Source organism: Hylobates moloch, unplaced genomic scaffold (genome assembly GCF_009828535.3).
Source record: "Hylobates moloch isolate HMO894 unplaced genomic scaffold, HMol_V3 SCAFFOLD_9, whole genome shotgun sequence".
In the NCBI taxonomy this organism is placed as follows: Eukaryota; Metazoa; Chordata; class Mammalia; order Primates; family Hylobatidae; genus Hylobates; species Hylobates moloch.
Genome location: NW_026652284.1, coordinates 99661222 through 99905014, shown reverse-complemented (window position 1 = coordinate 99905014; position 243793 = coordinate 99661222). Strand labels below are relative to the sequence as shown.

General features: G+C 39.9%; 2 protein-coding genes and 2 pseudogenes across 8 annotated transcripts in view; 3 read left to right on the top strand and 1 right to left on the bottom strand.

The window, feature by feature from the left end:
• The first annotated feature begins 2389 nt into the window (after positions 1–2389).
• Positions 2390–115861, top strand: ENPP2 (ectonucleotide pyrophosphatase/phosphodiesterase 2). Of its 7 annotated transcripts, none has more exons than XM_032760333.2 (27): positions 2390–2633; positions 20314–20334; positions 36890–36992; positions 46148–46303; positions 51333–51458; positions 53548–53608; positions 55311–55408; positions 55631–55710; positions 56491–56610; positions 65168–65223; positions 71687–71752; positions 72390–72462; positions 79202–79310; positions 82414–82539; positions 85963–85994; positions 86717–86844; positions 88979–89066; positions 89224–89311; positions 90423–90595; positions 92874–92925; positions 100794–100868; positions 102192–102328; positions 103672–103807; positions 104782–104859; positions 108042–108174; positions 109951–110107; positions 115256–115861. In XM_032760333.2, exons 1-27 carry the CDS (start codon positions 2613–2615, stop codon positions 115424–115426), a joined length of 2664 nt encoding a protein of 887 aa, XP_032616224.1. In that variant the 5' UTR covers positions 2390–2612; the 3' UTR covers positions 115427–115861. The 7 variants fall into 7 exon arrangements, with proteins under 7 accessions (XP_032616224.1, XP_032616221.1, XP_032616228.1 ...); XM_032760330.2 differs by having other exon boundaries at positions 90423–90607; XM_032760337.2 differs by lacking the exon at positions 100794–100868.
• LOC116813752 (cytochrome c-like) lies at positions 54343–54710 on the top strand (annotated as a pseudogene).
• Positions 115862–189108: 73247 nt separating the features above from the next.
• LOC116812696 (zinc finger protein 532-like) lies at positions 189109–190158 on the top strand (annotated as a pseudogene).
• A 46201-nt stretch (positions 190159–236359) lies between these two features.
• Positions 236360–243793, bottom strand: part of CCN3 (cellular communication network factor 3) — an 8029-nt gene continuing 595 nt past the window's right edge. Inside the window, exons 3-5 of the mRNA XM_032760326.2 lie at positions 242512–242763; positions 241466–241680; positions 236360–237960 (exon numbers count right to left, since the gene is read on the bottom strand). Coding sequence (XP_032616217.1) covers positions 237664–237960; positions 241466–241680; positions 242512–242763 — 764 coding nt within the window. The 3' untranslated portion in view covers positions 236360–237663. The remainder of the gene's footprint in view (positions 237961–241465; positions 241681–242511; positions 242764–243793) is intronic.

The window sequence follows — 243793 nt, the reverse complement described above, 5'->3', positions numbered from 1 at the left end:
AGAGAAGTGAGCTGGCTGGGGACATTTGTAAGAACTGAGGTGGTGCTGAGTGCCCAGCCAAGGGTAGGCCAGACATCAATGGTGGTGCCAATGGTCATTATTTTGGAATGATGTCGAGCTCTAGCAGATAGCTACATCTTGGGTGGATAATTTGCAGATGGGTATGGCAATGGCAGGACAAAGAAATGAACAAATTAAAGTGGAAGGAGAGACAGATTGAAAATGATATTAAAGACTAGTCTGAGACATAGAGGAAGTATTTTCAAGAAGGAGCTGAGGTCAGATGCAGTGGCTCACGCCTGTAATCCCAGCACTTTGGGAGGCCAAGGCAGGTGGATCACTTAAGGTCGGGAGTTCGAGACCAGCCTGGCCAACATAGTGAAACTCCACCTCTACTAAAAATAGAAAAATTACCCGGTTGTAGTAGTGGGCTCCTGTAATCTCAGCTACATGGGAGGCTGAGACAGGAGAATCACTTGAATTCAGGAGGTGGAGGTTGCAGTGAGCAGAGATTGTGCCACTGCACTTCATTCAGCCTGGGCGATAGAGCAAGACTCCGTCTGAAAACAAACAAACAAACAAAAGAAAACCCTGAATATAAGAAGAGGAAGGAACAAGGGATAAACTTCTAATGAATCCAAAGCCAGAAGTATGATGAGAATGAGGGAGTGAGAGAACTGGGAGAAAGAGAGTGCCTTGTTATTCCACGGTAGGCACTGCACATATTAAAGTACTTTAAAATATAATAGCCATCTTTTATTGAGTATAACTCCATGCCTGCAGAAAGGCCAAGGGTTTTATCTACAGAATTTCATTTAATCCTCATAGTATATATCACAACTCCAGTTTTACTGATGAGAAAACTGAGGCTTGGTGAGGTTAAATGTATTGCTCACATTTTCACAGCTAGGAAGAAGAAATTGCATCTGTCTGATGAAGCAAATGCCCCTAACTACCGACCTAAGTGATGTTGAGCTATATATTTTTGTTGTTGGAGAACAATGCATGACTCCTGTGTCCTTTTCTTGTGAGTTGATGCCCCAGAGCCAGTTATATTAACACATTCAGCGCTGCAAGATGAAGTCCACATCCCCTATAGTGACACAGGAGGATGGTCAGAGTCCATCCCACACCCCCTTCTCTAGATTCACCCTCCCACGCCGTCTGCTCCTGCTTGCCCCAACTATTTTCAAGTTCGCTGAATGCACCACAGCAGCTTTGTACCTGGTGTTGTCTGGGTCGGTGATGTCCTTCCCCCTCTTCTTCTCCTGGCTGGCTCCTCCAAGTCCTTCAAAATCGAGAGTGAGTGTCACCCCCTTTCCCCTTTTCTGAGCTGAAAACAGTGAAAGTACTATTGCCTTTCACACTGGGCAGGTCTAGGTCTAGGGCTTCTCTGCAGACCTCCACCGTAACTCTCTGCTGCCCCTCAACCCCGCCTCCATCACATTAAAATTCTGTGATGCTGACTGCTTGTCCATTGTTCATTTCACAAGCTCACAGCCCCTTCCCTTTTGTTTAATATTTCACTGTCTGGAAGGACCCAGAAATAAGATAGAAGGAGGTGCTGATAGTAGTTAGTGATGGACTTTGGTAGCAGCCCTGGGAACACCTGGCTTATACCTCTAAGTGGCTAGTCTGGTTAGCACAGCATCCTTTCAGCAGTAGACTATTAAAAAAAAAAACGTAGCCAATAGATTCAAGATATCTGTGAATATCGGGGAACAAAACATCTATTATCTAATAAAACAATTTCTGACACTCACTTTTGTAATCCAAAAATTAAAATAACCATAGCTACTATCGCTTTATATTAATTGTGTTCTCGTTAGTAGTGTGGGTCACTCAGCAGGGTGGTGGGTGGTTTCGTGGATGTGGACTGGATGCCAATTAAGAAGACCAGGATTTCACTTTCTGGTTGGGTGATGGGGCAAATATTTTTCTGAGCTTCTCATTTTTTATGTGTAAAATGGCAGTAATAGGAGAGCCTCCCCGGCATTGTTTGGGAGGCCAAATGACAGCATGATTGTGAAAAGCTCTTTGTAAACTGTAGCGTGTTTTAGAAAAAAAAAAAAAAAAAAGGTGGTGATATTTTCCAGAGTGTCAGAGGAACTTAAACAACATAGGCCTGCCCCTGTTTGACCTGGAAATGCTAGTTCAGGGAATGCATTAACAACACAGCAGGAAACTTCTGCTGCGAAATCCTTTTGGAAACAGACTGAATCCTACAGAAGGAAAGAGAAATGGCAAACCAAACCTCACAGAGGTTCTCCTTGAAAGATGAAAAATTAACTAGGCTCTGTTGGGGGTGGGAATGTGGATGGCGGCGCTGGAAGCCCCGTCTTCAGCCTCCCGACACTTTCCTTCCCCAAAGCCATTTTAGTCAAAGGTCATGTGTGTGTCTTGTCAAAGGCCAGCTTCCAATGGAATCATTGTCCCCCGGGACAGCGGCCCCCTGACTACATCTGCACTGGAGAAATCCCAAAAGCAAACGGCCAGTGCAAACAAGAGCAGTCCGCAGCAGCCGTCCCGAGCACAGCTCCCAGGTCGCGGGGCTGCAGCCCAGGCCGCGTCCGCAGCGCCCGGGCAGGAACAGACGCCGAGACTCCCGCAGCATGACCCGCCACGCCGATCGGGTACGGTATGCGCCTCTCTCTACCCGTCCTCCATTGCTTGGGCTCCCGGGTCACAGCTGCCATTCTGTCAAGCAGAGAAACCTTGCAAAGAGGGCCTCCAGGTTTGCGGGAAAACGGTCCCTGTTGGGCTGCGTTCCCGTGCACTCAGCTGGAGCAATTTGCAGGCGCGCAAATGCGGAGCTCAACTTATTTCGAGTTTTCATTGCCAGAGAACGAGTTTGTAAATATCGAGTTTATCTCTGGTTTCTGGAAAGCGAGCCGGTCCAACTTGCAAGACTCTCGGTTCACCACGGCTCCAGACTGTGCAAGCGGGCGACCCTTAGCCTTACCAGCCGCAGGGCACTGCAAGCTCTGCCCTCCTGGGCGGCGAGACGGGCCCGGCTTCTTGTTTATTACCGGTGGGACAGGGGCTTGGCAAGAAGGACGGGGATTTTTAAAACAATATGTTTAGTAATGTCCTCTGGACTCCCACACTTGCCTCCAGGAAACAGAATCATATCCCTGAAGGAGGGAGCCCCTTCCCCACAACGCGCCCCTCGCAGGCTCCACAAAGATGTTGACAGCCAGTCTCTTGGCCCTTTGTCCTCTTCTATTTGAACAAGCCTTTCAAACGAATCTGGCTAATTTTGGATAAGACTGGAGGGAGCCTTGGGTCTTAACTGATTATGGGTGCTTTTGATCTGGACTTGGAAATTTCCAAGGGTGAACACTGGGGAGCTTCCGCAGGGGCAGCGGGCACCGGCACAGCCGGTCTTCAGGTGCGGAGCGCGGGTCAAAGGGTTCCAGCGATTGCTGGGCTTCCACACTCTGGTTTCATTTTAACAAGTGAAGCACGAGCCACTTCTCACTGATAGAGGGAATGGAAACAAAAGCCGCTCTAGTGCCCAGCAGGATGGAGAGGGAACCCGATTCTGGTATTGCTTATGTATTTATCACATACCCGGTTCCATGGAGCACAAGAGGTTTTCTGCACTTCTGCTCATCAGGTATTTAATGGAGCTTCCGGTTTCCCCTGCAGTGATCACCTCTGGCTGCCACCTCAGTTTTCTGCTCCTCTTCCCACCAAACTCCTTGAAAGAGTGGGTGGCATTTGCTGTCTCCCGACATGTCCTCGCTACCCTTTTGCTCCTTCACACCCAATCACCTGGCGTCCGCCCTCACCTCTGAGGGCCAACCTTTGGCAAGGCCGCCGAAGACCTCCCTGTAGCAAAACCATAGAGCATTTTCAACTCCCCCACTCCCACGCGCGCACACAGCCTCTGTGTCATTTTGAATTATTGGTCCTTTCCTCCTCCGTTTTTGACTCTGTCCTGGATGCTACAATCTCATGCTTCCCTGGCTCCCTTCTGACCTTTTGAGTTACAATTGAATACTTAAAGGGCTTCACTTCATAAATGTTTGTGTGCACTGCTCTTTCTTCTTGACTCTTCCCTTGTCATCCTGCAGTCTTTCTGGATAATCTCATTCACTCCAGTGGCTTCAACCACTACAGATACATGGTGTCTCCCAAACCTAGCTTAATCTTTCTTCTAAAATTCCAATCTCTACTTTGATGTTCCATAGAGCACCTCAAAATCACCGAGTTAGGACCTGGATCTGTCTTCTCCCTTCTTCTCCCAGGCCTGCTCTTCCTCTTCTCTTTGCCACTGCAAATGGAATTTCTCAAGTTGTCCAAGTCAGACACAACAGAATCACCCTAGGTGACTTCTTCCCTTTCATTCATGACAATCATCACTAAGCCCTGTCTACTGTCATTGCTGAGTATAATTCATACACATACCTGTGTCTCCACCTCCCCCACCACTGTTATAGTTATGGCCAGTATTCCCTCAAATTCCATTCTGGCCACAACTTCCCATTAGTCTCATCTGGGGCCAGTCCTGCCCAGCTCATACCTCCATTTTGTTTCCACAGTGTGTCAAATGATCTTTCTTTCTTTTTTTTGAGATGGAGTCTTGCTCTGTTGCCCAGACTGGAGTGCAGTGGTGCAATCTCAGCTCACTGCCACCTCCACCTCCTGGGTTCAAGCAATTCTCCTGCCTCAGCCTCCCAAGTAGCTGGGATTACAGGTGCTGGCCACCATGCCTGCTAATTTTTTTTTTGTATTTTTAGTAGAGGCGGGGTTTCACCATGTTAGCCAGGCTGGTTTTGAACTCTTGACCTCAAGTGATCTGCCCGCCTTGGCCTCCCAAAGTGCTAGGATTACAGGCGTGAGCCACTGTGCCCAGACTGTGTCAAATGATCTTTCTAAAGTATAATATGATCATGCAGTTTTTTGGAAAAGTCTTCAGCAGATTCCCATTTTTATTTTCTTTCAAGAATAATTTTGGTGGATACACGTTCTCCACAACTTGCCTTTTACCTTCCTCTTCATTGTTATATCTTACTACTCACTCCCTCTCCACATTTTATGCACCATTTTTGTACATTTTATATACATTTTGTCCATATCATATATGAATTTAGGTGTGTTAAACTATTTATTAAATAAGACTTTCTTTCTGTATGTCTGTGAGGTCTGTGTCTAACTTCTATTTTTATTTAGACCCAGCTGAAAGCCCCTTTCTCTTTTTTTTTTTTTTTTATTTTGACAAAATGTCCCCCTTTCTCCCCTGGTCTAGATGGCTGGGGGGTGTTCTCGGCTCACTGCAAGCTCCGCCTCCTGGGTTCATGCCATTCTCCTGCCTCAGCCTCCCAAGTAGCTGGGACTGCAGGCACCCGCCACCACACCCAGCTAATTTTTTTGTATTTTTAATAGAGATGCGGTTTCACCATGTTAGCCAGGATGGTCTTGATCTCCTGACCTCGTGATCTGCCCGCCTTGGTCTCCCAAAGTACCGGGATTACAGGCGTGAGCCACCGCGCCTGGCCCCCTTTCTCTTGGAAACGATGCACATCATCCTTCCTAATGGGTTAGGTGGCCCCCTCTTGTTCTCCCAGAGCTTCCTTTATTTCTGTGGGTCAGAGCACTTACCATTCTTTATTACAACTATCTATTTACTTGTCCATCCCACACCAGACCTTAGGGATCAACTCTTTTTGTCTTAGTATCATTACAATTAGTGCTTAGACCCAGCTGGGATGCTCAATGAATTTTTGTGCAGTTTTTGTGAATGACTATTTATGTTTAAGCATTGAATTAGATGACAGAGATACAGAAGCTTTCAGGAAATTATCATCTATAATATGCTAAGGAATAAAGATTAAGCATGATTGTCAGGGAAAACATAGTTTTCTACTTATTTAGCAATGGAAGGGTTTAGACTTTCTGGGTATTTGAGAATAATGCCTCGAGTCTCTGGGTCTATCAGCTCCCTCTCTAATTCACATCTCAACAGGTGGGCTTCTCCTATTGCTATTGCACCTATCCTAACCTTCCCCAAGGAAGAGCTGCAAGGAAGGCCTTTTGCAGTTTTGGCTCTGTTGACTTTGTGAAGGCAAAGGAGTCCTCTTTAGGCTGGAACCTGGCATGGGACAAGGACACTAAAGGCCTAGATAGGTGGGCTTCTGAGAGTCCTTTGATAAGCTTGATTCAGAGAAGGCATCCAGTACCTCAGAATGGGCCAGTGGGCAAGCCCTCTAAAAACTCTTTAGAAAGTGATGGAGAATTTGTGATGCTAGAGATAAGAAAATGCAGTTTTGATTTCCTAAAAAGAGAGATGTGTGCAATCTAAACCTTCAGACAGAAAGGTGAATGATGATTAACTTTGATAGGGAGTTATTTAAACTTGAAGTTGTCCTCAGACTGTTTGAGACCAAGGTCTTTTTCAGGTATAGATACACACTACTCTTCTCAGAAAAAAATGCAGGATATACCGCATATTGCACTTTGTATGAACTTTCAGTGGGTTCATTACAAGTCAACTCTGAGACTCCTTTGAGTTGTAATGAACCTCCTGTTAGGAATCTCTAATCAAAGGAATTAATTAATTCCACAGATATTTGGGAGAGTGAAGTAGGTGGCGAATAGTGGAGCCAGCATAAGTCAAATTATGCATGTTTTCTTTTTTGAGATGATCCCAATATCATGTGTGCTAATGACTATGAGCTTGGAGTCACAGGACCTGAGCTCACATCCCTGCTCTGGCAATTGCTACTTGTGTAATTTTCTGAGAGATGATTTTATTATCTATTAAAAAAGAATAATAGATGCTGGAAGATTTAACTAAAATAAAGTATATGAATGCACCTGGAACATGGTTATAGTCAATACACTTTAATCAGTTTACAGCATTGATTTCAGGAAGGCACAGATTCTGTGATCTTCTTCTGGATTAGAAAAGTGCATATGGGCTTGATTAATGACTGGTTGAATGCATTTATTAAAGGAGAGCTGATTAACAGATGGATTGACATGTGAATGTCTTTAGTGGCATGCTACTGGCCTCTGTCTTCAATCCTGTTTATTCAGCATCATCAATATCTATAAAGGCATAATATAAGGCTCCCATTTGCTAAGAGAAAAGGCATAAGGATTAGGAGTCCAAAAGTTATCAGTAAGTTATAATCTGTTTTGACTTTTAATTTTTGGGGTGTGTGTGTGCAGAGACGGATATAAAAAGTCTTATGCGTGGATCCCAAAATTCAATTGCAAATTACTAGCTATGTGTGTATGTGTATGACAGAGGGAGATGGGAAGTAGAGGGAGAGGGAAAGGGAGATTGAGAAAGGAAGAGATAGAGAGAGGAAGAGACAGAAAGAGAGAAGTGGCAGCTTTATATAGTTAAGGTTTAGAGATTTAAACTGATGATAAAATCAATAGTGATATGTTTCTTTTAAAATAGAATTTTGTTGTATTAAAAGCGGTCTAGAGGCCAGGTGCAGTGGCTCACGCCTGTAATCCCAGCACTTTGGGAGGCCGATGCAGGTGGATCACAAGGTCAAGAGATGGAGACCATCCTGGCCAACATGGTGAAACCCTGTCTCTACTAAAAATACAAAAATTAGCTGGGCATGGTGGCAAGCACCTGTAGTCCCAGGTACTCGGGAGGCTGAGGAAGGAGAATTGCTTGAACTGGGAGGCGGAGGTTGCAGTGAGCCGAGATTGCACCACTGCACTCCAGCCTGGGCAACAGAGTGAGACTCTGTCTCAAAAAAAAAAAGAAGAAAAAAGAAAAAGAAAAAAAAAGATATCTAAAGTATAGAACATGAGACATGATAGTCATTGCTCTCTGTATTGTTCAGACCATATTTAGAACAATTGTATCTAGTTCTGGGTGCTATACATTAATTTATTAGCAACTGCATTGTCTATTATTATCTGAGCACCTACTATGTGACAACCACTCTGCTAGATATTGAAGACAACAATGCTGAAGAAGACCTGATCTCATGGTATTTACAATGGAGCAGAGGTGTTAGATGAGGAACCAGGTGATTTTAATTCAATATTATACTTGCTTTGATAGGGGAAGCTTAGGTCCCCGTGAGACCACCTGAAGGGATATTTAATCTAGACTTAATGGGACCAGGGTAAACATTCTATAGGAAGTGATATCTAAATTGAGACCCAAATGCTGAGTAAAGATGAGGAAGGTGAAGGTGATGGAGGGAAGAGGGCTCCAAGCAGAGCTGTCGGTACCTTCAGTGGGCTGTGCAAGGGACTAAAGAAGGAATGCAAGAGAGGGGAGGGGAGGAAAGAAATGAGACTGGAATGGTGACTGAGGCCAGAATGGCATGACGCTGTCCTTCCTGAAGCTGTAATTGATCTTTACGAAAATGGGGAGCCAATGAAGGTTGTAAGCAGGACAGTGTCACAATCGGTTTGGGGTCTTGGAAAGATCAATCTGGCTGCAGTATGAACAATGAGTTGGAAGGATGGCTGGTAAGAGGGAGACAGACCACTTAGGAGGCACTGTGTCATAGAAAGAAGAAAAGATGGTGGCCCTAAACAAAAGGGTAGCAGGGAAGATGACAAGAGTGGATTAATTCAAAAGCTAATTAGGAGTTATAAGAGTACAGTGACAGACTGCAGGAATGCTGTAGGAAGGATGGGTACAGGACATTTAACCTGCAAAAGAGAAGATTTAGAGGGTCACGATGTCTGTCTTTCCCTCTAATGTGGAGAGAGATAATCATTGTGTCTGTCTTTGAGAGGGCAGGATGAATGAATGAATGAGCCAAATAAATAAGAGACACAAGGAGATACATTTCAGCTCAATACAATAAAGAATTTTCTAACAGGCATCCTAAGGCAACGAGTTCTTTGTCACAAAGAAATTTAAACAAAGCCTTGATAGCAATTCTTGGAAAAGTTGGAGAGGCAGGAATATGGTTAGCCAGGCTGGAGGGCATTGACATTTCTTTTCAACCCTAGGATTTCAAGATTCTGTGTATAAAGTTCACATATCTGAGCTTGGTATTTAAGGCATCCTGGGATCCAGTCCTTTGCTGGGTGGCCATATGTCCTGGTTTCCTGGTACTGTCCTAGTGTATGCTTTTGTTTCCTGCAGCTATTAACAGCAGCCTTTTTCATGCTTGAAGGGGTCTTAGTTTGAACAATAAATTTTATGACCATCCAGCCCTATGACTTGATTTTCCTGCCTCGACCCCTGACATTCTTTTAGAATTCCCAGGAACTACTCATACTAAACTATTTGTTACTCTCAGAGTAGACCAGGCATTTTACTACAAGTGGGTTTACTTATGCCATTTCCTGTGTCAGGGATACCCTTCCTCTCCATCCTCTATGTACCTCCTGGAAAATATACCTTTTCATTAAGTCCTAATCTAAATCAAATGCTGAGTCCTTCATTAAGCTTTTTTTTTCTTTTTTATAGACAGTTTTGCTCTTTTTGCCCAGGCTGGAATGTAATGGCCTGATCTCGGCTCACCACAACCTCCGCCTCCTGGGTTCAAGCGATTCTCCTGCCTCAGCCTCCCAAGTAGCTGGGATTACAGGCATGTGCCACCACGCCTGACTAATTTTGTATTTTTAGTAGAGATGGGGTTTCTCCATGTTGGTCAGGCTGGTCTTGAACTCCTGACCTCAGATAATCTGCCCGCCTTGACCTTCCAAAGTGCTAGGATAACAGGTGTGAGCCACCACGCCCAGCCTTTTTTCTTTTTAAATTGTCTTTTTATAATGTGATAGGTTGCATTATATTGCTGAATATATAATTATTTTTATACTTTTTTGAGCCCTTTCCCTAAATTATCATCTCCTAGAAGTAAGGTACTAAGATCTTTGAAAAATACAGTAACCCATTGGAATGAATGGTGCTTTGTTTGAAGCAATAATCTTTCAGAGGGAAATTTTCATTTATTAAAAAAGGTCATATTTTCTTTTTTTTTTTGAGATGGAGTCTCGCTCTGTCGCCCAGGCTGGAGTGCAGTGGCACAATCTCGGCTCACTGCAAGCTCCGCCTCCCGGGTTCACGCCATTCTCCTGCCTCAGCCTCTCCGAGTAGCTGGGACTACAGGCGCCCGCCACCACGCCCGGCTAATTTTTTTGTATATTTAGTAGAGACGGGGTTTCACCGTGGTCTCGATCTGCTGACCTCGTGATCCGCCCGCCTCGGCCTCCCAAAGTGCTAGGATTACAAGCGTGAGCCACCGCGCCTGGCCTCATATTTTCATTATATGAGTGATGCATGCATTTTGTGGAAAAAAAATCAAAAAAGGAAAGTACAAAGAAGAAACAAAAATTATCTACAATCTCACTATTTAGAGATAAGCATATTAACTCATTAATGAATATCCCTTCTATATTCTTTTATGTATATGTAGTCTTAAAAATTGGAATTGTCCATAGCCTTCTGTAACCTGCTTGTCTTTAATGGCATACCACAAATATCGCCCCATGCCATTATATATTTTTCAAAAACATAATCTTCAATGGGTGCATTGTATTCTAGATGTAGCTGCCTCATGATTTGTTTGGCAAACTCCTGCTCGATATTAGGCTATTTCCACATTTTTGATGTTGCAAAAAGAGCTATAATGACCAACTCCCAAGACAAACATTTATGCATCCATTTGGTCTGGGACATTTATATATTTCTAAGATGGCAAGACAATTATTGATGGAAAGAAGGATATTGAGTCACTAAGAAAGGATGAGCTAAAAAAAGGCTAACTTTGCTTTTAAAAGTGTCATTTTTATTTTATGTTACATATATCGATTATATATGAGATTTTTATATATGTGTATATACTTATTAGTCCTATAAGTTAATGAAGGTGCCTTGTCTGATTTGAGAATGTGACAACAACCTGTAGGCTTAGTACAGAAGGGATTGATAACTGATAAGTAAATTTCTTGAACAAGAAATTGAGTTTGAAATCTAAAAACTTCAGTGCCTTTGTATCAATGTGAGACATAATTTCATTCATAAGCTAAATATAAGGGAGAGTGACATGTTTGCCACAGAATAAAGGCATTTCTGTGAAAAGAGGGGCACTGCACTGCCTAGTGTTTTGGTGTTTGGAGAAGGTATGAGGCCACAGACTTGAATCCTCATTCCAAAGTAAATCATTTATCATCTTAAAGACCCAACAAGCAGGAAGGTGTCCATTGTAGAGTGGAACGTTTTTATCTGAGGGGGAAGCAGGCTTTGGGACACACTCTGAACCCATTTGACCACTTTTTAATAGAATAAATGAAAGATGTTGTTATGGGTTGAATTGTATCCTCTCTCAAGTCAAATGTTGAAGTCATAATCCCCAGTTCCTTAGAAGGTGACCTTATTTAGAGACAGAGTCTTCAGAGAGGTATTCAAATTAAAGTAGGCCATAAGGATGGGTCCTAACCCAATATGACTGATGTCTGTATAAAAAGGAGAGATTTAGACACAGGAACACACACAGGGAATAGATGGCCATCTACCAAGCCATGGAGTGAAGCCTCAGAAGAAATCAATCCTGCGCCCAACACCTTGATCTCAGACTTCTCATCTCCAGAATGTGAGATGATACATATCATTGTCTTCTTTTGTTGTTGTTGTTTTGTTTTTGTTTTGGTTCACTGCAACCTCCACCTCCTAGGTTTAAGCGATTCTCCTGCCTCAGCCTCCCAAGTAGCTGGGACTACAGGCATGTTCCACCACACCCGGCTAATTTTTGTATTTTTAGTAGAGATGGAGTTTTACCACGTTGGCCAGGTTGGTCTTGAACTCTGACCTCAAGTGATCCGCCTACCTCTTTCTCCCAAAGTGCTGGGATAACAGGTGTGAGCCACCGCGCCTGGCTGATACATTTCATTGTTTAAGCCACCCGCTACTTTGTTATATGGCAGCCTGAGCTAACTAACCCACATTTCTTGAAAGAATAATGTCCTTAGCATGGTTTCAGCTGGTAACACTCAGTACAACATTATTTCACTTTCCAGTCACCAGAGAGTTTGCTCTTCTTCATGGAAATGATCGGGAGACTGCTTTGCAGTTTCACGACTTGCAAAGCATTTTCATTTCTATTATCTCCTTGACCCTGACCGAAGCGTGTGAGATGGGAATTCTCATCCTCTCTGTTTTAGAGAGAGAAAATAGAGGTTCAGAGAGACTAAGCGAACTGTTCAACGCTGCACGGCTTGGAAGCGGTAGCGCTGAAACTCAAACATGGGTCTTCTGATGCTAAATACTGTGATCTTTTAATTAAAACTCAATGCATTCATCTTCATGGACATGTCAAATACCATCTTCCTTCTCTGAAGTTTGAAAAGACATAGGTTGTAGCATGCTGAGCCACATTTCCCCATTTTTATAACTTTCATGAGAATGATTTTATAAGCCCTCTTGTTGGACTATATCTGAAGCCTGAAGGCACCTACTCTGCCTGTGTCATCATTATCAAATATTTACCAGGAATCCTTGATTTACGCCCCTGTGTTTACTTGCAAAGAATATTTCGTCTCTACTTAGAAGCTTTGTTTACTAACAAAATAGGCTTTCTCAGTACACAGTTTGATTACCCACAAATCCAACTGCAAAACTTTGGATATGTTGGATATATTTGAGTTTTTCCATCATTAATACTCTTCGGATATTAATTCAACATAGTGGTGCGAGGGAAGCCTACATTTTCCTGGAAGCTGCTTGACTTTAATCAGCAGGAACAAATGCAAGATTATTGTACTTTTTCCTTGGGTGACCTAAGCTTGTTCTTGGCACCCGTGAGTGCAGAGTGCTTGGTTGTCTCAGAGTGTTTCAGTGGCTTCTACACAGGGGAATTATTAGTTTTTAACCTTGGGGATAATTCCATAAGAATGCAATTCTTTTCCTCCCTGAAAGAACAAAATATTGCTTGTGTTAGGTTACCCCTGTTATGCAATAAAACCAGTGGTTCCCAGATGGTGAAACTGTAAGAGATCTATAGGTAGGGTTGTTAGATTTAGCAAAAATCATCAAAACAAAAGAGACAAAAACAACAAAATCCCAGGATGCCCCAGTTAAATTTCAATTTCAGATAAACAATGTATACTTTTTTAGGATAAATACATCCCTGATATTGAAAATACTAAAAAAGTATTGTACCTGGCAACGCTATCTGTAAGATAATTTTGTAGGTGGAGTGTTAATAATTTTTCAATATTTTAAAAGTCTATGAAAATTATGCATTTACCCAAGTAAGACTTCAGAGGTTACTGACAATGTGTTAAATTTCCTTGAGTTTGGTTGGGATTTTGTTTTTTTACCTAACTTGAAAAAGCACTGCTCATTTTGTGGGAACCACAACAATTATACTACCGATTTTCTTTTCTTTTTTCTTTCTTTTTTTTTTGAGACAAGAGTCTCTCACTCTGTTGCCCAGGCTGGAGTGCAGCAGCGTGATCTTGGCTCACTGGAACCTCCACCTCCCAGGTTCAAGTGATTCTCCTGCCTCAGTCTCCTGAGCAGCTGGGATTACAGGTGTGCGCCACCACACCTGGCCAATTTAAAAAAAAAAAATTTTTGGTAGAGACGGAGTTTCACCATGTTGGCCAGGCTGATCTCGAACTCCTGACCTCAAGTGATCCTCCCACCTTGGCCTCCCAAAGTCCTGGGATTACAGGCGTGAGGCACCGTGCCTGGCCTATACTACCCATTTTCAATGACTTATATTCTAGGGATCATGCAAAGCCCATACATTATCTGTTGCAATGCTCAAAATCAGGGGTTGGTTAACTATGGCCTGCAGGCCAGATACTGTCCTGCCTGTTTTTGTTGTTTTCTCCAGCACGTGTCAAAGTTTTATTTCACACTTGCAAAGCAAAAGACAGTGAAAAGAAAAAGCTGGTTCAGAAAAACAGTCTTAGGAAAGGGTGCTATTAGAAATAGAAATATGTAGATCTGTAAATCTCAAATTTCAGCTGCATCAGAATCACCTGGAGGGCTTGTTTGACCACCTGCTGCTGAGCCCCACCCCTAAAGTTTCTGATCCAGTGGGTCTGGTGTGGGCAGAGGATTTGCATTTTGCACTAGTTCCCAGGTAATGCTATTTTGACTGGTTTGGGTTCACACTTTGAGACCCATTGGTCTAGATTCTAAATAAAATTATTTGTTTATATAACTATGCAATTTACTTTATTATTTATTTAATTGACAAATAAAAAATTGTATGTATTTATAAGATACAACATGAAGTTTTGATACATGAATACACTGTTGAATGTATACATATAAAACAAACTAATTAACATTAGTTTATCACCTCACATCCTTATCATTGGTGATGAGAATATTTAAAATCTGTTCCCTTAGCAATTTTCAAGTATATAATACATGATTATGCCCTAGTCACCATGCTGTATAATAGAGCTCCAGAACCTATTCCTCCTGGAGGAATAAGATATCTTTTCTAACTAAAACTTTGTACCCTTAGACCATCAACTTCCCATTTCTCCCACCCCTAGCCTCTGTAACCACCATCCTATTCTCTGCTTGCATAAGTTTGATTTTTTTAGATTCCACATATAAATGCAATCATGTGGTATTGGTCTTTCTGTGCCTGGCCTATTTCATTAAGTATCATGTCCTCCAGGTTCAACCAGATTGTTGCAAATGACAGGCTCTCATTCTTGCTTAAGGCTGCATAGTATTCCATTGTGTATATATACCACATTTTCTTTATCAGTTCATCTGTTGATGGACACTTAAGTTGATTCCATATTTTGGCTATTGTGAATAATGCTGCAATAAACATAGGAGTGCAGATATCTCTTCAACGTGCTGATTTCATTTCCTTTGGACATACACCTGGTAGTGGGATTGCTAGATCATATGGCAGTTCTATTTTTAACTGTTTGAGAAGTCCCTACACCGTTTTCCTTAATGATTGCACTGATTTACAATTCCACGAACAGTGCACAAGGGTTTCCTTGTCTCCACACCCTCGCCAACACTTGTTGTCTTTCATGTTTTGGAGTAGCTGTTCTAACAGGTCCGAGGTGATATTTCACTGTGGTTTTGCTTTGCATTTCTCTGATGATTAGTGATGTTGAGTGTCTTTCCTGTACCTGTTGGCCTTTTGTATATCTTCTTTTGAGAAATGTCTATTCAGGTTCTTCATCCATTATTTTTCATTTTACTTTAAGTTCTGGGATACCTGTGCTGAACGTGCAGGTTTGATACATAGGTATACATGTAACACAGTGTTATGTGTATACTAGAGCACAGTGGCCCCTAGAGCACAGTGGCCCCTCCTTTTCAGACGATAGCTAGGAGAGATACATTTTCAGCTTCTCAATATTTATATTTATGCTTGTACTTTGGCCTGTCTACATTTCTTAGTCCCTTGGCCAGCCAGGGTTGCCTTGAAAAGGCCTGTGGTGAGATAAGATGTTTATCCAGTGATTGCTGAACCCTGAACCTCTTGTTAATGTTACCCCTGATATTTATAGTCCCAATATCCATTCCCAGTGGCTCCAGATTGATTAAAAATGTAGTCAGGGCTGCCAGAAAATGGCCTTCTTAAATAATACAAGACAAGCAATTTTCCTCAGAAACACCTCCATCTATAATTTGATCCTTAGGCAAAAGCAAGAAAAGCAATTAGTTTTTTCACAAATATTCTTCACCCTTTGAAGCGCATTTTCTTATGGACTCACTAGGAATAAAACCTGTGTGTGGTGTGTTAAGCATATTAGAATGGCCTTGATCATCTGACGAGATTAGGAGATAAAGTTGTTCCCTGAGAGGGATGGGACTGGAAGGCTTGAGACATTGTCCATGAACTAGTCAATGGGTGGATAATATGATGTAGTCAAAGTCCTGGCAGGGAAGCCTGGAGGCTTTGCTGAAGTGAAGCCTCATGAATGCGTGAATGTGTGTGGATAACATTAGCAGGGTTTTGTAATTTTTCCAGCATGTTTTGGGTGCCTTGGAACAAGGGTAAGAAAATAGTGTTATTTTTCTAGGGTTGGGGATTAGTACTGCACTAGGAAGTGACAAAATTCTTAAGAACTCTGTTTTTTTTTTTTTTAATTGAGACAGAGTCTTGCCCTGTAGCCTAGACTAGAGTGCAGTGGCACCATATCGGTTCACTGCAACCTCCCTCTCCTAGGTTCAAGCAATTCTCATGTCTCAGCCTCCTGAGTAGCTGGGATTACATGTGCACACTACCACGTCTGGCTAACTTTTGTATTTTTTTTTGTAGAGATGGGGTTTTGCCATGTTGCCCAGGCTGGTCTTGAACTCCTGGCCTCAAGCAATCTGCCTGCCTTGGCCTTCCGAAGTGCTGGGACTACAGGTGTGAGCTACTGTGCCCAGCCAAGAAGTCTGGTCTTGGGTGCCCAGGTTGGGGAGGGATGGAGGTGGAAGAGCCCAGCAACCCTGCTGCCACTGACAGAGAATAAAGCTGCAGGCAGTTGCCTGATCCCTTTTCTCTTCTGCCTCAACCCTCCACACTCCAGTTATATCTTCCTTCCCCTTTCTTCGGCATTCTCTTCCTTGTTAAATTATTCAAGCAATGTTAGTTGAACGTCCCTGTGTGCCAGGGACAGTGCTGGGGTCTGGGGACTTAACGGGAGGGACATAGACTTAGTGTCTACACTGGTGGAGCTTATAGTCCTGTGGCCTGGGGTGGACAATGTCAGGAGTTGGGTAAGTGCTCAAGGCATAAGCACAGGGGAGAGAAGGACGAATGGGAGGGGATAAGGTGGTCAGGGAAGGTCTCTGTCTGAGCTGAGAACCGAGGATCCAGTGAAAGCAGGGGTGGAGAAATAGGAGGAATTACATTTTCCAAACTTAGCCAGCTAGAAAAGTGGCAGTGCTGCAGTTTGAACCTAGATGTGCCTGACTCTAGGAACTGTCTGCTTTTAGCCTGGGCAACACAGTGAAACCTCTTCTCTACAAAAAATTAAAAAGTTAGCCGGCATGGTGGCACATGTCTGTAGTCCTAGCTGAGGCAGGAGGATCTCTTGAGCCCAGGAGTTTGAGGCTGAAGTTAGCTATGATTGCACCACTGCACTCCAGCTTGCGTGACAGAGCTGAGACTCTGTCTAAAAAAACAACAAAAACAGAAGCCCTAGTCCCTACCATTACACAGGCAATATCCACATAACAAACAAGCACATGGACCCCCTGAATCTGAAATACAATTTTTGAAAAAAAAAAATAAAATATTTAAAACAATGCTTGGCACATAGTAAACACATAATCAATATTTTGTGTTATTATTTTAAAAACTGTCTACTTTTCACTAAATCTTAACAAAAACATTAAACTTCCTCTGCAAGCATCTATATGTAACTGTATTGTGTTGCCGTGAAGAAACTTGAACAGCAACAAGACAAAAAATCGTTCATTCACCCATTCTAATAATTTACTATGGCTTAGCCGCGTTGTGTGTGTAAATGCACAAGGCAAAATCCTATTGTGCAGCTGTGAACACCAATGCTGAGGAATGCTGAGAAAAGCATTGTTAGCCTGTGATTGGGGCAAGACAGCAAGAGTCCACACACTCTTCCAATTCATCACAATGCCCCCTTCACGCCATAGGATGACAACTCTCATTGAAATGCAGGGCATGTACATCCCACTTGTTGATTCCTTTCATTCCTAGACAAACACACATCTAATAAAGAGGCACACATGTCTGTCCAGGTCACAAGCCTGGTTGGGAATGAGAGTATTTCAGAGAGGTTAGGCTGATGCTAGCATGTTGCCATTGCATCGTGAACTTTGAAGGTCCTTTAGCACTCTGGTGTTCAAAAGTCATGTTGACTGCATCGCTAATTACATGCTGCAACCCGCTGCTAAGGGACGATGAGAAGAACTGGAAATTAGAATTGGCAGACTTCGACATACAAAGTTCAACACTTTCTAAGCCAGATATTGTAGAACTTTCGGGAGATGACGGAGATGAAATCTCTGTTCTTGAGAAACTTTCAGTTTAGTAAGAAGAATTTCCAATAGAACAAACTCAATAGAGGAGGCATGGTATGGTGTAAAAATCATGGACTTTGAACGATGCAGACTGGGTTTAAATCATTTCTCTACCACAGCCTAACTGTGTGGCCTTGATCAAATTATTTCATCTTTCTGAGTCTTGTTTTCTTCATTCATAAAATGAGATTATAGTCTAGCAGCGGCGGCTCATGCCTGTAATCTCAGCACTTTCAGAGGCCGAGGAGGGTGGATCACCTGAGGTCAGGAGATCGAGACCAGACTGGCCAACATGGTGAACCCCTGACTCTACTAAAAATACAGAAATTAGCTGGGCATGGTGGGTGCCTGTAATCCCAGCTACTCGGGAGGCTGAGGCAGGAGAATCTCTTGAAACCGGGAGGCAGAGGTTGCAGTGAGCCAAGATAGTACCATTGCACTGTAGCCTGGGCAACAGAATGAGACTCCATCTCAAAAAATAATAAAAATAAAATAAAAAAAGATATTATATAAATACTTCATGCAATTCTATAACTACCTTAATAGATGGTAACTATTACAATCATTGCTGTGATATTGATTACTGTTATTATCAGAATATAGCAAATTCCTGCTGTATCACTGATGTGGTGACTGCACAAATTACTCAAACTCTTCATCTATAAAATATGATAATTCTAACTGCCTTATTTGTGTAATTCAGGAGGTAACTGTATTCGGTCATTACCAATTAATATATTTATATATTTTCTGTTTTATTCTATCCAATAAAATGTAAGCTCTGTGAGCAGAGACTTGGATTCTTGTGTTAGTTGCTGGACTCTTCTGTGCCTAGAACAGTGCCTAGGCCATAGTAGATTCTCTAGTAAAATATGCTGCTGTGTAAATAAGTGGACAAATAAATAAATGAATGGTCAATCTTATGTTAAATGTTCGGCAAATGGTAGGCTCTTGGTACATGGTAGTTGTTACTGCGCTTAGTATCATTATTATGATTAGAATATGGTGGGTGCCGTGAGAGGAACCAATACAGAGAGATCGCTCCCAGCTCTGTCAGTCGGCGATCCTTGTTCTTAGCACTGGCATGTCATCAATTGTGTTGTAGTTGGGAGAAACAACCAGGCCATTGTCAATAGTAAGGTCACATGAGATTAATTGCAAAAATAAGGGTTTCTGAATTTTTATCAATTCTTAGGAGGAAAGGGAAATAGCTGCAGAAAGGGAGGGAAGATTGAAAAAAGGAGAAAAACAGCATCTTTTGCAAAACATTTTATCACATGAGGCCATAGGCTACAAGTCTGTGATCAGGATTTACCCAGCCCCAAACTTAAAAGGCATGCAAAACCAGCTGCATCAGTCAGATGACACAAAGACAGTATTGGTATAGTGGCTGCAACCTGCAGCTGGGAGCAAAATGAGAAACTGTCCGTGATAGAATCAGTTCTGCTTCTGAACTTTTAAAGAGACTAGGGAAAAGCTTCTCAACTGCCCCTCACATGAGAGATTGGAGGAGTTTCTTTTAATAGTAATAAAACTAAATGTCCCATTGCATAGTGTGCTGTTGCAAGAAATACCTATTCTGCCCTCTGGCTGGGCGGACCTGAATTTGAATGACCTGAATCTGTTCCGTGCTAGGTATGTAAATTTGGGCCAGTTACTTAAACTTTTGTGAGCCTCTGCAAAAAAGAGAAACCAGTATGTATTTTGCAAGATCATTGAGAGAATTCAGTGAGATAATCTCTGTACAACATCCGTGACACTTTAGTTCTTCGAAATATGGTGGCTACTATTATTAGCAATTAATGCTACATGGATTATTGTATTTAATTCCCACAGCAACCCTATGAGGAAGGGATTATATGCATTCTCATTTACATATGAAGAAATGAAGGTCTAGAGAGGGTTCCTAACTCAGTCAAGTCCATAGAGCTAGTGAGCATCCAAGTCATGATTCTAACCAAGCCAGAGAGTCCAGATTTTCAGCAATTAACAAGTTGTACAGCATCTCTCATAAGAGCAATGGAAGCTTAGCAGGGCAACATAAGGTCCAGAACTTCTGGCATTCTCTTGCATAATACTCTGGTGGCAATCTGAGGTAATCGTATTTCAAATATGCAGTGACTCTCTGTTTACAAAGGATTATGAGAAACACAGACGTGTCAGAGAGGCAATGTCAGGTCAACTTGGTCAGCTTATCGTATGTCTGTCTTCTTGATCAATCCAAAAAAACATTGCTTCATCTCTTGCTTAAGTCCATCATAGGATTTTGTGAAATGTGTTTCTTTCTTCTTTTCTTAGCTTACCCTTGACGAGTGTTCTGTGTATTTGGCATACATTAAATTGTGCATACCAATATTTTCTTTCTCTCTCTGTTTCCTTAGGAGGTGAAAAGTAAGAACAAGGTATGTATAAAGATCCTTACCTTTCCTTTTGATTTATGGAAAAAGTAAGACCAAATTCTGATTATTTAATTTAATTTGAGTAACTCTTTTTTGGTTATTATAGGGAGAGGACTCAGCTCTCTGAGAGAGTTTAAAGAAGAGAAAAAAATAGTAGATGCTTAGAGTTGGAAAGAAGCTTAGATGTTGTATAGCCAAACTGCTTCTGAATTCAGATACCTTTTAAGAAATCCTGACGGCCACCACCTAGCCTTTGCTGAATAGTGACTGTTAGTTCATTTTTTATAACTATTTCATTATCTCTTTTATGAGACAAAATATGCTTCTCTGTAACTTCTAGTTTTGCCTAGAAAAAGCATGCATGGGAGCCTGGGTATGGTGGCTCATGCCTGTAATTCCAGAACTTTGTGGGGCTGAGGCAGGAACATTGCTTGAGGCCAGGAGTTGCAGACAAGTCTGGACAACATAGCAAGACCCTCTCTCTCTCTCTAATATTTATTATATATAATAAATATATAACATATTGTATATAATATGATAATATGATAGATATATAACATATTATATAACAATATAAATTTATATTAAGTTTATAAATACAACAATATAAATTTATACTATATTTTATATTATATATCTAGATATTAATATTGTATAGATATATCTCTATATATAATATAATTATATATTAAATATTATACAGAGATATATCTCTCTATATAATATAATTATATATTAAGTATTATATATAGATACATCTATATAATATTGGTATTAGTATTATAATATAATATAGATCTAGATATATAGATATATCTTTTATATATATACATAATAGTTATATATCTAGATATATAATAAATGTAATATATATAGAATACCTAATATTATATATAGATATTTATATTATATATTATATCTCTGTATATAATATTATATATATCTCTGTACATGTTATATAGATATATAACACATAATATATAATATAATATATGTCTCTCTAGATAATATTATAACATATAATAAAATATTATAAAGATATATAATATATTTAATATGTAATATTTTCTATAGATGTATAATAATATGTAATCCATTATATTACATATTATATATAGAGATAAAAAATATATAGAGAGATGCATAATAAAACCTGTGCATTTTGCATTAACTTTCGAATGTTTGAGGAAGGGCAATGCACACCCACTTTCTCCCCTCATCTATGCCATACGTTCAGGCTGCACAGTCACAAGTGTGCTCATTAAATATCCATTTCCTGAGCAGCAGTAAGAGTGAGACTTTTGAAACATAAATTGGACCATGTCATTGTCTGATTAAATCCCTCCAGTGCCTTTTCATCACATCCAACATGAAACATGAAGCCTCCATTATGGCCTGTAAGGTCCTGCATAAACTAGCTCCCGATTACTTCTTTGACATTGTCTCTTACTGCTGCCTCGTCTGTCACTCCACTCCAGCCACACTGGCCTCACTGAGCACACCGGGCTGCTCCTACTGCAGGGCCTTTGCACTTGCTATTTTTTCCAAGACACCTGGCTTCCCCCTCACATCATCTGGGTCTCTGTTCAAATGTCATCCCTTTGGAGAGATCTTTGTTGCTGCCTAACTGAAAATAGCTCCACCCATCACTCCTCTGTTTTCTTGCTCTTGTGCTCTTTTTTCTTTATCACTTATCAGCTACTTGACATTATTTTCTTCTCCTACTAAAATGTGGGATTGCTGGTGCAGAGTCTGCATCCTCAATGCTTGACATATACTAGGTGCTCAATAGAAGTTTGCTGAGTAAATAAACAAACGAATGAGTGAATTAATGAATTGATTGAGTGATAAGGACCTCTCCTCATCCTGGTCATGCCTCTCTTCATGCTGTTTAGTTTTGTAGTGACCTCTTAAAATGAGCTATCCAGAGGTGAACACAATCTAGATGGAGTCCGTTTAGGCTCAGCTGAAACTTTCCCCTCCTGGATGTGGGCAGTAATCATTATTAAAGAAGCCTAGGATAAAATGAAGTCATTTAGGGTGGTAGCCAAACATGGGCTTCTATAGAGCTTGCAGGTAACCCAAATGCCTGGGTTTCTTTTACAAGAATTGCTGTTAGTGCTGGTCTTTCCTAGTGCAAGGTTGTATAACTAAATTTTGTATTCTGCTTCAAGAATGTTGTCCCAGATAGATTGATCTGGCTGTCTCTCTCAGATCTTATTTTTTAAACTCTTGATTTCAACCTGTCGATATATTTTTGAATTTTGATTCAGTCCATGGCACATTTTATGTGGCAGCTACCTATCACTGGAATATTGAGTTCAAGAACATATCTTACATCTGTGATTCAGGAATCAGGAGGCTACCATCTCTGTCACCTCCACGGGTGTCTCTTGATGCTTAGGAAGCTGGAGAATAGATACTGAAATAATATTGCAGAAAACCTGTCATTTCTGATCTTGTTTGCACAGAGAACCAGCTGAAAGGGGCAGGAAGAGGGATCTCAATTCTGCTGTCCAAATCTCATGTGCATAACGACAATCTCAGGAGCATAGTCGGCGGAGTCTATAAACTGTTTCTATAACCATTTATGCAAAAAATCTGCAGGTCACGAAGGCAGCCTGGATGTGGGATGAATAGATTGAGGGAGCCAATTCTCAGGATATGGCATTTTAACAAACTGCTGACTTCCTGCTATAGTCTAAATGTTTATGTCCTTCCCAAATTCATACGTTGAAATCCTAACTCCCAAGGTGATGATATAAGGAGGTGGGGGCTTTGGGAGATGATTAAATCATGAGGGTAGAGGCTTCATGAATGGGTCAATGTTCTTATATAAAAGACCCCACAGAGACCCTTACCCTTCCATAATGTGAGATTACAATGAAAAGACAGCTTTCTATGAGGAAGTGGGGTCCTCACCAGACGCAGAATCTGCTGGTGCCTTGATCGTAAACTTCCCAGCCTCCAGAACTATGAAAAATACATTTATGTCATATATAAGCCACCCAGTTTATGGTTTTTTTTATAGAAGCATGAATGGACTAAGACACTTTACAATCTCCCGATTAAAACATGCCTTTTATCTTACTATCCTTGATATCAAGTGGTACTTGACACAGAGTAAGCTTTCAATAAGCATTAGCTAATACTGCAGTGGATGCTTACTAAATCTGTGTTGAACCACTATTATTTGAATTTGGAAAACTCTGGTTTCCAAAATTTAGGCAATTGTCTGATAATGACCAGCATTCTGTCCGAGCTCTTAGGATTTTGAAATGACATGTCCAGGATGCCCAAGGTTCTGGTCACTTTTTCATTTGCAACCTATTCTTTTTGGGGGTCACAAGAAGGTCAGCCTACAATAAAGGTTAATCTGTGGCTTCTATTATCTTCTGAATTAGGAAACATTATCAAGTATCAAGACTCATCAAACATCTATCAGATCCTCTGCCTTTAGTAGACTCAGGTTTCTTTCAGCACACAGTTGAAATTCCCATTCCTTTGAGGTCTTCCCAGCTTTGTAATTCTTATTGGGAAATCAAGAGAAAAGATGATTCCCCCACTTAATAGGTGCTCGAACTTGGGCAAGTTGTTTGATATATTTGAAGTTGTTTTCTTATCTATTGACAATGATAATACTGTGAAGGTTTTATAAATATTAAATTATGCACTATGTAAATGTCCCCAGTTGGTTGCCTGGCAAAGTGCAAACACTTACCAAATACTAGCTACCACTTAAAAGAATGTCTGTTCCATGTCAAATGTGGTACTATGTATACATATTTGCTTTTTCTTTTCTCTTCTCCCTTTCTGAAATTTTTGAGTCTTTGCTCCTGGAATTTCCTCTGCTTGCAATGCCCTTCCCCTCTTTATCTACTTAAAAATCCCCTATCTATAATTCAACCATTATAATACATGCCCATCTGCCATATGAGCTGTCCTGATCTCCCTGTCAGAGGTCCTTTAGCTCTGTGACATATCTATGGACAGCCTTTCTGTTTTATTGATTGCAAAGTTGGAAGAGTGAGTGAGCCTTGATCTATCTAACATTAACTCTAGTTCATAGGGCTTTTTTTTTTTTTTTAAAGAAGTATTCTCCAAATGAAAGGTATTATTGTTCTTAAGTTCTCACAACGGCCCCACAAACTCTGTTTACAGTTTGTTGCCATTAAGTTTCAGGATACTTGAGATGTGTACGCTAGAACTAGGGTGTCTTCTAGACTGTTTTATTTAAAAGTAAAATGAAACAGAAAACCTGATGAAAGAGATATGGCAGAGGGCCAAGTTGCTCTGACAAAGTCCCAGTAGTTCTTCTAATTCTGGGGGATGCAGAGGGTTTCATCACACACACAGGGCCTCATTAAGAGCAGTCCACACCATGACTCAAATGCATCAGTCCTCCTGTTAATCATCAGGTTCAGAGGATAACCGGGTTGACTCTGGGGACAACGTTGAATGCATGAACCTGAGAACTGAAAGTCAGGGTTAATGTTCCTTTTCTGTGCATCCAGATGCTTTGGAATTTGCTTCTCTGCAGGTATCATCTCAGTTCTTTTTTAAAATAGCTCTTTTGGGATATAATTTATATGTTATACAATTCACTCTTTTAAACTGTACATTTCAGTGGTTTTAAATATATTTACAGAGATGTGCAAACATCACCATTATGCAATTTTAGGACATTTCATCACTCCAAAACAAAAACTCATACCTGATAGCAGTCAATACCCCATCATCTGACAGCTGCTAATCGACCTTTTATCCCCTGTGGGTTTGCCTGTTCTAGGTGTTTTATATAAATGGAATCATAAAACATGTGGCTTTTGTGGCTAACTTCTTTCACCCAGCATAATGTTTTCAAGGTTTGTGATGTTGAAGCACATATAAGGGCTTCATTCCTTTTTATTGCTGAGTAATATTTCACTGTATGGATATACCCCATTTCGTTTATCCATTCATCAGTTGGTAATGCTGCTGTGAACATTTGTGTTCAAGTTTTGTGTGGATGTATGTTTACTTCCTCTTGGGTATATACATAAGAGTGGAACTTTTGAGTTATCTGGGTAACTCTATATTTAACATTTTAAAAAACTGCCAAACTGCTTTCCAAAGTGACTGCATCATTTTACAATTCATGTTTCCACATCCTTCCTAACAGTTTGTATTAACTGTCTTTTAAATTTTAGCATCCTAGTGGGGGTAAAGTGGTATCTCACAGTTTTGACTTGCATTTTCCTAATGATGTTGAACAAACTTTCATTTGCTTGTTGTCCATTCGTATATCTTTGGAGAAATGTCTATTCTAATCCATTGATCATTTTTAAAAAATTGGATTATATGTCTTTTTATTGCTGAGTTGTAAGGGTTCTTTATATGTTCTAGATATTTGAACATTATCAGTTATATGATTCGTAAATATTTTCTTCCATCCCGTAGGTCATCTTTTCACTTTCTTGCCATATTGACAATAATGTCTTCCAATCATGAAAAAGCAGATCTTCCCAAATTTAGGTCTTCTTTAATATATCTCAATGATTCTCTCTAACAGTTAGTGTGCAAATCTCACTTATTTTGTCAAATTTATTTCTAAGTATTTTAGATCTTTGATACTATCATAAATGCAATTTTCTTTTCTTTTCTTTTTTTTTTTTTTAGATGGAGTCTTGCTCTGCCACCCAGGCTGGAGTGCAGTGGCGCAATCTCGGCTCACTGCAAGCTCTGCCTCCCAGGTTCATGCCATTCTCCTGCCTCAGCCTCTTGAGTAGCTGGGACTACACGTGCCCACCACCACACCCGGCTAATTTTTTTTTTGTGTGTGTATTTTTAGTAGAGACAGGGTTTCACCATGTTAGCCAGCATGGTCTCGATCTTCTGACCTCGTGATCCGCCTGCCTCAGCCTCCCAAAGTGCTGGGATTACAGGCGTGAGCCACCGCGCCCAGCCATAAATCCAATTTTCTTCTTAACTTTTGATTGTCTATTGTTAGTGTATAAAAATACAACTGACTTTTGTATTTTTGTCTTGTATCAAGCAACATTCATGAACTCATTTTTATTAGTTTCACCTTTTATTTTTGGTAGATTCATTAAGATTTTCTATATACAAGATCTGTGAATGGAGATAGCTTTATTTCTTCCTTCCCAATTTGGATGGCATTCATTTATTTACTTATTTGCCTAATTCCTCAGGCTGGAAGTACAAAGTTGACTAGAAGTGGTAAAAACAGACATTTTTTGTCTTGCTCCTGATCTTAGGGGAAAGCATTCAGTCTTTCACCATTAAATATGATGATGTTAGCTCTGGACTTTTTGTAGAAGCCTTTTATCAGGCAGAGGAAGTTGTCTTCTCTTCCTAGTCTGTTGAATGCCCTTCACTGTTGTATGATTGCAAGGGGAATCACAGAAATGGCAGTTTTGCTTCCTCCCTGAGAGAGTTCCATTGTGCTGGTAAGCACGTGATGACACCTTTGCAGCGGCAAGTGTAAACTTCCTTTTAGGTTTGAATCCAAACACATTCACTGAGTTAAAGCTCAACTTTTTGGGGCTTTCCAATCCAAATAGAGGGGCTTTATTATTGTGGTTGAAATGTGTCCTTCAAAGCTGTTTCTAGAATCACCCTACCCTTTGCCGCATAAGAGCTGCTCATTTTCTCATGAGGTTAAAAAGAATGTGAAAAAGGTGGATTGAAACATTATTAACTTTACTTACATATAATCTCTCCATAAATAAAGGGATTTTCTTAGAACCTATGTCACTACTAAGCACTCTATGCCCAGCACTTTGGAAGATGCTGAGAGCATGATAGCAGATGACGCAGACCTTACTCTCTTATATATAGAGTAGTGGGGAATGTTTGTTTATTTTGTGTGTTTTAGCACTGAGGTACTTGCTTAACATCCATTACATCATTTGGTCTTCATATCAACCCTGTGTGGAAAGAACAATTATTTTTTAAAAGAAACTCATGTTTTAGAGAAGTTAAGCAAGGTCTCCTGCTTGAAACTGGCAGACTCAAGTCAGCTGGGCTCCAGAATCCAAACTTTTTTTTTTTTTTTTTTTGAGACGGAGTTTTGTTCTTGTTGCCTGGGCTGGAGTGCAGTGGCATGATCTCGACTCACTGCAACCTCTGCCTCCTGGGTTCAAGTGATTCTCCAGCCTCAGCCTTCCAAGTAGCCGGGATTACAGGCGACCACCACCACGCCCAGCTAATTTTTGTATTTTTAGTAGAGACGGGATTTCGCCATGTTGGCCAGGCTGGCATAGATCTCCCGACCTCAGGTGATCCACCCGCCTCTGCCTCCCAAAGTGCTAGGATTGCAGGTGTGAGCCACTGCACCTGGGCACAGAATCCAAACCCTTATTCTCTATAGCACATTGCTTTTTTCCCCTTCTCTCTAAGAATTTATGCTCTTATTCCTGAGACAAGAAATACTGAAAAAACAGGGAACCCTAAGAGAGAAAAGTATTCATTTTAAGATTTTATTTGGAAACATAGTTTTAATGTTAAAAATATGGCTAAAAGCCACTTAGCCTGCTAACTCTCCTTTACAAGTGAAGAGACTTGGGTTTGCAGTGACAAAGCTGGTGAGTAACAGAGGACGGACTACAAGTCAAATTTCTTTGTGCCAAGTAGTTCACTTGGGAAATATTTATTGTGTTCCTATTATATTCCAGGCAGGGTGAAAAGCTCTGTGAAGTGCAAGGATAACTGGTTCCTGCATTTGGAGAGATCAAAAGGGATGGAGCTGCCTTAAAAGAGGTTGCAGACAGGCTGGGCACAGTGGCTCACCCCTGTAATCTTAGCACTTTGGGGGGCTGAGGTGGGTGGATCACGAGGTCAGGAGTTCAAGACCAGCCCGGCCAAGATGGTGAAACCTCGTCTCTACTAAAAATACAAAAATTAGCCGGGTGTTGTGGTGGGTGCTGGTAATCCCAACTACTTTGGAGGCTGAGGCAGAGAATTGCTTGAACCTGGGAGGCGGAGGTTGCAGTGAGCCAAGATTGTGCCACTGCACTCCAGCCTGGGCGACAGAGGGAAACTCTGTCTCAAAAAAAAAAGAGAGATTACAGACAATATGGTAACACAGTTCATTGTTGTTCTGTGTGAAGATGAGGGCAAAACTGGGGAGGCTCACAGCAGAGTGACACCTGACTTGAATTTTCATAAATATGTTGGTATTTGCCAGGGAAATTAGGCAGAGAAGGGCATTCTAGGCCAAAGCAACAATGTATGTTAAGGAATGGAGGTATGAAAGAGCACAACTTAATCAAGGAACAGAAAATAGTTCTCCAATTAAGAAAACTTAACATTTATGAACACTATTCTATGCTGGGCATTGTGCTAGGTGATTTACATGGATTATTTCATGTAATACTCTCAAGAATCCTACGAGATGGAAACAGACAAGAAAACTGAGTTTTAGGATGGAGAAGTAATTTGCCTAAGGGTCATATAAGGTCTCACAGTTAAACTGTGGTCGAGCTGGGATTTGAATTCAGGGAGTTTAGTTTTGGATCTAGGGTTCTATGAGCCTGGTTAAGCAGCTTGAACTTACCCTCTAGGTCAGCGGTCCTCAAACTCACATCAGAAGCACCTGGTGGAGTTGCGAAAACAGATTCTGGGCTTTACCCCAGAGTTTCTGATTCAGTAGGTATGAGGCAGGCTCCAAGTATTTGCACTTCTAACAAGTTTCCAGGTGATTCTAACCCTGCTGGTCCAGGGACCATACTTTGAGAACTGCTTTGATAGGAAGCCAAACAGAAAAGTTTTAAGTTTGGGAGGAAAAGGCCGGGCACGGTGGCTCATGCCTGTAATCCCAGAACTTTGGGAGGCCGAGGCAGGCGGATCACGAGGTCAGGAGATCGAGACCATCCTGGCTAACACGGTGAAACCCTGTCTCTACTAAAAATACAAAAAAAATTAGCTGGGTGTGGTGGCACATGCCTGTAATCCCAGCTACTTGGGATGCTGAGGCAGGAGAATCGCTTGAACCTGGGAGGCGGAGGTTGCGGTGAGCCGAGATCGTGCCATTGCGCTCCAGCCTGGGCAACAAGAGTGAAACTCCATCTCAAAAAAAAAAAAAAGTTTGGAAGGAAAACTATTAGATTTGCATATTGTTTAGGGCTCTCTGGGTAATGAATGGGAATAAATTATAAAAGAGAACTTAATGAAATGGTGGTCAGAGGGGACAGAGAGTACAAACAGGAAGAGCAGTTATGAAAGGACCTTCTTTTTTTTTTTTGAGATTGAGTTTCGCTCCTGTTGCCCAGGCTGGAGTGCAATGGTGCAATCTCGGCTCAGTGCAACCTCCGCTCTGTGGGTTCAAGCGATTCTCCTGCCTCAGCCTCCTGAGTAGCTAGGATGACAGGCATGCGCCACCACGCCCAGCTAATTTTGTATTTTTATTAGAGATGGAGTTTCTCCATGTTGGTCAGGGTGGTCTCGAACTCCCAACCTCAGGTCCACCTGCCTCGGCCTCCCAAAGTACTGGGGTTACAGGCATGAGCCACCGTGCCCGGCTATGAGAGGACCTTCTAATGTGTGTCCAGAATAATGAAGCTGCAGGGATGAACCTAAACATTATTACATAGGAAGATAATTTAGGAACTAACAGCACCTGGTAACGAATGGCAGTAGTTGTCATTATTAACTAGAATCTGTAGACATGCTGTCTGGCAAGAAACAAGAGAGGAAAGGATTGAAATGAACAAAAAGTGAGTTGAGTTTAAGGTTTTCCTGAAAAATGAAATTGGGAGGGTGAACTTCTTGTGTATGTAGCTGCGTTTTGGACGTGTTGAGTGGAGGCCCTCATGTGGTGTAGTAGAGAGGCATCACGCTGCGGGGGAAAGAGGACTGAGCTGGCATAGGAGACCTGGTTTTTAGAACTGGCTCAGTCAATTATTTGACCGTTTTGGAGATGCCCCATGCTCTTCGAACCTCCATTTCTTTATCTGCAAGTGGAGTTTGTAGCCTGCCTATGTGAGTGAGACTGGAGGGTAAAATATGGGAGTCCTCAACCCTAGGGTAAAACTTCTGGTAAAACAGTTGTTTTTCCTAATTATCCTGTCACTCATTTGCGTTTGTATATCACATAGTCACATTATAAAGTAGACTCAAAAATGAAAACCTTCACATGGCTTACAAGCCTGCTGGCGACTCAGCCCTTCTGCAAGGGGGAAATTTTCTCCATTCATCTGGACACTTAGCATGCAGGGCTTAGAGTAGCTGAAAAGAAACAGTTACGTTGAGTTTTGAGTTTTAAAATGTTTTATTATGAGCTAGAGTTAGGAACAAAGCTGAGTTATTTCCTAGGGGGAATGCTTTTTAAAACTTCAATATGAATAAATGCACTTTTAGTGTTTAAAGTCCAGTACATATATATATGTGTATACATATGTATGTATATATATGAGTATATATATGTATGTATATATGTGTGTGTATATATATGTGTGTGTGTATATATATATATATATATATATTTTAGTAATCTCCAGTCACAGCAGAAAATGTTTTAAAGCTGTTAGCTCTGTCCCTTATTTTAACTATTTAATTCTAGGGTGTTAGCAAATGGATACCTATCTCCATGTCTTTCTTATGATCTAATTGAAAAGAAGTGACTTCACTGAGTATATATATGGTCATCATAATCATTAAGTATCTATTAATTCAGGAGTCACACTTAATACCTTCCTGACCCTCAACTCCCATATCCAGTTCATTAACAAGTCTTTTTTCCTAACCCCCCCACTTGTCTTCCTCTCCAAGCCGCCATAGCCTCCTTGGTGTAAGCTGTCACGATCTTTTGTCTGGCTTACTGCCAAAGTTTCCAAACTGATCTGCTATATCCATTCTTGACTCCTTCTGATTCATATCTACACCGTACAGAGATTAATGCTTCAAAATCTGATTAAGCCTCCCCCTGCTTAAGCCTTTTAAGGGCTTTTTGTTGCCTTTAGGGTAAAGACAATATCACCTAACATGACCTCCCAGGCTCCACATGACCGGCCTCTGTTAACCTCTCCAGTCTCACTTCTCTCTATACTCACTTCTGCTCTCCCTGCACTAGTCAAACTGGCTGCGTTTTTGTCTCGTGGATGTGCCATACCTCCATCTTACACAGGATCTTTGCCCGTTCTCTCTCCTCTGTCTAGAAGTCTTTGCTCCTCTCTTAGTCTGGTTACTCACTCCCACACACCCTTCCAATCACAGCTCAATGAACTCTTACTCCACAAATTCTTCTCTGACCGCCTTGACTAGGTAATCTGAATGATATTTGCTCACATCATGATTTACCTCTATATTTCTTCATTTTCCACAGTTGTAGTTTTACATTTATTTCTGTGTCTACTTGATTAATGTGGAGAGCAGGAACTATGTGTGGGTCAGCTCCCTACGTAGTACGACCAGTTCCCAGAAGAGTGCTTGGTACACTGCAGAAGCTAATGAATATTTGTGCAATATTCATACAGGGCAGAGATTATTCTGGTGTTGGGGCTCATGGGTAGATTCCATAGGGAGTAAATGTATGCATAAAATTTATGCCATAAGTTAAAGTCATTGAAAGTTGCAACAGTGTTAATGTCAGCTTTCGATTTTGTAACACTTAATAGCACAAGTCTAGTTTGCATTTGAACAAGTATATGCTGTTCTTCTGCTGGAGAATCCTGTAGGACCATAGACTACCCATAAAACTTTGCTTTTGTGGTTTAGAATTGTAACTGTAAGACTTATACATGTTTGCAGCCCTGGATTGTGGGAGCAATTGAGCCAGCTTGTTCTTCTATTAGCCATCAAAATTTTCTGCTCAGTTTAGACTAGTAAATCCTTTTGCAAAGATTGTTGTCCAGTTTTTATCTGAATTTTCGAATAGTTCTCAACCACAGCAAAACTTAAAAACAAGACAACAGACTTTAAGATAGAATAAGAAGAATATATATGGTGTCTTCTTACTTTTGTAGTGTGTGTGCTATAGTTACTGCTAAATTATACTACAGAAAATGACATGGTTAATAATTATCTAACATCATACACAATAAGGATTATTCTGGGAATAATGTTAAATCTAGTGATGTCAATTCTGCATAATGAGAAACTCTGGATGTAGATACAGTTTCAATCAGTTCATGACAATTAATTACTTCAGGAAGCAAGAATGACAACCCTCTATCACTTATCTTTCAAATCTCACTGTTAACCTCAAGCCCTCTTATCTTCATCAGGGCTAGGGAAGAAGGACTCATAGAATAATTTCATGAAAAGATAGACTGTGCATTTATATAAATGCAACTACTGTATTACAATTAAGCAATACACACACTGCTGCTTTGTGTCACCAGCAAAGTAAATAAAATACTACTCTGCTTCTTACAGTTTGGAGATGAGTCCCCTGGAGGAAAAGCCATAGTTTGTCTTTAAGAGATCTAAACTTTAATGTCCAATTAATAGTGAATGCTATTAATAACATATTAAAATTCCACTATGAATTAGGCCAAACAATTCAACATGCAGGGCATAAATACATTAATTCAGAGTTATTTATTATAATGCTCTTCTTCTCTAAATGTGGTAATTATCTTTTTTTTAAGGAAACATGGATATTATATTTATTAGACAACGGCTTTATGTTACCATCATTAGCATATTAAAAAAGCTAAAAATAAAAACATGAACAAAAAGTAAAGCAAATGAATAGAACAGTGTTTCCCTAAACAAAGTATGTCAGTAAACAAATAATTAAAAAAATAAACATATAGAAATTCTGGAGCAGAAAAGTACACTAACTTAAATTAAAAAATTTACTAGAGTGATTTAACAGTACATTTGAGCAGGCAGAAGAAAGAAATGGTGAGCTTGAAAATGGGTATTCAAAAGAGTATACCAAAAAGTCGTTTAAACCTCAAAGAAGGAAGTAAAGGAGAAATTGAGAAGTAAAACTTCTAGATTTCCTAGAAGTCTCAGGTCATCATCCAGTTATAAATAGTTCAAGGCATCAAGTGGAGCATGGCCTAAAATTAAAGCTCTATATTATGCACTGCCTGGATGTCTGAAATCAGGAGGACCTCAAATGATCTAACTGCAAGTTCCTGCTCTCAGTGGATAAGATCCTCTAGCCATCAGTTTTTCCTGTCTGGGAATCACAGTTTTTGTTTATCCCTAGGTTGAATTTTCCTGCCAGACCACAATTATTGAAGCCAGTCAATCACATCTGCTGCAGGAACCAGGTCTTATCTCCATAAATATGGTTCTTATCTGACTTTCACTGAAGTAACCTATTGTGCCAGTTCTTGTCTGACCTCTAAACTCCTCTTTCTTCTCTCCACCTGCCAGACCTAATGAATCAGGATCTTGATAAGCAGGGTGTAAACATCAGCATTTTAAACAAGCCTCCAGGGTGATTCTGATGCCCAATAAAGTTTGAAAACCACAGAATGATTTCTAGGGACTGAGACTATTGAAAGATTTGTTTCTAGTTCTAGGTTTTCTTCTGCCAGGGGGCAGTGTTCTCTGAAATATGGCTGGGCTAATAAACCATGTTGGAAGTTAATTTTTCAGTCTTTCTTATGCACTTCTTGTTTACTGAGCCAGCCACATGTATCCTTATTACAAAATCTCAAACACCATAGCAAGTGAACTTCTCGTAATTTAGTTTTCTTACAAAAGGTTTTGGACAAATTCCAGTCATTTTAATTGAATTTCCTAACCTACTTTATGCATTATCAGGCTTTCGTTTTTTTTCAGCTTTAGGTAATGAGGGATAATTTTATTTTATAGTTAATTTGATAGCTGAGGTAGGGACTTTGGTCATCTTGGTAATTCTCCTGACAGTTAATTTATAACAATAATCTCATAGTAAAAGTCTGTTTAACTGTGGCAAAATGATGTGTATATGCACATATGTGCTTGTGTGTGTGTGCGTGTATGTGTTTATGTTAACACGTTCCTTATGCACGACAAGCTGGTAAAAGACAAAATTCTTTGGCAGAACAGTTAACAGAAAGTGGCTGAGGGCTGGGCGTGGTGGTTCACACCTGTAATCCCAGCACTTTGGGAGGCTGAGGTGGGCAGATCACCTGAGGTCAGGAGTTCGAGACCAGCCTGACCAACATGGTGAAACCCTGTCTCTATTAAAAATACAAAAATTAGCCAGGCGTGTTGGCATGCACCTGTAATCCCAGCTACTCGGGAGGCTGAGACAGGAATCACTTGAACCTGGGAGGTGGAGGCTGCAGTGAGCCGAGATCGAGCCATTGCACTCCAGCCTGGGCAACAAGAGCGAAAACTCCGTCTCAAAACAAACAAACAAACAAAAACAAAAACAAAAAAACAAATAGCGGCTGAGGTTAACTCTTTTGGATATTGGGTAACAAGCAGATCAACTTGGCTATTACAGCTTTTTCCCCTGCACAGCTAGTCTGCATATAAAAGAAAAATAAATGGATGATGTTCAGCTTCTGAACTCTAACTTTTTTTCCAAGGGAACCCTCATCGTCTTCTAGCTAGGTTTATACAATCAAATATCAGACAAAGTCAAAAGTTGTTAGACTCTGGCAAGGCAAAAGAAGAGGCTGTTTTTGTTTTTGTTTTTAGAACATTTAGAGCACTGTGGCATATAATGAAATAACAGGATTGCCTTGATATTTTTCTTTGGGGTTTATTGTTTTCCTCTATCATGGCAGGCTTGTATCTTGAAATTTAACATAGATTATAGAAAAATCTTACATGTAGTTGACATCTTTTATAAGCCTTGCTAAATACCCTACTCCAAATTTGTTCAGTATGGCATACAGACAAAAGCAAGAGGCTTACATATAAAAATGTATAAGTCTGTCCTCTTTGCAACAGTGCAAAACTAAAAGGATTTTAGAAAGGCAATTAACAGTTTGGCAGTATGTATATTTTCTTTTTTTCAATTAGATATTACTAGATTCTCAAAATCTATAATAAAACCCAGGCCTGCTATACCACCCCCTAGAAACAAGTTTTTGCTTTTGTGCTATCATGTTTTATTTGAGCAGAGCCACTACTCTGTTAGTAATTTGTTGCATGGTGAGTCTCGTATTTGTTTACACACGAACACATGTGCTGTGGAAGAAAGATGGTCACTGGACCTGCTGAGGAAGAGGCCAAAGACACATCTTTTTCCCTTGTTTGAATCCTGAAGGCATGTAATATTTAAACAACTTTCAGATTTAGAGGCCTTGATTTTTTCTTTTGAAAGTGTGCTGGTTGCTAAATTGCTTAGTAAAGAAACTTTAGTACCCACAATAGCCTCAAAGGACACAGTATTTGGTGGCTACATTTAACCAAGAAATAACTAGGGAAAAAATTCTTTACATTTCAATTCTTGCTGCCATTGAGATTTCCTTCCTAAATTCAGTTGCTAATAAAGCTTCCCATGCCATCCCCTTCCCCCACCCATCCGCCTCTCAAAAACCGCCCCCCCCCCCCCCCCGGCAGCCCCCCTGCCCGTTCCCCCGCCCCGAAACAAGCTGACAGTCTTTTCGGGAAGAAGAGGCAGAGACTGAAGTTATTTTGTCCGTCCTCCCAGGGCAGAAGGACTTTATGCTGCGTGGCTGGCATTTCCAGTATTTTGATAAAAGTTACTTCTCTAAACTTGAACGACAGCATGGGGAAAATAATGTTATCTTTTATGTTAGTTACAATTTTGCGAAATTTCATCATGAGAAACTTTCAAGGAGGCAGAAGTAGCTGAGAATGTGATACTAGGGACAGGGTCGCTCAAACTGCCAGCAAAATAAATAGACGGGAAAGACAGGAATGTTATTAGGCTTATAAATGATAAAACTTTCCTTGCTTAAAAAAATAAAGTGGTGAGGTTGATGCCATTGAATGACTGCATTGTAAACCTTAAAAGCTTAAAGCTGGTGGAAAGCCCTTGCACAGCCCTGTTTCATTTTTATCGGATGAAATGCATTTGGTTTCTTTTTGACAAACCATGTTTTTGTGAGGAAAGGAAAATGAACATGCACTGTTATGGGCCACGGCAATGTAACAAACCCTCCTGTTGCCAGAGGATACCACATGAAAGTGTCTGTGGGTTAGGGGAGGGACCTGAAAGGGGGCGGGGATAAGGGGGATGATAGCTTAAGCCTCTTATGCTCAGAGCTGCGATTTGTGAACACCCTGTGATGTAATCAAGCTCTGGACAAATCAGAGGAGTCTGTCAACCTCCCAGGTGGGATTGCTTATAGTTAATAGACTAAACCCAGAGCCTCAAAGCAGTGCACTCCGTGAAGGCAAAAAGAGCACGCTGCAAAAGGCTTTCCAAGAATCCTCGACATGGCAAGGAGGAGCTCGTTCCAGTCGTGTCAGGTGGGAGAACGGAGCAATGACGGGGGACATGCTTGATCTTCAGAATCAGTGACTGATTGGCATTTTCCTTTTTGTTGTGCAAATTAAGATATCACTTTACTATGCATTTTGGAAGTGGTAGGATTGGGTGGTGATATTGAAGCCATTTGAATCGCCTTTGTGCAATTTGATTTAGTCTTCTCCAGCTGTATTTGACAACTTGGTCTCTTTATTCTCTTAGATAATATCCCTGTTCACTTTTGCCGTTGGAGTCAATATCTGCTTAGGATTCACTGCACATCGAATTAAGAGAGCGGAAGGATGGGAGGAAGGTCCTCCTACAGGTAAGTGTCAAAACGATTTGCATTTTCAATTCTTTAAATATATTACATATGGGGTAATCAATGTAAGCTTATTAAAATATTTATTTTTAATACAATCTTGCAGTATAACTAAGTTAGTCCTAAATTTCTCTGGGTAAAACCACCTATGTGTATAATTCAGGTGGGAGAGTGTGGTTTTCATTAGAGAACATTTATGATTGTTTCATAACTGGCTATTTCCATTTTTGTACTCAAATTTGTAAATGTTAGGATACAATTAAAACTCTTGTTCACAGACAAGGCTAAAGTAGAAGTGGTGAGAACAGGTGTTGGTTTAATATTGGAGCTACCCAAATCTGATTGCTGTCACATGATATAGGATGTAGTATTTGCCACTAGAAAGTTCTGACGTAGGAAAAAGGAATGGAAGTAAAAAAGGCAGTGAGCTATCTTTATGAAACTTCAGAAATTTAGGACTTTAAGATTAAGATTTACTTAAAATTGGAAAAACATAAAAGAGAGGAGGTGTTTAAAGAGTTTTCAGGATTGATTTGTCCTCATTGTGTGTTCTTTTGGCAAAAGAAGGGTAAGTTTTAATAATGTACCTTGACTTAAATAATAGAACCAAAGTGAAAGAGTTTCTTTTTACAATACACTACACCATAAGTAGTGTTCCTATACAGTGTTCTTATAAAGGAGCTCCTTGTGCAGACAGAGGGGGCTTAACTGACCAGGTCTTAAGCAATGAGTTGGTTAATTTCCTGGAAATTGGAGCTGCTGATGGTTTTAGAAATAAAAAATTACATTTTAAGTAATAGGCACTCTAGGGAACAATATTTTCTGGACTTTTCCTGACATCCCAGCTGTTTGTCTGTCTTCCTGTGAATTTTGTGTTTCTCTGTATTTCTTGATCTGACTGTTATAAAAGACTATCACTTGCCTCTGTTTAGCCAGCTTGAAATTTTATTATTAACCGAGTTAGGACACATACATTGATGGAATACTAAATCTTCCTTACATCAATTAAGTTAGTTTTGAATCATGCCAGTAGGTTGAAAGATAATATTAGAAGTGAATTAGTGAATTGAAGTGGGGTGTGGCCGGGGTGAAGAGTAAGAAAATAGATGATAAAACTTGCAGCCCCAGGGAGCCAAATGGACAAAATGAGTCGTCTTCTGTTGGGGAGGCAGAGGACAGTGGATCACTGAGCTAGAGAATGCTGTTTTTATTAGCAGCAAATGCTCTCTTCAAAGGCCTCTTTTTCACTCCCATTAACACTGACTGTGAGGGGAATCAGATCCTTAGCATGGTCATGTGGGAAAGCTAGCAACTTGAGAGCCAACTGCTGGTTCTTTTCAATGAACACTAAAGGGAACTTTTTTTTTTTCTGTTTCCTCTTAATATATTACTCTGGCTAAAACTGAGATTGAAAGAATTAAATGCTGTTTCCTTAATGAATGTAAAATTGAGTCACTCATTATTTTTAAAGTTGACTTCTTTTGGAAAACAGTCATTAAAATCCTAGACTGGTAACCTGGGGTCCTATAACTTGCTGTGTGGTGTTGGGCAAGTCACTTGTGAAGTCTGTTCCCTTAGCTGTACAATGAGGAGCAGACTTAGATGATTTCTACTTTTCTTTCTGGATTAAAAAAAAAAATCCCAGGAATTATTCTGTTTCATTCCCTCTTGAATTTCTGTGCTGACTACTGGAAAACTTGAAAAGTATAGATTGGATTTATTAGTCTTTGAAAATATTTTGTGTATAGTAAATTATTTCCACGTTATAAGGATAGCTATATGAACTAAGGAATAAATGCCACTTCTAGAAAAATAGTATAGTCTGTTATAATTTATAAACCTAAACGGTCTTAAGTGTGCTACAAAAATTTGCTCCTTGAATTGTTTAATTAAGTCATTGGTTATTTTAGGCCTTTATGATATCATCTAAAATAATTTATTAAACTTCTAACCACTTGAAGCTTAGTCTTAGAATACAATGCAAGCTAACTCTGAATTTTATGGTTTGGGTATGCCTGAACACTTTAATTTTTCTTTTGATGTAGCTTATCTGCTTTTTTAGGAACTGTGGTTGATTTCTCCTGAATAAAAATCAAAGATGTACTTAGTAAGCTAGGTAAAAGCATCCTGCAGACAGTGGAAATATCTTTATCTTTTTAAATGCTGCATATGTTTAGAAAGGATCTCTCTCAATTGATACATGTGACTGGTTATTCCGACTATTAGAAAAGCCTTCCCATCAGAAAATGCTGGGTAAATTTTATAAGCCTGTAAGAATAAGATACTAGGAGGGGAGGCAGCCATGCCTATTTCCAACAACACTTTTAGGCGCCAAAGAAATCCTGGGAAGCTCAGTGCTCCAAGGGTGCAGCAAATAGAAGGAACACAAAGGGTATTGATATATGGCTAGCTTCGGATTGATCAGAGTGAGATCCACCATTCAAAAGCATGCAGTTGTTTAGTAACCATAGCTTCTCAGAGTCCTCAACAATAGCTGAGAATGTTCTGCACACATGGATGCCCTCGCTGCTGTACTATGGACTGGGGTGTTAGTTTCAAGGTTGTGGCAGTGCAAACAGACTGTTATAATTAATTAACTAACACATTTGTTACCTGGATTTATTGTTAGGATAGGAAATAATGGCTGAACAGGATTTTTTATACCAGGTCATAAAAGATTTATAGATTTATTAGGAGATATGAAATGAGAAAAGCTATAATTCTGTTGGGTAAATATAATGGGCATTCAGGTTAATGAGATGGTGAGATGGCTGGAATAAATTTTCTAAGAAAATATAAGCCATAACTGCGATTTAGTTTGACATCTTTGTCTCATATGTCTGATGTGGCCCACTTGATTTGCCTTTAAGACTGCAAGAGAATTTATATGTCTACAGGTGTCTGTGCACTCATGTGCACTTGCAGTGTGTATGTTTGTGGTGTTATGCAGGAGTCTATTTTATTGAAACTTGTGATTTAGAAACTGTCTCCAGGTGGAAATAGAATATCCTCTTTGATATGTAAGTAATTTAATTCTTAAAAGACAAAAGGAAATTTGTGAGCTTGTGAATAGCTGGCTAACAGAGACTTAAAAGCTCAGTTTAATTCATCATTGTTTTTAGTGGCTTGAAAGGAAAGTTGAAAAGTATGTGAATGAAATTCATAGGTTCATAGGAAATGTAGACTGTCACTAACAACTTTATGGGTAAAGCTTTTCTTTGAGAATCATAGGGAAATCAGAAAATGGTATAGAAGTGAGAAGGTTTATGTTCATTTGATAATTTTAGAAATTTTGTTCTGCAATGAAAAGCTATTTAAATGTTGGCATGGGAGAATGCAGGAAACTGTAAAGGGGACATAGATCAGCCATTTGCTCTGTGAGCAAAACTCTGTCATTAGGATTATCCTGTCATGGGGCTTTATGTGAAATTTCAGGTAGAAATTGGGGAGTTTAAGTCAATGGAATGAAACTATCTGAACTGGAAGCTAAGGAGGGTACAGATTTTTCAGTTCTTTGTTAAATGGGGCTGTAGTGTAGTGATTTTTCATTTATCTGAAAACTGTAGAGACTCCTCTATCTAGTTTACATACTCACAAACCTCAGTTTTCCATGAAGTTCAGCCTAGATTTTTGAATCAATAAAATCAGCAAATCTTCCCCAAAATTATATTTTGAAAAGAACTTCTAAAATTTGAAAGACCTTTTGTTAATGAAAAAAATACTGTAGTTACATTGAGATGATCTAAAATTTTATCCAGGCCTTGCTAACTCATACAAGGCCTAGAGATCTAATTTTCCAACCAGGAAAATGGTGATAAAGTCACTTTTATTTATCTGAAAAAGTTTTTGAAAATGCCTTTAAGGCTGATGAGAACTATAAGGTGTTAAGTATATGATAATGCATTTAATTAATCTTCAGTTAGGTTTGAAGGCCGGTGTTTAAACTTATACCTTATCGAGTTAACAATACCTTTAATTTTAAATGACAACATTTCATTGTTTGGAACAGGTGTGCAAATCATTCAGATTTATGCTACTGATAATCATTAAATTCTATTTAAGTGGTTTAGATGTTGAATTAAAGTTTTTAACTTTTAACTTCAATTACATAGAAATCTTTTTTTTTCCTTCTAGTTTGTGAGCTCTTTATGAGGACATTGTTTGTATGTATGTATGTATTTATTTTTTGAGAGAGAGTCTCACTCTGTCACCCAGACTGGAGTGCAGTGGCGTGATCTCAGCTCACTGCAACCTCCACCTCCCAGGTTCAAGCGATTCTCCTGCCTCAGCACCCCTGAATAGCTGGAATTACAGGTGCCCATCACCACGCCCGGCTAATTTTTGTATTTTTAGTAGAGATGAGGTTTCACCAGGTTAGCCAGGCTGGTCTCGAACTCCTGACCTCATGTGATCCACTCGCCTTGGCCTCCCAAAGTGCTAGGATTACAGGCATGAGTCACCGAGGCCGGTCAGGACATTGTATTTATAAATGTTTTGAAAGCACAGGTGTTTAAAAACTTGCCAGGTGGACCTCTTTATTAAAAAAAAGAGTTTATGAAATCTGGCCTAGCAGCTGTGAAGAGGAGAGAACAGTGATGTTGCAGTAATGGATATTTATAAAAAGTTATATATTTAGGAAGCAAAGATACTGACATGTAGGCCTGTGTGTAAGTTCTATTTACTAAAAAATGAGGTCAGAAGCATCAAGAAAAAATGGCAAATTCAATACAAAAAAAGTATGACCAGAAAGAACGAACCATGTACTCTAGAATAGGCATAATACAGTATTAATTCTAGAGCTGGGCAGCATCTTGAATGCCATGCACACTGTCCTCTGCCTTGCCCTGTGGGTTATGCTTCAAACAGGGCAGCAGACACAGGGGAACTTGTCCTGTTTTAACGCTCTTGAGAAAAGGAGGTGGTATAACCACAGCTGGTAACACATTTTAAGGTTTTACTCTCACTTTCAGGAAACACCTGGGCTAAGAACCAAGGAGAATGGGAGGAACAGATAGAGAGCAGTATCATAAACAGGAGCAGACAAAGCTTAGAAGAACCTTCCAGCTTTAGGCTAAGCTAAATGTTTCCAAACTTAAATAATGCCTCTTCTATTGGCCATCATCCAGATTTGAGTATTTGCATCTTGTAGGGGGGGATTTCGAGGGAAATATGATTGGGAGCCTAAGACGAAGTAATGTTTTGGCCGTAACTTTTGTCATCAGTTAGGCTCCTTCCAATAATTTAAATCATCAACAGTTTTTTTGTATCTTCTGGAACAAGTGGCACTATAATTCTTTTTGTTGTTGTTGTTTTTTGAGTCAGAGTTTCACTCTTGTTGCCCAGGCTGGAGTGCAATAGCATGATCTCGGCTCACTGCAACCTCCACCTCAAGTGATTCTCCTGCCTCAGCCCTAGCTGGGATTACAGGCGTGCACCCCCATGCCCAGCTAATTTTGTATTTTTAGTAGAGATGGGTTTTCTCCATGTTTGTCAGGCTGGTCTTGAACTCCCAACCTCAGGTGATCTGCCCGCCTTGGCCTCCCAAAGTGCTGGGATTACAGGCATGAGCCACCGTGCCTGGCCGGCACTAGAATTCTACAACCCTACCTCTCTATACATGTTGTAAGATGGAATATTTTAGACATAAAGTTGACTTAAGTAAAAGTAATTGTACCCGTTTCTGTCAGAATTATGAATTTGAATGAAATAAAGTACGTTTTACATTGGTGTTTCTTTAAATCATGAAATTATGCTTCTGTGAAAGATAAGAAATGCGTTGCATTGTTGTTATACATGTCCTGTATGTACCTATGTGTATTTTAAAATTTGAGGTTTCTATTTTTAAAAAGAACACTATATAAAACTATGAACATTTGTTTTTCAAGATTCTGGAACTGACTTGCATCTTTGAAGTAAAATAACATCATTTGAATATGTAATTTAAAAGGCAGCAATAGAATTTGAATCTCATAAAGGTATTAGCAAATGCCTCATAAGAAATTCCAAGCCTCCATCATACTTATCACATATTTCTGCCTTGATACACTTGAGAGTACTTTTTGTTTGTTTTAGTTGTTTTCTGAGCTTTTATGGCTATCTCAGTAATGATGAAAAATTTGGGATATCACAAGTTCATTGATATTTTAGTTTTCATCCCACCTCTCAATAAGTTATACATCTGAAGTGCTTACATCAATGTTGTCTTGATTTAGGTCAAGTAAAGGAAGACAACAGATTTTAAAACTCACACTTCTAATAAATCAGATAATCTTTCCCTATTTGACATTACATCAGGTACAATAAAGAGAGAAGTCCTAAAAACTTCAAATGCATGCAGGAACAAAGGACTAAGGGATGATCGGAATGTTCAGATTAACGGCTTGGGCGAGCCTAGAAATGACATTTAACATTGTTCTCCTTCTGCTTCTTGCTTTTTCTTGATTTTAAACACCTTAGGCTGGGTGTAGGGAGAAGGACAGGGAATGTGAAGACTCAAGTGTACTGACGTGATTTTTATCAACTACATGAATGTATTATCACCCCAAAACTATGTACCTCTATTATTCATCCATAAAAAATGATTAAAAAAAGAATATGAAGGTGGATTGCAGAACTCCTAGGAAAACAGTTGGGACTAGAGCTTGTCATGAAAGAAGATGGCTGGGATGCAATAGACCCTGGAAAGGCAGAGTGAATATTCCACTCTATTGTTCTATTTTATTTATTTGTTAATTTAATCATTTTATTTATTTATTTTTTTGTACACTCATCAAGATTGTCTTTTCCATTGCACATAGGAGTGTGTGGCATTACTGAGTGTCATCATACACTCACTCTATTTTATTTAAAAGAGATAGACTGGGCGCAGTGGCTCACGCCTGTAATCCCAGCACTTTGGGAGGCCAAGGTGGGTGGATCACGAGGTGAGGAGATTGAGACCATCCTGGCTAACACGGTGAAACCCTCTCTCTACTAAAAATACAAAAAATTAGCTGGGCATGGTGGCGGGAACCTGTAGTCCCAGCTACTCAGGAGGCTGAGGCAGGAGAATGGTGTGAACCCAGGAGACGGAGCTTGCAGTGAGCCAAGATTGCGCCACTGCACTCTAGCCTGGGTGACAGAGTGAGACTCTGTCTCAAAAAACAAAAAAAAGAAAGAAAAAAAAAGATAGCAGCATGGCTGGGCGCAGTGGCTCATGCCTGTAATCCCAGCACTTTGGGAGGCCGAGGCAGGTGGATCATGAAGTCACGAGTTCAAGACCAGCCTGACCAACATGGTGAAACCCCCTATCTACCAAAAATACAAAACATTAGCCGGGCATGGTGGTGGGTGTCTGTTATTCCAGCTACTCGGGAGGCTGAGGAAGGAGAATCACTTGAACCCAGGCGGCAGAGGTTGCAGTGAGCCGAGATCGCGCCATTACACTCCAGCCTAGGTGACAAGAGCAAAATTCTGTCTCCGAAGGAAAAAAAGAAAAACAAAAACAGATAGCACCTCAAATTTATTTGGGTTATTGGTTTATAAGAGGTTCTTCTTTTTTTTTTTTTTTTTTTGAAGGGGGGTTCTGCTTTTGTCGCCCAGGCTGGAGTGCAGTGGTGCAATCTCGGCTCACTGCAAGCTCCGCCTCCCGGGTTCACGCCATTCTCCTGCCTCTCTCCGAGTAGCTGGGACTACAGGCGCCCGCCACCACGCCCGGCTAATTTTTTTTTGTATTTTTAGTAGAGACGGGGTTTCACCGTGGTCTCGATCTCCTGACCTCGTGATCCGCCCGCCTCGGCCTCCCAAAGTGCTGGGATTACAAGCGTGAGCCACCGCGCCCAGCAAAATATTTTATTTTTAAAAAAGCGTTTAATATTCTTTCAAGTTTCATGAACTCAATATTTTTGGCTGTGATTGCATTGAGTCTTCTGGTTTGTTTGGGAAGAATTAATATTTTTATAATATTGATATTTTTACCTTTAAGGTGGTATGTCTTTCATTTTAATTAGATTATATATATATATATATATATTTTAAGACGGAGTTTCACTCTGTCACCCAGGCTGGAGTGCAATAGTGCGATCTTGGCTCACTGCAACCTCTGCCTCCCAGGTTTGGGCAATTCTCCTGCCTCAGCCTCTCGAGTAGCTGATATTACAGGCACCTGCCACCACGCTGGGCTAATTTTTGTATTTTTAGTAGAGACCAGATTTTACTGTGTTGGCCAGGCTGGTCTCGAACTCCTGACCTCAGATGATCCACCGACTTTGGCCTCCCAAAGTGGTGGGATTACAGGTGTGAGGCACCTCGCCCCCACCTTAATTAGATCTTAAAAAATTTTTTTGGTAAACTTTTCTTGTGTTCTTCATGTAGGTTCTACATACATATGATTAAATTTATACCAAATAAAATACCTAGCCATTTTATCATTTAGGCGCTATTGAGAATGAAACTTCCATTTAATTTTGAAACTATATTGTGTGCATATTACAAATTTGTGGAATTTTTATCTCACTGAATTCTTTTTTTCCGCAAATTTTAGTTGATTCTTTTGATTTCTGATATACACTTATATCATGTGAAAATATTGATGGAGGATTTTTTTAAGAAGCTGAGATTGTAGAGCTTGTATTTGTAAAACACTAGCTGAAACTGTAAAAGTCTTCTATTCCAATCTCATATATTCATTCTGTTCTTGGAACATTTGAGCTGAATTTTCCTTGCAAAAAGTTTTGGATTTTTAAATAGGGACATGCTCTCTGGTTTCTAAGGATATAGATCAAGGTACTGTTCTCTGTGGTCATTGTTAGCACCCACAGGGGCACTAACCATCACAGATTTGCAGTAATAATAATTATAAATAGTAACTGAACAAATCACCAACACTTGTTACTCTTTCTATATGTCTGACATGCGGCTAAGTGTTTTACATGGATTGGTTCATTTAATTCTCTTTTCAACATAGAGTTACTTTTATGAGTCCCCCACTTTACAGATGAGGAAATCGTAGAACAAGGAAGTTGGGCAACCTGCCCAGGGTACATGGGTAGCAAGTAATGGAGCCAGTCTTCTCCTCCAGAGTCCACTGCAGCATCACACCGCACAGCTTCCCAGTGCCACCTTTCCGTGGTGACATGACCACTCTCCAGTCCATTGTCTTTGCCTCTTGTTCTTTGCAGTGCTATCAGACTCCCCGTGGACCAACATCTCCGGATCTTGCAAGGGCAGGTGCTTTGAACTTCAAGAGGCTGGACCTCCTGATTGTCGCTGTGACAACTTGTGTAAGAGCTATACCAGTTGCTGCCATGACTTTGATGAGCTCTGTTTGAAGACAGGTACGTAACTTAAGAGTCCTCTCTACCTTGAAGTAGATGGCTTAAAGACTGCCTGCTATTGTATGCATCCTGGAGTGGCCACCCTGCTTTGGTCTATCCAAATTGTGGATTTTAGTTTTGTTTGTTGAATGATTATTGGTTGTATGAAGAGCATACCCTATGTCAATGACCATTGTTTCCACACAAGATCCAGTAGAAGAAGGTTCTTTGCAGCTGCAGTCATGATGTGCTGGTTTTGCAAATGTTTTTTGTTTTTGTTTTTGTTTCTTCACCTTCATCCTTTCTGTATCTTGCTGTCAATTCCCACATTCACTGCTAGGGCGTGTGGGCTAAAATTGTGTATGTTCTTTTTTATTATTTATTTATTTATTAAGAGATAGCACCTTACTGTGTTGGTCAGGTTGGTCTTGAACTCCTGGCTTCAAGCAATCTTCCTGCCTCAGCCTCCCAAAGTGCTAGGATTATAGGAGTGAGCCACTGTGCCTGGCCTAATTGTGTACATTCTTAAAAAAAATTTTTTTTCTTGCTTATCCAGCTTCTAGCATTTGTTTTACTTCATCTTATTGTATAGTAACTGTTAGTGTGCCTGTCATTCCCTGCTGTCTGTGCAAACAGAAAATTGTTACGGAATTCTGTTTGGAGTCTCACCCTCTGGGTAGCTCTAAAATCTTCCTCCACACTTTTTGTGACTTTCTTTTATCCTGGAACAGTTATTAGGGTATACAGGCTTCTGTATGAATGCACATGAGTTGAGAAAAACACCTCTGGGGACTTCTGCCATCCCACCTACTCTGTTTTCAAAGCCCAATATTTCAGATAGGATTTTTGAGATATCTTGTAAGCTATCCACTATGCTTCTGGACAACACCATACTCAAACGATCTGAGAAAGACAATCATCAGTCCTGTTCTTGACATCACCAGAAGCAGTTTCCACAGTTTCCTTGGCAGGTTATTTCTTGTTTTTGGACTTTTATGCTTAGACAATTCTTTCAAAGACCTAACTCTTACTATCATTGCTGTTAGTTTGATCTTTCAAATGTTATCATTAGAAACAGATATTACTGTGTTTTGCTTAAGTGGTAGCTCTTGATTTATATGAAGTCTAACATAAACTTCCTTACTAGTTCTGATTTGTTTTCCTCCTGCGACCCTGCAATAAGAACAGCTTCATTAGGCTGTTTTTTGCAGAATCCATTTTCCAACCATTTAACCACTTTTTTGGGGGTTGCTTTCCTTTGGAACTTCTCCCAGTTTCTTTTAGTTGTGGGTCTGCAAACTAAATTGCTGAGGCTATTGTCAGCTGAATGTATAGATGGAACAGATGTTCCAGCAGTTTTTTTGGCTCTAAAACATTATTTCAAGCCAGCAATCTGTGTTTGCTTGGCACTAAGGAATTTACTAATGTTTTATGTTTCCTCCTTACCTTGAATATCTTGTCTGTGGCATGTCATATCAAACTACTGGATTCCTGGTCTTAGAATTCTTTGCAAAATGTAATGAATCCCTGACTCTAGCTTAGTTCTCTTTTGAATGTAGTTCATGCCTTTGTTCCTCAATTTATTAAGGATGGGATATAATAATATCTTATAGTCCGTTTCCCTGTGTACAAAGATAACATATCCTGTATGTGAAGGAATCAAATATCAAATAATAATAAAAGGATGAAGAGAAAAACAAAAGGCTCTGAGATTCTTCTTTGCTGAGGGAGCACTGCCTAGAAAAAACCACAATGTTTCAGTGAAACTTTGATAACTCTGTGTGTGTGTGTTTTCAGAATGTATCTATGTGTGTATGTACACTTTTCCAACTGTGTGTATATATATGCATGTGTGCGAAAGTATCTGTATTAATAAATCTTTATACACATCATCCTTTTGAATGGCTACACAATATTCCATTGAACTGTTGCAACCTAATTCACTAAGTAATTAAATGAATATTTCCCCGAGTTTTGCTATTATGAATGATGTATCAATGAATGTAATTTATGTGTATTCATACTTTTGCCTATTTTCCTTAAGATAAATTTTTGGAAGTGGGATTTTGGGGTCAAAGTATATATGCATTTTTTAAATTTAAATATACGTTACTAAATTATACTTCTGAAAGTTTATGTTTCTACCAAAGGACACAAGGGCCTTTCACCATCACTTCCTTTTCAGCATTGAATACTCTTATTTTTAAAAATATTTTTAAAATAATCTGGTAGGTGACCTCCTCCTTATTTTCCAATAAGGTTAAATATTTTTTATGTTTATTCCCATGTTTGCTTTGAAAATTACACAGATGACTGACTTGTCCTTTGTGTGTAGTTCACTTTAAACTCTGGATTTATTTTTTATTTCATTCGTACATAAAGACAATAGTTCCTCAATAAACATAGCTTATTAATAATGATATTCTTTTATAAGTAATGTAGATGTGATTTTCTTATGGAATTAGGAGTGGAATAAAAGTTTATTCGTGGATAGAATCACCTTGAATTGAAAAAACTCCACAATATCTATAGTCAAAGCAACCTTAGAAAATTGCTCATCATTGGGAAGAGCAGGTCATGGGAAAAGCAATTCTAAGCACTTAATCTCCTCGAGAAGAGATAGGAATGGAAACGGGATATTAAAAATCAGAACGGCTGGGCATGGTGGCGCACGCCTGTAATCTCAGCATTTTGGGAGGCTGAGGGAGGCGGATCACTTGAGGTCAGGAGTTCGAGATCAGCCTGGCCAGCATGATGAAACCCCATCCCTACTAAAAATACAAAAATTACCCAGATATGGCGGGAGGCGCCTGTAATCCCAGTTTCTTGGGAGGCTGAGTCAGGAGAATCACTTGAACCTGAAAGGTAGAGGTTGCAGTGAGCTGAGATTGTGCCACTGCACTCCAGCCTGGGCGACAGAGCTAGACTCTGTCTCAAAAAAACAACACAAAACAACAAAAAATATTAGAGAGCAGAATCAGGATGCAAAGGTAATTCTAAAAGAATAAAATTAAATAGTAATTGCATGGTTTTCTGGCTAATGATTTACCAAAAGGGGCAGGGGTAGCACTTATGCCAAACAACTAATATCTCTCTTTTTTTTTTCTTTCGAGATGGAGTCTCCCCCTGTCGCCCGTGCTGGAGTGCAATGGCATGATCTTGGCTCACTGCAACCTCTGCCTCTCGGGTTCAAGCGATTCTCCTGCTCAGCCTCCTGACTAGCTGGGATTACAGGCATGCACCACCATGCCCGGCTAATTTTTTGTATCTTTAGTAGAGATGGGGTTTCACCATGTTGGCCAGGCTGGTCTCAAACTCCTGACCTCATGATCAGCCCGCCTCGGCCTCCCAAAGTGCTGGGATTACAGGCATGAGCCACTGAGCCCAGCCCATAATATCTCTTTATTAATGTGTTCACCTAACAATAGTTTCTCTTGGTAGAATATTACTAAGAGGCAGGATTGCTTTCAAAATCATTCTTTTCCACTTATCACATATTTTAAGAGATAAAGACCTAAAGTGTTCATTTAGCTCAGTGACACCTTTCTTGACCATTCTACTTCCTGCAGTAGCACCTATTTCACCCTGTCTTTCTCTATCAATGCCACCTGTTACTTTCTTCACAACACTTGGCACAAGCTGAAATGATCTTGCTTATTGGTTTACTTGCCTAAGATCTGTCTTTTCCAATTGGAATCTAAGCTCCATGAAGACAGACCTAGTCTCTCCTGTTCTTTATGACATCCTGGCACCGAGAACACGGAAAACACGGTATAACAGTCAATGAGTAAATGAATTAACTATGAAAGTTCTCAATAGAGTAGTTCTGAATTTAAAGAGTTATATTTTATCTCCATGGTCATTTTCAACTTAATTTAATACGTATTGATTGTACACCTAGCATGTGCCAGGTGCAGTCTCCCAGGCTTACAGTCTGCCACTGGAAATAGAAGAGCGAAGAGAGATGTGTCACTTTTCCTGCCATGGTGCTTATACTCCAGCAGATGAAAAAGTCAAAAAACACAGCACTCCTTTTAAAATGGAAAGGTTATTTTTCTGAATGTAAGAATTAAGCAGTGAGCTCTCAATCAGGTACGCTCGGAGGGAAATCTGTAACCCATTTACTTGGCTTGTTGAAAGTAGGAACTCTGACCTGTCATTGTAGGTAGGACCACACTGGGTCAGTGGTTAGAATCTTGAGCAAATATTGTAATGCCCCCTTTATACTCTTCACATCCTATTTAGGACTTTAACCTCCAGGTGCAGATAGAAACCATGTAGTTGTCCTGTTATTTGTGTCTGAATCACACTGATTAATGCTAAGCACAGCTACTTTAGGCTAGGTGCTGTGGCTCATGCCTGTAATCCCAGCACATTGGGAGGCCAAGGCGGGAGGATCATCTGAGGTCAGGAGTTTGAGACCAGCCTGGCCAACATGGTGAAACCCTGTCTCTACTAAAAATACAAGAATTAGCTAGGTGTGGTGGCATATGTTTGTAATCCCAGCTACTCAGGAGGCTGAGGCGGGATAATTGCTTGAACCAGGGAGGCGGAGGTTATGGTGAGCCGAGATTGCGCCATGGCACTCCAGACTGGGCAAGAGAGCAAGACTCTGTCAAAAATAAATAAATAAATAAGTAAAATAAAAATAAAGCTAAGCACACCCACTTCAGAAAGTAAAAGAGCCAAGCTGTAGAGGCTGTCCCTACAACAATAGATAGCCCTGTCATAAACCTTTGATGCCATAAATTTGTTGGGTCCTTTAGGACAATTCGAGAATGGAAGGGATACTTGCTTGCCTTTCAGGGCCCCATTTTTCCAAAGGAACCCAATTGCATTTTGATGTTGTTCTCTGATTTGAAAACTTAGAAATTCAAGTTATCTGTAAGTTCTCCAAATGTCCTCTGGGCCTCAAGCCAACTCAAATTTCACAAGCAGAGTAAATGATGTGAGATTTTAGCTCTCTTCATTGGAAATCCTGTAAGCAATTGTGGCTTCTTTCATTTGGTTAGTGTGCAGCAGTGAAAATGTTTTATTGGGATGATTTTAGCCCGTGGCTGGGAGTGTACTAAGGACAGATGTGGAGAAGTCAGAAATGAAGAAAATGCCTGTCACTGCTCGGAGGACTGCTTGGCCAGGGGAGACTGCTGTACCAATTACCACGTGGTTTGCAAAGGTACGTGTTTCTTTGGATTGGCCTGAGCTTTAAAAGAATAAAAACTGGAGGTGCTCCAGGAGATCCTGGATGCTAGGAATAGACCACATTGGATATGAGTTTGGGAGGAAGGAATGAATTGTCCTTTTTAATTTCTCATGCTTCTTCATTAGTTTTGCTACTCTGCATTTCACTGATCTAAAGTAACAAGGGAAGAAACCAGAATTTCTTAATTAGACAGAACCATAATAATGAAGAGATTTCTAAATTTCCTGTCTTGGTTTTCGGTCAAATTTTCTAGAAGCAGAGCCTGAGACAGGAATTTGGTACATGCAGTTTATTGAGGAAAGGGATATGTTACACGAAAACCATGTTGGAGGAACGGGAAGCAGGATAGGGAAGTAGGAGTGTGGAGAGACAAGTGAGGACGTGCTCTCAGTTAGCCTCGCCTCCCTCCAGTGCTTGCTCTGAAAAGTAAATCCAAGTCACTACTCTTGAGGCAAGGAGCCAGGGCTTTTTTATCCACTGGATGTACGCTGTTCACCAAGGCATTGGCAACTGCCCAGGGATGGGGGTACTTGCTGGTAAAGGGGATGAGGGGGCCAGCATTTCCTGTTACACCCCAAAGCCATATATGCATGAGTGTTTTCTTTGTCTGGTTGATTGTGGAATATGATGCTTTTATTCCAATAATTAACAATAGTCAATGGACTACAGAAAATATAAAAGGTGCAGTTACTCTCTTTAATGGGTTTAAGTTGCCATGCAACCCACTTATAGAAGTTGATGGGAAGATCCAAGAATCTTTATCTATTGTTTGTAAGTCACTTTTTAAATTTCGAAGTCAAGTCCTTTTCATTATCTCTGATGTGGAACATTTAAGAAGTTCATTAAAAGATTTCAGGAAAAAAATCAAGTCAGTTCTGCAATATGTAAGGTGTTTAGTTGTGGCAAGAGGGTGTTATATTAATATATTTGAAGAATTTCCCCATACCCAAATAATTATTGTGTTGTTAATTTCCCCTACCCAATAATTATGCTTTTATTTTGAAGCATAAAATTGGTTGAGAATTTATTTCCCTTTCCTTTTGAATTTTCCTGTGTAGTAAGTGTACCAGGAAGCCACAAAGGCTGTTAGAAATAATTTTTTTTTTTTTAAAAGAAGCCCTTGGTATCATTGATCATTGAATCATTAAGCATTGGCTTTTACTGGTTTAAAATTCTAGTTTCAGTACTTTTGTGAGGCCCACATGTGTGCTCTGGGTTATTATACGTGTAGTAAATCTTCTTTATTTTAAGGAATATAGTAGTTACCCCATTGTCCAGTAGTTAGAGTCTTATTGACCAGAGAAGATTTCCAGTTCTCTTTACATGGGAGCAATTTCTTCAATGTGTTGGTTACAAATTTTACTTCTGTTCAGGACATGTAACTTTTGATTGTCTTAAAATAATTTAAGGCATATTCTTTTTGATAATTTTTATTTTCTTCAAAGGAAAGCTTATTTTTTTATCTGAGGCCTTTTCTGTTCTCTATTCTCGATATTATGCTCTTAGATCTTGGTGGAAGATAAAAAGTGAAATTTAGCATTTTTTTCTTTCTAAATTCAAGGGCTGTATGGAGATTTATTGGCAAATAATCTTTCTATTGTAATCTTCCACTTATTATCTCTGTAGATTCTAAGCCTTTTTTTTTTTTTTAGCATCTAAAGGGAAGTTTTGCCATGCTTTCTATGACTTTGAGATCTCCAGCAGTGGAGAAAAGAATGTTCCATCTAATGACCAAACAGTTTATTTCTGGAGGGATACAAACATGAAATTTTGTTCACTGACGCCACTGGTTTTTTTAATCTACAAACCATTTAGACTCGGAAGGCTCAAATAAACACCTCACCACTTGTGGTTATTAAATCTTAGCTTTCCCATCATGTATGGGTTTACTTTATAAGCCAAACCAGACACTAGATTTTTTTTTTCAGAATTTTTTTTTTTTTTTTTTGGTGATATCCCTTAAAGAAAGTCTCAAACAGGACACAGATCCCGGAATTGTGAGCTTCAAGGCATGGCATTTGTAATTAGATTCAACAATACATTTACCCATTTTTCCTTATAGGAGAGTCCCATTGGGTTGATGATGACTGTGAGGAAATAAAGGCCCCAGAATGCCCTGCAGGGTGAGTGTATTTTATGACTATTTTGAAGTTTGATGTATTAGCTGATAAACTCTCACAGGAAATGAAAAGAGAAGTATTTAGAAACAATGTGGAACTGAAATCCTCTTGTACAGGCAAACTTATGAGTACTTAGAAGTAATTCACGTGTCGAAAGGTCGAAGGTACATCTTGAAATGGTGATAGTTTTCTTCCTCCCAGTTTTCTCCAATCACCTCTGCACATTATTGGGGTCTGAACATCCCCTATATTCCATCTCAGCTGAAGATTTTACAAAGCGCAGCTGAATGTTTTGGCTAAGACTTTTTTTCAGTATTGTTTTTTCTGGAGTTCTTGTTTTGCCTATTTTGCGGGGAGTGGGGAATGAAAGAGGAAGCCTAGAGAACCTTTAAAACTATGTTATCCAATAAGTAATTATTACTTATTGATTACACACCTGTAATCCCAGCACTTTGGGAGGCTGAGGCGGGCATATCATTTGAGGTCAGGAGTTTGAGACCAGCCTGGCCAGCATGGTGACACCCCGCCTCTACTAAAAAAAAAATACAAAAAAATTAGCCAACACTTGTAATCCCAGCTACTTGGGAGGCAGAGGCATGAGAATCGCTTGAACCCAGGAGACAGAGGTTGCAGTGAGCCCAGATTGTGCCACTGGACTCCAGCCTGGATGAAAGAGACCCCCTCTAAAAAAAAAAAAAAAAAAAAAAAAAAAAGGCATCCAAGGCAGTGGGACATCTGGCTTCTGAATGGGAACCTTTATAGCACCAGCGACCAAAGAGAGAATTAAATATGCGTGACGTTGAAAAAGGCAAGAGCATTTTTGTTCAGAAGCGTGCCCAGTTCCACACTGTTGAAAAGGGAGGCAAACACATGGCTGGGTCAAATCTCCATGGTCTCTTTGCGGGGAAGACAGATCAGGCCATTGGATTCTCTCATACAGAGGCCCATAAGAACAAAAGCATCACCTGGGGAGAGGATACACTCAATGGAGTATTTGGAGAATCCCAAGAAGCACATGCCCGGAACAAAAATGATCTTCGCAGACATGAAGAACAAGGCAGAAAGGGCAGCCTTGATAGCTAATCTCAAAAAAAGCTACCAATGAATAATAACAGGTCACTGTGTTATTTGTTACAAAACAGAAATGTTTCATGACTTTTTCATTTGTACCATAACTTAACAGATCTCATACACAAGAATTCAGACAATGAATGACTGACAGAATGTTTTTGTTGGGCAGTCTTGATTTAACTACGACTGGCTTGTGGTTAAATGGTTAAATGAATATGTTCGGTTTTTTTATTTGATTTTATTTTTTTGAGATGGAGTTTCGCTCTTGTCACCCAGGCTGAAGTGCAATGGTGCGATCTCAGCTCACTGCAACATCCGTCTCCCCTGTTCAAGTGATTCTCCTGCCTTAGCATCCCAAGTAGCTGGGATTACAGGTGCCTGCTACCATGCCCAGCTAATTTTTGTATTTGTAGTAGAGACGGGGTTTTACCGTGTTGACCAGGCTGGTCTCAAACTCTTGACCTCAGGTGATCAGCCCGCCTCGGACTCCCAAAGTGCTGGGATTATAAGTGTAAGCCACCACTCCCGGCTGAAATTTTTTCTTGGAAATTATTGCTCCCATTATTGAGAATCACTAGGCGTAATGGCAACTCTGTGGCAATGTTTCTAAAAGCTTAATGTGTTACTGTTTAAGGTTTGTTCGCCCTCCATTAATCATCTTCTCCGTGGATGGCTTCCGTGCATCATACATGAAGAAAGGCAGCAAAGTCATGCCTAATATTGAAAAACTAAGTAAGTAATTTCCATACTCTGTGTTCTTATCTGTAATCCAGGATCTCCACAGTAACCAGTGGGCTGTGGGCTTTGAGATCTATGGGCACGTAGTTTTAAATGTGTTTTATTATTTGAAATACAGAAGTGAAGGTAACACGTGTCTGAGTGTTTACAAAATGGATTTTCTATAAGCAATTCCTGTTGGTTCTCTTGTTCTAATATTTGCAATTATCTTTCCAGGGTCATGTGGCACACATTCTCCCTACATGAGGCCGGTGTACCCAACTAAAACCTTTCCTAACTTATATACTTTGGCCACTGTAAGTATTTTTTCAAATGATACACATTCAAAGGGCTGATTTCATCCTGGAATGACTTTAAAGGGGAGACTTTACTTTTAGAACGTGTTCCTTAGTGCTCAAAGAAAATCTTTCTGTTTTCCATCTTATCTGGGTCATTTGTTCACAGCAAATGCCTTTTACAACTTTGTGGGTGATTGAACTTCATTCCAACTTTAAAGCTGAAACCTTTTTTCAGGTGCAGTTCTGTTTGAACACATACATTAAACTTCTCTCAAATACCAGAGGGTCTATTGTTTATTTTCTGAATTTGCAAATAAAAATATTGACTTCAGGGCTATGTTTTAATTTTCAGGTACTTCAAATTCTACCACTCTTTCTTCTTTAAAACATAATTTATTTATTTTTTTTTTATTGATTTGGGGAGCAATAGAATTTAGAAAGAAAGAAAAGTGTATTTAGAAATAGAAGCTTCTTTGGAGGCACATGTATACATTCCAAATTAAAGGTTAATTTATTGTAATAAAAATTATTGTCATCTTCTTAAATTACAGTAGTAAAAAACCCCAATATTAAATTTCTTATAATCATATTAAGTTTCTCAGATGGCTTATAATTTGTCCCATAGATATTATTCATGTTTGCTCAAACAGATACACAGTGAAGGTTATATGTGTCTTATATAATTTTGGAAATTAAGTATTGCTATAAAACCTTCTATGCTAAGAAAATTTATACTAGAACTAATGTATGTCGATTATTGTATTGTTATTTTAACAATAAATTTGCTTTTACAAAAAGGGGCTATATCCAGAATCACATGGAATTGTTGGCAATTCAATGTATGATCCTGTATTTGATGCCACTTTTCATCTGCGAGGGCGAGAGAAATTTAATCATAGATGGTGGGGAGGTCAGCCGGTAAGTTTTGCATTTATGGTGTGTTCATGTGTTGAGACATTTCATCCCCAAATTTGTTAGATGTGGAAAAAATGCATATAATTTCCTCATACTTGGCAATGTTTCTGTCTTTTGATACTTTTAATATACATACAAACATGAAATATGTGTATATATGCATTATATATGTATATATGTATCTGATATATGCGTATATATTATGTATATATGTATGTATACATACGTATGTGCACATAGAATATACATGTATGTATAAATATATGTATGTGTCTCTGTGTGTGTATATATGCATGCATGTTTGTGAGGCTATGATTATAAAAGTGAGATGAAGAGTGTCTTCCCTAGGATTATGGTGGTGACAATGGTGATGAGGTGAATTTCAGAATCATTTTGACAAAGAAATAGTCAGATCTCATTGATTTCCCAGATTTAGGGGTATAATAAAAAACAGAAGTGTATGACTGTGACTTCCCCAATATGTTAGCCCTGATGCTATAATAACAGAAACGGGGAAACTTGCTGAAAAAAAGGGAACTCACTGAAATCCACAGTAAATTCATGAATTTTTTTATTTGATCTATTTTTTAAAAATCATGGAAGTTAAATATAAAAAGCAGAATTCTACCTTGATACTGAAATAGCAAATTAATACTTTGAAAAGAAATCACCCTGTTTACTTCAGATCAAATGACTGGGCAGAAAATAAAAAGGTTGTAGGTGGCATTCTACCTAATGTTTTTCCTGTGACCGTGTGTATGGTTATGCAACTTGCTTTGGTCAGACATGAGCAAAGCAGCATAAAGCCACAGTTGTTGAATGTGCAGAGCTGGGCTGTAGTGTACAAGCTTCTGGCCAGAAGTATCAGAATCACCTAGGAACATATCCCAGGGCACACAGGCAATCAGAAACATGTAGAAGTAAGATGGTAAGTGGTTCCATCTCATGCCAATTCTGATTGGGGACAGTGGCTTCCTGGAGCACTGGTTAGAGAAGAGGGCTGGGAGAACTTTGTGCACTCAACCGTGGCATGACTGGTGGGCAGTGTCTGCACACATCCATGTATCCACTATGCCTCAATGATCTTGCACCTGGAAATGTTTGCTGCAGTTTATGGACAAAATAAGGACTATAAATAGAAATTTTTTCTTAAGGTATCTCACTTTAAGAAAAGGTCATTTGTGATCAAAATATTTATATTGCATAATAGGTAAATCAGTATGCAAGGATAAATATGAGCTTTTTATTAAAAAAATAAACATCAGAAGACTTCTTGTACATCTGCAGAAAAGTTTCCTCATAATAGATGTTCTGATTCTGCTGTCTTTATTCAGGCTGGACTCCCAGAAGTCCATAATGGCCTAGGGTGTGATCATAGTGAAATCTGTTGACAGGGTGGATTTTTTCAAAGTTTATGATAGGGGAATATTTTATGAGTAAACAAAATGATTGAAATTAGAGCTCCATTAAGCTTTCACTAGTGAGTCTTTTATATTAATTTGATCATGGAAGCAAACTTACCTGAAGAACCTTAAAGGATTAGAGATAAATAGTAATTTTATCAAATTGGATCACCTTACACCAAGTGTTGACATAAGGTTTGCTTTGGGTTAGGATGACTCAGAAGAAGATGAGGCCACATATTCATTAACTTCTGTAAAAGCGGAGCAGAGGAAATGCTGTTAACCTCCCCAATGAAGTGAAGTCTCTGTTTCAACTCTGTTTACCCGTTTCCTCACTAACTCCCAAAGTTGACGCATCTGACCAAGTTTAGTACTCTCCTCATGCTGACCAAGATTTGTGGTGAAACTGACTAGTGTTTCTGTCATCTTGGGCAAGATGGCCACCGTAAGAATTCCTAGGAGGAGCTGGGCACGGTGGCTCAGCACTTTGGGAGGCTGAGGTGGGTGGATCACGGGGTCAGGAGTTTGAGACCAGCCTGGCCAACGTAGTGAAACTCCATCTCTACTAAAAATACAAAAAATTACCCAGGTGTGGTGGTGGGCGCCTGTAATCCTAGCTACTCAGGAGGCTGAGGCAGGAAAATTGCTTGAACCAGGAGGTGGAGGTTGCAGTGAGTTGAGATCGCACCATTGCACTCCAGCCTGGGTGACAGTGCGAGACTCCATCTCAAAAAAAAAAAAAAAAAGAATTCCCAGGAGTATAGTAACTACAATTTAAAAACACATTTTATTGAAATTTGGCATATTGGAAAAACATATAGACGAAGTATTGTTTTATTCTATTATACAGTAGGGTGTTCTATTATACAGTAGAGTGACTATAGCAAATAACAATGTACTGTATTTAAGATAGAAAATTTTAAATGTTGTCACCAAAAAGAAATGATAAATGTTTAAAGTTATGGATATGGTAATTACCGTGATTTGATCATTACACAATGTACACATGCATTGAAACATCACACCGTATCCCATAAATATGCACAATTATTATATCTCAGTTATAAATAAAAAGTAATTAATTAAAAAGAAACTTTAGTCAAAGTATAAGAATATAAGCAACTAAAAGTACTATAAGAAAAAAATTAATGAATGTTCTACAAGCATTTATACCATCCTCTCAGAGGCTTCCACATTTTAAAATCACCAGTGAAAAAATATTTATAGAAGTCTTATAAATTTTTATACATTTATAAGAGAAAATATTTATACAAATCTTAGACTGATAATTAAATTAAACTCAATTTATTTTTACTGAGGGACTAAACCATGCAAGACATTTAGCCAAATGGCATAGGGGTCAGATTTCATGGTGAATAAAAGCCACTTCTTGTCCTAGCATAAACTCCAGTAGATGGGATGAGTCAATTGTACAATGGCCATTTGAAAATTTGAATCTAACTAGGCGTCTTCCAAAAATAATTTAATTTAGTCTTTTATAATTTAATTTAATCTTTTTTTTTCAGCCTTGATATAGCCAATTAAACAAAGTCTAGTCTGCTTTTAATTTGCTAATACTCAGCATGCACTGCTAGAAGCAGTCATTTGCTGTAGGACCCTACATTTCTCATATGTAGTTTAATGGAGTTCCTTAAGTGGGTTGGTTTCTTTGGAAATTCTCTCTGCTACCGTCCTGCAATTTCTAATACAAAGATACTTCCATGGGATTGTTCCCTGTTCAGTTTAAATCTGGATTCTCAGCAATGGGAGGAATGAATGGGATTCCTAGGAGTTGACTAAATGTGGAGATTTGAGAAACAAGTCTAATACCCCATCATGATCCAAGTCCTCTGAAATCAGCATTTCTGGAGTAAGGTGTTTCTAAGAGGAGCAGATTATTATTTTTAAAAAATTATTATTATTGTTTTTAATGAGACAAGGTCTCAGTATAGTCACTCAGGCTGGAGTGCAGTGGCATGATTTTGGCTCACTGCAGTCTCAGCTCAAGCAACCCTCCCACCTCAGCCTCCTGAGCAGGTGGGACTATAGGCACACACTACCATGCCTGGCTAATTTTTGTATCTTTTGTAGAGACAACATTTCGCCTTGTTGCCCAGGATTGTCTCCAACTTCTGAGCTCAAGCGAGCTGCCTGCCTCAGCCTCCCAAAGTCTTGGGATTACAGGTGTGATCCCAACTGCAACTGTCCAGCAGATGCATTCTTATCACTTAAGTTGCTTGACGTAGAATTGCTCTCTGCCAGTATTGGTGACACAATGAGTTGGAACAGAAACCATTTTAGTGAATGACTGCAGTGTAAAAATGCAAGAAATGTGTGTTTAAGACAGAGACAGCAAGGAGAAGAAGAATGACACAGAATAGGGGTGACTTTCCAGGCCAAAAGGGATTGACTTGATGGAAAGTACAAGTCATTGCTAACCTCGTTCTATCTGTTTTATTGTCCTGATAAAGGGACAATATTTCTTTTCAGGAACATTTAACCTATTCTTTATTCTGTTGTTTCTTTTCCATATACTACCGTAGACCTGCAGTTTTTTCTCTTGGTGCTGTATCCAAATGTACCTAGTTAGGGCGAGCTCTGCTTACCTGGAGCCTTTGCTTACCAGCCTCTTATTTTTCTTCCAAATTTCAGCTGAAGTGTCTGTCCCCAGGAGGCCTTCCTTCCCCCAGCATTTCCAGCTCTGGCTAAGCAAAGTGACTGTCCTTTGGGCTTTTATATTTTTTCTATCATAAATTTGACAACCTCTTTTTATTTTTATTTTTTTGAGACAGAGTTTTGCTCTGTCGCCCAGGCTGGAGGGCAGTGGCACAGTCTCGGCTCACAGCAACCTCCGCCTCCCGGGTTCAAGTGATTCTCGCACCTCTACCTCCTGAGTAGCTGGAATTACAGGCGCGTGCCACCATGCCTAGATAAATTTTTTTTTGTATTTTTAGTAGAGATGGAGTTTCACTATGTCAACCAGGCTCTTGAACTCCTGACCTCAAGTGATCTGCCTGCCTTGGCCTCCCAAAGTGCTGGGATTACAAGTGTGAGCCACCGTGCCCAGCCTGACCACCTCCTGTTGAAGTTGGTTATTCACAGGTCTGCTTTACATTGTGGGTCCCATGCAGGTAGGGACTTGGTGTATTTCTGTTTTGAAGACCCAATCTAGAGCCTGGCTCCGCTATTGTGTTTTGGATGGAACTGTTCTTTGCTTCCTTCGGGGGCATGTTTGGCCTGTGCTTCCCCTAGGGTAGGTGGCCTTAAGGACAGCACTCCATCTCAGCCTGGGCAGCTCCTGGCCACTTGCCAACAGCTTCCTCACTCACCTCCTTCTGGCTCTAATCACATGGAAACCAGCTGCATTGGGCCGCAGTCTCTTCTGCTGCCTCCCCCAACCCTCACATCCTTAATTTGTTCTGATTCTCAGCGATTGATCCGCTGAAGCAAGTGCCCCACCCTGGTCTCCTAGAATTCTGTTTATCCTAGCTCAATGCTTTTGAATGCAAAGAAATTATTTCCCTTCAGGAACTGCTAGAAAGACAATACTAGTAGTTTACGTTTTTTGAAAAAATGTTTTTGGCTAATATTTTTCTTTTTCCAAACTTCTCCTTTTCTCCCAAAGCTACATGCTGAATTTGAGAAAGTGTTGAATTTCATTTTTAACCCACTTGGTTCCTGTGGAGGAAGCCTTTTTGATTCCTAATAAATAGCATATCACAAGATACAATATCATTCCCATTTGTCCCCTTTTCACAAAGCAGCATCTAGGACACAAATGTTGAAAGCTGGGCCTCCAGATAAAGGAAAGCAATGCAGGGAGTTTTGGGATTAGAGGGAGAAAGCCCAAACCCAGTTTTTCTTAAGCTTGTTTTTTTAGCTGTGTGATATTTATTTATTTATTTAAAGACAGAATCTCACTCTCTTATCCAGGCTGGAGTGCAGTGGTGCGATCTCAGCTCACTACAACCTCTGCCTCCCAGGTTTAACCAATTCTCCTGCCTCAGCCTCCTGACTAGCTGGGATTACAGGTGCCCATCATGACGCCTGGCTGATTTTTGTATCTTTAGTAGAGACAGGTTTCACCATGTTGGCCAGGCTGGTCTCGAACTCCTGACCTCAGGTAATCCACCCTCCCTCGGCCTCCCAAAGTGCTGGGATTATAGGCGTGAGCCACCGCACCTGGCCTGAATTTTTTTTTTAAACCACCCTCTGAAGAAATTTATATTGCATTCAAATTCAGGGAAATTTTAACACTTATATCTCTGAATTAACAAGGAACCGGGAAGCTTCTCTCTCTCTCTCTCTCTCTTTTTTATAACTTTATTGGCTTGTATTCACTTTTCTTCTTCTGGACCAATATTTTAGTGCCTTTTTTTCCCCCTTGGGAAAATATGCTTTTCATTTTGAGTATTTTATCTTTTTTGTTCGGTTTTTATACTTTTCTAATCATGCTCTCAATTTTCTTTTTGAAAATGTGGTCAACCTGACTTTTACCAAGAAACAGGCAGAATTTTTCTGCTTTTTGATTTTTTTTAGAAGAAATACAAATTTTACCTTTAAATTGCCTCCATAGTTTACACTGTATGCTTCTAAGAACACTGTTTTTTAAAACTGTTTTTTTTTTTCTGATTACAAATAAGTTGATTGTCACTGTAAAATTGTTGGAAAGTATAGAAAAATATAAAGAACAAATGATCTTAATTTTGCCATCATAATAATTTTAACATACCCTGTCATTTTCACTCTGTGTGCCCCTTCCTTTTGACACTGCAAAGACCTCTTCCAGTGATCTTTTTTGCCTAAGGATTACTGAGTTAAATTAACTCTCAGAACCTCCTGTTGCCCTGATAATGCCAACGTCAGCATGTATTCTACAGTATAATTTTTGAAAGTGCAGGGTCATTATTTGACAAATTTGTATTAACAATTTGTTTTCCTTTAGGAAACTCCATATTAATCTTAAATTTCATAGATGCCAAATATTGCCCAGTACAATCTCCTTGGAAATAGTAAGGCAGTACATCTAGGAAGTTGTTTGGATATTGAATATGCTGATTGTATATGTGCAATTAAAATAAGTATGAAAATAGGTCCCTTAATATAAGGAAATGACCTCTTTGGGAACTGGCATGGTTTTATTTATTTTTTATTTTTATTTTATTTTATTTTATTTTTTTGAGATGGAGTCTCGCTCTGTCGCCCAGGCTGGAGTGCAGTGGCGTGATCTCGGCTCACTGCAAGCTCCGCCTCCTGGGTTAATGCCATTCTCCTGCCTCAGCCTCCCGAGTAGCTGGGACTACAGGCGCCTGCCACCACGTCCAGCTAATTTTTTGTATTTTTTAGTAGAGACGGGGTTTCACCGTGTTAGCCAGGATGGTCTCGATCTCCTGACCTCGTGATCTGCCTGCCTTGGCCTCCCAAAGTGCTGGGATTACAGGCGTGAGCCACCACACCCAGCAGGAACTGGCATGGTTTTATAGTGTGTCCAGCACTTCACTTGAGCTCATCTTCTTGCTGGTGGAGGTGCTGGAACAAGAATGAATGAAAGTCCAGGACACATTCTGAACCCTGGTTGGGCTGGGGTTCCTGGAGGATGCCAGAATTTGTCTTTAAAGCAGAAGGAGCTTTGGACTAAATGGAGTGAAGGGCTCTCAGAGCAATCTGAGATTCTTACGTCTCCAAACATCCCAGGGAACCAAAAGTCTGGCCAAGAAGGTCTGGTCCCTCAGAGCCGTGTGAATAGGATGAGGCCCCTACCTCTCCCAGGCTGATGAAATTCACCAGCAGCTCAGAACCCACAGACTGGAGTGCTCTGTACGTTCTCCTGTCCCATCCCTCATCTGCCAGCTACAGTAGCTGTGAGTTTGGGGCTGAGGATTTCTAGAGACTCCAAGGGGTCTGGAACCCTTTTCAAGCTTTCCCAGGGGAGGTATACCAGATGATTTTGAAACAATGGTTAAGCTCCTGGATGTTCTCCACCTCCCAGTTACCTATTTCCTCAAAAAATAAGTTGTCACTCTTTAACGATACTCTCAAAGCCTGGTGACAATGAAACTAGAAAAGGGGCTGGCTACAATTCCCAGATCATTTTTGTTTTGGTCTTAGGCAAACCACAGTTCTCTCTGGTATTTGCTTCCATTCTTTTTCTTTAAGTGAGGGGGTTTCTTCTCATAGACTTCTGTTCAGTGGGACACTTGCCATCTTAGGCTGTTTTTAATATTACTAGAATAACTGGATTATTTATTTCCATTATTGCATAACAATAAATACGTAAATTTGTCGAGTGTTTGCCAGATGTTAAGACACTGGTTTAAGGACTTTAAATGTATTAACTCATTAAAGCTTAGAATAATCCTATGTGCTAGATAATATTATTTACATTGTAAAGGAAACAGAAACACAAAGATATTAAGTCACTTGCCGGAGGACTACATGGCTGGTAAGTGACAGAAACAAGGCTTAAAATCCAAACTGTCTGGTTGCAGAGCCCGGGTTCTAAACTCCTATATCTTATGCCTCCTCAATAGTACATGGTATAAAGAATATTTTAAGAACCTTAATGAAATGCTTGGTTCACTTAACTTATTCTAGGAACTTTCCTCTAAAATAACATTTACCAAAAGGCTAGGTAAAAGATATAGGAAAAATCAAAATTAAAAATTAGCCCTTTCCCCACTTCTCATTCATCTAGTTTAAACTAAAACAAGATGATCTGGGTTCCAAGATTCTGACATCTGGGTGCCAAATTGGGGCACTCCTCCTTGAGGCTTTCAATAGTAAAGGAAACATATGGCTCACTCTTGGGTCCTTTGATGAGCAGAATTCTGCTGCATAAGTTAATTGTTCAAAACAATGATCAGAAAAGACAGGTACAGAAGAGAGAGGCTTTTGAGATAAAATAAGAGTTTTAAAAATATGTCACTAGAATCATAGCAGGAGCTTTTGAGAGCTTTTGCAGAGAATATATTGAATAACATTTGTGGAAATAATGATTCTGACTTCCAGATGTGAAAATAAATGGTTGCAAATAATGGGAAATTTATGTTGGGGTGTGAGTAGAGTATAAGATATCTGATCTAATGTGTTTCAAAAACTTTTTCTTCTTTGACAAAAACTCAGAACACATTTTAAGCCGCTTATATTTTCCTCATTAGCTATGGATTACAGCCACCAAGCAAGGGGTGAAAGCTGGAACATTCTTTTGGTCCGTGTAAGTTACCTTTATTTTGTCAATGTTTATAAAATGACAGCTACGATTCAATTTATAAAACATCAATTTAAGTTTTATTTTGTTTCGGTTAAATGTGAAAATATAGAACTTTTGAATATTTACTAAATCAAAATAACCTTCCAGGTGTTTTTTTTCCTGAGATTCTCCCTCTGTGCCTCATCCTACCTTCTCTTTCTCCTCCGGCTCTCCTTTTTTCCATCCTGTCTCGGTTGTTTTTTTTTTTTTTGAGACAGAGTCTTGCCCTGTCACCCAGGCTGGAGTGCAGTGGCATGATCTTGGCTCACTGCAACCTCTGCCTCCCGGGTTCAAGTGATTCTCCTGCCTCAGCCTCCCAAGTGGCTGGAATTACAGGCACCTGCTACCACTTCCGGCTAATTTTTTGTATCTTTAGTAGAGACAGGGTTTCACCATGTTGGCCAGGCTGGTCTCAGACTCCTGACCTCGTGATCCGCCCGCCTCTGTCTCCCAAAGTGCTGGGATTACAGGCATGAGCCACCGCGCCCGGCCCCATCCTCTCTTAACAGAATGTAAGTAAGATGGTCTCTCCTCCTTCCGGATGTCCTTTAGATTTTTCTATTCCTGTTTGTAGGTTTTTGGTAACTCGCCATCTAGGACATGTATATTTCTCTTAGACTATTTATGGCAGTGGCTTTCATTATCATTTTCTATAAATATATGACAACATATTATTTTTATTTTGGTTCACAACTTAAAAATATCTAGATGGTCTCAGGCCTCTGGGGAGCCGATGGAGTGGTCTGGAGATTGAAAGTTCCAGACAGGAGACCAAGGGGAAGCCTCTATTTTCACCTCATTTTCCCCCTGAACTCCAGGATTTTTTAAATAAGAAAATGGGGCTCCTTTCCATCCCTAAACAAGTGATGGGGGGATAAGCAGTTAATGTTCATAAGCCTTAAGATGAATCTTACCTAATAAAAGTATTAACATGTTGATGATTTTTAAGGTTCTTTAGTAAGAAAAGGAATCTGTTTCAACTTTCGCGGGGATTTTGTTCCCACTGAGATGTTCTTTCCGTCTTTTTTTTTTTTTTTAAACCACCTAAAGCTGTTTCTGTATTTGCCTCTATGCCTAACAAAAATCGGACTATTCTATAATAGCAGTGTGCTGAGAGCCATTGCAGGCTCAAATTAATCCAGAACGGTACTGTCTATACTCTCTAAAATCAGAAATAAAAGTAGCTTTTTCAGATTTGAAGGGCTAAATTGAAATTGGATTTGGTGATTTGAATGTAGCACACACCGTCCCTTTAAAAGATTTCTTTCTTTCTTTTTTTTTTTTTTTAAAGAGGTTTCTGAGTTGAGAAGTAAGTGTAGGTAGGTTGGAAATGATACTGCTTAATATAAACAGCATGTTGATTTACCAATGTTATCCTATGCGTGACATTTCTTTAACTCTTGACTGTCATAGATGCTTGTAGAAGTAATTTCTTCTGTTCTGTAACATATTTGCCTGGCAGAATGGAGAGGAGCCAACAACATAATTAATACTGAGTCCCCACCTTTGCCCCCCTGAAACTGCTGCAAAGCCTCATTGAAAAGGCCCAGTGTTCTGGTTTTGAATGGCAATTTTCTCCACCCGTTTGAAACCACTTATAAGAAGCTGGCTTTTGTATGCTCCAAAGATGTCTGTAACTTTCATTTGCTTCTCAGACTATTATTTTATCTCTGTATCCTGAAAGTGACTTAGATTCATTTTTCCCCCTTTTTTTGAAGCATTTTACAACTTTAAAAAATAGGATCACACTTTCAGTTAGTTAAGAGAATATATATGTCAAGGAAATCTACACAGTATATATTTTGAAAACTTAAAAAATTTAGAACCTGATTCAAACCATAGACTTAGACTTTGAAAGCCATCTAAAAAACACGGTTCTGTACTGCAACCTAGAATTATTCTTGTCTTTTAAATGATAGTATTTCATTCCGAAATAATCTTCGGCTGATGCTCCATTGTTTTGTGCGAATTCATGTTCAAAGACAGTAATTCCCATTATGTATGATTGTTTACGTTGATTCTCATCCCAGCTTGGCTGCTTATTAGATTGGTGACCTTGGACTAGTGATTTAATCTCTCAACAAATCCATGTCCTCATCTTCAAATAAAAATTATAGTATCTTCGGCTGGGTATGGTGGCTCACGCCTGTAATCCCAGCACTTTGGGAGGCCGAGGTGGGCAGATCACCTGAGGTCAGGAGTTCGAGATCAGCCTATTCAACATGGAGAAACCTCGTCTCTCCTAAAAAAAAAAAAAAAAAAAAAAAAATTAGCCGGGCATGGGGACACATGTCTGTAATCCCAGCTACTCGGGAGGCTGAGGCAGGAGAATGGCTTGAAACTAGGAGGCAGAGGTTTCGGTGAGCTGAGATCATGCCATTGCACTCCAACCCGGGCAACAAGAGTGAAACTCTGTCTCAAAAAAAAAAAAAATATATATATACACACACACACACACACACACACACACACATATATATATGGTATCTTCATCATGGGATGTTGCAAAGATGCAATGAGCTAACATATTTAAAATGCTTATGGCCAGGCATGGGGGCTCATGCCTGTAGTCTCAGCACTTTGGAAGGCAGGTGGATCCCTTGAGCACAGGAGTTTGAGACCAAGGTGGGCAACATGGCAAAACCCCATCCCTACAAAATATACGAAAATTAGCCAGGCATGGTGGCACGTGCCTGTAGTCCTAGCTACTTGGGAGGCTGAGGTGGGAGGATGACCAAGCCCGAGGAGGTTGAGTCTGCAGTGAGCTGAGATGGCACCACTGCACCCCAGCCTGGGTAACAGAGTGAGACCCTGTCTCAAAAATAAAATAGGCCAGGAGCGGCGGCTCACGCCTGTAATCCCAGCACTTTGGGAGGCCGAGGTGGGTGGATCCCAAAGTCAGGAGATTGAGATCATCCTGGCTAACATGGTGAAACCCTGTCTCTACTAAAAATACAAAAAATTAGCCAGGCGTGATGGCGGGTGCCTGTAATCCCAGCTACTCAGGAGGCTGAGGCAGGAGAATAGTGTGAACCCAGGAGGCAGAGCTTGCAGTGAGCCGAGACCACGCCACTGCACTCCAGCCTGGGTGACAGAGCGAGACTCTGTCTCAAAAAATAAAAAATAAAATAAAATAAAACAACGTAAAATGCTTATTAGGGTATTTGGTATGTAGAGAACAACTAATAAATGGTATCTGTTTTCTTATTCACATTCTCTCTTTCAACATTGACTAGACAAGGGCTATATATGACTTATGATAATTTGCTTTCCTTTACTAGTAAATACTTAATTTAGTCTTTTTTTTTTTGACCATGTCTAATATACTTGGTCTCATGACAAATTCTCCATCAATCAGTGGTGGTGAAGACAGCAACATGTACCCCATCTCTTTTTTTGCTCTTTCTTGGTTAGATTTATTTGTGCTGTCTGTGCATTGTATTTGAATATTTGAAACGCTAATGGCTAAGGGCCATGTTCTTTTGGTTTCTGAGGTTATTTCATAAAGATAACCTAGAACTCCTAGGAAACTTACAGACAGCCTTGCCCAACTCCTCATTTAAGAGATTAGAGGCCAGGTGTGGTGGCTCATGCCTGTAATCCGAGCACTTTTGGAGGCCGAGGTGGGTGGATCACTTGAGGTCAGGAGTTCAAAACCAGCCTGACCAACATGGTGAAACCCTGTCTCTACTAAAAATACAAAAATTAGCCAGGCATGGTGGCAGGCACCTTTAATCCCAGCTACTTGGGAGACTGAGGCAGGAGAATCGCTTGAACCGGGGAGGTGGAGATTGCAATGAGCCGAGATTGTGCCACTGCACTCCAGTCTAGGCAACAGAGCAAGACCCCATCTCAACAAAAAAAAAAAAAAAAAAAAAAAAAAGAGAGAGACAGAGAGAGATTGAGAGGTTAGAACACTAAGGCCTAGAGAGGTTAAATGTCGCACCTAAGGTCAGAGGTAGGATGGCTACTCAGACCTCCAGTGTCCTCATCTTAGTCTCTTAACACAAACACAATCAGCCCCTGCCCAGAAAAGAATAATCACTTACTTGCTTATCTTTCCCCCAAAGAAAATGACGACTCCTCCATAATAGTCTTTTTGGTAGGAATATCTTTATTTATGTTTACACAAATGCCTTAAACCCAATATGCCCTTAACAAATATTTTGTGAATGAATATATCATCTCTGTGGATCTATACATTTAGTATATAACAATAACAGCTAACATTTTTCTAAACCCTTTCTGTGTGCCCAGTACCATTCTAAATGCTTTTCACTATTCTAAATGTATTCTCTTTTCACCTTTACAACAACTTTATGAGATAGGTACTATTATTGTCCTCATTTTCCAGAGGCATCAAAAGTTTAGATAACTTGCCAAGTCTTATCACCAGCATTTGTTGGAGTCAGGATTCAAACCCAAGCACTCTGGCCTCATAGCTGGCGCTTTTAATTCCCTGTCTACCGTTGTTCAAGTAGCCCATCCAACGAGGACATTCCGGGGTGAGCATTCTGAGCTTGACACAGATTCTGTTAGTTTGTATTTTTCCATTAGTATTAAAAGTGGGTTCATTAGGGCCCATTTCTGCGGCTTAACACCAATTACGTAAAATAAAGCAGCTTTTAGGCAGGTAGTGAAATAAGGTAAAATGAAAAGGCTCTGGCATTCACTTTTTTTTTTAAACAGGAAAGAATTCAAAGTATGCAATTATTTTGCTCAGATACAAAGGATTTCTAAAGCTGAAGAATTAAATTCCTTAAGTGATTAACCTGGCTTTGTTCTGCCTATTTCTAATTCAATTATAGGATATAGTGATCAGGGTCATATTTATCCAATAGCATTGGAATATGTTTAAATTTGGACTCATTTTATGGCACACATGATTTTCTGGTCTCGTGTGATAGTTCCAGAAAGAGAGGATGCCTGGGGAATGACAAATCCCTGTGAGCTGGATGGTGATGGGGGAGGGAGAGAAACCACTTGAGGAGAGCCCCAGCTTGAGGATTCATCCTTCTCCGGCTCTCTCACTGCTCATGTCCACCGAGAGTAAAAGTTTAAATGGCTCACCAATGTTCCACAATAATTTTTCCTGACCACATTTAAACTTGTGCTTTAGTGTGAATTCATCATGAACATGCCTCTCATGCCTGGTCTTGGATAGGGGTGTGAAAATGCATTTTGTGCTCCCTGTTGGGAAAGAGTGGGTGAATTTCCTCTGACTAAAGATATCACTCAGCTTGTGAGCATCTTAATGTAACTCAGCCTGGGATGCAGTACTGTCATGTTAGCTGAGAGCCCTTAGAGCCCTTAAAGCTAGTGCCAGACTTAGGGTAATTATATTTCAACAGAGGAAAGAGACTTAAACACAAAAGTCATTGTGGATGAAGATTATACCCTTTTTGTCAGTCTCTTAATTATATGTGCCTATTCTTTTTTTTTTTGAGACAGAGTTTCACTCTTGTTGCCCAGGCTGGAGTGCAATGGCGTAATCTTGGCTCACTGCAACCTCTGCCTCCCAGATTCAAGCGATTCTCTTGCCTCAGCCTCCCAAGTAGCTGGGATTACAGGCATGTGCCACCATGCCTGGCTAATTTTGTATTTTTAGCAGTGATGGGGTTTTGCCATGCTGGTCTGGCTGGTCTCGAACTCCTGACCTCAGGTGATCTGCCTGCCTCGGCTTCCCAAAATGCTGGGATTACAGGCATGAGCCACTGCACCCGGCCTATTCTTGGTAGATTTTTATAGGGCTGGAAGAAAATGGCAAGAATACCTTCCCTAACCCATTATTTTATAGAGGAGGAACTTAAAGTTTCAGGTTAGATAATGTTTCTAAAGTCATACCGTTATTTAGAGGCAGAATGATGACTAATTATGATCATTAATAAAAATATGTTTTTAAAGAACTTACTGTGTCTTAGGCACTGGACATGCCCTTTCCTGGTCTTGTCTCATTTCATCCTTACAACCAAGCTGTACAGTGTTCTTTGCTGTTAGCTTTATCTTACCGATGAGTAAACTGAGACCGAGTGGTCAAGAGAGGTCACACTGCCAGCAAGAGGCAGATTGGGGATCCCTTTATGGCCACAGCTAAAGGCTTGACAGAATAAATGACAATGATTCTGAAACCAGGGTCCTTTCTACTTGTAGTGGAGTTTCTGATTAGCAAGACAGGTTCCTCATTCTGACTGTGAATCAGAGTTTCCAGTGTAGTCTTCTGTGGAAGAGGTTGAGCAACGTAATATGTTGCAAATGGAAATAGTAGTTTAAACGCTAATTCGAAAGAGGGCCTTTTACTACAAATGAAGTGAAAACAGATGGTGGTAAATAGAGAGCATTTGGCCTGGGTGCAAGAGCAAGCACTCATCAGGCTTGAGTTTGTGGAAATGAAACCTAACAACATGCTTTGCTTGCTTTTACCCTCCAGTGTCATCCCTCACGAGCGGAGAATATTAACCATACTGCAGTGGCTCACCCTGCCAGACAATGAGAGGTATTTGTTTCTCTCTTTCTTCTTTCTTCAGTACATTTCTTAGTTTAGAATTGCGTGAAACACTAGACTGTGGAATAGAAGCACAGTCAATGTTTGGAATTAAAAGTTTTGTGGTTCTTAGCCTTAAGCGTTACTTCCCTAAGAAGGATTCAATAGACTTTGGTTATTGGGACCATTTAATTACTTGGGTTACTGCAGCTATTAATTCTGTCCACTACAGCAGAGCCGAAGGGAGTTTCTGGCTTTGATAAATGAACCAGCAGCATCCCAAGGATTGCAGGAGTATAAAGAGAGATGCTTTTCTGTAATGGAGTTAGTTGTTCTTTCAGGCTGCAGATTGCACAGCCCATGTGAATTACCACCAGGCTCTGTTATCTTGAGGGTCAAGGACCCGAGTACAGGTTCAAGTTTTCCTTTGTGACTTTTGAGTCCTGAAGGTGGTTCTAGGCAGTTACCACAGTTGGGGTGGTGGTCATAGACGCAATAGAAAAAAAAAAATTTCCATGCTAATATGAATAGTAGTTAAAGGATAAATTAAACTTGAGAACATTTTTTTAAAATGCGTTTTTTAAAAATATGTGATTTTTTTGTTACGTGTGGTTTAGGAGAGATTCTGAACCTTCCAATTTTCTTATAGGCCTTCGGTCTATGCCTTCTATTCTGAACAACCTGATTTCTCTGGACACAAATATGGCCCTTTCGGCCCTGAGGTTAGTGGTTTAGCATCTGCCTGAGAAGAACCTGTGGCCCTGGGCTACCTGACCTACTGACCTTATTTCAGGATTTGTATAAAGTCTGGATGGATGTTTGTATCTACAAGGTTTATGCAAAGTCAAGTAACTACAAGACTAAAAATATTTTTTTAAAATCTTAAAACTTCCTGTTTCTCTTACAGGAGCTTCATTTCAGATTGCTTTGATATTTAAATAATAATATATCCTAAACTTGATGTTAACAGGAAATGGGGTACATTCTAGCCTTGTGGGCATCAGTTGGAGGGTGAATAATCAGGAAGGGTTGACATTTGCCTTCAATGGGATAGGCATGGAAAAAAATCTTGAGATGAAACCTGCAATGCAAAACATTGTAAATGAATTTCAGCACCCTTAAAATGATTAGGTAGTTTAGAGAGGGTAGATCAGCTAAGCAGCTCAAATAACCTTAGCAGATATAACACAATCAACCTGGCATAAGTTATAGTAATGGACCCTTTTGAATTTAATACATTTTGGCATAGGTATATATACCGTGAAATTGTCACTACATTCAAGATATGAACATATTCATCACCCCCCAAAGTAACATAAATTCTCGAGAGAAATATACCACTGAATGAATCTGCTTAGCAGAGCAGAGTGACTTTTTTTTGTTTTTTTTGAGACGGAATCTTGCTCCGTCACCTAGGCTGGAGTGCAGTGGTGCCATCTTGGCTCACTGCAACCTTCACTTCCCAGGTTCAAGTGATTCTCCTGTCTCAGCCTCCCAAGTAGCTGGGATTACAGGCGTGCACCACCACGCTCAGCTAATTTTTGTATTTTTAGTAGGGACAGGTTTCCGCCATGTTGTGCCAGGCTGGTCTCGAACCCCTGACCTCAGGTGATCCACCAGCCTTGGCCTCCCAAAGTGCTGGGATTACAGGCGTGAGCCACCGTGCCCAGCCGAGGGTGACATGTTTTTATCAAACACTCAGCCCTCATCATGGAAGACAATCTGTGAGGTAGTGTCCAGTATAATTTCAAATTCAGAAGGTGGGAAAGGAATGGTTAGAAATGTTCCCACATTTCAGCATAGATAGTAAAAAATATGATGGAGTTTGCAAATCTAAACTTTTAAATACTTTTAAATATTTAAGTAGCCTAGTAACCCATAGGACACTGCTGACTATAATAAAGTTCATTGTTTTCAGATGAATTAGAAATACAGGTAAACATATCTTGGTTTAAGTATTTTTGACAAATTGCAGCATGTGACCAAGGAGTCATAAGTGTTTCTGAATGCTTTGACATCAATTCAGAGGTGATTTATTTAAGCACTAGTAACTAATAGCTATGTAAAACCATTCTTAGTTTGTCTTAAATCACTGAAGTTATATAAGTCAGATGCTCTTTTTCTGTCCCTTTGAAGTTTAACCCGTCTTGTGTGATTGTGAAACACAAATGATAAAATGAGATAAACATCTGCATACATGATGCCAGTAAAGAACACCAAAGCAAGAATGGCATTTTTATTTTTAGATTGACTTTCTTTGAGATTAACCTAAAGGGAACAAAAGGAACCACATTTTATCAAAATGTTCACAAAACAAAACACCTAAGCAGTTCCATGTTCCGTCCTTAAAAGTTTGACTTCTTGGGTAATAACATCCCCTCAAAGAACCTGTGGGGTAGGCAAAACGGATTGGTGTAGCTGTTCTTTTAAAGGTAGGACTCTGGTACTTTCGCTTGGCTGCTAAGTGGAGAACTTGAAGATAGCACCACAGAACTTTTGACTCCCAGACCACAGTCCCTTCCATGGAACCATTTAACCCTCCTTCAGTCCAGGAGATAAGCAAAGTGGTCAGTTAATAACTATGTTCAAATTACAGAGAACATTTTCTTTATGGCAAAAGTTGGCTTTTAATAATACGGATGAGGTATAACTCAAACCTTGAAAGTTATATGGCTTAATGATAAATGTTCTTAATCAGTAAACATCTTTGGGTTTCTAATATGTGTAGTTCAGTTACAATTACATGCATGAAAGTATATGTTTGTGTGAATTAAGAAACAAATAAGTTTTTTTGAAAGTACTGAGTAGGGAATAAATGAAGCAGGATACAGGATGCTTTAATTTGCTATAATAATTTTTCTATGCCCAGGGTTGCTCATAAATATATAAACAGAGATTTTTCCTACAGTACCTTTGAATTAAGAGTTGAAAGTATTCATGTTATGTTTTTTTCAGTATTACTACTTCTTGCAGCTAGGGTGTTTTCATATGTCTACTGGATAAACGCTTAATTGGATATCTTGGAGTATATCTTCAGTAATGGTAATCTGATAACTTGGTCATTTTCTTCTCATAAGGCAAAGGATATTTTCAGATTTCAATTATTTCTCATCTGGTTCTAGGAATCTTATTTTAACTGAAAGAAAAACAAAATAGTTTACACTTTTAAAACATGAAACCAAAGCAAGTCAGCAAAAGTTCTCTTCTATTGTAGGCTAATTGGTTTATATACCTATGTATCCTATATGCCTACCTATATGTCATCATTTACACTTATTATACATGAAAAGATTATAACATACTAGTTGAAAGATTATTTTAAAATTGGTAACGTATCTTTCACATATAAGAAAATAACTTATATTTGAAATTTCATTGAAATGATTTTAACTACCAAAATGCTATATGCCACAATAAGATGAATTCAGTTGAAATTTGTGCTTTATTTGCTAAATATTTGAGTACACATTTTTTCAGGATGATTCTCAAAAGCTATTAAATGAGATGACCAAACATTGAGCTAATAGCTTCAAGAAATGGTGTATTGCTCCTGGTTTCAGAGTGTAATGGTGAATGTTCAAAAATATGCTTGCTTTTGATTATTGGCGCAATCTTTTTCTTTTTGACCTTCTATGCTTTTTCTGTGACCCCTTGTTCGGCTGCTCTTCCGGGCCTACAGGCAGAGCTTTGGCTGGCTAGTCTCTACCTTCAGATGGCAAAGTATCCTGAAATGCAGGGAAATTTGCACCTCTACCTCCCATCCTCTTAATAACCTTAGGCTAAAATTTCTAAATTCAGGCTAAAATATGGCTGGTCAGTGAAAACTTAGTTCTCATCTACCTCTAACATTTGAAGAAGGAAATACATGCAATATAATCACTGGATGAAAACCCAGTTTGACTAAACCCTACTCTTCTGCTCCTCTAACCTGCTGCAATCGGAAGGGCTCACCTTTGGAGTCTTTGGAATGTTGAGGTCTCTTGCAAATGGCATAGAGTTTGATGGGCTGACTTGAGCGCTAGCAGAATGTATTCAGTGACCGTGAAATGGAAAATCCTCTTTTCCTTTTGCTGCTTTTCTTATGGAGATTTGCCTAAAACTAGGAGCATTAAAAAACAAACAAACAAAACCAAAATCTTTGAGGCTGTGTCTTTTGATCGCTCTAGTGGAGACAGAGGAGAGGATGAGACAGAAACAGAAGTGCCTTTGCCGTGGCTTGCCCTGGAAACAGTGAAATCGCATGGCAGATGTTCCCCTTCTTGGATACACTAACATTGTTCCTCCTCCCGCCCCTTCCTGCATCTGAATGGCTCTCAAGACATTCTTCCCAAGAGAAGTCAGTGAGGTAGACAGCAAGGCTTGCTGCTTTAATTCACCTTTGCACCATCAGCAAATCAGGGGCCTGTTTTTCCTCCAGCATTTGGAAATCCCAAAAGGTTATCTTCAGTTTATGTGTCAACTTTACTGCTCTCTGGATTTTCAAAACAAAATCCATAGCATGCAACTCCCCTTAAAAGCAGGTTTCCGATAGCAAGAGCATAAGTAGACTCTTTCTTGGTCTGTATATACCAAGACAAAAAAGAGATGACTTTTCGATGACTTTTTAGATTTTACCTAATTTTAAAAGAGACTTTAACTTAAAGTTCCTCTGTACTGAAAACCTCAATTGTCAGTGAGTTCTCTCTCCTGCTGAAAGTCCTGATTTGTGGGAGTATGTTTATGATTAAGGAGGATTACTTATTATTTATGTTTCATTCCATCCTTGGTTTTAAAATTTTTCACTGGATCCTTGCCAATGAAGGTGACATGTGCTTTGACATATTTGCTGGCATGAACAGAAAGATACCTGTCAGGTTCTGAATCGGAATCACTTACATGAACCTCATTGTCATCTTGAAATGACAAAGTGGCTAGTATTTGGCCTACTTTTCAGTTAGTTCTTTATAGATGGAGAGCTTTTCATAACCAAAGACCAGTCTCTCCCTAATGTAGGAGTAATGGAATACAGAGCTTGTCTAATGCCACCTTCCCATACATCCATAAATATCAGCCAGAAGAAACCCACATGACTAGATTTTCTTAAATTGGATTCTTGTTCTCAGCAAAGAAGCTGTGACAACAGCATCAACATCAATTTAGGAGGCTTCTCTCCATACAGTTCCTTTAATCATCCATCCCTCATTCCAATTTTTTCTCACTTAAGGAGCCTTAGTTATTCTAACTGAGACTCTGCTGATCCCAGATGGGAAAGTGTAAGCTTTATATCTGACTCAGAGGGACAGACGACTTCTGAGTCCAGACATCTCTATCCGCCAGTACAGGAGAGTAGTTATGGCTCACCTTTTACTCCGGCTAAGAGACCTAAGAGGAAAGTTGCCCCTAAGAGGAGACAGGAAAGACCAGTTGCTCCTCCAAAGAAAAGAAGAAGAAAAATACATAGGATGGATCATTATGCTGCGGAAACTCGTCAGGACAAAGTAAGTTTATCTATTGTTCCAAAGCTTTGTGGCGGGCAGGTCTGAGTTGAAGGTTGCCTTCGGTGCCTTGGTTGGAAAATCGGCTGAGCAAGTTTTAGAAAAACTCTGGTGCATTGACCTTGGCTTTGAGTCCAGAAGAATGTGGTACTTCAGAGGTTAACACTGATGTGAAGACTGCCTGAACTCAACATGACAGGAAAAAAAGAAGTCTTTTCCTTTTTTAAAGAGTTAGTTGCCCTAAAACTAGTATTAACATTTAGGCTGGAGTGACTATTAAGATTGGTTTTGTTTGTACTTATTCACAGAATCAGTCACATGGTTTGTGGCCCTGGTTCTTGAGAACAACCCTGCAAGGTAAAAGGAGGTATTCTCAAAGACAATGTGGATTAGAACTCAATAGGAAGTTGGCTTAGATTGGGGTCTGTACCTTCAGAGATCAGAAGGTTGTAGAGAAGGACATAGCTAAGACAGAAAGAAAGAGAAAATAATGGGCGGATAGAGTTGTATGTAATTTCCACACGTAATGTCTACTCTTCGCAGTATGTTCAGAAGAGCCTATCAGTTGTTGCTTTTTCTGAAACCTTTGAATACCTCTGAAGCAGTATCTTATTTGTGATCCTCTGAACTGATCCCTAAGAAGTAGGTTCTGGATTTTACCTGAGTCATCTTGCTGAGTAAAGGAAAATAAGTCATTGCCAAAGATCAAAACATGTTGTGCATTTGGTATTTCTTTATCTAGACAGAGATCTTCGAGGAGAACCTGATTTTCTCAGAAGCAAATACCACTTTGTTCCACACCTGTTAGTCCCTTCTGATTATTCTGCACATCTCTTTCTCAAACTTTCAACCGAGACTTCTTCCTTGGGATAGGACTTGAAATACTGACTCCCGTCATGAAGAGAAAACCAAAAGTTTACACCTGATTTCTCTAATGAAATAATAGGAGGAAAGGTCTTGATTCATCTGAGAAGATGCTAGTGGAAGATGATAATATGTGTCTGAGTAAAAATGATATTCACATCCTTTCTGTTCTTAATCATTTTGGGTATATTTATGTGATTGTTAGCTAAGCTATAAAATTCATCTAAATATACTCCCTGTATCTTTCTATTCTTTGTCTGATCAGATGTTTCTTAAAAATCTTTCCATTGCACAGCTAAAGATGAAAGGGGGACAGAGAGCCTCTGGTTTGTGAGAACATTCATGCTGTTAGAAACTTCCATTTGAAATAAGAAAATGAGAGATGGATAATGTTTTTTAGACTTTGGAAATGGTCTTCAGAAAAGAATTGAGTTTTCATATTTTGTCAAAGAAGAAACCTTCCAGAACAAACTCATGGTTCATTTCTGTTTAAGTTAGGACTCTTATAGATTCTTGTTTCACTCAAAGTCAGCTTTAAAAGAACTAAAGTGAGAAGCAATAACTTGTTTCTTAGAATAGGTTCTTCTGTTAAGAATTTATTGCTTTCAGATGCCAACAGTTAAATTACTTAGAACAAGATGGATCTCATTGTATTAATCATATTCTAATTTATTATCTATTGGAAGGTTATGATTTTAACCTCAGAACAGCTTTGGATTCACTTAGTGTCTATCTTCTTGCCATGGTTCAAAATCTAATGTGATTTCACTTAGGGACTTTCTGTTTACTCTCAAAACTCTTGGATTTAAAGGATGCTGTCACATTTTAGAAAGTCGATTTTATCTCTTAAAGAATTTTCATTAACAATATTTTTGACATTTTTATGTCAAAGAATTTTTAAAGGGATTGGATGAGGAGAGGTTTTAATTCTCTCAAAAGAATACAAATATAATGTACTTAGACCAGATTTCCATTAAGAATGGCAGGCAAATCTCCCCAGACAAAGCTCTGCCTCTGGGCCGGAAGTTTTCTTTCCAAAATGTTCTAGGGGTAGAAGATCTATGAGAGACTGAAAGGGAAAGAAAGAAAACCCTGTGGGGACTAACTTGCTTCTTTCTCCCAGATGACAAATCCTCTGAGGGAAATCGACAAAATTGTGGGGCAATTAATGGATGGACTGAAACAACTAAAACTGCATCGGTGTGTCAATGTCATCTTTGTCGGAGACCATGGTAAAGCTTTGTTTTTTCTTTGCTAATAGGATAGATGGATAATATTTCTGATCATATTGAGGAAAAGAATCCTTGCCCTTAGAAGCCAAGATTCCATTCTTAACCTCCTTCCCCCTTTCTTTAAGATGGGGATAGAAATCAGGCCATGATTCAAAAGTGTGAGATGACCTGAGAGATCCCTGGGTTCATTTTGATCAAAAACTGGGACTTCTTATATATTTCTGTTATTTGCAGGAAAGACTTTTCTACAAAAATCTGTCTCTTGTTAAAGTGACACAGACAGTTTCCTTGTGATATTAATAGCTTCTTCTGTGAATGTGACATATCAGGTGATAATCCCCTATCCCTGCCAGCCACATCCCCAAAAGGAGCCCATGGAGTTTATATGGTTAAAAAATACATCTAAATATGATAAAGAAGCAGAGACATAGGATTCTTGTCAAAGAAGTGGCGTGTAAGTCAAATGATTTCCCCGAATCCACTGAGGGAAGTCAAGGTCCAAACCAGAAGGCCCCGCTGTAATTCAGATGACCGTTACAGAGAGGAAGAAGCATTATAGGAAGTAGTTTTTCTAAATCACTTTATGAAGTAGAAAAATTTAAGACCAATTCTTTGAAGAGATCAAGAGCATCATAAACATTATGTGACTATAGAGCTGTGCAGGGGGTGGGGGCTCAGAGACATGCAGACTGAGTTCTAGAGGGTGTCTCCTGTATTCTGGAACTATTAGATTGAAACAGTAGCATTGGAATTTGGGGCTTCTCCCTTCTAGTGGAGTTTGGAGAATGAAAATTGGCTGACACTTTGGCAGTTCTGTTAAGAATGGTAGGCAAATCTCCCTAGCTGTGGTCCTGAATGTCTTTCCAGAATGTCCTAGAAGATCTATGAGAAATTAGAAAGAAAAAGCCAAAGGGATTAACTTTCTCCTCTTGAGTGGGCTTCATATAACCCTTTGCAAAGTCATGCTCCATGCATTTGGCTTAGTGGAGAGCTACACACAGGTCAGAGAAGTTGGAGCATGTGTCAAAGCTTATTCAATTTAAGTTGCCCAGAGGTGTCAAGAGCATTTGCTCACATGCTGGAGCCAGATGTCTAAGTAGAAGGGTCCCAATGAGTCATGTGCTAAGGCATTGTAAAGGTCATGGATAGGTTAAAACCTTGGCTTGTCAGTGTGTCAGTGTGTAGGCTTCCAAGATGAGTAGATCCATTTGGTTTTGGACAAATACAGCCCTTCTTCTTCTTTTTTGTTTGAGATAGAGTTTCACTCTCATCGTCCAAGGTGGAATGCAATGGTGCGATCTTGGCTTACTGCAACCTCCACCTCCTGGGTTCAAGTGATTCTCCTGCCTCAGCCTCCTGAGTAGCTGGGATTACAGGCGCCTGCCACCAGGCCCAGCTAAATTTTGTATTTTTAGTAGAGATGGGCTTTCACCATGTTGGCCAGGCCAGTCTCAAAGTCCTGGCCTCAGGTGATCTGCCCGCCTTGGCCTCCCAAAGTGTACAGCACCTCTCTCTTAAAAGATGGTATGGTTTAGTGTTTTAGGGCATGGTCTTTGGAGTCAGAATGAATTTTAGTGGGGTTCAAATTGCACTGTGTCATTTAACAGCTATATGACACTATGCACCTTTTGTGGCCTCTCCAAGTCTCAGTTTCCTCATCTGTCAGGCGAGAACATTGACACCCCTCCACAAAGTTAGTCTGCAGAGTGAAGGCTGATGACGCTTGAGGAGCACTTAGCATAGTGCCTGATGGACTTCAAAAGTAAGGGAGATTGCTCACATTTGGGGTGGCATAAGGGACTTCCTAGAAATATAACAAATGGGAGAGACTTTCAGCCCTCTATTAATATGTATTTGGGGACTTTCCCTTCCTGGGCTAACATTGTACTAAAACACAGTAGCTCTTCATTGCTCTATTTTTCTTCCTAAGGGTTTAACTTTTAAAGTGCAAGATACATAATCCTTATGCTATGTGTTTTTTCTTGCATTTCATTCCAATTTGTATTAAACAAGGGAAGGTTCTGGATCTGGGATCCTGGGAGGTGATTATTTGAATTTTACCAGATCTGGGGTACTGTGGGTGGTATTTCCTTATTTTAAAACCTTTGGGCATCCTTTACAGGATGTGAATATCTGAGTATTCTCCAACAGGGTTGTTTTCCCTGTTAGAGAATATGTACATATTGAATTGTACTGAGCAATATATTAAAACGTTCCAGGTCATCTCATACATTTCAATAAAGTCTCTAGTAGCCTCCATAGTCTATGATGCTAAGATTTGAGTTTACAACAATGTTTTAAATAAAAGCATTTTAATAAAAGAATTTTCCTTGATGGGGACACACAACAAATCTTGGGATGGAGGAGAAATATTTGTTGTTTAAAAAAATTCCCTACCTAGAACCTTCTTGCTTTAGTTGCTAGCTTTCAGTTCTGACTAATTACATTGTTTACAACTTGTTTTCAATGTTATTTTGTTTTTCAGTTTGGGTGGTCATTGGAACTGACATTTTTCTTTGTCATCTCTTGTTGCCAGTATTGTTTTGTGAGTAACATCCAAGGCCACCAGTGGAGACAGTGAGGACTGGTGATTATGTACTCAAGACAGGAGATATATTAGAGAGTTGGAAAATGACATTTTGTAAAACAGACACAGAACCATATATTCCATTTATACCACCCCCAGCTGGGAAGAGTTTGATGCAATCTAGGGTTTTTTTTGCTTTTTTTTAATAAAAGAATAGATCATTTTCATAAAGACTCTGTCAATAGTTATGTTTGTTGTTGTTGTTGTTGTTTAAATCATGGTGACTTCCTTTGTCTTGCTGTGCTGCCTGAGTGACTTAAAATGTAATCGAGGTAATGCATTTTCAGCCTTCTAGTGCTTGCGAGATGATATGGCTAAGTAAAAGTCTAGAGAAAAGATTATACAGAGAAGCCTTAAAACATTTAAAGTCAAATACAAAAATCTCAAAAGTCAGGGTTCTTCCCATTAAGTTACTAAAAACTAACTAAAGAGATGCCTGGATGTTATCTTTAGTGTCTATGTTACGATTTTCATTTTAATATTGCCTGAAAATATTCTTTTTCTCCCTCCCCATAGGAATGGAAGATGTCACGTGTGATAGAACTGAGTTCTTGAGTAATTACCTAACTAATGTGGATGATATTACTTTAGTACCTGGAACTCTAGGAAGAATTCGATCCAAATTTAGCAATAATGCTAAATGTAAGTTGATTCTTAAAATACTAAGTGGTTAGAGTGGTAATACAATGGAATAGGTAAGGGCTTGTTTTCTAAAGCTGAAATACTTGGGTAAAAATTCTGGCTCTGCTACCACTTAGCTGAGTGACCTTGAATAAGTCATTTAAACTCTAAGCCTCAGTTTTTTCATCTGAAAACTGGGGATGATAAATGCTAGCAGCTATTTGTAGAAATTAATCGATGCATATTGCTTAGAGTGGTTCCTGGCACATAGTAGCATTATATAAATATTTGCTGTTGTTCTTATGTGGAAATTGCACTTAGTTTGAAGCATATTCATGACCAAAAACTTCTGTTTATAAGGTAAGAATTTTTTCAATAAGAAGTTCAGGCTGGTCCTTTATAGATGAAACTAGAGGGTCTATGTAAGTGTTGGCAGAACCACATTTGGACTGTGAGGGTTCCTAGGAGCCTTGTGGAATGGAGTCCATTCTCTTTGTAAAAGTGATTGGTAGAATCTAGTAGGAAAAGATATTAAGCCCTTGGGAAGTGGCAGCTGTCCTGAAAGGTTAGACATAAAAATAAACAGGAATAATCTTGTCACTTATGTTTTACATGTTCAGGTTATGATCTACCACTGATAAGAACTTAATTTGTGGACTATGATTTTTAGGTGCTGTCTACCTAGGTTTTGAGAAGTCCATAGTTTTCTTGGGGTTATGCCGCACTTTGAAAAAAAAATTCTTTGAAGTTTTTAGCCTTGGGAATAAGAAACCATTGATACCAACCTTACAGCTTTGGAAAATTAAATTTTTCCCTAATTATGTTTCTGAGTCAACACAACTGGAACTGTTCCAAGGTCAGCTCCAGGCAATGTTGTGAAATAAACAAAATGTGGGTGTTTCTGCCTTCTCTCCTCCGTGACCTTTCCTGTCCCTGTGTCCTCCCTTTTCTGCCCTCGCATAGACTGGACACAGTCACTATGGCACCGCTCAATTTTAGTATTTGCACTTCAGGGCTATGCCAAAAAGATTTTCTCTATTTTTAACGGAATTTCTGACATTAGTACATGTAATGGGGAGATTGGATTGGAGGGAAAAAAAAAACCTTCCCATGGCCCATGAAATCATAACTATCAACGATAAAATGTTTTGTACTTTACAAAAACACTTTCCAATGTGGTTTCATTCTGTGGGAGACAGTAGCATGGGGTGGTGACAGACACAGACATCTGGGTTCATATCTTAGCTCTGTTCGGTACTCACCATGTTAGCGCCCTGTACCTCTGCTTCCTCATCTGCTGTGTAAGGATTGTTGGGAAGATTAAATAAGAGATTGTGTTTACATAATTTAGATCAGTGCTTAGCACATAGTAAAAGCTATATAAAGGTTGGATATGATGATGATGTCTTAGTCATACCACTATTTCAGATAGACACACACACACATACACATACACTCTTATTTAATCTTTTTAATAGCATTATGTGATAAGTATCACTATCCCTTTTATAGACAGTAGAAATCAAGGCTCAGAGAGGGGTGAGGGAACTAGCTTCGAGAATGATGGTTAGTAAGTTACAGATCTGAGATTTGAAGCCAGAGTAGCTGAACCACTGCCCTTTCTTCACACAAAATGAGGACTGTTAGCCTGCAAAGACTGAGTTCTTCAGAATTGAAGGATTGATGTCCCCAGCATGGACTCAGGCATTGGATATTCCTAGTAATTCTCTGGGACTTATCTGAGTACATGCTATTTACTTCTCTTCATTGTCAAAGACCGTGAACTTACTCTATTTCGTCCCTTTGAGGAATATGATTTATGAGGCCTGGCTTGCTCAATCAGATTGCTTGAGTGCCAGAGTGCCAACTCCTCCTCCTTCTGAAAACCCATTGGCTTGGTGAGGATTTGAACAGCATTTACCTCTCAGCGTTATTGTGAATGACCAGAGAGAAAGTGCCTGCAAAACTCTTTATTTTTTTTTTTTTGAGATGGAGTTTTGCTCTGTCACCCAGGCTGGAGTGCAGTGGCTTCATCTTGGCTCACTGCAACCTCTGCCTCCTGGGTTCAAGCAATTCTCCTGCCTCAGCTTCCCAAGTAGCCGGGACTACAGGCACATGCCACCATGCCTGGCTAATTTTTTGTATTTTTAGTAGAGACGGGATTTCACTGTGTTAGCCAGGATGGTCTCGATCTCCTGACCTTGTGATCCACCCACCTTGGCCTCTCAAAGTGCTGGGATTACAGGCATGAGCCACTGCACCCAGCCACCTGCAAAGCTCTTATAGAAAGACAGGCACATAGTATGAAATCTATTTGGGCTATTATTATTACATTATTACTTATTTGCTTTCCAGTAAGAGATGCAATTAAGGCCAATGGAATACACATTTTAGTTTTGGATTTCAAGCTTTAGAGCTGAGATTCTGAAAATAGTCTTTGGAGTCTGTATATTTATACCCCAAGGCAAGTTTATTCATGCATTTTTAACAAATATGAACAAATATTTATTAACAAATGTCTATTGAGTGTCTACTCTGCACAAGCCCAGGGATGCAGCAGCATGTGATACAGATAAGGCCTGCTCCACTGGTATTTAGATGCCAGGGAGGGCTGCCTCATGATAGTTGCTATCTCTTCTGAACACAACTTTCCTTTTCTGCTGATTCTGTAATAACATACTGAAGCAAACTTCCCGAAAACAAAACAAAATCCAAGCAACCTACAATCTCCTCTTTCTCCCCACATTCCGCCCAAAAGGGGAGCTTCAGATAATATAATCCTGTCCACAGTTTATGCACAGCCATCATTTACATAGTTTTGCTTTTAGCTAGTTCAGTGTATTGACTAAAATCTTTTACTTGATGCTATTGAAAATAAAGGAGGTGCATGCACATGTGTGTCTATGGCTGGAGAGGTGTGGCTACCTATGTAATTACACCCAGGATATAACTAGGGAAACAAAACTCCCTTTAAAAAAAATAACTCAATGGATTAGAAGTTTCATCTTTAAGTGGGTGAAAACTTGTTTCAAAAATCTGCAGATAAATAAGAAGTTACATTAAAAGCCCCAAATGCCCAGTTTAGTTCCTGAGGTCAAACTGCAAATAAACTATGTCTCAAGGGGAACAATTTGGGGGAACTTAAAACAAGAAGCAATTTACCTAGCAGTATCCTGGTGCTATGGAAGGAGGAATTCCCTCCAGAAGAGCAGAACTGGACCTAGGAGGGCAGTTTACTATAGGATTTGTTCTGCTTGCTTAGCTGCATGTCAATGACTGAAATGTTAAATACCCCCACACAATTATTTATCTTTCAAACAAAACACTGAAGTGATAGTCTTCTGTGGGATGGAAGGAGAAAGAATTGAGTATCTTGCTGCAAAAATGATTTCTCTTGGTAATGATTGTTATTTCTTTTGAAATCTTTCTCCTCTCTTTGAACAGACGACCCCAAAGCCATTATTGCCAATCTCACGGTAAGTGTTGCCAGTTGTCCCACCTCTGCCCTGCCCAGGCCTCTGCCCCTGGAGCAGCCTCCCTCCTGTGTGTGCCTCCCCCGGGGGGCCAGAGGAACACTTTCCTCACTGCCCTGCCATCCTGTATATTTGTTTCCTTAAGAGCTTTCAAAACTTCTGGCCTGTGGTCAGCTGCAGGCTCCCTGATGGTCTTGGCAATGATGCAAATGGAGAATATCTGATCCTTCCATTAGAACTGAAAAGTATTCATTCATGATTAAACAAATCTTTGCTTTCTCTGAACCAGAACTGCCCACCCACTCTGCTCCATTGTTCCCGGATGCTGGGTAGCGGCCTTAATGGCACAAGAGCATCTAATCAGATAAGCCTAAACCCATGTGCTCCTCCCCTCCCACCGACACCCCACCCCCAACTGTTTGACTTGAAGGAGTTGGGAAAGGCCTTGGAGTATGACTTGCTCTTGGCGATGGTCTCACAAGCCAGGAATGCATATTAAAATTCCTAACTCTCCTCAGATAGCCTGTCATATCATCTCCGAGGTTACTTAATCTCTTTTGAATCTATTTGTTTTCAGCGTACATTATTTGATAGAAACAAATTTCATTTATTCACTAACTAACCTTTGGTTAGGCTTAAAATCTCCTTCAGCTTTCTAGAGAGAATTTGTAAGAATCTTTCCAAAAGACATTCCATCTAAAGTCTGATTTCCATTTCTATTTCAGTGTAAAAAACCAGATCAGCACTTTAAGCCTTACTTGAAACAGCACCTTCCCAAACGTTTGCACTATGCCAACAATAGAAGAATTGAGGATATCCATTTATTGGTGGAACGCAGATGGCATGTTGCAAGGTAACTGGTATATGGGCTATTTCTGTTTCTCATTTCCACAACCACCCCTTTGGCAACTGGAAATATTTTATCATCCTTAGTCATCGCTGAAAGAAATATCAGTTGGAAATCTCACTGTTTCCAAAGATTTTGTGGGCTACATAAACCATCAGTGCTGAGACAATATATCTCTCTTTTCTCGGTCTCAGCATCGTGGTATCTCTTTGTAGTCTGTCAGTGCATCTGTGTGTGTGTGTGTTTGTGTGTGTGTGTATGTGTGTGTGTGTGTCTCTTTCATTCTTTGAATTTACATTCTAACCTCTATTCTTACTACCTGAGTAAGTGAAAAGTATAAATGGGACCTTGCCTTAGTATATTGGGCTGATTTGATCTCAGTTGTTGAGACTTTGCTCGTAGCAACATTTATAGAAGACTTTAGAAAATGTCGTTAATGTTAAAAACTCTGTTATTGTGGGCACTTTTTACATTGCTTTAAATATTCCCAATGTTTGCCTTCTATTGAACTACAAAAGACTCTCCAATGTTGAAGAGAACGTTCCTTGCTTTTGAATGTGGTCTAGGACATGTCTGGAGGCTCTGACAACTTCCAATGAGTTAATTATTAAGGATTTATGCATTTTCACACAGACCTGGAAGTAGCTGTTTCCCACTCACTCTTGCTCCAACTTTCTACTTAAGAAAAGCGCTGTGAATTTGTCTATCTCAGTAATTGAACAACTGCCACATATACTCTAGCTAGGTACTAGTTTGCAAGAGAGAGAAGATAACAAGAAAATATTTAGAAACTCTAAGTTCTAAGAAGAACTTAGAACTCTAGAAACTTGTATCAGTATGGGACATTTAGAGAGACACATGTGACAGATACATAAATATCATGCTGTAATTTTCCAGGGTGTACTTAGAGTTAAATATGTGGGATTATGAAGAAAGATATACGAAGAACAGGAATTATTGGAGTCTTTTAAAACAGTTGTGGGAAATCCTCATGGAGAATTTACAGGGATGTGACTGAAATTAATTGGCCCGGTATGTGCTCCTGAAGGACCTTTTATGTATGGGGCAGCTTGGAAAGGGTCACACTGGTGCAGGTAGTAGGTTCATATGGCAAAAACATGGGAGCTGAGTAGAAGTTAAGTGAAAGATGATGACAGTTGGGCAAATTAGTGTAGCCCAAAACCAGGCATGTTGGTTAACAATACATCTTTTAAATTTAACTCTTCTTGCGTTGTTGAGGTATTGTATGCATATGTCTTATTATCCCAAGCCCTTATTATTCCAAGGGTGGAGACCCATATATTAGATTTTTTGTTTTCCCAAAGCACTTTCAGTGCTATATACCCATGGGTACTTAGGAAGTACTTGTATTAAATTAACATGAAAGTTATTTTGGAAAAGGGTCACATGACACTTTTGCAAAAGGTGTCTTCTGTCACAAAAGGAAAGATCAGATGGTCTCGATGTCTAGAGAGCAGTATTTCTGTTTTCTGTTTCTAAATAGAGATATTGTCTAGGTGAGGCCATGCTTTTGTCAGATATGTCACGATTACTGTTAATTTGGCTGCTTAGTTGTACTCTAGTTGTATTGTATATTGATAGATAAATTTGCATGCAAACATTTTTATAGAATATAGATCTCCATTCATTGTTTAAATATCACAAATTTATTTTATTTTAAATTTTAAATTATTATGGGTATATAATAGGTGAGACATCACATTTTTTCAAAGTGCCTACTATGTCTTGACACTGAGCCTGGGGAGGGGTACATAGAAGTGAACCAGACAAACATGATCCTAGAGTCGAGAATTTTACAGTCTCAGAGCTAGCCAAGCACCTAGACAGGCAGAGCATGACTTTTGACAAGCGCCCTACTTGGTTTAAGCACGAGGTCCAAGGAGGGCATCGTGACTTCTGTTCACAGGTCCCCATTTATCTTGCAATAACTGTCAAAGAAAAGTCACTTGGAGAAATGCATAGGATCCTCTTTTCATATCACAAGAAGAACGCAATTAAAATAGAGACAAATAGACTTTCAAAAGCCCCTTCTTAGATATTCTTTGTACCCCGAAATTACCTTTTTATCAAAGTAATTTCATGAGAAATCCTAACTGATCATGAAATTGTTTCAATTTAGGAAACCTTTGGATGTTTATAAGAAACCATCAGGAAAATGCTTTTTCCAGGGAGACCATGGATTTGATAACAAGGTCAACAGCATGCAGGTATGATGGCAGAACCGTGAATTGAAATTGTGTTTTAGTGATTCTTCGAGAGGAGAAGTAATGGTGGTGTGAGTGAAGGTGTACAGTATTCATAAATAGAGGAAGTGTTCCTACCTAACAATGCTTAACTGTTTTTGTTTTTCTTTTCTTTTGGAAGACTGTTTTTGTAGGTTATGGCCCAACATTTAAGTACAAGACTAAAGTGCCTCCATTCGAAAACATTGAACTTTACAACGTTATGTGTGGTAAGCCACTCGTTTAATCAAAATCATTGAAACAATCTTCAGTGAGTATATATGATCTTTCTCAATGTCAGAGAGAGAAATGAGGTGTCTATTTTCTGGGACTACCTCCCCTTCCCCACAAAAGGTTGTAACTTGCCCATTGGTTCAAAGACAGAATATTATCCCCTTCTAAGGCTTCTTTGTCTTCCTTCAACAGTTGACTAATGGGGCGTTTTCATAGTGTTGCTGTTGGCAGCCTCTGGCTGGTGTAACATAGCATTACAGTTTGACACCACTGGTCAGAGACCTGATGAAGCAAGAGTTCTGCACGGAGTCCTCTCCACCTCCATCTCTCGCATTGCAGCCCAGTTAAAAATGTTGCCAGCTTGCATCCTGGCCAGCTATTTATGTGCTCTTAATTATTTTTCTTCCTTGAACTTCTAGTTGCTGAATGAGGACAACTTTTCCTATTTAGTAAGGGAGTGCCAGTCTGGTGGTTAGAGGGGGAGTCTGCAAGTCGGGTCTCCTGGGTTCTTTTCCCATCTTGGCTGCTAGCTCTCCCCTGTCCTGCCTCTGAGCTCAAGCAAGTTACTGAATATGCACTTGGCAACCATTCACTTGCTATGAAATCAGCCTGTTCATTGCTCAGTGGCACTTCAGGGGACAGGGCCAAAGCCTCCTCATGTCCCCACACTTCTGTGGAGTCATTAGAGGGCAGACTTCTAGTTAGTTGTTGATTATAAGTCTCATTTCAAAACATGGAATTAAATAGTCCCAGGGAAGTGCAGAAAAAAGTGATACTGACATTGATCATCCTTGGGTTATAACTATCACAGATACAGGCAATAGTTAATCAAGGTCTTGTTCCTTCACTCTTTCTTTCTGGGAATCTCTCTCTCTATTCATGGTCAAGCAATGAACTTGGCTATTTCAGAAAGCTGTGGCAAGAAGTAGTTAGTCCAGAATGGTTCAGGAGGTAAGGAGGGGGTGCCTGACATCTACATTTGGTTTTGTCCAATTCTGATTTGTGTTCACAGTTTTCAGACCCATAGAAGGTGAAGGGTTTTAAATCTTACCATATCTCATCAAAAAAATGTAGAAGCACCTGCCTCCTTTTCTTAATTTTCATTAGATCTCCTGGGATTGAAGCCAGCTCCTAATAATGGGACCCATGGAAGTTTGAATCATCTCCTGCGCACCAATACCTTCAGGCCAACCATGCCAGAGGAAGTTACCAGACCCAATTATCCAGGGATTATGTACCTTCAGTCTGATTTTGACCTGGGCTGCACTTGTGATGATAAGGTAGAGCCAAAGGTAGAAATAATCTTTCTGTTTATTATGGAGGAGTTTGTTGGGTGGCTAACAGTGCTGGCCAGTAGAACTTTCTGTGACAATGGACATGGTCTATAATTATGCTGTCCAAAATGGTAGCTACTGGCTCATGTGACTGAGGAACTAAAATTTTTATTTCATTACTTTATAATTAAAGAGCCCTATGTGGCTTGTGGATACCATATTGAATAGCACAGGTATAGACCATGAAAGACAAAAAGTAAAATTCATGTTGCTATTCTGTGCAGTCACAGTTCTCAACCAAAATCTTTTTCTATGTTCTTCAACTGTGGATCACGTGTCTATTAGTCATGGTCCCGATGGGAAACAGGTGGCCCATATAGAAGAGGTTTTGAAAGAGAGTTTAGGCCAGGTGCGGTGGCTCACGCGTATAATCCCAGCACTTTGGGAGGCTGAGGTGGGTGGATGACTTGAGGTCAGGAGTTCCAGACCAGCTTGGCCAACATGGTGAAACCCTGTCTCTACTAAAAACACAAAAAACTAGCCGGGCATGGTGGCGCTGGGAGGCTGAGGTGGGAGAATCGCTTGAGGCAGAGGTTGCAGTGAGCCAGGATTGTGTCACCGCACACTAGCCTGGAAGACAGAGTGAGACTCTGACTAAAAAAAAAAAAAAAAAAAAAAAAAAAAAGGAAAAGAAAAAAAAGAGAGTTTAAAGGAATTGTTTCAGTCATGTTTAATGAGTAATTTACCAAGGCAGAGCAGGGTGGATGGAAGTCAATGAGGAGTGGTGAAGTGCCCTGGGGTTTGCATAGTACCTTCTAAGGTTTAAAGAGTGAGGGGAAGGAGTAAGTTTCCAAAACACGGAGAGACAGCCGAATAGGAAGGAACTATTGTATTTGGCCAATGAGTGCAGCTTGTTCATTGCAACCCAGCAGGGAGCACTCCCGGATAGGGGAGTGCTACCCTCATCTTCCTCCCCTGTACTTCCTTTCACATGTTTCCCCTTGGTAGAGCCCAACAGGGAGCCACAGGGCAAGTTTGCTCTTTGATGCCATCCCTAGAGGTCAGCCTCCCAGGACACAGAGCAGGGTGTGGGAGGGTGCAACAGGGATGTGGTGGTGGTGCAAACAGAGACTACCCCCACACACTATGCTTGGACAGGCTTTCTTTTCTTTCTTTTTTTTTTTTTTGAGATGGAGTCTCACTCTGTTGCCCAGGCTGGAGTGCAGTAGTGCGATCTCGGCTTACTGCAACCTCTGCCTCCTGAGTTCAAGTGATTCTCCTGCCTCAGCCTCCTGAGTAGCTGGGATTACAGGCTCCTGCCACCATGCCTGGAAAATTTTTGTAGTTTTAGTAGAGACGGGGTTTCACTATGTTGGCCAGGCTGGTCTTCAACTCCTGACTCAGCTGATCCACCCCCCTTGGCCTCCCAATATGTTGGGATTACAGGCGTGAGCCACTGTGCCTGGCCTTATATATCTATTAAATAATGTATGAAGTAATCTTTTGTATAGTTTCCTAAAATAACCTATACTATAGTTTTGCATGTTGTAAAATTTTTTAATGAATGCTATTATACTATATGTATCCTGCAATTATTTTATCATTATGTTTTTGAGACTTATGTATATTAGTATATGAAGTTTTAGCTCACTTATTTTTACTGCTAATACGGTAGTTAATATTTAATTGTATAAATGTACCATACAATTTTTTTTTCATTTTCCTACTTGAAAACATTTAGCAATTTGCAAATGTTAGCTCTTACAACAATGTTGCCACAGACATTACTGGAAATGTCTTCTTGTACACGTATGCTAGGATATATAGTAAAGGGTAGAGTTGCTGACTCATGATGTTTCAGAATTGCTGAGTCATTACTTTTTAGCTTTGGTGAAAAGTGATTTCATAAATTAGTTTGGGAATCACTTCAGTGTGCCTAGAGATTAATCTGAAACATTTAGGCACTATCCTAATTAACTTACACATATATGCCCAAGTCATCATCAGTACCCACATGAGAAATTGGTGCTGTGGTGATTATCCGCAGTTTTAAGGAAGGAAACAGAGATTGAAGAAGGTGCTTACAAACATAGAACTGCTAGAGGTGGAGCCCAGAATGTCAGTTTGAGAGAAAATAGTAATTCCTCAAAAGAATGTATGATATAGATGGAGTTTAGAGTTCGCTTTTGAATTTAGCAGGGTGCTAAGTAGACAGAAGGGCACAGAGGGAAAGAACATTTCTGATTTGCTTTCTTTTTTCCTTTACTGGTTTTCACACATGAAGAACAAGTTGGATGAACTCAACAAACGGCTTCATACAAAAGGGTCTACAGAAGGTAAGGGGTTGTTGCAAAACAATCAGATAAGGTTTTTCTAGTTTTCGAAAATTGAAAAGGCTTCTTATTTACATTATAGTGTAAGCACAGTATTGTTTAAAATTAAAATTTGTATTTCAAAGTGACTTTCATACCTGTCTGGCAAAGGATATTGGTTTATTCCATGTACACAAGATGCCAGCTATGTAATAAAAAAATTCCAATAGCTTTTCTCCCCCCTCAATAGCTTTTAAGCCCTCTGAAAAATACACAATCCATTTTGTATCTGATGAGTCATAAGTTAAGACACTGTGGGACACTCCTATAAAGGGAATGATAGTCACAATGATAAATAATAGCAGCTGGTGCCTATCCTGAAGGTATCTACCTCGAGAGTCAGTATATATATATATATATAGTGATCGGGAGAGATTCACAGAAGGAATCAAATCAGAACTCCCTCCTACATGAAGGATCATCTCGAGCCCTCTTACTTTACATACAACGATAACAAGCACATATTAGTGAACTTTTGCAAGCTTATGATGTGACCAAAAAAAAAAAATAGTGATTTGTACTAAGATGCGTTTCTTGCTCCCATTTTAGTGTGCTGGCTGTAGGCCAAGGGCAGCTTTGCTCCATGTGTGTTCTTTGTTCTGGAACCCAGGCTGAAGGAGTAGCCTCCATCAGAGACATGTCCTGCTCTTGGCAGAGGGAAAAGAGTGGCAGAACTGTGCACTGGGTCTTAATGCTTCTGCTCTTATGAGGCATGTGTCACTCCATTCACAGTTTGCTGGCCAAAGCTGAGCACATGATACCAATGGTGTAGGGAAGTATATTTTTTCTGCGGGGACTGTATCCTGTAAGTCATATGGCAATGGGTGGAGGCAGTAAATAATGAGGAATGATAACACAATCTACCATGCAGACTCTTTTTATCTGATTGTGAAGTTTCACAGAATTGGAGGAAAATAGAAGGGGAGGGGAAGCCTCCTATACATGCTACTAAAGTAGATGGGATAACATGTTGAAACAGCCAGGAAATGACTAAAAGTGTATTTAAAATGCAGAAAGAACTCAAGCATAGCAGCCACAAGTCATGCAGCAAAGATGCACGTGGTCAAATTCTCCTGAGAGCATCGCTCGAGTTGTTAGCTTACATATGGTTCTGTTTATCATATATGCTCTTTCCAATCTGATTAAGTAGAGTTGAGGAAACCGGTAGAAGATTTGATTTACTTGACTTATTTTTCCTCTTTTAAAGATCTTTATCTGCCTCCTTCTTCCTTTTCTGTATCTCCATCATCCCACTTCTCCCTTTGATCACAGAACACACGGACTCTGGCATAGAACTGAATGAACCTCACTTTGAAGATAGGCCATTGTTGGTGGAAGGCACACAAATCTTTCACAAACTCTACAAGTGATTTGCAATGTTCGACACCTAACTTCTAGTGGACTATAGTGTCATTATAATTAGAACAATTAGAACATTGCTAGAGTCAAAAGATGGGGAGTCTCATGATTCAAGTTTTTCAGATATTTAGTTGCCAAGGCAGAGAAATGCTACTCAGATGCTTCTCTTCTAAAAGTCTCTAATGAAATTAATTATGGCAACTTCTATTGGACTCCCATGATTTTGCTGATTCAAAGTCTGACTGTTCATGGTACTAAAGCATTTCTGTCTGAGGAAAACATTCCTGCATTTAATTTGTTGGTGGCAGTGTCCTCATATGACAAAACCAGTCTCACAATTCATTATAAGCAATAACCTCAGCCGGGCGCAGTGGCTCACGCCTGTAATCCCAGCACTCTAGGAGGCTGAGGCAGGTGGATTACCTGAGGTCAGGAGTTTGAGACCAGCCTGGCCAACATGGTGAAACCCCTTCTCTACTAAAAAAAATACAAAAATTAGCCGGGCAGTAGTGGCGCGTGCTTGTAAGCCCAGCTACGTGGGAGGCTGAGGCAGGAGAATTGTTTGAACCTGGGAGGCAGAGGTTGCAGCGAGACAAGATCGCACCACTGCACTGCACCCTGGGTGACAGAGCGAGACTGTCTCAAAAACAAACAAACAAACAAACAAAAAAACCACACAATCACCTCAAACTTAAGAGCCTAAAAATAAGAGACATCTTCTTAGTGAATCACTGACTCTCAGGGCTATAAGGAGCTATGGTTACTAAGGTCACATCTCCATTGCTCTGCTCTGAGTGGAACATGAGTTTGTTACTTATATCCCTGAAGTGTCTTTTTATACTACTGAAGCTTAAAGTTTATGTATTTTCATGGAAACAAACCCTCATGGATACATTCAGCAAGCATTTGTTGAATACTGACACTGGGCTGGCACTGGTTACTCTGACACAACTGTACCACTGATAGTTTCTAATTCATGGCTTCAAAGTGGTGGCATAAAATATTAGGGGGGAATCTAGAATAGCTCATGCTATTCTAAGTCTGCTCATGGCCTAGTGGCACCAACCTTTAATGATACAAGAGAGCCTTCAAAAGTATTTATCTTATTATGTGCAATGCATTTCCTTGCTTAGATGCTGGAATATGTATAAACCTCAATGCTCTTTCTCCTGTTGCTCTCTCCCTATCTCGTTGTCTCTTGGGCTTTGTCTCCTTTTGGGCTCTACCTTGGTCATTTCTTCAGTGGCAAAGCGATGTTTTCTTGGTCTGAGTTCTTTCAGGCCTTTATGGTGTTTCCTGTGTCATAAATTTGGCCTCCCATTTAAAATATTCAGTGTCTGCCCTACTGGAAGAGATCCTTGTGAATGTGAACCACCATGTATGTGAGCACACATGTGTTATGTTCAGGGGAATTACTTCCCCTTTCTAGGTACCTTTGAATACATATCAAGGCTTTTAAAGTAGTTTGTAAACCTAAACTTCTATACAGATGTAAAGTTGTACTATTTTTATTATTAGTTTTTTAAAACACAGATGTAAGTAGTTGATATTTTTCAGAATATGTCATGTGCTATACACGCTTCACCTGTAACATTTATATGTGACTGTTTTAATGGCATATGCTGTAAAATCAGTCATACATCTGTACAAAATACATGAGTAAAAGCTGCATGTTCCAATAGTGAAACGATCACAGGGATATCTGTGATAAAAAAGAAGTATATTAAACCAATCTTGGGCAATATTTTGCTATAAATATTTAAACTGTTATGGAATCAAATCCTTTACTAAAATGAAGAGAAAGAAAAATGTAATCCTCAAAAATGGCAATCTAAGCTGCTTGCTAAACTTTAATATTTCTAGATATGTGGTAGATTCCAGATCTTAATTGCATGCCTGTTGTTATTTCTGGATCTCATATACCTAATGTCTTGGCAGACTTTCCATGCAATGAAAACTCATTTCCTCGTGGCATTGAAGCGATGGAGGAATGAATGAATGAAAAGAAAATTTAAAAAATCTCTTGTGGCAAGCAATTCTGGCAGTATAGCCAAGTATAATTTGCACTGCAAGAATAATTGCACCATTTATTTTTACCTTAATCTTTTCTCTATTTACATTGCTATTAAAAATGTTTCACATTTTCTTAGGTTAGCCCTCACCATCATCTTTGTAAAAAAGGAATTAAAAATAATTTTAACACCTATGTATACTTGGCTCCTTATCATACACAATGAGAGGTTAGTTTGGATAGGAAAATGACTTAAACACAGCTGGGTGTGGTCGATGGCTCACACTTGTAATCCCAGGACTTTGGGAGGCCGAGGTGGGCGGATCACCTGAGGTCAGGAGTTCAAAACCAGCCTGACCAACATGGTGAAACCCCGTCTCTACTAAAAATACAAAAATTAGCTGGGCATCGTGGCATCCACCTGTAATCCCAGCTACTAGGGAGACTGGGGCAGGAGAATCGCTTGAACCCAGGAGGTGGAGGTGCAGTGAGTCGAGATCTCGCCATTGTACTCCAGCCTGGGCAACAAGAGCGAAACTCTGTTTCAAAAAAGAGAAAGAAAATTGACTTAAACACTAGTAATTCTTGTTAACTTTAAAGCAGAGTCCTGAATATGGCTACAGAGGGAACATCTTCTTTAGCTCTTGTCAATTTTGGAATGTTTCTCATTTGTGTTATTTCTTTGGAGATATTAGTTGTTCTAGAGAAAGAAGGAGATAGCATTCACTCCTGCTTCTGAGTGTTTGTGTCTGTATGTGTATCTGTGTGTTTTTGGGAATACTTGGAAGAAATCAATACATAGTAATTGTTTATTGTTTATAGGAGAATTCAAGATGAATTTGATGGTAGACTGAATTTTAACAACTTTTACCTAGCAATATTCTTTGCCAGTATTGAGGTAGAGCCCATATCTTTACTAAACAGTACAACTGCAACAGCTACAACTGCAGTTACTTTGGGTTAAAACCAAACAAGTCACTTTACATATTTTGCCTGTAAACAGTGCAACATTCCAGGGAGATATAAAGCTTTGGAGATTAAGTTACAGAGTACCACAACTATAAAGAGCTGAGATTAGATTTGAACGCAGTTTTATATGACACTGAAGCCCATGTGCTTTCATCTGAAAATGCTTCTTATTCTAAGAGTGGGAACAAAGGGAATATGTCAAAAGAAAATTTTGTTTCTCATATACATTTTGTGTCCTGAGTAGAGAGACTTTTTGCTCAACAAAAAATTCATATATCAAAGTTTGGAAGTTGCTTCTGGAATACTAGATGCTTTGACAGAAACTACTGTCCTCATTAGCTTCTCAGTAGGCATTACTCGGGCAGGGCTCATGCCTGGGAGTAGTTGGATCTTCATTCCCACACACTCTCCATAAAATAACCCAGCGGCCAGCACCCAACTGGAGACCACCCGAAAGGCCAAGCAGAGGAGTAATGGCCTGGGATTCTAGTGCTGCTATGCAGCTGAATTATTTTGTGCAAATCATAAACCTCCAGCTCCTTCATCAGTAAGTTGGAGATGATACTACTGATCTGCCCAGTGTACCTTTCAGGGTAACATTAGACAGGTCATATGTAGAAAGCCAAGATTTTAAAAAATATATATCATTAACCTACCAACAAGTGTTTGCCAAGTAGATATTATGTGATTGGCATTGTTGGAGATGGAAGATACAGTGGTGAGTAAAACAGATGAAGTCCTTGTCCTCATAAAGTTATTGTTCTGTTGTAGGATCTATCCAGTTGATACATTACAGCATAATGTTTTCAAGGTTGGGGTAAGAAAGAACAGGGCACTAAAGAGAGGCCTTGAATCAAATCTCAGAGGAGGTTGAAATGGCAGCAAATGATAATAGGCACTTGTAAGGCAAAGGAGAAAGTGTGCCGGAAAAGGAAAGATCTTGGGTAGAGATTCTGTGGTAAGATTTAAGAGCATATTATTGTGGGAGTGTATGTTTTAAAAAAACAAAGAAGAGGAGAGATTTTCATGTGGCTCTCAAGACAGTCCACTCATCTGTGGGAATCTGAATCAGGAAGCTGAGGAGGGAAAAGGAACACAAACTCCAGTCTCTACGACCCAAATTTGGAATACAAAAAGAATGAGTGCTAGGGAAGTCCACACCACTTAAAAAGATTGGCCTCACAGTATTTTGCCAAGTGTGGTATCTGGAGAGAACCTTGGCATGTACCAAAACTGCCAGAGACACTGTAGTAAACAGGGAACTGGGGTGTGGAATGAAGGCTCGGTCTGGAATTCCATGACAGGCATTCCCAGCCTGGGAAGACCAGGTTATACTAGATCCACGTCAAGAAATCCCGGAAACATATTGCAAAACCAGAGGCTTGCAGGCTAGTCTCCAGGGTTGCTGGTCTCGAGATAAAGATCTCAATGTGTGCCGAGAACAAGATTCAAGTACATTTTGTGGCCTGAGTAGAGAGACTTTTTGCTCAACAAAAATGCAGTGGGTGGCTCCCCCAAGATGTCATAAAGACTAGGAGAGTCAGGCTATGACTCTGAACCTGTGATTTCTTTGATACTTTGATAAACTGAAAAAATAAAATCTAAATTTTGATTCTGGACCTTAAAATGTGTGTTTCTTACTGCAGAGATTATTTCCCCCTCTTTGTTAGATGAAACTATTAAGCTCCAGGAAGACCCAAGTAGATTTTTTTGGGTCATTGGGGACCTTGGTTGGATTTTTAGGAGGCTGTAAAAACCACTGTATTTTTCCCCTTATTATGCTATTTTTGCTCAGTATTAATTGAGAAAAAGGCAGTCAGATAGTGATACTTTTGTGTTACAGCTGTGTGCCAAAACTTGCAGTTATGACAATAGCTTGGAAGCTATGGAACTCAAATTTCTTTCTTTTTTTTTCTTTTTTTCTGAGACAGAGTCTTACACTGTTGCCCAGGCTGGAGTGTAGTGGCACCATCTTGGCTCATTGCAGCCTCTGCCTCCCAGGTTCAAGCAATTCTGCCCCAGCCTCCCAAGTAGCTGGGATTACAGGTGTGTGCTACCATGCCTGGCTAATTTCTGTATTTCCAGTAGAGTTGGGGTTTCACCATGTTGGCCAGGCTGGCTCAAACTCCTGACCTCAGGTGATCTGCCCACCTCAGCCTCCCAAAGTGCTAGGCTTACAGGCGTGAGCCACTACGCCCGGCTAGAACCCAAGTTTCTGAAGCAAGTTGAATCTTTATAGGTAGAGCAGTAGAGTGAGTAGAGATGGAGAAGCTTTATTGAGGAAACTTTTCAGGAGAAAATGAATCTTTTTTTTTTTTTTTTTTTTTTTTTTTTTAGAGATGGAGCCTCGCTCTGTCACCCAGGCTGGAGTGCAGTGGCACGACCTTGGCTAACTGCATCCTCCATATCCTGGATTCAAGCGATTCTTCTGTCTCAGACTCCCGAGTAGCTGGGATTACAGGCGTGTACCACTGTGCCTGGTTAATTTTTGTATTTTTAGTAGAGACAGGGTTTTGCCATGTTGGCCAGCTAGTCTCGAACTCCTGACCTTAGGCAATCCACCTGCCTTTGCCTCCCAAAGTGCTGTGATTCCAGGCATGAGCCACCATGCCCGGCAGAGAAAATGAATCTTAAGGTATCTCTGCCCCTCTTGGGCCCCCTCGCCCTTTCCTCTTCATGTCTCTCCCATGAGGGCTGAATATTTGTCATGCACTTTTGAGAGTGAAAAGGGACACTATTAACAATTATACCAGGGCAACAAGCATAAAACTGGAACATGGGGCCAGCCTGGTTTAACTTCATATGCTCCTTAAAGGACTTTACTGATGCCACCTCCATTCCATTTCCAGTATTCATCATCCTCTGCATTCCCATCACACTCTGTAACTATCTTTAATGTGGTGCAGACCACATGGCATCTGTTATTTGTGCTATGTTTGTCTCTCCCTTTGACTTGTGAGCTCTTTGAGGGTAAGAGCTCTATCTTAATCATCTTTGCCCAGTACCTCCATTCTACAGCCCAAGGTCTGGCACAACCAAGGCGCTCAATGTTTGATGATGAAGAATAATGGATAAATTTGGAAGGAGCTAGGTGACAGACTTGGCGAAGACTGGAGAAGTTATTTCTGGTAGAGAGAAAGGAAATAGCATATACGATAGTGTAATGTTGCTAACAACGATTGTGAAGAGAGTGTTGTAAATACATTAGCCTTTGTGGAATAGAGTGTTACGTCGAATGCTTAGAAATGAGGAGGATTTAGAGAAAGAGCCAGAGTTGGTGGAGACTATAGATTGTCCAAGACTCTTGCTTGGTGGTTGCTCTAGGGAGGGGTATTGCATATGGGAACATGGCTGCTATTTTGTTGTCCCCTAATGGAATCGATTAGATGCCAAGCTTGAATTTGAGTTTGGAGGACTGTGTGTGGTAACCATGAAAACGTAAATGATAAAAAAAGAATAGCTTCTCAAAGAATTTTGATACTTCTGCTTCCAGCTGAAACCAGGAAATTCAGAGGCAGCAGAAATGAAAACAAGGAAAACATTAATGGAAATTTTGAACCTAGAAAAGGTTTGGTTTGAGTTTTGAAGGAAAGTCTGGGTTGTTTTACTGCCCCTAAGTACTACTGTTACGATTTGCGGGCTTTTTGTTTATTATATTTCATTTATTTAATATTGTCAGATTATGTTCTAATCCTTAGGGGTGGGTCCCCAAATTTGGCAGCTTAACTAAGGCTTCTACGTTTACTGCAATGCTGGAGCAGCTGAACTACCCAGAACAGGCTTGTGTTGTAATAGTGTGGGCCGCTTTGTCTCGAATCCGCAGTTCTATCTGGGAGGGTCTTGCAAAGTATTCTACGAAGAGTTTTCTCCATTACTTGCATAGAATGGTAAGACTTTAATGAAAGCAACATGTATACATTACTTAATAAGTGTTTTTCAGAACTGATTTTCTCTAGTAGAAAAAATAGTACAAAGAATTTTTTTTTTAAATTTATCACTTAAAGAATTGTGAATTGCCTAAGCCTCATCTCTAAATATTTTGGTCTGTAGGGCCCCACATTTCCAAGAATCTATGGAAGTTTTGACTTTAGCCTATCCAAAGTGGGCAGATCAAGCTCCAGGTATTTATTGCAGAGTGTGGAATGAAGATGTTCTTACTGAACTCCCATCTCTTCTTCCGCAAAGAGTAAAGCTTCAGACCTTTTTTTCCTAAGAAGAGAGCTTTCCTTTAGAGGTCTGAATTTGCACTGGGGGTCTTAATTGAGTTCTTTGGTAACTGATGAACTTCACTCTTCTGTACTTAGAAGACCCTCTTGAATGCCCACTTATTTTATCTATACATGTTCCTTCAAGTTCTTACCTAAAGAGTTTTCCTCTGTATGACAAAGCTGCTTACTTTAAATGCTCATTACTACTCACTTTTTATGCTGAAGGAATGCATATTTGAGTTGCTGTATGCATATAATGATCAACATGTGCCTTCTTCTTAATTAAATCATTGGTGTACCTGATAAGCCTCTTCAGGGGTCAAAATAATTAATTCTACAGAAATCCAATCCTATTGGCTTTCCATTCAGCTGAATCATTTCAAAATTTATTACATAATGTTTCCTTTATATACAAATTGTAAATTCTTTACAACTAAAAAAAGCATTATGTAAATGCAGCATTTACATTATGGTTTTGATAACTGTAAGTCTTGACCCATGGTTAGGTGATCAGATCAACCATTAAAGTGTTAGGAAAACTAGCTTGATTAAATTAAGAAGAAGGTGCTATATTAATAATAAGTAAGCTAGCCATTTTAGGTAACTTGACTCTTCCAATATTTCTTTAACGTTTGATGTAAAATTTAATATACATTTAACACAGTTTTTTTTTTCTTTCTTAGAGAGACACCTCCTCTATGGGCGACCTGCAGTGCTTTATCGGACTAGATATGATATCTTATATCACACTGACTTTGAAAGTGGTTATAGTGAAATATTCCTAATGCCACTCTGGACATCATATACTGTTTCCAAACAGGTCATTGAGAAAATTGGATTTTATATTTTTTATTTTAATACATTCCTCACGTTAATACAATGATTCCTTGCTTAACAGAATTTTGTCTTAGAAAATATTTTATTTTTTCTTAATGACAGAAATCCTATGTTGGATTTATTGTAAGATATTTTGTATTAGCCTTTATTCAATGTTCTGGTAATTCCATGGGAATATGTTAAATATTGAAGGTAGGTCACTAATTCTTTTATTTTCTTTAACTCTGCCTAAGTCATTGCCCAACAGTTATGGAAACTGCCAAGGTTTGTTTGTTTATTTTAATAGACTTTATTTTTTAAGAGCACATTTTATTTCTCAGCAAGATTGAGTGTGAAGTGCAGAGTTCCCACATACTCACCCACTCCCCTCCAACCTCCCCCACTATCAGCATCTGGTTTTTTTTTTTTTTTTTTTTCTAATGTTTTGAGACTGAGTCTTGCTCTGTCTCCCAGGCCGGAGTGCAGTGGCATGATCTCAGCTCACTGCAACCTCCTCATCCTGGGTTCAAGTGATTCTCCTGTCTCAGCCTCCCGAGTAGCTGGAATTAGAGATGCACACCACCACACCTGGCTAATTTTTGTATTTTTAGTAGAGATGGAGTTTTGTCATGTTGGTCAGGCTGGTCTTGAACTCCTGACCTCAGGTGATCTGCCTGCCTCGGCCTCCCAAAGTGCTGGGATTACAGGTGTGAGCCACCACGCCTGGCCCTGGTTTGTTTTTTAATAAAAGTTTTATGTTGGGGGTTTCAATTTTGATGAAGATGAGATAAATAGATATATATCAGGAATTAGAAAATGTTATTTGGCAGTTGAGGCATGTTTTAAATTTTTTAATACAAAGGAGGAGAACACTTCTACTGCCCCAAACACAGTTTATTGTTAATTTGTACTGTGTACACATATGTATGTTCTTGTACATTCGATACACACACACACACACACACACACACATACATACAGATAAATAGTCTATTTAGAGGAGATGCATCTATATTGTTTCTAAGAGTGTTATTTCATAAGTTATCTTCGATGAGATTCTATGTATTATTTCAACAGTGGGATTTCTGCTTTATGTTCTGCTTTCCATATTGTTTTACTTAAGACTTTGATAAAGAGAGTTATGTTGATTAAAAAAGTTTGAAAATTTGTGGCTTACTGTACTTAAAACTAAGGACTTTTAAAAAGAAATCAGACTATCAAAGATAAAAAATTTAAAAAAGGAGTCAGACTATCAGAATACAAGCATAGGAGAAGCCAGAGGGGTTTTGATTTCAGCTGTTCGTAACAGAGCCACGGCATTGCTGAGTGCCTCTGACTCCTGTGCAGGCTGAGGTTTCCAGCATTCCTGACCATCTGACCAGTTGCGTCCGACCTGATGTCCGTGTTTCTCCGAGTTTCAGTCAGAACTGTTTGGCCTACAAAAATGATAAGCAGATGTCCTATGGATTCCTGTTTCCTCCTTGTAAGTTAAGAGTATCAAGATCTGATGCCTTCAGAGGGATGTCACATTGTGCAATTTTGGTATTTGGAATTTCAGTGGCTTGGGTTTTCTTCAGGAGAGGGTGCTCAAAAGATTATATAAATGAATTTTTATGGGATCCTTCCAAAATCAGCCAAAAAGTGACTAGCTTTCAAAAAATATAATTCTCCAGGGGAATTCTGATGTGCAAGGGAATCTTCTGTGTCCCGCCTTACATTATTAAATGAGAATCTGAAAAGGAAACAGTGAATCATTAAGACACTAGTCTTTTATGTAATACTGTAGAGGGGATCTCTTAAGATTACCTGACGCCAGGCATGAGCCACCACTGTAATTGCAAAGTAATCCCAGCACTTTGGGAGGCCAAGGTGGGAGGGTTGCTTGAGTCCAGGAGTTCGAGATGATCCTGGACAACATAGCAAGACCTTGTCTCTACAAAAAAATTAAAAAATTAGCTGAGCTGGTGGCACATGCCAGTAGTCCCTGATACTCTGGAGGCTGAGGTGGGAGGATCCCTTAAATCTGGGAGATTGAGGCTACAGTTAGCTGTGATCAGGTCACTGCACTTCACCCTGGGTGACAGAGCAAGATTCCAAGAAAAAAAAATCTGAAGCCCTTAAACCATCTCTCATTACCTTGATGATTTTTTTTTAAGTCTAAATGGCACTGATGAAATCAAGGAGTTATTTTACATAATGTTGGTAGACTCAAGAAGTAGATAGTAAGAAAAAAACATTGTAAATGGCTTTTGGGAGAGAGCTATTGAGTGAAGAAGAGACTGAGTGGGAGGGGAGTGGGGAGATGTTGTATAAAGCAGGTAGGAGTGGGAATGAAAGAGTAGATTCATTTACTTCATGTTGTTTGGACCATTTAAGAAAATTCTACCCCCCCCCTTTTTTTTTAACTGATATAGATTTTGGTAAGCAATGTATACTATTTGTTTTCCTAATGTTTAGATCTGAGCTCTTCACCAGAGGCTAAATATGATGCATTCCTTGTAACCAATATGGTTCCAATGTATCCTGCTTTCAAACGTAAGTCCAACATTTACCTAATACACTGTTATTTATGAAAATAAACATTTTTAAATTTACCCCTTACCTTTTCTACCTCTGTTAATTTTAATAAGAATACTTTTCATGTGTTTAACCTTTATAATTTTTGAGGAACTTTCATGTAAACTTTCTACTGTTGATCCAAAATTTGAATCTGTGAGGAAGGTTGGCTGGTAGTTTATCCCTGGTTTATAAGAAATTGGTATCACAGAAAGTGACCAAAGATCATGCATGGTAGAAACTGAACTAACCCAGGTTTGTGTTTTTCTTCTAATCTGTTGTTATTTTTATTTCAATGCTTATTATCTTAATGGTTAAAAAGGGTCTTCACTATATTTTGAAAGCCACTTGATATTTAACAGCATCTATATTTATTTGATGAGCATTACAGTAAAAGCCAGTAGCACCTCTTTCTCTTGGGGTGATAACATTTTCTGAATGTTGGCCCTGAAACCCAGCAAGAGCCGAAAGGGCCTTCTGAATCATCGGAGTGTTTATTTCAGATGATTTTAGCCCTGTACCAATTATTTTAGTTTCTTTGAACATTTGTAATTTCTTTGTACCTGACATAAATATTTGTGGATGCTAGTGAAGTCAAGAATTGTATAGGCACAATGAGCTCGGGCACAAAAATCCAAGTTCCTGGAGTATGACCACAGGCTGTGTGATCATAGAAATGCCATTAAATCTCTCATTTGTAAAATTAAGAGATATGATTGCATGACCTCTAAGGTTTATATGGATTTCTGACTTAATTATCCAATGGCGAAAGCACTGCATTTTTTGTTTCTGTTAACTATTAATCTATGTCTCCATCCTCATTCATCCATCCATCCATCCCCCCATCCACCCATCCATCCTTTTATCTATCCGTGTGTTCAAAGATAGAGTAAGCATTATTAAGTAGCTTTTACCACCTTTCAGTATATTTGTAGTGAACAGAACTTACATCGTTACGGGAAAGGTAGGAAAAGGAAGCACCTCTATGTGCTTCAACTTGATGGAGGAGGTTCCGGCTGTGTTATGTAACTCTCAGGGCTGAAAGGGAGTCTCAAAATAGGAATGGGCAGTTGTGGAGTGTCAGCTACAGTGGCAGGCCTCCGCAGCTTAACATTGGTGAAAAGGGCCACACGGTTTAGAGAAAAAAAATGTTTATTTGATGTCCTAGTTAGTAAATGAAGGTTTGTTCAAAGAGAATTTATTGCTTATGAGTGAAAAAAGTATGCTTTTAAAAGATTTCTTGGTTTGTTCTCAGACCCAATTGAGAAGCATTTCAGAAACTCACATAGTTACATTTATCACAATATTACATAGAATGCAGCTTCATTTAATTTCCACAAATCAGGGTTCTCTGGATTTCTTTATTCTTTATTGATGTGTTTTTTGACCAAATGGCAATCAAGGCAACAGACAGTACCACCCTGAGGCTGGTGTGGAGAAGGCCTTTCATAGAGAGCTTGCTGTTCTCCACGATGGGGGTGGTTTTTCACATGCCACATTTCTGCGGGCCTGGCCTTTTGACTGTTCTCATTGTTGTTTCTTTCCTTCTCTTCCTCTCCATTTTTTCTTCATGCTTAAGTTAACATTTGAACTCCTTTCTTACTGTCTGGCTGCTTTCTTGACTGCAAATAATTATCTAAGGTATTTTGGCTCTTGTGGGCTGCTCTGCCATTCAGAGTTTCAGAAGGCAGGAAGAGCAATTGAAGCAGTATGAGAAGGATGGCCAGGTGCTTTGTAATTAGGGGAGGGAAGAGGGGTTAACAGCCAGAACTGCATAACACCCATATTGAAGAGAGCATGGCGAATTCGATCTAATATTTCAGAACCAACCCATTGCTTGCCTATCCTGTCTTCTTCTGTTATTATCTTGTTTTTCCCCATTTCCATTCTGCCCTTCTGGTTGGCCATTATTTAAATTAGAGGCAGAGGGGACAAGGCAGTTCTCTGCAGGGGATGACAGTGAAAGTGAGAAAGAATTATAGAGGAGAAAGCAGACATGCACAGATCAGGGAATGTTTTTCAAACAAAGGAAAGAGCAAGTGCAAAAGCTTAGCCTGAAATAAGTTTGGCAAAGTTAGGGGACAGGAAGAAAGTCTTGCGCGTGATAGGGAAAGGGGTAGGAAGTAAAGTCACAGAGGTAAGCAAAGACCATGGTGGGGAGTTGGGATTTCATTCTAATTACGATTAAAAATAATCTGGAGTGTTGGAAATGGGTGGTGTGTGTGCGGGCGTGCAAGAGAAAGAGACGATCTGACTTATGGTGTAAAAGGATCCGTCCGGCTACGATATGGGGGAGTGGGCTACAAGGTACAAGGGAAGTAAGCGTTTCACAGGGAACCCAGGGAGTAGTCTTTTGTGGTGTGATAGTTCACTTCAGAGAGGATGGTAAGTTAGATCAAGATAGAGCAGTGAAAAGATGAGAGGTGGTCAAATTTGGGATAATTGGGATGTACCTTGGTGACAGCACTGACAGGAATTGTTCACATGTGTCTATAGCTAGGAGAGAAAGCAAGGATGACTCAGGCTTTTGGCCCAAACACCTGGGTGAGTGCCAGAGCCATTGATTATGATGGAGAAGGCGAGGGTTGGGGCACGATTAGGAAGGAACATTAAGAATTCTGTTGGATAATATTTTGCTTGACATGAATATTAGGTATTCCAGTGCATTAGGAGGTAGGTGGTTGGATAACATGTCTGGAGCTCCAGGAAAGGTCAGGGGTAAAGCTTAAACCTGGGAACTAGCATATTGATGAGATATGAAGGACAAGAAGAAAGAGTAAGGCCTTATTTTCATTACTCTGAAACACCATACTTCCTCTTTTTGCACACTCTGTTCCCTCTGCCTGGCGTGTTCTGCCTGGGAAACACCACCTACTTATTCATGCTTCAGATCTCAGCTTGGGAGGATCCTTTCCTGACTTTTGAACTATGTTAAACTCCCCTACCATTGTTTCATAGCTCTACATTGTTCCCTTTGCTGGTTTGTAAATGACACACACTCTGGTAATGCCATAGAATGGATTCATCTCATGAATCATGACAGCTCTCTTATCTCTTGGCTTGTGACATTTGGCTCGTAGCATGCGTCCTAGAGAGAATTTGGCCAGAGTAAGGAGTTTTCTTCATGAATAATTGATTTTTGGATTATTGTCTTTGCACAGGGGTCTGGAATTATTTCCAAAGGGTATTGGTGAAGAAATATGCTTCGGAAAGAAATGGAGTTAACGTGATAAGTGGGCCGATCTTCGACTATGACTATGATGGCTTACATGACACAGAGGACAAAATAAAACAGTAAGCCTTTCATTTCCACTCAGTGTGTGATTCTTAAGTCCCAAGATCTCACTCAAGAAGTTTTTCAAATATTCATGTAGTAGAGAAGAGATGACACCCCTTAATTTTTTTGAATTTTTGAATTTTTTTTTTTTTGAGACGGTGTCTTGCTCTGTTGCCCAGGCTGGACTGCAGTGGTGTGATCTCAGCTCACTGCAACCTCTGCCTCCTGGGTTCAAGTGATCCTCCTGCCTCAGCCTCCTGAGTAACTGGGATTACAGGCATGCACCACCACATCCAGCTAATTTTTGTATTTTTACCAGAGACGGGGTTTCACCATGTTGGCCAGGCTGGTCTTGAACTCCTGACCTTAAGTGATCTACCCTCCTCAGCCTCCCAAAGTTCTGGGATTCCAGGTGTGAGCCACTGTGCCCAGGCTGAATTTATCAATTCTTTTGATTAAATGGGCATTGGTGGTTGGAATGGAATTTTGGGTTTTGTGGTAAATAAATGCACTTTTTTATTCTATGAAAAAAAATGTATCAAAGGATTTAATTTTGTTTAGTCATTTCTTCAACAGCTCTTCAATGGGAAGATGACCATTCCCACTTATCTTCATTATTCGGGTGGGACTTAAGAATCCCTTAGATTTTCTGAGTCAGTACCTCTCAGCAGGAAAGTGCGTATGGACTTGGATTGAATCTGGTTGTCTCTGTCTCTTTGGTGCTGTTGGGCATGTAAAAGCCATTATCTGTGCTCATAAGGGGCCCCACAGTCTAGCAGAGAAGGCAAGATTTAGAGTGATTGGGATGTATTTTCACTGTATAAAATTAAATTTGTTGACAAATTCAGAATGTAGTTATTTAATTTTATGCAAGCATGAAACAATCAGCAGCCCAGAGTATAAGAGAGGGTTTAATTGTGATTTAGAGATAATTACAGAATAAATTGCTATTTTATAAACACAGATAAATAAGATAGAAATTATCTTACTTCTTTTCCAGTCATTCTGAAGAGAAATTTTGTGTAAATTGCACATTTATTTTATTGCTGATCACTGTTAGCCAAAATTAAATTAGTAGTTAAATCATAATTTTAATATTTGGAAAATGAATAAAATTAAGATAATAGAAAACCAGGCAAGGAATTATGAATTTCTGTACTGATCTCTACAGGAAAATATTTTTTATACCTCTAGGTCCATCATTAGCACTCAGTCCTTAGTACTTCCTTTGGTAAATGAGTTCTTTGTATCAAGTTCTGCATCTCATTGTAGCTTGAAAAGGTCATTCTTCTGCTAGCTCTAACGTCTCTTGCCCCTGGTCCATTTTATACAACTCTAGGAAAGTTATCTTCCTGAAACGTGGATCTAATAATGAATGACATTCCCTAGCACAAAAACCTTTAATGGAGCATTACTACCTAAATAATAATGCCCCAGTCCATATCCTGGCACTCAGAACCCACCATAATTTGGCTTTTATTGACTCTTCCAGCCTTTCATTTCTACTGCATTGGTCTATCCACCATTACCTGTCTCCAGTTCTTAGATCAATCCATTTTCTTTGCCTGGAGTATCTTTCTTACTCTGCCAGGTTGAGGAGTGAGGGGATTCCAGGCAAAGAAAACATTATCTTCAAAGACATAGAAGCGGGCTAGTGCTTAGAAGTGAAAAATGATTCAATCGAATGGGGATTAATTTTAGTGACTTAGGCAATATTCATTGATCTCCATTTAAAAAAGAAAGCTTCAACATCAACTCATCAACTGTGACTTCGTTTTACCTTCCTGTTTCAGGTACGTGGAAGGCAGCTCCATTCCTGTTCCAACTCACTACTACAGCATCATCACCAGCTGTCTGGATTTCACTCAGCCTGCCGACAAGTGTGACGGCCCTCTCTCTGTGTCCTCCTTCATCCTGCCTCACCGGCCTGATAACGAGGAGAGCTGCAATGTGAGTTTACAGAGAGAGTCCTTTAGGATTTGCTTCCATAGTTCACCTTCGTTTCTTACTTTATATTTCCATCATTGAACTAGAACATACTTATTATAAAGCATTCACCCTAAACAGAAAAAAGAAAGGAACCAAACAGAACTTTGCTTAACATGTAGGAATTTTGCCTTCTAATGACTTTTTATTTTTCAATGTATGTGTGCATTTAACATAATTCTATCAATGTGTACAATTTTGAGAAATAAGTGTCCAAATGTTTTTCATTTTGCAAAAGAAAGTGGAGAATGACAAAGTTTTATAAAAAAGTAGAAACTAGCAAAATTTTGATAATTGTTGAAACTTGGTAAGAGGTCATGGAGTTTTATTATATTACTCACTTCATTTTTCTGGATGTTTAAAAATTTCCATATTAAAAACTTTTTTCTTTTTTATCTCTGTCGCCCAGGCTGGAGTGCAGTGGTTTGATCTTGGCTCACTGCAACCTTCACCTCCTGGGTTCAAGTGATTCTCCTGCCTCAGCCTCCCGAGTAGCTGGGATTATAGGCGGGCACCACCATGGCCAGCTAAGTTTTGTATTTTTAGTAGAGATGGGGTTTCACCATGTTGGCCAGGCTGGTCTCGAACTCCTGACCTCAGGTGATCCACCTGCCTTGGCTTCCCAAAGTGCTGGGATTATAGGCATGAGCCACTGTGTGTGGCCCATAATGAAAACTTTTTTTTTTTTTTTTTTTTTGAGGCGGAGTCTCACTCTGTCACCTAGGCTGGAGTGCAGTGGTGTGATCTTGGCTCACTGCAAGCTCCGCCTCCCGGGCTTCACACCATTCTCCTGCCTCAGCCTCCCGAATAGCTGGGACTATAGGCGCCCACAACCATGCCCGGCTAATTTTTGTATTTTTAGTAGAGACGGGGTTTCACTGTGTTAGCCAGGATGGTCTCAATCTCCTGACCTCGTGATCCGCCCGCCTTGGCCTCCCAAAGTGCTGGGATGACAGGCGTGAGCCACTGCGCCCAGCCATGGAAACTTTTTAATACACACACATACACACACACACACACACAGACAAAGCAAGAGCAAGTGAGAAAGAAATCTATACCTTACTAATCAGGTTTGCTACTAGTTATGATGGAGGTGTAACAGTCACTCTTTTCTCAGATAGCACAGATGACTCCTGATTCACTCATCCCATGGGGAGACAGCTAGGATGCAGGATGGCATCATGAAAACACTAGGGAGGAAGACAGGAGCCATGCTATATGCTCCTGGCCCTGTACTAACTTGACACTCAGGGACAAATAGAAAAATCTTCAGGTCCTTTTAATCTGATGGAAAGTCTGTGCTCAAAGATTGATTTTAGAAGTAATAGTCTATGCTTTTGTTTCACATAACAGAAGGAGTAGAGATGTAATCTACAGAAGATAATCTTTAGTCAACAAGTACTACTCAAATTCCTAAGTTGTATAAGGTGCTCTAGGAGAAACAAGAGTGTATTAGACATACTCACTATTCCTAGGCAGCCCACAGAGTGGGTCAACAAATAAAACAGGTATGGAAATTGCCACACTGAAAGGCAAGGAGCCGTAAGAATAGCTTCAATAGAGATGATCAGCTTTGTGGGCAAGATAGTTTTTGATCTGTGACTTCAATTATGGGTGAAGATTGAGTCTATGAATGCAGAAGAAAATTAGAAAGTTTAAATACACCCCAGAAAGTGAATTAAGTTTTGCCTGAATATTAGAAATGAGGGCAAATAGTGGGAGAAAAGATTTTAAAAGTTGATTGGAATCAAATTTTTAAAAAGTAGTAGTAGTAATAGTAACTATAGCAGTCATCATAGCAGGAGCAGTGGTAGTAGTTGTTATCATTTATTGAGTACATGTTGTGATCCGATTATGTGCAGATCCTTTACATAGATTATTTCTAATCATATAATCAAATATGTATATATATGATCTCTCCCCTGCCTTTTTGTTAACTGTTGAGAAATTTATAGCTACTAAGGGGAAAGTATGTTGTGTGATTACTTGGTTAGTCAGCAGAAGAGCAGAGCTTTAGATTTAAGGCCTCTGACTCCAACAGCCCATCCTCTTTCCAGTTTATCAGACTTCCGTACTAGAACCTTGGGACTTTAGGAATTTTTTCTTACGATTAAGGCATTAGGTACCCGAGGAAAATGTTTAGTTGGAAGAGCAACGTTTTGGGCTCTGCTTTAGGAAGATAAATTTGAAATGCAGGAGGCTGAACATTGTGCTCAAAGGGCTTTGGCAAGATTCACAGCAGTGAGGCAAGAGAGAACTTGAACTGGGGTTGTGGTCTTGGAGATCTAAAAGGAAGGATGGAAGACAACAATATTATACTTGAAGGCTCCATAGGGTTTTATAAATGATGGGAATGGGTGGTAGAGAAATGTGGAAACTGCAAGTGAGAGACAAGCTGTTATCAACTTACTGGCTTGGCCCTCTCAATTTTGGTTGTTTACAACCACAAGAGCCCCAGGTGGATGTAATGCCTCTGTAGAACATGGGATACATTCGCTGAGCTTCTGTTTTATTAGAAACTTGTGGGGAGGTGAAATTCTTGCAAAACATTAAACTGTTGTATTATGGGATAAAAATTAAAATTGCCATACAGTTCTAAGATGAAAAGATTACAAAGGTATTTCATATATATAGTAGGCCATTTAAGGTGTACCTAGATTCCTGGGGAATACATGTTCAAGTTCAGTCATTAGAGGAATTTGGTGATGGGGAGTTTTAAAAACACTGCTCTAAACTCAATGCAAAGGATGTTCTGTAATTGATCTAAATTTTATATCTGAAAAATGAAATCCACTGAAGTCCTCACAGGTTTTCCTCTCTCTACTGGTTCCTGACTCTGCACAGAGTTTGGAGGCATTTCTTGTAGAGTTCACGGCCAGCATGCTTCTCGTTGAAGGGTCACCTGTTCATGTAGAAACTTTCCTTCCTGTGAATTTTACCTTAAAACTGCTGGGACCTGAATTCACAAACCTGGGGAGAAAGTCAGGGAGAAAAGACGGGTGAAGAATAAATGTCCATAATGAGGAAGACAGCAAGCAAGTTCATGGATTGTGCTTTTGTTTGCATTAATATTCTAAGTGATTTATTTTTAAAGTCTTTCCTGTCCTCCCTACCTTGCTGTTCATGAACTTTTATTTGAATTTTCTTAGTTTTGCATCTTGCAGCATAGTCTTCATCAGCGAATGCTTCTGTGGATTGCCAGCTAACATCAAGGCAGAAGATATTTTCTTCACAGGCCACATAGCTAGTATTTCCTAATGATGAATTATAGGACAGATTTCAGGGTGTGAGAACCAGAAGAGACTGCCTCTCCAACGAAATTGGCAAATCACTTCCCAAGGAAAGAAATAGCAAAAGACAGATGTTTTTGCAGAATTCTTATAATCCTAGCTAGCCGTCATTTAAATTAGGAAAAACCTTTTCACCCCTGTCCACACATTCAAATGACTGCATTTACAAAGAAAAAATTGGACTGACTGACCATTGAAAAATCAAACAAATGAGCTGAATATGAAAATTCTCTCAAAATACAGGCTCATGCTTGCCCTGCTTACTCTGAGGGGGTCCTGACCCATCTGGAGACCTCCTACTTCGTTAATTATAGGGTCACACTGAGGACTGGTCAGTACCATTGTGGGTAGAGTTATATTTAGGTCTTTCCTTTCCTGTGAATCGCAGAGATCTTGGTTAGGTTGGGTTAGGAGGGTGGGACATGAAGGTTAAAATTCTTACCTCCCCAGCCTGCAAAGCAATTTCTTCCCATTTCTTCATTTTGCCTGAGATGGCCAGGCATCAGTTTCCTGAACCAACACCCTCCCAGAACATATTTAGCACTGGCACAAGCTGCTGCAGTTCCCTGTCCAGGTTTGTGTGGGTTGGAGCTTTCCGAGAAAGCCCATTGCAGGTTCTTGGGCTTTGGTGGATAGTTCATTGAGACTACTAGTGGTAAAGAGTTGGATGAGGGCATGTCTGAATATTCCCAGACCTGGGAAATGCAGCCACCCTTCAACTTATAGAAGGGCTCTTGGAAGCCATTGCAATTCCGGAGGCATTTGTGAATGGAATTACTTGCAAAGGCCCTCCTGCTCAATGTCTACTAATGAAAGTAGACACTGCTCCATATTCACAGGGCTCTCAGATCTCACTCTTTCCCTAAACTTCCCACAAAAATAAAAGAAGCTATTTTTGAGATGCAAAGAACTGCTTCCCCTGAATTACCTTTTAGTTTCAAGTTAGACAAGTTGTTTGATGTAGGACATCTGAATGTCTTTCATCTAGAACTTGTGTCAGTGGGGCAGTTTTTGGCAAGCAGCTAAGACAGAGATTCACTTCCTTTCTTCCGTGTTTCCTTGCTTTACCTTTTCCCCCCACTTCTTCCCTCCTCTCCTCCCAACCTCCCAGGGAGCTGCAGAAGTAAGCATTATTATCCTTGTGAACCAAGGAAGAAAGTGAGGCCTCAAGAAGTCAACTAGCTTGACCAAGGTCTCATAGCCAAGAAGTAGTACAGCCTCATTTCCAACTCTGGCCTTTTGGGCCCCAGAGCGCCAGATGTATCAACTGAGCGGCTTCGAGTTGACCTCATTTTTCAAATAGCAATTTATGCATTCTAGTAGATGATGTAGTTGATGCAGCAGTTTCTTTTGAAAAACTAGGAATGCACACACACAATTTTGTGCATTAGGCTTAAGTTCTTCACTTTCCTTGGGAAGCAGAAGCATAAGCATATTCCAAATTACTTGTACTTTGTGCTCAATATTGCAATTTGACAGCTTGGAAAAGAAACAAATTACTGAATTCTCTAGGGCCTTTGGTTTTCCTAATTTTGATTTATGTTCTGAGAACCTATTGAGTCAAATGACCTCTGACACCACATGTCTCGTTTATTTGGTACAGTTAATTGCTGTTGAAAATGTTTACAGCCGAGGGCAGGTATTTGTGGCACATTACCAATAGGAATGTGGTAGAGTGGCAGGGAGGCCAGGAAGGATCAACATGCAGTGGCTCTGTGTGCAAGAGTGCACAGAGGTCATTTGTGGACTTGGAGTAAACTGACCATTTGGAGAAACTCCTCTGGAAAATTCTGATTCTGATTTTGTTCGATTTCCATTGCAGAGCTCAGAGGACGAGTCGAAATGGGTAGAAGAACTCATGAAGATGCACACAGCTCGGGTGCGTGACATTGAGCATCTCACCAGCCTGGACTTCTTCCGAAAGACCAGCCGAAGCTACCCAGAAATCCTGACACTCAAGACATACCTGCATACATATGAGAGCGAGATTTAACTTTCTGAGCATCTGCAGTACAGTCTTATCAACTGGTTGTATATTTTTATATTGTTTTTGTATTTATTAATTTGAAACCAGGACATTAAAAATGTTAGTATTTTAATCCTGTACCAAATCTGACATATTATGCCTGAATGACTCCACTGTTTTTCTCTAATGCTTGATTTAGGTAGCCTTGTGTTCTGAATAGAGCTTGTAATAAATACTGCAGCTTGAGTTTTTAGTGGAAGCTTCTAAATGGTGCTGCAGATTTGATATTTGCATTGAGGAAATATTAATTTTCCAATGCACAGTTGCCACATTTAGTCCTGTACTGTATGGAAACACTGATTTTGTAAAGTTGCCTTTATTTGCTGTTAACTGTTAACTATGACAGATATATTTAAGCCTTATAAACCAATCTTAAACATAATAAATCACACATTCAGTTTTTTCTGGTTTTATTTGGCTTTTATTTCACTTATAAATTAGAGGGTTTGTTTCAGGTGTATTCATGTGTGTAAGGAACACATTTCTTGTACTAGGCCCTTTTCCTAGTTGCTTGTATGACCTGGATGAGATGGTTTAGGTTCATATCTATAGGAAATCAGAAGGGCAGAGGGAAAGAGGAATTAGAAGCACTTCTGAATACAATCTCTCAATGTATCTCTTTTAAAAATATTTTGAAGTTTGGAAAAATATTTTGAAGTTTTGACCAAGTTGGTTCAAAACTGTATTAGATTCAACTTAAACTGCCTTGAACATATATTCTGTACAAGGTATTGACCTAAGAACCCTGGAGGATATAAAGAGAAATAAGATAGTGGGATAAGATATGGATATAAACATGTAATTAGCCAATCCAGGTAGAGAATAACAAATGCCAAGTAAAAAGTATTAGTAACAACACAATAGGACAGAAAGGTCTGAATAGTAATATGTGGGGGTAATTTTAGATGGACATAGTTATGGCTTTAAATACTAATGATGCATGGAGTGAGGAAGTCATTAAAAAAATTTCAGTCTTTCAAATTGTGGCATAGAGAAAGACTCAGAATAGTGTTATTATATCTCTAACAGTTGTTAATCTCCCTTAAATAAAGAAAACAAGGTCGGGTGCAGTGGCTCGTGCCTGTAATCCCAGCGCTTTGGGAAGCTAAGGCAGGCAGATCACTTGAGGTCAGGAGTTCAAGACCAGCCTGGCCAACATGATGAAACTCCATCTCTACTAAAAATACAAAAAAAAAAAAAAAAAAATCCCTGCATGGTGGCATATGCCTGTAATCCCAGCTACTTGGGAGGGTGAGGCAGGGGAATCGCTTGAACCCGGGAGGCAGAGGTTGCAGCGAGCCAAGATAGGCCCACTGCACTCCAGCCTGGGTGACACAGTGAGACTCCATTCCAAAAAAAGGAAAAACAAGCAAACAAAAAAATCAGAAGAAAATAGCCTATTGTTTTGTTTTATTTATTTTCAATTGCTCCCTTTTATGGTCAGTGAAATGAGTTTTAATTTCTATAATTTTTCCTTTAAAAATACATTAAGAAGAAAGACATTATGTCAAAAATAATTTACATCAAAAGTAGCACAGTAAATTTGATGGTACTGGGGATATGTGAAAAATTGGGAAGGCGGTAAGGGAAAAAGTGATGTCCTGGAAACAGGGCTGTAGGTCTACACTGGAAGAAGTGATCATGGTGATACCAATGTGGCTGTATTTATAGAGCACTCACTATGTTCCGGGCATGCCTCTGGCACTTCCTATGGTTTGTCTTTGAATGCTGAAAAAATGGGAAGCTCAGAGAAGATTTCATGGAAAGAGGAAGAATGAAGATACGAATGAGGAAGGATGCTTGAACTGCGCTTTGGAGTTTGGGGTAGGGTGAAAGGGTGGTAGAAATGAATTAGAATATGATTCATTATTCATTTAATATTTAACAATAATTTATTGAGCATCTACTATATGCCAGGTTGAGCATCCCAAAGCCGAGAATCTGATATCTGAAATGTTCCCCAATCTGAAATTTTTCGAGTGCCAACACAATGCACAAAAGGAATGCTTGTTGGGATATTGTGGGTTTTAGATTTTTGGATTTGGGATGCTCAACCTAGGCATAACGCAAATATTCCAAAATTTGAAAAATCAAAAATCCAGAACACCTCCTGACCCAACCATTTCAGATAGACAAGGGATACTTTCCATTGAGGATAAAACAGTGAATAAATAAACATAGTTCCTGGCCTCATAGAACTTGAACTTTAATGAAAGAGACCCTTTTAAACACCTCCAATTATACGTTATATGTGCTGTGAAAGAATTAAACAGGTGGAGGAGAGTAACAAGAAGGTGGAAAAGGAAAGGCTTTGTAGGTGACTTTCTAGCCAAGACCTAGGAGATGAGAAGAGCTGGCCTCTAGAAAAAGAGGGACAAAAAGGAAGAGCATGGGCCGGGCGCGGTGGCTCACGCTTGTAATCCCAGCACTTTGGGAGGCTGAGGCGGGCGGATCACGAGGTCAGGAGATCGAGACCATGGTGAAACCCCGTCTCTACTAAAAATACAAAAAAATTAGCCGGGCGTAGTGGCGGGCGCCTGTAGTCCCAGCTACTCGGAGAGGCTGAGGCAGGAGAATGGCGTGAACCCGGGAGGCGGAGCTTGCAGTGAGCCGAGAGCGCGCCACTGCACTCCAGCCTGGGCGACAGAGCGAGACTCCGTCTCAAAAAAAAAAAAAAAAAAAAAAAAAAGGAAGAGCATGGTCAAGGACTGGGGTCGGGAAAGATCTTCGGGTGTGTGAGAATCTGAAAGAAAACAGATGTGCCTGAATACAGTGGTGAGCTGGGTTGGGATCAGGTCAGGTCTCATTGAGGCCCAATAAGCTCCACTGAGGCATTTTGATTCCACTTGAAATGCAATGAGAAATAATGGAAAAGTCTCGGACAGAAGTGTGACGGGATCTGATTTAAGGTCTCACTCAGTACATGAACACCATGTATTAGGTTCGTGCACGAATTAATTGCCGTTTTTGCCATTAAAAGCGATGGCAAAAACGGCAATTAATTTTGCACCAACCTAATAATAATCACATGCTATGCTCTAGATATAATGCCACATAAAAATACATCTGAGGCCGGGCAAGGTGGCTCACGCCTGTAATCCCAGCACTTTGGGAGGCTGAGGCAGGCGGATTACGAGGTCAGGAGATCGAGATCATCCCGGCTAACATGGTGAAACCCCGTCTCTACTAAAAATACAAAAAATTAGCCGGGCGCAGTGGCGGGCGCCTGTAGTCCCAGCTACTCGGGAGGCTGAGGCAGGAGAATGGTGTGAACCCGGGAGGCGGAGCTTGCAGTGAGCCGAGATCGCGCCACTGCACTCCAGCCTGGGAGACAGGGAAACTCCGTCTCAAACAAACAAACAAACAAACAAACAAAAATCTGATAAGAGAAGGTCCACTTACTAGGTGCTGTAATTGTCTTCCAACAGTAGCATTACAAGAGAGAAGGGTTAATTTTGATTAAAAACAAAAATAATCACGAACTGTTTGCTAAGCTAGGTTCCTCTATCACCTCAGGTTGAACTCTTCTCCAGATAGCTTACACCTGAGGCTCCTGGGGAAACCGGTTGCAAATTTAGTTGAGTACTGCTGCTCTATTTTTATCTTTAGGCTAAGTCTTTTTTTTTTTTTACTTAAAAATAAACTCCATACCCGAAGAGGACATCAACCACTGTATATTTTCAGGTGAGTGGCTTTGCTGATAAACACGTCATTAATTGTGGGGTTATTTACGAAAATCCCTGAATGGACAGGGACTGTATTAAAATGAGGTCTAGAAGGCTATTTTAAGCTGTTTTTTTTTTTTTAAATATTGAGACTTTGGTCCATTCATGCTTTCATTGAGCAAGTTGCAAACCACTCGCCAGCATGGTGGTCCTGTTCCAGTGGTTTACCCCATTACAGTGAGTTCCTTTTAGGGAGGCAGTTTCTGAAGCCATCCACATAGTTTCCCAAGGGTGAAAACATTCTGAGTTGTTTATAAGAGGGCTGATTAAAAAAAAAAATTATTTGAACAAAAGCAGGGTTTCCTGCCAACTGGGTTTGCATAACTCTGCCCAAGAGCCACAGCCCCAAAACTTTCTGTGCCCATTATTCCTCGTGGTGGTTGGGAAGAGGGTGGCTGCAGATGAGTCCAGATGATTCCTCTTACTTCAGCTCTCCCTCACTATCCCTCTGCTGAGTCAGAACCAGGCCGCCTTGTGGGTGGGAAGTGTTAAAGGCAATGGGAATTACTCCAAGGCTTTGAGGAGAGGGATGAGATGGGACAATGAAGAACATGACTGAGAGTTCAAGTCTGTAGGCTGGGGTGAAGAGCACACTGCTGGAGGTCCAGCCTAGAGTGGAAGTGGCTCCTGTTGGGCTGCATTTCTAGGAAGTACATGCCCTCAACACCTCTTGGCAGGGGTGTCCAGTTCTGGCTGGAAGGTAGAAGTGAAAAAGATGAGCCCTGGATGCTGCTTTTTTTTTTTTTTTTTAGAAGGAGTCTCGCTCTGTTGCGCAGGCCAGAGTGCAGTGGCATGATTTCGGCTCACGGCAACCTCCACCTCCCAGGTTCAAGTGTTTCTCCTGCCCCAGCCTCCCGAGTAGCTGGGATTACAGGCACCTGTCACCATTCCCGGCTAATTTTTTTGTATTTTTAGTAGAGAAGGGGTTTCACGGTGTTAGCCAGGGTGGTCTCTATCTCCTGACCTCATGATCCGCCCGCCTCGGCCTCCCAAAGTGCTGGGATTACAGGCCTGAGTCACCGTGCCCAGCTGCTGCTTTTTTTTTTTTTTTTTTAACTTTATCGAAGAAAAACTGACAGAGGTAGACCACACATACTTAAAGTATACAATTTGATACATTGACATCTACATACACCCATGAAACAATCAGTACAATCGAGATAGTGAACACATCCATGGTACCTAAAAGTCCCTCCTGTCCCCAAGTAAACTCCTCATACCCACCACATACCATCCCCCTCCCCCAATTCCCAAACCCTGATTTGCTTTCTGTCACTATAGCTTAGTCGGTCTAGAGTTTTACTCTAATGGAATAGTACAGTATACACTTCTTGTTGGACTTCTTTCACTTAGCATAATTCTTCTGAGACTCACTGAAATTGTGGCGTGTGTCAGTAGTTAATCTCTTTTAAATTGCTGAGCAGTATTCCATTGTATGGATATACCAATGTTTGTTTATTCATCTGTGGATGGACAGTTATTTTCATCTGTGGATGGACAGTTATTTCCATCTGTTGATGGACAGTTTTTAACTATTACAAACAAAACTAGGAACATGTGCGTACAAGTCTTTGTATGGACATATGCTTTCATTTCTCTTTGGTAAATACCTTGGTATAGGATGGCTTGATCATATGGTAGGTAGGTATGTACTTAGCTTTTTAAATAATTTCCAATGTGTTTTCCAAAGTGGTGGCCGTATTTTATATTCCTGCCAGCAGTATATCAGAGTTCCACTTACTTCACATCGTTGTCAACTTTTAGAATGGTAGCCTTAATTTTAGCTATTCTAATAGGTGAATTAGTGATACCTCACTGTGGTTTTATTTGCATTTCCCTAATGATTACTGATGTTAAGCATCTTTTCATGTGATGATTTTTCCACTCATATATTTTATTTAGTAAATGTCTGTCCAAATATTTTGCTCACTTAAAAAAATTGAGTCATTTCCTTGTGATCAAGTCTTAAAAAGTCTTTACATATTCTGGATTCAAGTCCCTGAAAAATATGTGGCAAAGATTTTCTCCGAGTCTGAGACTTGTGTTTTCGTTCTCTGCAGTGTCTTTTGAAGATTAGAGTTTTAACCAATTTTGATGAAGGCCAATTTACCAATTTGTTCTTTTATAGATTATACATTTAGTGTAGTGTCTAAGAAATCTGCTTAACTTGGGGTCATAAATTTTTTCTCCTTTGTTTACTCTAGATGCTTTAAACTTTTAGGTTTTACCTTTAGGTTTATGATTCATTTTTGTGTTAATTTTGTGTGTGGTACAAGGTATGCATATAAACTCTCTTTTTCACATATGAATATCCATTTTTTCAGCACCCTTTTTAAAAATGGCTATATTTTTCCATGTATCTTTTTTTACCTTTGTCATAAATCAGTTATGCAGGTAGGTGGGGGGTTATTTTTAGGCTCTTTATTCTGTTTCATTGATCTATTTGTCTTATTTTATACCAACACCACACTGTTTTAATTACTATAACTTTATAAACATTTTAAAAGTCAGGTAGTGTTAGCTCTTCAACTTTGTTCTTTTTTGGTAATTTTCTTTATTGTAGATCCTTTGCATTTCCATATGAAGTTTAGAATTGTAATTAACTTTTAGAAAAGTGCCTACTGGGATTTTGATTGGAATTTTGTTGACTCTATATATTGATTTAGAATTGACATTTTAATTCTAAAAAGGATCCTCTTTACCTATGAACAAAGTATATTTTTCACTTTTTGAGGTCAGCTTTTGTATGCCTGAAATTTTTTATTTCACTTATACCCTTTAAAGATATTTTTAGAGGATAAATAATTTTAGGTTGACAATTATTTCTTTCAGTGCTTCAAATATATTGCTCCATTGTCTTCCAGCATGTGTTATTTTGGATGGGAAATCTGTCATTCTTTTAAAATTTTTATTTATTGATTAATTTTTCTAGAGATGGAGTCTTGCTTTGTTGCCCAGGCTGATTTTGAACTGGCTTCAAGTGATCCTCTCACCTCAGCCTCCCACAGTGCTGGGATTAACAGGTGTGAGGCACTGCACCTGGCTGAAATCCATCATTCTTTGTTCTTTTTTTCTGGCTGCTTCTTAGATTTTCTTTTTGTCACTGGTTTTAAGAAATTTGATTATGATGTGCTGTAATTTATTTTTCTTCATGTTTCTTGTGCTTGGGATCTGTGAGTTCATAGTTTCCATCAAAGTTAGACAATTGACGGCTATTATTTCTTCAAATATTGTCTTGTATGATTTCAGGGATTCAAACTATGCATATATTTGGTTTATTGAATTTTTTTCACTGCTCATTTATTTTCATACTTTTTTATGAATTTCATTTCAGATAGTTTCTATGGTCATGTCTTTAAGTTCACCAGTTTTTCCTTCTGCAAAGTCTAATATGCTGTTAATCACACCTAGTGTATTTTTTATCTCAGATCTTGGAGTTTTTATCTATAAATATTGAATTTGAATCTTTTAAAAATATCATCCATGTCTTTACTTGACATGTTCTATCTCTTCTATAGCTTTCTGAACATATGGTATATAACTGTAATAATTGTTTTAATGTTCTAGTCTATGAACTCTACTCATCTATGCCAACTTGGGGTCAGTTTCAATTGATTGATTTTTTTTTTCTTTATTATGGATTCTATTTTTCTGCTTGTCTGTATGCCTGGTAACTTTTTAATTATATGTCATGCATTGTAAATTTTACCTGTTTGGGTGCTTGATATTTTTGCATACCTTTGAATATTCCTGAGCTTTACTCTGTAATGCAGTTACAGTTTTGGGGAAAAGTTTCTTGAAAAAAATTTCTCAGAAAAAAGAGCATATTTGCTTTTAAGCTTTGTTAGTTATGACGGGAGCTGTGCGAGGTGAGACGAGCACTGTGTTTAGTCCATTTCATCCCTACTACTGAGGCAAGACCTTCCTTAGTATTCCAAATGATGACCTTACCCTATGAAAGTTTGCACTGTGGCTGTTGGGAACAGGCAGAATTCCAATGTTTGTGTGAACTCTGGGCACTGTCCTTCTAATTCTTTCAGGTGATTCTTTCCCTGGATTTGGGTAGCTTCCTCACAGAGAGCCTCAGTGCTGATCTGTGCTCAGCTAAACAGTTGAGGGAGACCCTCTGCAGCATTCTAAAGTTCACTCTTTGTGCAATTCTTTTATCTGGCATTCTGCCCAATGAAATCCAACCGTCTTGTCATCTCTGGACTCCCGGCTTTGTCTCCTCAATTACAGAAGATGGTTGGGCTCCACCTGGGCTCTCCCTGCTTTGTGGCTCGGCCCAGTTTTGGACAATCACAGGGCTTTCTCATTTGTTTTCCATTTCTCAGTAATCCCTGTCTTTTGGTGCTTTATGGTCAATGTCTTGAGTGTTGTTTCAGGTGGGAGGGCAACTGTGGGCCCTCTTAGTCCCTCTTGATCAGAAATGGAAGTGTTATTCTTGATCTTTGAAGGCAAGAATTTACTCAACTTTGTGTTCTGTAGTTCCCCAAGCACTAAAACTTGAACATAGTAGGCAATGCATACAGTTTTTTGCTAAATTGAATTTATTTAACATTTAGTCTAACATTTAATTTAACGGGTAAGACTGAGATAGGCACTGTGAATATAAAAATGCATTTAAAATGGCTTTTAATTTTCAAAACCTTACAGTATAGTGGGTCATGAATATATGTTAAAATCTATTTACAATGCAAAAAACACTAAATGAGAACAGAAAGAATGACTCTACCTCAATGTGGAAATTAACATTTATTAGGCAGCTACTATATGCCACACTCTGAGCCAATAACCTTACACATGTTGTCTTTCATTACTCACAATAATCCTGAAGTTCATGTTAAACTCCTTATTTTATAGAAGAGAAAAATTAGGATCATTGATGCAAAATTACAGTTCAGAGTTACATAAGAGCAGAAAGGCAGCATCTGAATCTTCTCTGACTCCAGGTCCCATGCTATTACTACGTGCCAAGCTGTTTTCCAAGAAGGAGGAAGGGAGTAATAAATCAGAAAAGCCACTGAGAAGTGATGGTGTGGAAGCCAGAAAGGTATTTGAAAAACTAGAAAATGCCTTTTATGAAGAAAATTAAAGAAGTCAGTCCTAGCTAATACTTGCAAAAGTTGGAGTTTTGAGAGATCAAAACATGCTCAGGAAATGGAAATTAGCTTCCTGTAGCATGCTCATGCTGGGTTTGGAATCGGGGTGTTGGGGCCAAAAGTTGGATTGGTGAGGCCAAGCTCAAATAACAAAGAGACTCACTGAAAGAATCTAAGCTTCATTCTGATGGCACTTGATTACCACTCAATATTTTAATGTGGGAGACTGATATGATCAAAGTTGTGACTTAGAAAGCTCTAGCTGTCTTCAACGCAGAGCATAATTTGGTAGTCAGCCAGTAAAGAGTCTTACTGTCATTGGGTGCAAGAACAAAGGCCCAAACAATGTCAGGAGCCTTGGGGATGGAAAGCAAGGAAAAAATGGACAGATAAATAGAAGACTCAATGACAGAAAGAAGGAGGGATAAGGATAATTCAGAGGCCTTTAATTTGGACAGTTGGCAAGATGATGGGCCACTAACCAATAACTCTGGAAACAGAAACAGGTGGGAGGATGACAGAGTAACAAGGAAACAATAAATTCAGTTTTGGAAGGGCTGAAATTGAAGTATAAACAAGACATCCTGGTGGAGATGACCAAGAGGCAGGTGAAGAAGGAGACTCAAGCTGAGGAGAAATTTGTGTACCTGGTATGTGGTGTCAGTTAATATAATATGTGGGGATGACATTATTCTTGGAAAGTATACTGAGTGAAAAAACTCAGAGAAAGAGCATCAGCATTTGAGGGTAGAAGCAAGGAAACAAGCCATATTAGGCAGTAGTTAAAAGCTGAAGGATTGCAGTTCTATTGCCTTGGGCAAGTTAAACTCTTAAGTCTAAATTTTCTCATCTATAAAGCAGCTATGATAAAACTCAGTTCTCAAAGTTACCATAAGAATCATGCAAGGAGACCTCACTGAAACATAAGTTGGTAAATTTTTTAATGCATTTTAATCTCCACTTCCCACTGAAGAAGGAGTACTCTTTTAGAGTGTTTTCTTGGTTTGGGTTTTTTTGCAGAGGAGAGTTGGTACAGAAGCAATCTGAAATTAATGGATTTCCTGTCTTTTGTGAGAGGCTAAACCAAGTAAAGAGGTGAAAAGAAATAGTGTTTAGAATGCCATGAAAGAAAGGGGTGCTTTCCCTGGATTCTGAAGTGGAGAGAAATCTGTGCATCTGAGCAGGTGGTTCATTCCAGGATGTGCTGTGTGATCTTCTAAGGGAGATAGAACCCTAGGCGCTGGGGGTCCTGGCCATGGTGTGCAAACAGAAGGCAGGCAAGCCTCCACAAGCACAGTGAAGATGTGCATGCCTCATGCATTTCTCCAATCATTTTCCATTTACCAGATTCTGGTATGACCCTGGGGAGAACGTGGGAACTACAATAAAGACTGAATCAGGGCGGGGCACAGTGGCTCATGCCTGTAATCCCAGCACTTTGGGAGGCCAAGGCAGGCAAATCACTTGAGGTCAGAAGTTTGAGACCAGCCTGGCCAACATGGTGAAACCCTGTCTCTACTAAAAATACAAAGATTAACTGGGCGTAGTGATAGGCGCCTGTAATCCCAGCTATTCGGGAGGCTGAGGCACGAGAATTGCTTGAACCCGGTAGGCGGAGGTTGCAGTGAGCCGAGATCCACGCCACTGCACACGCCAGCCTAGGGGATAGAGTGACTCAGTCTCAAAAAAAAAAAAAAAAAAAAAGAAAAAAAGACTGGGCCGGGCACGGTGGCTCATGCCTGTAATCCTAGCACTTCAGGAGGCCAAGGCAGGCAGACTGCCTGAGCTCAGGAGTTCGAGACCAGCCTGGGAAACACGGTGAAACCCCATCTCTACTGAAATACAAAAAATTAGCCAAGTGTGGTGGCATGCGCCTGTAATCCCAGCAACTCAGGAGGCTGAGGCAGGAGAATTGCTTGAACCCCGGAGGCGGAGGTTGCAGTGAGTCGAGATAGCGACACTGCACTACAGCCTGGGCAACACAGCGAAACTCCAACTCCAAAAAAAAAAAAAAAAAGAAAAAAAGAAAAAAGACTGAATCAGAACATCGCATAAGTCAGGCAGGCTGGACATTTAGATTCCTATTTTAAGGAAAAGTTTTATTTCGTGTAGCTTGAAGTATATGCCAACCGCATTTGGAAAATGGAAAATGCTTAGCACCATGCTTGCTACATGTCAGGTGTTCAATGAATACTAACTAAATAAAATCAATCCAGAAACAAAAACAAAAACAAAAGAATGGAAACAGCAACCTGAGAGGTAGGGAGAGAACAAGGAAAAAGTGGGTATTGGGAAATCCAAGGATAGAGACACTTTCACAATGGAGGTAGTAGTCAATGATGTCAAATGCCAGAAATAAGTCAGACGGGAATTTGAAAGTATTCTTTGAATTTTGCAAGAAAGTGGTCACCAGTGACCTTCTTGGCAGCACATTCAATGAGTGGTCTGGAAAACAGTGAAACTGCACTGGGGTGAGGAGGGAATGAGAGAACACACTGGAAGCAGCCAGGAGAGACTGCCCTTTGAAGAAATTAAAGAAGGAAATAGGGGAAATAGGTAATAACTGAAGGAAGGATGTAGAACTGAAGGAAGATTTTGTTTAGGATGGAAGAAACTTTATAGGCTGTTGAAAAGAAAATTGGAAGATCCAAGAAAGGAACTAATGGGTAAAGCAATTGAGTTACAAATGAATTTAAAATTGAAAGCAATTGGCCGGGCGCGGTGGCTCACGCCTGTAATCCCAGCACTTTGGGAGGCTGAGGTGGGTGGATCACGAGGTCAGGGGGTCGAGACCATCCTGGCTAATATGGTGAAACCCCGTCTCTACTAAAAAGTACAAAAAATTAGCCGGGCATGGTGGCGGGTGCCTGTAGTCGCAGCTACTCAGGAGGCTGAGGCAGGAGAATGGCGTGAACCTGGGAGGTGGAGCTTGCAGTGAGCCAAGATCGTGCCACTGCACTCCAGCCTGGGCGACAGTGCAAGACTCTGTCTCACACACACAAAAAAAAAAAAAAAAAAAAAAAAATTGAAAGCAATTGATGGATAAAGAATCAGGTGTAATAAATTTGCCTTCAAATTGAGAAACTAGTATAATTACCTTACCTCATGGGCTAGGCGTTATTATAGGACATGTGATGTACATTAGACTTTGTAAAATGGTGGCCTGCAGGCTGGATACAGATCACAAATTGCTTTGTTGCACCCACATAATATTTTAAAAATAGAATTAGATGCCAACATTTAAAAGTCAATGAATTTCACAGATTTTTTTTTACCTTTTTAAAAATGTTAAAAGATTTTTTAACTTCATATTTTTTGTAGGCTATTGCTCTTGTCAAGCATCATCAGAGGGGGCCTATTTGGCTGTCCTGTAGATCAAGGTTGGCAAACGTTTTCCATAAAGCAGGGGTGTCCAATCTTTTGGCCTCCCTGGGCTATACTGGAAGAAGAATTACCTTGGTCCACCCATAAAATACACTAACACTAATGATAGCTAATGAGCTAAAAGATATTGTGAAAAGAATCTCACGTTTTAAGAAAGTTTACAAATTTGTCTTGGGCTGCATTCAAAGCTGTCCTCCACTGCATGCAGGCTGCAGGCTATAGGTGGGACAAGCTTGCTATAAAGGGATGGATAATACATATTTCAGGCTTTTCCACATAGTCTCTGTCTAACCTCTCAGTCCTGCTGTAGAAGTTCTAAAACAACTATAGATAACATGTGAATAAATGAATGGGCAATACCATGTTCCAATAGACTTTATTTATAGACACTGAAATTTGAATTTCATATAATTTTCATGCATCAAGAAATACTGGTATTCTTTAAATTTGGTTTTCAATCATTAAAAAAAGAAACAATTCTTAACTTCTTGGCCAGATAGACACAGGTGTATTAGTTCCTTTTCAGACTACTATGAAGAAATACTTGAGACTGGATAATTTATAAAGGAAAGAGGCTTAATTGACTCACAGTTCTGCAAGGCTGGGAAGGCCTCAGGAAACTGACAATCACGGCAGAAGGAGAAGCAAACATGTCTTTCTTCACATGGAGGCAGGAAGGAGAAGTGACAAGCAAAAGGGGGAAAAGCCCCTTATAAAACCATCAGATCTTGTGAGAGCTCACTCGCTATCACTAGAACAGCATGAGAGTAAACACCCCTATGATTCAATTACCATCTACTGGGTGTCTCCCACGACATATGGGGATTATGTGAACTACAATCCAAGATGAGATTTGGATGGGGACAGAGCCAAACCATATCAGTCCTATTGTACCCCTTTCTGCCCTACGTGGAGTACAAGTTGTCTTTTTTTTTTTTTCTAGATGGAGTCTCGCTCTGTTGCCCAGGCTGGAGTGCAGTGGTGCGATCTCGGCTCACTGCAAGCTCTGCCTCCCGGATTCACGCAATTCTCCTGCCTCAGCCTCCTGAGTAGATGGGACTACAAGCACCCGCCACCACGCCCGGCTAATTTTTTTGTATTTTTAAGAGAGATGGGGTTTCACCATGTTAGCCAAGATGGTCTCGATCTCTTGACCTCGTGATTCGCCAGCCTCGAGTTGTCATTTTTATTGTATCTGTGCTTTTGTTTTTCTTACGCTTATTCTACTTCATTAATTTACTTTACCTCTTTATAGGCATTTGATTTTGACCCTCGGATAGGGTGACCAGGCGTCTCCAATTGACCTGAATTGGAGGATTTCAGCATGAAAACTGGGCAAGTCTTGGGCAACCAGAATAAGCTGGTCACCTTACCCCTATGTTTATCTTCTTTTACATTTCTATTAGTGCTTTTCTGTCAAAAAACAAAACAAAACAAAAAAAAACACTGTTACTTTAATTAACTAATTTAGTAATCTTTTGGCTCTTTTCTCCCTTATGGCTTAGTCAGCTCAGTAATAACTCCAACTAGTGTTGCACTTTGATATATTTTTCTCCCTCATCTTAAAAGTGGTGGGCCTTGTCTTGTTCATTATGATATTCAGAGAACTTTGTATAGTGCCTGGCACAAATTTAACTTCCACCTAGTGGTAGTTGAGTGGCTGACCAACCTGATTCTCTTTTCACCCTTTGAGATAGTTAACGTCATTATGGGTGAAAATCATTAGGCTGAGATGAAGATAAAATGGTGCTCCAGAAACCCCCATCTTACAGCTTTGTCTTCCTGAAATGAGAATGACCTCTTTTCTGTGTGCTGATGACACCCTCTCTGGGCCATGGAAACACACCAGCAGGAGACCTGAAGCTTTTTTGCCCTGTTTCTCCATTCTGCTAAAACTCAGCTACCTACTTGGTCAAATGAATCCAGTCTCTCTGCTGTCCCCTTCCCATAAACAGCTTGAATCTGCAACGTGAGGAAAGATTCTGGGACTTTGAAATCAGACATGGGTTCAAGTCCAGGCTCTGCTGTGCACTGGTTCTTGGATGTATTTCTCATGTTGTGGTCAGCTCGTTTATAAGATAGGAATGGTCATATCTACTTCTTTGAATATTTGTGAAAGTTAGAGATCTTGAATATATAGCACCTAGTATTACGCCTGGTTCAATGAATGTTTGGTATCTTCATGGAGAAGAAAACCCAGGGGTCTGGCAATGGAGATGTAGACTAATCATATTACTATTTTGAGGGCTTATCACATTCCAGACACTGTGTGGAGCACTTTGCAGGCATTACTGCATTTAATCCTCACTCAATAGAGGGTCACCCCTGTCCTGGGACTGAAGGGCCTCCTGAGATGTGGAACTTTCAGTTGTTTATTTATTTAGAGACAGGGTCTAGCTTTATCGCCTAGGCTGGAGTGCAAGGGTGCCATCATGGCTCACTGAAACCTCTGCCTCCTGGGCTCAGGTGATCCTCCCACATCAGACCCCTGAGTAGCTGGGACCATGGCACGTGCCACCACTCCTGGCTAAAGGACCTTCAGTTTTAACACTGGAATAGTCTGAGGCAAACTGGGACAAATACGTCTCCCTAAAATCTATATGTTAAATGCATTAATGGGCACATTTTATCTGTGAGGATGCTACAGTTTAAAGAGGCTAAGTAACTTGCTTGAGATCATATGTCTGAGGCAAAGCTGTGATCCCAAACCACATTTATGAGGTCAGATCCAGAGTTTCCAATTTTGACTCATGCTCGTTCTCTTCTCTTCCGGCTGCAGCAGATGTGGGAGAGTTGGGCTGTCAATTCCATAGCCTCCCTCCAAGGAGGAAGTAGACTGAGAGCTGAGTTCCACAGTAGCCTGAGGTTTTTGGTTATTTTATTTTATTTTTGAAGGGGTGGGTGGGATTGGTAAGGGGAAGGAGGGCAGTTTAAAGTCATTCTTTATTTAACATGAGAAGGAAAACTATTTTTTTTCTTGATGGGAAAGTATTTTAAACTAGGGGTGGGGTGTGAAGGTAGAGTTAGGGTCTGCTCTCTTCTTTTTTTACACTCTTAGTAAAAGCACAAGATAAACTTAGTCCTGTCAAAGTCACTGTAGACAGCTCTCTGCAGCTTGTACAAAAACATATCATATATATCTGTTGATATAAAAAGGAGTTCTGTTGCTCTGAATCTGGGTAAATAAAGCATCCTTTTCTCTGCATTTACAAGTCAAAAGTTTTATCCAGACAGATGTAAACAGTTTTACTGGATCTGAATATAAAAGTGTACTTGTCTTTGACAACATGTGTACATAGCATCCACCCCCATCATGACAAAAGTACCAGTATTTGAGGGCAAAATTAACTCTCTTCTGAATCCCCAAATATTTTGTTCCTAAGCAATATTTATTAAAAAATAACAAGGAAAAAGTAGCTTTCCGTAATGAAAAGGTAGTCCCATGAATAGGAATGCTCAATAGGGAGATTCCCTAAAGTGGGATTCCCTAATGAAGATTTCATTGTACATTGTACCTGAGATGAACAAAACAAGAAGAGTGACTTCAGAGGAGAGCTGCACAGACCTGTAGCATTCCGAGGAGCAGGAAACAGCTGGTATCTTTATGACATTTCTTTCCTGGTCTCAAGAAACAAAGCCATCTGGGGGCTGGAACCTGGGGATATGGCCATGTGGGTGGCTATGGCCTGTGCTTTGGTATTGAGGAACTCTCCCATTAGAAAAGCATTTCCTCCCATTACATTTTCTAGATGTCTCCAAGACTTGCTTTCACAATACTCTTTCTGTTGCCTTTATTAACAGTGACATCAATATATTGCCTTTAAAATATTAAAAACCATGTTCTAGAATGTGCTGATGGGAAATTTTCTTCTTGTTTCAACTCACCCTTCCCTCCACAAGTTGAGCTTCTGAACCCTGGTTAACTTAGTTTCTCAAAGATGTTGGCTTCCACACATTATGGGACAATAATATTCCTCATGCTCTTACCCAAGGCAGATTTCCACTAAGGTGAGTGGAAGCTGATAGTTTGGGTCAAAATAATCTTGTGAGGAAAGACAGTATGAGGAGGACCCAGGATGGTTTCTATTTTATAATGGATTAGCTATAATACCATGATCCACATGTTAAAATAAATAATTGCTGACCTCTAAATGAAAAGATTTCTATATAGGAAACATAAACCAGTATTCTGTTCAATTCAAGAAAAAAGTTATCTTCTTCATTTCTAGGTTGGCTTATTTTTTTCTCTTCTAGTTTTCTTCAGATTTTTTTTTTGGGGGGAGGTGAGGCACAGGGGGATTTCTCCTGGGGGAGAGGTGAGGATTGTTCATTCCTGTTGTTGGTCTATCCTGACAGGAAACAGAAGACATATTCAAAGGGAGCAGTAATTGAAGAGGGTTAAATGAAGTGACTGTTCGCAAGGGGTGTACAGGGTTAAAGCAAACCTACAATGGGTGCTAAAGCTTTCTGGCCTTAGGAGAGGGGAGACACTGCCCTTGGGCCTGAGGAGCCATTGGGAAGGAGAGGTTATTGAAACCTGGAGAGACAGCTGTAGGTGTAGATGGCTCTCTAGTAATAAGAATGGCCTGCAGAAGAGGGATGCAGCCATACCAAAACAAGGCCTGGAATGGGGAGACCCAGGAGATAGATACCGTGAACCTCTCTCTTTCTTGCTGGCGACTTTCATTGACCAAACCCATGCAGATGCCAGACGGCAAGGTAACCTGTTGATGAGCTCATAGCCTCCTGTTGAACAAAACAAGAAAAGAATGGAGAGTGGGGCTGCAGGGGCAATCAGAAGAAGTGTAGTGTGATTTAGGCAATGAAGGTGAGCTTTTCGTCTCTCCATGGAGCACTCATTGGTCCTTCTTTCCTGGCTACTTTTCAAGGAATCCCCTCCTTTCAAAAGCTCCACTGGCTACTCCTCCCTTCTCACCCTCTCTGCACCCCTGGTGTCTGTATTTTATAATTTTTGTCTGCAGCAGCCTCAACCTCTAGAGTCCCTCAGGCTCATGGACGGTGTTTTATTCAACACTTTACCAACCTCGGGTCCTAGCACGTGTGACCCACAGTAGATATCCAGGACCTGCTGGTTGAACTACACTGGATGAAAGCAGCAGATGAGCCCCAGGCTAAATCATGAATATGAAAACCCAGATTCTAGTCTTATGCTGCCACTAACTTTCAGAGTGATCTTGCCCACTCTGAGCCTCAATTTTTTCAAGTGCAAAATGGGAGTGGGTTGAATAATTCCTCAGGTCTAATACAGTGATGAAAACCTTATGATTTTGAGTCGAAATGTTCTGAACGTCCCCCAGCTCCACCTCTGATCTCTGAATATCTTGGTCTACTCAATTCCAATGTAGAGCTCTTCATGCAACCTTCACCAACAGTTTGTTCCAAAGTCAAAATTATTTGCTCCCATCCATCTTTCTGCCCCCATGCCAATCTCTTCAAGTAAGAGACATCGTTTATCTCATTATTTTATAGTTAGTTGTTTGCTGCTGGTTCCTCCCAGGCTGAATTCTAAACTATTTCACTCGGCCTCTGTTATATGTCACTCAGTGTCTGCCAAGAACTTGACAAATGTCAGAGGCATGGATGAATGCATAGGAACAAGGTGTTGTAAATGCTTTTCATGGGGAGGAAAAAGGCACAATATTACCTTATTTAACACAATATAATATAAATTAATTTTGTATTTATGCTGCCTGCGGCCTTTGCTAATGGCTAGGTCTTCCAAAATCCATCTCCCCCCACACTTCTCTCTCAACCTCTGCTCCTTATTTTATATTTCTTCTGCCCTACTTGGCTGCTTGGAGAGACTTCAATAACCCAGCCAGGTGGACTGAATCTAGATCTCAGTGACATTTTGACTCTGCAATCAAGCTTTGCTTGCATTCAGCTTTGAAGGGAAATGAATTCAAGGAATTCTTAGAAGTGAGCTGGGCACCATAGCTTTTATTTATTCATTTTTTTTTTAAGAGACAGGATCTCACTATGTTGCCCAGGCTGGATTTAAACACCTGGGTTGAAGCAATCCTCCCACCTCAGCCTTTTGAGTAGCTGGGACCACAGTTGCTACAGCTTTTATTTGTGACTTCAAGTTATGCAGGTTCTTATAGGCATCTTCCCTGTCTGCCTATGGGTGTGTCATTTTATCCCTCAGAACTTCTGGAAAAAAAAAAAAAAACTTCATATGAGAACTCTGGGCCATATTTTATGAATCTTTGACCATTTTAAGTGGGATATCTGGTTTAAATCTGTTTGATTGTGAATATTGACTCATCCACTGATTAGAAATGAGATCTCGTAATTGTCCCTTAACTTCATTGGGCTTCACTTTCCTATCTGTAAAATGGGATTAATAAAGTACCTACCTCATAGGATCATTGTGACAATTATATAAGATAATTCAGTTAAGTCCTGGTATAAAAATGAGCAATGTTTATTGCAGAAAAGTTAATAGGGTCATATGAATCAGACTATTTAACTGACTCTAATTTTGTTGATCTTTGGAGCCATCAGAATGCTTCATAAGACCTGGTGTCTTGGTTCATTCAGGCTGCTGTAACAAAATACCTTAGCCTAGGTAATTTACACACAATAGAAATGTATTGCTCACAGTTCTGAGGGCTGGAAAATCCAGGACCAAGGCACCAGCAGATTCAATGTCTGGCAAGGGTTTGCTCTCTGCTTCAGAGGGGCATGCTTCTCACTATCCTTCCAAGGTGGAAGACGTGAATAAGCTTCCTCAGGCCTCTTTTATAAGGGCACTAATCCCATTCATAAGGGCTCCACTGTCATGACCTAATCACCTCCTAAAGTCCCTACTTCTTGATACTATTGCATCGGGAATTAGACTTCAACGTACAAATGTTGGAGGCATACAAACATTCAGGCTATACCACCTGATTAACTGTATGCCCCTTTTTGGAAGTAGCACTCCAACTTCCTCTTAAGAAACCGTCTTTCTTTACCCCTCTCTCAATTTATGCAATTTGAGTAATGTAGATCTACTCCAGTTCAATGGGTATGGTACACAGGTCTTCCCTGGGCACAGATAGTGAGCCTGAGTGTCATATCACCTAGTCAGGACCAAGAAGACACAGTGGGACTTTGGCTGGAACCTCAAGAAAGGGGAACATGCTAATTCTTGCTAGACTCAGACTTGGGAGGATGTAACACTGGATGTGATGTTCTCCTTTTCTGAAGAGGAAAAACCATGCTACATATGAAATCATTACAGTGGACATGGAGCTGAGGTAACGAGAAAGAACCTGGGTCCTCTGCCTAAGCCAAGCCTGTAGCTGGATACCCCCACTAAACTACAGTAACATGGACTGACAAATGCCTTTTGCTTAAGTTAATATAAATTGGGTTTTGACACGCAACCAAAAGAGTACTAATTCACATAGGAGCTGGTCATGTCTTCTTTCTGCAAATAAAGGTGAATGGATCAATTCAAGATTCAGAAAACAATCTTAGTCACATATACCCTATCCCCCCATCATCATTCACTCTGTTTCAAAACTCTTGCATCAACTTCTAACTTTTTGCCACACAACCACCTTCACTAATCTATCTTCTCTATGTCCTGCCTTGGTTGCAAACTCACCCATCTTCCTGGTCCCTGTAATCTGCTCACTAGCTCCCTTCTAATGCCTTGCTCCCTTGTTCATGCCCATCAGTCCTTCACTGACTCTAACCTTGCCACCAGCACCCATCAAGTGCTGCAATGAACAAATATGTAACCAATACTAACCTAACAACGGGTCCCATCTTACTCCTCCCAAGTTTTCTCAGTTACAGGGATAAAAACAAGTATTTTGGTCCTATGTGAGGATGGAGGGGAGGCCTGGTTCAGTTCTCTTTTGAAAACCCAGGAACAAGCTCATTCAACAGAATTAGATGAGAAAGGGCCAAAACTCCAGTGGACTCCACTGTGAAGCTTGTAGTGTCCTCACTTGTAAAGGCTGGAGAAAAGGGGGACGGCAGAGAGGACAGAAAGGGATTTGATTACAGTATAATTTTCCTCCCTCTGGGAACATTTCAAGTATATTCTACAAATGTCAGGGAACCAATGACTCATCAAATAGTTGAGTGTTGGTTTTGGAAAAGGGAGAGGAAGTCACTGCTTTGGAGCTCAGTGGTGAATTTGCACTAAGGTAAGATCTTATCTCACCAGTGGGACTGAAATGTTGGCAGTGATTCTTTGCTCCTTTCTGAGCCTTGGAGAGGTGCCATGTCTCCCAGATCCCAGCAGCAGAGTGACGCACTTGCAGTCTTTAGCCTGAGACTTCCAGTGGTTATACTTCCTGTGTCTCCAAGTCCTCAAGAGCCACAACTGCGAAACAAAGCCTCAAGTCCCTTAGGACATGGAGGAGACAACCCTTGCCTTCTGTGCTATAACGTTGGCAAAAGTGAAGGGAAGAGAGGATCTGTTGCCTGGTTACTCTGGGCAGATGTGAGCTACAGAAAGAAAGCAGCTGTAAGAGAGAATTTTGCCAGACTTTTCCACCCTAGGCTGTTATCTTTGCTCCATTTGCTGAGTTTGGGAAGAGAGAAAGCACAATTATTGATTCAGAAGCATGAGAGAGGGACAAAAGCACAAGAGGGGAAAACAACAGTGAAACAGGGATATTCTGCCAAAAAAACCAAAACAAAACAAACATAGTTCCTTATGTAGCACTTAATAGAAGTCATGTGTAGGTCACACAGGTAGCTAATGTATGATGTGTTAAGGTGGAAACAATACATTAAGGTTGATGCACATATTATTACTATTTCTCTTTTTCCTATCCCTTAAAGACTTACTGAGCAAAGACAATGACTTTCTGACCACTTTTGTGTCCTCCAGACAACTTTTCTGTCCAGTCTCTTTTTTCTCTTTAAAAGTGATAATAAAGTGTGTGCAGATGCTTTGTATATGTCTGGCAGCCAACATGGGGGGAATGAAGTCCCATGGTTGTAGGGCCTGTTCTGCCTCTTCTTAGTAAGTCCTGGTAGCACAGTGAAGAAAAAGGAAGGAGGCAAGAGTCTGGCCCCAGTGGGAGCAGCCAGTATTGGAAGCTCCCTTTAGAATGTGACTTGTACATAGCAACTTGGTCTTCAGTTTTTGGCATTAGTTGCAATTCTGAGATTCCAGCAAAAGGGCCATACAGTAGTCTGCCACACCTCTGTGTAAAGAGAGAGCTTTAGTGAGAGTCCTCAGGTAGGCTCTTCTCTCCTCACAGCTTTCTTGTTTGCCTTTTTTTTCACGTTGATATGGCAAAATCCTAACCTCATTTCTGACTTTTCCATATCTGTATCTGAGCAGTGTGGTGATGATGGAGGAAGCCACACAATAGGACATAGTAGTATCATAGTAAATTCATGATCACATCCTTCATGTGGCCCATTAGCTCTCTTCTCCACTCCACAGTGACGACCATCGCTCTGTCCCAACCTCTGACCATGTTTCATACGCCCCTTCACTCTGAGCCTCTGATTTCTTTTCTTATTTTCAGAGGCAATTGAAGCCATTGGATTGGAACTTCTGATGCTTTCTGAAGTGTTTACCTGTAGGACACATCATCAGGGTGTCCCTCCTCCTAAGGCCAACTCTTCTCCTGTGGTTTAGCTTCTTCATTCTTCTGTCTGCAAAGGAATCTTACACTATCAATGCATCTCCTCAAGCGGATTTTTCCATAAATAGTTAAATACACTGAACTCTCTTTATTCTCCAGAAAATTCCCTTTACACAATACCTGGCCCCTTTTACAACTTCTCCGAACCATTCTTTTTCCAATATTCTTCTAATCCTTTCCAATGTTTAGAGCCAAACCTCTCAAAAAACCTGTCTTCTCTTGTGGTCTTCATTCCCTTATCCTTTGCCCACTCCTCAGTCCACCTTTAACTGGCTTCTGCCCTATCACTCCTCCAACGTAGCCCTCTTGGGTCACAAGTGACCTTCATGACACTTAATCCAATGAGAATTTTTCTGTTCATATTTTCTTGAGTTCTTAGCCGTGTTTGACACCAGTGATGACTGTCTTTTTCCTGGATTGCCTCTTCCATCTTTGGCTTAGTCTTCTTTGCCTTTGTGGCATTGTTCTTCTCTAACCTGCCATTAAATATTAAAGTTGCTCAAGGCTTGGCATTAGGTCTTTTTCTTTTCCTCTCCACAGTATCTCTCAGGAATCTCTCAGAATTCATGTGCATGGATGCCATGGCCACCTATTTAGGCATGATCTAGCCCAGATCTCACCTCAGAGCCTTGCACCTGTATATCCATATTCCTCCTCAATACCATCACTTGCATGTTTCCAGGCCCCCCACACTGAGCATTTCCAAGACCTTTACCCCAAACCCCCTTTTCTCCTGGTGTTCTCTGTTTTGGTGCATGGCATCACCAACCAGACAGAAATTTAAGAATCATTTTTTTACCATGCTCCACCATCAATCACTCTGTCAATTTTACCTCTTTCTTTCACTTCCTCATAGCTTGCCTGCCTCCACCCTAGTCCAAGCCACGCTTTCTTCTCATCTGAACTACCCTAAGAGCTCGCTGTCTGGTCTCCCTGCATTTGTTCTGGCCCTCCTCTAATCCACTCTTCATTCTACAACAAGAGTGATCTTTCCAAGTGCAAGTCTAATTATGAGTACCGATCTTCTCCCTGAACTATGAACTTAATGAACTATGTACTTAAAAGTCTTTAATGTTTCATTATTATTTACAGAAAAAACCCCCAATAAACAACAAAAACAACAACAACACAGAGACCCTTAATATGGCCATAGAATTGTTTCTTGTCCTGGTCCTTGCCTTTCTCTCCAGCTTCACCTGCAACCATTTTCTCCTTCACTTTATGTGCTCCTGTCACATAGGTCTTTCTTATGTGTCTTCATTAGGTCAGGCTCCATATGGACCCAGGGCTTTTGCACATGCTATTCATATTAACAGAAGTAACTTTCTTTCTTCTTCTGCCTAGTTACTCTTAAACTCTCTGTTCATAAGCATTTCATGACCTCACAATCTGGATCAGATCCTTTTGTTATATGGCTGCATGGGGTCATAGCACTCTTCCTTGTTTAGGATAGTACATGCACTTGGGCTTAATATCGGTATCCCTGGCTAGACTCTAATGAAGAGCAATGATTTGCTCAGCATTGTATTTGCAGTATCCAGTATAAAATCTTACACTTGGTGAACACTCAACAAATATATATTGAATGAGTCTGTCAAAAGTCCTGTTAGGTGGGCCTCATTGTCCTCATCTTATAGATGAAGAGACTGAAGCTTAAGCATATAATAAGTGCTGAAGCTGTGTAGCTAACACAGATGTATCTGATTCTAGAACTCATGTAATACCTAGTATGGTAACATCTTGTGCAGTCACTAGAGAAACAACACTAATAATGCTTTTGTGTGTGCGTGTATTATTGCTGTTTTAAAATAGAGAGTGCAATACAAAATAATTTGTTAAAATCTCAAATCGCCTTCATTATTCCTTGGCCTGTCATTAAGAGGAAGACCTAGATAACATAGAACTGTTTGTTCTTTTGTAATCTTACCATAGCTTTACGATGATTATAATTAGGTAGGTTGACCTGATTTATATTTGTTATGCAGGTGTAATTTTTAATAGTGCCCTCTTTAACTCTCAAAACTGTTCCCTATTGGGCCATACATCATATGGTTATACTGTCTATTTATAGGTGTGGCATCAGGAATCCCTAAAGAGATTGAGAGTTAAAGCCTTGGATTTTAGTTCTAGTTCCGCATTTAGATTGTGGCAAGTTACTTTGGTAAATCGGAAAGACTAGGCTCTTATTAGCTTGTGCTTTTGAGAGTTTGTGATATCTTTAAGCTAAAACATTAAAGACAGGTAGGTTTTCAATAGGTGAGACATAGGTAGAAGGATTCTCCAAGCTTAAGAAACACATGAACAAAGCCACAGAGATATTAAAAGTGCATACATTATTTAGGAGCATGGGGAACTTGGCTGGAAGAGGCAGAAATAGATTTGAGAAGGTTAATTAGAGCAGATGTTTTTGCTAACTGGGAAAGAATATTTGACGAAGGGAGTAAGATGGTTTGACATATATACCAGATAATTTTGGTATGAGCAGAAAATAGATCTGAGATGCCTAAGAATAATATATGAGACATTTATTTGAAACATACAGTAAAAGGCGATGGAGGGCCATAGTTGAGCAGTAAAGACAGTGAAGGAAAGGGAGTTGGAGAGAAGAACAACTAAGTGGGTAGAAATGAAAGCATTTGTTGACTAGAGAATGACTGGATTGGGGAATCCTTTATTCAACAAATATTTTTAACATGTATCTTGTACCAGATACTACTTGGGGTTTTAGACTGTAAAAATGTAAAGTCTTGATTACTGATCTCAAGGAAACATATAAACTAATAGTTATAATAAATACAGCATAAATATTAGAATGGGCATATGTTCCAGGAACAGTTAAATCATGAAGAAGGAACTTTTAAGACTTCCTGGGAAAATAAAGATAAGCATCACAGAGGAAGTATTTGACCTGAAAGAACGAGTAAGAAGAATTAATAAGAAAGGAGGTTGGGGCCGGGTGCAGTGGCTCATGCCTGTAATCCCAGCACTTTGGGAGGCCGAGGCAGATGGATCACGAGGTCAGGAGTTCAAGACCAGCCTGGCAAAGATGGTGAAATCCTGTCTCTATTAAAAATACAAAAATTAGCTAGGTGCGGTGGCAGGCACCTGTAATCCCAACTACTCGGGAGGCTGAGGCAGGAGAATCGCTTGATCCCAGGTGGCAGAGGTTGCAGTGAGCTGAGATGGCACTACTGCACTCAAGCCTGGGTGACAGAGTGAGACTCCATCAAAAAATAAAATACAATAAGATAAAATTAAAAGGAGGTTAGGAATAAAAGCAGAGTCTTCAGTGCCAAGGCTTGTGTCTTACTCATCTTTATAATCCCAGAGCCCAGTGTAGTGTCCAGAAAAGACACCATAAAATGCTGGGGTCTAGCATGAGAGGCCTGCAAAGGGAGGTAGAAGTAAGATGATGGAGCAGCGAAGGAGAGAAGGGAAATGATGACAATTCAGAGGTCAATCTTAAAGACTGCTTTGGTATCTTCCACATCCTGGATGGTGCCCTGGTAGCCTGACAGAGTTGATTCCGCTTTTGAAGTTTGCTAGCCTACAATTAAGAGAGTTTATTCATCAGGAGAATGTGACTCAATACACAGAATTACAAATTTCTATTCTAATTACACCCAGAAACTTTAAAAGATTCGGTTATATTTTGGTCTAAGGGCTAGGCCACAGGTTTAAGGAAGTCGGGAGTCTGATATTTTCAAAATCTTTTTGCTCATCTTTATTTGAAAGGATATTCACTTTTAAACTTAGTTTTCAGGTCAACCCAATTATGCCTCGCTGTGACACATGCTCTCATTTCACCTTGGCAGATTGGTTTCATTAGAAATAATCCGTGGTGGGGGTAACATTAACATAATATTGCTTCTAAACTAGGCACAGTTTGATGAAAGATTTGGATGTACTTGGTAGGTTGCTGTTCCAATTTCAGACGTTTTGCTGGCATTCCCTGAGAGTCTGCCAAGAGCAGGGGAAGACAGCTAAATGGGCTTTTCATACTCTGAATGTGGCAGTGGAGGTTTAGCCTTGTGACTCTCTTTAAAAGTCTTGGGAAGTGATGATTGAGAGGACCTGAACTCTTCGGAGAAATGTTATTTCAAATGAGCACTAGCCAACTCCAAATTCACCAGTTAAAATTTGAAGATGAATTAGGTCATCTCTCACATTTATACACTGTTTAATCCAATTTGCAATGCAATATCAGATGTATTATCCCATTTGACCTCATAGTAACCCTGGGTTGTAGTCAAGAATGGCCTTGCTTTTTCCATTTTATGGATTTCACAGATGAGGACTAGGTCTAAAGAGAGTAATTTGTTTGTCCATAGTTGCACAGATAATTAAATGTTTTATAGGTCTGGGAATCAACCTGGCTTACTCATTCCCAGTCTAGTGCTTATTATACTTAACCATGAGGTCTTACTAGTGAAACTATTAAATACATGAATTGAATCAATGACAATTCAATCTTTGCAGCAAGTAATGATGCTACTACAGATTTAGGCAGGCAGGCATAATAAAGAGAAAAGGCACTAAATTCAATGGCTTTGCTCTTCAAAACTTGAACTTTGGGTCAGGAGATCGAGACCACGGTGAAACCCCGTCTCTACCAAAAATACAAAAAAAAATTAGCCGGGCGTGGTGGCGGGCGCCTGTAGTCCCAGCTACTCGGAGAGGCTGAGGCAGGAGAATGGCGTGAACCCGGGAGGCGGAGGTTGCAGTGAGCCGAGATCGCGCCACTGCACTCCAGCCTGGGCGACAGAGCAAGACTCCGTCTCAAAAAAAAAAAAAAAAAAAAAAAAAAACTTGAACTTTGGTGTACCTTCCTGTCCAAACAATGATAGTCTTACTAGTCCAAATGTCGGTTATCCCATTAGATATATACCAAGAATCTCTCCCCAGGATGTACACAGGGGGCTTTTCAAAGAATAAGAAATCACTGTAATGGAAATCTTTTATGGTTAGAAGCTCCATTTAACTAAGATAGTTTGCCTCACTAACTTAATGGTACAAATAAAGCTCCATCTTTAATTTTTTTATATTCAAACTGACTACATCCCTAGTTGCTTTAGCAGAATGACATTACTGGTCCAGATTCCTATACCTGCCTACAGTGACCCTTCAAGGGAGGGTGATCATACTTTGTCATTGTTATCTGGGGTCAACCGTGCTCCATGGGGGACCTGCCATTGTTATGGCCCTTTGGCTTATCTCCATTCAAATATATTATTCTTAAAGTGCCTACAATGGCTGATTGATCAGGAGGAACATCAGCCCCATGAGTAGTTGGAAATCAGTTCCCTTCCTATAAGAAATAGACCTCGGCTTTGAATATAAGTCTTCTGTCCTTGCCCAGTCTTTGTTCACTGCAACCCCCTCCCCCCGCCTTTTGAAGGCCTTTGGTGGATTTAAGCTAAAGCCATCTAATCTGTCATAGCAAAACTAACAACAATTTGATGTTTTGCCTGTCCAGTCCACTTGATATAGCAGTGTCTTAGACTGCTTCAAAAGCTGAAAGCCTTAGTGTAACACAAATATTTGGATAAGCCTTCTCTATAGAAACAGACCTTTTTTCCTGGCATTTGAATATTGAATAGCTCAAAGAAAGAACTCTAAAATCTATAAAGGAATAATGTAATGATTAACATTAGGTGTCAACTTGACTGGATTAAGAGATGCCTAGATGGCTGGTCATCTAGGTTTCTGGGTGTGTCTGTGAGCGTGTTGCCAGAGGAGACTGACATTTGAGTTGGTGAACTGGGAGAGGAAGACTCACCCTCACTGTGAGTGGGCACTACCGAATTGGCTGCCGGTGCAGCTAGAACAAAGGAGATGGAAGAAGGTGGAATAAGTTTGCTTGTGGAGTCTTCTGGCTCTCTTTCTTCTTCCGGTGCTGAATGCCTGCTTCTGCTTCTCCTACGGTTGGATATCAGACTCCAGTTTCTTTGGCCTTTACACTGTGGGATTTGCACCAGTGGCTTCCCGGGGGTTCTTGGGCCTTTGGCCACAGACTGAAGGCTCCACTGTTGGCTTCTCTGGTTTTGAGGCTTTTGGACTTGGACTGAGACACTACCTGTTTCTCACGTTCCCCAGCTTGCAGATGGCCTTTGGTGGAACTTCACCTTGTAATCATGTGACCCAATTCTCGTTAATAAACTCTTTTATATATATACATATATGTTATTGGTTCTGTCCCTTTGGAGAACTCCAGTTCAAATGATAAACTTATTCCTATATAAACAGCTGACTTCTAAACCCCCACTCAAACTACATTTCACTCTGTTGTCAGAGAAAGGGAGCAGAATGAATTGTCTTATGTTAGAATGCCTGAGGGTGGGTTGGGGGGATTAGATGAGAATGTGGGACAGGAAAAGCAGCAGAGTTCTGAGTTCAAGAAAAAGGAGAAGACTGAGTTGCTTATCGAGACTAATTCTGGAACTGGCATAAGAATAATGTGAAAATGTTGGGGCCAATGAACTGTCGTGAAGTCAGAGTTTACTTGGGACAACTGTGATAGAGTTGAGTAGCCAGGGGTAGAGGGGTTCAAGTTCAGTGGTATTAGTGCCATCACTGATGGCAGGGAGTGTTGTACCGCAATGATATTAATGGTAGTTTTGGTTGTGTTCTGATTATGTTTTGTTTCCTTTCACGGATGGAAGGCTAGAAGCCCAAGGCATATAGTTGAGTGCTGCTAATTAAACTATCATCCTCGGTAATCTGAAATGAAATGTGCATTAAAGGCAAGATGTTGATGGACTGAGTAGTTGGTGCCTTAGAATAGAATAAAGAGCCCCAGGAATTTGAGAATTATGAATTGGAGTGTTATTATTTGTGGTCTTATCAGGAAACAGATGATACACTTAAATGAGGTATTTGAGGAGAGATTAACAAAAGGCCCATTTACAATATTGTGGGCAGGGTTAAGGGAAATCAACACGGAATGGTGAGGTATTTTAGGGATTTGAGCTACAAGATCCCTTACTGTCCTGTATGCCTGAAAGAGGAAGAAGAAGGAACAGTTACCAGAACCTAGAGAGCTGTCGCTCCTCTATAGAAGAGGGTTTTATTGTATTTTTATTTTTTTGTTTTATTTTTTTTAAATTATACTTTAAGTTCTAGGGTACATGTGCACAACATGCAGGTTTGTTACATATGTATATATGTGCCAGGTTGGTGTGCTGTACCCATTAACTCGTCATTTACATTAGGTATATCTCCTAATGCTATCCCTCCCCCTCCCCCAACCCCATGACAGGCCCCAGTGTATGATGTTCCCTGTCCTGTGTTCAAGTGTTCTCATTGTTCAATTCCCATCTATGAGTGAGAACATGCGGTATTTGGTTTTCTGTCTTTGTGATAGTTTGCTGAGAATGATGGTTTCCAGCTTCATCCATGTCCCTACAAAGGATATGAACTCATCCTTTTCATGACTGCATAGTATTCCATGGTGTATATGTGCCACATTTTCTTAATCCAGTCTATCATTGATGGACATTTGGGTTGGTTCCAAGTCTTTGCTATTGTGAATAGTGCTGCAATAAACATACGTGTGCATGTGTCTTTATAGCAGCATGATTTATAATCCTTTGGGTATATACCCAGTAATGGGATGGCTGGGTCAAATGGTATTTCTAGTTCTAGATCTTTGAGGAATTTCCACACTATCTTCCACAATGGGTGAACTAGTTTACAGTCCCACCAACGTGTGAAAGTGTTCCTATTTCTCCACATCCTCCCCAGCACCTGTTGTTTCCTGACTTTTTAATGATCTCCATTCTAATTGCTGTGAGATGGTATCTCATTGTGGTTTTGATTTGCATTTCTCTGATGGCCAGTGATGATGAGCATTTTTTCATGTGTGTTGGCTGCATAAGTGTCTTCTTTTGAGAAGTGTCTGTTCATATCCTTTGCCTGCTTTTTGATGGGGTTGTTTGATTTTTTCTTGTAAATTTGTTTAAGTTCTTTGTAGATTCTGGATATTAGCCCTTTGTCAGATGGGTAGATTGTAAAAATTTTCTCCCATTCTGTAGGTTGCCTGTTCACTCTGATGGTAGTTTCTTTTGCTGTGCAGAAGCTCTTTAGTTTAATTAGATCCCGTTTGTCAATTTTGGCTTTTGTTGCCATTGCTTTTGGTGTTTTAGTCATGAAGTCCTTGCCCATGCCTATGTCCTGAATGGCATTGCCTAGGTTTTCTTCTAGGGTTTTTATGGTTTTAGGTCTAACATGTAAGTCTTTAATCCATCTTGAATTAATTTTTGTATAAGGTATAAGGAAGGGATCCAGTTTCAGCTTTCTACATATGGCTAGCCAGTTTTCCCAGCACCATTTATTAAACAGGGAATCCTTTCCCCATTGCTTGTTTTTGTCAGGTTTGTCAAAGATCAGATAGTTGTAGATACGTGGCATTATTTCTGAGGGCTCTGTTGTGTTCCATTGGTCTATATCTCTGTTTTGGTACCAGTACCATGCTGTTTTGGTTACCGTAGCCTTGTAGTATAGTTTGAAGTCAGGTAGCGTGATGCCTCCAGCTTTGTTCTTTTGGCTTAGGATTGTCTTGGCAAAGTGGGCTCTTTTTTGGTTCCACATGAACTTTAAAGTGGTTTTTTCCAATTCTGTGAAGAAAGTCATTGGTAGCTTGATGGAAATGACATTGAATCTATAAATTACCTTGGGCAGTATGGCCATTTTCATGATATTGATTCTTCCTACCCATGAGCATGGAATGTTCTTCCATTTGTTTGTGTCCTCTTTTATTTTGTTGAGGAGTGGTTTGTAGTTCTCCTTGAAGAGGTCTTTCACATACCTTGTAAGTTGGTTTCCTAGGTATTTTATTCTCTTTGAAGCAATTGTGAATGGGAGTTCACTCATGATTTGGCTCTCTGTTAGTCTGTTATTGATGCATAGGAATGCTTGTGATTTTTGCACATTGATTTTGTATCCTGAGAATTTGCTGAAGTTGCTTATCAGCTTAAGGAGGTTTGGGGCTGACATGATGGGGTTTTCTAAATATACAATCACATCATCTGCAAACAGGGACAATTTGACTTCACCTTTTCCTAATTGAATACTCTTTATTTCTTTCTCTTGCCTGATCGCCCTGTCCAGAACTTCCAACACTATGTTGAATAGGAGTGGTGAGAGAGGGCATCCCTGTCTTGTGCTAGTTTTCAAAGGGAATGCTTCCAGTTTTTGCCCATTCAGTATGATATTGGCTGTGGGTTTGTCATAAATAGCTCTTATTATTTTGAGATATGTCCCATCAATGCCTAATTTATTGAGAGTTTTTAGCATGAAGGGCTGTTGAATTTTGTCGAAGGCCTTTTCTGCGTCTATTGAGATAATCATATGGTTTTTGTCTTTGGTTCTGTTTATATGATGGATTACATTTATTGATTTGTGTATGTTGAACCAGCCTTGCATCCTAGGGATGAAGCCAACTTGATCATGGTGGATAAGCTTTTTGATGTGTTGCTGGATTTGGTTTGCCAGTATTTTATTGAGGATTTTTGCATCAATGTTCATCAAGGATATTGGTCTAAAATTCTCTTTTTTTGTTGTGTCTCTGCCAGGCTTTGGTATCAGGATAATGCTGGCCTCATAAAATGAGTTAGGGAGGATTCCCTCTTTTTCTGTTGATTGGAATACTTTCAGAAGGAATGGTACCAGCTCCTCTTTGTACCGCTGGTAGAATTTGGCTGTGAATCCATCTAGTCCTGGACTTTTTTTGGTTGGTAGGCTATTAATTTTGCCTCAATTTCAGAGCCTGTTATTGGTCTATTCAGGGATTCAACTTCTTCCTGGTTTAGTCTTGGGAGGGTGTATGTGTCAAGGAATTTATCCATTTCTTCTAGATTTTCTAGTTTATTTGTGTAGAGGTGTTTGTAGTATTCTCTGATGGTAGTTTGTATTTCTGTGGGATCGGTGGTGATATCCCCTTTATCATTTTTTATTGCGTCTATTTGATTCTTCTCTCTTTTCTTCCTTATTAGTCTTGCTAGCAGTCTATCAATTTTGTTGATCTTTTCAAAAAACCAGCTCCTGGATTCATTGATTTTTTGAAGGGTTTTTTGTGTCTCTATCTTTTTCAGTTCTGCTCTGATCTTAGTTATTTCTTGCCTTCTGCTAGCTTTTGAATGTGTTTGCTCTTGCTTCTCTAGTTCTTTTAATTGTGATGTTAAGGTGTCAATTTTATATCTTTTCTGCTTTCTCTTGTTGGTATTTAGTGTTATAAATTTCCCTGTACACACTGCTTTAAATGTGTCCCAGAGGTTCTGGTATGTTGTGTCTTTGTTCTCGTTGGTTTCAAAGAACATCTTTATTTCTGCCTTCATTTTGTTATGGACCCAGTAGTCATTCAGGAGCAGGTTGATCAGGTTCCATGTAGTTGAGCGGATTTGAGTGAGTTTCTTAATCCTGAGTTCTAGTTTGATCGCACTGTGGTCTGAGAGACAGTTTGTTATAATTTCTATTCTTTTACATTTGCTGAGGAGTGCTTTACTTCCAACTATGTGGTCAATTTTGGAATAAGTGTGATGTGGTGCTGAGAAGAATGTATATTCTGTTGATTTGGGGTGGAGAGTTCTGTAGATGTCTATTAGGTCCGCTTGGTGCAGAGATGAGTTCAATTCCTGGATATCCTTGTTAACTTTCTGTCTTGTTGATCTGTCTAATGTTGACAGTGGGGTGTTAAAATCTCCCATTATTATTGTGTGGGAGTCTAAGTCTCTTTGCAGGCCTCTAAGGACTTGCTTTATGAATCTGGGTGCTCCTGTGTTGGGTGCATATATATTTAGGATAGTTAGCTCTTCTCGTTGAATTGATCCCTTTACCATTATGTAATGGCATTCTTTGTGTCCCTTGATCTTTGTTGGTTTAAAGCCTGTTTTATCAGAGACTAGGATTGCAACCCCTGCTTTTTTTTTTGTTTCCTATTTGCTTGGTAGATCTTCCTCCATCCCTTTATTTTGAGCCTATGTGTGTCTCTGCACTTGGGATGGTCTCCTGAATACAGCACACTGATGGGTCTTTACTCTTTATCCAATTTGCCAGTCTGTGTCTTTTAACTGGAGCATTTAGCCCATTTACATTTAAGGTTAATATTGTTATGTGTGAATTTGATCCTGTCATTATGATGTTAGCTGGTTATTTTGCTCGTTAGTTGTTGCAGTTTCTTCCTAGCATAGATGGTCTTTATAATTTGGCATCTTTTTGCAGTGGTTGGTACCAGTTGTTCCTTTCCATGTTTAGTGCTTCCTTCAGGAGCTCTTGTAAGGCAGGCCTGGTGGTGACAAAATCTCTCAGCAATTTGCTTGTCTGTAAAGGATTTCATTTCTCCTTCATTTACGAAGCTTAGTTTGGCTGGATATGAAATTGTGGGTTGAAAATTCTTTTCTTTAAGAATGTTGAATATTGGTCCCAACTCTCTTCTGGCTTATAGAGTTTCTGTTGAGAGATCCGCTGTTAGTCTCATAGGCATCCCTTTGTGGGTAACCCGACCTTTCTCTCTGGCTGCCTTTAACATTTTTTCCTTCATTTCAACTTTGGTAAATCTGACAATTATGTGTCTTGGAGTTGCTCTTCTCGAGGAGTATCTTTGTGGCATTCTCTGTATTTCCTGAATTTGAATGTTGGCCTGCCTTGCTAGGTTGGGGATGTTCTCCTGGATAATATCCTGAAGAGTGTTTTCTAACTTGGTTCCATTCTCCCTGTCACTTTCAGGTACACCTGTCAGATATATATTTGGTCTTTTCACATAGTCCCATATTTCTTGGAGGCTTTGTTCATTTCTTTTTACTCTTTTTTCTCTAAACTTCTCTTCTTGCTTCATTTCATTCATTTGATCTTCAATCACTGATACCCTTTCTTCCACTTGATCGAATTGGCTATTGAAGCTTGTGCATGCATCACATAGTTCTTGTGCCATGGTTTTCAGCTCCATCAGGTCATTTAAGGTCTTCTCTACACTGTTTATTCTAGTTAGCCATTCATCTAATCTTTTTTCAAGATTTGTAGCTTCTTTGTGACAAGTTCGAACATCCTCCTTTAGCTCAGAGAAGTTTGTTGTTACCGATCGTCTGAAGCCTTCTTCTCTCAACTCATCAAAGTCATCCTCTATCCAGCTTTGTTCTGTTGCTGGCGAGAAGCTGCATTCCTTTGAAGAAGAAGAAGAGCTCTGATTTTTAGAATTTTCAGCTTTTCTGCTCTGGCTTCTCCGCTCTGGCTTCTCCCCATTTTGTGGTTTTATCTACCTTTGGTCTTTGATGATGGTGACCTACAGATGGGGTTTTGGTGTGGATGTCCTTTCCGTTTGTTAGTTTTCCTTCTAAAACGACCCTCAGCTGCAGGTTTGTTGGAGTTTCCTGGAGGTCCACTCCAGACCCTGTTTGCCTGGGTATCACCAGCAGACACTGCAGAACAGCAAATATTGCAGAATGGCAAATGTTGCTGCCTGATCCTTCCTCTGGAAGCTTCATCTTAGAGGGGCACCTGACCATATGAGGTGTCAGTCAGCCCCTACTGGGAGGTGCCTCCAGTTAGGCTATTTGGGGGCCAGGGACCCACTTGAGGAGGCAGTCTGTCCATTCTCAGATCTCAAACTCCATGGTGGGAGAACCACTACTCTCTTCAAAGCTGTCTGACAGGGACATTTAAGTCTGCAGAAATTTCTTCTGCCTTTTGTTCAGCTATGCCCTGCCCCCAGAGGTGGAGTCTACAGAGGCAGGCAGGCCTCCTTGAGCTGTGGTGGGCTTCACCCCGTTCAAGCTTCCCAGCCACTTTGTTTACCTACTCAAGCCTCAGCAATGGTGGATGTCCCTCCCCCAGCCTCGCTGCTGCCTTGCAGTTCAATCTCAGAATGCTGTGCTAGCAGTGAGCGAGGCTCTGTGGGCATGGGACCCTTTGAGCCAGGTGCAGGATATAACCTCCTGGTGTGCCATTTGGTAAGACGGTTGGAAAAGTGCAGTAGTAGGGTGGGAGTGTCCCGATTTTCCAGATACCATCGTCACGGCTTCCCTTGGCTAGGAAAGGGAATTCTGTGACCCGTTGTGCTTCCCGGGTGAGGTGATACCCCGCCCTGCTTCGGCTCATGCTCCGTGGGCTGTACCCACTGTCCAACAGGCCCCAGTGAGGTGAACCTGGTACCTCAGTTGGAAATGCAGAAATCACCCGTCTTCTGCATCACTCACACTGGGAGCTGTAGACTGGAGCTATTCCTATTCTGCCATCTTGGAACCTCCCCAGAAGAGGGTTTTAAAAGAGAAGTTGTGGACTTTGGTAACCAGCCACTGCTAACTTATGGCCTGGCAGGGAGGGGCCAGGAAGTCAATGCCTCCTTATCTTTCTCTATCTGATCGCCGCCTAGTACATCCCACTGTTTGGATTCAGCCTGATGCTAGAAGGTTAAGGTCACTCAGTTGATGCAGGACAGGGAGGTCAGACTTCTGGGGCAAAGAACAAGTTAGAAAAGAATTGAGTGTAGATCAAGATGGAAAAATGCAACTATCCATCATAGGATGGCTACTTCTAATGGTGCTAGATAGCTTTAAAGAGATTGCCAAGTCAAATTCCTACATTCTTGGCTCAAGGAACAGCCTGAAATAGAAGTATTTTCTCTGACTATGGAAAAACAATATCATTTCTCTTGAAGCCTTAGTGCTAAAGTAGCCAGAAATCAAACAAATAGTTTAATTCTGTTGTTTGCCAAATTATAATCAGTTTAATTCCATCTCATTAGCCTTTTCCCAAAGTTGGGACAGTGAAATAAGATAAGACTCCATGGATTAGAATGGGGATATGTGGAAGAATTCAGTCTCTAAACTCATAACTCCACTGAGCCCCTGTAGCCAACTGAAATAGCTCTTCCATTTTTAATTAAATGGTGGAACCTTGCTAGAAGATTCTGTTACTAATTCTCTTATCCTTCCAAGGGAAAGCCAATTCTTATTTTCTCTTCTCTCCATCAACATCATTAACTCTGAATCTATAGTTTGCTCCTAAATTTGAGAGGAGAAGTCTTATTACTTTTTAATTTTTATAGGTTTAGGGGGCAAAAGTACAATTTTATTACATGGATATACTGCATAGTGGTGAAGTGTGGGCTTTTAGTGTAACCATGACCTTAGTGTACATTGTACCCGTTAGGTAATTTCTCATCCTTCACCCCTCACCCATTCTCCCACCTTTCTGAGTCTCCAATGTCTATCATTCTACTCTATGCTTACATGTAGACATAATTTAGCTCCCACTTGTAAGTGAGAACAACTTAGTATTTGACTTTCTGTTTCTGAGTCATTTCATTTATGCAAGAGAAGAAAACTTGTATCCCAAAGTATTCTAAGACTTTACTAATTTATGTGGACAAAAAAAATCTAAGATGTGTGGAGGAATGAATTCCAAGGGTGTTGGATCAAGAATGGAAGAAGCTAATTTTATTTTAGGCTGAATCTATTGACATTGGTTCATTTTCTGGTTATTTTGGGTTTAATGCACAAGATTGAACAATTGGGAGTGGTTCGAATTATCTTTTGACTTGGTTGACTGAAATCTGGACCTACATGAAAAAAATGTCAGTTTCATGTAGAGATGGAATCCAAAGACTTTTAGGGATACAAAGGTTTAAATGAATTAATCATGTATGACTCAGTCATCCATTGTCTAATCAGGGTCTCCCAAAGGGCTCAGAAGACATTTCATGAATGCCTTGAGCAAAGTGGGTTGGAACATCTTTAATAGTTCTCAAGTGGTCGTTCACTTTAAGATGAGACTACTGACATGCATCTTCATAAAGATGCATGGAAATAAGCTTCCTAATTTCTGTACAGATGGGGGACTCCTGGGATGGCAGAAACAAAGTAGTATCACTCAGCAAGGCTGTTGTTACCCAGATAGGGTGTAGGACTGGTACGGTCACCTTCCACGGGCTCTGATTGATCATCAAGCCTGATGACCAAGATCCTACTTGATGTGGATAACCAAAAAATTGGTAAAGACCGAACTGGTAAAGACTGGCTCTTCACCTAATTTCCACACTGGAGTCGGTAAGGAGTCTTACAGCTCCTAGGTAGAAGGGAAGGAAAAAAAACCCTGCAAGAAGACTGTAATAACAATTCAAGAGCGTCCACTCTGCATCTTCCTTCTAGATTTCCCTGAAGGGTCCCTAATTACTTGCCAAAGTCACTTTGTGCTTACACTATTTGTGGAGACCAAGATTCTGGCTGTGGAATAACTAATTTCTGGAGAATCAGAATGCCAGTGTGGTACTTATACAAGTCAGGGGATAAAGACAGCTTTGATAAGTCCACCGTAGAGTAGGAGCACTGGAAATTTGAACTATTGTGTTTTATTATTTGTTATACCAATTTTCTGACTGAATAGATAGAACAAATATCTTCAAGAATGTGAGAAATCCCCACAATGTCTTCCTGGCTCACAGAATAAAGACTATTAAGATAGAAGATACTAGAATTCAGCCTTTCTACTAAAATGGAAAAGAGTTAATAGCATCCAAAGGGAACTGGAGGGATTCGTGTCACCATCAATGACTTGAATTAAATGGGGTGGTGATTACTATCAAACTCCCATTTATTTCTGCAGTTTGGCAGATGAAGAAGATGGATGACTTGGGGGAGAGTGTCATGGGTGATTGCTTTATAGTGTGTGGTCTCCTTATCAGAGAAAATTAGCATACCTTCTGATACCAGCTGAGAAGCTATTGATTTAATCACTGCTTTCCTCTGTGTCCCAATGAGCAGAAAACTCCAGGTACAATTTACTTTAATGTGAAAGAATCATCAGGGGATTCTATCAAATTTTTGGCTCTGGGCTATAATTTAGACTGCAGGGATCATGACCATCTCAGGATATTTTGCTGGTCCAAGACATTACAGACATGAGGCTGATAAGACCCGGAAAGCAGAAGAAGGTATCCATATGTCTGGTGTTCAGTGAAACATACATGGATGTAGTGATAAATCCAAAGAATGTACAGGGTTATTCCACTGCAGTGAAGTATCTAGGGATTCAGTGACATAGGGAATGTCTTAAAGAATTACTATTATAATCCTTTAAAACTGAATGACAAGTGGGTTCTATGCCTCTAAGGAAGAGACACAGAAGCTTGGCGGGCTTCTTTGTATTTGGAAGAAATACAGACCCCATCTGGGTGGGCTGCTCCATTTTATTTGCTAGGTGACTCAAAAGGCTAACGTGCTGATGTAGGATCTAAAGTCTTTCTAGCTGATCCAGAAGTAGGGCAAGCAACAATATTATTCAGTGCATTTGAATGTTAACTCCATGAAAGTGATAGACACTTCATCTCCATCTTATTCATCAATGACTCTCCAGAGTTGGGCATGCAAATAAATATTTGTTGAATGAATAAGTAACTCAGCAGCTTCAATGGTACCCAAGTGTCTGGGGTAGAGCTAGATATTCTATGTAGTCTGGGACTGTGGTAAGGCTTCACAAAATATAACCTAGCGAAGGCCCTCATTTTGACAGAAATTATGCCCTCTTGAGAAAGTAACTATTGAGAAAAGCCCTTGGTTTGCCTATAAGCTTCAGTAGGTTATGTCCTGAACCGATTGCTATCTGATATATTAAGCTATGAATTTGACAGTTAACAAGAGCTCTTAATATATACTGAACCTCATTTATCCCAAGACTACATGTTTCACATTTGAACATCTCTAAAATGTGTCTATACATGTATCTATTATGTATCTATAATTGATGGCACATTACTTTATTTGGAAGCATTTTGTTCCTCTGGAGGGAATGTGAAGTGATGCTGTCTCTTACAATTGAGGAGATAGGTGCTATTATTATTATTACAATTTAAAAATGAGGAGCCGGGCGCGGTGGCTCACGCTTGTAATCCCAGCACTTTGGGAGGCCGAGGCGGGCGGATCACGAGGTTAGGAGATCGAGACCACGGTGAAACCCCGTCTCTACTAAAAAAATACAAAAAAATTAGCCAGGCGTGGTGGTGGGCGCCTGTAGTCCCAGCTACTCGGAGAGGCTGAGGCAGGAGAATGGCGTGAACTCGGGAGGCGGAGCTTGCAGTGAGCCGAGATTGTGCCACTGCACTCCAGCCTGGGCGACAGAGCGAGACTCTGTCTCAAAAAAAAAAAAAAAAAAAAAAAAAAAAAAAGAGGAAACAGATGTAGTAACTTGCTCAGAAGTCACATTTGCTAGTAAGTGATAGAGCATGGGTCCAAACTTAGTCTGGCTTCAAAAGCTGGATCTTAGCCATTGTGCTATATACCTCTTAGGAAGTTTGAAGAGGAAATATATTATTCCATATTTTAAAAATTGATATAGTGGGGGAGTTGATATATGAGGGAGTTCTCTATACGCTCTACTCAATTTTGCTGTGAACCTAAAACTGCTCTAAGAAATAGTTTGTTAATTTGAAGATTGATACAATGTAACTAAAAATAGTTGTATGCATTGCAAGTTATTAATGAAAGAATTCCTTTGCCAAGAAGGCTTTTAATCTAGGACTCAAGATGTCAGAGAATCTTTTCCTAATCCATCCTGATGCTTGTAAACTGACTCATGTACAAGACGTTATGATGCCTCTTGGGGTTGGGATTAGGGATGGACTCTACACACGGGCTTAACATGATCTGCCACTTCACCACTGATGAGCTAGGAACCACCACTAACAAATTTGTTGGCATTAAAGATCATCTGTGAGTCCTGATGGAAGATTGATTAAAATGGACCCATCTTCACAGAGAGGGTATGATTTGTCGTCTCTGGGTTTTGCCAGAGCTACCATTTGAACCTATGAATGCCCTACACAATGTTACAGCATCTCCAACAATATTGTTTCTTACCAAGGAACTCACTTAGTGTAAAGACGTCAGAGAATGGACTGATGCTTGAGAAATTTTACTGGCCATATCTTATTTTTTTTGTTTTTATTTTTATTTTTTTTGAGACGGAGTTTTGCTCTTGTTACCCAGGCTGGAGTGCAATGGCACCATCTCAGCTCACTGCAACCTGCACCTCCTGGGTTCAAGTGATTCTCCTGCCTCAGCTTCCCGAGTAGCTGGGATTATAGGCATGTGCCACTACGCCTGGCTAATTTTGTATTTTTTAGTAGAGACGGGGTTTCTCCACATTGGTCAGGCTGGTCTCGAACTCCTGACCTCAGGTGATCCTCCTGCCTTGGGCTCCCAAAGTGCTGGGATTATAGGCGTGAGCCACCATGCCCGGCCTACTGGCCATATCTTACCTTTTCATCTCAGTAGTCCTTATTGAACAGTGGATCATCCTATGAAGTCTCAGCTCTGCCTGTAGAAGGGAAAGACTATGATGTGAGTTTGGACTTTAGCATCCTGAAGAATAAAGGTTTGGGTTACCCCACTGGATAAAGAATACTAATTAGCTGAAGTGCTTGTTCAAGACAAAGGTAATATAGAACAGGAAGAAGAGGAAGAAAATCACAAATACTAGCTATGATGGACACTGTGATACGCCCCCTAGATTACCCGTCATTGAATGAATTGTTGCCCCAGCTTATGGGAGACTGTCTGCAGATATCTTTTAGCTGCCAACCTTCAGAGATTGACTCAGCTATAGAGAGCTGCCTCACTCAAGTTCATGCCCCTTCATGGGGTGACCCACATTTAGTAATGGATCAATGTGGGGATTTAAAGACCTGGTCATCTCAGCCAAACTTGAGTCAACTCTGAGTGGTCATTCTAGCTCTCAAGGTCCCCACAGCACTGACTAGGGCTGTTGGGTCAGCATTTCAGCTTGACTTTTTCCTTTGTCTACTCTGCTCCCTTCACTACCCTTCTATAGGAGTTGATCCCAAGAGCTCTCCTAAATAAATATCCTGCAAGCGAAATCCTATCTCAGAATCTACTTTCCAAAGAACCTAACCTGTAACCACAATTGTAGCCTCATATCAGTTACCAATGAGAAATATGGCCTCAAGTCATATTTCTTTCCTTAATGTAGTGTGTACTGTGTATGTGTATGTGTGTGTGTGTGTGTGTGTACTTTCTTTCCTTTTCTGCTATCTGGCTCTATCCCAGGTTTATATGTATGCACAATATTATGTGTTGTTAGGCGCTGACTTCATTTGATAGGATACCAGGGAGGAGAATAGACTTCATATCTGGAGCTGGCTCCAATGCCAGTTGAGGCTTTGCTTTGCCTCCGATTCAGGAGATGATGACTTTTTGGTTGTCTTGAGGATGGTTTCATTGCATTAGATGGTAGCAGTGTTTTTGGAAATGCTAAGAAGAAAAGATGGATCCTAGAGGTTGTTAGCAAAAGTGATGGACTATAATGGATGTTGGTCATTTTGGCTGCGCAGAATTTAAAAACATCTTTTGTGTTTTGGGGCAAGTCCTAAGATAGGTGGGGGGTTATTCTCTCTATAGAAAGTGAAAGGAGTGGGCAGTTCTATCCCTAGCTCAGTAACTGAGACATCGTCATGTGACCCATGGCTGGTCAACCACATTCCCTAGTGTCTACTTTGAATGTAGAAGGAATGATGCAAGTGTCATGGTCAGTTAAAAATTATCCATGGAGGCTGTGGCAAAGTCATAAGTCTGTGTCATTATAGCAAGAATCTGATGGCTGAAGATCAGCAGTGGTGTTCTAGGCAGACCGTTTTTAGGAAGGACCTTGGCTGAGAGTCCCTCAGTTCCTGCCAAGGCTGGTTGTCACATTTTCTTGCCAACTCTGTAAGGTATCCAATACCTGTGTAGTTAATTCCTTTTCTGCGTAAGGTAGCTAGAGTCTGTCTCCATAATTTTTATTCCAAACCATAGTTAGTCTACAGATACCCTAGGATACTAATAAATACTAGTAGCATAGATATCTGATGGGCTTGAAGATTTCAGGCACTTGAACTTCAGGGCAAATAGGTGCAAGGTAGCTGGAAGCAAAGGCAAATGAGCACCTCTTGAGTACTAAAAACACAAAAAAACCCTGATGAAATACGTTCCTGTTGTTTTCCCTAAGAAGCCTGGGTCTTTGCAATGAGAGAAATGACTCTGGGATGGCCCAGCGAATATAAACAACAGAAAGTTACCATTCTTCCATGGCCCTAACTTTCTTCCTTGGAGTATTTACTCCTTGTTTTTCATGTTTACTTGTGACACCAGGACATATTTTCTTGGCAGGAGCACATCCCAGATATTCCCACTGCCTGAAGATGAACACAAATCTGATTTTATTAATGAGTGACTACTAGCAAATCAAGAAACAGCTGTACCATAGACTTGGACTGATCATGGAATAAGTGGTCCATGGCCATCTCAAGGGCCTCCTTTCCAATTCCGCAGCAGCTATAAAACTGTCAGAAACAAAGACGCTTGTTAATCAGAAATGACAGAGCTGTAGACCTTGTCCCCATCAGAGCAGTTCTCTAATTTATTTATTTAGGTGCGTTCTTAAAACTACATGCCAGATCTGTGAATATTGCAGCAATGGCAATTAAAGAGGTTGCTTGGTAAACCCCAACATACTGCTAAGGCAGCCACAAGCTGTTACACATTTCTTCCTGATGCTTATAACATTTTCATTGCAACATGTAAGTAATATATCTCCTCTTATTTAAATGGCAGATGTGAGGGAGCATTATGTTTGTTCAGGTAAACCCATAAAAGAGGAAGGTTAACTCATAGCATCTGGAAGGGAGGGAATAGGTTAATCACTTAGGAGCCAGGAAAGGGTTGAGAAAGGAAGTCTGAGCTGTTAAGACCACCCTAGGGACCAAGAATGAACAGAACAGGGCTTCCCTTGAAGTCTGGAGTTGGGGCACTGCTAGCAAAACACCAACATTCCCTTCCAACTAGGAAGGCAGCATGTATCTCATGGTTAGATGGGAAGTCACTCATTAGAGGAACATAATTATAATAATGGCTTGGACCTCATAAACACCTGAACTCTAATACTAATGCACCAGGAATTGAGAAAACATATAGAGTCTTAAGAGATTTCTAAACAGAATCACGATATATTATGTTATAATTTATTAAGCACCTGCTGTATGCTAGTTGCTGTGCTCAGCACTGCACATACCTTTGTTCATTTCATTTTCTCAGTCATGCTTTATTTTGTGTATTTTACAGATGAGGTTCGAATGAAGTCACTCCTCAAAGCATCTTTTTCTGTGTGACAGGGTAAGTCAGAATCCAGCTTTGTCTGATTCTGAAAGCCTAGGCTGTTTTTACTATACTCTAGAGATGGAGACCTTCATAAAATATCTGCCCATGAGAGAGATGTGTTTGTTTGCCCAGTGCTTGTCCCTGTGTCCTTTCGAGGTTAACAACAACCAGCATGTCCCTGGGTACCACTGTCAGATTCAGAACCTCAGGCTATCCTGAAATTTGATCCAGCCCAGTGTGGGATCTTTCATATTCTGTTCTTTGGCCTCACGGTTTACATAAAGCACTACATAAATCCAGTTTACCCTGGAACGAGTTCTAAGAGAAAGCATATTACTTTACATGCATGGGGAAAAGAAGATAAGAGAGTTCGGTTTGAAACAAACTTTGTTTTGTCATAAGGGCCTTTGTCACGTGGTACTTTAAAAGAACCCAAACAACCAAACCACCAACATGAAGAGTGGTTTTAACGACATACGGTTTGAATCACCCCTGTTCCATAGGGCAACTGAAATAGGAGCTGAAAATGACCTGCTTGTCCCTCTTACCCTTCTGGAGTCAGGACAGATGCTTCCCTGTGGACCAGGCTTGCCTTATTCCTACTGGGTTTGATGAACTAAGCGCCAGGGCACCCCTCATTTTCCTCCTAGATGTGTCAGTCACCTAACAGTTCTTACTGCCTGGAAATTTCCCTGACCCGAAGCCAAGGTGTTCCTCTGTTCCATTTCATCTCATTACTCCTTTTACACTTTCAGGCCTCTGAGTCATTCTTTTGTATCTAGAAATTTCTACTCTTTCCAAAGATGGCAGGCTGAAGGTGTTCTTCCACTGGAGTTTCCCCAGTGCCTGGGCTTTTCTGAGCAAGCATTGGTACTTCGTCTTCTTCCAAGATGAGGAACCTCTAGAATGATCCCAGAGTCAGGTGCCCAAGTGGACTTGGGAGGTGGCAGGGAGCTTAACTGAGTTTTTCCCATGACTTCTCCTCACAATAAATATTTTTTAAAAATTTTCACTGCTAGATATGAGACGTACATATTTTAGGGGTAAATGGATAATTTGATACATTCATATAATCAAATAAGAGTAACTGGAATATCTATCATCTTAAATATTTATCTTTTCTTTATGCTAGAAACATACAAATTATTCTTTCTAGGTATTTTGAAATGTACAATTAATGTTAACTATTGTCATTCTACTGATCTATCTAACACCAGGTCTTTTAATGACTGAGAAGAGTGAATGTATATCTCAGAGGGATTTGCAGTGTGGCCCAAAGTGATTTGAGATTTCCTTGACATTACCCATTTTGTCTTAAATATTCATATCTTCAATGAATCTGTATTTGTTTTAACATGAAACTATTTTAAACACTAACAAATTAAGTTATTTAACCCTTTGCCCTCCCTCAACCTGCAACCCCAGTCCTGAGAAATCCTCAAATAAAATTGTCATTGCAGAAATGCACTTTATGCTAAGCCTGTGGCCTCAAATACCTTCAACATTCTAATAATAGTATAAATTCCAGTTCGAGAAGTATGAATCTAAGAAATATAAGGTGCCTATGAAAGTAAGGTGAGAGTGAAGAATCTAGAATAAAGTAAGGGGTGAGAGAGTACAGGTAATAGAAAATGGGCACACTGTTTTTGGGCAGATTCAGGATGAGTTATTTAACATCTATGATATTCAGCTTCTGCAGTGAGAAAAATGAGCAAAACAGATCTCATTTCGAGGTTTTTAAAGAGAAAATTTGTGGACATACCTAGCACAGTGTTTAGTATAGTTGGTGTCAAATAAACATTGTCTTTTTATGTGGGGGTGAGGGGAAGGCTCTGGAGGAGGTAGAGAAGAAAGTTATTCAAGCTTCCTTCCAAGTCATTTATCTTCCTGCCATTACCTTTTCCAGCCCCACTCATTTGCTGGAACAGAAAACTTTCAGCTCAAAGACAGCCCTTACTTACTGTCTGAGCCTGTCCTGGCCAATTGGGCTATATTTCAAGAGCCCTCTCCTTCCCACTAGAAAGAATTTGGAATTACTATTGTTCTGGGGTGGGCTATGGGTATGTGCCCACTCGCTGAGCTTTGCTTTTCCTCTCTAACCTCCATCTTCTGACTGAGATTTGGCCTTGATTTCCTGACTGCAGTTTAATTACTTTGCTGAGACCAAAAGCCTTCTGTCAATACCGCATCTATCCAGCTTGACCCAGCATCTGCGTAACGTTAATTAACCGCTTCTCATGAGCACTGAATCCAAGTGGTGGTCTGGTGTTTAGTGTTTGTCTGCTTTATCAGCTCACTGTCTGAATGCCCTTCACAAGCTTGGGGTCTCTAGCATGTGCATAACATTAACCTCTTCTCATGAGGACCGAGCCAAAATTGATGGGTCTTTGCGCTTTATGCATTAAAAAAAAATCAGTGCAGTGCCTGAACCCTCTTCTGATGTTTGAAAATCCTTCTTTGCATGAGGAAGCCTGAAAGGTCAGATGTTGATAGTTAGAATGTGGCCGCCTGTGTGTGCTTGACCAACAGATGCTCATGCTCAAATCTGTAAATTTGAAACCAGTGATGCAGAGTGGCAAGGAATAGGCCAGAATTCATTCCCTCTGATAAGTTTCGTAAGTTAGAAATTGACTAATTCTCCTTCACCTGGCAACCAGAAGTGCCTGAAATTCTAGGTTTTTGCCTTCAACGACATGACATAAAAAATAGATCATGGGATTCAGAATTAGACATAGAGTTGACCCTTGATCTTGCACTTACTAGCTGTGTAATTTGGGGTAGGAAGTTTAAACTCCCTGAGTTTCAGCATCATCATCTGTAAGGTAGAAATAAGAGTGGTTTCATAGATTGTATGTATCAAATGAGACAGTGTAGGTAATTTTCTTTTGCAAAGCCAAAAAAATGTGCCAGATTAACATGATGACGGCTATCATAATTATTTGTTATACCTTTCGTCTTTGTTGCTGTTATTTATGAAAACACTTTTTCCTTTGAGAATAACACTTTAGTTGTGTCAATCATTTGCATTTAAAGTGAATGAAGAAATGAAAGTAAGGGGAAAGAGATGACTGAAGAAGTGTGCTGGGAAGTGGAATGGTAGACTGTGCTAAGAAAGAGAAAAACAGGCCACCTAGGAGGCTTAACATGTACTTTTTCCTCCTCAAAACACTAGTTAGGCTTGGTTCTTCCAAAGCTTCCATGTGCCTACTAGGTTTGCTTTCTTTTTCTTAACAAAGAAATGTGAAAAATGTAAATTTTCATTCAATAGAATATGTATTTTTTGAGGTGGTGGCACCCAGTGTTTCGTGGGGTTAGAAGAGATACTCATTCCAGACTGATTCTGTAGCAGGATCTTGGTTGAGGTTCTGGATGTTAAACCTCTATTTGCTATTTCTACACATTTTTGAGCTTGGTACTTGGTCCTTCTTGTCACGTTCCTGATCTGGTCTATACCCTTCCAAAAGTCCCTTTAAGCTTTAGGTAAGTCCTTTTGGATGTTTGCATCCAAGGACCCTGGCTCAACACATCCTGCTTTAATCCGGGCCGACCAACCTCAGTCATGATGCTGCCACCTGCTGGATTTGTTGTTTAATGTCTGTATCTCAGGCAAGATCATGACCCCCATGAAGCAGAGACTATATTGTTCTTTGGGATAAGCACTATGATGTGTCCCCCAGATCTCCTGTCAATGAAGCACTTGTTTCCCCAGATGCAAGGAGTGCTGTTGGTAGGTGGCCTTCAGCGGCCAGCGCTTTCAGTGTGATTGCCTCATCAGCAGAGAGGCACCTTGCCCAACACCACATCCCAGAGTGGTCCCATCAATGGCTGGTACATGTGACCATCTCAGCTCAACAGGGGAGAACTCTAAGGACCATCCTAGCTCCAGAGCTCCCTGTGGGGTTTGCTGAAGCTGTCCTTGGACGTGCATTGGGGTTTGACCCTTTCTTCTGCTTGATCCTGCTTTTATCCTCTCCTTTTATCAGGCTATTGATCTTAATAAATCCCTTTAAAAAAACCTCCTGCATGCTGACCTCCATCTTAGAGTTGGCTTCCTGGAATACCTATTGATAAGTCTTTTTTATAACCAAGTCGTTAGGACCTAGCCTAGTTTCACATAAAGACTGAGTGCAAGTTTCTATTTGTTGAATAACTAGGTGATTCCTTTTATCAATGGAGAGGCCATCCTTCTCTGACCTAAGACTGATCTCTGCTTCTTCTCTGAATCTCATCTCCTCCTGCCTCCTCTTGCTTAGCTATGAATATCTTCACCTTCTTCCTCTTTCTTACATTTACCCAGTCCTTAATAGGGGAAAATCTCAAGGCTTTCTCTTGGGCTTTCTTTGCTAAGTCAGATTCCATGGACTGTGAGCTCCAAAGGGGCAGTTGACAGGTCTGTTTGTTAGATTCCCAACACCTATCACAGTGCTTGCCACTTAGTAGGCATTCAATAAATACATATTTTATGGAATAAAAGTCCAGATCTTCTACATTTCATTGTTAGGGAAAATAAAGCAAACCTAGTAGCAGTATGGAAGAGACAGGAGGACCAAGCCTAGCAAGTGTTTTGAGGAGGAGAAAGTTTATGTTAAGTCTCCTAGGTAAACTATTTTTCTTTCTTAGCATGTTCTGCCATTTCCACTTCTCAGTGCAGTTCTTCAGTCATCTCTTTCCCCTTACTTTTATTATTGATTTACATTGAAATGCAAATAATTGACATGGCTAAAGTGCTATTTTTTTTTTTTATTATTGACACAAAGTCTCACTTGTCACCCAGGCTGGAGTGCAGTGGTGCCATCTTGGCTCACTGCAGCCTTAACCTCCTGGGCTCAAGTAATCCTCCTGCCCCAGCCGCCCGAGTAGCTGGGACTAATTACAGGTATGTACCACCATGCCTGGCTAATTTTTCTGTAGAGACAAGGTTTCACCATGTTGCCCAGGCTCTTTTGGCCTCCTGAAATCAAGTGATCGGCCTGCCTCAGCTTCCCAAAGTGCTAGAATTACAGATGTGAGCCATCGTGCCTGGCCTAAAGTGCTATTCTTGAAGGAAAAAGTGTTTTCATTGATACTAGCAAGACAAATGAAAGGCAAGACAAATGATGATAACCACCATCTTGTTAATCATGCATATTTTGATTGGCTTTGCAAAGGAGAACTATCTACACTGTCTCATGTAATACAGTGCTATAAAAACATTCTTATTATTTCTACTTTATGGATGATGACACTGAAACTCAGGGAGTTTACCCTTCCTACCCCATGTTACACAGCTTGTGAATGAAAGATCCAGGGTCAAATCTGTGTCTGTTTCTATTCTGTATCCTATGCTCTTTTATGTCATGTTGCTGAAGGCAAAACCTAGAATTTCGGGCACCCATGGGTTGCCAGATAAAAGACAATTAGTCAAGTTCTAACTTACGTCACTTCTCAGTAAGACCTGTCCTGCTTACCAAATCTGAAACCTAGCTTCTTTCTGTGATGGCTATTGAAAGGGTAAAGCCCCTCAATATCACTGTCCAGCTGTTCAGCCTTCCCTAAAAGAGCTCCTGGTTGAAAGAAAAGCATATTTGCATTTGGAGAATTCATCTAATTTTTAGTCTTTAGGGACGACATTTGTCATGGGAATCAAAGTGTCAACTAAGACAAAGAAAGAATAACAGTACACAGTTGGGGCACCTCTACTAATTTAAATGTAAAAATTTCACCAAATTTTTTACAGGAGCAAAAGTATCAGTGAAGTTATTTCTTTAAAATGGACAGAGAAAAGGGTTTGAGAGGAGAACCAAGTTGTACCCTGATAGTGATCTGGTCCCAGGCTCAATATCCATTTATTTCTCTTAAAACATTGTGTTATTCACAAAGCCCTTCATCCTGGAATACCAGCTGTGACTATGCTATACTTTTCATTTGGAAACAGACCTTCCTTTCCAGTTTCCAAGCCTGTCTGTCTGACCACGTTCTTGGCACACCATCTGATCACAGCTCAGATATTTTAACCTGCCTGAAAAATCCTGTGGATGGATTTTCCAGGAATGCTAACCTGGACTTGAAAACAATGTTTGATTTTAAGTAGTTTCTTGTTTCTTTTTGTCCAGTCTCTTGTACAAAATGTATCTCAATAAGCTGCCGTGTATGTGTGTGTGTGTATGTGTGTGTGTGTGTATGTGTGTGTGTGTGTATGTGTGTTTATGGTGTTTGGAGACTGAAAAAGCAATTCCAACTTATTGATGGTAGGGACAGGAAAGTGCTTGAGTCTTGGGCTGAAAGGTTTTTCTCTTGGTTTGATTGTTCACAGATGTGATGGGTAAATTCATTATTGATAATGTGGAAGAATTGGCAAAGTATTAGACAAGAAAATGCAATAGTTAGTATGGACCCTTGATGAGGTCTGAGTAATAGTTCTTAAACATCTGTGTGCTCTCTGCTTCTGTGTTCACCATCTGAAAATCATTCTTACCCACAATTTTAACCATTTCTTTGGAGCTTCCTGGGTTGTTACTGCTTCTGCTGCTCCTACATCTTTATAGCTAGTATCTCCTGAGTGCTCACTACCTGTATAGGGCATCACTCAAGAGATTTGTGGATGTCCCTTAGCCAAAGCCTTACAACCCCAAGAGATGGGTATTCATTATTATCTCCACTTCAGATGAGAATGTTGAAGTATGTACAGGATCAGAAACTTGTCCAATGTCCCAGAACTTCTAAGAAGCAAAGGCTGTATTCAAAGCCAGGTGAGTCTGACTCCAGAGACTGTACTTATAACCATTAAACCAAACTATCTCTACCTAAAAAGCTGCTAAAGGTGCTTGCTCGCCCAGAAGACCTTTCCAAACTGTCTCCAGGTTCCAGACCTCCCAGCCTTGACCTCTATCCCTACTGGGAGACCTTGGTAAGTGTGTATGTGTTTTTCAGACTGAATGTGGGGTAAAACTTAGTGAAAGAGGAGCCAGAGAGACGATGAGTTTAACAAACACAGACTTTCCCTCACTCAGAATGAAGTTGCTGGCTAAAGGTGGACCGGTTCATTAGCAATGGAGACAAGGATCTGCTCTGCTGAAGAGAGTTTTATGGCATACTAAGAACTGTGTCTGTGGCCGTTCCTCCTCCTGAGAAAAGCAAATGCCAGGCAACAGGATATGAGTGAATAATCCATAAAATCTGGTATACAGCACATCCCAGCTATCCTAGTACTTTCTGTGAATGTCATTGCCAAGGAAAGTCAGATTGGTATTTTCCAAAATTTGTTTCTTTTAAAAATTAATGAGATTTTATTTTATTTTATTTTATTTTTTGAGATGGAGTCACCCAGGCTGGAGTACAGTGGCATGATCTCGGCTCACTGCAACCTCCACCTCCTGGGTTCAAGCGATTCTCCTGTCTCAGCCTCCTGAGTAGCTGGGATCACAGGCACACGCGACCATGCCGGGCTAATTTTATATTTTTAGTAGAGATGAGGTTTCGCCATGTTGGCCAGGCTGCTCTTGAATGCCTGACCTCAGGGGATCTGCTGGCCTCAGCCTCTCAAAGTGCTGGGATTACAGGCGTGAGCCACCACACCTGGCCCCATATTAATGAGTTTTTAATTGAAAGAGAAAAAATTGCATGTATTTACTGTGTGCCACATGATGTTTCAAAATATGTATACATTGTAAAATGGCTAAATTGAGCCAATTGACATATGCATTACCTCATATACTTTTGTTTTGTGGTGAGAACACTTATAATCTACTCCCTTAGCAATTTTCAAGAATACAACACACTGTTATTAACTATACTAGGCATGTCGTGCAATAGATCTCTTGAACTTACTCCTGGTAGCTGACATTTTGTATCCTTTGACCAACACTTCCTCAGTCCACCCCTCACCCTCAGGCCCTGGTAACCGCCGTTCATATCTGTCTTTTACCGTCCAGATTTTGGTTCTTCTTTGCTTCTTCTAAGTGGGGCACTTTCACTAAGGTGATTTAGAAAACATCAGATTTGTCTCAGTAACACAACACAGAGAAATGCAACTTTGACATTTAAAACATTCTTGGCCGGGCATGGTGGCTCACACCTGTAATCTCAGCACTTTGGGAGGCTGAGGCAGGCGGATTACCTGAGGTCAGGAGTTCGAGGCCAGCCTAACCAACATGGCAAAACCCTGTCTATACTAAAAATACAAAAAGTAGCCAGGTGTGGTGGTGGGCATCTGTAATCCCAGGTACTTGGGAGGCTGAGGCAGGAGAATCACTTGAACCCAGGAGATGGAGGTTGCGGTGAACCAAGATCGTGCCACTGCACTCCAGCCTGGGCGACAGAGCAAGACTCCATCTCAAAAACAACCAACCAAAAAAACCAAAAACCATTCTGGCCCATATAGAATGAGGGAAGGAGTAACTTTTAAAGAATTTTTTCAGTGGCACAAAGCAGAAAAAGAAACTGGTGTAATTAATAAGGAAATGCAGTGCTTTATATAACTATAAAGTCCAGTGTTGGTGTGTACTTCAGGCAAGGTTTGATCTAGTGGCTCAATGGTGGAGCCAATATGCGCGTGTCTTTTTATTGCTCTGCTTTACCTTCCAAAGGTGTTAATACTACAAAGTCTCCTCACAGTCTAAGGTGGCTGCTGGCAGCAACTGAGGCCAAATGTCTTCTTGTTCACATGCAGAAGGGAAAGAGGGAATCTTCTCTCCACTGTCGAATTGAAGTACTTTGCTTAACTATGATCAGCTTGTGGCATAAGTGTTTCTATGAATCAACCACTGCTGTCATATGATTTGGGAGAGATCAACTTCATTGACTCTAGTAGTGGGTCCAGATCAACTTAAATGAGTCAGTATAATCCTATCTTTTTTCCCCCAGTAATTGGTTCAGGACTGGACGTGTAATTCAGGTCTAAGCCAAGTGGGAGATGGCATTTTTTGGTGACAGTAGTTGTTTCCTAGTGAATGGGAGAAAGTCAAATAGATGATGGGCATGCAACTATACTGTCCACTATAGGAGGTAAGACCAAAATACAGTCATCCAGTCAGCGCTGCTTAATATTTTGGTCATTGAGAGAAATGCTTACGCGTAAGAAAATTAGTTACACTACTTTAAGCCAATATAATTTTATTTGTATGCTGATTCTGCTTCTACTTGCCAAAATAGATTAGAATTTCTTAGTTCACGTTCCATGCAACATTGAGGCAGGTGATATAGGCTGGTAGAGTTACTATTTCTGGTCAAATGATTTCATAAATAGCTCTAGATTTAGGAAAACACATCTTGTTTTCTTCTTTAAAATTTCCTAGCTTAGCCAACATCATGAGACCTGAGCTGTACAAGAAACAAAAAATTAGCCAGGCGTGGTGGTTTGTGCCTGTAGTTCCTGCTACTCAGGAGGCTGAGGTGGGAGCATCACTTGAGCCTGGGAAGTGATAGCTGCAGTGAGCTACGATTGTGCTACCGCACTCCAGCCTGGGTGACAGAGTGAAATTCTGTCTCTAAATAAATACATAAATAAACAAGATTTCCTTACTGAATTTCCCTGTAAAATTATAAAAAATGTTCATGCTACATTAATTCACTACACAATTGCAAAGTTCTGTAAATACTAATAAATTTTTTCTTCATCCCAATGACCCCAGAGGTAATTAATGTTAACACTTGATATATTTCCCCAACTTTTTTTCCAGTTTATAGACAAACTGCATAAGCACATGTATAGAGTTGTTTTGGTTGTTTCTTTTCATAAAAGATGAGATTATATTATTCACATTATTCTACAAATTTTTTTCACTTAATGATACATCACCAATATATTTCCACATCTATAGCTATAGATGTAACTTTAGTCTTCCATAGATCCCTGTTATTAATGTACTACAGAATTTATCCAACAATTCCATTAATTGATGGATATTCAAGTTATTTTCATTTCCTTTTTTTTTTTTTTTTTGAGATGAAGTCTCACTCTGTCGCCCAGGCTGCTGTGCAGTGGCACGATCTCGGCTCACTGCAACCTCCGCCTCCCAGGTTCAAGCGATTCTCCTGTCTCAGTCTCCCAAGTAGCTGGGATTACAAGCATGCACCACCACGCCCAGCTAATTTTTGAATTTTTAGTAGAGATGGGGTTTCACCATACTGGCCAGGCTGGTCTCAAACTCCTGACCTCAAGTGATCTGCCCACCTTGGCCTCCCAAAGTGCTGGGATTACAGGTATAAGCCACCACACCTGGCTATTTTCATTTCTTTTCTACTAAAAACAATGCTATTTCACTTTATTTAACCTAGCCTAACAGCTTTTCTTAGTAGACTATGAAAGAGCATATTCTTTATCAATGAATCCAACATCAGAGCTTGATCCTGTGATTATGACATAGTATCAACAAATTCATTTCCCTTTGTAACATGAATTTAGAACATTAACCAAAGTAGTGAGTTTGAGGGGCACATTCCAAGGCATTTATAAGCCTTCCAATTCTTGACATCACTTTTATTAGGCAGAAACGAGCTTTAAACCAGGTGGTTGGAGTAAGTTTAATGAATGGGCTAATTACAAGAGTGAGAGCTGATTTAAGGGAAGGATTTAAGGGAAACCAACTAGGAATAGTGAAGCAGCACAGAGCTAGGGGGAGGCCTTACCTTATCCTTAAGCCTGAAGAGGGAAGGGAAAAGTGGACAAAGGAATTAGAGAAAGAGCTGTAGTTGGAGAAGACAGCCTGTCCCAGAGAGTGACAGAGGGGAACCCATGGCCTGCCAAGGGGGAATTCCAAGGGAGTAAATGCCTCAACCTCATTCTGCTGTCCTTTCAGCTCCGGCTGTTGTTTCCCATTGGCCAAAACTAACTGGAAAGAAAGGGAACCCAATTATGCTATTGATAAAAGTCAACCTTTTTGGCCCCTGAGCAGGATGAAAAAGGATGGAGCATGAAGAATACCCAGAACCCTCCTCTAGCATATGATTCACCTCTGAAAGTTCAGGAAGTGTGAGTGAAAAATGTAAAAGGGTTGCTCAGGTATAATTGTATACACATGGGACTAGAGTCATTTGCAAAGCTGTTTTCCTGTAGAAGCATTACTATCTTATCTCTTTGTTTTCCACCACCATTTCCAATAATAATAAAATTACAAATTCTACAGGACAAGACCATGTCTGTGGTCTGTACTGACTTGCACAGGGCTGATCGGTTTGCCTCAGAAATTGTTTTCTCATTAGCATTATTTACATCGAGATGGGCTAGAAAATCTTATAAATCATCCCAGATAAGGACTCTCTCCTACCTTGGTGAAACTGATGAGTAAGTGGCATTGCATGATTCACTTATTAACTCAGCAAACATGTGCTGAGTCAGCACTCTGTATCAGGACTTGTGCCAGATACTGGAAAAAATATAACAAGGAATTAGACACAGCCCTCAAGGAGTTTGCAGTCTCTAGAAAGAGACAGGTCAGCAAATATTTACAGTTCCGTCAGTAAATTGAGTGATGGGTCACTCATGGGCCACTCATGGGCAGTAAAAAGCAGGGGCTATGTGCTTGTGTTTCTGATCTGGTTCCATCATCTATTATCTCTGTGGCCTTAAACAAGTTACCAAACCTCTTATGTGTAATGATAACTGTGACAGATTACAGCTTCCAAAAATGGCCGTAACAACTCCCATCCCACTGCAACGTGACCTTGCTACCCCTCTTCCCCACTTCCTGTCAAAGGGTGGAATTAGGTTTACTACCCCTTTGAATCTAAGCATGTCCAGAGACTGCTTTGATCAAAAGACTATGGTGGCAGCAGCACTGTCAGTGTTAGATTCAGCTCAGGTTTCTCTGGTCTGGTACATTCCATGTCTTGCCTTTCGGAATGCTACCTCTTGGGATGTTTCTTCTGGAAACCTAAGCATCAGGCTGTGAGAAGCCTGTTAAAGCGAACTAAACATGGCCTGAGAAGGACTCCGTACTTCTGTATTTGAGTCCTTGTGGACCAACTGTAACCAAACGTAATAGGTAGACAAGATTGAAAACCTAATTTAGGAGTATGCACCTGTAACAACAGCTGAGTCTCGGACAATCCCAGCAGCCAAACCACCCACACACTGCCGAGTGTTCAAATAATGCAAACACCAACCTGTAAGCAAGCCAGCTGTTTCTATACCTCACTTCTGATTTCTGTACGTCACTGCTTTTTTTGGTCTATAATTTGTTCTGACCACGAGGCATCCCTTGGAGTCTGTCTGAATCTGCTGTGATTCTGGGGGCTGCCCAATTCACGAATCATCCATTGCTCAGTTAAACTCCTTTCAATTCAATTCAGCTGCAGTTTTTCTTTTAACGAGCTCAAGTCACGGGGAGAGGCTGTGCACAGGTACTCTGTGTTAGCCCTCACTGAGCTCTTAGCCCACAGACGTGTGAGTGACGCATCTTGAACATTGTCCCACTCACAGCTTGATGACTCTGGCCATGGCTGCTATCTGACCAGAGCAACGTAAATGACCCTTCACCAGGAGAACAGCCAGCAGAGCCCAGGGAACCCGCAGAAATGTGAGAGGTAATCATCTATTGATTTAAGGCCCTACATTTTGGTGATTGTTTGTTACATGTTTGTAGATACTCAGAAGAGAGATGATAATAAAAGTATATACCTCATAACACTGATACGGGGATTAAACAAGGTAACTTGTAGAGTGCTTATTATAGCACCTGGCATAGAGCAAATGTGGGAGGAATGTGATCTCTTTTCAGCCTTGTATTATTGAGTTATGATTCTGTGGGATTGAGGAGGAGTTCTTGCTATAGCTTATGTTGTCTACAGGTGTTGGAGGGGTGGATGTGAGTTGAGGCTAGAGCAAAGTCAGGGGAGGTTTGTTACAGCAAAGGATGCCAGCACCTCCTCCAAGAAGCGATGCTTCTTCTCTGGTTGGGTGGGGAGGATCTCCTCCAGGTTCTCTGTGGCACCTTCACTCTACTCACCATTCTGCATTATTAACTCCCTGGGAAAGTGTTTCACCAGCTAGGCTGGGAGCCTTCTCATAGAAGGACAAAGGTCTTATTCCCAGCACCTGGCACATAGCAAACCTTCATAAGTGAATTATCTCATTCAGCTCCTGTTGCTCTTCTGAAATTTACATACTTGCCTAGTTTTACACAGAATGAAAAAATGTTCCCCATGTTAGTAGAAATTAAAAAGCCATACTCCTCCTCCCCAAAAAAGCCATACTCCCAAAAGCAATGGGATCCCCTTACTTGGACTGATATGCTTCAAATGTAAAAATTCGAAATGAATGTTGTTTCCCAAATCCTAGAAAAGGTAAAATTAATTAATTAAATTTTCTTTTAGTTTTTTCTCTCATAAAATTTTCCTAAGGGATAGTTTCACTCATCTGTACAGAAATCTAGAAGTCAGATTTATGTTTTGCCCAAAAGGATATAGGTTATTATTTTGATTGTGATATACCAATACTTCTTGTGATTCTAAAAAAAGAAAGCACTATGACTTTGGGATTAGCTAGCACCTGCTGTGAGATGTGTGTCTAAAGCAGGTATTATGTTTCTTTTCTCTTTGTAAACTAAGAGCTATTTTGCAGGACATGACATATAGAAGGCAGTTTCAACATGCCGGTAAAGTGGCCTCATTTTCAAGGTGTATTAGTCTGTTCTCATATTGCTGTGAAGAAATACCTGAGAATGGGTAATTTATAAAGGAAAGAGGTTTAATTGACTCAGTTCTGCATGGCTGGGGAGGCCTCAGGAAACTTACAATCGTTACAGAAGGTACCTCTTCACAGGGCAGCAGGAGAGAGAATGAGAGGTGGGCAAAGTGGGGAAGCCCCTTATAGAACCGTCAGATCTCGTGAGAACTCACTCATTATGATGGCTAACACTGTCAACTTAATTGCCTTGAAGGATACAAAGTATTGATCCTGGGTGTTTCTGTGAGTGTGTTGCCAAAGGAGATTAACATTTGAGTCAGTGGGCTGGGAAAGGCAGACCCACCCTTAATCTGGGTGGGCACAATCTAATAAGCTGCCAGCGTGGCTAGAATATAAGCATGCAGAAAAATGTGAAAAGAGAGACTAGCCTAGCCTCCCAGCCTACATCTTTGTCCTTGCCAGATGCTTCCTGCCCTCGAACATTGGACTCCAAATTCTTCAGTTTTGGTACTCGGGCTGGCTCTCCTTGCTCCTCAGCCTGCAGACAGCCTATTGTTGGACCTTGTGATCATGGGAGTTAATACTTAATAAACTCCCATATATATATTCCATATATATATATTCCATATTCCATATATATATTCCATATATATATTCTCATATATATTCCATATATGTATATTCCCATATATACATTCCACATATATATTCCCATATATACATTCCACATATATATTCCCATATATATTCCACATATATATTCCCATATATACATTCCACATATATATTCCCATATATATTCCACATATATATTTTCCACATATATTTTCCACATATATATTTTCCACATATATATATTCCACATATATATATTCCACATATACATTTTCCATATACATATATTCCACATATACATTTTCCACATATATACATTTTCCACATATACATTTTCCACATATATATATTCCACATATACATTTTCCACATATGTATTCCACATATACATTTTCCACATATATGTATTCCACATATACATTTTCCACATATATGTATTCCACATATACATTTTCCACATATATGTATTCCACATATACATTTTGCATATAGAGATTTTCCATAGAGATTTTTCCATACATATTTATTCCATGTATTTATTCCATACATATTTATTCCATGTATTTATTCTATACATATTTATTCCATGTATTTATTCCATACATATTTATTCCATACGTATTTATTCCACGTATTTATTCCATATGTATTTATTCCACGTATTTATTCCATATGTATTTATTCCATGTGTATTTATTCCATGTATTTATTCCATGTGTATTTATTCCATACGTATTTATTCCATGTATTTATTCCATACATATTTATTCCATGTATTTATTCCATATATATATTCCATGTATATATTCCATGTATATATTCCATGGGATACTGATAATATTCCCCTGGTAAACACATATGTTAAACCTCTTAAGACAATGCCAGGCAAAGTAAGCCCGCTAATAAACATTAGCAGATAGGATTGTTGTCAAGGTTCATTAGGAGAGGACAGAATGAGACCCCAGCCCATCTCTCTTGTTTCCAGGGAATAGTGTTTTTCCACGACACTACAATTGCCTCTCAAGAACCCTCTGTTGCATTTCTACAGCCTTTTACAATTTTCAAGTGATTGCACATATGGAATGCTTGATCTTAGTCCAATTTGGATTTTGCTCCTTGTTTCATAACCATAAGGGATGGATTGGGCAGGCACAATTGTTCCTATGTTTCACATAATAAACTAAGGTTCAGTAAAATATGTGTTCAAAATGACTTCAACTCAGCACTTTTACCTCCACATGACATGTTTTTCATCCCTTTACGTTTACAAAATTTTTGTTTTTGAGTTGTACTTTTTTTGAATGCAGAGTGGCCACTGTTTTCTCCTTGAATACCTTCATGTAACTTTTCCTGCATCTCTGATGATGGTGGGGGCACTGGCAGGTTAATTTGTCTGAAGGAAGGATCCTGTGCAGGAGTTTGGGAATAAATCCCTTGAAAACCAAAGAAGCAGCCATGTTATCTAGTTAGATTTTGGATTTAAAAATACAGATGTATTTCTAATGATATGTTTGTATTTTTTTTTCTCATTGTATTGATAATGTTTCTGACATAAATGGCCTGGAACCTGAAAAAAAGATGATGGAACATGAATTTGGACTGTGGCCATCACCTTCAGAGCTCAAGCGTGGAAAATTTCACCATGTGTGACTGCAGTCCAGCCTCTACATCACCCTATTTCATAGAGTTGATGTTAACCATTTGGCTAACCTCAGTGGCGTCTAGATCGATGAGAAATCTAAGTTGGCTGGGCACAGTGGCTCAAGCCTGTAATTCAGCACTTTGGGAGGCCGAGGCAGGCAGAACACTTGCGGCCAGGGGTTCAAGATCAGCCTGGCCAACATGGTGAAACCCCATCTCTACTAAAAATACAAAAAGCATCAGGTTGTGGTGGCACATGCCTGTAATCGCAGCTACTCTGGAGGCATGAGAATCGCTTGAACCTGGGAGGTGGAGGTTGCAGTGAGCCAAGATTGCACCACTGCACTCCAGCCTGGGTGACAGAGGGAGACTCTGTCTAAAAAAAAAAAAAAAAAAAAAAGTTGAGCAAGGCTGATAATAGAAGGCAGAAATGTGGAAGTGTAAGAGTCAATGATTTTGGGGTTTTATGGCTAGAGATAATTGCTTTTGCCATACCACTTCCCAGACTGGCAAGCAAAGGTGCTAGCTTCTAAACACTTAGCGGCAGACATAATGTATGCCTTTAGACGTACTTGAGATAGGCAGGCAAGCAAGGAAGTTCTCAGGTGGTTGCAATTTCAATGGATTTTTTTGCTCTTGTTGCCAATTGACATTCTCACTACTTCTGTTGTGTGATTTTGGACCACTCACATAACCTCTCTGGGCTCTAACGTCCTCATTGGTAAAACTAGGATAATGTCACACTACCTCATAGGATTATGGTGAGGATAAATAAAATGTCTTATGTAGAGGCTTAGCACAGTGCTTAGCTTATGGAATTTATTTAAGTTTGCAATTGACAGTAAAAACAAAATTATTGGCAGGGCACCGTGGCTCATGCCTGTAATCTTGGCACTTTGAGAGGCCGAGGCTGGTGGATCACTTGTGCTCAGGAGTTCGAGACCAGCCTGGGCAACATGGTGAAACCCCATCTGTAGCAAAAATACAAAAAAAAAAAAAATTGCCCAGCATGGTGGTGCATGCCTGTAGTGCCTGCTACTCAGGAGGCTGAGGTGAGAGGATCACCTGAGCCTGCGAGGTGGAAGTAGTAGTGAGCTGAGACTGTGCCATTGCACTCCAACCTGGGTGACAGAGTGAAACCCTGTCTCAGAAAAAAAAATATTTTAGAGAAGGGCCTTAAGTCAGTGCTCATATCCAGGGGAAGTCAGCCTAGTTTTGTAAACCTCTAGTTAAAGTGTTTCAGCTTCAGAGCGTTCATTCAAGAGAGTTCCTAGCTGTTGCTGGGAGTGTGTTGCTGCTGCCCCCTTAGTGCAGAAGTTTCAGTTACTTTTGAGATTGGGTTAGGATAAAATTGGGGCCTATGGGATTGTTTCAGTGTTTGTCAGGGGTCTGCTAGTGACTGGGTTATTAAGTCCTAAAATCTAGAGAGAAAATCGATTCTGAAACTCTCTAGAAGTTCAGCTCAGCTATCCCTACTACTTAAATAATTTTAGACTAACCCTTCTGAGCCTCGCTTTACTTATAGAATGGGGATATAATACCTTCCTTATAGGTTTAGGAAGATTGCAGGAGATCATATATGCAAAGCACCTAGTGTTGTACCTGGCAGAAAATGGTGAATGCACATTAGTTTTCATTCTTCTGTTACCCACCCCCAGCTGTTGTGAGTATTCAACAACTCACTGCTGTCTGTTCCCTTCTCAGGCAGGGAAAGCTACTTAGACCAAGAGGGTACACACCATTGGAACCGATGACAGATTAACTCAGAGGTACAAAAGACTGACCCTGCCTTTAATGTGGGATCACTCTGAAGTGTAGCTTACGTTTCAGAGAGCCCTGGTGGGTCAGACCAAGACTAGATCCTACCCGGACATTCTTGTCTCTTTCCTGCTTTCCTTGCTTCATTACTGGTTCTGAAGATCTTCCTGAAGATCTCTTCTTCAATAAATCACACTTATTGGCTACCCCAATTATGGCTTCTAGGGAACCAGACCTAAGACACTTATCAAAGGGCCCAAGCTAAAATAATTCTCAAAGTATTTTGGCAACGATTCCTACAGAAACAGGTTAAATGCCTTTTCTATCTTGGGTCATGTCAAACTTTCTCCATTCCAACACGGATCCAGGGAACTTGCTGGATTATCAGGGGCTTTTCACTCGAAGAAAGCCAGTGTCATATTTATTCAAGAGACTGACCTGTGGCTGTCTGTGAATGCTATCTTGCTTCTACCTTTTGATATTTTTTTTTTTTTGAGAAAATGGAGGTTATTTAGATCCCAGAAAGGACATGTGAGATTTTCTAATGTGGAATCGCTTGGTTTTGAAATTGGTATGCCTCTAGAAGCAAATATTCTCAGACTGAAATTGGTTGATGTATTTGCACAGATTTTTCTTTCTCTTTTCTCTGGTTTCTCATAAAGGAAGTTCTGGAGGCTGGTAACCTGAATGGAAATAAAGACTTCTGTGAGAAAACATTGGGTTTAAAAACTGTTCCATGTGGTTCAAAATATGTTTTAGACATTTCATAGGAAAAAGAGTAGACTTAGTCCTAATAGTGTGATGTGGAAAAGGTTTCTGTCAGCAGAAAACCCCAGGGAGTAGCTGGAGGTTGAGCCATAACCTTAAAAGATTATGTGCAAAGACTGTTCTCACCAGGTTGCTTCAAAGGAGAGAACAGGCTGACTAAAAGATGGGTGATGGTGGTGGGAATTGGGTGTGAGGGGTGTGTAAAAGATTTGGAACAGTTGCTCCAGACATTAAATAAGGAGCCAGCTATAAATCGATACAAGGATTGTTAACATGCAGGCAGTTTCTAGTAGAGGTCTGATGGTAAGAATTTTAGTAGAGCCAAATTTATTCATTCTGTCTCATATATATTCAACAATATTAAGTGTCTCGTGTGTAATGGGGACATAGAGATGAGTAAGACCCCTCAGGGAATTTTCTGTACTCAAAGACCCCTGGCAGCTTTAGAAACGGAACCCAACTATTTCACTTAGCATAATGTCCTTCTCTGAGTCTGTTTGTGCTGCTGTAACAAAATACCTTAGACTGGGTAATTTATAAGGAACTGAATTTTATTTTCTCATAGTTCTGGAGGCTAAGAAGTCCAAGTCCAAGGCTCCGGAAAATTCTATGTGGAGTGAGGGCTGCTGTCTCTTTCCAAGATGGCACACGCTTCTTGCTATGTCCTCACATGGTGGAAGGGAAGGAAAGGCTAAAAAGGAGATAAATGCTGTGTCCTTACTTGGTGGAAGAGCAGAAGAGAATTAAGCCACTCACTCAAGCCCTTTTATAAGGGCCCTGATTCCACCCATGAGGTGTCTGCTCTCATGACTTAACCAACTTCTAATGACCTCACCTCTTAATACTACCACATGGCCATTAAGTTTCAACATGCAAATTTTGGGAGACATATTCAGACCATAGCTGTTCTCAAAGTTCATTCATGTTGTTGCATATGGTAGGACTTCCTTCTTTATGGGTGTATACTATTCCACTTTATGGCTAAATACTATTCCATTATGGCTGAATAAATGTATACACCACTTTTTCTTTAATTATTCATCTATCAATAGATATTTAGATTGTTTGTTTCCACTTACATGAAGTATGTAAAATAGTCAAACTCATAGAAGCAGGAAGTAGAATGGTGGTTGCCAAGGGCTGAGGGGAGGAAGAAGTGAGGAGTTGCCGTTCAATTGCTTTAAGGTTTTAGATACGTGAGATAAATAAGTTCTAGAAAGCTGCTACAACATTGTACATTGTTAATGATCCTCAACTGTATACCTAAACCTTACTAAGAGATCAGGTCTCATATTATATGTTCTTATCACAATTTAAGAAAGATGAAACAATGGAACCTAGGAGCAACTTGGCCTCAGACTTAACAAGAAACAGAAGTAAAAAGTTGAGTGGATAGGGATTCTAGGATTCTAGACAGAGGCTGGATTAGGAAATCACTGTACACAGGAGAAGATGAAAATATGGAAAAAATACAAAGAAGCTGAAAGCTGGGGGCCTGTGACCATACTAAGCAGAGAGCAGAAAGAATTGCCAGGTTAGAAAATTAGGGACAGAGAGGTTTATTTCACAGTTTGCTACCCTGAATATAGATAAATAAAGTTTAGGAAGCCCCCATTTTAACATATATAAGTTTTTTCAAACTTTCTTTCCCTGCATGCATACAGAATTTTGCATGTGCTCATGAGTTTCATTCCCATCCCTGCCCAATCCAGTCCATCTGGTTCCTAAGGATTTTAAAAAAGTATTTTTAAAGTGTAGTTAGAAAAATCAGAGAGGAAAAGACAGGACTGCAGGGGTGAGAGGAAATGGAAAAGAGACATTCTTCAGCGTCTCCTTTGTTGTGGAGAATATGATCCATAGATATGGCAGATGGTGAAGCCAAAAAGAAAATGTCAGTGAAGCTAGACCAACCTACATATTAAAGAGCTGAAAAGACACAGAAGAAGGAGAAATCTGGCAAAATGGCAGAGAGAGAGAGAGACAGTGAGAGAATGTGCTTATAATGGCAGAGAGAGAGAAAGAAAGAGAGAGAGAGAGCAAGAGAGAGCCAGAGAGTGCACTTATACCCTAGAACAGCTATAGGATGGGAGAATAGGAGAGAAGAATAAAGGAGATTTTTAAAGGTTTTCCTTGCTTTATTGACTAAATTTTCTCTAAGAGATGAAAGTAATGTACTGAATTATTTCAGTAATAATTTTTGTAACAACCATTTTATTGATTGGCATGTTTATTTGAGTCTGAGCTGTATTGAACCTTGAGATTTATTCAGAATATGGAAGTTCTATCATTGAATATAACTTCAAATTGATCCACTGATGATCAAATATTAATTATAAGCATTCCCCAGTTTATATATGCAAATTGAGGATGGTAGCTAATAACCAGTTTGCTCTGTGTTACAATATTAATAGTAATAGACCTAAGGGTTGAACTCAAATTTGTTAGACTTCAGAGGTTCTGAGTTTTCGGCTGTCTAAAAATGGAACAGCTCCAAATGAGAACTTAGATCAAGGAATACCCTTGTATGTGCTTGACTCTAAAAGAGTAGTGTGCAGATCATAAGAGTTAGAAAAAATGGGCAGATATCGAGCCTACAGATGTGTAGGTGGTGGGATCTTGGCAGGTGATGGGGGAAAAAAGAGAATTGAACCAGATTCACAGGGCATTTATCCATTTCTCATCATAGTACCATCACTTACTCAAATAAATATTTATTCTTTAATGAAAATGAGATAAAATCCTAGGGTCCACGGATGCCCCAAAGGAAGAGAATGGTTCAGGAAGATGGCATGAATTTACCAACGGTGGGATTGTTAGGCAGTAGTGGGCGAATAGCAGGAGAACTGTTTTCCACTCTATGAAATAAGATGGGGTGGGTGGAGAGGTAAGAAGGAGAAAATATCGTTTATTTATTTATTTATTTATTTATTTTTACAGTGCAAGACTTGAGGTCATTTCTCTGAACCTTGTAAACTTTCCGTATTGTAGTTGCATTGTTTTCTGACATTTAAAACTATCTTTAAAATAAAAACTATCACACAGATTCCAGAGACCAAGTGTATGACCCTCAGCAAGTCACTGTTGGCTGTCTGCAATTATTGATCTGTAGAATAAAACTTATGAGAATATCACCTAATTGAGATCATTATAAGGCATTATCTTATTTAGAAAATATATGTGTAAAGGATTTTGCCAACTAAAAAGAATTCTACAAATGCTAGTTTTATTGATAATGAAAGACATTTTGTGTTCGTATAGCATTGTAAATATTTTTCATATTTATTATAATGGCCAATATTGTCCCAAATTGATGCATCCTAATTTACTTATGATATAAAATTAAGTGACTTGACTGAGGTTGCCCAGGAGGTGTTGCACCAGGATATGAGCATGGTTCTGTCTGACCGCAGAGCTCATGTTATTAATACAATCTTGTCTAGAAATGGAAATAATTGTACTGGAGTTATCCAAACTCTCTATTGCTGAACTGTAAGAAAAATAAAGAATGAAAGGTAACTGAAAGGTAACTCTGCAAGGATATGGCATAAATCTAAAACAGTAAATGTTCTCAGAGAAAGAAGAAAAATGTGAGTATGTGCGTGCGTGTGTGTGTGTGTGTGTGTATGTGCAAGTGAGTGTTGGATGTAGAAAAGAATAAAAATAAGTTCTGCCTGGGCCAGCCAACTAAGGAAAGATGGGGAAGGAGTAGTTCTTATTTTGGAACTGAGGCTTCAGTGCAGTTGTAGCTCAAGGGTAAGGACACCTCCTCCCCTTAGACAAATAGGGGGATGCTGGCTTGTTAACGCCAGGACTGCTCCAGAAACCATGTGCTCACCTGGGATGTTCAGTCACTGAGGCGGAACACTTTTGAAATAACATGTTTCCTTCAACTGTTTTCTGTTAGTTTTAGGAGTTGTTTTTTTTTTTTTTTTCTCCCAGAAAACCACAGCCTTGAGTATTACTCTTCAATAATACCGACCGACTTGGCAATGGAATAAGGCCAGCCACTGTTACAAATTCAGTATGAAACTGTTATAAAAATCTTCAGCTTTCTGAGGAAACTGATCTTTAAACTTGATCTTTTCTCCAAAGAGAAAGAAAAATGCCATCTTCTCAGAATGGGGAAAAATATTTTCTTTCTTAAAATCCTGTTTAGAAACTTTGGGCCAACCTTTCATTCATCAGATATGCAATGTTACCAGAGTAGGATGCCCAGAGCCACAGCAGCAGGATTGCGAGGGCTTGCCACCTCTCTTCTCTAAAATGTCTCCAGCAATGCCCTCTTTCCCACTTGGCCAGTGTGGACAGAGGCCCAGGCCCAGCCATTGCAGTCATGTTCATAGACTAGTGATTGACGGCATCTATTTAGTGCATACCTGTCGCATGCAGAGTGCTCTGTTGGGCTTACCATGACAAGTGGGAGAAAACAGAGCTGACCATGTCCTCACAGTGCTGGTTAGTTAGTTAGAGGGAGATGTAGTGAGGTATGAGTTCTCAACTAAGGAGACTGCATGTCCAAAGTCAGGAACTCATGTAAATCGTGGATTACTGGGATGACAGGAAATGTTAGAGGGACCAACTCATTGCATACAAGGTAGGGAGTCTTAAAGGATGAAGCTTGAGAATTAGGTTGCTACCAGATCATAAAGGGCCTTGAACATTCTGCTAAGGAATTTGGAATTTATTCTGCAGGCAATAGGAAGTTTTTGAGAAGTTTAAGCTGAGGATTAGAATAATTTGAAGTTTAGAAAGCCCAAGCTGGATCAGGCACAGTGGCTCACATCTGTAATCCCAAGTATTTGGGAGGCTGAGGGAGGTGAATAGCTTGAACCCAGGGGTTCAAAACCAGCCTAGGCAACTTGGTGAGACCCTGTCTCTACAAAAAATACAAGAACTATCTGGATGCACTGGTGTGTGCCTGTGGTCCCAGCTACTGAGGAGGCTGAGATGGGAGGATCACTTGAACTCAAGAGGTCAAGGCTGCAGTGAGCCATGATTGTGCCACTTCACTACAGCCTGGGGGACAGACGAGAAAAAGAAAAAAAAAAAAGAGGCCGGGCGTGGTGGCTCATGCCTGTAATCCCAGCACTTTGGGAGGCCGAGGTGGGCAGATCACCTGAGGTCAGGAGTTCGAGACCAGCCTGGCCAACATGTCAAAACCCCATCTCTACTAAAAAATACAAAAAAAATTAGCCAGGCATGGTGGCGGGTGCCTGTAATTCCAGCTACTCGGGAGGCTGAGGCAGGAGAATTGCTTGAACCCAGGAGGCGGAGGTGGTAGTGAGCTGCGATCACTCCATTGCACTCCAGCCTGCGCAACAAGAGTGAAGCTCCATCTCAAAACAAAAACAACAAAACAAAACAGAAAGTAAGCCCACATCGATGGAAAGAGGACATGTTTGTTGTTTGTCTGGAGGCTATTTCAGTGACTAGATTCAGAGAAGTTGAGTGTTTGAATTATGTCAGTGGCAGCAGAAATGCATAAGAGAGAGTCAAATGATGTTTAGGAGGCAGCCTCAGTGGGACTTGGTGTGAAAGGTGAGGGAGAATGATGAGTCCAGAAAGACTTCTAGATTTCTGGCTTGGTTTCTACATAGATGGTGCTCCAAAAGAAGGAAAGTGATATAGGAGGCATAGATTTTGTGTTTGTAGCTAAAGAGTTCAATTTCTGACATGTTGGGTTTGAGATGAACACTGCAACACTCTGAGATGCAACAGGGATGCACATTGGCAGTTTTATCTAGAGAACTGGGTTTTGGGAGTGAGCTCCAGGAAGGAGATATAGATCTGGGTTCACTGTGTTAAAGGCAGGAGAGTGAGTGCATCTGATCACCCAGGGGACAGAGGATTGAACTTTTGTGAACACCTTGACTGGGGATGGGAGGTAAAAGTGGAGGCAACTAAAAAGGAGCAGCCATAGAGGTAGAAGAAAAACCAGGAGGGAGTGATGCTCTAGAAACCAATTGCAGCAAGAGTCTAAAGAAGGAGGAAATGGTATGCAGAGTCAAATAATGTTGAGAAGGCTAATATGTAGAGATTGATAAATATTTGTCTGTTGGATTTAGCAACAAAATGATCATAGCTGATTTTGGCAATGGCAACTTCAGAAATGGCGAGGGAAGAAGCTGGCTCAAAACTGAGCACAGTGAAAAGAGGTGAGAAAGTGAAAACAGTATCAAATGCTCTTTTTAAAAGTAGCTTGGCTGTGAAGAGAGTCAGAGATAAAAGGTGATGAAGAAAGAACTGTATATGTTAAAGGGACAGATTTTTAGAGCTGGAAGAGGCTTGGACATGCTGTGTGCTGTTGAGAAAGAGCAATTAGGAATGGAGTGCCTAAGCTGCTGATGAGAGAAGAATGGCTCGTAGAGTGGGCCACCAGATGGTTACATGTTTCATCTGCTGTCATTGTGTTTCTACTGCTTCCGTTATCTCGCTTTATGCCTCTCTCTCTCTCTCCCCTGCTTCTTGCCTTTTTTGCTGCTTATCACAGGTCTGGTGAAATCTTTAGACAATATCTCTGGTTGTCGTGGTACCTAGGAGTGGCTACGTGAGCTAGAGGCAGGCAGACACTACTCTTATTTCCATACACAGGACTGCCACTTATGAACCAAGAACACACAGGATCTATGTAAAGTTGATTTCCATACCCCATAACAAAAGAATACTAAGAATTCTATATCTTTTCTACAGGCATCATCATATCAAAAAATACACTTGGAAGCTTGGTCTCACGCCACTGATAATGTGGCAAAGGTAGCAATAAAGTGCCCCTTGGCTGCTGTTATTACCTTAATGGAATTGCAAATTGAAATGTAAATTTCATGTCCTGTTTTCCTGAGCAGCCAGGATTCTCTAATGGAAGAAGAAAGCAGAGACCTTCATGAATTGGTGAGAGAATGATAGCTGATTCATCAGCCTTCATCACAATATTTTACAGTTGACATTCACATAGCTCAGGAGCTCTGTTTGGGTTGATTTTATGCTAAAAAGTTTAACTCAAGCTGGGCACTGAAATCTTAATGAAGTTTTTGTTGAAGTGTGGTCCCCAAAGCTTAGGCAAGGTGAAGAGGGCATCCATGCAAGAGAGGCAGAGTATTGGGCCTGACTGTGTTGAAGAAGATGTCTATGCATGGGGCAGAATGGGGAGAGCATCCCCAGATGGGTGATCTAGGGTAGAATCAGGGGGAGGAGAGCGTCTGCTTGGATGAGGGTGCCTAGTGTGGGAAGTCAGAAACCAAGTGGGATGAGGAGGATGTTTGCATGGGGATATGACCCTGGATTGAGTGTTGATGCATGAGTGGGTGGGGAGCATTCTATATGGGGGAAGGGGTGGTGTAGAAGAGGAGAGATTTGGCAGAGAAAGTGGGATTGCTCATGTAAGTAAATACATTAGAGATAAGAGAGCCAGATTTCCTTGTTGGAGAAAGGAGTTACAAACATGGAAAGAAAGAATACTCGATTTAATTTGATAGTATTGAATTGGAATCGGAAGTATATTGTGACCTTATGGTTTTCTTTCCTTTTTCTTCCTTTCTTTCTTTTTTTTCTTTCTTGAGATGGAGTCTCGCTCTGGTCGCCCAGCCTGGAGTGCAATGGCATGATCTCGGCTCACTGCAACCTCCGCCTCCTGGGTTCAAGCGATTCTCCTGCCTCAGCCTCCCAAGTAGCTAGGATTGCAGGTGCCTGCCACCATGCCTGGGTACTTTTTGTATTTTTAGTAGAGAGGGTGTTTCACCCTGTTGGCTAGGCTGGTCTCGATCTCCTGACCTCAGGTGATCTGCCTGCCTTGGCCTCCCAAAGTGCTGGAATTATGGAATTACAGGCATGAGCCACTGTGCCTGGCCAGTTAGCTCTTTTATTTATTTATTTTTTTTTTTTGAGACAGAGTTTCACTCTTGTCGCCCAGGCTGGAGTGCAATGGCGTGATCTCAGCTTACTGCAACCTCTGCCTCCTGGGTTCAAGTGACCTCAGCCTCCTGAGTAGTTGGGGTTACAGGCATGTGCCGCCACACCTGGATAATTTTTGTATTTTTAGTAGAGACGGGGTTTCACCACGTTGGCCAGGCTGGTCTTGAACTCCTGACTTCAAGTGATCCACCCACCTTAGCCTCCCAAAGTACTGGTATTACAGGTGTGAGCCACTGTGCCCGGTATGGTTTTCAATATATAGAGATATATAAACAAATATAGGAATGCATGTGTGTAGGTATACATGTACACACACACATACACACATTCCCCATCTCTGTCCACTGAGACATCCCAGTAGCAGGAAACATGCTTAGCACTCGCATCTGGGCTTCTAAATATTGTTTTCCACTAAAACGAGCCAGGGATCCTTGAGGAAATGGCTGATTTCAGGTCTAGAGCAGGGAAAATGTAACATGAACCTAGAACATTCTCAAGGAAGCAAAGGAATGCTCAAACAATAATGGAGACTCATCAAAGAAACACCACAGCCAGTTTGAAGGGCTTTTTAGTGGGAAGTGGGGATGACAGTAACAGGTGGTAATATATACATTAGTATAAATAGGCGATAATGTGTACATGAGTAAAGTAAAAAACTAGATTTGACATAGACATAAATACATGAATAAATGGAAAATTTGGGGTGTAATGGGATATTTACATAGTCTTAAACTTCTTTTCTTCAAAATACTTATTAATTTGAAAGGAAAAAGAATAACTTAATAGTGGAGAAGCCTAGGTGACACCATCTCAATTAAGCGATAAAATTAACATCATCTGTAGCGGGACACATTGAAATCATGTGCCCCCTAATAAGAGGCATTGAAAAATTCGGCAATGCTTTCGCTATACTTCTGTCAAGGGTGGATAGGTTGAATCTAATCATGAAGAGACATGACTATACAAACCTAAATTGAAGAATATTCCACAAAATAACTTGCCTGTAACTTCCAGAAGAATTGAGGTCATGAAAGTCAAGAAAAACCAAACTGTTTCACACTGAAAAACTCTCAAGAAACTTGATAACTAAGTACAATATGTGATTTCTTTTTATATGAATGAGACAGTTGGTGAAAGTTGAACGAGACCTGAAGATTAATGGTAGGACTATGTCAGTCTTAACTTCCTGAATTTTTTTTAGTTTTTTAAAAAGAGGGTCTGGCTCTGTTGCCCAGGCTGGACTGCAGTGGTGCAGTCATGGCTCACTGCAGCCTCGACTTCCTGGGCTCAAGCGATGATGCTGCCACCTCAGCCTTCTGAGTAGCTGAGACTACAGGCACATGCCACCAAGCCTGCCTGAATTTTGTATTTTTTTTTTTTTTTTTTGTAGAGTAGGAGTTTCACCATGTTGCCCAGTCTGGTCTCAAACTCCTGAGCTCAAGCAATCCGCCTTTCTTGGCCTCCCAAAGTGCTGGGATAACAGGCATGAGCCACCGCGCCAGGCCTAACTTCCTGATTCTGATGGTTGCTTTGTGGTTACAGGAGAATGTCCTTGCTTGTAGGAAATGCACATTTGGGAAGTTAAAGCATCATGCTTGCTTCTGAATCCTAAAGGCTTTATAAAAAAAGTCTTTGAACTGTGTTTGCAGCTTTTCTGTGAGTTTGTGATTATTCCAAAATAAAAACAATATCTTTTTAAAAAGCACATTTCTCTGTTCTCACTGCTAGAGATTCCTCAGGGAGTCTTGGGTGAGGTGGTGGTGGGGGCTCCTAAAATTTGTCTTTTAAAATGAATTTCTAGGAGGTATGATGCAGGGTGGCGTACAGAGTCCAACCTTTGAGAATCAGTGGGCTAAATAGTACAAACAAAAAGGGAAGTTGCCAATCAGAGAAACGTGAAGATCAAACCCATCTAAGTCCAATCACTGGATTGGGAGACATGAAAAACCCAGCCTTTTCCTTAAATGCTTCATACTCAACAGAACTCAAGGGAGGGCCACTCAAAGGAAGATTTGCCTTATGTCATCAATATGCTCATTATTTTTTTTTTTCAGTTGAGGAAATTGAAGCCCAGAGGGTTTAAATAGGTTTTCCAAGAGTTCATTTTCCAGATTTCTGACCCCTCTAACACCTAAATTCAGGCTCTTTTCTCCAAGTCAGATTAATCTCTTCCCCATCTCTCTACTCTTTCATTGCTAATGATCCAAGGAAGAGGTTTCAAAGTCAACTTTTTCCACATCTTCTCTCCATTTTTTTTTCCCTCTCATCTAGATTTTCCCTGTCAATGGCTTACTGGACTTGGCAGCCCCCCTGCAGATCTTTGTTTGGGGCTGGAGGTGTGGGTGATGGCAACACCAGGGTGTGCTTGGATTAACTCTTTGGATACAGTGCCCAGTCTGATTTCAGGTCAGCATAACTGGCTGTTTGGACAACACAGCAGTTTTTGGCCTCAAGTGCCTCCAAGCAGGGGAAGGAAACGGTCTAAACTTCGAAGCGAGCCTTGCATGGTGCCATAAGTTCTGATCATTTATTAGTGTGCTTTAATGGTTGTAAATTAATCTCAAATATACATGGAGGCCAGAACTAGCTGGAGGTGTGGGAACAGCCTGCTCTCACCCTTGTTTCCTGGAAATTTAGAATATTTCCCAGTTTCAGTTTGCAGAAGGTTAGGGTCAATTTGGGGGTTATGGTTATTTTCAAAGCTTTAAACAAACCCAAGCCTGTTCTTCACCAAGTTAGTGCTATTTAATTTATGCTTCATATATTTTGTAAGTACTTCTTTTTTATTCATTTTTCCACCCCACGATTTGTTAAAAAGCAACTTTATTGAGGTAGAATTCACATATAATAAATACAACTTTTAAAGTGTATAGTTCCATGAGATTTTACAAATGTAAACACTCATGTAACCACCACTCCAATTAAGATATGGAATATTTCCATGAATGCAGACTTTTCAGTCAGTCCCTTCCTATCCAGGGACACTCACTGATAAGATTTCTATCACCATTGATTTTGCCTGTTCTAGAAGTGCATATACATAGAATTATACAGCATGCACTCTTTTTGTCTCTGGAAATGTTTTTGAGATCCATCCATGTTTTTGCATATGTCAGTAGTTTATTATCTTCTTCTACTTTTAATCAATGGTAAGTTTGTGTAATTTATATTTCTAACTTTTTATTTTGAAAGTTTAGACCTATAGAAAAGTGGCATAATATTACAGAGTTCTTACATAACCTACATGCAGCTTTCCCTTGTGTTAACATCTTACATAATTGATACAATGATCAAAACTAAGAATTAAATGTTTATAAAATATCACTAGCAAAACCATAGACTTTATTCATATATCTCTATTTTTTCCACCAGTGAGCTTTTTGAAACCCGTTTCAGGGTGCAAGCCAGGATACTATCTTGTATTTAATTATCATGTTTCCATAGTTTCCTTCAATCTATGATAGCTTCTCAGTCTTTCCTTAGCTTTCACGATCTTGACACTTTCGAAGAGCAGCCATTAGGTGTTTTTGTAAAATACCCCTCAATTAGGCTTCTTATGATGATTTCTCATGACTAGGCTGAAGTTACAGATTTTTGGGAAAAGTATCAGAGAGGTATGTGACGTGACATTGAGGGCACATCATGTCAATGTGTTTTATTATGGATTATGTTAATTTTTATCAGTTGTTTAGGTGGCATCTGTCAGGTTTCTTCACTGTACGGTTATTTTTTTTTTTTTGAGATGGAGTCTCACTCTGTCACCCTGGCTGGAGTGCAGTGGTGTGATCTCTACTCATTACCACCTCTACCTCCTGGGTTCAAGCGATTCTCCTGCCTCAGCCTTCCTGGTAGCTGGGATTACAGGCGTGTGCCACCACGCCTGGCTAATTTTTGTGTTTTTACTAGAGACAGAGTTTCATCATGTTGGCCAGGCTGGTTTCGAACTCCTGACTTCAGGTGATCCACCTGCCATGGCCTCCCAAAGTGCTGGGATTACAGGTGTGAGCCACCATGCCCAGCCAGTTATTATTTTCTCTGTTTTCATATTCTGTGTTAGAAGCACATCGTTAAGTTTAGTCCACACTCAAGGTGAGGGAAATTAAGCTTCCCCTCTGCACCTCTGAAGAGAGGAGTATTAAAGAATTTTTAGACATACATTAAAACTACTACAGTAATTAATAAATATTTCTGGGGAGATAATTTGAGGCTATTCAGATAAGCTGTTTCTCTTGAAGATAGGAGAACCAAAAATAATATGTGAGTGTTCTATGTGCGACACTGTGTTCACCTTGCAAACCTTGCTGTGTCACCACTTTGACCAACACATTGAAAACCAGAAGGTGTCTGTTTTCAAGTATCCAGACTGTTCTCTTTGATATGCACAGAAGCAACTTATGATGGACCATATCAAGTCTATGCATGGAACACTGGAAAGTATTGAAGGGCCTCCAAACTTGGGTGTAAACTTGCCTTTGAGCATTAAGCCTGCAACTCAAAATTCAGCAAATCAGAACAAAGAGGACACCAAATCCATGAACGGTAAAGAGAAATTGGAAAAGAAATCTCCATCTCCTGTGAAAAAAAAAAAATCAATGGAAACCAGGAAAGTGGCCAGTCCTGGGTGGAGGTGTTGGGAGTGTGACCGCCTGTTCACGCAGAGAGATGTGCACATATCCCACATGAGGAAGGAGTACGGGAGGCAAATGAAGAAACATCCCTGCCCCAGTGTGACAAGTCTTTCAGCTCGTCCCACAGCCTGTGCCAGCACAACCAGATTGAGCACAAAGGCATCAGGCACTGCCCAGACTCCAGACGTACCTTTACCAAACGATTGGTGCTGGAGAAGCACGTCTAGCTGATGCATGGCATCAAGGACCCTGACCTGAAAGAAATGACAGATGGCACCCATGAGGAGGAAACAGAAATAAAAGAAGACACCAAGGTCCCCAGTCCCAAGCGGAAGTTGGAAGAACCAGTTCTGGAGTTCAGGCTTCCCCAAGGAGCAATGACTCAACCACTGAAAAAGCTGAAAATCAATGTTTTTAAGGTTCACAAGTGCGCCGTGTGTGGCTTTACCACCGAAAACCTGCTGCAGTTCCACGAACACATCCCTCAGCACAAATTGGATGGTTCTTCCTACCAGTGCCGGGAGTGTGGCCTCTGCTACACGTCTCACGTCTCTCTATCCAGGCACCTCTTCATCGTACACAAGTTAAAGGAACCTCAGCCAGTGTCCAAGCAAAATGGGGCTGGGGAAGATAAACAACAGGAGAACAAACCCAGCCGTGAGGGTGAATCCCCCAATGGCGCCGTGTCAGACAGAAAGTGCAAAGTGCGAGCAAAAACTTTTGAAACTGAAGCTGCCTTAAATACGGACACACGGCATGGCCTTCATCAAATCCAAAAGGATGAGCTCAGCTGAGAAATAGCCACAGATGCTGCATGAGGAAAATCCCTGTCCACATTGGAATGAAAAAGACATTCTTGTTACAAAAAATTTGCAGTATAATAGAGTTAACAGTACTGTCTAGGCTGGTGCAATATATTCTCTTTCAACGTACCTTCCTTCACCTCGTCGTATATATCCTCGATAAGTATTAAAACAGTATTTGAGTTTAAAAGAGGTTGTATATATTTAAATGAATAACTTTTTATACTCTTTGTTACATGTTTGTATCAGTATTTAGTGGAAAACCATTTGAGTTGTTTTGGGTTAGAATTTTTCTTTTTGTACTGTTTCTTTAAAACAGTTCTTAGTAATAGGGGCAGTTCCTGAATTCAAGTAAACCATTTTGTATGTTTAAAAAAAAAAAAAAGAAAAGAAAACTTGGCCCACTAATTTTAGTATTCATCAGTGAATTTTTGCCTTTAGCAATGATTATTACAGTGTTCTAATGATCGTTTCCTATTTTTCTCATTTAGGCCTCATTTATTAATTAGAATTCTTCCATAGTAAAGGGTTGTCCCTTCATCCCCATCTATTTCTTCGAATATTTATGTCAGTATTAACTCTCATGGCTATTTACATTTCATTCTTTGGGTTATAATCAAAACCGTTATTCATTTGGTTGCTCAAATTGTTTCTGCATTGACCATTGGGATTTCTCTCAGGTGGCCTTCACCTTTTCATTTTTTAAATCACTTCTTTTCTCTCTGGCACCACAATATGCTCTAGGCTCATGTAGTGCAAGTTGTATTTTTCCTGTTCAAGTCCTAGAATCAACCATTAGTCCAAGGAATCCTGGTTTCTTATATGGGAGGATGGTATTTTGAAACCAAAATCTGGGTACCTAATGTGTGTCTTGCTGCTGGAGTGGCACTACCTCCAGGCTCTGTCAGACAACAGAGCTAGGAAATATATGTACATCTACTAACACATGTGTACACATAAACCTATTTTTATTTCTGTATATGTCTATTTGTATATACAAAGGTATACCTACAGTTAGATATGCAGATTCTAGTACGTACATACACACATTAGGATGAACATGAGATCTCACTGATATCCCTGACTCGAATCCAGCAGCACCACAGGGTTCATTCTAACAACTCCCCTTGATTATTTGTAACTTCTTTTTCTGACACTGAGAAACTCGGCTCTCATTCTCTGCAATTTATTTACTAAATTTTTCAACCCTAGTAAACATTCTGAAAATTATTTCAGAATGGTACCTCAAACCTCTGTGAAAAATGAATTTTCCAAGTGAATATAGTGTTTGTGTACATTTTTACTCTCTAACCTTATGATATATAGTCAAAATACTTCTAAAGAAAGATAGGTCAGCTCATTTTTCTCTACCCCATCTGGTTGGGGTATGCCATTCATTTGTAATAAAGTTAGGTTCACTTGTTACACTCTGCATTCTATCTTGGTTTCTTCCTACCATCGTGATTGAGTTTTAAAAATTTGCATATGGTAAAATTCATTCTTTGTGGAGTACAGTTCTATGAGTTTTGAAAAATGCATAGAATCACATAGCTCCCACCACAGTAACATAGAGACCAGTTCTGTGATCCTAGGAGTTCATTATTTATAGTAGTATTCAATTGAATAAATATACCATAATTTATTCATTTATTTGTTGCTGGACATTAGAATTGTTTCCAGGTTGGCTGTTTTAGATAAGGCTGCTGTGCACATTCTTATTCAAGTCTGTTTGTGAACACATGCCTTCATTTATTTTGGGTAAACATCTATAAGTGGAATTGCCAGGTCATAAGATAGGAGTATGTTTATCTTTAAAAAAAGATCTACCAAAATCCTTTCCAAAGTGGTTGTACACTTTTACACTACCAGTAATGATGAACGACTATTCCAGTTGCTCTACATTTCTTATCTGTATTTTGTACTTAAAATTTTAGCCATTCTAATGTGTATGAGGTAGTGTCTCATAAATAATGATGTTGAACATGCTTTCATGGCTTATTAGCCTATAGCCTTAATCACATCTACAAAGTTACTTTTGCCATGTAAGGTAACATATTCACAGGTTGTGGAGATAGGGCATGGACATCTTTGCGGGGCCATTATTCTGCCTACCAAATATGGTATGGCTGTATCATTGCTTGTTAATCATTCACTTATTAAAAAACATCTGGGTTTTTCCAGCTTCTGGCTATTATGAATAAAGCTTCTGTGAACATAAGTGTACAGGTGTCTATGTAAACATAAGTTTCCATTTCTCTGAAATAAATGAACAAGATTTCAATTACTGAATGGTATGGTTGTTACATGTTTAATTTTTAAAGAAATGTTCAAATTATTTCCCAGAATGGCTATACAATTTTACATTTCCATCAACAATGTATGAGCAATCCAGCTTCTCCACATATTCAGCATTTGGGGTCATCACTACTTTTTATGAATCATTCCAATAGGTGTGTAGTTTCCATTGTGACTGTTAATTTCCATTAGCTAATTTCCATTAGCTGTTAATTTTTCTAACAGCTAATGTTTTTGAACATCTTTTCATGTACATATTTTTTTTTTTTTTTTTTTTTTTTTGAGATGGAGTCTCGCTCTGTCGCCCAGGCTGGAGTGCAGTGGCGCAATCTCGGCTCACTGCAAGCTCCGCCTCCCGGGTTCACGCCATTCTCCTGCCTCAGCCTCTCCAAGTAGCTGGGACTACAGGCGCCCGCCACCACGCCCGGCTAATTTTTTGTATTTTTAGTAGAGACGGGGTTTCACCGTGGTCTCGATCTCCTGACCTCATGATCCGCCCGCCTCATGTACATATTTGCCATCTATATTCTCTTCAGTGAAATGTCTCTTTGTGTCTTTTGCCTATTTCCAATTGGAGTATTTTTTTTAATGTTGAGTTTTGAGAGTTCTTTATAGGTTTCAGAGAATAATAGTTCTTTGCCAGATATGTGGTTTGCAAATGTTTTACTCCGTTCTATAACTTGCTTTTTTATCCTTTTATAGGTATGTTTTGCAGAGCAAATTAAATTTTGATGAGGTCCAATTTTTTATTAAAAAAACAGGTTATGCTTTTGGTATCCAGTATAAAATCCTAAAGATTTTCTACATTTTCTTCTAAAAGCTTTGTAGTTTTACATTTACATATGTTTGTGATCCATTTTTTTTATTCTTTTTTTTTTATTATTATACTTTAGGTTTTAGGGTACATGTGCACAATGTGCAGGTTTGTTACATATGTATCCATGTGCCATGTTGTTTTGCTGCACCCATTAACTCGTCATTTAGCATTAGGTGTATCTCCTAATGCTGTCCCTCCCCCTCCCCAAACCCCACAACAGTCCCCCGAGTGTGATGTTCCCCTTCCTGTGTCCATGAGTTCTCATTGTTCAATTCCCACCTATGAGTGAGAACATGCGGTGTTTGGTTTTTTGTCCTTGCGATAATTTACTGAGAAAGATGGTTTCCAGTTTCATCCATGTCCCTACAAAGGACATGAACTCATCATGTTTTATGGCTGCATAGTATTCCATGGTGTATATGTGCCACATTTTCTTAATCCAGTCTATCGTTGTTGGACATTTGGGTTGGTTCCAAGTCTTTGCTATTGTGAATAGTGCCGCAATAAACATACGTGTGCATGTGTCTTTATAGCAGCATGATTTATAGTCCTTTGGTTATATACTCAGTAATGGGATGGCTGGGTCAAATGGTATTTCTAGTTCTAGATCCCTGAGGAATTGCCACACTGACTTCCACAATGGTTGAACTAGTTTACAGTCCCACCAACAGTGTAAAAGTGTTCCTATTTCTCCACATCCTCTCCAGCACCTGTTGTTTCCTGACTTTTTAATGATGGCCATTCTAACTGGTGTGAGATGGTATCTCATTGTGGTTTTGATTTGCATTTCTCTGATGGCCAGTGATAATGAGCATTTTTTCATGTGTTTTCTGGCTACATAAATGTCTTCTTTTGAGAAGTGTCTGTTCATGTCCTTCGCCCACTTTTTGATGGGGTTGTTTGATTTTTTCTTGTAAATTTGTTTGAGTTCATTGTGGATTCTGGATATTAGCCCTTTGTCAGATGAGTAGGTTGCAAAAATTTTCTCCCATTCTGTAGGTTGCCTGTTCACTCTGATGGTAGTTTCTTTTGCTGTGCAGAAGCTCTTTAGTTTAATGAGATCCCATTTGTCAATTTTGGCTTTTGTTGCCATTGCTTTTGGTGTTTTAGACATGAAGTCCTTGCCCACGCCTATGTCCTGAGTGGTATTGCCTAGGTTTTCTTGTAGGATTTTAATGGCTTTAAGTCTAACATTTAAGTCTTTAATCCATCTTGAATTAATTTTTGTCTAAGGTGTAAGGAAGGGATCCAGTTGCAGCTTTCTACATATGGCTAGCCAGTTTTCCCAGCACCATTTATTAAATAGGGAATCCTTTTCCCATTGCTTGTTTTTGTCAGGTTTGTCAAAGATCAGACAGTTGTAGATATGCGGCATCATTTCTGAGGACTCTGTTCTGTTCCATTGATCTATGTCTCTGTTATGGTACTAGTACCATGCTGTTTTGGTTACTGTAGCCTTGTAATATAGTTTGAAGTCAGGTAGCGTGATGCCTCCAGCTTTGTTCTTTTGGCTTAGGATTGCATATAAACAGAACCAAAGACAAAAACCACATGATTATCTCAATAGATGCAGAAAAGGCCTTTGACAAAATTCAACAACCCTTCATGCTAAAAACTCTCCATAAATTAGGTATTGATGGGACATATCTCAAAATAATAAGAGCTATCTATGACAAACCCATAGCCAATATCATACTGAATGGGCAAAAACTGGAAGCATTCCCTTTGAAAACTGGCACAAGACAGGGATGCCCTCTCTCACCACTCCTATTCAACATAGTGCTGGAAGTTCTGGCCAGAGCAATCAGGCAGGAGAAGGAAATAAAGGGTATTCAATTAGGAAAAGAGAAAGTCAAATTGTCCCTGTTTGCAGATGACATGATTGTATATCTAGAAAACCCCATCATCTCAGCCCAAAATCTCCTTAAGCTGATTAGCAACTTCAGCAAAGTCTCAGGATACAAAATCAATGTACAAAAATCACAAGCATTCTTGTACACCAATAACAGACAAACAGAGAGCCAAATCATGAGTGAACTCCCATTCACAATTGCTTCAAAGAGAATAAAATACCTAGGAATCCAACTTACAAGGGATGTGAAGGACCTCTTCAAGGAGAACTACAAACCACTGCTCAATGAAATAAAAGAGGATACAAACAAATGGAAGAACATTCCATGCTCATGGGTTGGAAGAATCAATATCGTGAAAATGGCCATACTGCCCAAGGTAATTTATAGATTCAATGCCATCCCCATCAAGCTACCAATGACTTTCTTCACAGAATTGGAAAAAACTACTTTAAAGTTCATATGGAACCAAAAAAGAGCCCGATCCATTTTTTTTGTATTACGTGTGGGCTTAGGTCAAGGTTTATCTTTTGGCCTATGGATGTCTACTTGGTTCAGCACCATTTGAATTGCTTTCCTCCATTGAATTGCTTTTGTCTCTTTGTAAAAAATCAGTTGGTATATTTGTGTGGATATATTTCTGGGATTTTTATTCTGCTCCATTGATATGTATGTCTATAAATCACTTAAGAGGAGAAGAACTGTACAATTATACTCTTTTTGGTAATTACATAATTACCTTTACCAGTGCTCTGTTTTTCTATATGATTTCAAATTACACAGGGGTCATTTGCTTTTAGGCTGAAAAGCTTCCTTTACTATTTACTATTACTTCCATTACTATTTACTAAAAACTTCCATTATTTACTATTTACCATTACTTCTATTAATACTTCTTGTGTGACAGGTTTACTAGTAACAAAATCTTTGCTTTTATCCTCTGGAAATGTCTTTGTTTTTGCCTTCATTTAGAAAAAAATTTTTCAAAGAAATAAGATTTTTGGTAAGTCTATTTTAAAAATGGTCTCTTTTAGTGGAGGCTAAAACCTGGATATAATACCAACAAAGGCAAACCACTTAGCAGAGAGCTTAATAGATAATAAAAAAGAACCTTGCTCAAACCACTATTGTCCAAAAGTAGGCGACTTTCTTCTTTTAGGTTTTTTATGTGAAAGCTTAGATCAATACTTTTATACACTTCTTCTTATTCCAGTTACTAATGCTGCATAACAAATCATCTTCAAAACTTAATGGAGTAAAAGAACCATTCATGATGTTCATGGGTTCTGTGAATAAGGAATTTAGAAGGGACTCAGCTAGGACTTTCTAAATTTCTGTTTGAGTTGCAGTGAAACATCTGGTGGGCTGCAGTTGTCTGAAGGCTTGAGTGGGACAGGAAGGTCCCCTTCCAGTGTGCTACACTCACGTGGCTGGCAAGTTTCTCTGCATGTCTTTCTAATATTTGAGTGATTTCATCACCATGTGGCTGTTTTCCCAAGAGTGAATAATTCAAGTGGCCAAAGTGGAAGCTGCATGCTTTTTTATGACCTAGCTTTGGAAGTCACTCATTTTCACTTCTGCCATTATCTGTTGGTCACACAGTCAGCTCTAATTCAGTGTTGGAGGGGATTACACAAAGGCATGACTACTGGGAAGCATATATCTTCGAAGTGTGAATGCCATACAACTTTTCTAATAGAAGCATTTCATACTGTACATTACCTTTAAGAAAAGCTTTAGCTGTATCTCACAGATTTTAAGTATCTATCTATCTATCTATCTATCTATCTATCTATCTATCTATCTATCTATCTATCTATCTATCTATCTATCTATCTATCTATCTATCTATCTATCTATCTATCATCTATCTATCTGTATTTTTAGCTTTAAGTTCAGTTATTATTTTATGTTAATAACTTTTATTTAACATGTTCAGGATTGTTATATAGGTAAACTTCTATCATGGGGGTTTGTTGTACAGATTATTTCATCAACTAGATATTAAGCCTAGCACCCATTAGTTATTTTTCCTGATCCTCTACCTCCGCCTGTCCTCCACCCTCTGATAGGCCCCAGTGTGTGTTACTACCTTCTATGTGTCCATGTGTTCTTGTCATTTAGCTCACTTATAAGTGAGAACATGGTATTTGTATCTTTGTTCTTCCATTACTTTGCTAAGAATAGTGGCTTCCAGCTCCATCCATGATCCTGCAAAGGACATGATCTTATTCTTTTATATGGGTGTAAGGTAGTCCATGGTGTATATGTGCCACATTTTCTTTCTTTTCTTTTCTTTTTTTTTTTGAAACGGAGTCTCATTCTGTTGCCAGGCAGTAGTGCAGTGGCACGACCTTGGCTCACTGCAACCTCCACTTCCCAGGTTCAAGTGATCCTCCTGCCTCAGCCTCCTTAGTAGCTGGGACTACAGGTGCACACCACCACGCTCAGCTAACTTTTGTATTTTTAGTAGAGACGGGGTTTCACCATGTTGGCCAGGATGGTCTCCTTCTTTTGACCTTGTGATCTGCCCACCTGGGCCTCCTAAAGTGCTGGGGTTGCAGGTGTGAGCCACTGTGCCTGGCCGCCACATTTTCTTTATCCAGTCTACCATTGATGGGAATTTAGGTTGATTCCATGTCTTTGTAGTTGTGAATAGTGCTGCAATAAACATACATATGCACGTGGCTTTATAATAGAACAACAATTTATATTCCTTTGGGTAGATACCCAGTAATAAGATTGCTGGGTGGAATGATATTTCTGTTTTAAGTCTTTGAGGAATCTCCACACTGTTTTCCATAATGGTTGAACTGATTTACGCTCCCATTAAACAGTATATAAGCATTCCTTTTTCTCCACAACCTCACCAGCACCTGTAATTTTTTGACTTTTTAATAATAGCCATTCTGATTGGTGCGAGATGGTATCTCATTGTGGTTTTGATGTGCGTTTTTCTAATGATCAGTGATGTTGAGCTTTTTTTCCATATGATAGTTGGCTGCATGTATGTCTTCTTTGGAAAAGTGTCTGTTGATGTTTTATGCCCACTTTTTAGTGGGGCTGTTTTTTGCTTGTAAATTTGTTTAAGTTCCTTATTGAAATATACAGATGCTGGCTATTAGACCTTTCTCAGATGCATAGTTTGCAAAAGTTTTCTCCCATTTTGTAGGTTGTCTATCTGTTGATAGTTTCTTTTGCTGTGCAGAAGCTCTTTAGTTTAATTAGATCTCATTTGTCAATTTTTTGTTTTTGTTGCAATTGCTTTTGTTATCTTTGTCATGAAATCTTTGCCCATTCCTATGTCCAGAATGGTACTGCCTATATTGTCTTCCAGAGTTTTTATAGTTTTGGGTTTTAAATTTAAGTCTTTAATCTATCTTGAGTTAATTTTTGTGTATGGTGTAAGGAAGAGGTCCAGTTTCAATCTTCTTCATATAGCTAGCCAGTTATTCCAGCACCTCTTATTGAATAGGGAGTCCTTTCCCCTTTGCTTGTTTTTGTCAGCTTAGTCGACAAAACTAATAGACCAATTTTGTTCCCATTGGTCTATGTGCCTGTTTTTTGTACCAGTACCATGCTGTTTTGGTTACTGTAGCCCTGTAATATAGTTTGAAGTCAGGTAGCATGATGCCTTCAGCTTTTTTCTTTTTGCTTAGGATTGCTCTAGCAGTTTAGGCTCTTTTCCGGTTCTATATGAATTTTTTTTTCTAGTTCTGTGAAGAATGTGATTGGTAGTTTAAGAGGAGTAGCATTGAATTTATAGATTGCTTTGGGCAGTGTGGCCATTTAAACAATATTGATTTTTCCTATCCATGAACATAGAATGTTTTTCCATTTGTTTGTGTCATCTATGATTTCTTTGAACAGCATTTTGTAGTTTTCCTTGTAGAGATCTGCCACTTCCCTGGTTAGCTGAATTCCTAGGTATGTTATTATTTTTGAAGTGATTGTGAATGGCTCTGATTTGGCTCTTGGCTTGACTGTTGTTTGTGTATAAGAATGCTAATGATTTTTGTACATTGATTTCGTATCCTGATACTTTGCTGATGTTGTTTATCAGCTTAAGGAGCTTCTGGGCTGAGAACATGGGGTTTTCTAGATATAAGATCATGTCATTTTCAAATAGGGATAGTTTGACTTCCTCTCTTCCTATTCGAATGTGTTTCATTTTTTTCTCTTGCCTGATTTCTCTGACAAGAACTTCCTATACTATGTTGAATAGGAGTGGAGATAGGGCATCCTTGTTTTGTGCCAGTTTTCAAGGGGAATGCTTCCAGCTTTTGCCCATTCAGTATGATGTTGGCTGTGGGTTTGTCATAGATGGCTCTTATTACTTTGAGATCTGTTCCTTCAATACCTAGTTTATTGACCGTTTTTAACATAAAGGGGTGTTGATTTTATTGAAAGTCTTTTTTGCATCTTTTGAGGTAATCATGTGGCTTTTGTCTTTAGTTCTGTTTATGTGATGAGTTACATTTATTGATTTGTGTATGTTGAACCAGTTTTGCATCCTAAGGATAACACCTACTTGATTGTGGTGGATAAGCTTTTTGACGTGTTGCTGGATTTGGTTTGCCAGTATTTTGTTGAGGATTTTTGCATCGATGTTCATCAAGGATATTGGCCTGAAGTTACCATTTTTTGTTGTGTCTCTGCCAGGTTTTGGTATCAGGGTGATGCTGGCCTCATACAATGAGTTAGGGAGGAGTCCCTCCTCCTCATTTTTTGGAATACTTTCAATAGAAATGATACCAGCTCTTCTTTGTACATCTGATAGAATTTGTCTGTGAATTTGTCTGGTCTTGGGCTTCTTTTTGGTTGGTAGGCTATTTATTAGTGATTCAATTTCAGAGCTTGTTATTGGCCTGTTCAGGGATTCAATTTCTTCCTGGCTCAGTCTTGAGAGGGTGTCTGTCCAGGAATTTATCCATTTCTTCTAGATTTTCTAGTTGATGTGCATAGAGGTGTTCATAATATTCTTTGATTATATGTATTTCTCTGGGGCAGTGATTACCCCCTTTGTTCTTTCTAATTTTGTTTATTTCGATCTTCTCTCTTTTCTTCTTCATTAGTCTAGCTAGTGGTGTATCTATTTTATTATTTGTTTCAAAAAATTAACTCATGGATTCACTGATCTTTTGAATATTTTTTCGTGTCTCAATTTCCTTCAGTTCATCTCTGATTTTGGTTACTTCTTGTCTTCTGCTAGCTTTGGGTTGGTTTTCTCTTGGTTCTTTAGTTCCTTCAGTCATGATGTTACACTGTTAAACTGAGACCTTTCTAACTTTTTGGTGTTGGTATTTAGTGCTATGAATTTTCCTCTCAACACTGCCTTAGCTGTGTCCCAGAGATTCTAATATGTTGTATCTTTGTTCTCATTAGTTTCAAAGAATTTCTTGATTTCTGCCTTAATTTCATTATTTACCCAAAAGTCATTCAGGAGAAGGTTATTCAATTTCCATGTAATTGTATAGTTTTCAGTGAATTTCTTAGTCTTAATTTCTAATTTGATTGCGCTTTGCTCTGAGAGAGTGGTTGTTATGATTTCAGTTCTTTTGCATTTGCTGAAGAGTGTTTTATGTCCAATTATATGATCAATTTCAGGGTATGTTTCATGTGGCAATGAAGAGAATGTATATTCTGTTGCTTTCAAGTGAAGAGTTTTGTAGATGTCTATCGGATCCATTTGATCCAGTGCTGAGTTCAGATACTAAATATCTTTGTTAATTTTCTGCCTCAATGACCTGTCTAATACTGTTAGTGGTGTGTTGAAGTTTCCCACTATTACTGCATGGGAGTCTAAGTTTCTTTGGAGGTCTCTAAGAACTTGCTTTATGAATCTGGGTGCTCCTGTGTTAGGTGCTTATGTATTTAGAATAGTTGGGTCTTCTTGTTGAATTGAACCCTTTACCATTATGTAATGCCTATCTTTGTCTTTTTTGCTCTTTGTTTAAAGTCTGGTCTTAAATTAGGATTACACCCCCTGCTTTTCGTCGTTTTCCATTTGCTTGGTAGACTTTTCTACACCCCTTTATCTTGAAACTGTGGGTGTCATTGCATGTGAGATGAGTGTCTTGAAGATAGCATACCGATGGATCATGGTTCTTTATCCACCTTGCCACACTGTGCCTATTCACCGGGGGCATTTAGCCCATTTGCATTCAAGGTTAGTGTTGATATGTGTGGATTTTACCCTGTCATCATGAGGTTAGTTACTATGCAGACTTGTTTGTGTCATTGCTTTATTGTGTCACTGGTCTGTGTATTTAAGTGTGTTTTTGCAGTGGCTTGTAATGGTGTTTCCTTCCATATTTAGTGCTTTCTTCAGGAGTTCTTGTAAGGCAGATCTGGTGGTAATGAATTCCTTCAGCATTTGCTTGTCTGAAAAGAATCTTACTTCTTCTTTGCTTATGAAGCTTAGTTTGGTTGGAAATGAAATTCTGGGTTGAAATTTCTTTTTTTCAAAAGAATGTTGAATGTTGTTCCTCAATCTCTTTTGGCTTATAGGATTTCTGCTGAGAAGTCCACTGTTTGTCTGATGGGCCTCCTTTTGTAGGTGACCTGACTTTTCTGCCTTTAACATTTTTCTTTCATTTTATTCTGACCTTGCAGAATCTGATGATTATGTGTCTTGGGGATGGTCTTCCTGTGAAGCATCTTACTGGGGTTTTCTGTATTTCCTAGATTTGAACGTTGGACTCTAGCTAGGTTGGGGAAGTTCTCTTGGATGATATTCTGAAATATGTTTTCTGAAGTGCTTATACTCTTCTCATATCTTTCAGGGGCACCAATGAATTCTAGATTTGGTCTCTTTATATAATCTCATATTTCTCTGATATTTTGTTTGTTCCTTTTTATTCTTTTTTCTCTATTCACGTCTGATTGTCTTATTTCAGAAAGCCAGTTTTCTAGCTCTGAGATTCTTTCCTCTACTTTGTATATTCTGCTATTAGTACTTATGATTGCATTATGAAATTTCTGTAGTGTGTTTTTCAGCTCTATCAGGTTGGTTACATTCTTTTCTGTACTGGCTATTTTGTCTGTCAGCCCTTGTATTGCTTTATTGTGATTCTTAGCTTCCTTGAATTGGGTTTCAACATACTGCTGCATCTTAATGATCTTCATTCCTGTCCATATTCTGAATTCTATTTCTGTCATTTCCACCTACTCAGCCTGGTTCAGAATCTTTTCTGGAGAGGTGTTGTTTTGGAGGAAAGAAGGCACTCTGGCTTTTTGAGTTGCAGGGTTGGTTCTTGTGCTTGTTCTTTCTCATCTTTGTGGGTTGATGTTCCTTTAGTCTTCGAAGTTGCTGACCTCTGGATGGGTTTTTAGGAATTTTATTCTATTTGATGACTTAAGGGTTTGAATGTATATAAGGTGGATTCAGCTGACTGGTTTTGTTTCTGGAAGATTTTAGGGAGGCAACACTCAGCTCTCAACTTCAGGACTATGAGCTCTAACTCTAGAGAACTTGTATCAGGCCCCAACTTTGCTCTCTGTCTCCTTGAGGTTAAGAATCTACTGCGCTGGAGTGGGGGTGGGGGGGTGCAAGGTGCTCCTGGACTGCTGGTTACTACACTCCAGTGGGTGATGTCAGCCACAGTATTTTGTAGTGTGGTGGTGGTGGGATCCATCCTTGTTTGCACTTGCCAGCAGCAGTGGCAACAGCAGCGGCAGTGCAGTGGGGTGCATGCATGTTGAAGGGAGCGTGCTAGTGGGTACCAGGGTGCCTGCCTCTGTGTGGGTGTTCACTACCATGGCGGAGGCAATGTGGCTTGGGGGGCTGGAGGATGGTCCTTGCTGGCAACTGTGCATGGGGTCGCGCTGGTGTTGGTGTTGGTACGGGGGCAGGGTCCTGGCAGGTGCAGTTCTTCGTATGTCCTCTGTGCACCACAGGCAGGGGTGGTTGCTTAGGGCTGGGGAGGGTCCACTGTTTTCTGTGCCTAGTTTCACTCCTGCAGCAGTATCGGCACAAAGGCAGGCTGCTGGTAGGGGTGGGACTGGCTGGCTCTGTGCCAACCAAGGCTTTAACTGCAGTGGCGGTTAGTGGTGGGAGTGGGGGAGATGGGAGGGGTTGGGGGTGGTCTACACTCTCACTGTAGCAATGGCAGAACAGGATGCACACACACACGTGCTGGTAGAGCAAGGAAGGGAAGAATCTTTCCATGCACACATGCAGGCAAAGCCATGTAGGGAGTTGCTGTGGGCCTGGGGGAAGACGTACTGTGGGGAGAGAGTGGGTGGGCTGGTGCATGACTGTGTGGGCCACCCTGCTGGAGCTCTCTGCAGGTAAGTCATGGCCTGCCAGTGCTAGAGCTATGATGCTGGCCCCCAGGGTGCCAGAGGCTGTCTTGCAAGTAGGTGTGGCCAGGCTGGGGCCCCAGGAGAGGCCAGCAGACCAATGGGAGCTCAGGTCCAACAGCTCATCTGATGGACAAGACATCCCTGCAGAGTTCAGGTCTGACAGTTCCCCTAGGGCTAAAGTCTCCTATGGGAGAAAGTGAAGCCTGGGGACATAGGCTTCTTTGGCGGTGCTCCACTATGGAGGCTCCCACACCAAACCCTCTGGGCTCCACATCAGCTGGTGTGCTGCCCCTACCGCTTCTGCAAGCAGCTCTTCCTGCCAACTCAAGTGTTTGTGGTGGTCAAGGGGTCTTCTCCTGCTGTGATTCTAGAGGCCCATGGTGAGAATGGGTTTCTTGTTGACAGTTCAACTTACTGGTTCTCCCAAAATTGCTGGGGGCCAAGAATGAGTCCTGGTGCATGGTAGCCCCATGTAGCATTCCTAGTTCCTTCCACTAAAGCCCAGCTTCTGTGTGTTTCCTCTGTCTGCTGTTGGTGCCTTCCCTCTGAAGATCTATTAGGAATGCGCCGGTCATCTTGGTCTCTAGGTAGCAGCTCTTCCACTAGGCTGCGTCTAGTTGGCCACTTTGCCCTCTCTTTTATATTTTTATTATCATCTAGTATGAAATAGTTTCTAATTTTCCTTGTGATTTTTTCTTTGATTAGGATTTAAGAGATGTTTAACTATTTTTTCCAATAAATTGGAGATTTTGTAGATATTTGTATTATATTGATTTATTGATTTATTTTGAGATGGAGTTTCCCTTCTGTTGCCCAGGGTGGAGTGCAGTGACTCAATCTCGGCTCGCTGCAACCTCTGCCTCCAGGTTCTAGCAATTCTCCTACATCAGCCTCCCAAGTGGCTGGGATTACAGAGACCCACCACCATGCGTGGCTAATTTTTTTTTTTTTTGTATTTTTAGTAGAGATGGGGTTTCGCCATGTTGGTCAGGCATGTCTGGAACTCCTGACCTCAGGTGATCCACCCACCTCAGCCTCCCGAAGTGCTGGGATTACAGATGTGAGCTACTGCACTCGGCCTGTTATTGATTTGAATTCAGTTGAATAGTGATCTAGTCAGAGAATATACTCTGTGAAATGACTTTTTAAAAATATTTTTGATGCTTGTGTTATAATCTACCACATGGGAGATCCTGGTTAATATTCCCATGTGCACTTGAGAGAATGTGTATTCTGAGGCTATTTAGTGTAGTCTTATGCAAATTTAAATTAGATTAAATCAGTTGATAGAGTATTCAAATCTTCTATATCCTTATTGATTTTTTTTTTCTTTTCTTTTTTTTTTGAGATGGAGTCTCGCTCTGTCACCCAGGCTGGAGTGCAGTGGCGCAATCTCGGCTCACTGCAAGCTCTGCCTCCCGGGTTCACGCCATTCTCCTGCCTCAGCCTCTCGGGTAGCTGGGACTACAGGCACCCGCCACCACGCCCGGCTAATTTTTTTTGTATTTTTAGTAGAGACGGGGTTTCACTATGTTAGCCAGGATGGTCTCGATCTCCTGACCTTGTGATCCTCCCACCTTGGCCTCCCAAAGTGCTGGGATTACAGGCATGAACCACTGCACCCTGCCTATTCTTATTGATTTTTAATACACTTATATCAAATATGTAGAGATGTATGTTAAAATCTCCAATTCTAATTGTTAATTTGTCTATTTCTCAGTTTTTGTCAATTTTTAGTTCATGTTCTTGAAACTCTGATAATAAGGGCATACACATTTTGAAGTGTTATCTTTTCTTGTTGAATTAACTATGTTGATATTATGGAGTGGTCTTTTTGATGACAACTTTTGTTGTAATATACTTTATCTTATTTTAAAATAACTACATCTACATTCTTATTCTTAAGTGTTTTCACATGTTTTTCTGTACTTTTACATTCTGCATATCTTTTTATACTTAAAATATTTTTCATGTAAATAGCATATAATTGGGTCTTGCTTCAGCTCCACTGGCTGAGGGAATGTTCTACACCCTTTTTGGTAGCTCTGACGGGGGTGCTAATCAGTACCAGTCAGGATGTGATCTGGTTTGGGGTGGTGTTTTGAATTTGATCTCGCTATTAAGGCCATTAAAAAACCCAAAAGTCCAAGGTGATTTTACTTCTTTTCATTCCAACCACAACCTCCTTGCTGCCGTTAGACTGAAATAATTGGTTTTATCAGAAGTTATATTGGGATTTTGGTTGCAGATTTGGCTCATTGTCATTAAATGCTTTGAAGGTGATTCAGGGTTCACCCTTTAGAAGTTCCCTGGGACCAAACGTTGAGAGCCTGTTTCACCTTAAAACTAAACTATGAAACCTTAAGATTGTTAGACTCAGGTTTTGCTAGATGGTGAGGCTTTGATACTCTGAAGCCATGAGAACTCAGAACCGTAAGACTGAATTCAGGAAACTTCTTTTGCTTTCCAGCCCTACCCTTAGCCTTTGCTTACTTTGAAAAATCCCCATGTGAGAAAATTACTGGATAGAAAAGATTGTATCTGGGGCTCCTCTATTTTCAAATCTGGCATGCCAGCCCACAGGGTTGTCAAAAGCTGGGCTACTTTCTTCTCAAAGTGATGTGTGCAACATGTGTGTCATATCCTTAAGAGAAAGCTTGCGGGCTTCTTTCTCCTTTGTTCTTAATGGCTAGGAATTAGTGACAACCAGAGCAACTGTCTAGGACCCAGAACAAAAGTTAAATTTAAGACTGGCAGAACTTCATTCCCGAGTCCCCTTGAGGAGCAGAGCTGCTAGCCCCTTAAACTACCAACCTGTAGGACTGTTTTGTGATAATGAATGAAATTTCATCTTCCTTATCCCACTGTAACTTGGGATCTCTTTGTTACAGCACTTCAGCCTGTACCCTGTGTGATACAGAGTATTATATAGATGATATGTCTTGCTTAACATATTGTACTTTGTATTATCTAGAGATTCATGACTTTAATTAAAATCTGATTAGGCCAGGTGCTCATGCCTTTAATCCCAGCACTTTGGGAGGCCGAGATGGGAGGATCACTTGAGCCCAGGAGTTCAAGACCAGCCTGGGCAATGTAATGGGACCCCATCTCTACAGATGTGTGCCTGTAGTCCCAGGAACTCCCAGCTACTTGGGAGGCTGAGGTGGGAGGATTGCTTGAGCCTGGGAGGTAGAGCCTGAAATGTACTGTGATTGCGCCACTGCACTCCAGCCTGGACAACAGAGAGAGACTGTCTCAAAATAAAATAAAAAAGTAAAATAAAATAAAATAATAAATCCAACTAGTCCTGGAAAGTTCTAGGGCATTATCTCTTCACATACTGCACTTTCTTAACTCTTTCTGTTCTGTCTTTCTGGAACTCTGATTAGAAATCAGGCATTTTAATTCTATATTTGGTATTTCTCGACTTCTGTATTTTCCATGTTAGTTTCTTGTGCTACATTCAGTATATCATCTTGAGATCTATCTTTTAATTCACTTCTATTATGTCTATTTCGCTCTTTTATCCATGTACGTAGTTCTATATTTAAACAACTGTTATTTCATTCCTAAAAGTTGTCTTTGTTGTTTTCCAAATCTGAGGGCTTATTATTTTGCTCTTTGACTAATTTTTATCTTAGCTTTATTTAAACTGTCTATACCTAGCTATTTTATATTGTGTGTCTGACAGTTCTAATATTTATAGTAGTAAAGTATCAAAATTGTATTTGTTGCTTCTAATGACTTTCACTCATGGTGGCTTATCTTATGTGTTTGGAGATCTTTGAGTATAAGCTCAGATACGGTTGGTTTTAATTTGTGGGGATTCTCAGAATCTAAGCTAAGGATACTTTCTTCCAGAGAAGATGTGTGTTTGCTTTTATTTGAAGGCAGAGGTTGCTCTTAACTTTGGGTGACTATCCGTAATGGCAATTTCAGCTTTTGCCTTTACTTATCTCTCAACCAGTTTGAGGTTATTCTTCATTTTTCTTCATTGTTTTTTTAAAGGAGAACTTGAAGATTACCTTTTCTTCCTCCATTTAGAAGGTATATTTTTATGCAGTATTAATTGTTTTGTAGAAAATAGGCTTCCAGTCATGAAAATTTATGCCTTGTCCTTTTAAGTTTGTTTTTACGTACTGTTCCTAAAGTTCCCTTTCTCTCCCCTAAGCATGGCCAACTGTCATAGACTCAACCCAGTTGTGCCCAGATTCCTTCTTTGCTGCCATATACATAATAAAAGAACACCGTAGACGTTCTTCCATTGTATTAATTACTTCTTAAAAATGTAAGAAGTTATTTATCTTTTTTACCTTAGTATATGAATGGACTAATGGTGGATACATATCACTGTAACCCAAGGTCCCCAAGTTTATTGGGTACAACTGTGAAAAAGTAACCACGTGTAACTGTTGCACCTTGAGTTCTTGTTGTTTCAAAAAGTTCCAGGAAGAAACTCAGCCCCAGAAAAACAAAAACCAATTGGATCCAGACATGCCTGAATTGGAGATGAATTTTGGCAAACTCATTACCCTACTAAAAACCCTGCCCAAGGAGGAGCTTATTCACTATTTTCTATACATGCAACACATGTAGAAGAATGATCAGTGACTGCACTTGAGCTCCCTTGACTCGACCTCTACATACAATGACTCAGCCAGCCAGCCTCATAACAGCCCTGTTTTCACCATTGTTCCAGGAGGCATTGCTTTGGGGAACTATCTGTGGTGTCATCCTTCCTTATTGCAAATAATAAAATCCCCTTGTTAAACGCTTCTTGGTCATGGTCATTGGGCTGTCACCTGCCAAGCAATTGAATCTACCTGTCGTGTGGGTAACACCACCTCTTACTTTTCCTGCACGTTTACCCTCCAGTACAGGGCCCGGTGCCCAATAAATGCTGGTTGAAAATTTTCTATCTTCCATATTTTCTGTGGCTTGCACGTAATTGGAGACTTGGAGATAATGTGATAAATGAAGAAATCGCTAGAGTCACAAGAGAAACAAGAAGTTCAGTTTCTTCTTTGGAGATATTCCAAATACAATTATTTGTGGAAGGATTTCTGAGTGGTATGAAGAATGGAGATAAGGGGCAGGAAATTTACATTTTAATTTGCTTGGAAAAGTAAAAAAATGGCTAAGCAACTGTAGATATAAAGAGCTTTTTGTTTTCAAAACTAGTTTTTGCCCTAAGATGATAAATCACTTGAATGTGTACAAAGAAATATATGCAACTATAATGCTCCCTAGTGGTCACTTTCTGCCAGAGCAAAGAACAAAATTGAGGTGGTATTCAACAAATAGGTGTGTTGGGTATTCTGAAATGCAGAGACTGTGGTTTTTTTGAAGTCAAAGTTGCCCATGCAGAAATCTAAGAAAGTTTCCCTTTCCCCAGAAAACATTCCAATCACTCATAAATGTACATAATATTGGCCAAAGAAATAAAACCTACTTCATTATAAAAGACCACATATGTACTAAAATTTTTATTTTTTTCCACCAACATATTGACATTTGCTCTCTGATAATCAGAAAGGTTAATTACTCATGACTTATGCTCCCAAAGTGCTCAGAATATTATGGGGTTTACAACATCATCCACAAAAATTACTACTCACTGGGATAAATTCAATAATATGAGTTTGCATAAAATTAAAAGAAAGGAGAGAGGGCAGGTCAAGGATGGTATAAAGAGGAACTGGCCTTTGATTTATGCTATAAAGGGTGACTATACATCTATTAGGTAGAGCAGTAGAAGATGGGAATTCCAGGTGGATGAGGTGCACGGAGAAGCGAGAGACATGGCTTATTCAGGGACTTGGCAGTAGTGGCCTGAGCATCAGCTACATGTGGGGCGTTGACAGAAAATATTGGAAGGAGATGGCTACAGGAGTCAGACAATGTGAAGACATGGATGTAATACTAAGGAGTTTTGGTTTGTGTTGGAAATGGGGGTTACAGTAGATTTTAATCTGGAAAGTGATTAAAATTTGGTTTTAGTGAAGGATCCCTGGTGTTAGCATGGAGTGGGGACTAAAGGAGGGAATCGCTAATATAAGTCTGATGTGCTAATCCAGGAAGAAAATAATCAAGTGCCTATTCAGAATGTTGCAGGAGATAGAGAACAGGAGACAAATTCCAGAGAGCCTTTGTAATACACTTGGATTACATGTAATACACTTGAATGGACATGGAGACCAACTGAACGTAGGAGAGGGGAAAACAATGGGAGGTGACAATACTTAGAACTTATCTGCTTGGATAAAAATCCTATTAACATAGAGAAAGAATATAAGGGGAGGAGCAGACCGGAGCAAGGAGGGATAATGATCAAAGATAGTCTGTTTTGGGATGAGGTCGGTACGAAACATCTACAACAAACGTTGAGAAGGATTTTACTACATAGTTGAAATTATAAGTTTGGAGCTCAACAAGGAGGTCTAAGGTGATGCCACCTATGTGAGGGACGTTGGATGGGAGTTGAAAACATGGTATTATTGAGAGTGCCCAGGGAGAATACATGGAGCAGGGACTTCCAAAGTATGGATCAGGAAGCCCCAAAGTGATTAATGGATGGGTTTTAGGGGGTCTTTAAATTCCCCCAAATTATACACTCACCTATATGTTGTGGGTTTGTGCATTTTAAAGATAATTTCTTCCATCTTCTCAAAGCAACCTGTAATCTAAAAAGGACATGACAGGCTGATACAGGGCAAGAAGAGAATGGAGCCAAGGGCAGAATGATAAGAGGTTATTCACAGCTGGGCATGGTGGCTCACACCTGTAATCTGAGCACTTTGGGAGGTCGAGGTGGGTGGATCACCTGAGGTTCAGGAGTTTGAGACCAGCCTGGTCAACATGGCGAAATCATGTGTTTTTTTTTTTTTGTAAAATTTTGTAAAAATACAAAAATTAGCCAGGCGTGGTGGTGCACGCCTGAAGTCCCAGATACTTGGGAGGCTGAGGCAGGAGAATTATGTGAACCTGGGAGGTGGAGGTTGCAATGAGCCGAGATCTTGCCACTGCACTCCAGCCCAGGCGACAGAGCAAGACTGTTTCAAAAAAAAAGAAAGAAAAAAAGGCTTATTTACATTTAAGACACAGATGGAAAAGCAAGACTGAATGGAAAGGGGCACAGAGATACTGGGACATTAGGATAGGGTGATGCGAAGTTTCTTGTTCCAGTAGAAATTTGTGGGAAGAAGGAAGCAGTCAATATGTTAAAATTCTGTAGGAGGTTCAAGCAGAAAAGGGGCTTAAAGTTTGCATGCTCCACCACTGCACTCCGCAGACACTACTGTCCCTTTAATCTAAAAGGATGATGAGCATAGCCAATTCTGTTGGTCAATTTACTAAGGGCCACTCTCTTCACTTCTTCCCTACAGGCAGAGTCTCCTTCTGGGATAGAGTCTTAAAATGCTTTTGTGGTTTTCCTCGTTAGTAGAGATGGCCATGTGATTTAAATCTGATCAAGGGGAACTACAGAAAGACTGCTAGGGAACATTTTCTCACAGATGAAAAGAAAGAGGGCTGGGCGTGGTGGCTCATGCCATAATCCCAGCACTTTGGGAGGCCGAGGCAGGCAGATCACGAGGTCAGGTGATCGAGACCATCCTGGCCAACATGGTGGAACCCGGTCTCTACTAAAATACAAAAAAATTAGCCAGGTGTGGTGTCGTGTGCCTGTAGTCCCAGCTACTCGGGAGGCTGAGGCAGGGGAATCACTTGAACCCATGAAGCAGAGGTTGTAGTGAGCTGAGATCGTGCCACTGCACTCCTGCCTGGTGGCAGAGCAAGACTCTGTCTGAAAAAAAAAAAAAAAAGAAAAGAAAGAGAACAATGATTAAGAAGAGCCATCTCCCTTGTCTCCTGTTCCTCCTGTCTATGGAAGTAGTTGTGTGAGGATGTGATCCCTGGAGATGCTCTTAAAGACAAGAGGACACCATCTGAGAATGAGGGAATCAAAGAAAGGAATGAACTTATATACCTGAAGATATTATTGTGCATTAAACCAACGCTGGAGGCCACCTATCTCCTAGTTTATTATGCAAGTCAATAGAATCCAATTTGTTTGGGGAAATTTTTAGTTGAGTAGTCTGTTTCTTGCAGCCATAAGTAAGATACAACAACAAAGTAGAGAAGGGAGCATAGACTATTCTTTCAAGAAGGCTTAGTGTGACTGGACAGCAAGAAATGTGATATAGTTTGGATATTTGTCCCTGCCCAAATCTCATGTTAAATTGTAATCCCCAGTACTGGAGTTGGGGCCTGGTAGGAGGTGTTTGGGTCATGGGGGTAGATCCCTCATAGCTTGGTGCTGTCTTTGTGATTCCGAGCTAGTTCTTGAAAGATCTGGTCATTTAAAAGTATGTGGCAATTTCCCCCACCCAACCCTACTTGTTCCTGCTTTGGCCTCATGACATGCCTGCTTCCCGCTCACCTTCTGCCATTATTCTGAAAGTTCCCTGAGGCCTCCTCAGAAGCTGAGTGATGTCAGTGTAGAGTCTGCATAACCATGAGCCAACCAAATCTCTTTTCTTTATGAATTACCCAGTGTCAGAGCTTTTTATTTTTATTTTATTTTTTTTGACACAGTCCCACTCTATTGCCCAAGCTGGAATGCAGTGGCACCATCTCGGCTCACTGCAACCTCCACCTCCAGGTGCAAGCAATTCTCCTGCCTCAGCTTCCTGAGTGGGTGGGACTACAAGTGTGCTTCACCATGCCTGGCTAAATTTTTTTGTATTTTTAGTAAAGATGGGGCTTTGCCATGTTGGCCAGGCTGATCTCAAACTGACTTCAAGTGATCCACCCGCCTCGACCTCCCAAAGTGCTGGGATTACAACTGTGAGCCACCATGCCTGGCCTCCACTGATTTATTTATAGTGTTTTTTGGTGCATATCTTTGTATAATTTTCTTAGCGGTTGCTCTGGATATTATAACATACATATGTGACTTATTGCAGTCAATGTATCAATACTTTATTACTTCAAGTAAAGCATGGAAACCTTACTTCCGTTTAGGTTCCTTTTGCCTTTTCCGCTTTTAAATATCATTGTCTTGAGTATCAGGAGGTGTGATAAGTTTCGTTTCAATGATGAAATATTATTTATAAAACTCATGAGGAGAGGAATAGATCATTGTATGTAGTTATATTTCTGTCCCTCTTCTTCCCCTATTAACTGGCAGAAGTGCTAATTTATATTAATGAATTAGCTTATAATTATGCTTACATTAAAAATACACTCATAAAGATTTATTGGAATATGTCCCCAGTAACTCTATCCAGGATCAAAAATATTTCTGTTGAGTGGAATCAGGGGTTTTCAATGTCCTTACCTATAAAATAAAAAGGGGTGGAACTGATATCCATTCTAACTTCTAATCATGTAGTTATCGGGCACATTTCTTCTGTGAAACAGAAATCGTAGCTTTGGGGAGAAATTTATAGTAATCTTATAATACTTCAAGCTGTGAGTTCCTCCAAATTTTGACTAAGGGTTTGCTAGTTTCATTGTTCTTTGTTTGGGGTAAAGTTATTCTAATGGAGAAATTTTTCCCAACATCATTATTCTCTAGATGAAAGACAGGATGATTTAAAAGTTAAAGTAAAACTGAGAGGCAGTCAGCACCACTAATCCTCACTTCCATACCTCTCTTCTTTTTTCATGGCTATTTTCTCCCTTTCGCTACCTGATAGTGGGAGTGTATGAAAAGAAACTGATCTGTCATTCATTCCAAATCTTTTGAATCCAATGGGAAAATTCTGATAACTAGACTTTTAATAGTTACTTGGTCATTCTTACCTTCTTTGGGATAACTACAATTTCAAATGAAACCCTAAATTCATACAAAGTATCTCCTTTCCAATTTTATTTTATAGTTAATTTTGTACCCCAGCCATCTTTAGTAAATTCCGGGATTTCCCTTTCTCTCCTTCTCCCGGGTGATGGGGCATCAGGGTCTTGACCTCCAACCAGTATAATCTACCAGATAGGAGGCAGTTCCTAGTAGTTTCCATTTCCAAATTCTCTGAGAATTGCTTCCAATAGGAGCCTCACATTGTTCTGAGTTACTGAGTAACAAAAGCAACTGATAAGTTTACTTTTTACTACAGAGCTATTCAAGTTGCAATGGTTATTTCTATGTTGTGTAAATTTCACCTCAATTTAAGAAAACAAGCAGCAACTCATGACTTTCCCTTTTAATCCTTCCTTTCTCTGAGCAGAAATAGTGTTAGTTGAACCAGATGAAAAATTTACAGCTGGCCAGGCATGGTGACTCATGCCTGTTATCCCAGCACTTTAGGAGGCTGAAGTGGGTGGATCACGGGTGGTCAGGAGTTCAAGACCAGCCTGGCTAACATGGTGAAACCCTGTCTCTACTAAAAACACAAAAATTAGCCAGGCATGGTGGCGCTTGCCTGTAATCCCGGCTACTCGAGAGGCTGAGGCAGGAGAATAGCTTGAACCCAGGAGGCAGAGGTTGCAGTGAGCCGAGATCGCACCATTGCACTCCAGCCTGGGCAACAGAGTGAGGCTCCATCTCAAAAAAAAAAAAAAAAAAAAAAAGAAGAAGAACTTAAAGCTGCTTTTAAAGCTGCTTTTCAGAAACTGCGCATGTAATTTACATTCATATTTCATTGGCCAAAGAAAGTTGCATGACACATCTAACTTCAATAGGGTGGGAATATGAAATCCTCACATTGGATGAGGAAGTGAATATTTTGAAAAAAGAAAAAGTGAATATTTTGAAAAAGAAAAAATATATATACACTATATAACACATGGACTCTAGCCTCAAGGAGCTAACTAATACGAGAGACAGATATTAAACAAATAAATAATGTGTAATTCTAATTTATAAGTGCTATAGAATAAGGGAATGGTATGCATAAGGTAGAGACCTATTTAATTAGAATGGCCAGACCAATCTTTTCTGAGGAGTTAGTAATTAAGCCAAGTCCCAATGGGTGATAGGAGTCAGCCATGTGATGCTAGGAGGCAACAGCAGAGACAGAAGCACCTGGAAAGACTGAGAACTTGGGATGCTCATGTAACTTAACTGAAGGACACTGTTGTAACTTGGGTTAGATGGTTCAAGGAAAGTGGTCTGAGAGTAGGGATGGGCTGGCTAATGCCAGGCCTTGTAAGCCATAAGTGTAAGTAAGGGTAGGCTAAACTGCTGTTAACAATTAGACCTCAAAATAAAGACTCAAACACAAAAGGATTCTATTTCTCATTCAAGTTCATATCCAAAGTGTCTGGTAGTTGGGAAGCTCCCTTCAATATATTGATTCAGAAACCTATGGCCCCGCAATCATCATTTGGCTTTGCCATTTCCTGGGTCTAGTCACAGTTTTGCACCCTGCCAATGAAAGCAGAACTAGAGTATGAAAGAAGCTACTTGCTTCTTAAAAGAGTTGACCCAGGAGTAGTAAAACTCACCTCTGCTCACGTTCTATTGGGAAAAACCGGTCACAGGTGTGGCAGTTTAAAATATGTCCATGACTTTTTCTTAACAATCTCTTTAAAAGGTGGAGCCAAATTTTGCACCTGTTGAGTGTGAGTTTGATTTAATGATTCACTTCTAATGAATAGAAAAGAGAGGGGGGGAATGGTCTTTTGTGACTTCAGAGGCTGGGTTGTAAAAGACACTGTGAATTCCTGCTAGCTTTCTCTCTTGTGTCACTTGCTCTGGGGGAAGCCAGCTGCCATGTTATGAGTATACTCACCTATAAAGGGATCCACATAGCAAAGAAGTAAATCCTCTGGCCATCAGACAGCAAGAAACTGAAGCCTTCTGCCAATAGCTACATTAGTGAGGCTGGAGGATCTTTTAGCTCCAATCAAATCTTCAGATGACTGCAGCCTTGTCCAACATCTTAACTGCAAACTCATAAAAGACCTTCAGCCAGAATCACTCAACTAAGCTGCCTCTGAATTTATGCTCCACAGAAACTCCACAATAATAAGTTTTAATTGTTTTACGCTACTATGTTCCAGGGTGACTTGTTATGTAGCAATAGATAACTAACACACAGATGGCATGTAGCCACAGAAAGGGCTGTAACCCTGGCTTGGCAGCTGCTTCTCTGACACAACTCCATTTCTATGGTAGAAGAGATTAAGAGATTTTAGTAAATTGTGAGTTATCTTCTCCACCTTATAGTAATGACTTTGAGTTTAAAAAAAAAAAAAAAAACAACAGTAAGCTGCTGAATGATTTTAAAGACAGAAATGGACAATACACATGCTTTGTTGTGAAAACGATAGAACATGGTTAGAAAGGAAATGGGAAGATTAGGTAGAAAGCTCCTGAAATGGTCCAGGCAAGAATTGTTTGTGCCTTGAACCAGCATGGAAGCAATGGGGAGAAAGACATGTGCACAGTTAAACTATATTTTGAGAGTACTGTAGTAAAGATAAGAGAACTAAAGAAGGGATTAGAATTTTCACCACTCCCAAAAAGTGTGGGGGAAAAAGCCTTCTCAAGGCAAAGAGAAAGACCAAAGTACGAAGCCAAACAAAACAAAGACCTTTTGAAGCCAGGATGTGAAATGGTTTTAAATGAATGGAAGGAACACTGGCCCAAAGTGATTCTCAAATATTCCTATAGATCTCTGGAATTGTTCTTGATCTGGTTCTTGAGTTGGCATGCTGGATGTATTTAAAACGACAAAATGCTGCAGATGTAATAAACATTTTTATCCGCAGAGTCAAATCAGAGTCTGGAACCTAGGTGAGGATAAAAACTGCTGGATTTCCATCCAGGTTCCAATATTACACAGATTATCTCATATAATTCTCATAGCAACTCCACAAAAGAGATCTATTATAATTCTTATTTTACAAAAAAGTAAACTGAGGCCCAGAGAGAATAAGGGACCCAACCAAGATCACAAAACTCGTAAGTGGCAGAGTATTACTTGAACCAGGAATCTCTGACACCAAAGTCCTTACTTTTAACCACTAAGCTTCACTGGTATATGCAGCAGGTGGTCAATTAATGTTGAATGAATGAATGAGTCTGAGGATTCTAATTTTGCTCCCTCTCCTCACCTCTGCCTGGAACCCAGCACATCTCTGACACTTGAAACTGGATGAGCTTTGGCAGCAACCTGAGACAGCTCCCTTGTATATTATACTGGCATTCTTAAGGTGGGTTGTTAACAATGACAATGAGAAGTCTGTCTAAAGCAATGTTAGGGACCAGTATTGACTCAGGGAAATCAGAACCTGATAGAAATACTATAGAAGATTTTCAAATGGTGTCAATAGCTAACAGACTGAATTGTGAGCATATGTGAATGTTTTGGAGCATTCTCAAAATCCTTGAGGGAAGGACTGTGTGTGTGTGTGTGTGTGTGTGTGTGTGTGTGTGTGTGTGAGAGAGAGAGAGAGAGAGAGAGAGAGAGAGAGAGAAATCCTAAAGATGCAGTTAGCAGTCAAGAGCAGAAATTTTGGTTATAGATGTAAAGGTCACTTCATTTGTGTCTGGAGACAGGAAGGATATGGTGACTTTGAATTACTGCACTGTTGGATTCAGGGAGAAATTTGTTCAGAACTGATAGGTCATTGATCTGAATAAACCTGAGTAGACTTGTATATAGAAACTTAGAATTGGAAGGACTTTAGCCCTGTTACTTAAATGTGGAATTCTTCTCTAGGTAGAAATAATAGTCATTTCTGTCATACTGTCTTCAGAGTGATTTTAAAATATGTATATATTCTGTGTTTAATTAAAAATTTAGCTTTCCTGCAGGATGCAAATGTATTATAAACGTTTCTCATTCATTTATCTGATATTAACTGCAATTTGAAGTCAAAGACTTGGCCTATAGACAGTGGCCAAATATTTTGAAAGCATAATAATAATAATGTAATTATTATATAACAGCAACAAAATTAGGTGATCTTTTCAATTCAAAAGACCTTATTGAAAACAGTATTTAGTGTTTGTACATATGCTATCTCATTCAACCCTCATGGTGAGGCAGGTATTATGAACTGCATTTTGTATATTAGCATACAGAGGCTCAAAGAAGTTAAGGAACTTGTTCAAAGTTACATAGATAATAAATGAAAAAGCCAGGACCAGAATTTATGGCCTATTGGCTGGGTGTGGTGGCTCATGCCTGTAATCCCAGCACTTTGGAAGGTTGAGGCAGGTGGATCACATGTCAGGAGTTTGAGACCAGCCTGGCCACCATGGTGAAAACCTGTCTCTGCAAAAATACAAGAATTAGCTGGGCATGGTAGCACGCACCTGTAATCCCAGCTACTTGGGAGGCTGAGGCAGGGGAATTGCTTTAACCCCGGAGGCAGAGGTTGCAGTGAGCTGAGATTGTGCTACTGCACTCCAGCCTGGGTGACAGAGCAAGATGTTTTTTCAAAAAACAAACCAAAAAGCAAACCAAAACAAAACAAAACCCACTAAAACTTATGGCCTATTGAGCTTGCCTTCCCAGTATTCATTCCACAATCATCTAATATTTCTTCAATTTTAGATTTTCCTTGGGAAATCAGTGCTCCCCCACACATAGTCCAGGACAACCTTGGGTTGGGTTGATCACACCCCCAATGCCAATAGATTGTGCCCTATCCAATCCAGCTAGCCTTAGTGCTGCCCACAAGTTCTCCTGTTTTACCCCTAGTCTATCTACTCCACCTCTAGCTCCTCCTCCCTCTTCTTCTCTCTGCCTCACTCTCATCAGGGTGAGAAATGTTAAGCAACAAGAGAAGTTCTGCAAGTTCCCCCCACATTATTTATCCATTCACCTGAATCTGTGCTTATTTTCTCTGCCTTGCCTCCAGTTATTATGGAGAGAATGTCTATATGCTTATATAAGGCCAACCCTTCTGTTTGTGCCCAAGATCCCATGACTTCAGCAATTCTCTTTCCCATCTTCCCACCCCTAATTCAGGTAATTTTTTTTCTTCTTTGCCTATGTAATTCCAATCAGCATACAGACATTCTATAATGTACTTCATTATTGAAAAAAGAACAATAACTCCAAACCAACCCTCTCTATCCCATATCATTCTTTAAAATTTTTTGTTTAAAATTATTATTTCTAGTTTACACATAATAATTGTACATATTTATGGGGTATAGTATGATATTTCAATACATATATACAATATATAATGATGAAATTAGGGTAATTAGTATGCTCCATCACTCAAACATTGATTATTTATGTCTAGAACATTCAAAATCTGCTTTTCTAGCTATTTGAAAATAATATTTGGACACGGTGGCTCATGCCTATAATCCCAGCACGTTGGGACTTAAATGTGGAATTCTTCTCCAGGTAGGAAAAATAGTCATTTAGGTCACACTGTTTTCAGAATGATCTAAAAATATGTACATATTTTGTGTTTACTTAAAAATTCAGCTTTTCTACAGAACACAAATGTATTATGAACATTTCTCATTCATTTATCTGATATTAACTGGAATTTGAGGTCAAAGACTTGGGCTCTAGACAGTGGCCAAATAGAAAAACAGAGAAAAATTGCCTGAGCCAGGCGTGGTGGCTCATGCCTGTAATCCCAGCACTTTGGGAGGTTGAGGTGGGCGGATCACTTGAGGTCAGGAGTTCAAGACCAGCCTGGCCAACATGATGAAACCCCATCTCTAATAAAAAAACAAATATTAGCCGGGTGTGGTGGCACATGCCTGTAATCCCAGCTACTTGGGAGGCTAAGGCAGGAGAATAGCTTGAACCTGGGAGGCGGAGGTTGCAGTGAGCCGAGACTGCGCCACTGCCCTCTGACAGAGTGAAACTCTGTCTCAATTAAAAAAAAAAAAAAAAAGAAAAAGAAAAGAGAAGAAAAAAGAAAAAAATTGCCTGGGGGTAGGGAGATGGAAAAGAGAATTGCTGGATTCATGAGATATAGAGCACAAACAGAAGGGTTGGCCTTATATAAGCATATAGACATTTTATCCATAATAACTGGAGGAAAGGCAGAAAATAAGCACAGATTCAGGCAGATGGATAGATGATGTGGTAGGAACTTGCAGAACTTCTCCTCTTGTGTCTTGAAAATTTTTACTCTGATGAGGCTGAGGCAGGCAAATTCCTAGAGCTCAGGGGTTCAAGACCAGCCTGGACAACATGGTGAAACTCTGTCTCTACAAAAAACACAAAAATTAGCTGGGTGTGGTGGTGTGCTCCTGTAGTCCCACCTACTTGGGAGGCTGAGATGGGAGGATTGCTTGGGCCTGGGAGATTGAGGCTGCAGTGAGCTGTGATGGTGCCACTGCACTCCAGGCTGGGCGACAGAGTGAGACTCTGTCTCAAACAAACAAAAAACCAACCAACCAAACCAAACCAACGAAAAAGAAAACACACAATAAATTGTTGTTTATTATAGTCACTCTATAGTGCTAAAAAACACTATAACTTGTTTCTCCTCTCTAGCTATACTTTTGAATCTGCTAACCAACCTCTGTCTATGTCATTCTCTTTACTTTCCTTGAAATGTTATCTGCAATCACTGTCCCCTGTTTCTCTCCATCCATTCTCCATAGAATCTAATTCATTCAGTCAAATATCCTATCACACCCATGAAACTGCTCTTATCAATATTTTCATGACAAGGGTGACTGTACATCTTAATTTGTACAGAAAATACTGGCCCCTGCCTATTCTCTAGGAATAATTTTTCAATTATTATTATTGAAATAATAATTTGAATATTATTGAAATAATAATAATTGAAATAATTATTTTAAAGTGACTTGATTTGGATGATAAATTATATGTTCAAGACTATTTATGAGCTCCACACTGATAAATCCAGCAGTCAGCTCTCAGTTCTGATTATAAGCACTTAACTTACGTATTTCCTATGTGTTAAGCTACTAGTATTTAACACACATTTTCATGTCTGTCTTTCTCTTGGCTTCAGGACCTCATGATCTCTTGGTTTTCCTACCTTTCTAGCAGTTTCTTATCTTCTTAACTGGCTCATTTCTCTTTGTAGACTTAATAGTGAAGGTTGCAGTCCTCCAGGGCTCAATCAATTAAATACTTTTCTTCTCTACCCTATCTATACTAATTTCCTTGTTAACTTCATCTGGTCTCATGGCTTTAAACATCATTTATGCACAATTGGCTCTCCATATGCATGGATTTCACATCCGTGGATTCAACCAATAGTAGATAAAAAATATTTTAAAAACTGTGTCTGTATTCAACATGTACAGACTTTTTTTCTTGTATTATTCCCTAAGCAATACAGTTTAACAACTATTTACATACAATTCACATTGTTATATGTATTATACATGATCTAGAGATGATTTAAAGTACAGTACATGGGAGGATGTGTGTAGGTTATATGCCAATACCACATAATTTTACATAAGGGACTTGAGTATCTGCAGATTTTGGTATGTAAGGGGGGTCCTGGAGCAAATCCTTCACAAATACTGAGGACCACCTGTACTAATTATAACCTACATTTAAAATCTTCACCCTAGAACTTTCTCCCAAACTCCAGACCCAGAGATCTAACTATTTATCTAATAACATCCCTATCATAACATGCTCAAAAGTGAACTCTTGACACACCCCTAAAGGAAATCTGCTCTTATCCCAGTCTTCCTCATTACAAGTTCAAACTACAGTTTGCCTGAAGCAAAAACCTTGAATTCATCCTTGATCTTCACTTTTCCTCACATGTCATATCTAATGTCAGTAGATCCTCTTCTAACAACAAATCCTACACCTCTCACCACCTCCACTATTACCCCTTGCATCTCTCACCTGGATAATTGCAGTATCCTCATAATAGGTCTTTCTACTTCCATCTTTGCTCCTACTTCCATCTTTGCTTCTATGGGATATATTCTCAATAGGACAGCCAGAACAATGCTTTTCATAAATGTCATATGACATGTCACTCTTCTACTCAAAATTCTTTAATATCATATTTCACTCAGCATAAAAGCCAAATTCCATGCAGTATCCCACAGGACATTTGTCATCTTGCTCCATTTATCTCTCTGATTTACTACTCTCCTTTCTCCCTGTGGCTCACTTTGCCCCATGCACAAGAACACCCTTGTGATCCTCCTGCCTCAGGGCCTTAACACTTGCTGTTTCCTCTGCTTTGATTACTGTCACACGCATCCCTATGAGTTGCTCCTTCACCCTCTCACTGAAGCCTTTCTTTGCCATCCTTTTAAAAGTAACAATTCTCTCTGTTTCTGTATTAGTTTCTTAGGGCTGTCTTAACACAGTACCACAAACTATGTGGCTTAAAACAACAGAAATTTATTCCCTAATAGTTCTAGAGGCAAACCAGCTGACATCAAGGTGTCATCAGGACCATGGCCCTCTGAGAATCCTTTCTTTCCTCTTCCCAGCTTGAATATGGCCAGCAATCTTTGTCATTCCTTGGCTTGCAGCTGCATCACTCCAGTATCTTTCTCTGTCATCAGAGGGGGCTCTCCCAGGGTCTGTCTTCATGTGGCATTTCATCTTCTTATGACGACACAAGTCATACCGGATTAGGGCCTACCTAATGACTTCTTCCTAACTTGCTTACATCTTCAAAGATCATATTTCCAAATAATATTACATTAACAGGTACAAGGAATTAGTTCTTCAATATTTTTGGGGGGAAATGCAATCCAATCTATAACATTTTTTAACTCATTATTCCCTGTCCCACTTCTGCCTTGAAATATTCTAACGGTAGTTACTATCATTTGACTTACAAGACCTATTATTTATATATTATATTACTAACTGTAAATATAAGCTCCACAAAGACAGAGAGGTCTTTAACTGCTGTCTTAGTTTGGGCTGCTGTAACAGAATATCAGATACTGGGTTGCTTAAACAACAAACATTTATTTTCCACAAACTGGAGGCTGGGAAGGCAGGGTGCTGGCAGTCTGGTGTCTTTTGAGGGCCCTCTTGCTGCTTTGTAGATATCCGGCTTCTTGTTGTAATCTTACATGGTAGAAGGATGGAGATGAAGCAAGTTCCAGCCTGTCTCTTCTTAGGCACTAATTCCATCCTGAGGACTCTTTTTATCTCCCAAAGTCTCCATCTCCAAATGCCATCCCACTAGGGATTAGGATTTCAACATTTCAACATTAAATTCCGAGGGGATACAGCACTTGGTGCAGAGTAACTGTCTTGTACATTGCTGTGACTGTGGCACTTAGAACAGTGTCTGGAACATGCTAAATAGTTGTATTAATTTAGTGACTGAATATTGATGTGTCTTTTTGCAGTGATTCTTCCAGTTGCCTTAAAATTTGGGGGAGGGAAATGGGCAGTTACATGTACAGATCGAAAGAGCACATACATTCTATCTTCTCTTGCAGGGGTTAGGAAACTGTTGCCTATGGGCTGAATTTGGCTTGCTGTCTGCTTTTGTAAGTACAATTTTATTGGAATGCAGCCATTCTCATTTGTTTACATATTGTTTAATGATGCTTTTGTGCTATAATGGAAGAATTGAATAGTTTCAACAGAGACCATATGGCCCGCAAAGCCTAAAATATTTACTGTCTGGGCCTTTACAGAAAAAGTAAGTGTGCCAACTTGTGTTCTTTTCTGCTTTCATAAGTTTAACTATGGGGATTGTTGATGATTAACAGAATATCAGATTTAAAAATTAATAAACATTTCTGAAGTGAAAATAAAATGAAGCAGGCTTTCAGCAACTCAGTTAATTTAGACCACTGGGTGTCTCTCTTCCCTAAACTTTACAAGTAGATGTTCAACCAGCCATCAGCCAACTGGGGCTGTGACATACCAGACAAATATTGACAGTTGCTAAGGCAACTGGGAAAAAGTATTGGCTAGAGGATAATATAGGCGCCAATTGTGCATGCCATGTTTCTCACATAGGGGAGACACAAAGAGAGAAAATGAATGAAAAATATATTTCAAGATCTCTCTTCAACTGTAGAGTAAGAACAACTCACAGTGGATGTTTAACTTAACCCCTCCTCTTTCAATTTTTCTGGAAATTATCACTTTGGGGACTTGGAGGCTCTTAAGTCAGCCAACATGCATCACAACAAGGAAATCTGTCTGGGCATCAACTCTTTTTTCCAGTTGTCTCTGGCATTTACTTTTCCAAATTGTATTGTAAGACCCAACTGGAAGACCATTTTTTTTTTTTTTTTGGCTTGGTTGATTGTGTCACAGAAGTGGTCTCTTTTCAGAGATTTCTTATTCACCACTGAAATGATTATACTGCTTTCTTTCTCTGCTTCCTACAACATGGTATGAGGGAGTTTTCATCTGTGGTTAAAATTGAGCTTTGGCCATTGGTTAAACTTGGGTTTTGCCATTTTGCTAGTGCAAGGCTTTCCAACCATGGCATTATTGAGATTTGGGGGCAGATAATTTCTTGCTGTGGAGGGCTGTCTTGTGTAGGATATTTAGAATTATCCCTAGCCTTTACCTACCAGATGCCAGTGGCAGTCCTCCCTCAGTTTGCTATGATCAAAAATGTCTCCAGATATTACTAAATGTTGTCTGGGGACTAAAATTATCTCTGGTTGAGAACACTATACTAGTGAATTCTAAAGCTCCTATTTTTCAGATTATCCTTAAAATATCCTCAAGTAGAGCTAGGGTTTCAAAACACCAGTGGGAGAAACTGAAAACATTAGACTTGTTCAAATTGTAAAGGAGAACCTCAGTTTTTCACAAAGTTGAGCAGTCCAGAAATTAAAGATATTGATTAATCCAGAGAGATCAGTTAACAGAAACTGCTTTCATTAAGTGAGATATAAAAGAAGATCTCCCAGAGGATATTTTGGTGTCCTCTTCTGCATGGAACGTTTAGAAATCCTGCTACTTGAAATCTCTTGGATAGTGAGAAGTCATTCACTATTGTCTCTGAACATGCCCATGCTTTGCTGTTCCAAAGCTTTTTCAATGAGTGACTTTGGCTCTCTGAGTTTGGAGCAAATGGGACTGATTATGGCATGGCATCTAGGAAACTTCTACATCTGACATTTTTCTTCTAGAAAACCATCAGCCTATTCACAGCCCTTGTGAACTGCCCAGTCCTTAAGTCTCCCCTTGAAGTCTGAGTAATTCCACTTTCCCCACTGGACAGGAGGGGCTGGCTGAGGTCATTATGACGATTTATAAGCAGCATGTTGGGCTGTAACTCCCAAAGGAACTTGAAATATTGATTTTATGCATGTCATGCTAAAGATTGAGCAGTTGTAATCTTGCTTTGTATATTACTTCTTGAAGACTTTAAACAAGATGGCTTTGCCACCAGCATAGCTGACACATTCTAATTAATCTTTATAAAAAGAGTTTGACATGTTTAAATGAGCTCATCCAAAAAGCATCAGTTATCCTTCTGGATATTGAGAATAAATTGAAATGAAACATGATTTAGAGAGAATAGAACGCTCACCCTCATTTCTTAATTTTTCTTGGGTAGGTCAGTCATCTGCAAAGTGGGTTATCATTTATAAAGTCTGTGAAAGTGTGTTATATAACATGTTTTCTATGCCTTATAATGCAGAGAAACAGGTATACTCTCAGTCCATGATGACAGATTGATGTCTATTTATTGAATATTGTATTCTATAAGTTATCCAATGAAGACTGCTTAAGAGCTTTCTAGAAAAGGGCAAATGCCACACAACCAGGAGGATGCCTTTCTATTCCTTTGAAAAAGTAAGACAGTTAAAGGTTTAAGTTGTTTGTGGGAAACATGACCGATGGTTCAAATGAACTTATTATATGTTATCTCTTTTGAGCTTACAGATTGCATATTTTTCTCTCAAATGCCAGAATTATTAACTAAAATGTAAGCATTTTTAAGGTACCTTAACAAATAAAATGGGCAGAAATATACATGCCTCAGTGGGTAGTTTTGAACATTGAATGAGATAAAGTATGTAAAAATGTTCGAAATGGAACTTAACCTAGTTAGAACTAGAGCTACCCTATCAAAATGGAGGAGAGTCAATCAGGCCTAAGAAAGGGTCACGTGCTCCTCCTTCAATAATTCTAGGATCCTTGTTTCCGCAAAAGGAGAGGTCAAAGTCATGCTGAAAGGAGACATCTCATTTTTCATTATACCAGAATAGCAGATTGTATTTTTTGGTTTTGGTTTGTTTTTCGAGGAAAATCTTGCCCTGAGGTGCTCTCTCTTTTTAGGTAAACTTTTGAAATCAGCTGACCCTCTCAAAGACAAAACATGAAACTCAAAACATTTACTTTCTGCGTCATCCACAGGAATCTGCTCTAGCCCTGTCCTCATAAGTCAAACAGAACCAAGTAGAGTGGAACCTTCATTAACTCAGGCCAATGCCTGAGGCACCTGAGTTTGTAGAGGTTAAGGCTTTATGGGGAAGGCAGAGTTATCTGAGAAAACGGATTGGACATTGGAGTGGAGGACTTGAAAGAGTGTTGTGTGAATCAAATAAAAGAATATTAAGGAAATATATAGAATTCATATAGGACACCTTTCTTTTAAGGATTTCCTTTCCTAGTGAGCCACAAAGGAACGAATAAGTTGGACAAAATTAACCTCTCCTCCTATTACCACATACTGTTCTTTTGAGATCTACCCTGCTTTATCCTTCACTTGTTCCCATCATAGTCCAGGAGATATTTGGCATGAGGAAGAAAGACAAGGTTGTTCTCAAGGGGGAGGTATAGTGTGTTATGTCACTCTTGTGGTGATAGAATTGGGAGAGCTAAGTTCCCCTATTTTCTCTTTCACTCCGCTGTAAATTGCCAAATGAAGATATCACAAGTATTGGGGTAATGGCAGTAGGTTAGAGACCCAGAAGCTGATAATGGCAGCAGAGGAGTTGTCTCTAGTCTGGAGGAAAAATATAATTGAATTCTTCCAATATCCTTCAGAATTTAACAATGACTATCTTCTGTGATAGGAAAGGAGGATGTTGTCATATTTGAGTTTCAAAATTGCTCCGTAATGTTAGGTTATTAATTCTCAGATGATATACTACATCTTCATGGAATTAAGTATGAGGATCTTAGACATCAAGATCCTTGGGCATTTTGCATATCACCTTTATGGGAATAACCTTACACATGCTGGTTGCTTAATAAATATTGTCTTTTAAAATTAAATCAGGATAGAGAGAAGTTTGCCCGTAGAAACTTTTACCTTATTAGCATCATAAAGAATACTTGTAAGAGGAGTTTCTCTCTGAAACATTTGATATGATCTACAAAGAACAGAAACATATCCAAAACTAAGATAATTGTCTTATCAGCTACTTGTCATTTTTTCTTTAATTAAATGATTCATATTGCTTGCTCATTTTTGCATATGGTCAAATTTTTAAAAATCTAGCTATAATATTTTAGTCTCTGCATCACAGTTAGGGTATTTAAGCATTATAGAGAAAATGTCTACAAGATAACAGATATTGACTCTTCCTGATTATTGCTTCTTTAATCATTCAGGGGGTTAGGTCTAGAATGCCAAATGGGCTTTTTCAAATAGCAACCATCTGGATGATCAAAATTTTAAATTTGTATTCAAACATCTTAGGGTTGTGTAGACAGCTTGTGACCCCCAACAGTAACTTACTTCAAGTGAGGATTTAGAATTTGCAAACTGCTTTTACAACATTTTCCCCTAGAGTTTAAGAGGTTGCTACCTTCCTTAAATTACTATGGGTTTAATCCTGAACAAAATTAAAAATCTGATGGCAAAGACAGACCTATAATTCACAATGATGTGAGAGTCTTTTGTTATTCAGGCAAAGGCAAAGAGAATAAACAGTATCAATTAGAATAATGCTGGTCTTAAGTTTAACAACTCAAGTAAATGATCCAATTCTCACAACTTGATGGACAAGTTGGAAGAAAGAGGGTCAACCTAGCTAGCCAAGCTCACAAAGACGGAAGGGGCAAACTGGGAAGATCATGGCTGGAAGATATATATCAGAAATTGTGCCAGGGTAAGGCTAGGAGTAGGAATCAATAGAAACAATGTACACTGAGGCACAGAACTAAAAGGAGAAGTGCTGAGAACCAGGAAAGGGAACGTGGAGTCCTTGATGGGAGGGAGTATGAGCTCTGTACAGATTTCTGAGATGATTGTTAATGGAACTTTTTACACTTCTAGCATCAACTTTACAAAAGCATTTTTTTTTTTTAGAAAAAGGAGGAAATAATAGTCATAAAGTTGTAGTTCTCATTTGTTCATCTAATTAATACCTTTATCCACCCTTCTAATTTCTCCATTTAACATCCTTCTAGTTTTTCATCAATTTATACCTCTTTTTAATCTGACATTTGTTGAGTGCTCATTTTGTCCAGAATATTGTTTGACATTTTGTAGAGATGCGAAGGGTTAAACACACCCCATAAGGTATTATCTGTGACCTATAATGATGACTATGATAATTTCAGATCGAGCATGAAGCTGCTTGATGTACTCTATTATTGATGGATCAAGGTTCTTTCTTAGTTGTCCTTATCTAGAAATTTCTCCTATGTTTGCCTTCTACCTCTCAAGTTTAAGGATGATCCCAAAGATGATTTTCTAAGCTTGATGAAGGCAGTTGTGATGGTTTATCCTAGAAAAGAGGCCATCAGTGAGCACACAGAGCAAGTTCAATGTCATCCAGTGGACCAATGGCCTGGGGAGTGCCTACGCTTTCCAAAAACCTTTGAGAAAAAGAAAGCAAGGCATTGATACATTGGAGAGAGAGAAGAGAGGGGAAGGCAAACATGAAAATCTTGGAAACAAAGAAACACCTTTTTAATATTAATCTAGGTGGTCCATGGTGAGTTGTATTGTTACCAGCCCTTTAAAACATTCTCATGTAGCTAGCTGGGAAATCTGAAATAGTGAGAACATGTAAATAGGCTTTTATTCTTTAGAAGATGCAAATCCTGAGCAATTTAGAATTTGGCCAAGTGCCTATAAAAATCTCTAGATGACTAATAAAAGCACATTTCATTTCTAGGTTTACTAGAAGCCCATGTACGAAATGCTATATACACCTAGCTAGCCAATGTGGGGTTGAGGGCTCGTAGCAGAAATCAGGGGGCCTTGGCTGTTACTATATTATTTGGAGTGAAACTGTAAAGTCCAGGGACATCCAAGTCAAACAATGCCATTTCCCCTCCCCCCCCCAGAATACAGTAGAATACCTTCTCTGCAATTTTGCAGTTAGTCTTCAAATAAGAGAAAACACAGAACTAACAAGTAGATGGAAACTGAAGAAAAAGGTGTGTGACTCTTATGAGATTTGAGGATCTTGTAGATTCACAGGCCACTTATATAGAATTGAAGAAATGTATAAATCAATACAAAGTTTTGTGAGAAGAAAAATGCCCGTTAAAAGGTAGGGCTTTGTGTCATTAAGGAGGACCATAGAAAATAATTCTTGGACCTTGTGTTCAGTCTGACCTTGAGCAGTCTGTATTGCATTAACCATCTTGGTGTGTGCTGAAGTTCAACTGTTTTGTTAAAGAATCTGTGTCCAACATTGTAGGAATTTACCTGTGATGGCCAATCCAATAATGACAAGAGGTGTGTGGTCAGACTTTGGACATGCCCAAGTTTTAATTGAGTGAAGGTATTAACTAATTAATATATTTTTCTCAGGTACATTGTACAGATTGATTTAAAAAATGTTAGTGAGGCTTTACCAAATGGATGAATTGTTTTTAATAGATCAAATGGGCAATAACTAGTTAGTAACTTGGGTTACAAACAAATTGTTTGACTGAAACGAACCATTTCAAAAAATAATCTGACCAATTCAATGAATCAGTCTACGCTTTATATTTCTAGATGCACCTCGATATCTCATCTGAGCAGACTGCCAAAGCAAATGGTCCCATAAAAAGACAAATAAAATTGTTGATTGGATTTCTTTATTCTTTTCTTTTCTTTTTTTTGAGACAAAGTCTCGCTCTATTGCCCGGGCTGGAGTGCAGTGGCGTGATCTCGGCTCACTGAAGCCCCCACCTCCTGGATTCAAGCAATTCTCATTCCTCAGCCTCCCGAGTAGCTCGGATTACGGGTGCATGCCACCACGCCCAGCTAATTTTTGTATTTTTGGTAGAGACGGGGTTTCACCATTTTGGCCAGGCTGCTCTTGAACTCCTGGCCTCAAATGATCTGCCCCCCTCAGCCTCCCAAAGCATTGGGATTAGAGGAGTGAGCCACCGCACCTGGCTGGACATGGTTTCAACAGCTGGTTTCATAGTTGGCTTTTCTACATCTCTACCATTTTCTGGGATGTTGTGTAGATACAATTTTAATTAATATTTTCATTGCTGATTTTGTCACTCCTTGCCTAGAGAGACCAGGATGAATCTGAAGGCTATGGTGGTTATTTTCTAATCCAAAAACCAGAAGCAGTACTATTACAATGAGATGAGCCTTTAGAATGATCATTATAATAAAAGAGAAAAAGAGGAGGAAGGGCACCACAAGCTCTTGGGGGCTGTGGTGTGTCATGCTGCTAAGAGTCTGGGCTGTAGAGTCAGGCACCCCTGGGTTGGACTCTGTTCCAGTCTCATCAATAAATGAGGCAATAGTACTCATCTTGTACTTGTAGGAAAAATAAGTTTATAAAAATGATATGACACATAGTAGGTACCCTATAAATGTTAATATAGATGGGACCACAGAAGTTGCTGAATTCACCATCCGCATTTTGTGGACATAGAAGCCCAGAAGCTAGGCAACTAGGACATGGCTTGGTTTTTTGACTCCAAGTTCAGTGTTTGCCATATGTTCTGCTACCATGTTTTGCCTTGGTTGAAGAGGTAGGGTGGGGATTGGGAAAAACTTAGTAAATATAAATAGCATTTTATGGTGGGTGGGTCTTGAACAATAAAAATGATTTCAAAAGATGACGTTAAAGGAAGGAGGACACTCCAGGTAGATAATATAGCACCAAGAAGCATATGGGCACAATATAACTTGAGCCTTTCTGTCAAAGGGAAAAAGAGCACTACATGATGTTTCTGAATACACTATTGAACATAGGCTTGGGGATTAGATGGTTCTCCTAATGAATGAGGTCTTACGGGGAGATCTCTGAAACCCCTAACTTTCTATGTACTTCTGGAATTGACCAGGTGTGTATTTAGTAGGTACAAGAGATTCTCCTTTCCCATGGTTGTTGCAGAGAGACCTACATAATTATTTGACCTTCACACGAGAAATTGGCATCTGAGGAGGCTTCAGCTGAGGAGCTGGCTTACAGGGAGGAGTCTGAAATGTTTCAGACTCAGCTCTAGGAATCTTCTCTGGAATTTGGGAGGCACCAATCGTGGGGCTCAGTTCTAAGGAGTCCACTCCTATGAGCATAAAGTGGTAAGCAGAAAAGGAAAGGCAAACCAACCAACCAACCAACAAACAAACAAACAAACAAATCTAGATAATTTAGTCCAGGGAATCAGGGTTTAAAGAAGAACTCATAAAACCCACCAGACTATAAGCTTTAGGAGGGCAAGGACTGTATTTGCCTTGTTCACTGCTTTATTCCCGGTTCCAGCAAATGACTTGGAATATGGTAGATGATCACTACATTTTTGTTGAATTGATCAATTACTTAATTAATACAGAAAAGAAAGACCACTACCTTAATTTCAGGGGCCAGTGAAAAGCTCGGGACCATATTCCTAACAGTTCTTGGTCACAAAATTGTTGGCCAAAGTCAACGGTTTTCCTTGGCAAAGATCTGCATATGGCCCCCATGCATCCTGTTGGGGAAGTTCCTCAGGTGGTGACCAATATCCAGGCACAAATCCTTTACAGCTTAGTAGCTGGTCACTCATTCATTCATTCTTTCAAGTTTCTTGTGCAACCGTTACTTGTTTCTCCAAATGGAGTACATGAAACCCAGAATATAGGCAATAAGGCAGAGTAAATACATACATTTTAGATTCAGAATGTGAGGATTCAGATTCTGGCTTTACCACATAATAGGTTTATGATGCCATGCAAGCTGTTTTTCTTTCTAAAGCTTCATTGTCCTCATCTGTAATTTTGAGATAAAATAGTACTGACCTCAAAAGTCTGTTATAAGAATTAAAGCAAATAAAGTAATCTATGTAAAGCACTTTGCTTAGTGTCTAGAACCTAATAAGCTTGATAAATGTCAGTTTCTTCCTCTTCCTCCACTTCCTCTTTTTCATCTTTTTTTCTAAATTTCATATATTCTAAAATAAATGTTGGATTTTTTTTTTCATTTCTGAAAGTGATATGAGCGTTCCAATTGATGATGTGTCCTGGGTCAATTGACAGAATTTTAAAATTTCTTTTTGATAGGTACATTAATAGTATACCTTACAATCGATGGCACCTAAATTGAGATAGAATTTGGAATCTTTTTTTATTATTACTGCTAATTTGACTACATGAAATATGCAAGAAGATGCAAGAGGCCTCAGTGTAAACATGGTTCATTTTTCTGGAGCATCAATTTTACCTGAAGATTAAGGAGAAGTTAAAACTTACTTGCATTTTTAGGAGAAAATGTGAGAAGCTATGGAAACTTTGGCCTGAAATGTTGGGTTTTTGCTGCTAGATGGTTAGATAATAAGTGTTCAGTCTGTTCGGCTGTTTGGAATACTGTGCTGAACAACCTTAAGAAGCACTGTGTAAAACAATGGTGAGGAAACCAGACAAGGTCCTTGCTCTCATGGAGCTCAGGGTTTAGTGGGAAACACACATGCAAACAAGTAACAGAGATAGGGTGTTTCAGCTGCTATGATAGTAGTTGTTACAAAGAGCAGTTGGGCACAAAAGAGGGTGGGTCAGGCCCATTGTAGCCAAAAGGGTGCTGGTGAAGAAGGCTTTTTAGAGAAGGTGAACTTAGAGTGGATTCTTGAACCATGAAATGGAATTTGGGGAGATAACATGGCACACTTAACAGGATCCTTGTGGTCTTTATCCTCTTTTCTGGGGGCTGTGATTTTCTACAAATTATTGGGGAAGATTCTCACTGCTCAACTTTCAGAGGAGCTAGAATGCCCACTTACTGGCATCTCCTGTATCAAAGTCCTCCCAGGATCTTGTAGGTGGCCTTGCTTCAGCAGGACAAACCTGGGTCAGCTTGGAGCATACTGACCCATATTTAACCCAAGCTAAGAACTTTATAACTTCTTCCAAACTTCTGATTCTATGCTACAAGCAGAGTCTGGTTCTCGGATTTTGCTAATAAAAGTCCAAGCCACATTTTCTGCTTGGATTATAAAATATTTGTTGCCAAGTTCCTTCCAGTAGGACCTGTGGGCTGTTCATTCTGTGAAACCTTGTCATTTGAATGGAATTGTATACTGGGCTGAAATTCATTCCATTTTTTTTTTTTGTCCTAAGGAGAAAGACACACATTATTTAGGAAGACTGGTACAACATTGCCATCTTTACCGTTTGCACCTCCTGATTATCCCCAGAACAGCTGGCTTAATGTAACAGTAATTCACGGTCCTCAGCTGGAAGGCTGCAGATAATCCTTCATTATTCAGAGTTCAGCAAGTGCCAGCGGCATTATTGAAGTAGTAATTGAATTTTGCGAACCCTCTGTGGTCCAGACAGCATAAGAATGCCTGCAAGAACTGTGCAGTGTGGTTAAGATGAATACATTTCCAACAATATTGGATCGTCAAACTAAGCCCTATAGCCCATAGCCAAAAGGACATACTGTTTTGATGATTTGACTTGTGATGTTAAACATTTTGGAGTGAAACCCATTTGGAAGGATGACAACATGTACCTACAAAGAAGACATTGTGAGAGAAATCTAGTACTGCCCAGAAATCTCCACCAAAGCTTCATTGATAATCTCATCAAATACAGATATGTATGTAACAAATTAGCTCTTTGTATAGTTAAAGATGTTCTTACCTCATTGTTGAATTGAATCTTTGTGTGGAAAAAGAAAAGAAAAATCCCCAAATAATTTTCAATGAAATGTAAGTTATCACTACACCAGCAATTAAGTGCTTTCCAAATGTGACGTTCACAGAATGATCTCAACAGTCTCACTACTTTGCAATGCTGTTACTAAAAGAGAACATTTATAGTTTGGGAAAATAGCACAAAAATGAAACTGTTGGAATTGTTTTGGTTGCTGAAAATATACTTGGCCTCAGCGTCTGTGGCACTGTGTAAAGGAAAGAGCTTTGGCTCTGAGCTCAGACAGACCCTGAGTTTGAATCCTAGCTCCTTCATTTACTGTGTCCTTAATAGGTCATTAACTTCTTTGAGTTTCTTCATCTTTCCATGTAAAAATGAGGTCAATAATGTCTACCTTTGAACATTAAATGTGTAGAATAAGGGGCAATGCTTGGCTCTACTAAACACTTATATCAGCAGCTGCCATTTGCAGACCTACTATGTGCCAGGCACAGTCAAGCGCATATGAATATATGTTATAATACTATGAGGTTGATATTTAGGGTGACCAACTTCTCCCAGTTTGCCTGGGACTGTCCTGATTTTATAACTGAAAAGTCCTGACTCCTAAAACGAGATAAACTGGAGCAGTTGGTCACCCTATCCATACATGGTCTCATCTTACAGATGTGAAAACTGAGCTCCAGAGGCTGTGCAGAGTGCCTGGTATCCCATAACTGGGAAAGAGTAGGCCTGGCATTCAGACCCAGGCTTGGATAATTCTCAAGTCTGTGCTCTTTCTGCAGCCCTAAACTCTGCTCAGTCGATGTTTCTTGCCTTGCTGTATTACTAGAATGTTCCAAAATTTGCAAATATTTGTACATCAGATCACATTTTCTGACTGCCTTTAATTATAACTTCGGGAATGCATTCATGTGTGTTTATGTATGTTGGAGAGCTCTCCAGGTGATAGTGATAATGAAAATGATAGCCTAACATTTATTTTAAAGAACATTCTGCCTTCTGCCAATGCAGAGACCATTCATTCATATATTTATTCATTCATTCGACAGGTATGCTCAGTGAGGTCTTACTGTGTGTCAGGGACTTGGGCAGGTACAGAAGACTAAAATGCTGGCCTCGAGATACTCATAATGGGGGTATAGAGAATTGGTTGTAAAATACTGTGAGAACTTTGACGATAGAGGCAAGTCCTGATACTCTTGCCCCTGCAAACACGTCATCTCCCACCTCTCCTTCCATTCTGTACTCTGGCCTCATGGATCTTCCTTAATACTCCCTGACACTGTTTTTGTTTTGTTTTGTTTTGTTTTACAATAGGTGTTACCTCTCACTGGAAGATTCTTTCTCTTTGTCATTCCGGTGAAATGTCACTTCTTTAGAAAGAATTTCTTTTCCTCAAGCTAAATTAGCCACCCAGAAGTTTTCTGTGTTATCACCCTGTTTTGATGATCTTCACAGATTTATTTATGCATTATTTGAAATTCACCTTCTTTGTTTGCTGCTTTTTTGCCTGCCTTTCCCAACAGCGTTATATAAATTTCAGGAAGAAGAGAGAACGTGTTTATTTTTATTGTTTATTTTACTCATGGCTGTGTTCCCAGGATCTAAAACAATGCTAGGCACATAGAAGCAATCAGTAAGTAGTTTTTGAATGAACAAAGTGAATCACTTAACAAATGCTTCAGCTGCTGGAAGGAGCAGCTATCTCTATATGAGTAAGTAGAAGTGCAAGGAGAACTATGCCAGAAGGGACATAAGTCAGCCTTAATTTTTGTTTTTCTGGTGATAAAGGTAGTATATCCTCAGTTTAAAAAAAAGTTGGTAAAGAAATGACAGAAAAGAACAAAAATTAGATTAGCCTGATGTTAGTCTAAATCACTAATGAGATTTTGTTACATATTCTGTCCTAGGTCTCTTCTGATTCATGTTCATAGATACTTTTGAACAAAACCAAATCACTCTTTTCCTAGTTTCATGCCATTCTGGGGTATATTTTCGGATATCTTTTCTTATATTCTCAGTTTGAAGGTTGCTTTGTTTTTCATCCTAACGGGTATACTATAATTAATGTAGCCAAATCTACACTGTGGAATCTTTGTTTCTATTTTTTTTTTTTTTGCCATTATGAACAACACATGGTAGAACAGTCTCAAGATAGATCATCTTTGTCAGAAACCATGTGTTAGCAAGTAGAAAGTAAAAGGACTTTGGTTTGAATTCTAGATCGACCAGTTGTTTTTAACATTTTTTTTTTTTGGTTTCCTCATCCATAACATAGGTACGTGAAGAATGCCTACTTCATAGGACTATTGTGCCAGTTAAACAATATAATGCAAGTACAGCTCTCAGCACAATGTTGTTGTGCAATAAATATTTGCTGTCCTTGATAATTTCATGTGAATAAACTCCTAGAAGGCAAAGTTGCTTTCTAATCCATCTTAAAGGACAAACAGAAACTAGCTAAAGAGAGGAGCAGGAAGGAGGGGGCAGACCCAGGAAGTGAAGTTGGTAATAGTAAAACTCTTTCGAAAAGATTTTTCCTCACAAATTATAGAACTTGAGAGCCACACTGCATCAGCAAGAAGCTTCCAAACACAAAACTTCTATTAACTGTGACTCTGCCCACTGTGCAGCCCAGTTTGTCATGCAATTCCCCATGATCAATGGAAATATGCTTTTCCGGGTACTTGACAAGATAATACTGATCAAGAAAGTGCTGGCCATTTAAGCCGTGCAATTGGGAGGATGGGATGCCCTTTGATTAGATAAGGAGGCCACAGAGCTGAATTTTGTTTGGTCAGATAACAAGTTTAAATTTCAATATACAGAGGTATCTAGTGGGCCATCCAGAAAACAAAAGATCAGGGCTTGAGATGAGGGTCTGAGTAAGTAGTGTGGAGGCTAGTTGAGGCTGTGATGGAGAGGAACGTCTAACTCAGTAATACTGAGTTGTCTTTTGTTTCCCTTCTGATAAGAAGTTGTAAGCTCATCCAGAGATACTCATTTTGCTTTCAATAGATGCTATTGATTGATGTCTCATGTAATTCATAAATTTTAATTTTATTTTCAGTAAACAACAATGTTCAACTTTTATGCACCAAAGTAATACAGAGTCACACAGCAATAAAGTCGTGTTTATTTAGTGATATCTGACAAGTAGAGAAATCAAACATAATATTTTACAAAATGTACAATTTATATTTTTATAAATACTTTAAAAGAGAGAAGCGGAACATGTGTGGTGGCATTAAAAGAATGTCTAGATTTAATTTTGCAGCCTACCTTGTAGCCTGACAAACCAGATACACGTATGTATACACATATATCTTGATCATGAGTTTTCATAATTATGGCCCAAGGATAAGTTTTGGGCATGTCTACAATAATTCCAAACTCTCATAAAATATGTGGTTTCTCACCACCAGTCATGTTGATTTTGCTCTTTTTTTCTCAAAATTCCACAAAATGCATATTAGAAACAGCTATCAGAGGAGGTAAGCAAGTGCTTTGGGCCTCAGTTTACTCATCAGTTAGATGAGAGAATCCCTGCTAATATGCTCTGTTTCTGCTTAATTAAAAAACTTGGGGGCCTCAGCAGCGTCCAATATATAAATGTCTGAGGGCTATGAGGGACCAGTCATCTTTGTATTGGGAGTTTTCTGTTTAGCTTCTTTCTATTGGAAAGGAGTGAATGTGTCTTAAATGGAGAAAGTTTATGACACCAGTCCACTTAGCAAACATTTCATTACTGTAGATACAACACGTTTCCTAGTGTAAAACTAAACAGAAAAGTAATAGTCATCTCTGGACGTCATGTTGAAGAGCTGCATGTTTCCTTGGATTTGGAGCTTGGAAGTTCAGAGCTGGTTTACCCAAAAAGGGAGCCAATAGAGAATCTTCCCATTAAACCTCAATATACGGTTGAAATACTTGTACAACGAAATGTTCAGTATGATTCTAGACTTCACTGACTCATTACAGTGACATTTTCTTGGAATTGCACTAGTGCACAACAAAATATGATGAGTGCAACGTGATACAGTCTACAAAGTAAATTATATACCTGTTTTCTTAAATTTATAGAAATTTGCATTTGTAATAAAATCACAGGAAAGTAAGTCATTCCTAAGCCATATCCTGAGCTTACCTTGATTCCAGATTTACAGTTAATTACATTTTTTGTTAAATAAAAGACAGATACAAAGGTCCTCATATGATCACATTAGGAAAATACATAGGATTCAAGGATGAAATCGTGATTCTTCATTACTTTTCTTATATTCCTTTGATGGTGGGTGCCGCAGCAGCTACAGGTGCCCTGTAGGTGTGCTTCTTGAGTGACAGGTTACATTTTCCCTCTGGTAGTCTTCAGCTCCAGCTCCTGGAGGAAGGCCTCATTATTCTTAGGACAGTTGGTGTGACAGGTGCAGGTCCCAATGACCATCACTGGCTTCTTGACTATTTGCCCTGGGGAGCACTGAAACTCTGCCTGGATGGTTTTGGTATTGTGGGGAGTGCAGCAGCGGCCATCACTGCAGACCCCACAGAACCTGGGCTTGTAGGTGTGCAGGCTGGTACAGTTCTTGAACTGCAGGTGGATGGCTTTGAGTGACTTCTTGGTGCGGAGACACTTTTTTCCTTTCTAAGAAAGAAAAAAGAAGTGATGTATTGAATGGCTACCATTCCCCTGAGGGACAATTTTAGAGTATGGAATTACCTGCTAGTTGCCCACCCAATATCTATTGGTCTTTCTTCTTTGCTATCAGAGCATTAATTTTGCTTGAGCAATGTAGTCAGCTAAAAGCATTTGCTTCCACAGACTATCTGGGACTTGGGATAACCTTGTGGCAAAGTTCTGGCCAAGGATACATAAGCCAAGGCAATCTGGGAAATCCTTTGCCCTTTGAGTAGGTACAATTCTTTATTGTTCCTATATTCATTTTCCTTTCTTCCTGGAATGTGAACACCTTGGCTAATCGTACATAATGGTCTTTTGACATTGAGGAGATGAGCATGAAGGTGAAAGCATATGTATAATAACAAAACCTATCTTTTAAGACCCTGTAACATGCATTGGTGTCATTTTTAGCCAAATGGATTTTTACACGTGATACAGTTTGGTTCTCTGTGTTCACACCCAAATCTCATTTCATATTGTAGTCACCACGTGTCAGAGGAGGGGCCTGGTGCAAGGTAATTAGATCATGGGGGAGGATTTTTCCCTTGCTGTTCTCGTGAGAGTGAGTTCTCACAAGATCTGATGGTTTAAAAGTGTGGCACTTTCCTTCTCACTCTCTCTCTCTCTCTCTCTCTCTCGCTGCTTTTCTTTCTTTCTCTCTCTCTCTCTCTCGCCTGCTGCCACATAAGATGTGCTTTGTTTCCCCTTCACCTACTGCCATGATTGTAAGTTTCCTGAGGTTTCCCCAGCCATGTGTAACTATAAGGCAATTAAACATCTTTTCTTTATGAATTACTCAGTCTCGGGTAGTTCTTCATAGCAGTGTGAAAATGGACTAATACAACATGTTATAAAAAGAATGTGTATAAATCTGGCATTATTTTATGTTTCAAATACTCTTCAGACATTAACTCAACCTTATTAACAGTATTCACTCATACAAGAAATAATCATTCATAGAAAGAACAATTGCCCAAGTTTTACAGATGAAGAAACTGAGTTTCAAAGACATAAAGGGATCAGAAAACATCTAATATTTGAATTTGTCTGATACAAAGCCCATTCTTCCTATTACATGATAACCCCAGGAAATTCCAAGACATGGAATTTGCATGAAGGCAAATAAAGTGGAGAATGTATTCAAGATTGTATTAGTAATGATAAATGAAGAGGCCCAATATTGATAATTCAGCAAAGAATTGACTATATTTTATTTCTTACTTATATTTCTTCATCTACTAATTTCCTATAGTTATCCACTGTTCACCTTCATAGGCATGACCCACAGCTTGTGGGGTGATTAGACTTGGAATTATCTTAAATCAGTGGCTCTCAAACTTGAGTGCACATCAAAATCATCTAGAGGATTTCTTAAACAAGTTGTTGGACCTCACACCCTGAGTTTTGGATTCAGTACATCTGATGTGGGACCCACACCGCAAATTTGCATTTTAACAACTTCTTAGATGATGCTGCTGGTTTGGGGACCACCCTTTAAGAACCACTGTCGGCCAGGCATGGTGGCTCACGCCTGTAATCCCAGCACTTTGGGAGGCTCAGGAGATCAAGACCATTCTGGCTAACATGGTGAAACCCCGTCTCTACTAAAAAATACAAAAAAATGGTGGCGGGTACCTGTAATCCCAGCTACTGAGGAGGCTGAGGCAGGAGAATGGCATGAACCCGGGAGGCGGAGCTTGCAGTGAGCCAAGATTGCACCACTGCAATCCAGCTTGGGCGACAGAGCAAGACTCTGTCTCAAAAAAAAAAAAAAAAAAAAAAAAAAAAAAAAAAAAAAAAAAAAAAAGAACCACTGTCTTAGATTTAAGAATCTCTTGGAGACAAGGAAGTAATGATTGTTATACTAGTACAACTTTTATAAAATATGTATACTATAAATAAACATCTTTAAAATAACATATCCAAATATTAAAGAAGATTCAAGTTACAAGAAAAAATACAAATTTTGTGAAATGACACAATAGAAAAAGCCACATCTTAGCGGCATTAAATGGAAATATCTCATTTAATAAGAAGTTGATGTGCTATTGAAAATATTTAAGGACTCCTTACTTTTTTAATTTAATATTTAGCATGTATTCTTGTCAACACCCACAAAATGGTACAGGATAACAACATTTCTATGTGTGTATGTGTTTGTATGTGAGACTGCTTATGTGGGTGAACCTATATGACCATGTTAGATATATGTTTGAATTCCCCTGAGTGTGGGGAAGTGCATCTCCTAGGATATAATTTTAGGGATAAGGTGTTTCTAGGTGTTCTTTCTAAACTGGTGGAAGAAACATAAAGTTAGGATGGACCTCAAAAAATTATATAGCTAAGCAGCCATATAACTAATGCAACTACTAGGGACTCTTATTTTATCAGTAAATAGAAATCATAAGTAATGGTGGCTACTGTTAACAGAGTACTTAATCTATACCCAGCATTTTGCAAATTCATTCTATTTAATCACCATGACAAGTTAAGGTAGGTACTTTCAGCAGCCCCATTATGTGAGAGAAGGAATTGAGGCTGAGAAGTTAAGAAAGTTGCCCAAGATTACATAGCTAGTTCATGTGGAAAGACAGAATTTGAAGCCAAGCTGTCTGGCTCTACAGTTGTCCTCTTGCGCATTAGATGATATGGCTTCAGTGTCAAGATATGTAAATCTTGAATTGCTAAGGGCTGTTGTAGTTTAGTCTTAGGTTTGTATAAAGATCCATATAATGGTTCAAATTGGGTATTGCATTTTTCTAATACAGGGCTCTGGTAACAAGGCCTGTGATGTCATCAGCAACCAATCAGAGCTTCTGATCTGCACGTCTCACATTCAGTGTTAACATACTGAGTTGATATAATTCCAACAACAAAAAAATAAAAAGATATGTGCTGTTTTATTTGGCCCATATTGCTTTATGCTGGCAGATGTATTATTTCCACTAGGTTTTTAAAAATACCAACAATAATTCCCAGATGGTCACTCGCTTATTTATCAATAGTTGTTTATCACGCACATAATATGTGCCAGGTAGAGAGCCGAGGACTGAGAGGTAAGACCCACATAGCCTCTACCCATACATAGAGAACCTGACGAGTAAAGAGAACTGAGGTCAGAACTGACCTCTCTAGAATCAGCTGCGCTTGACAACTGTAGCCAGTTTTCTCCAGAAATGGAATGGGATTTGCTAGACCATTCTCTATTGGGAAAAGCATTATAGTTTTCCGGCCCCTCTCCATCTTTACCTGAGTGTAAAGCAACTGTGAGTTGCTTAGAGTATTTCAATATGTTAAAGAGAAAAAAGAAGATAAGCTGGCTTCAGGAACCCCACTGCCTTTTCTCTGGGGTTAACTCCCAGCTATAGCTGCTCTCTCCGTCACAGTGACACACTGACTTTCTGAAGCCCAGGCTCCAAAGAGACAGGGCCATTACCTTCAGGATGGGAGGTTTCCTCCAGGCTCCTACCTTATCTGTTGGCTGCTCTGGCTCTTGTTCACAGGGCCGCACCATGCAGAGCCGAGTCTGTTTCAGCATCTCACATTGACGGTTCCTATTGGTGACCCGGGTGGAGAACCCCATACCACAGCTCTTGGAGCATGCTGTCCACTCTGTGGTCTGTTCAATGCAGTTGACACTTGAGTCAGAGACTTCTACTCCTAGGGTGGCTTCTGGCCTGTAAGCTATGGGATGTATAAATAAAGACAGCCATATTGGGTAAAATGTGAGGATTGGAAAGTGGTCCTTTTCAGCCATTATTAGAAAGTGGGTCTCATTTAACTCTGTACCTACTAAACACCCATGCTCCCAGGACACAGAACTGAATTTATTTATTTATTTATTTCTGGCATGGCTGATAATGTCTGCCCTCAGAAATAGTATACAATTCTGGATACTGCTAATATAAGTAAACTGGCTAATTAATGGCTTCTAAAATAATCCTCTACTGTCTCTTGAGATTTTTTATTTAAACTATTTCATTGATAAGAGAAAACAAAAAGAAGAATAAAAAAAGGTCCTGAAGTGCCATCTGAGCCTTACTACAGCATCTAGAAAGATGACACTTTTCAGTGACACCTGTCCAGGGATGAGTAGCCTTCTTTAAGGAGGTTAATCATGAGACAGCCTAGGGATTGTACAGAATCCAGAAAAGAAAGAGGATTTAAAATTTTGTCTTTGTAGTGCTAATGATGGTCAAGTGGGATGGATTAAAATACAAGTAGTAGTCATCCAATAAGACAAAAATAAGACAAAAGAGTGAATTTGGGAGGTCCTCTTCAGGAGAAATTGCAGCAACTTTCTATAACTTAGTTTGAGTTTATAAATATGTTTGATCTAATGTCTACAAATGTGTTTGATCTCATGTGTTTGATCTCAGTGGGCAACCTGAAATCCACAACTGAATGGCCAGAAACTGAGGCCAGTTTCTCTTTTCAAATCCAAGAGATTGCAAATTCTTCGTGTTTGTATTTACCCTCTACTATGACCAGCCTTAGGTATACTGAGTTTCTCACCTGCAAGGGTAAGGCCTCCCAGTGAATCCTCCTCATCTGGGCCACAGATCCACTTTTCACAGCACTCTCCAGGCACCTCAACTTTTCTTGGAGCTGGGCAGTTAGGCTCAGGCAGTAGCACATCCAGCTGACAGCGGGGCACACAGCCAATCTGCCCATCTCTGCAGGTGCACTGGAATTTGCAGCTTGGCTGAAATTTCTCTCCACTGCGGTAGATGACCCCATCGAACACACAGTTATCTCCCTCTACCGCTAGAATATTGGGGAAGCAAAGTGGGAAGCAAAGTGGAAAGCAAAGAGGAAGAGGAAAAACAAGAACACAATACAGTGAAGAAGCTATGTAAGATTTGGAGGACATGCTCCAAAACCCAAGTCCTTTTCTAGTTCAGGTGATCCGGTTTCTCATGTATCTACTGTAGAGTGATGTCCTCATGGAGGCCTCTCAGAGCAAGAGGAAACCTTCAAGATCATCTGGTGTTGCCACTCATTCTATGGATGAGGAAAGAGGTGTGCAACTGTGAAGTGATGTCCCCAAGGCCCCCTGGCCATTGTTCTAAATGTTCAGTCATTTTGCAAGAACCTCCTTAGAGTTTCCTACTCCAGCAGCTTAGACTTAAAAGGAGAAAAAGTGTACTTTATATTTTCCAACAGGTTAGCTGATCAAATTGGGAAGGGCATTAAGATTCCTCGACACTCAAGCATAATAAATCATCAGTAGCTTAGAGAAAAAAGTAAAAGCCCTCCTGTCCAGAAAGGAAGTGACAATCTTCAACTACAATGTTGTACCGTGTGAAAAATTGATCCCTGATTGATTACGTTTTAGAAGCCTGGATTCGCTAGTTGCCTGCATTTTATTTTACTTGCAGCCAGAGAAGGGTTACATAGATGTCCCAGGAGACTAGCAGCTGCTTTGGTTCAAATGCGACAATTACAGGTGTGAAAACAAACCTGCTGGGTTTTCCCCAACTGCAGTTTGAGAAACAGTGAGCGTGTGAGTAAACCCGAGCTTCCATCAGCCCCAAGTGGCCCCCCAGAAGTGTCCGAAGGAAATGACTTCACTGGCCCTTAACTTTGCGTGGCTCCCCCTTTGCTTAGATTCTCGTCTAGGAAACCAAGTGAAGAATGCCTTTCAACTCCAGGGCAGGTTTCCTTTCTGGCTGTGGCGCTCCCCAAAGCCCCAGGTGCTCCCCAAACCATGCCTGACACACAGTAAGTGCTCTATACATGTCACTTACTGCATTATTATTATTTGCTTATCGCCTCTGGGAAGGGGAATAAAAAA

Excerpts from the sequence above, each read along its gene's own strand:
- ENPP2 (XM_032760330.2), top strand. The coding sequence starts at position 2,613 with ATGACCCGCCACGCCGATCGG. Across the intron at positions 36,993-46,147 it reads GGAGGAAGGTCCTCCTACAG|TGCTATCAGACTCCCCGTGG; the intron begins GTAAGTGTCAAA and ends TGTTCTTTGCAG. Across the intron at positions 89,312-90,422 it reads ACTTTACAACGTTATGTGTG|ATCTCCTGGGATTGAAGCCA; the intron begins GTAAGCCACTCG and ends AATTTTCATTAG.